A 287,346-nucleotide genomic window follows, 5' to 3' on the forward strand; every position below is an offset into this window, starting at 1 on the left:
AGCACCAGCCCCCTAGAAACGGACACCAACCAAAATCAGGCAACCAATATGACAGAAGAGGAATTTCGTATGTGGATCATAAGAACACTCACTCAGCTGCAACAACAACTCAATAACCAACACAAAGAAACCACAAAAAGCCTCCAGGATATGGAAAAAGAAATAGACACAATGAAGAAAAGTTTAACTGAACTCCTGGAAATGAAGAATCAATTCAAGAAACTACAAAATACAGTGGAAAGTCTCAAGAACAGGGTAGATCAAACAGAAGAAAGAATCTCAGAAAGTGAAGATAACACCCTCCAATTAAATAAATCAGTCACAGAAATAGAGCAGAGAAACAAGAGAAAAGAGCAAAGCCTACAGGAGCTGTGGGATTATGTGAAGAAACCTAATGTGAGGGTCATAGGGTTACCAGAAGGGAAAGAAGACAACACTCAAGGGTTGGACAAGCTGTTTGAAGATATAATAGAGGAAAATTTCCCAGGCCTTGCTCAAAATCTTGATATACTAGTTCAAGAAGCTCAGAGGACCCCTGGGAGATTCAATGCAAACAGGAAGACGTAACAACATGCAGTCATCAGACTGACCAAAGTATCAACTAAAGAGGCCCTTCTAAGAGCTGTAAGACAAAAGAAGCAAGTAACATACAAGGGAAAGCCAATTCGAATAACATCAGACTTCTCTAATGAGACTTTACAAGCAAGGAGAGACTGGGGCCCCATTCTCACTCTTTTGAAACAAAACAATGCCCAGCCTAGAATATTATTACCTGCAAAACTAAGCTTCGTATATGAAGGAGAAATAAAAACATTCTCAGACAAGCAAAGGCTCAGAGAATTCACCAAGACAAGACCAGCCCTACAAGAAGTACTTAAAACAGCGTTACGCACGGAACATCATAATAATAACCCACGAATATAAAAACAACCAAAACCCAAAGATATTAAAGGCCAGATATTACAATGGCTCAAGATAGAAATCATAGCAACAACATCCAACCCAACAGAAGGATCAGTAATCTACCTTACCTATCAGTTCTCTCAATAAATGTGAATGGCTTAAACTCTCCACTCAAGAGACATAGGCTGGCTGAATGGATAAGAAAATACATGCCAAGTATATGCTGTCTTCAGGAAACACATCTAACCTGCAAGGATGCATATAGACTAAAAATAAAAGGGTGGAGATCAATATTCTAAGCAAATAGAAGCCAAAAGAAGGCTGGTGTGGCAGTTCTAATGTCAGATTATTTAGTTTTTAAACCAACAAAAGTAGTGAAAGACAAAGAGAGTCATTATATAGTGGTGAAGGGCACAGTTCAACAAGAAGAGATAACAATTTTAAATATATATGCACCCAACTTAGGTGCACCCAGATTTATAAAGCAAACCTTACTGGAGTTAAGCAAATGGATTAATAGCAACTCCATAATCGCCAGAGATTTCAACACCCCACTGATGGCACGAGACAGATCCTCCAAACAGAGAATTAATAAAGAAATAATGGACTTAAACAAAACTCTAGAACAATTGGGTCTGACTGACATATACAGAACATTCTACCCAAAATCCACTGAATATACGTTCTTCTCATCAGCTCACGGGACATTCTCTAAGATTGACCATATCCTAGGACACAAATAAATCTCAAGAAATTTAAAAAAATAGAAATCATACCATGTACCTTCTCATATCACAGTGGAATAAAAGTAGAAATCAACCCTAACAGAAACTCACATTTCTACACAAAAACGTGGAAATTAAACAAACTCCTACTAAATGATTACTTCATAAATGAAGAAATCAAGACGGAAATAAAAAACTTCTATGAAGAAAACGACAATGGAGAGACAAGTTATCAACTCCTCTGGGACACAGCTAAAGCAGTTCTGAGAGGAAAGTTTATCTCCATAAATGCCTATAACCAAAAGACAAGAAGATCACAAATAGACAATCTAATGAAACGACTCAAAGAGCTCAAAAAGAAGAACAGACCAACCCCAAACCCAGCAGAAGAAGTGAAATCAACAAGATCAAATCAGAACTAAACGAAATTGAAAACAGGGAAGCTATTCAGGAGATTAATAAAACAAAAAGTTGGTTCTCTGAAAAAATAAACAAAATTGACACACCATTGGCTAAGCTAACGAAAAGCAGAAAAGAGAAATCTCTAATAAGCTCCATCAGGAATAAAAAGGAGATATCACAACTGATCCCAAAGAGATACAAGATACAAGTTATGAATACTACAAAAATCTTTATGCACACAAACTGGAAAATGTGGAGGAAATGGACAAATTTCTAAAAACACACAGCCTCCCTAGGCTCAACCAGGAATAAATAGATTCCCTGAACAGACCAATCTCAACAGCTGAAATCGAAACAGCTATTAAAAATCTCCCAAAAAAAAAAGTCCCGGTCCAGATGGCTTCACACCTGAATTTTACCATACTTACAAAGAAGAACTAGTACCTATCTTGCAGAAACTATTCCACAACATCGAGAAGAACGGAAACCTCCCCGACACCTTTTATGAAGCGAATATTACTCTGATACTGAAACCAGGAAAGGATGCAACAAAAAAAGAAAACTACAGACCAATATCCCTAATGAATATAGATGCAAAAATTTTCAACAAAATCTTAGCTAACCGAATCCAGACACTTATCAAAAAAATAACCCACCACGACCAAGTGGGCTTCATCCCAGGGATGCAGGGATGGTTCAACATACATAAATCTATAAATGCAATTCACCACATAAACAGAAGCAAAAACAAAGACCACATGATCCTTTCAATAGATGCAGAAAAAGCTATTGACAAAATTCAACACCCTTTCATGATACGAACACTTAAGAAAATAGGCATAGAAGGGACATACCTAAAAATGATACAAGCCATATATGACAGACCCATAGCCAACATCATACTGAATGGGGAAAGATTGAAATCATTCCCACTTAGAACTGGAACCAGACAAGGCTGCCCACTATCTCCACTTCTGTTCAACATAGTGCTGGAAGTCTTGGCTACAGCAATCAGACAGGAAAATGGAATCAAAGGTATCCAAATAGGGGCAGAAGAGATCAAACTTTCATTGTTTGCTGATGATATGATATTGTATCTAGAAAACCCCAGGGATTCAACCAAGAAACTCCTGGAACTGATCAATGAATTTAGTAAAGTCTCAGGATACAAAATCAATACACAGAAATCAGAGGCATTCATATACTCCAACAACAATCTAATTGAGAACCAAATCAAAGACTCAATTCCCTTCACAATAGCAACAAAGAAATTAAAGTACCTAGGAATATACTTAACCAAGGACGTAAAAGACCTCTACAGGGAGAACTATGAAACACTGAGGAAGGAAATAGCAGAAGATGTAAACAGATGGAAATCCATACCATGCTCGTGGATCGGCAGACTCAATATCATCAAAATGTCTATACTACCCAAACTGATCTACAGATTCAATGCAATACCTATTAAAATCCCATCAGCATTCTTCACAGATATAGAAAAAATAATTTTACGCTTCGTATGGAACCAAAGAAGACCCCGAATATCAAGAGCAATTCTAGGCAACAAAAACAAAATGGGAGGCATTAATATGCCAGATATCAAACTATACTACAAAGCTGTAGTAATTAAAACAATATGGTATTGCCACAAAAACAGGAATATTGACCAGTGGAACAGATGTGAGAATCCTGATATAAAACCATCCTCATATAGCCATCTCATCTTTGACAAAGCAGACAAAAACATACGCTGGGGAAAAGAATCCCTCTTCAATAAATGGTGCTGGGAAAACTGGATAGCCACCTGTAGAAGGCTAAAACAGGACCCACACCTTTCACCTCTCACAAAAAGCAACTCACGCTGGAAAACAGACTTAAACCTAAGATATGAAACTATTAGAACTCTAGAGGAAAAAGTTGGAAACACTCTCCTAGACATTGGCCTGGGCAAAGAGTTTATGAAGAAGTCCCCAAAGGCAATCACAGCAGCAACAAAAATAAATAAATGGGACATGATCAAACTACAAAGCTTCTGCACAGCCAAAGAAATAGTCATGAAAGTAAACAGACAACCTACAGAATGGGAGAAAATTTTTGCATCCTATGCATCGGATGAGGGACTGATAACTAGAATATACTTAGAACTCACGAAAATTAGGAAGAAAAAAACAAATAACCCCATTAAAAAGTGGGCAACGGACTTGAACAGAAATTTTTCTAAAGAAGACAGAAGAATGGCCAACAAACATATGAAGAAATGCTCAATATCTCTAATCATCAGGGAAATGCAAATCAAAACCACAATGAGATATCACTTAACCCCAGTGAGAATGGCCTTTATCAAAAAATCTCCAAACAGTAAATGCTGGCGTGGTTGCAGAGAGAGAGGAACACTCCTACACTGCTGGTGGGACTGCAAACTAGTTCAACTTCTGTGGAAAGCAATATGGAGATACCTTAAAGCGATACAAGTGAATCTACCATTTGATCCAGCAATCTCATTGCTGGGCATCTACCCAAATGATCCAGTGACACTCTACAAAAAAGACACCTGCACTCGAATGTTTATAGCAGCACAATTCATAATTGCAAGGCTGTGGAAACAGCCCAAGTGCCCATCAATCCAAGAATGGATTAATAAAATGTGGTATATGTATACCATGGAGTACTATTCAGCTCTAAGAAACAATGGTGATATAGCACATCTTATATTTTCCTGGTTAGAGCTGGAACCCATACTACTAAGTGAAGTATCCCAAGAATGGAAAAACAAGCACCAGATATATTCTCCAGCAAACTGGTACTAACTGAGTAGCACCTAAGTGGACACATAGGTACTACAGTAATAGGGTACTGGGCAGGTGGGAGGGGGGAGGGGGGCAGGTATATACATACATAATGAGTGAGATGTGCACCATCTGGGGGATGGTCATGATGGAGACTCAGACTTTTGGGGGGAGGAAATGGGCATTTATTGAAACCTTAAAATCTGTACCCCCATAATATACCAAAATAAAAAAAATAATTAAAAAAAAAATCAGTAGTAGCAAGAAAATGAGAAAATTTGCAAATACATGGAAACTAAATAACATGCTTTTGAACAACCACTGGTTCAAAGAAGAAATCAAAAGGGAATTTAAAAATATCTTGAGATGAATGAAAATGAAAAAAAAAAAAAACTTACCAAAACTCATAAGATGCAGTAAAAGCAGCACTTACAAAAGAAGAAAGACTTCAAGTAAATAAAAAAACAAAAACAAAAAAACTTTGCACCACAAAAAACTAGAGGAAGAAAAACAAATTAAACTCAAATTTAGCAGAAGGAAAGAAATAATGATTGGAGAACAAAAAATGTAAATAGAGAATAGAAAAATAATGGAAAACATCAACAAAATGAAGATTCGTTTTTTAAAAAAATCAACAAACTTATACTTGAAAAGATAGAAGACTCAAACTGATAAAATCAGAAATTAAATAAGAAATATTACAAGGGATGCCTCAGAATAAAAATGTGCTATTATGAACAACTATAAGCAACAAACTGCATAACCTAGAAGAGATGGGAAATCTCATAGAAACATACAATACACCAAAACAGAAGAAAGAAAAAATAGAAAATCTGAACAGACCAACAACCAATAATGCAATTAAGTAGTAATCAAAAAATTCTATAAAAATTAAGAGCACAGGGCCAAATTCCACAGCTGAATTCCACCAAACATTCTAAGAATTCATAATGATCTTGCTTAAACTCTCTCAAAAAATTAGAAGTAGAGGAAGTATTTAAACTCATTTTATGATGCTAATATCACTCTGATATCACATCCAGATAAAGATACCATTAGAAAAGAAAACTACAGACCAATATCTCTGATAACATGATGCAGAAACATGATGCAGAAACAGATGCAGAAATTCTCAATAATATACTAGCATATCAAATTTAACACTACATCAAAAAGATACACCATGACCAAGTTAAATTTATACTTGAAATGCAAGGTTGGTTTAACATACGCAAATCTATCAATATGGTACATCACTTTAACAGAATAAAAGATAAAAACTGTACCATTTTCTTAATAGATGCAGAAAAGCATTTGCCAGAGTTCAACATCCTTTTATGATTAAAACTATCAAAAATAGTTACAGAAGGATATTTACTCACCATAACAAAGATCATTTATGAAAAGCTCACAGCTAATATCATAATCAATGGGGAAAAACTGAAATCATTTTCTCAAAGATCTGATGCAAGGTAAATCCATCCACTTATAGTACTGAAAGTATTACCAAGAGCAATCAGACAAGGAAAAGAATAAAATGCTTCCAAGTTAAATAGAAAGAAGTAAAGCATCCTTGTTTAAAGATGACATAATTTCATATGTAGAAAACCCTAAAGACTTAAAAAAACAAACACTAATCAATGAATTCATTAAAGTAGCAAGCAGAATAGAAAATCCCAACATACAAAAATTCTGTTTCATTTATTTACACCAATAATGACTTATGCAAAAAACAAATTAAGAAAATAATCCCATTTACAACAGTATCAAATAGAAAAAAAAATACTTAGGGATATATTTACCCAAGAAGTGAAAGATCTCTACACTGAAAACTGTAAAACAATGATGAAAAAAGTGAAGAAAAGATAAATAAATGGAAAGATATCCCGTGCTTATGTATTGGAAGAATTAAAATTGTTAAAGTGTCTATACTACCCAAAGCAATATACATATTCAATGTAATCTATGTCAAAATTCCAATGACATTTTTCACAGAAATGGAAAAAAAGAACCCTATAATTAATATGAAACCACAAATACCCAGAATAGCCAAAACAATCTTGAGAAAGAAAATCAAATTTGGAGGCATGATGCTTCTTGATTTTAAACTATAATATATTATGAATCTATAGTAATCAAAATGGCATGGTATTGGCATAAAAACAGACCCATAGACCAATGGAACAGAATGGAAAGCCCAGAAATAAACTCAACCACTTAGAGCAACTTATTTTTGACAAAGCTACAAATAAGGAAAGGATAATCTCTTCAATAAATGATGTTGGAAAAATGGGATATCCACATGCAAAAGAATGAAACTGGACCCTTCTCTTACACTATTGCAAAAATCAATTCAATATGGATTACAGATCTAAATGTAAATCCTGAAACCATAAAAATCCTAGAAGAAAATATAAAGGAAAAGCTCCTTGATATTGGCCTTGGCAATGATTTTATGGATATGACATCTAAAGTTCAGAGAAGAGAAACAAAAATAAAGAAGTTGGGTTATATTACACTACAAAGCTTCTACACAGCAAAGGAGACAATCAACAAATTGGAAAGGCAGCCTGTGAATTGGGAGAAAATATTTGCAATTTATATTTCCAATGAGGAGTTAATATCCAGAATACGTAAGGAATTCCTATAACTCAATAGCAAAAAAAAAAAAAAAATCTGATTGAAGATATGCAAGGACTTGATAGACGTTTTTCCAAAGAAGATATAAAAATGGCCACTAAGTAAATGAAAATGTGCTTAACATCACTGATGATCAGGGAAATACAAGTCAAAATGTCAGTGAAATATCACCTCATGCCAGTTAGAATGGCTACTATCAAAAATATGAAAGGTAACAAGTGTTGTTGAGGACATGGAGAAAAGAAAGTATTGTGGCCTGTTGGTGATAATGTAAAGTAGTACAGCCATTATGGAAAACAGTATAAAGTTCCTCAAAAAAATTAAAAATTGAATTATCTTATGATCCAATAATCCCACTTCTGGGTATATATACAAATGAATTGAAATCAGGATCTAGAAGAGATATCTGCTCTCCCATTTTCTTTATAGTATTATTCACAATAGCCAACATATGAAAACAACCTAAGTGTCCAGCAGTGATGAATAGATAAAGAAATAGTAGTATATATTCAAAGGAATATTATTCAGCCTTAAAAATGAAGGAGGACCAGCCTGAACTAGAGCAAGACCCCATCTCTATTAAAAATAGTAAAATATTAGCCCTGCGTGGTGGCATGAGCCTGTAGTCCCAGCTACTTGGAAGGCTGAGGCAGGAGGATTGCTTGAGCCCAGGAGTTTGAGGTTTCTGTGAGCTAGGCTGACGCCAGGGCACTCTAGCCGGGGCAACAGAGCAAGACTGTATCTAAAAAAAAAAAAAAAAAAAAAAAAAAAAAAAAAAAAACCAATGAAGGAGGTACTGCCTTTTGCAATAACATGGAAGTACCTGAAGGACATAATGTTAAGTGAAATCAGCCTGGGACAGAAAGAAAAATACTGCATGATATCACTTATATACAGAATCTAAAATAAAGTCAGATACATATAAACAGAGAGTAGAGCTGTGGTTACCAGAGTCAGAGAAAGGGAGGACATGGGAAGAAGTAGGATAAAGGGTACAAAGTTGCAGTCATGTAGAATGAATACGTATAGAGATCTAATGTACAAGAGGACTATAGTTAATAATGTTGTATTGTCTGCTGAAAATTTGCTGAAAGAATAGATTTTAGGAGCTCTTACCACAAAAAAAAGTAACTGTGGAAAGTGATAGGATAATTTGCTTAACCATAGTAATCATTTCACTATGTATATGTATATCAAAACGTCATGGTATGTACCTTAAATAGATACAATAAAAATAATTTGAAGCCAGAACATATATACATATAAAACTTTTATCAGAAGAAAAAATAAACAGTTACACTCAGCAAAACATTTGAACAAATAATTTATCAAATAATATAGAGAGAGGTGGCAAGTAACTACATATAAAAATGTTCAAAATTTTTAATCACTGAGGGAATAAAAATTAAAACTCCAGTGAGTTGGCACTGGCCACCTACAACAACAGATAAAATTTAAAAGACTGAAAATGGTAAGAACTGGTGATGATGTAGAGCAACAGGAACTCTCATATAGTGCTGACAGAATGCAGCACGATCCAGACACTTTGGAAAAGAGTTTGAGAGGTTTTTTTTTTAATTTCAGCATATTATGGGGGTACAAATTTTAAGGTTGCGTATAATGCCCTTGGCCCCAACCCCCACAAGTCTGAGCTTCAAGTGTGACCGTCCCCCAGACGGTACACATCTCACTCCTTATGTATGTATATACCCGTCCCCTCCTCCCCCCTTCCACCTGCCCAATACCCTCCTATGTGTCCACTTATCAACTTACGCTGGGTAACAGACTTAAACCTTAGGTGTGAAACTATTAGAATTCTAGAGGAAAATGTTGGAAACACTCTCCTAGACATTGGCCTAGGCAAAGAATTTATGAAAAAGACCCCTAAGGCAATCACAGCAGCAACAAAAATAAATAAATGGGACCTGATCAAACTAAAAAGCCAAAGAAACAGTCATGAGAGCAAACAGACAACCTACAGAATGGGAGAAAATTTTCGCATCTTACACATTGGATAAGGGGCTGATAACTAGAATCTACTTAGAACTCATGAAAATCAGCAAGAAAAAAAATCAAACAACCCTATCAAAAAGTGGGCAAAGGACATGAACAGTTTTTTTTAATGAAATTATAAATACACTTACTGCATGATCCAGCATCTGATTCCTAGGTATTTACCAAGAGAGATAAAAACTGATGCCCATGCAAAGACCTATATGAGAATGTTTGCAGCATCTTTATTCATAATAGCTGAAAACTAGAAACCATTCAACTAATGACTAGATAAACAAATCGTGGTGCATATGAACAATGAAATAATACCCAGCAATAAAAAAAGCAAATTACTTATATGCAATAACATGGGTCAATAACAAAAGCTTCGTTCAAAGTGAAATAAGACAAACTCAGAAGTCTACATACTGTATGATTCCATTAATACAGCATTCTGCCCTGGAAAAGGCAAAGCTAGAGAGAGCTAGCATATCAGTGAATACTAGGTCCTGAGATTAGAGGGAGGAGAGTGACTGCAAAGAGACAGAAGACACTTTTGAGGGCTAATGGAATTGTTCTATATGATGACTGTTGTATTAATTTTCTATAACGAAATATACATATTGGGTGGCTGAAACAACTGAAATTTATTTTCTCATGGTTTTGGGTGCTGAAAATCTAAGATCACAGTGCCAGCAGGGTTGGTGTCCTCTGAGCTTCTGTCCTTGGCTTGCAGGTAGCCACTGATTTGCAGCCTCTTTATGTATTCTTTTCTTTGGGCAGACCCATCCCTGCTGTCTCTTTGAGTGTCCAAAAGATATATTTTTTAAGGATACCAGTCAGATTGGATTAGGACCCAAACATATGGCCTCATTTAAACTTAATTACCTCTTTAATAGCCCTATCTCCAAACAAAGTCACATTCTGAGGTACTTGGGGTTAGAGCTTCAACATAAAAATTTTGGAGGACACAATTCACCCCATAACAGCTGTGGTGGTAGTTACACAACTATATCCATTTGTTACAGCTCATTAAATTGTACTCTTAAAAGGGTGAATTTTATTGTATACAAATATAATACTAGTAATAACTCAGTAAACCTTATTTTTAAGAAAAAATAGAAAGTAGTTATTTTAGTTTTGTATTGATATAAATTTTTAAGTTGCACATTGATGTAAATTTCTAATGAAGTAATAAAATGTACTATTAATGATATATTATTTTTCTGTAGAAAATAATCTTGAGGAGGAATTTGGTACCTTTGCATAATTAACGGTATTTACATAAATTCTCCTTTTTTGTAAAATGAAAATGAATAATAAATTGTAACCTACTGCCATGTATTTGTATTTATTTTTTATAAGTGCACCCATTGAAAATGTAACCATTGAAAAATGGCTAGTATTCTGTACAACTTTATTATATAGTTCAAATTCAGTCCATTCATCCAGAATGAACATTGTTTAACTTGAAAGAGGTCAATGATCATTAGCTGATACCATGTGGTAATTGTTCAAATGTTTAATGATTATGTCATCTCAGAAATGACTATATTGAATATATAAAAGCAAGCTTCCACTAAAATTTCTAAGAAGGATCTCAAATGCCTCTTTTTCTTCCATTTTTATTTGGGCAAGTTTTGGCAAATATCCGCTATGAACATCAGGGAGGACACAAAAGCTGATATGAGTTTCCAAGAATGAGCTAGACCAGCTGGCTTTCCAAATATCAGCATATGGGGGTGGGGAAACTGTTATTTTGATTTATGGGGGTCATGTTCTGGGGGTCCAACAGTGAATACCTCTATCATAGAATATCACTGTAAAAATACTACTACTACTAATGATGATGATAATAATAATATAAAACACAACTTGCCATCTTGATTTAAATTCATCTTCACATGTACAAACAACTTAAGAATGCAAACAAATAATGTAATTTTCCAGTGTAAAAATTATTGCCCCAAATTAAGATTGTCATTAAAATATAAAACCACAAATGGCAGGCCTAAATATCAGTTACAGTGAGTGCATCAGTATGCATTATTTTAAGATCTACAAATGAAGTCATATAGCTGGCAAATTCTTCTGAATAGACAGCATTTTATGATCATGAAAAAATATTGGGGTTTTTTTTCAATTTGACAGGTTTTGGTGCTTTCACTAAGTAAATATATATGTCCAGATTGAACACTGCTGCTGACAGGAGAGATTTCCAACAGACTCCCATAGTTTCACACACACTTTCTGGGAAAATACATTCAATTCTGATCTATAAAAGGTACAGGAGAAATCTCTGAGACATCCAGCTGTTTATCACTTTGTGGTGCATAGCTGGACTCCAGCCTAAACTCAACAAACTAATTTGTGAGGCAGTTCAGTATGGGCACATCACTTCACAATGATCTAAAAAGAACACGTACACAAAACATATTGCATGTGGAGTAGATTTGGGGATATATTCATTGGATACTTAATAAAATAAAATAAGGACAGCAGGTGCAAAAAATCTTTTCGATTGTTGAAAATGCACATAAGAAATTTTCACTCTTTTTTGCTACATTAGTAAAAAATGCTTTTCCCCATCAAGTATTGACATAGAAAGAGAAATGTCATTGCTTTCAACAGGACCACCTCATGTCTTAGCTGTTCCTAGGAAAGAAAAGCCATGTGTCAAACAAAATATACTGCCACCCTGGTGTCTGAACTATTGTAAAAATTATTTCAAAAACAAGTGTATTGCATGTGGCCTGGAAAATTCCCATGCATTACACATTGTTTCAGGAAATTCCAAGCCTTGCCTTTTTATAAAATATTTGAATCCAATAAAAGAAAATGATATGTTTCTAGACATATTGCTTTAGGGAAGTACTCCTCAAACTTTACTGTGTATAAAGAATCACATGGGAATTTTTAAAAATTGTGGATGATAATTCAACAGGTCTAGGGTAGGACCTGAGACTGCATTTCTAACAAAGTCTCAAATGATGTTTATGCTGCAGGTCTGAATGTGGAGTTTGATTAACAAGGATTCAGAATATTCTACCTACACTGATAGCTGAACTCTATTGGATTGATAATCTATTTGAGCAATAGCATTCTATAAATTTTGGCAAGGTTTTGTTTTTAAGAAAATTAATATTTGAAAATACAGCCTATTCACAGAGAAAGCACATTCTTGGAGCTGGAAGCTAAGATAGGAAGCATGAGGACTAAGGTTGATTCTCGAGCCCTAGAGAGACTGCCAGGGGAAGCATGGACTAGAATTGCCAAATATCTACATTTAGTATCCCATTTTTCTAGTTTACAAAATGATTGAATATAACACTTTACTCTTGATGTCCTTCAACACTTCTTTACTGATACTTGAAATTCTTTTAATAGTCCATATATTAGTTTTCTAGGGCTGCCATAACAAAGTGCCACAGATTGGTTGGTTCAAACATCTGAAATTTATTTTCTCATGGTTCTGGAAGCCAGAAGTTCAAGATCAAGACATCAGCAGGGTTCCATTCCTCTGAGGCCTCTTTCCTCGGCTTAAAGACGACCATCTTCTCCTTCCGTTTTCACATAGTCTTCCTTCTGTTATGTGTCTGCATCTTAATCTCCTCTTATAAGAACATCTGTCATTGCATTAGGATCTACCTTAATGACCTAATTTTAACTTAATTACCTCTTTCAGACCCTATTTCCAAATATAGTCACAGTCTGAGGTACTGGAGCTTAGGATTTAACATATTAATTGGGAAAGAGGGACATAATTTAGTTCATAACAGTCCATATAACTATAGAAAATTATAAAGTTATATAATTGCTATATAATTACACATACATACACATGGTTCTTAAAAAAGGTACACTGAGTTTTCAAACTGACCCAAACTAATTAACATTAAAATATAATTTTAAAAAGGTGACTTCAGAGTGTTGGTGGCTCCCCTGGTCTTGATGCCTACAACGAGAAACTAAAAGGGTTGATCTATCTGATATACAAAGAGGTAGAAAATTGCAGGCTTTGGGTGAAATACATAATCTTCACATATGTTCTTGTGAATCGTCATCCCAAATCTCTGAATCTCAACTCCACATTTAATGGCTTCATAGCAGTTCATAACAATACCAAGGTATTATTTGCTGTTTTTACTGTGTTAATATTTGCACTGATGCTGCAAAAGCAAGGATGGGTGAAACTGTTGACACCTAAGCACACACAAAAAAACTAGTAGCTAGCCAGCATGGCAGTACATGCCTGTAGTCCCAGCTACTCAGGAGGCTGAGGAAGGAGTATTTCTTGAACTCAGACATGAGAGGTTGCAGTGAGCTATGATGGTGCCACTATACTCCAGTACTCCAGCCTGGGTGACAGAACAGGTCTTCAATAAAGATTATTAATTTTATTTCATTCCAACCCTTGCATATATGACTTTTTTAACCCTAAGAGTCCCAAGAAGTATATGACTTTTAAAATCTAAATCACTTTTGCTATAACACATATAAAGTTTGTCTCCAGGAAGTCTCTTGTGCAATTGTTTGAGTTGTAAGTTCAATTAGCTGCTTTTTTCATGGAGCACTAAGTTTACTTGAAAGAACCATGGACATAAAAACTATGGTTATTCAGACTTGGGCATTTGATAGACATATTCTCAAAAATGAACATAGTGAGCCTTATATTTTAAGGAAACAACTGAATATTTGGTGGCAAGTTTAAAATTTGAACTTTTAAGCAAAAGCCAGAATTTTGGCAAACATATCTATCACCATAAGCTTGACAGCTTCTCAATATAGACTTTTAAATGAGATTAACAAATGTTACTATTTAATAATATATAATAAAATGTTTCAGCACTTGGAAGATCGACATAATTCAGTGAACCAACATTTTCCAAATGACAAATGCATGATGTTACAAAATCAGGAATAGCAAAATATACAAAAATAGTCTAGTGATTTAAATGTAATGGAGTAGAAAAGTTCATTGATAAGATTTCAGTTTTCTCATTGCCACTAACATTTAAGAAATGGCCACTTGTAGAGTTTAGGTGTAGTGTGGAAAAGAATATCCAAAATTGCTGCAAAAAGCTATTAAAATACTCCTTCCTTTTCAGGTATGTATATATCTTTAGAACATTGTTATTACTTTGTTTACTTCAATCAAAACAACAAATCACAACAGACTGAATACAGAAGCAATTATGTGAATTCAGCTGTATTATATTAAACCAAATAGTAAGGAAACCTGAAAAAATGTAAAACAATGCCACTCTGCTTATTATATTTTTTCCTTTGGAAAAGATAGTTATGTTCATAAAAATAGATTTATGTTAACATGCAGTGGGTTAATTATTGCTATTTTTTAAGTTTTATTTTATTTTTATTTTAGCATATTATGGAGGCAAACATTCAGGTTACACATATTACCTTTGCCCCACCTGAGTCAGAGCTTCAAGCCTGTCCATTCCCCAGAAGGTGTGCACCCCATCCATTAGGTGTGTATGTACCCATCCCCCCATCTGCCCAACACCTGATGCATGTTACTACTATATGCCCACTTCAGTGTTGATCAGTTAATACTAATTTGTTGGTGAGTACATGTCATCTGCACCTTTTACCTCTCACAATTATTGCTATTTTTAAATGAGCTAACAAACACTTTAATATTTCAATATTAATTGCTAATACAGTGAATATTGATGACTATATTCCACATAAACACAACTCTTCATTATCTTCAATAATTTTTAAATTAAAAGTTATGAGACCAAAAATCTGAGAACCACTGCTCCAGGCAATGGACAGTCTTATTCTGACTAGAGATTCTGAACAAATTCTTATGTGCTCACCTGTCCTTTTAATGCAAGGTAGGCCAAGCACAAACTTCAGAAAGCTCATTTTTCTCTTTCTCCCTCAAAAGCTAAATAGAGCTTGGCCCTTTCTTTCTCCAAGATTAACCCAGACATACTTGTCTTTGCAGAAGTGGCAAGAGGCCCCCCAAAAAAGGCCCAATCAGTCTTATTCCCACAATTGAAGAACTAAAACTTAATATCACTTTTTACAATTCTCCCTGAAATTATAGTTCAGAAACATTCCTGAAGAAGTCTTATTTTTCCTACCTGGGAGTCTCAGCCTCTGACAGCAGGTGTGTCCTTAGCAGAAAGCTAAACATGTAGCACCATAATATGATTTTAAAAGATTGTGAAAAAGGAGAGTTATCCTCATGTAGGTTTACCTTCACTGATCTCATCATCATCATTACCACCATTACCACCACCATCATCATCATCGTCAACTGTTACATCCATATATATATAAGACCCACTAAGTATTTTTTAATGATTATCACATGTAATCTTCACCACAACCCTAGGAAGCAGGTATTTTATTATTTCCACTTTACAGATAAGAAACTGAAGCTGAAAGGTTAAGCAAACTAGTGCAAGACCCCAACTAATAAGTAAAGTGATCTGGGATTTAATTAAACCCAGAGAGTCATTCTCCAAAGTCTTAACATCCAACAGAAAAGCTCCACTGCTTCCCATCAAATTTATGTGAAGGGGGATTAATGAACATCATTCTGAGAGACTTAACTTGCTACTTTGTTTGTATCAAAGTCCCATTTCCCTGAAGTATGGGGTAGGGAAAGGATTTGTGTTCAGAATCAATGTTTATAATTTTGAGAAGTTATTCTAGGGGACTTGTTAAGTTATGATGGAATGAGCTGTATTTTGAATCATTTTAGGAAATTTCTGTGTTTATTTTGTCTTGTTTGTTTAATACTATCATTGTAAATGAAACCCGCTATCTTATATGGCTTTCATTCACTGATAAACAGAATCACACAGGTTTGCCTAAGGAAATACATTTTTTCTTCAACATAAAATTTTAAAAACTCTTTATCATGTGGAGTCCTATATGAGAGATTCTAGGTTACATAATGGACAATGTCTTCAACTACTGTTTCTTAAGTAATACAGAAGCAGTTTTTCAGGTGGACATTTCTTACATCAAACCTCTATAAAAGCTTAGGGCAATAACATTAAATCATATGTTCATGAAAGTATTTCTGAAAGAAACTAAACTATTATCACTCAGGTATGTTTTTTAAAATTTCAGAATATTATGGGAGTACAAACATTTTGGTTATATATAATGCCTTAGCCTCACCCAAGCCCTCGCTCAGTTATGTTATTCTGGCTGACCTAACTTGATACAGAGATTCAGTTTAGAGAACCTAGAGAAATGAATAGTTAACATATTCTTAGTCTCCATTATTATGTCTCAACAGAGTGATGGCAAGTGTTGGCTTACAGTCAACTCTTCATTAGACTTCCTGACACTGCCTGAAGAAGCGATATTATGTTTTGTTTATTAGAAAGAAATCCTAATGCTTTAGATGCCAAACATTCAGGCAGCTGACAAATCAGTTTTAAAAATTTAGAAGCCTGTCATATTCTCAGCAAAAGAAACATTGTAAACTATACTTAGGTGAGTCTCAGGCATGCCTGGGATTTAGCCCCATTTTTTTTTTTTTTCCTTATAGAAATAGACTCTGAATCTATCTAAATTCCCCTATGGACAAGCAAGAGTCCTGGGCCCTTAGAACAAGTTTGGGTAAGACTGGCCCATAGCCCCAGTCCCATCAATTGAAGAAAGTACAGCTATTAGCTATGACAAGCCTACTCAAACTAAATTTGTTCAAGATTTAGAAAAAATACTCAGTTGAGACCACAACCACTACCATCGCAATCAAGGGTTTGGGGGTATTTTTTTTTTTTCTGGGAAATGAGGAAGAAAAAGTTTTGCAATAAAATCTTACTAGGGCAGGTTAAATTAAGACTTATAAACTTGAAATGTCTTTCTTTGGACTTACTTCAAATTAAAACAAGACCACCAGCACAAGCCAGTAGAGGGAGATGTGAAGGAATGCAAGAGTTTTTGACAATATGTTTGCTTCTGGATTATATCGTTGTTTTTTTTTTAAAGTTCAATATGATAGTAAAGCTCTTTGCCTTTTGGCAAACAAACTAAAAAATTCAAATTTGTTTAAAAATATGTAAATTAATACTAAGTATATATTTATTGTAAATGTTATAGTTAATATTTATCAAGATTGTACACATTAACCAATAGACAGTTCCTGACTATACAATAATAAATTTGTAAAAAATGTTTGCACTGTTCTTATGTTTTTAACATAGTTTTATATATTTTTGTATCATAAAGAATTTCTACATGTATTTATTCATGGTTTATGAGTAGTCAATAATGAGTTATATGTATAGAATCATTGTGAAAGATAATAGGGCAAGAATCAATCTTAAAATTTGTTGAGAAAGATGATAGTACTGCATTTTGAGAGAATATTTAGTATAATATTGCTTTCTAATTCCAAGTAGATAAAGGATTTTCCATTAACATAAAATACACTAAAATTTGAGTCCATCCTGAAGAAGATATGTCTGAATTGGCAATTATAATGTAATAACTTAGATGTGTTCCAACCATGCAGTGTTGAGACTGAGAAATTCTTTTGGAAGAAAATTTTTCTTAGGTCACTTTCAGCTTTAAATTTTTAAAATCAATGAGGTTACTGGATCTATCTAAGAGAAAATGCTGGAAGATAGAAAATGCAAATTAGTGTGTCATAAAACTGTAAAACCTAGAGAAATAATATGCCTTGTCATCATTAGATGATTCCAGTCAATCATTCATATTACAGAAGTAATTTCATGAGCAATAGTATTCCTTCTCCACTCTACCTTCATTATTAGATTGGGCCTGACGGCTGAGCCCATGCCTCCCATTGACTTAATTTATTTTTTTTAAAAAAATAAGTTACTTATAAAAGGATTTTAAACTAATACATTTATGTGTGACTTCATCTGAATTCCATATGAGGTGTTGTCTCTCTGACTTTGCCAATTATTTTAATTATATAATTTTATTTATTTATCCTGTTTTGACTTCCTGGAAGTCTTGATCAAGAAATGAAGCTGGGAGGCATAATTTAAGCAGAGAGCAGTTAAAATTTTATTTAAGCATTTCTATCAATAGTTCTTTCTAAAAGACAACTGAGAGGATTTTGTCATAATTTCTTGGACTCAGAATGTTATTTGCAAAAATGAAAGCAACTTTTTCTCTATTTTAACCTTCGTCTGTCCTTTGCCCAGACTCAGGGACAGAAATATGAAGGACAAGATTAAAGAGTGCAAGGACTGTGTCATTTTCAACCCTGACTAAAATATCTATTTCCAGAAGTGGGCCAAACAACAACAAAAAAGGATGATTATTATTAAGAAAGAATGTTAGAGTTTAATTAAGATAATTGAAGATAATTCTTTAGTTTTATTTCATAGCCCATAGGTGTGGGAGATACAATATTCAGCACATATAAATAATTCATCACCTGACTCCTAACTCCATTCACCAACACTACCTTCTGTGCCTCAGTGGCCCAATTTCCTCAGGGTACCCATCTTCTTCCATGCAGCCATGCACTCAAGGAAGGTGATTTTATCCACAGCTCCAATCCCTGTTCCTTTCCCCATGAGGAAGCCCAAAACTTTAAACTCTGTTATAAATTATCTTTTAGTTTGATACCCCCTCAAAGTGTAAGTGCATGTAGAAGATCTATAAAATAACACATAAATCAAGTAAGTACAATACACAGTGTTTCTCCATTTTACACTGTCACTAACACTTTAAACCACCTCCCTACTTTGATATATCTGTGTGTGTCACTGAGTGACAAAATCTCTTTTTGCCCTTGTAATAATAAATCTAGGGACACATACAGGTTGAACCACTTACTGTATTTCTTGAAAATATTGTAAGTTGCTAGGCTTCCAGCACTTTTGTTTCTAACCAGTCTTTTTCACAGAAACTACCGAAACATCTGCTGAAGCCTTTGGGAACCCTCATTCTTACCAGGGCAAGGCTCTTTGGTTGCTTCACATGAAGGAAAAAGACATTGGCAACTCAGTTGAAAGCCCCATTTATAATACACTGGGAGAAAAATCCACTTAGGTGAAAAATGATAGAAAATACTTTTATTAAAGAAAACCCCTTCATGGGTCACAGCGTGTCTTTCAGATGTGACACATTAAGGTTCCTAGGCAGCTAGAGCTCCATTTATTATGTATTCCCTACATAATAAAATGTAGGCAATACAAGAGAAGTATAAAGTGAAGAGAGGAGAGACAAAGGGGAGAAAAAAAGAAATAGAGTTGCAATCTTCTTCCTACTATCAGACCCATCAAGAACAGGAGTAGTTCAGTACAGAAGAAAATATTCAGAGGTAGAAAATATATATACTTCCTGCATGCTGTGATTTGAATTAAAACACAAGGAAAAGAAAGAACAACAACAATAGCACCACAGCCTTTATCCATAAAGCCAAAAGTCTAATATTTTAAGGACTGAATTCTAAGCAACTGTAAATAGAAAAAATAAAATTATTACAGTAAACATATCAACTTGGATCAAACCATTATAGATAACATGTGATGCAGCAGTAAAAAATGCATTAAATAAACAAAAAGATGACCAAAGAATATGTAAGCTTTGCTAAAGCTGGACAGAAATACTACTAGAGTCACTAAGCAGGTAGGAAATGATTTTGTGCAGAAAAGCAATGTGTGATAGTGAATTGAGCATGGATTCTGCTGCAAAGAGGCCTGGGTTCAAAATCTGTCCTAGGTAAACCACTGGTGTGATCTTCGGTAAAGTTCTTTTTCCCCTTGAACTTCAGTTTCTCTATTTATAAAACATCACATACATATGACCTTTCTAAAGGTCCTGGAAAACATTAAACTTATTTCATCATTAAATATTGACACTAGGCCGGGCGCTGTGGCTCACGCCTGTAATCCTAGCTCTTGGGAGGCCGAGGCGGGCGGATTGCTCAAGGTCAGGAGTTCAAAACCAGCCTGAGCAAGAGCGAGACCCCGTCTCTACTATAAATAGAAAGAAATTAATTGGCCAACTGATATATATATAAAAAAAATTAGCCGGGCATGGTGGCGCATGCCTGTAGTCCCAGCTACCCGGGAGGCTGAGGCAGAAGGATCACTGGAGCCCAGGAGTTTGAGGTTGCTGTGAGCTAGGCTGACGCCACAGCACTCACTCTAGCCTGGGCAACAAAGCGAGACTCTGTCTCAAAAAAAAAAAAAAAAAAAAAAAAAAAAAAAATATTGACACTAATAACCAGATGTCTTCAGATATACTTTATTTTTTACAAATCCATATTTATCATTTGTGCCATATATTCATGCTTATATTAACTCCTATTTTCTATAATTGATTAGTGTATTTGTTGGCTAATCATGTCATTACATATCCTGTGATAAAGAACAATTTCAGCTCTTGCACAAAAGTGGTATTCAATTGTGTGTGACTGAACCAGTATCTCTTTACCCTGGTGCCTGCATTGGGTAGACACATCCCTTGGATTTCATCTCACCACAGTGATCTGAAATGGCAACTTGAAGCATTTGCATAAATGCAAACCTGAACCACTTTGTATGTCCCTGACATACAATAAATCTTAATAAATTATGTCATTTTTATGCCACAGATCCATTGAACAACATTTGTGTTGAAATTGACCACAACATAATATCAAAATATTTCATCCACTTACAAATCTGTGCTCATATAGGTTTAATATAGTATTTTCTGGCATCAGTTAATGCTATATTAACTACTATACTAATATAGCAGTTTCTGGCATCTGAAAACAAGCTCTGACATACTCTTTACCATGTAGATAGACTTGGGCAATTAAAGCTTAGAACATTAATTGCTGAGTTAGAATTGAAATAAACTGATACTGAGCCAGAATATTTCAAATGAAATTGTTATAGTTGTGTACGCATTTCTCAATCTACCCAACCCTTTGGTATCCTCCACAAGGTCCCCACCCTGCCTGCCAATACTCAGTTTACTAGATTTCACTGAATGGAATCTTTTGATTTGCATCAAACAGTTTTTGTTTGTTGTTTTTGGCTTGAGATTCTGTGATCGTTGAAAAATGCTAATGTCATGTAGACCAGCCAAATACTTTTGCTCATAAATATTGCATGTACTAGTATTTTGCATGTTTTCTACTTCTTCTGAATTTTAACATTTAACTGAGCACAATATTATTTACTTTCATTGCTTACTGAAGTAGAAATCGAAATGTAGAAGTGATGATATAATGGTTGTGATCTTTTAAATATTAAATATCAATATTATATGATGGTGAAAAAGAAAAATATGTACTTCTCACTGTGTTTGGAACAAGGAAAAAGGTCTTGAAAAAAAAAAAAAACACTTGCTAATATTCAAGTTGCCAAAACTTTCAGTAAGCTATCTTGCTAAGTATAAAATCATTTTCTTCTAGCTAATAATTATTCTCTTAAGAGATTTTTGGTGTTTGAGAAATCGTTACTTTTGGTCAACAGGTTGGCATAATTCACTACCTACAATTTTCCTTACTCAGTAATAGAGTAGCGAACTGTCTACCAGAGGATTTGTGCTATTCTTAAGTAGTTATCTGAAGCTCTACATAGTTCAAGTAATTTACAATATTTTATATTTCCTATAACATTCCAACATATGGTTCAAACTTTTTTATTTCAAAATATTGGAAGGAGGGTTATAAATGCTTTTGTTACATAGATACCTTGTATAATGCTTAAGTCAGGGCTTTCAGTGTACCCGTCACCAGAAAGGTATTCATTGTACCTGATAGGTAAGTTTTTACCTCTCAACCCCTCCCACCATCTCCCTTCTTGGTTTCCAATGTCCTTTGCATCTATTTATGTCCATGTGTGCCCATGGTTTAGTTCCCAATTATTTGAGAGTACATGTGGTGTTTGTTTTCCATTCCTGAAATACTTCACTTAGGATAATGGTCTTCAATTCCATCTTTAAAACAAAAGCCTAATGAAGGCTATATTCTTTGCAAGAGAATAATAATTAATACAAGCATATGCTATTTTGTTGTTTTCCTTTACAGTACACAAAATATTGTGTTTTTTACAAACTGAAGGTTTGTGTTGAGCAAGTCTAGGTCATTATTTTTCCAACAATGTGTGTTCACTTCATGACTTTGGTCACATTTTTGTAATTCTCACAATTATTTAAATGTTTTCATTATTATTATACCTGTTATGGTGATCTGTAATCAGTGACCTTTGATATTACTATTGTGATTGTTTTGGGATGCCACAAACTGCACTCACATTAGAGGACAAACCTAATCAATACATGTTCTGTGACTGCTCCACCAACCAGCTGTTTCCCTCTCTCTCTCCTTCTCCTAGGGCCTTCCTATTCTATGAGATTAAATATTATTGAAATTAAGCCAATTAATAACCCTAAAAAGCCTCTCAGTGTTAAAGTGAAAGAAAGAGTTGCACATCTCTCACATTAAATCAAAGGCTAGAAATGATTAAACTTAGTGAGGAAGGCATGTCAAAAGCTGAGATGAGCAGAAATCTAGGCCTCTCATGCCAAACAGACAAATTGTGATTGCAAATGAAAAGTTTTTGAAGAAAATTTAAAATGCTACTCCAGTAAACACATGAATGATAAGAAAGCAAAGCAGCCTTATTGCTGATATGGAGAAAATTTTAGTGGTGTAAATACAAGATCAAAACAACTACAATGTTCCTTTAAGTCAAAGTCTAATATACAGCAGGGCCTTATCTCTAGTTAATTTTGTAAAGGCTGAGAGAGGTGGAGAAGCTGCAGAGAAAAGGTTGGAAGCTAACAAAGGTTTGTTCATTAGGTTTAAGAAAAGAAGCAATCTCCATAACATAAAAGTGCAATGTGAAACAACAAATGCTGATGTAGAGGCTACATCAAGTTATCCAGAAGATCTAGTTAAAACAATAGATAAAGGTAGTTACACTGAACAGCAAATTTTCAACATAGATAAAACAGCCTTCTATTTGAAAAGGATGCCATCAGGAGGTCTTTCAGGGCTAAAAAGGAAAAGTCATGCTTGACTTCATTACTTCAAAGGATAGGCTGACTCTCTTGTTAGGAGTTAATGTAATTAGTGACTTTAAATTGGAGTTAATACTCCTTTACCATTCTGAAAATCCTAAGGACCTTAAGAATTATGCAAAATCTACTCTACCCATGCTCTATAAACAGAATAACAAAGCCTGGATCACAAAGCATTTTTTTATAACATGACTTACTAAATATTTAAAACCCATTATTGAGACCTATTGCTCAGAAAAAAAAGATTTCTTTCAAAATATTACTGTTCATTGATAATGCACTTCAAATCCCAAGAGCTCTGATAGAGATATAAAAAAATAATAATGTTGTTTTTATGCCTGCTAACACAACATTCATTCTGCAGCCCATGGATCAAAGAATAATTTCAACTTTTAGTTCTTATTATTTAGAAAATATATTTCATAAGGAGATAGCTATGACAGTGATTTTTCTGATGGATCTGGGCAAAGTAAATTGAAAACCTTCTAGAAAGAATTCACCATGCCAGACATCATTAAGAACATTGTTGATTCATGGGAAGTGGTCAAAATATCAACATTGACAGGAGTTTGGAAGAAGTTAATTTCAACTTTCATGAATGACTTTGAAGGGTTCAAGATTTTGGTGGAGAAAGGAACTTCAGATGTGGTAGAAATGGCAAGAGAACTGGATTTAGAGGTGAATCCTGAAGCATTGGCTGACTTGCTGCAATTTCAGGATAAAGCTTAAGCAGAAGAGGAGTTTCTTCTTATAGGTGAGCAAAATAAATAAATAAATAAAAGGTGGTTTCTAGAGATGACATCTGCTCTTGGTGAAGATGCTGTGAGCATTGTTGAAATGACAACAAAATTTTAGAATGTTGCATAAACTTAGTTGATAAAGCAGCAACAACATTTGAGAGGACTAACTCCAAATTGGAAAGAAGTACCTACTGTAGGCAAAATGCTATCAAACAGTATTGCATGCTACAGAAAAATCTTGTGTGAAAGAAAGAGTCAATTGATGGAGCAAAACATTCATTGTTGTCTTATTTTAAAAAATTGCCACAGCCACCCCAACTTTCAGCTACCAGCACCCTGATCAGTCACCAGCTATAAACATTGAGGCAAGACCCTTCACCAGCAAAAAGATTATTACTTACTGAAGGTTCAGATGATTATTAGCATTTTTGAGCAATTAAGTATTTTTTAATTAAGGTATGTACATTTTTAGATGTAATGCTATTGCACACTTAATAGACCACAGCATAATGTAAATGTTACTTTTATATGCACTGGGCAACCAAAAAATTTGTATGACTTGCTTTATTGCAATTGCTTTCTTATCATGTCTGGAACTGAACCCTCAATATCTCCAAGGTATACCTATTATAACTTAGGACACAGTAAAATTTTGTAAGTGCAGCTTATGTTTATAATTTGATTGTAACACATAAGGTATAGATATAGATACATAAATACGTAAATGGGCACTCATTTCATCTATTTATACTATTTTCCCAAAATTTGCACACTCTGATTTAGGACATACGTATCTTTCTGTGATTTCTGACTCTTCCTATAGTCAAAGCACTGCAAAATGCTATGGCTTCAGCTTCTTCCCAGAAGGAAGCCTAGAAAGGTCCAAAGGGCCACTTAAACAGACAGACTTGGAAAATGAGAATTTTGAGCACCACATGGAATAAACCACCAGAAGCAAAATGACAGTCATAGCACTGGAGTCAGCTGCTCAATCTACATGGTAAAGGATGTATTTCATCTTGTTTTCTGATAATATTTGGCATTCTGTTCTTTCAAGTCCCCAGGAGAGCTCAGGAGGGTACATGTATTTAATCACTGAGTATTTATTGCAAAGTTACATAGTGAAGTGGATAAGAATCAGAAGTGAATGTAACTACATATAATCTTTGGCTCTGACACTGTATGCCCATTGGCAAATTTTTAGCTTTTCTGAAACTCTGTTTATTTAAGTGTAAATCTTAAAAAACTGCTATCTGTTGAGAATTTTCTGATGATTAAATAAGAAAAGATATGTACAGTATAATTGACAATAATGTTTCAGTAAAAACTAGCAATTATGATGTTTATAATATCATTAGACATGTATACATTAGCATAAGTCATGAACTGACCTTTCCTTATCACTCATTTGAGAACATTAGACTTAAAAATTTTAACATTTTCATACACTCATTCATTCATTGGATTCATATTTGTGGTACACTTTCTTGATCAAGGATCTTATTAAGTGCTGATGCAATAATATCAGGTGAAATGAAATCAGTATGCTAAAGAGATATCTGCACTCTTATGTTTATTGCAGCACTATTCACAACAGCCACGACATGAAATTATCTTAAATGTCCATCATCAGATGAATGGATGAAGAAAATGTCATATATATACAACACAATGCTATTTAGCCATAAGAAAAAATGTCATTGGGGCAACATGTATGAACATGGGGGATATTATGTTAAGTGAAATAAGGCAGGCACAGAATGGTAAATACTGCATGATCTCACACATATGTGGACTCTAAAAAGTTATTCTTATGGAAGTAGAGAGTAGAATAGTGGTTACTATAGTTTGGAGAGTGGAGGGGGAGGGGGATGATAACAGATTGTTGAATGGGTACAAAGCTATAGTTAGATAGGAGAAATAATTTCCAGTATTATATTGCATAGTGGAATGACTAGAGTTAACAATGGTGCATCATACATCTTAAAATAGCTAGAAGAGAGGTTTTTGAATGTTCTTATCACAAAGAAATAAATGTTTAAGGTGATGAACATGCTAATTATGCTGATTTCATTATTACACAAGTTATATATGTATTGAAACATCACAATGTATCCCACAAATATGTACAATTATTATGTGTCAATGATAAATGAATATAAATAAATTAATTAAAAATAATATATATTGAAGCAGAATAGAATTTCCAAGAGTTGAGAATTTGATTGGAACCAGGTGACAGTGAAAAAAATGAAGAGTATAATGGTACAATGATGTAGATAATGTTGGATTTAAGGTAGCTTATACATATGTAATACTAAGACATTCATTTGGAACTGGCCAATAGGAAAGAATTTAGGGCTAATTGTATGGATTTGGGATGCTTAAAACATCTATGAGCCACTGTCAATCTATCAAGGGCATTAGTTTAAAGAAAGATTACTCTCCCACTGAAAACAAAACAAACAAGAAAATTTAGATTCACAAGGAGGTTAGGGCAGAAGGAGATGGGTTAAAATGAAAGGAAAAGAAAAGAAGGAAGGAAGGGAGGGAGGGAAAGGGAAAGAAGGGGAGGGGAGGGGAAGGGAGGGAGGAAGGAAGGATGGAAGGAAGGAAGGAATGAAGACACTGTCTGAAAAAATATACATGAGGAAAGGAGAATACAGAGGTCTACGCAGGCCTTTGCTAATACCCCCCAGACAGAGAATAAGAGATGAATGATAAGGGACTATGAAGGGACTATTGAGTTGGTTCAAACAAAGCTGTATAAATAAAACAAGAAAATCTTAGTGATATTAAGTTAAAGAAAGCCGAGTTTCCATATGAAATAATGATCTAAAGAGACCTCACAGAGGTCAAACATATACCAAAAAACAAAAGAAAGAAAAAAAAAGGAGAAAGAAAAAAAGAAAGAAAAGAAAGAAAGGAAGGAAAGAAGGAAGGAAGGAAGGAAGGAAGGAAGGAAGGAAGGAAGGAAGGAAGGAAGGAAGGAAGGAAGGAAGGGAGGGAGGGAGGGAGGGAGGGAGGGAGGGAGGGAGGGAGGGAGGAAGGAAGGAAGGAAGGAAGGAAGGAAGGAAGGAAGGAAGGAAGGAAGGAAGGAAGGAAGGAAGGAAAGGAGGAAGGGAGGGAGGGAGGGGGAATGTTTTTAGATTTGTCAAGAAGGAAACCACAACATAGTTTTAGAACATTGGTAAAGACTGAAGTCAGGTTTAATAAAGTTAAAATGAGAACAGGTAATTAGGTGCATGTTTCTGAGAGAAGTAACCTTCATAGAGGAGCTCTTAGTAAATTTTCCATGAAAGCTCAGAACTGAAATTAGGCACATCACTCATACTATTCCCTGTGCATGGAAAATTTATATACCACTGTTCTTTGAAAGACTTTAATGTTTTATTTCTTGCATCAATCCTCACAATCTGTCCACAATTTCATGGTACCAAATACTACTTTCACTAGGTTGTAGATAGTGGAGAAGATATTAACTAAAGTTGATTTACTCAGGTTTACTACCACAGGTTACTAATCACTCAAGACTGACTGCCTTTCAGACCTTTGGTTCTGAACTGTTTTTGTCCCCACCGAATGATGCCACCTCTAATTCCATCAGGGTTAATAATTTAATACAGATGACAATGTTTCCTCTTTTTGAGATTAAAAAAGCTGTATTATTGTTTAACATAGTAAAATTTTCTAGGTAATAAAATTTGAAAAAATATTAGGCTGTCTTTATGAAAAGCACAAATTATTTTATTCTATCAACAACTCAATCTTTAAATTTTAGTTGCTTTCAGAGGAGATTTTGCTAATCCTTAGAAGAGACATCTTTTCTTTTAATTTTCTCTTTATCTCTTCATTTGGAGAAATACTTTTTCTCCACCCCTCTGGCACAGAATTAAGTGGTAGTCTCCTTGCCCTGAGGCTGGCCAAGAGGACCTCTGCTTCCTGATACAGTGCTGGTGCAACACTAAGAACATGAGCCCACTGGACTGAACTGATCATTTGGGGAGGTAGGTAAGGATGCTAAGTGTGAGAGAAAGGGTGAACTTTTTTCTTCTTTTCTGAATGAACTGCAAGAATTACATCAGTCTTCTCACCATTGGAAAAGGGAAATTCTGCCATATAGCCTAAAAAAAACTTCAACAAGGTAGGAATGGGTAGTAAAACAATCTTTGATAGTCTCTATTTCAAAAATCATCTTCTGATCTGCCTGAGACTATAGAAATGCATGTACATAAAACTGTTCATTTAACATGATTTTTCTTTTTCCTCTGATACTTAGGTCGATATTTATCTTTTCAGAGACAGTGGGTCTTTTACCTCTGTAGACCATGCCGAATCCAATATCTATAGCTTCAGTGAGATACATGATCTACGCTTCACTTCCAAGCCTAATCCAAGTAGACTACAATAATCTTCTCATATTGTCAGTTCTTGGTATTTCCAGTGTTTGAGTTTAGAAACTACAGAAAGATTCCAAAATACCATTGAAGATATTATTGTCATGTTACTATAACCTGAATAACCACAAAGCTGCTTCTAAGATTACTCCCCTGGGATTACACATTAATTTATTTTACTATAAATTGCTTAATGATTTAACATTAATGTTTCTCAAAAATAGATTTTTTTAAAAAGGAATCTTTTAAAACCATGGTAGGGTAAGTAGGATTTAGGTGGAAATAATTATAAAATTTTCCTTTTGTCTAAAAGGTTTTTGTTTTGTTTTGTGTTTTAGAATTCTTACCATTATTGGGCTGATACTCAGAAACAAGGATAGCACTTCACACAAAAGCTATCACTAATCTTCGGGGTGACCCATACTATAATGTATATAAAAGGGACATAATTTCTTCAATAGTATAATGTGCTATCTTTAAAGTATTTTACTGTAAATGGTAGTATGGGAAGCTTGAAATAAATCATAGCAGAAAAAAAATATTCTCCCTAAATTATTCTTAACATAGAGACTATAGAAATATTCATAATTTAATATTTTTCCTAAATAATTTAAATCACTAAAACTTATGACAATCGTGTAATAGTCACAATGAAATATATTCTGAATATTTCCCTTAAGAATGCTTGAAATTAATAAAAATTTCCTGCAAATGAAATAATATATACTTATATTCATTATTTACTAAATTATTAGTATCACATATGCACTTGTTTTATTAGTACACCAGACATAAATGTATTGAAAAATGAGAAATCTTCAAGAAATATGAAATTTTACTAAATGTTACTATCTTTAATAAACATCTAAGTCTACAAAAGTGGATATATTTCTGTAGAAAAATAATGAAGATTTATCAATCCACTAATTTGAATAGAGGCAAGGTTTTTTTTAATTCAAGATATTATGGGGAATACAAACATTTTGGAATAGAGTCCTGTTTTTAAAAGAGCAAATGAATTGAATATTATTTATAGGCATATTTTGTGCCCTGATTCTTAGAAATATGAATATGAAAACAAGTGATGATCTATGTGAGCAACTGTAATTTCACTAATTCATTTTGATTAATCAGGGTTGACTGTTAACAATATACAAAGAATCTTAATCACATGAGAAAACATATGGGTAATATTTGTGCATTGTCCTGTATAAATAGTAGGTTATAACACAAAATAAATTCATCAAAAGAAAATGAGGAAACATGAAGCACACTCAGGAGATACAGGTTATCAGAAACATCACTTGCACATTCTTATCCTAGATTTCCTTGACTCATGCTGTTTGTAACAGACCAAATGATGATATGACTGCTACCTTTTTTGCTATGGTCGTAATCTATTTTCTAATTTTGTTTGTCACATTTTTGAAATTTATACTCTCTCTCTTATTTTAAGGCTTTAATATATTTCTTCTTCATAAGGCCAAAATGGTAAGCCAGTTTGTTATGAATTCTTCTACTATAATTCTTTCCAGTGCCTCAAGTTTTACTTGATTGCCTTGAAAATAAAATGTATAGAAAAAAAGCTGCTTTCTTGGTTCTGCTGCATAATCAGTTACCACAATTTTGTGGGTTTATTTACTGGTCTTTGAAAACATAGGAGCCAGAGGTGTCAATTAGCATAAGGGAAGCAGATTGCTATTACAGGTATTTCTATTTATTTTATCGTGTTATCCTGTTCATACCTGCTCTGTTGCAAAAATCCAGTAACTTTTTTTCATTTTTTTCCAAACCAATTAAAATTCCCACTGATACCTAGCTTATCTTTCTGAGTTTCATCTTAACATATGTGCTCAGTCACTCATTTAAGTCTGCATCTGTTCATTATCTGGTATACTATGTTCTCAATATCAACTCAAACAATTGAACAATTGGAGTTTAGTTTTAAATAATTACATGTAGTAGTTGTAATGATGATTCAACTTCTGCTTCAAATTATTTTTTTCCATTGAAAGAATAGTATATTTAGTACACTTAGAAGTGAGTTTTGACAGTGTTTCAACCTGATAAGTTCATCTCAAGGGAAATTCAAGAAACTATTACCATTCTCTGGAATCAATACTTATTATGTTGTAATATAATTAAGAGTGCATAAATATATTTTCCCTGTATGTAGATTACACTTTAGTTCACAAAGAAGTCCTCTATTATGTAACATGTGCAATAAAAAAAGTGAAGAATAAAAAAATACCCAAACTGCTATGTTCTGAATGTATCCCCTGCAAAACTCATACGTTGAAATTGAGTGGCGAATGTGATAGTATTAAAAGGTGGACCCTTTAAGTGGTAATTAGGTCAGGAGGACTCTACCCTGATGAATGGGATTATTATAAAACTGCAGACTTCCTCCATTTCTTGTCCTTCTACCCTTTGAAGACACAACAGTCTGGCACCATTGTGGAAGCAGAGACCAGGCCCTCACCAAATACCAAACCTGCCAGTGCCTTAATCTTGGCCATCCCAGCCTCCATAACTGTGAGAAATAAATTCATGGCATTTATAAATTACCCAGTCTAAGATATTTTGTTATAATAGTAGGAACAAACTAAGACACAAACTAAAATAAATACAGATTTTAATGTCATATATTATATATAATGAAAAATTTAGAAGATTAGTACATAAAATCCTGCAATAGTGCCTATACTTGAATATGGTATTTCTGTCAAACAGAAACTTTATTTTAAAAAATTGAGAAATTATTGAGTTATGGTTCAGAAGCGGGGCAAGCATACAGTCTTTTTTCTCAATATTATTCTGCAAATTGGTAATTTTGATGTAAAAAAGTACACAACTGAGCATGATGCATCAGTTCCCCTTTAAGAGTGGTAGGTATTTGAGATATATATATATATATATATATATATATATATATATATATATATATATATATATACTGAATATACTATATACTGAATATAGACTAGTTATACACAAATACAAATTTTCAGAAAAAAATAATTAATTGAAGGAGATCTTCAATTCACACCTGGAATCCCAGCACTTTGGGAAGCCGAAGTGGGAGGATTGCTTGAGGCCAGGAGTTTGAGATCAGCATGGAAACATAGTGAGACCTTGTCTGTATAAAAATTTTTAAAATTAGCTGTGTGTTGTGGCATGCCCCTGTAGTTTCAGCTACTTGAGAGGCTAAAGTGGGAGGATCTCGTGAGCCCAGGAATTCAAAGTTGCAGTGAGCTATGATTGGGCCACTGAACTCCAGCCTGGGTGACAGAGGAAGACCCTGTCTCAAAAATAAAAAAAATAAATTAAAAAAAAAATTGAAGGGTATCACAATAGAAATTACATTTTCTGATAGGACAATTTCAGTCTGTCATTTTTGGAGCTGTCTACTAAAATAGCAGTCCCCAACCTTTTTGGCACGAAGGACTGGTTTCATGGGAGACAATTTTTTCACAGACTGGGGTGTGGAGGAATGCTTTCAAGAGGATTCAAGCACATTACATTTGTTGTGCAATCAAACCTCTCTGGTAATGATAATCTATATCTGTAGCCTCTCTGCAGTGCTACCATCACCACCTCGGCTCCACCTCAGATCATCAGGCATTAGATCTCATAAGACGGGAGCAACCTAGATCCCGCACATGTGTAATTTACAGTAGGGTTCGTGCTCCTGTGAGAATCTAATGCTGCCACTGATCTGACAGGAGGCGGAGCTTATGTAGTGATGCAAGAAATGGGGAGTGGCGGTAAATACAGATGACACTTCGCTCACCTGCTGCTGCTGTGGTTCCTAGGTGGCCACAGACCAGTACCAGTCTACAGCCCCGGGGATTGGGGACAGTGCTAAAACATTTATTGGCACATGGTACCTTAATATATACTTGTTGAATGAATGAATCTGTTGTTGAATAAATTAATGAATGAAAAATGAATGATTCTGGCTTTATCTGAAGCCTGGTGATCTTTGAGGCTCTGTATTTGGTGATATGCTATTTTTTCCTCTTTAAATTAGTCCTGTTTTGTGCAACCAGACACAAGGGGATTTGAACTTGAGTAGAAGAATTAGGACTAGGGTGAGACAAGTGAGGTACTGAAAATATTTTAAAGCAATATTTTTAAAATTCAATGTGTATATCCATTCATCAAAATTAATGCAAGAATTCATAATGAATAACAAAATCAAAATATTAGATGATGGATTCCACTACCACTTTGAGGGTCAAATGAAATGTTGCCCTCTGAGTGCCAGGGAACAATCGAGTAGTGCAGAGAGGTAAAATCTGGCAAGTCTAACTTTAACCAGTGAAAGGCAGGATGCAGGAAGTGGCAAAGTCTTGACCCTTTTTTCATAAGTATAAAATGGGGATTATAGTAATGCCCATCCCATAGTATTATATAGTATATTAAGTGAGGGAGTGCATGAAAAAGCACTTAGAAAAGTGTCTGGCAAGTAACAAGACTTCCATCCCAACTTTCTTGAGTACCTTATATATTTTCACAATCTTATTTTCAAAGAAACACACTGAGATTGCCATTCTGTCCAGTCTTTTCCATCTCTATATCTTTATACAAATTGTATTACATGTTAGTAATTTGAGCTATTTTAATATGCATTTCCATTTAAAACTGACGAGTAAACATCTGTTGAACCACCTAGAAAATGGATTTTTGAAAATGAAGTAGTGACTTAATTTAATAATGTGCAGGGAGTCATATAGTTTTCAAATCTCAAGCTTGACATAAATAACTTTTTGGCATTTGTGTTTTTCCACTTTTACTTTTTTATCAAAAGAATTTGTGTTTGTGTTTTATGGATTTGAACCAGAATTACCAATGCTACAATTCTGTGCTCTTTTTCTTTTAATAATAATTTTTCTGAAATTATTTTACTGCATGTCTTTTTTCTTTACTTTGTAAGAGGCAAAAGTGCCAAAGAAGTCTTATTAAATAGTAGACTGCAATTTATCTGCAATTTTTTCTGCTTAAAACATCCTTAATAAATTAATGTATGTTAATATTCTTTTCTACTAAACCAAAGCATATAACATCAGCACTAGTTCTGAAGAGGCTTTATGTTGGCTGAATAACTTTTGTGTTTTTATTACTTAATACAACAAATTTTAATTGTGAGGCTCCTCAGGAACTACTTTTAAAAAGTATACATTCCTGTATATCAATTAAATTCTTATGATTTGAAGGATGGTAACCCTGTTTAGAGAATTTAAATAAAAAGCAGGTGAGACACGAATGTTACAAATATTCATGTTTCAATAGTTTAGAGGAAGATATAATTGTGGACTGAGGTGAAGAAAGATGACACATGAAATATGTGTAGCATAAACACAGTATATATATAATATATATAAAATATATGCATACAATTTATAACTAAATTTACATATAAAATTTATATATAATGTGTGTGTATATGTATATATATATATATATATATATATATATATATATACAGCTGACTTTAAAACACGCAGGGAATATATGCAGATTGCTAATAGCTGTAAGCACATTTCTATAAAATAAATATTTGAATAATGTGCAGCCTGCATATATTCTACTACTAGGTATCTGAAATTATGGGAAACCAACTAGTAGGCACTTAAATAAATAAAAGAATTGAGTTGGCTAGGGGAGAAATTAATTTTAAAAAATATATCTTGTGGTTTTGAATTTATCTTTCTCTTCTTTTTCTACTCCTAAATATTTTTATAATATTAATGTAATGAACACAGGAAAAATAAACAATATACAATAACTTAATTCATAGATCTTTTATACAAACTCTAAGTAATCTGTACTTAGTTCTCCATGCATAAAGAAACAGAAATAAATCTTACAGAGCTTTTTTTTTTAATATCCCTATCTCTACCAGTAATTACAAGCAGTATCTCAGAACACAGTTTCGACACTTAACCGGTGTTATAATAGCAGGCTTCTGTAATCATAGCTTAGAAAGTTAGGAATAAATTCAAACAGGATTTTGATTTCAATGAAAATTAAGTTCTGAATATTTTACCAGTAACTATATTTGAGTGATCTTTATTTATATATTTAGTTGTTTGTCCTATTTTTCATTCTCTTTTTTGCTTCATTTGTAGATTATCTAGACGTGAACCGTTTTCTCATCATACAAGGTTGTTAATTACCTCTCTCTTACTGACCACTCATTTATTCAGGATTTGTAGAGTACAAGGATAATGTAATTAATGAAACCATATATTAAAGTTCTGAATAAGGGTGGCCTACTATATCACTTATTAGCTGTGTGATCCCAAGCTCCTTAACCTCTCAGGATTCAGCTTTCTCATCAATAAAATGAGGAAAATTAGATCTACCTCATAGGGTCATTATATAGTTTCACTGAGATTAAACATATTATATAGCACCAAGTGTCTAGCACAAAGCACATTCAGTACATTTTAAACATTACCATTATTTTAAAAATATTATTCATGCCAAGGATCCCTTTAATTGTAGAGGACATTGAAAGTTCAGTAGAATTCAAACAATAGAGAAAGTAAATTGTCTTTTTTTAAGTATTGTGAAATGTCATACCTAAGTAGCATTATTTTAGATCATTGTTTCTTAGCACATTAGTAGGAACTTAATATATTTTAAGATTATTGTTATCATTCTTTTAAATATTATCCAAGCCATACCTCCCTTTTCATTAGGGTAGATGGCTAAGAACTAAGCATAGAAATTAAATCAGAAAAAACAAGTGGTCTTTTATAATGGCTTTGAGATCAACCAGAGCATGTTCATGTACATAAACATGTATCTATTTTTTGATATATTTCCAAATTAACTGCAGGAAAACAAGGTAATTTGCATTTAAATGATGTTACAGGTATTATCAATATACAACCAAAAACAATCAATTCTTTTGTGTTTCAAAAACAGTAGTCAACTCTGAATCCTCTGTACTCTACTGTACCAATGTATCCAATCAAAAACCAAAACCCTAACTTTAGATAAACATGTTTCTCTTATCTTTGTACCAAACCTGATTCTAATTATTATATCAGACTCTCATTGTAGCAACCATCACTCAGAGCAATCATACTCATTAATCTGAGATCTAGGGATTGGTATAAGAAGGCTGGAAGGTATTTTAGGCAGTACATTTCCAAGAATTTGAAAGTAAGGCAATTTTACAACAGGCTAGAAAATCAATATATAAAAAAAGAGATTATATGTAGTCATCTAAAAAGATTAGGAAAACTGGCATATAATTAAGACCTAAAAAATCAGGCAAAATCAAGTTCATAGCAAGCAGCATTAAGAGTTAGAGTTAGATTTGATAGGAAGTCAGGTAAAATCTGTCTTGAGTAGTATCCCAGACATAGGGCATAATCCCACTGACTCTACTTCATCTTCTGTTTATATTTTATTAGTTAAATAGTCTATTTGCTTTTTATTGCATTGTGTTAAATGAAACCAGTGAGTTGTAGTGAATTGGACTCAATTACTTAGTTGTGTAACCTAGTACATAGAAGTTACTTAATCACTCTAAGCCTCCATTTTCTCAGCTGAAAATAAGATTAATAATCTATTTTGCTTACAATTTTGTGGTTGAAATTGAATATGATTATCTTAGTAGATATAAAATTAATAAAACCTGTTAGGAAGATGGAGAACTGAAGACAAAGTACAACCATTGCTCAGCCCTTGAGTGCACTGTATTTACATTGAAGTTTCTAGTGTTTGTGGCATGTGGCCTCCCAGATGAGCCCAAATGTTATAATCTCTTCTAGGTCTTCAAAACCTTATATAGTTCCTTCCCACAATGAATTATAAGGCTGATCTGTTTGACAACAGAATATTGATGAAGTGGCAGTATGTGACTTCTGAGGCTTAGTTATAAAAGACTTTGCTTCCATCACCTCCTATTCTCTGGGACCACTCACTCTAAGCAAAGCCAACAGCTATGCCATGAGGACATTCAAGCAGCACAGAAGAGAGGCCAACATAGGGAAGAACTGAGACCTGCCAACAACAAGCACCAACTTGCCAGCCATGTGAGTGCTCCATCTTTGAAGCGAATCCTCCAGGCCTGGTCAAGTCTGTTGGCAGTATCAGTAAACATCTTGACTCAGTATCACGAGAGCCCATGAGTCAGAACTGCTCAGGTGAGCCACCCTCAAAATGTGGCCCACAAAAACAGAGAGATAACAAATGTTTACTTTTGTTTTAATCCACACTAAGTATTAGGGTAATTTGTTACAAGCCATAAATAACTGATATAACTCTACTTTGACTTTTTTTTGAGTAATGGAAGCAACTATTAAAATAAACACTAAATTTGCATACCTGGAAAAGATATCAATGAAATTATATAATGCTTCACAGTACTTTCACATTCAACTGTGTTGAGAACCACGTTATTGCTTAGTTTCTATCACTTTGTAACAAAGGACCTAAGCCAAGCAAGATATTTATATATTGTCTTTTTGGTAATAAATGTAAAATTGTCTTTCTGTTTCCATTTCTTTTTCCTTGTTTTATTAGTCTACACTGGCTATTTCAAACACAACACTATGGGAAAGTGTAGCAATCTGGGCTTTGCAACCTCTATCATACTGTTTCACTCCATAGCCTGTAAAGCAGCTCTTTTTTTCTCAAAATGAAGAAGCTTTAAACAGCAGAGCCTAGAAAACCTCCTGCATATTGTTTATCATCCATTTCACCCAAGCTAAAAATTAAGTAGGGGAAAGTCAGGACCCTTGACTGCTCCAAATCCCACTCTTGCCATGGCTACCACAGGGCTTGCCACCAAGGTTTCTGAAATTTTAACTGATGAAAACTACTTCAGGCATGCACTTCTATGCTGAGATAGTTCTCCATTCACTAACGATTGATTGAATGTCTTCATGTGCCATGCACTATGTTGGGTGCTGGAGATCCTGGCCACATTAAGGTCCTTTGATTCTATTTTCCTTTGCTTTCTCTTTTTTCACTTTCTTGTAAAAGGCAAGGGACTAAACAAAGAAAGCGATATTACCTTCAAATGTATATAAAAGAACATATCAAGAAAAACTCATAAACTTACCATTTATAACATAGTATTCACTTCCTTATACAGTTTCTTTGGGATTAGTGTAGGTAAACTGCTGTTGCAACCTGAATGTATGATCACATTATGTCAATAGCTGGCAATTGCAATTAATGCTAAGTGAAACTAATAGAAAATTGCTAGTAAGGAAGGGGTTTTCATGAAAAAAATGAAACGATCATTGTTTTGTGAAGAATAAAAATATCCATGAAGTGAGTACAATGGGGAGCAACTAAAAATTGTGAAAGTAAACAGACCATAAATGCCTAAATGGATTTTCAAAGATTTTTTTCCTACCACATCTCTAGATTTGATTGATCTGTACTATCTAACTTATAAATATTTAATGATATATTTTAGTTATTTTTTTATCATAATTAGCAATCGCATGGAATTACCATTGGCAGAATTATTATGCACTAACAATTATAATGTTGTTGGAATTAACTCCAGGGTACTGAGATTACTTTCCTGTCTGTCCTGCAAACAATGAGAAAGTATTTGCCTGTTGATGAGAGATATATTTGAAGTCTTAATCTGTTGCATGTAGCACTTGATTTAAAAAAAAAAAAAAAAGAATTTTTAGGATGATCCATTATTCCAGAGAAAAACTACTAATTTTCTGTTCTAGTCATCTCAGAAAAATACTGTTGTTGCTACTTTATGTGTACTTAAGTGTAATACCAATTTGTTGACAAACTAACCAAATATATCCAAATGAGCATTGCCAGGTTTGTAAAATTGTTGGTCTGACAATATGGCAGACAGTAGTTATATTCAAAATAATTACCAAGCTTCATGGTATTGGCACCAACCAATCAGAATTGACTCTACTATAATTCTAAAGCAGGGTTAGAGACCCCTTGCTATACTGTGGTTAATCATGGGTAGTGTGGGGGCTGGAGCAGCTGGGTGGTTGAAGGAACCATATTTAAAAGAATTCAAGGCAGAAACTATTAATAGTTGGTATAGAGTATTTCCAATACTTTAATAACTAATATTTCTGTACGGCACATGGCTGATGTCAACATGACTTGGCAAAATGAAAAGGAATCTTTAACATTATTCCAAAGACACTGTCACTGCTTAAATCACAAGTGAAACATGTTTTTGGAATTGCCTTCAATGCCAGTTTATAAGCCATACAAGAAAAAGTCTCATTAATTTTATTATACTTCATTTTTTACCAAAAATGGTATTACAGAACTTCCTCACTCACATTATTCACCACACATGGTTCTGAGTGGCTTTTAGCTATTTCCAAAAATCAGATCCAAACTCCAAAGACAAAGATATATTAAGGATATATTTTACAATGTTTTATGCAGTATAAAGCAACTCCAAATGAGGAAAAGAACACTTAACTGTACTAAGTTCTTGTAATATAATGTTACAGTACTAGAACTTAGGTATAATTATCCCATTTAATTTTACACTATTTTATTTTATATCATTGACCACCTGGGAGTTTGAGCTCCAAACAGCAAAAATTTGGGGACAAAAATTCACAATATTATAGCAAGATAGACTTTCTCTTATAGGATATTCTACCTCCTAATTATTACTTCTGACTCTTATTACTAGATTCATGGATAATAATATATTGAAAGCAACAAAAAGTTTCCAAATACCTAAATATCTTAAAAGTAAAAAGAAGCTAAGATTTATTGAGTGCCCATTACATGCCAGGGCTACCACATGTCAGAACTAGTTTTTGCACGAGTTTAAGAAATTTTAAAAGGTTAGGCCAAGCAGTGTGGTACAATTTCTGCATACCTTGGTGTTAATCAATTGTTAACTGAAAAAAAAATTTTATTATTGTATTTTTTTAACTTAAGATTTGTAAGCATAAGATATGTATGGATTATTATATATTATATTAATTATCTCCCACAATAACCTTACAAAGTAAGTACTAAAAAAGTCACTTCATAGAGGAAGAAATGAAGACTTAGTGATGCTAAGATAGTATATGGTGACAGAGCAGAGCCAGGATCTTAACCCAGGCACCTTGATTTTAGAACTATGTTCTTCTCAGTGTGCTGCATTGAAGGAATTGATGAGAGCACTGACATAGGCTGTGTCATAGTTCCAGCTGTTACAGCAAAGTACCATAGACTGGGTGGCTTAAAAAGACAGACATTTATTTCTCATAGTTCTGAAGGCTGGGAGTCTGAGATCAGAGTGCTAGTAGGTGAGGTTCTTGTGAAGGCCTTTGTCCTGTTGTGGACTTCTGTCTCCTCCTTCTTTCCTCACATGAAAAAAGGGGGTGAGAGAGCTCCCTGAGATCCCTTTTATAAAAGCACTAATTCCATTCATGAGGGCTCCACCCTCACGACCTAATTACCTCCCAGAGGCCTAATCCACAAATACAATTCCATTGGGTTTAGGGTTTCAACATGTGAAATTTGGGGGGACACAGACATTTAGTTCATTGAAGCTGCTACCTTTAAAAATAAAAAATGTGATTATATGCTTAGTTTGAAGTTTCTGTACTGTTGTATGATTTGCTTATAGGTGGACACAGAATTATACTAAGAAGACAGAAGAGAGAAAGAAGGAACCTGCATTATGTGATGGACAAAGCACTTATTCTTCAACATCCCCCAAATATCTTTGCTGAACTATAGCCCTAGAATGGCTGCAATTTCTACTACAATTTCATCCTCATAAGCAATGATTATGTTGTCTTGACACATGTATTGCAAACTGCATATCACAAGTAATTAGTTACTTATATACAAAGAGTACAGAATTTTAAGACTTATTTACTATTTTAATTTGCTTTGCTAGAGAAGGTTTTGTCATTCAACATATACACAGAGAAAATTATAGCCAACATATATATATATATATATACACACACAGTATAAAATATAGAAGAAACTCTCATGTAATCACCACCAGTTAAAAAATATAGCAATGCAAATACTGTTGAGTGCCTTTTCCAATCACATCCCTTTCCTTTTGCACAAAAGCAGCTGCTACTCATTATCCTAACTTATGATTTTATTCTCTTATTATTTTCTAGTTTATCACTCATGTAGGCATTCATAAATATTATATTTTAAAATATATTAAGTTATACATTATACATTAAGTATAAATGTATACTTAATGTAAATGGTATCATCCTGTGTATATTCTGTGACTTCCTTATTTTTTTTAGCATACCTGTGACATTCATCTTTGTTGAGGAGTCACATCGGTTTGTTTTTTCATACCTGTATAGTATTCCATTATACACCCAGTTCATTCATTCAGCATATTGTTGATGAATAATAGGATTATTTCCAGGATTTTTTGTTAATAAAACAATGTTTCTACGAATATTCTTAAACAGTGTCTCCTGGTCCACATTTGGAAACAAGTCTTAGGGTACATACCTAGAAGTAGAATTGCCATTACAGGGTATTTGATGGAGAATGCTCATTACAATTCACTCTTCTCTTGTTCCATAAAAATAGAAGGCTGGAGAAGACATTTCCTAGGCTTCTTGCAGTCATTTTTGGCCATGTGACTCAGTTCTTGCTAATGTAGTCTGAGTGAAAAGGAAGTAAGACACTTCCTAATCTAGGCCTTACAAAATTGGTAAGTACTGCCTGTGCTCTCTTTCTCCTGCCCACACTCTGGAACATTGAAATGCCTGCGACCCAACTTATAGACCATGCAAAAATGAACAATGGCCTAAAAAATGACCAAGTAATGAGATAGAAGAATCATGGATCCTAATGTGACTGTATGGAAGAAGCCACCCTCCAAACTGGACCATCCACGTGGGACTGTTATGTACACTGAATAAAACCACCAGGATTTTACTTTACAGTATCATAGCCTCTATCCTATAAAATATAGAGAGTAGGAACATGTTTAATTTGAGAAGGTTATGTCAAACATTCTCCAAAGTGATTGTATCAATTGGCACTTCCCCCAGCAGAGTATGAGAGTTCTCATTACTGCAACTCCTCCCACATATTTGGTATTGTTGGTCACTTTACTTTTTCTAACTCTAGTGAATGTCAAATGTTATCTTTTGAGTTTTAAATTACATTTTCCTGATTGCTAATTTTTTTCATGTGATTTTTGTTCAATCATATTTATTCTATAAAATACATGTTTAAGTCTTTTGCCCATTGCTCTATTTGAGTATCTTTTTCTTAGGAATTTACAAGTTCTTTATAATTTGAGTGTATACACTAGTCTTTTGTCCATTATATATGTTACAAATATCTTTCATTCTCTTTGTGCTGTCTTGGTGACATTTTTGTTTTAATGAAATCAAATGTCTCAGATTCTTCATTTATTTGTGCTTTCTTTCTTTTTAAACATTGTGTAAGAAATTCTTTTCTTCCCTAATAGCATAAAGATATTCACCTAAGCTCTTCTAAAAGCTTTAGGCTATTGATCTTCACATTTAGTTCATTGGTTCACTCACTCAAGTTCTGATATGCACTTTTTGCACAGAAGAGTAAAGGGTGGAGTTATAACTGGCAGATGGGAATTGCAGATAATCATGGGTGTGCTTATGAGCATTTGTAGTTCATGTGAATATCATCATTTATATGTATTGAAAGGGGAAAAAAGTTTGAGAAGAACAGGTTGAAGACATTGTCTCCAGAAGTTTTCTCGGTGAGATTTAATAGGAATAAATGTCAAATACTGCTGTTAGACACGTTCTTAGTTGCTCATGTACTGCAAAGGCTGGATCTGGTTTATCAGTGCTTCATATGAAAAAGACATGAAATTCAACTTGTGGTTGGCAAGTTAGACATTACCCCAACTGTGTGACAAGGTTGCTGAGAAATCTAATGAGATCTAATGAGGAATAAGAATGTCCAGATCATGAGCAATAACCTCTCCCTTGTAGATTGTACTCATTAAAAAACAATCAGGCTGGCCCGGCGCGGTGGCTCACGCCTGTAATCCTAGTACTCTGGGAGGCCGAGGAGGGCAGATTGCTCGAGGTCAGGAGTTCGAGACCAGCCTGAGCAAGAGCGAGACCTGTCTCTACTACAAATAGAAAGAAATTAATTGGCCAACTAATACATAGAGAAAAAATTAGCCGGGCATGGTGGTACATGCCTGGAGTCCCAGCTACTTGGGAGTCTGAGGCAGGATTGCTTGAGTCCAGGAGTTTGAGGTTGCTGTGAGCTAGGCTGATGCCATGGCACTCATTCTAGCCTGGGCAACAAAGTGAGGCTCTGTCTCAAAACAAAACAAAACAAAACAAAACAAAACAAAAACAAATGGGCTATTGCATCTTGTTTTAGTGCTGCTCTTAAAGAGGCACAGGGTTAATATACTTCATCACAAGGAGAATAGCCAGGTTTGTGACAGGATGGGAAATTACTATGGATGAACAACAGTTGAAGAAATATGGAAATCTTAGTTTGCAATGGAGAAAATGTAGATTGGCCATAATAATTGTGTTTAAAAATTTAAATGTGGCTCTATCAAAGAAATTGCACAGATTTACTCTATATGTCTCCTAGTAAACACCAGGGACCAATAGGAATTAGGTTTAGGCCAATTTCAAAGCTTCTTAATAGCAGTTGGATAATGTGCCTGCTGAAAGAAGTAATGACACAAGACAGTAGTAGTCTTCTTCCCCAATACTGATGGCAGTAGCACTGAAATTGGATCTGAAATATAATTTATCAGGGATGTTACCAACAATAGCTAATATCTATCAGTGTTTACTATTGGCAAGGAATTATTCTATGTACTCTGCCTGCATTTACCCATTTAATCCTCATGGTGGCCCTGTTAAATGTAACAATTTCGTCATTCTCTAAATGAAAGGTCTGAAGCTTAGAGAGGTTAAATAATTTGCCCAAAGTCACCCAATTCATAAAAGGCAAAAAGCACATCTGTCTTGTGTCCAGAGACTGAGACTTTAGCTGTGTTGCTTCTCACTTGTCAATGCTCTAAAAAAGATTTGCTGCACTGGGAGAGAAGCTGTACTATATGTCCCTCCAATTCTGAGGCTACTTGATTCTAACAAAATTAAAATGTATTACCTCGGAAGCATAAAACAGTGTGGAAAGAAGACATGGGTGGCAATGGGAAGAGGGATAGGTGAAACTTAATGAGGGAGGAAAAAGTCTGGAAAGATCTTAAGTGAAGGGCACTGGTCCAGGAAAAATACATTCCTGGCTGGTTGTAGGCAAGGGACAACTCCTGAAGGTTATACACACATGAGAGAAAGGCGATGGTGGAGTAGGAGGCAGCAAAGACATAAGACATACAAAAATTTCCCCTGCCTTAGCGGAGACATTATTTGGTGATCTCACATGAGGTTCCAAACTCTGTATTTTGTTAATAGTCAGAAAGAACTAAGAAAAACAATGAAGGAATACCACCTCTCCATTAAGTGTCAAGGGGTCTTGCAATGAGCTTACTTTCATTATTTTTCTTGAAATTAATTAAATATCAGCCCCTTACAAAAATCAGTGGCAGAAAGATGGTAATTAGATCCAAGTAGACACTTTTTAAGTGTCTTTTTAAGTGTTTTTTTATTCATTCATCCATGGATTCATTTAACAAATATTTATTGAGTGTTTACTATTTGTGAGGCACTTTTCTACGTATTATGGATAAAGCAGAAAAAAGTATTCCTTCACCCCCCAAAAATAACTTCCTAAATTCATTGAGAGCATTCTCTGGGGCAAAAAAAAACACACAAAAAAAAAAACAATATGAATATGTAAAATGTAAGATATGCTAAATAGTCATAAGTGCTAATTAGAAAAATGAAGCAAGAAATCATAGAAAGTCAGTAAATATGGCAAATTGTTGAACATTTATAGGATTTTAACTAAATATTCAAACTAAAACTGACAAGGAAAATGGTCATGAAATGATGATGTGCTGAGGCTCATGTGGGCTTAGTTCATGCTTATGAATCACAAATATTGTGAAAGTTCTTGTGGCAAAATGAAAAGGACATTAGACAGATCACTTCCTCTTTCTTATACACATTTCCTCATCTTTACAATGGGAATCCTCAGGTCAATCTTTTGGCCACAAAAGGAAATCGTGTCTTTTGAAATGTAAAATAGTATATACAAGTAAATTTATTTTACTTCAACTCTGGATTTCTGAACACACACACACACACACACACACACACACACGTTGGTCCAATCTATCTCACATCTCATATAGTCCATGTAGTACAAATACTCTGACAAGGAATAAACATAACTGTGGTGAAAACTAAAGAATATGGTCCTTTGAGGCTTCCAGAAGCCTCTAAACACACCAGGAGCAACAGATTTCTTCTCTACTCTGGTCTCCCTGGATTACTGAAGACTTTGGAGAGCTCTTTCAATCACCTCCTGAAATCCTGGTTTCCTTCCTCCATCCAAGAGACTTAACAAAATGGAACTTGTCAACTATACTTATGGTAATAAATCTCCTTTCCATTATTTCTCCTGACATTCTAATGCCTTCCTGAACATAATAAAAAGGCCATTTTCCACCTGAATTCATCTTCTCCAAGCTGCCTCCTATTTCTGCAAATCCAAGTTTCAACAAGTTTGATTTCATTCCTTCTACAGTATTTTATTTGCTTTAACCAAGCTAAAAATCCCAACTGCCACCCCACACTCTACTCTAATAGCCTGAATGGGGATTATATTTTATTGGCTGACTGTATAATGTGGATACATTTTGAAAGCTGAACTGCTCCTTTTTCTTGAGTGACAGAGAATTAAATGCTCTTCTTCAGATATTGCCTGAGGATTTCTTATGATTTTGTTTCCCACATCAATTCAATGCCTTTCTATGTATCAATTATGCCAAGATCAGCATTCTCACCCAAATATAAAACAATCCCCCAGGAGCCCTAAAACTTGGACAGGACTTTCAAATAGTGCAACCAACTCAGCTATTCTGTCATGTAATTCACAACCATGTAACCAGTTTTTAGAGGTGCAGCCTTCAGGAAGTCATGCATTCTTGGTTCCTGAGGAATTCCTTCCAGTAAAAACAATTGTATGAAATTTTGGTAGGTTCAGGTTGTTCATTTAAGTGCAATCACCATTTCTGAACAACATTATCAAAAATATAGCACCACTTTTAATGAAGGTTTCCTGTGGGGGGAGGGGGTGGACACCAGGAGCTTCCCCTGCAAAAATTTGGGAAAGCTTTTGACTTCTTTTTGCTAGTGGTAATGGCAAGATACAGACATGTGCTGGCTTATTTTGTTAAACGTATCTATGATATTATCTACATAGGTCACTCTGTCAGTTTCCCTGAAAAGATGAGTCAATGGCTTGTGGCTAGCAAAGCAGTCTGAGGCCTGTCACCTAGAGGAACAGAATCCCTGGAGCATCAGTAGGGACCACAACTTGCCCAAGTTCTCTTTTGCACAAGGCATGGTTAGCGGGGACGATGGTGCCCGAGCCTCCAAGAAGGCTGTGGAGAGCGGGCGCATTCCCAGCTAGGGCGCCGCCAAACCGGCGATGCTGAGTCCCGCTGTCCTAGCGCTGGAGCCAAGCAGCGCGCGCTTCCTCGGTTCCGTGGAGTACAGGACGATGGTCCTCGGCCATCGAGATCACCCTCCGCTCATCGAGACAGGGATTCCTTGAAGTGGAAGGACGGGTGTAACATCTGGGACCCCCCCAGCTCCCCAGAAGCATCAACGGCTCCTCCTCTGGGCCGCCGGGTTCAGAGATGCCAGGAGAGCGGGTGACCGCGTGGGGAGGAGCGGGGGATGGAGGGGAGGACGAAACCAAAGCGGGAGAGAACTGTGCCAACTCCGGCTGCAGAATGGAAGCGTTCGCGAGCTACCGGGGACCAAGAACGACGCAGGTTCTTGGGCAGCAAAAGAATGAATGAATGAATGAATGAATGAATGAATGAATGAAATAACTAAAAACACCCTCGCGGAGGGCTCTGGGGCCATGGAAGGACTCGGGAGGGGGGAGGGGGAGGGAAGAGGAGGGGACGGGTATAGTCACACCTAATGGGTGCGGTGCGCACTGTCTGAGGGCTGGACAACCTTGAAGCTCTGACTGGCTGGGGTAAAGGCAGTATATGTAACCTAGACATTTGCTCTCCCGTAATACGCTGAAAAAATAAATAGATTGATGAAAGATAGAAACTAGAATAAGAAGCACTCCTGTTTTCCTGCCTTGTTTTTTGTTTTTGTTTTTGAAGGTTTTCTGTTTTGTTTTTCTCCTCCACTGAGCGCAAAAGAGAATCAGCCGCGACTGTGGCCTGGGGAGCATCCATTATTTAATTAAAAACAAGACAGCGTTTTTTGTTGTTGTTTTTCTTCCTCTTCAAAATAAATTCAGCAGCACTTCCGTCTCCATGTCCTCCATTCCCCCTTCCCTAATCTATTCTCTCCTGCACCATTCCCACTGCACTCATAGCTTAATTACCCGTGGGTCTTTTGGACCAGTTGAAAGAATTTTTCTCAGATTTTGTGTCCTGGGTACCCGGATTTCATCTGCTTAAATGCCTTCAGAGTGTACGACTCCTCTAATTTGGACTTCCACTCTCAGTGTTCCAGTCATTTCTAGCCCAAGCATTTCTTTACTAGGTGAAGTTTGTCCCTACTTCCCTCCGCCCCACCTCTGTAACCGGAACACACTTTCATTCCTCACTTGCATTCCAGCCCCTGGCTGAGTTGCTGTTTTGCCTGCAGCTCTCAAAACACATCAGAGAGGCCGGGCGCTGTGGCTCACGCCTGTAATCCTAGCTCTTGGGAGGCCGAGGCGGGCGGATTGCTCAAGGTCAGGAGTTCAAAACCAGCCTGAGCAAGAGCGAGACCCCGTCTCTACTATAAATAGAAAGAAATTAATTGGCCAACTGATATATATATAAAAAATTAGCCGGGCATGGTGGCGCATGCCTGTAGTCCCAGCTACCCGGGAGGCTGAGGCAGAAGGATCACTGGAGCCCAGGAGTTTGAGGTTGCTGTGAGCTAGGCTGACGCCACGGCACTCACTCTAGCCTGGGCAACAAAGCGAGACTCTGTCTCAAAAAAAAAAAAAAAAAAAAAAAAAAAAAAAAAACACATCAGAGGAATTTTGCTTTGACTGCCCTTAAACCCGGAGTTGGTACCTACAGTGGAACCTCTCGCTAGATTTGGAATCCATACATCTTCAATCTTTTTTTTTTTTACTCTGTTTCAATTCCCAGTAATAAAAAAAAAAAAAATGCTAACACAAAGCTGTGAAGCAAAATAGTTTGACTCATGCTCTCACCCTAACAAAATTCTTGACATTCTCTCTGCCTGTCCCTCCTTTCTTAATCTACTTTCTCTTGCCCAGCAGACCTTGGGTTTCTGGCATTCACTGTCCTTGACTCAGATATGAGAAAGGAACTGATTGATATAAGTCATTTTGGCTTTGTTATATGGTTACACAGGATATCACCAACCATTCATTCAACAAAGATGCATTGAGCACTTAATAGGTGCCAAATACTGGGAATAGGTTTAGGGGCTAAAAATATATATATATTTTGTATCACCTACTCTTCTCCCCTGCTTTATTATCTCTTTCATTATAGTCAGCATCATTGTCATCATTTTTTATAATATTAATTAAGCCCTTAATAGATGCCAGGTATTGGGGTAGGAGCTTTATATGCATTTTGTCATTTAATTATTATATTATAAGGATCCTCTGAGATCAGTAGTATGTTAGCTCCATTTTATAGGTGAGAAAACTGGGGATTAAAGAAGGTGAGCAGCTTCCTCAAACTCATACATCTAACATATGTTGATGCAGGGTGTTGTAAACCAGACAGTCTGACTCCAGACTTGTGGCACATCCTTTCCAAGGAGCCCCTGTCTTAATGGAGGAGTCAGACTTGTAAACAGATAAATATATCAAAGACGTAAGTGTTAGTTAGAGCTGTAGAAGTACAGAGGCAGCAGTGACTAACACTGCCTGGGGGAATCAGAAAAGGCTTAACAGACAGCTTGAGCTGTGAGGTGGGTCTTGAAATATGAGTAGGAGTATCCCAAACACAGGGATGGGAGTGGGAGGTACCTTTCAGGCTGAGGGAACCATATATGTAATGGCACAGTTGAGAAAGGCTGCCATGGTATGTTTAGAAAACAATGAGGGAAGCATAGAGTTCATGAGAGAGTGCTGTGATATGAAACCTAAAAGCAGCGAATATAAAATTAGGGGCAAAAATGTCAAGAACTTTATAGTAAGTGTAACTTTCATCTTGAAGGTGAAATGACTCCAGTGGAAAGGAAGTGACATAATCAAATGTGTGTGTGTGTCTGTCTGACTATCGTAAGATGACCAGGACAAGTGTGAAGAGAACAACCAAATGGTAGGGACACTGGTTATAAACTTAGTGTACGGATGTGAGATGATGAGAACCTGGGCTAGGAGCAGCGAGACTGGGTAGGAGGGATTTTGTTCTCCAAAGAATATTGATATTAAGGCTTCTATCTGTTGCTAGAATAAAAGGCTTTGGGCATAAAGAATTTCATGCCAAATAAGAAGTCCTCTTCAGAGAGCACCAAACCAGCTCTCTTACTTTTATGAGTACAGTTAAAGTCTATGAAGCTTAAGAAAATTAAAACCATGCAATCAACTAGTGGAAGAATAATAGCCACCTTTTATTCAGAGACTACTATCCATACGCTTGGCATTCTTTAATATATTTGACCCTTATAATGATTTTTCAAGGTGTGCACAAAGGTACTCTTAACTGCATTCAACAGCTGAAGAAGCTGAAGTTAGTAACTTGGTGAATACCATACAGATAATTAGAGACAGAACTGGGATTCAAAACTAGAAGTATTTGATGCCAGAGTCCATGCAGTTTTTATATGCTATGTGCTGAGATTGAAACTTAAGTATACTACCCCTAATCTAATGCTCTCTTCACTAGTCATTGTTGCCCATATCCTCTGTTAAGTGCATTTCAAGCATCACTGGGCACACATTCCTGACTGTTGCCTACTCTACTTGTATGTCCTGAGGTAGTCTTTACTGTGGATTCATTTCTACCAAACACACTACATAAGACATTATTATGATCCTTTTTAAAAGCTGGAGCTTTTATGGTGAAAGAAAGAGCAAATACATATGGCATCAACATGCAGCCAGGCACATAGAAAATCAAAGCTCTGTGTGATACAGACATGAAGGAACATAGGCTATTAGAGAAATAGCTAATGTTATCCAGCACTTTCTTGTGCCAATGTCTTCACATGTATTACTTTACTGACTAGGAGAGGTAAAATAACTCGCTCAGTGTCACACAAACACTAAGTAGATGGGCCAGAACTCAAACTCCAGTTTATCTGACACCAAACTGAGGCTCTTAAGCACTGTATTACTGCTGTTAGAGTGGTTAGTGAAGACTGAAGTCAATTCCATAGATAGTAAATGTTTAACGATCAGCTTTTGAAAAAGCAAAAAAGCTCTTATTTATACTGCTTGTCAATTTCCAATTTCTGTATGGCATAAATAATGGCACAGTGGTAAATTTCAAGCTGCCAACATGACATCAGTAGAGGCAGAGTTGAGAAGAGACATGCACAATCAGCTCCAGAGAGGCTCTAGCGTATCATAGAGGAAGAGATGCTTGAGCAATATTTTTAGAGGCAAAGTTGGAGAGATTTGGATAAATTTGGGAGGAAAAAAGATAACAAGTGAAGGCTGGAGTGGGGATCAGGTTACTTTTACTGAAAAAAGGTAGATATATTGACCTAATTCTGGTTAGATCAAATGGAAAGACTGAACTAGGATTGGCTGGGTATAGATACTTCCTTAAAATCACCATTCTTAAGAGTTGGCAACATTCTTGAAGGAGAAGACCTAAATATTGGCTTATTCATTTTGAAACTTTTGGCAGACACTTGTTTTAATGATCACTAAAACTGAAACATACTTAAATACTGAAATAACAGTTAGACAAATCAAAAAGATTAGCCAATATGAATTTCTGACAATTAATCTACGTTTTCATTCCTTATGGCAAGGACAACAGAAAACTGATGAAAGTAGCATATTGATGGGAAATATGGCAAATAATTAGTTATTCAGTATCAACCTTCAAAATCTGTTTGTACTGTCAGACTGTCTGATTGTACCTTATATTGACCTTGTCTCCAGGGGAAATAAATATATTTGCAAATACCTCATATCTATCCTATCACTTTATTTCACATCTTTTCTAAGTATAAAACAACACTAATGTTTCCCTTATTCCCCACATAATTATATAGTGCATAAAATAGTGAGGAGAAAGGAAAAAAAAATTAGCTGGTATCTGCAAATAATGCTTGCTTTCCCTCTGAGCTGATAATCTAGTCCTTGCAAAGAGAAAAGGATGAAAAATAAAATTAGGTTTTCCTTGTTACAGTGTATTTATATTTCCCCCTGCTAATCAAAAGGCCCTGTTGTACATAATCTGGGTGAGAAAAGTATAATTTGTCCTAAGAGTCAATAAAACATAATATAAGGAAAATGAAGTGATCGTCTATTGCTTTTGTGTGCTCATTGGGAAATGGCTCCCCTCTCTGTGATTGTGAGGTACCATCAAACATGGTTCCCACTTGCTCTCTAACTGCAGGGGTAGACATATGACTATGTGGCTAATTATGGGACTGGATCCTCTTGTTCACAGTAAATTGCTCAGGAAGTTGGCAGAGTCAATCAAACCTTTTTCGTGAGTGGGAGGTCTCTCTTCTTTTAGGATTTCAATTTTTGTGGTCTTCAGGTAACCATATTTCAGTATGGAGGAAGCTGGTAAAATTGAGAAAATAATCAAAGACAAACAAAGACTCATAGAAATAAGATATGAAAAGAAGAACAGAGAGTCTTGACAACTTTGTTCAAATGCCTAGATGGTGCTATGCTTAAAACCTCCAGAACTCCCAGTCATTTGAATCAGCAAGTCACCCCCTCTTTTTTTTTCTTTTGATTAAGCTGGTTGGATTTGGGTTTTTGTTACATTCAGCTGAAAGTATCATGATAATTACAAAAAACAGAGTCAAAATGTCCTCACCTGATGATAGATTCTTGTTGGCTGGCTGGGATTATGCTAATAATATCTCCCTAATTTAAAAAAAAAAAGGGTGGGGGGAGGAGGGGAAGAGGGAATGAGGAAATACCAAGAGCTAAATTTCTTTCTTGGCCTATATTCTAAGATATGCTAATTTATTCTATTTTTGTTTCTCTGATCTATGACTCATTGCTCTGCTCTTTGGACATCTCTTTCTTTCATTAGCACACAGACCACGATACACTCATCCCTCATTCCTTCATTCATAAATTATCATGGCTTTATCATTTAAGTCAACATGATAAGTCTTAACAGAACAGGCAAAAGTCAAGGCATTAAGTTGTGAAGAAAAAAGAGGAAGGAGATGTTGATCATTTTCAAGCTAGAAGGACAAATCAGCGCTAGAAAAAGTTCTTTTCATTTTACATTTCATAGCAGAAATTTGTGCAGATGGAGAAGAACAACCTCAAGATAGAATAATTTGGGAATTTTTCTTAGTCCTCCTGGGAAGATCCCAGAAGCTGAAGGCAGTAGGAGGAGAAAAATGAGAATAGAAGATGACTCAGCTACTGGTGTGGGGAAAAGACCTGAGTAACTAAAGTTCACCTTCTCAGCCAGACTAAATGATATGGATCCCCACTTCTCATGCTATCTCTTGACATTCCTTTGCCTGTAGAGGTTGAATTTAGTTTTCATGTATTCCTGGCCTCAATACTTGTCTCAGCCCTGAAAAATTTGAGGAATAACTCTGGACTGAATAACTCTTGAAATGTCCTTGATTCTAGAAAAATTAATTGAGAATTATACTGTTTAGAGATTCTTTTCTAACTGGATGTGTTAACCTCTCTTGGACCGAATGTTTCACATTGTAACTTGGATGCCGTTTTCTATAATAAGACAAATCATTTACAAGAAGTATATCAATTAACTAGTTTTAACAAAATTTTAAAACAAGAAGAAATTGTCAGAATCATTTAATCTACCTCCATGCCAGCTAGAGCTGATCACAGATTTTGGTAATTTCAGTGAAAGCACAGACATGTTTATAAGTCTTTTTTATTCATTGGCTTATATAGCTATTTTAATATGTATTGCATTTTCTCATAAGCTTTTCACCTTGAGGTGCAATTATTAAGTGAATTCCTTGCCCTTACAAAGAAAAGTAAACACATTAAACACCTCTATGAAATGTTAAAATGCTGGACATTAAATTAAATTAAATATTTGTCCTATAGCACTGTTAGCTGAATAGGTTATGAATCATCTATTTTTGTAGAATACATTGCTTAGAATTATAATTTTGCCAAATTCACCCTGTAAAGAACAAAGTATAAAGAACATTGAGGCTTAAAATCTTTAATACTAAACTAAGTCTGTAGACTCTGCAATATTGGTACTACATCCATAATCATGCCTTAGTGAAATGTTACACAGAACATTATTCAGAACGTTTGCTATGAAAAGAGTTTGGATAAATGTACTATATTTGAAATTGATTAATGCTGTCTGATATGCTTCCAGATTTTTTATTATACCAAGAATTTGACTTAAAAATTACAGGGTGTCTTGTATATTTGCTTTACTTGAAAGCAGTATATTTGCATTTAAACTAGAATGGTACCCATAGCTGCATGAATTTTGGTTATGTATTCTGGCTCCTGGAACCTCTGTTACCTCATCTGGCATATGAGGTAGTTAGACTACCCCAGTGGTTTGTCCATTCTTCTGGAAAGCCTTAGAGTGTCTACAAGATCATGTGAAGCCTCAGGCTGCTTATCAAAATTTATTCAAAACAGCTCTACTTTTATCATTTTATTAATTGCCTTGTAGAACAATTTATTATTCATGTATTCATGACTTCAAAATAATCATAGTATTATGTGCCTGCTATGTGTCTGTCTATTACAGACATGTAGCAGAAAATAAAGCAGACACAAATCTCTGCCCTCTTTGAGCTTTCATTCTAGTATATAGAAAGGCAATAATTGAAATACATAAAGTTAAATTGATATTATGCTATATGGTTTTAGAGTCTAAGGAGAAAAATGACGCAGAAAAAGGAGATAAGGAATATTGTGGCTGGAGGTTGAAATTTTAAACAGTTGTTCATAAAAGGCTTCGATTTGAAGGTAACATTTGAGCAAATATCTTAAAAGAAGTGATGAAGTAAGTTACACTAAAGACTGGTGGAAAGGAGTTTCAAGGAGTGGAAACAGCAAGTGCAAGGTCCTTAAGTGGGAGTATACAGGAATATTGAGAGACAGTGCACAGACCATTGTGGTTGGAATGGATTGAACAAAGGGGAAACAGGAAACTGGATTTCAGAGTGAGTCTATATTAGAAGAAAAAATTAGAAATGTTGCTTTTAAATAAAGTCCAAAAACTGTTCATCTAAATTATTTGTAAGGTCATGAACAGCATTAAGTCTAAAAGCTTAGATTACATGATCAATGAGCCTTAATTTTGTGTTATTAATCTTTTGGTTTTTGCCAATTAATAACAAACAATTCTTTAGGGATTATACATTTATCCAACAATTGCTTCTTAATACTTTCCTGTAAACTCAACTACCTTACTTACTTTAGAGAAAAAAGTATGGATAATTGATACTTAGTACTAATTAATTTGACTTTACAGAAGTCCACTAGATCCACGGTGATTTGTTTGTTTTAGAAAGTCAAATATACCTTATTTTCATATTTTTATAGTCTGCATATGTCCACTTAATATTGCTGAATGAATTATTGTAGATCATAATGGCCAGTAGGTATAAGACAAAACAATTAGAGATAAATTTGGGGAGCTTCTTGGAAAAGTACTCAAGTTGAAGTTTCTTTTAAAGCATCAAACATTTGAACAACCACACTCTGAGTCATTTTCTACTTATGCAAAACTAAAAGAGCTACTTATTTCAGTTGAAAATTGAAAATCTTTGATGAGACACTCTCAAGTTGTGAGGTAAATAGGCTGTTGGACTTTTTTTTATTAAATTTTATACACCTACTGAAATCACTAATGAATTATGAGTTTTTAATACACTGAGAGTCTTTGACTCATTTTATATAGTATAAGTTTCATAGTCAAATAGCTTAGCTAGATTCTTTTTCCATTCCTCATGTCTGAGACAGGAAGGAAAATGACTAAGTGGATTTCTAGTTCGACTGAAATAGCTATGCATTTCTTTTTGTACCCAGACATTGAACATTCTGCAGTCTGGAATAAGAACATAATATTTACCATAGACTTTGAAAGTTTTTGCCCTCCAGAGCACAAGTCATATATCTTTATTAACTAGCATTATTGATAATATGAGTTGCAGAATTTTATTAATCTGATGGCAAGTGACAGATATTGCTATTAACAATTAAAATTAAAGAATAAAATTCAATGGACTATTTCTTCTGAAGACAGATACTCATGTCCAGGACATAACTAGAATGATTTTAGAAATTATTTACTTAAAACATCTTTGGATTCAGAAATAAAACAGAATTTTGCCTTATATATATGTAATCTCTGTATCCCTTTAAAATCCTATTTCTTCCTAGGCTTAATATAAATCCCGCTTAACAAATTTCAATCTTTGTCATTAGCATATTAGTCCAGGTTTTTGTCTGGTTACTTAGAACCTTTGCTAATCGGGATTTTGTTCTCAGTATGGGCCTTTTTGTTTTATTCTCCCTGGTGGCAATTAATTTTTTCTGCTCTCTTACCCCTGTAGATAGTATCCTCATTTTATATTTCAAAGTTCTCATTTTGATGGAGGATTTGACTCGTTCTCTTTGCCTTTCCTAAAGCTTAGTTTGCCCAGACCAATCATTACAGACCCAGTGGAAATCCCCTTCATCTCCTTATACTACTAACACTTGTAAGTTTGTAATTTTTTGAGGGCCTACGTTCTATAAAGAAGAACTCTATTTCACCACTTATTATTCATTTGCAATTATTTATGGAGTTCCCAATCTATTTGCAAAGTATGACTAGACGTGTATTCACCATGGAGGAGAAGAGGAAGGGGAAAAACATGAATCAGATTTATTGCATACTCTAGAATTACATATAGTTTTGTTCAAAAAGTGAGAAGGCACACAAAATACTATGATATACAGTAGTAAGGAACAAATGTCTCCAGCTTCCAAAAATATCATTGGTGAAATTTCATCTATAGTGGAAAATGTTTTAGGCTAATCAGGGGGCAGAGAAAGCATCTTCATTCTTCAAATGCACATATATTTGTCCTGGCCATGTTGTCCTATACTGTTAAGATTAATATTTTAGTCTAGAGCAAAGGATTCCGGCCTGATCCTTGGGGGTTCTGAGTTCTGATTCAATAGACCCTAAGTACTTCCTCCTGTATTGTGTCACTGCTTTGAGCACACTGTACTGATTGGTGACTAATTATTTTATAATTAAAATGCAAACCTCTTCTTATGTTCCAGGTAGTATGAATTTTTTTTCCTGGCTGAACATTAGACATTTTACCTCTTGCAAAAAGATGTACCCATATGATGCTCTGATGGATGACTAAACTGTCTGATAAATACCATTGGAATATTATGTATTTTCAACCACTCTTCCTCATAAGGACTAAGTAAGGCATATTCAACCTCCTATTTCCTAGATTTTGAAAGACAAATTCTTTCCACTATCTTATTGTGGAGTTACATTCTCATGTTTATTTCTAATGCTGAGCTTTTGCTTATATTACATTGTATCACTTTAGAAATGGTCTTGTCTTCTCATATGCACTGTTCCTGGACCATATACATAAGGTGTGCTGCTTTATTAGTTAATTTCCTTAAGGAAAATGAGTTTGAGGGTAGCAGATTTTATTAGTTTTAGAAGGATGAGGGAATTTATGTGTAAACCAATCCCTCCAAGAGCCATAAATTTATTGTTATTCATATAATATCTGATGGGCAAAGTGGATAGTGATGAGCAAGTGGATAGGAATTCAGTTTTAGAATCAGAGTGCCTGGAGTAGAATCCTGGCTTTACCATTGCCATGAATCACTGTGTGACCTTAGGAAGCTACTTCAAGTGTCTGGGCTTCAGCTTCTTCGTGAGCATCTACCTCGTGGGATTTTTTAAAAAGGGGGTATTGGGTTATATCCATGAATTCATACAAATTGTTTAGAATACCCTAACATGTATAGTAAGTATTCAATAAGTATTGCTAATTAACTAATTAAAATATATTTAAAGACCATTGACCATTTCCAAAGTAATGCTTGTATAATTTGGCCCTTATTCCTTCTTCTCCTCTCTGTATCTTTGCTCACTTTCCTGCCAAATTCATGTTTTAATTTTTATTATTTTGTTTAATGTTGAGCAGCTTTACTATTGCTTTTGTGGCCTTTACTACATATGGCTAATAACCTTTAGAGTTCATATTCCAAGTGGCTTATAAAGGCATTTTCCTAAACTAGGACACATTCCTCTCTAAAAGGAAGTCTGGAAGCAACTGACTATATACTAAAATTTATATTATACATTTGCACATATGCATATATATCTGTATATAATACATAGTTGCTCCTAGAATTCCATGTGGGTTTAATATTCTTAATTTATATAATGCAGTTTCACTCAATTTAGTTGTACACCTTTCAAGGTGGTAGTCTAATGTGTCATTACACTTCAGTTATGAGAGACTGACTTTTGCTCAAGGTCGCTTGCTGAGTGCAGCAAGTGCAGAACAGGGATTCTAACAAGGTTCTATCTGCACCCAAAGTTCAAGCTCCTTCTACTATATCCATCTGGCCAGTTATCTATATGATCTTATTTGATCCCCACAGCAATCTCATGAGCCCAGCACTATTGTTTTTACTTTTTACAAGAAGACTGAGGCTTATAGAGGTTAAGTGAGTTGACCAAGATCATATAGTGTTAGAGCCAAATGAGACAGTCTGCCTTTTGCAAATCTACTTAAAAAAATATACTGTATTAACTCCCACCCCAAAATAGAAGAGGTCAGATGCAAAGTCCAAGTATCCAAGTTAAATATATTGTAGGGATGATTTGTTCTAATACATGCCACTTTGAGGTGCAGTTAAAAGAAAATTCCCTGAAAGAATTCTACCGGGTCCCATGGGAATGCTAGCAGTTCAGCCAAACTTAGCTCATGGAAGATAGAGTTAAAAGGCATTTGCCTCTTAGCAATCGCCTTCCTGTTGATTCATAAGATGCAAATGAAATGTTAATGTTAAAACTAAGCGGGAGAAAGCACTTATTTTCAGAGGAAAAAAATATAAGAGCTCCACTCCAGAATACTGTTAATGTAAAGAGGACCTGGAGAACAAGACAGGCAGGCTTTGGAGAAAAATCATGCTGAAGATGGAGCTTAATAGCACGAAAAGACAAGGAATTCAACAATCAGTGTGCGTGTGCGTGTGTGTGTAGCGAATGCCCAATCTAGCTAGTGACTCCTAGCGCAGCCTTCTAATGAAGGCGCAATACGTGATGGTTACTAGTTGGAATTCTCTGCTGGAGACCAGTCTCACACTAGGGTGACCCTGTGACGCACGAAAGGCTATTTACTGCCCCAGCCAAGTGGTTCTGGATGAGAGTGCACTGCGGATGAGAGTTGCGAACCCGCATCCCTGATTTAGAGCCACTCAGGGCTCCGACAGCTCCACCCCGGTGTTCTGAAGGAAAATATTCCTTCATGCTCTCTGCCTGATCTGAAAGCGACACAGCTTCCCAATGTTCCGCCTGGGAGGCGGTTCAACCTCTAGAAATTGCCGGAGAAGCCCATCCTTCTGCTGGGGTGCCTGGCTTTCTGGAAAAGACCGAGACGAGCTTGGCTTTTAATCTGAGTAACTTGAGGATTTTCCATGTGTAACTTAAAACCGCCGCTTAATTCAAAATAAAAAAGTGGCACGCGCTCTGGCTTTTGTAGACATGGGGAAAACCCGTATGACGAAGTAAGATCTAGAAATTCCTGATTTAATTTCCCCCAAAGATAAAAGCAAGTATCTTCCCTTTGGTGCCGGGCAGTCGACTCCAGCGGTCCGCCTTTGGAAGACGGTGAGTGTCAGCTGGCGGCAGGGGTACGTACGAAAAGTAAGGGAGGCATCAGTCCAGACGGTGGGCTGCTCCGGGCCAGCCAACCGGCAGCGGCCGCTGTTAACTCCCAGTTGGCGGGTTTCCACCTTTGCCACCACCCGCAGCCCCGTCCCCCGCCCGCACTCCGGGCCTCCGACCCAAGGTGCGCTCCCCACCCCCACCGCCCTCCGCACAGGACAGGGAGGCTGCAGCCTCACGGCGGAGAAAACTCCCCGAGGAACGAGCCAGTGGGATGGGCGTACGGGGCAAAAGGAGGGCAAACTGGATTTCTGAACCTCAGCGTGGCCGGGTGGGCAGCTGGAAGCGAGAGGCCGTATCAGGAGGGCGCGGGGAACATCACACATCACACATCACGCACGAGAGGCGTGAGTCCCGAGGGCCCACCCAGGCGCGCGCAGTTCCAGCGTCCGCTCCTCATTGGCAGGTGTGGCCGTGGGGGCGGAGTCCCCTGAAGCCCCGCCCACCGGGCGCGGGGCCGGGGCGCGCGGTTCTCCCCCATCCCGGAGCTGGGCTCGGTCTCGGACTCGGTCCTGCAGCGCCTCTAGGCTGCGGATTCGCGCTCCAACCACCTGCTCAGCGCTGCGTCCAGGGAAGCGGGGAGGAGACTGGAGGGAGGGAGGAGGCGGGAGGGAGGAGGAAAGAGGCAGCCTACACACGCCTTCCAGTCCCTCCACTCAGAGCAGCCCGGAGACCGCTGCCGCCGCTATCGCTGCTACCACCGCTGCCACCTGAGGAGACCCGCCGCCCCCCTGTCGCACCCCTGGCGATTCCTTGCTAGCACCGGGCTTTTAATGCACACTGGCACTACCATTATTATTATTATTCCAAGACAAGGAAAATAAAAGAAGATAACAGCCAAAAAGAGCCACGTACACCTTCCTGAATTACTCAAGTGTCTCCTGGAAAGAGGGTCTACAGTCCCCGGAGGAGCAGCCGGGGGACTGAGAGCAGGTGTTGCGGGGAAGGGAAGAGGAGTTGGGGACATTGCCTGGTGTAAAGTTGCGTGCGGCAGAGACCCGAAGGTGCAGCGCCACAGCCCCAGGGGACGGTGTGTCTGGGAGAAGGCGCTGCCCCCTGCGTCGGGACCCGCCAGCGCGCGGGCACCGCGGGGCGCGGGACGACGCCCCCTCCTGCGGCGTGGACTCTTGTCAGTGGACCACCAGAAGGAGGAGGAATATGGAATCCAAAACGGCCCCTTCCTGCCGTCTGCTCTTCTGCCTCTTGATCTCCGCTGCTGTCCTCAGGCCAGGTGAGCTAGGGCCTGGGAGCAGCCCGGGACTGACGTGGGTCTGGGGCAGTTTCCTCGGTCCCTGTTTCTGGCCTCGCACACTCGGAGCAGTGCGCCCAGAGGCGTGGGGGAGGTAAGGGGACAGCCGTCCGGGTACAGAGCTGGCCCCGGGCTCGGTCACCTGTGCCAAACGCTTGGGCTTGGCTGATTGGCTCAAGTTTGGGCAGAGAGCAGGGCACTGGGTAAATCTACAGGAACTTTGGGTGCTGCGTGGTTGGAGCTGCAGGGGCCCGTGGGAAGGATTCGTTCGACTCTCTCCCCTTGGCCCTGTGGCTCCCACCTAGGCGGCAGACTCTCCTTCTGACAATTCCTCCAGTCTCTGGTATCAAAGTCCACGGCACTGCGCCCGAGCAGTTTTCGTTTCGCTTAGCTATCGGATGAAAGTACTGCCCGCACTTTTTCATGATAAATCCCCTATAACTTCCCCTTGGTATGAGATGAGCAAGAGATGGGAGGGGTAGAGGAGAAAGGAAGGACTTTAATCGCCCCCTTTAAAATACCTCGTAATGCTTAAATTGTGGTTTTAAACTCCCCCCCACCACCACCAACCAGCCCCCTCGGTCCATTGTCTGCGTGGTGGTGAGTGTAGGGGTAGCAGACAAGTAACAGCCTGAACTGGAATTAGGAGCCAACCTTGAGACCTTAGTGATGGGCTTGTGGTCCTAGAGACTTGCGTTAGTTCTCAGTTCTGTACTGAGCCCTAGAAGAAAAAAGGGCAAAATTCCCAACTACTAAAATATCTCACGGGGAATCCCTTTCCACACCCTTGGGGTCGTCCTCTGGCCCTGGCATCCTCAGGCCCGCCAGGCAGCTGACATGAGTTGGTCCTAATCAAGTGACTGTGAGCTGGCATTCCGTGCGCTCACAGTCACTTGACAGAGCAGCAGGTTCATTTCCTCTCCTGCTCTGAGGATTTTGTGGATTTTTCTTTGAAGTTTTGATTTCTATCCCTTCATAGACAGTTGCCAGTTAAACTCCTACTTCCTGTTATTTTGGCCTATTTGTTCTTACCCTTTTCTTTAGCTTTTAGCAAAGAAAAAACTCACTTCCTTTTCGCATTTTTTATTCCAGCACATCCCTTCAGTTGCTAGCAAGCTGAGGCCTCGGGAGAGGTTTGAAAGCCTTTGAATCGCTCCCAGGAAAGCGGGGGGAGTGGGATTGGGGGCTGGAGCCTGAGGGAAAGATCACAAGTGTTTGTGAGCTGCTGCCGCCGCCGCTGTCGGGGTGGGGGGAAGTGCCCTCTCCAGATCTCTTTATTAAAGTTACATTTCTGGGTGAGGTAATGAGCTCACCTGCTGTTTCTGACGCTGAGAAAAAGGCGTCAGTGACAAATCTCATGCTCTGGGGCGGGGACTGTGAAACCGTAGTTCGTCAGGATTTGAAACAGGTGGGGTGGGGTAGGAACACTGGGGAGATGGGAAGCTGAGACCCCCTTGGGTCTGGCACAGTGCACATCTCACTTTTTCGTGATTCCACTCTCCGATAGAGGAAGAAAGGGCACTCTGGAGCCAAGGGGAGAGTCAAAAAAGGAGGATGAGGGTGATGGAGGTTTGTGAAATACAAATATCCACACACCCATAGTTGGTTTTCAGTTAACCCTCTCGCGACTTTGAGAATGTAATCTCACCTACATCTTCACCCCCTGACCACACTCACACGCCCGTTGCCCTTTCCGTGCGGTCGCGCTGGAATGTGTTTTCAGTTGGGCCACGTCAGAGGACAGGTCTTTCCACACACTCTACTGCTAAAAGGGGAAAGGTTCCGCTTTCAGATCTCGTCTGCGATTCTTCTGCAGCCGCATGCTCGAGTGTGCAGCGGGCTCGGAGGTGCGCGCTTTTCGCAAGCTTTTCGCCCTCTCGCACCGCCTCCAGCCACCGCTGGTCCGGGGGTCGGATGCCGCAGACCTTTAGATCAGTGGCTTCCCTGAATTACCGGGCTGACATTGCGCGAAATTCTCGGCGAGATGTCAGTGTGTTTTAAAAGGAAGAATTATGACACTAAAAGGAGACGTGTCTACTCTCAGAAAGCACGCCCTGGACTGCAAGCGCGCCTCCTTCAGAGCCCTCTGCGGAGCAGAGTCCGGTGGGGTGGGGTGCGGTGCCAATGGCTGGCTTGGGGCTGGGGGGATGTCACTGACTTCCCTGCCTACCGCCCTTCATTTCCGGAGCGGTTTTAATATTGTGTGCCCAGGACTTCGGAACCGAAATTCGAGTTTGTGAAACTGCTCCTCCAGTTTTGCTGTAGTCGCTACATGGTCATTGGTATATTTTAGGCATGCCATATTACCTGTCTTGAAGGGAGGGGAAGAATATATATGAACCACGGAAACTGAATTCAGAGATAAAGGCAGTGAAGTGTGTGTGCTCAGCATCCCAGACAGCAAGAATCTCATTATTCTTGTAGAAAGAGCGTCAGCCTGTGGTGACATTTTGTATTGCTTTAAAAAAAAAAAGGCTTTTCTTGATTATTTACAACGAGGAGGTGGGGCGCTGCAGTTAACTGTTTCTTTACTTGAGTCATTTGTGTGCACTGCTCTCAGATTTTTCGTAACTACTCACTGATAGAAGGTTCATTCCAAGACATAAGCACACACAAAGCTTTTCAGTGGGATATTTTGTTTGGAACATATCAATGTGTCTCAACAGGACTTGGGAAAAGCATCAATTCAAATAATGTCCTTTCAGACTACTGATGTGGGACTATTAAAATTTATAAATTGAAAAACTGCAAACTGTTTAGTAGCCAATATATATTGTTTTTTCCTTGGTGATTTATTTAATCCAACCACAGTTTACAATTTAATGGGGTATTATTCACAGTAAATTGGTTTTCTAGGCTTAGCTGGGGACCATCTACCTTCAGGCACTTGTGGAAGTCATTTAACCTTTTTGGGCGTCAGCTTTCTCATGTGTAAAATAAAAGGATAGGCTAAGGACCTTCTCAGGATCTACTCTCTCATATCACTTATAGCTCAAAAACTCTTTTTTTCTAAAGTCTTAAGGTAAAAAACTGATTTGGGCAGGCAGAATCATTTTCTAATAGTATTTTTCTAACAATCTTAGTCTAGACAAAATTCATATAAATCCTATTACTATAAAAGTATCTATGAACTTCAATTGCTAATTTTCTATTTTCTTCTACTTTTAAAAATTCATTATAACATTGGTGCTTACTCCTCCAGCCCTGAATAGGGCCATTAAAGGAAAGTGTAACTTAGGGGAATTAGTCTCCCACCCTCCTAGGAAAACAGACCTCAAAAGTGGGAAAGATTTTTAGGTTTCAGAAAACTCTTTTACTGTAACCCATCTCTCTTGCAAGCCTACCTTTATTTAACCTGCATGTGTTGTTCCTAAGATGAGATGTAAATGATGATTAGAAAATGTTCATGTATCAAAGCCTTATATATATCCCCTAAAATTGCTCCTCAAGAATGAAGTTGATTTCCACCGTGGTTGTAGATGCAATATAGAAGAAAATAGAAAATACTAATACTTTTCTATTATTTTAAAACATAGAAATCCAAAATATTTGGCCTTATGAGACTCCAAACTTTTTCTGACTTTTTAGAAAATTAAAGTAGCCTAGCTTTTGTAATAGAAATTGGATGAGAATGTATGTGTACTGTTTACTTATGAAAAAGAAGAAAAATTTTTTTTTTAATGCATTCTCGACTGTGGCATAAAAAGAAGAAAATTAATGAAAACTTACTTTAATAGTCTTAAGTGTTATCAGAAATCTATTTACATTGTAGTCAGTAGTCATGTATTCAGTTTTTAGCTATGCCATATGAGAGTGTTGTGATCTTCTGTTGAGTTATTATTCTGCTCCTTTTCATTTCCCATCTGTAAAATTTTCTCTCTGTGTGAGGCATGGTTCTGAATCTGGTGAGATTAGTAATTCCTTTGCTCAGCATCTTTATTTTTTCAAGTAAAACATGCTATATTAATTAACACTTTTATCATATTTTTAATAGAAAAAAACACCCTTTAATTTATTCCACTTAATTATTACTTTGAACATTTTATTGAAAGAAGGCAAAGTGTTTTTCTTTTTACCTTCTCTTTGTTTTTCCTCCCTCAAGTTTTCATGCCATTAAACATGGGCCTTTGAAAAACTGAGCACTATGTAAGTTGTCATCATTACTTGGTGTAAGATGGCAGCACTTTGTCAGATAGTATTTTAAATGCTTTATAATCACTGTGTCTTGTATTTCCAAACACACCACTTTCTGTTCTAGCCATTTACTTAACATAAAACACCATCAAAGAGTTCTAGCTCCCTGAAGCTATTAACTCAAGTAGACACTTGCAATTTATATACCAAATATGCAGGAGAACCACATAGGTACAGCTATGATAAAAGAGTATCTCTGTGCCTCTTTGTACACACAGAAACTTAAAATGTAATTCCTCTCACAGTGTTAGTTTTATTCTTCATTGTTAAGTTTTCACAAATGCTCATTTCATTTCTTACGCATGAATGTATATGACATATGAAGAATGAGCTAACTTACTGGGAAACTAAAGAATGTTTTCTTGGGAATGGTGGATAATAAATTAATATTTATTTCATTATTACTTTTGTATTTCAGCTCATTGTATTTTCAATAAGAAATTTAAAAGATCAGAAAGATGTTTATTTATACTTTTCATTCCTTTTTTTTTATTAGAGTAGAATTTCCCATTTCAAATGGAGAGTAAAGACAAGACTAAAATGCATATTCTATATTCAAGAAAATAACATAGGCTCTTCTGTAAGGTTAAATTCTACATTTATAGTATCCCTGCAGTATACAGCGTATAGTCGTATTTTGGAGGTTGCTGGTATTTTCATTCAGCTTATTTTCTGTTTAAATAACAAATTTCATATTGTCTTCTCCACCTTATTGTTGGATGGAATACCTTATATATTTTAGATAAGACTAGTTCCAAATGTGCTGTGGTTTTCAGTAATTGTTTTATGGTAACCTATTATCATAGCCCATTATTGTAGTGTATGTTCCAAGACTGAAATTAGCTTTTAATGCTTCCTCTCTTATTTATCCAGACAGTTCTCAATTATCCATTCCATTGAAGGGGAAATCAGAGTTGTGCACAATACGAAACAGCTTCTAATCAAAGGATTACTTAATTTGACTTTGAGTTGAGGTATTTCAATGAACATGCCTATACTTGGTCTTCTAAGAATTCATAGTATTTTTTCAACATAATGAACTGTAATATCATTTCAACATAATGAACTTTTTTCCCCATAAACTGTGGGGAAATAGATTAATCAGAAACTAGACAGATATCTAGCTTCTCTCGCTTGTTTCTCTATTAAAGTTATTAGTATTATTTTTCCTCTTTCCTATATTATTCCTTGAACTGATGTATCATGTTGGCCAAAGTCCAACTGAAAACATCCAAACATCCATGAGATGAAATTAAGCCTTTCTAGTCTTTGCAAATCATAGAAATATCATTGATTCTTGATGTTCATTTACAAGGATAACAAACTATGACCATGGCAATTGGTACATTCTTCTGGCTTTGTTCAATCGCACTTCCATTAAGAATCATTCGCTTCCCTCTGAAAAATCACATTTTCAATTTTTAGAAAGATTTTAGCCTCACTTGATGACCGTTTTTCTTAAGTAACTTGTTTCTTTTCATTTTGTTTTGTTTTATTTCATTACTTCATATGAGTTTTCATGAAGGAATACAGAAGCAATCCCCTTTTCTTAATACAAGTTGGCTTGGCAGCCAAGTAGAATGACTCCCTAGCAGGATTTTCACACAGTTGCTTTTAGGAAAAAAAAAATGCTACTTATAATGAATTATGGGGTCACTGTAAACACTCAAAATCAGTTATATCAAATCCATAAATGGCAGGAGGATTGGGGCTTCAATTAAAAAGGTTTCCTTTTTATTATTTACCTTACTGTGATGATGTCAACAGAGAAGTTAACTAAATTGGTAGATTAAGATATTAACCAGCACTCCAAGACAACATTTTCTTAGAATAATTCCCAAAGATGCTTATACCTCAGAAATTTATGTAAGTAGATTTTTATCCTTTTCACCTGTAGGTTATAGTTTTAAAGAGTACTAGTTTTAGGTTATTTTATATAAACTGCGAATGAAAAAAAATAACTTTTTTGTACTTTTTGTCTTTAATGCAAAATCAGTTTTGAAATATCAACAATGCCTAAGTGTCTCCTAACTTTTCCCTTATCCCTGTACTTGTCTTCTTGTAGCACTTTTATTTTTTTGCCACGTTGCATTATGATATTGGTTACTCTTTTTCTCAATTTACCATTAATTTTTTAAATACCAAATCTTATCTTCATCTGTGCATCCTCAAGTACAGTAAATAGTTTACCACCTAGACGCTGCTTCAAGTTCTTTTTCTTTGCATTAAATATGACCAATGCATATATGGAGAATTAAGCTCCTCCATAGGGTAGCACCTGAAAATGACAAGATGATTACAAGAAACTTTAGGATATAAATGATTACAAGAAAACGATTACAAGAAACTTTCCCAAAGAACTTGGGAGTTGAAGATATAATATTGCTCCCTGAGTATTAAACTGGAAAATAAAACCATCTTAAAAGCACAGATGTATGCAAAACTGTCTGAGTAGGAAGAAAGATTCACAGGTCATCAAGACATGATTGTTCTTTGACTGTATTAATGGGGAAAACAAGAAAAGAAAAGATTATGTATTTAGTAAGGAACTTGTGATTAAGGATGGAAAAAGCTTTGGTCAGTAGAAAAAACAGAAAAAGTAGAGTGGTTGATCAAAATATGGTTATTGAAGATATTAATGCATCCAAACACTTTATCTTGTGGTGAAAGTGGCCTCTGACTGGAAGACACGACTTTTCCAGCTCCCTTAGCAGTTGTAGCTTTTCTAGTAGAGATAGATGAAACTCATTATAAGGGCCTAATGCTGTAAATACTCAAATCTTATAATGAATTTTTCCCATACTGGAAAAATTTCATGGCCACTTAGAAATCATCTAATTATAATGTGACTTCTTATATAGCTAATTTACAGAGAGAGGATGTCCTGGCTGGACGATGGTGAGCATTCTATATCCTTGGCAATAATTACTTTAATGTAAACCAATAAGCTGGTTTATGAGTTTGGGTAGAAAGAGTTCATGCCTGAAAGATGGGAAAACTTTTGGTAAACAGCCAAAAGAAGTTTCTAACCTTTTAGGACTAAAGACTATACACTGAAACATGGACAGTCTATCTTGTGAGCCCTCTTAAGGTACAATCAGCTAGCCAATCCCCAGAGGACACCTATTATGTCACCTGTTGTCACCTTTTGTTTTATCTATTGTAGATATTTATTTTTTATTAATATTCCTTTAATGTATTTTGATAGTATCTGGCTTCGTATGCACGTTATTAGTAGGTGGACCATGCATCCTGGTATATCCCAAGATGGTTCTGGTTTATGCCTGACATCCTGGTGCAGTTATTAATGGCACCCTCCTTCACTCTCACAAGTGCAGTTTGGATGGCAAATTATATGGTCACCAGATAACTTGTGTGTCTATATGTCTGTGTTAGAGTACTTAACCATAAGAAATACACTCATCATTCTGAACAAATGCGTATTTCTAACCCTTTTAAATTTAAATAGCAGCTACAGTGAAATATCACTAAGGGGTTACATGCCCCTTTCATGTCAAGTATAATAAAAACATGAGGCTGTAGCCTGAAATTCCAGAATGTTGTGGATGTTGAACATTGAGGATCTCATGGTTTTGAGTGGAAACTGAATTTACCTGAGATGCCAAAGGAATAACAGTGTTTGAAATTCACCTGGGAGTTACACTTAGCTATGAGGTTATTTAGGGAATGCCTATTTTAGTCTGAACCTAAAATCCTTTTGCAGAAAATAATACTATTTCCATCCTGTTCTTCTATGAGGTTTCTCAATAGCTCCATTATCAGATTGTATCTAAGAAAAATTATCGGGGATGTCTATAACATTGAAAGAAGCCCCAATCTGTACATGTAAGCTACAGTGTTATCATTCAGAAATGGTGAACTGACTTGGACAACCAAGGGTATGGTTAAGACAGTTGATCTAACACTGACCATTTCTACAAAATTAAGCATCCATATGTTATTTGGTTCAACTATCTCAGAATATCTCAGGTGCTCAGAAAACCTCAGAAATGGATGGACGTAGGAAAGTTGAAAGGGCCTTATCTAAGCATGCAAGATAAAGGATGCCATAGTTGTGCTCTCATTAGCAGGATAGAATGAAGGGAGAAGGCATTGGCCACTGTGGTTAAAACTCTTGTCAGCATATACTCAAGTCTTTCCCCTAATGGGAAGTTTCTGGGAATAGGATTTACTTCGCTCTAAATCAGGCAAAGAACATAAGAAGAGGTCTAGCTGCTGTTCCTAAATTTTTGAACCACAGTGTATCATTTAACTATTGCTGCATAATAGAAGTCCAAAACACAGTGGTTTAAAACCATTTATTTATTTAGTGTATTATTTTTCAGGTTGGCAATTTAGTCTGGACTCAGTTGGGGGGTTTTCTGGTTTGAGCTATTTTACTGCAGTCTGCAGTGGGTCAGCCTAGGAAGCTTTGCTTCTGGGAGGTGTCTGGCTGTTGTTCAAAAAAAATAAAAATCATCTCCATATATTTTCATTCCCTAAGAGGCTCGCCTAGACTTGTTCTCTTGGTAGAAGCAGAGTTCTCAGAGAAAGCAGAAGTGTACAAGACTTTTTGAGGCCTAGACTCAGAACTGACTAACCATCACTTCTGCCACATTCTGTTGGTGAAGACAAATCATAAGCCAAGCCCAAATTCAAATGTGGGGAAATCATCTCCACTTACTGAATGGAAAGAGCCAAAAAAGTCACCTTGCAAAGGATGTGGATAAAGGCCATGCAGGAATAACTTGAACCATTTTGCAGTTTACTGCAACTGTTTACTATTCACAATAGTAATAGGGAATGTGACAGCAAGAAGGACCCTGACTGCAGAATCCTTGGGCACACATTCACAATTTACACCCTTCTCTTTGAGATCTTTGGGCAAAAAAATATGAGCTATCGGAGAGGTTCAAGCAGTGTCCAATAAGAACACTATTTCCTACTGCTAAAACCTTAACTTCCCCGGGAATGAAATTATGGAAAGTTGAAATGTGGTAGAAGAAGGGTTGTTGGAAAGATGAGAAAATTTCTTACATTTTCATCCTGCTTAGCCCCTATTTGAGAGCTGAGGTAAATGAAGCCACAGGTTGAGAGATTACCTAAAATCTAAATAGCAAATTAACCACAGTTCTTAGAGACAACAGTGTTTTTAGTTTCATTTATGCTTAGACTCACAGATTAAAGATTTTGAAGCTGTCTTTGAATTATAAAATTACTTAGCTACTTGTCTAACATTGCATTTTGGCCAGCCCAAAATTAAAACACACTTAAATTAACCATTGAACATATATAACAGCATTGAACATTAATTGAGTGCTCAAAATGTGCAAAGCATTGTGCTTTAGGATACAGAAATAAACTAATTACTATACAGTCAAAGTCCTTTCACTTAAAGACGTTATATTCTCTCTGGAAAACAGGTATCAATTAACCAACTATATAACTATTTGACAGAAATTTTATTATATAAATACCCCAAAAACTATAAAAAAGCATTTTACTACAGAGTGGCCAGGTCTAGTCTAAAGTTAGGAGACACTCTGAAAAGTTCTTTCAGGAAGTGGTATCTGAGGCATGTGCTGAGGCTGAGGGATGAGCATGAGTGAAGGCACTAAGGTGGAAAGGAACATGGTTTCTAACTCCTGGAATTGAAGAAGAGCCTGTCCTTTTTCAGGGACAAAAATTCTGAAGGTTGAGGCAAAAACCAGGGATTCCTTGAAGTTGTTCAAATACTTTCCTATAATCTCCTTAGTTGACTTACAAGTTTTGGGGCCCAGAAGGAGAGGATCTCTTTGTCTTATTCTAATACTCATGTACTAGGAAATATACTAAAGGAGTATTTGCACATACTCCTTCCTCCTTAAAAAAAAATAATAAAGTGGAAACATACTACACACACCATTTTGCACTGTTCCTCTTTCACTTAGAAGAACATTTTGGAGATTACAGGGGTGCCCTATGATCAGGACATGTAGCTCTACCTCATTTTTTTTTTAAATGCCATATTGGATTTTATTGTATCATCATGACTAATTTAACCATTTCACCAGTTCTTGGAAGTGTAGCTTGTTTTCAATCATTTGTTTCTATTAATACCAACTAGAACACTGAACATCCTAATACATGCTCATGTTCATATGAGCAGTTATGTTGGTAGGATGTCTTGGGAGTGATATTGCTGTGTCAAAGAATATATGTATTTTTCACTTAGAAAGAAATTCTCAATTTACTGTTCAAAGAGTATGCACCTTTAAAGAATCCCAACAGAGGTATGTAGGGATGCCTCTTTATTACACTCTCTCCTTAAGTCTGTACTATTACTATAACCTTTTAAATCAGGATACTAAGTTGGATTTTATTTATCTAAACCTTATGGGAAAAATAGAATTATAGAAGTAAAGACGCATACTCATATATGAGGCAAAAGTTATAGATATATTGGTGCCTAACTTTATCATACATGAGATAGGGCCAAAAATGGGGAAAATAAGTGTTTACTATGATTTTTTTTATCATTGTTCTTTTCACATAAAATTAACTTTTAGAACATTAATTGTGTAAGCCATCATTTCTTCCATTTTGTAAGATTCATACTCCCTAGAATCAGATTGGCTAAACTGAGACAGTGGATTAGGGGGCAAGAGCTATAGGCAGGAGTATTTAATACTGTTTATCATTACAAATAATGACTTCAAAGTATTTTATCAGTTCATCATAGGTACAATATACATTGTGTGAGTGGTGGGACTAATGTCACTTTGTAAACTTTGTATAATACATCTTATCAAGCGAAATTATTTTAAGTAAATCATATTTTGAACAATTCTTCCAATAAATTTATTCCAACAGGCTCAACAGAAATTTTTAAAACCTGATAAAAAGTACAATCTTCTGAAAATTAAAAAAAGTATCAAATGTGTTTGCCTCTGTAATTTTTGAACCTATTATGGAAAGTAGGAATAAAAATCTATTTTTATAGCCACTTTTATATATAAAAACCATAGCGATATGTATACAAAGAGTTTTCCACAAGTATATGCTGAAGGTAAATTTTTAATAGAAGGCAACAAATATTCATAATGGAGTTAATATTAGTATGCACATACTGGAATTTCATGACTCAAGCTGCTTCTGCTAGTCATTTAGTTTTAAATGTTCAAAGTTGTGGCATGTATATATTATTCTGCAAGTATTTTCTCTATCTGGTGATAGATGTGACACTTTCTAAGAAGATTGTTTATTGTGATTATAGATATAGGTTTTATATTTTTGTAGAATTGGACATGGCTCTATATATGAATAATGTTTGTGAAGTCAGATCTAAGAGTAAAATGTAATATGTATTTATATTTACTCCATTAAATAAGTCCCCACTCAACCCAACCTCAGTGGACAGTGGATGTTAGCCTAGTTCTAAAATAGAGTTTCTTTGAGAAGTGCCTGTTCAGTATAAGATTAAATTGCTTTTCTTATCATACTAGAATGGCAAATAAGTATCTGATTATTGAAACAAACTCTTCATCTTATTAGCTGTTTTCCTCTTTGCTGACAAGAAATATGTCTCTCTTCTAAAAGAAATGATAAAACAATAAAAAATATACAGTTTTGGAGTACAATTTGGAGGTTATTATTTTCTAGAATTGATCCAAAATATTTGGTTAGAAAGGATTTCAGCTGTTTGAGCAGTGACTTTTTTTTTGTAGATAGTATAGTTATATCTTCATGGTATTATAAAAGAATTCTCTGCTTGATTTTTATGAACTTTCCATGCTTACAGATTCCACACTGTCTATGCAAAACCTAGATCCCATTGCACAAGAGCTCAAGCACTTGGGCTATGGATCACAGAATTAGTTTGCTTTCAAGATATGCTCTCAGTTTTCTCATTTACAAATTGTGGACAACAATACTACCAAGTTCATTTTATTTGAATATTTAAGAAAGTCATGAGTTTATATTGTGTTTCTCGGTGCTTGGAACATCGTGGACACTCAACCAATAATAATTATTATGAATCACATTTTACAGTAATCATAATATTTTAATAATGTCAGTTTATTCACATCAAAAAACTTGTGAAATACCTCATTTTACTGATTAGGGGGTATATTTCAGTTCCTTCTGAGTACATTTTGGGTTTTCACAACAAAACTAGAAAGCATATTTTATTAGCATGTTTTATAATCTCAATAAATGTCTAGTAACTTTCAGTTTTATCAACTTAGGAAAAAGCAAAAGAAAAACATAAATTTAAAATTACAGCTTTGAAATGTAATTTTCTTCAAACAAAAAGCCATTAAGAAAAAGAAATATGCTCTAAATTATAAGGACATAGATAATGTACTATATTATCTTAGAAATTGACATTTTGTATGTGTTTCTGTAATTTGAAAATATTAGACCTTAGAAAGAGAAAACATTTTCAATTATTGTAATGTAGTCAATTTGATGATAAATACAAGGACATTTTCTCAAATATAATTCAATAGAGGGAGCTCTACTGCTTTCCTTTTATGAGCACTGCAGGATGCTTCCATTTATTATGCTTTTCTACTGACCTCTAATTTAATAGTGCAAATTATTAAAAACCTGTAATTTTAATATTAAGAATATTTTGTAATTGAGAGATATCCTCCTTTTATCATAGGATTCAAATACTTCTGCAATAATATGATTAAAATCCCAGTTCTTAGTTCTCTGTACCTTTTGGATAATAAATCACTAGAAGAAATAAAGTAAGTATACACTTCAGAAGCAAGGCACCAAAAGAAAAAAATTTATTTCTAATGATAATATAATGCATGTTTTTGATATTAATTTTGTGGTAGTTATTAAATTCAAACTGTTAAAATGTGAATAGTCAGTTTTTCTTAATTACTTTGCCTAGATTTTTAACCAAATGATTATATATTTCTACATGGAAACAGTCAGCACTCACATCCTTCCTTCCTTTTTTATTTTCACAAATGTCTCCTTTAATTTAGATAACTTCAATTATACTTTCAATCAAGTTGATATTCATCATCTTATCTATTATTGACTGTAAAGGTAACTTTTAATTTGGTTATGATGCAAGAAGTTGTTGGTTTTTCTTGCACAGAATCTTATAATTTTTTTCACAAATCCAATAAAAATGGTTAAAAATTTAAATGGTTAAAAATTTATAAGACATCTACTAAGGTGCTGCTTTATAAAGGAGATATTATCTACTCTGTATATGACACTGACAATTCATTTACCTTTTATGACATTTATTTTTGTCATGGAAGTATTGTAGCATGTGGTTTCTCTGCAGCTCAAAAATTCCAAGATTCAATATTATACTTTGATTTTTAAAGAGAGTATGCACACATAGGTGTGTAAGTTTGAATTGATAATAAGCAACAATTTTACTCTAAGTCCAATTAAGAAAACAATTTTTTTTTTTTTTTTTTTTTTTTTTTTTGAGACAGAGTCTCACTTTGTTGCCCAGGCTAGAGTGAGTGCCGTGGCGTCAGCCTAGCTCACAGCAACCTCAAACTCCTGGGCTCGAGTGATCCTTCTGCCTCAGCCTCCCGGGTAGCTGGGACTACAGGCATGCGCCACCATGCCCGGCTAATTTTTTATATATATATCAGTTGGCCAATTAATTTCTTTCTATTTATAGTAGAGACGGGGTCTCGCTCTTGCTCAGGCTGGTTTTGAACTCCTGACCTTGAGCAATCCGCCCGCCTCGGCCTCCCAAGAGCTAGGATTACAGGCGTGAGCCACAGCGCCCGGCCAAGAAAACAATTTTTAAATGATGATACTCATTTTTTAATTGAAAGTGGAAATCATTTTATTACATTCTAGAGAAAATTGTATAATACCAAATACCACACATTCGATTTCCTAATTTATTACTAAAATGCTATCAGTAAAATAGGTGATCCAGTTCTCTGGTGTATTTAAAAATTGCCAACACAGAAACAGCTTTTTAACATTTCATATTGAAATTATGTTATCTGTCATCATGGCAATACTAGGAGGGAAGCCTGTAGCTTGGTCATAATAACAACTTAAACAAATCACAATTTTAAATATCTTTTAAAATAAGTGCTAGTTTTATTGTATTTACTTTCTGTTATAAATTTGACTTTGAAATTATGGTTTCTGTAGCCAAACTGTGTAGTTCTGAAACCTATGTCTCCACCCTTCACTTTCCCAATTGGATGACATTGAGCAAATTACTTACCCCCTCCCCTTTTCTGTAGTATCTATGCAGTAAAGATAACAGCACCTATCTTGTTAGCTTGTTGTGACAGTCAAATGAATTCATACACATAAAACTCATTAAACAGAATGATTTCCAAATAGTAAGCTCTTAATAAATGCTAGTATTATTCAAGTATTTGAATCTTCAATCTTTTCCTTTCCCCAAAATGTGATTATATACCCAGCTTACTGATATAGATATATAAAGAGGAGAGGTTGTTCAGAATTATAAAATTACCAACTTTAGCTCCTCTCTACTGAAGACTTTTTCTACTCAAAATGGAATATGAATGAGAGTAATATCATATTATTAATAATAATTGGGCATAACCTTGAATCTATTTACCCTATAAAACAAGTCATTCACAAACTCCAAGACCTCATCCATTAATTGTTAGTATCATCTTTATTATGTTTTAATTTCTATCTGATAATGAAACATCAATGCATGGCAATTTTGAGGTTGAAATCCAAATTTAAAAAGGAAATTCAAAGCTAAAAATGAGATACCTTGCATTCTATAGTATATAGTCTCTGAGTGCAATTGGTATTTTAGGTCATTAGTGTAAGTAGGCCAGAGGGAACTTAGAAGTAAAAAAAGTGTGTGTGCTTAAAAGAAAGATTTGTATAGACTGTAAATTCAGAGTAAAACAGAGCCCAGTGATCATAATATTTTAGGGAAATGAAAAAGAAAACATAGTCTAACATACTTCCCAAACTTCAGTTTAGCCTCCCTATAATCTTTTCTCTCTTTTGCCATCAGAATGATATAAGATATCAATTAAATCTTGTAACTGCTCTGCTTAAAATACTTCAAAGGCTCCTCCATGCAGTCAGGGTGAAATACAAACTTCAGTTTTCTTGGAATTCCATGCACTAGCCATACTTTTAAATGTGCCATGTCCTTCTCATTCCCTGGATTATTCAAGTCTCTGTCTTGTTCTATCTAGATCCTTCTTTCCTTTACACCCTCTCCCATTACCTTCCCTTTGCCTGAATAACTTGCATCCACATTCTTCAAAATACATTTAGATTCCATATCCTCCAGAAATTCTTTCCTGAACTCCCTAAGGTACCTGTCCTCTGCAATTCCAGAGTTCATTTCCTTTATTGCTTTTTCACATTTATTCTTGTCTCTCTCCCTTAATGGATTTTTGTGTTCCTCATGCTCTTTAAACTAACATATCATTTTAAGAAATAGATTTTTACTGATAAAAACAGTATAGAATTGGATTTATCACAGATTTTATTATCTGATGGTATTTGATAGCCGAAAACTTAATGGTTTGTCTGATGTCTCTTTTTTGGATAAAATAATCTTAAATTCCTATAATCTTTATATGTAAATTCTTTTTTATGGGCCTTGACTTATTTCTTTATTTTATTTTATTTTATTTTATTTTATTTTATTTTATTTTATTTTATTTTATTGAGACAGAGTCTCACTTTGTTGCCCAGGCTAGAGTGAGTGCCGTGGCATCAGCCTAGCTCACAGCAACCTCAATCTCCTGGGCTCAAGCAATCCTGCTGCCTCAGCCTCCCGAGTAGCTGGGACTACAGGCATGCACCACCATGCCTGGCTAACTTTTTCTATATATATTAGTTGGCCAATTAATTTCTTTCTATTTATAGTAGAGATGGGGTCTTGCTCTTGTCAGGCTGGTTTCGAACTCCTGACCTCCAGCAATCAGCCCTCCTTGGCCTCCCAGAGTGCTAGGATTATAGGCGTGAGCCACCCCATCCCACCCTGTTTCCTTATTTTAAATCCTTCCCAGCTGTTCCAAATTTTAACTTTTTAAAATTTTCAAATGCTAAGAGGGTACAAATGGTCTTATTAAATAGATAGCTTTTATAATGCTTAAGCCAGGGCTATTAGTGTGTCCATCACCCAAATAGTGTTTATTGTACCTGTTAGGCAAGTTTTTACCTCCTCCTTCATCCCACTTCTTCATTTCCCATGAATTTTACTTCTTTCTGTGCCCATGTGTGCCCGTCTATTAGTTCCAAATTATTAGACATTGCGTATAGTGTTTGTTTTTCCATTCTTGAGATACTTCACTTAGGAAAATGGTCTCTAGTTCCATCCAAATTGCTGCAAAAGACATTAATTTATTTCTTTTTATGGCTGAGTAATACTCCAAGGAGTGTGTATGTGTGTATTAATCCACTCATGAGTTGATGGACACTTAGGTTGATTCCACATCTTTGCAATTTTGAATTGTGCTGCAATAAACATTTGAGTGGCATTGTCTTTTTGATAAAATGACTTCTGAAAAAGCCATAAAGGCAGCAGCTTGTACTAATAAGGGAGGAGAATGGAGGGATGAGAGGACTCCTTTTCAGAGAGAAAAGAAAGAAAAAACCAAATGCTAGCATGAAAATAAACTTGCTATTATCTTTAGAAAGAAATTACCACAATGGTTTATGTGGACCAGTAGCATCATGTTATAAGATAATTTTTCTTCTTCAGCTTTGCTGTGACAGCTAGTTGATAATGTTGATAATACATTCTAGTAATTCCAAATTTGAATCTCTTCTCTCAATAATTAAAATTCAGTTAATTTTTTATTTTGAAGGGGGAAGAGCAATGGTTGTAAAGAAACTTCTTGCAGAGGAATTTTGATGAAAATGTGTCCTGAAATCCAGAGAATTTTTGTTCAAATTTAGCAATGCTTGTTAAGTTCTACAATAGCAGATGTGAATTTATGGTACTTTATTCAATTTTGGGAATTCTGAATTGTTTTAGTCTGCTTAATTCTATAGTGAATCCAAATTTCAGTTAAGTAATGCTAATTAATATCATTTAGTATGAAGTTTACATAAACATACCAGGTACCTGTTGGTTTCCAACTGAGCATATCTGAATATGCTCAGATCTGTGGTGAATGCTGAAGGCTTGTCTATACAGATTCAGTTCCATACCTCAGCCAATGAGAATCTAGGAAAACTGTTTTTGAAACTACTCCCCCATAGATGAATGAAACATATTATTGAATGATCTGCTCTAAACCCAGGCATCAGTAATACTGAGATATGACTTGGGCATTGAGCTTCTGCTTCTCTTCACCCAAAGAGTTTATGTCCCAAGTTTACAGAGGAAGTTACAATTAGAGAAATGAGTATAACAAAGAGGTGAGTAGGTGACTTTTCAAATTCTGAAAAGAGAAGTCTGATCTGTAAACAAATCCGAAAGAAGAAATGAATATAAGAAAAGCAGACTTAGGAAGGCAGATGTGAACTGGTGAAATGTCTTTGCTTAGAACAGGTGCCTCAACAACTGTTTTGAATCAACTACACAATAGTTCATGAATGAGCCAACTGAACAGAAACATTCAAGGCCAGCACAAACTATAGATATGGTTCTAGTCACAGGTTCCCTCCCTTGTTCTATTCACAAACAGAGCCCAGTCTAATCCATTCTCATTGGCTGGGAATATTATACCCCAGGCCTAGTTTTCACAAAACTTTTCTCCATTCCTTGCCTTCCTATCCCAATTCACCCATGAACCCTATTCCTAGACATTAGGCCCTTCTTAGTCATGAATATTTTCTTTTAAAAATTAAAATCGTGTGAAAAGTGTGTTATATTCTTTTCTACTGAGTTAGGCACATTTATAAGCCTACCTGTTGAGACACAAATCACTAATTCATGAATTTACAGATAAGTAGTATTATTATTTTCCTTTTTCAAGCACAATCCCTTATATTTAGAATGCTATCCTTTTGATCTTTTAATCCTTTAACCTGAAAGCAACCAGGCAGCATAAGCAAATTACCCAATAAACATTGTTTTTCCAACAAAATTTCACTCTACTAAAATTGAATTAAATGTTGATGATATTTCAAATTGACAGATTTTTAGCTTGCCTCTTCTTTTTACCACAAGTCAATCTCAAAATAAAAATTTTGATATTTTTTCCATAGGAGAAATAGTTAGAATAACTGAAGACTAATTATATTTTCCACAGAAGTATGCAGTAGTCTCATAGGCTGAGTTTCCAAATGAGGTTGCTAGAGGGAATGGTAAGCGGAAATAAAAATAAAATAAAAAATCCTCCCCACCTACACAAACACACACGCACACACACACAAAGAAACCATCAAACAAAGCTCAAAAGTACTTCAAACATGAGATCATCTTTTACTTTACTTTTTTGTTGCTTGTTTACTTTGCCTTCTGGAAATATTGCACAATCTATTAGCTTTTTCTCTTTAGATGTTTGAAGAATACAGAATGTACTGCTAACTTTTAAAAAACTAACATTGATTCTCACAACAGAGCCAGTGTATACTTGTTGGCCACATACCTACATTGTTAAATGCAGTTGTTTCACAAATAATAAAATAAAAAAGAAATTAAGAAAACAGGTTCTATGCAAATGGCCCACTCCACTAACTTTATTATTTAGTGATTAAACTGGAAAACATTTAATAATGAATGTTGATTCATCATTGTTGAATCAGTAACAGTTACCGGGAGCATTTTCAAGTTAATTAGGGAGATCAGGACTTTCCTTCTTGGTGAGGGCTGGCTAGCGTGATCAATGGCAGAGTGACGTGATGGAAGACTGGAGAAAGCAACAGAAGACCAAGGTTTCAGTTCTGCCTTTACCAGCAGCCCTGGGATTTTGGTTAATCACTTCATATTTCTGTTCTGTTTCTTTGCTTGTTCATTGATGACATTAGACTACAACTGCGTGGGCATCCTTTCATGTGACAGTTAATGTTGTGTGATTTTACTCCACTGCCAAATAAAAATGACTTTTTCATTGTCTCTTGTTTTGCATTATTTGCATTTTTGTCTTTATCAGTATCCATAATTAAGAGTTAAGCATGTAACATTTTTCAGATTGAGATTCCCTAGTCACAGTGGACCATAAATGAAACAATTGGGATATAGAAATAAAAATACATTACAGTATAAAAGCATTAACAGAATGTAAAGTTATAACAGACAAGAAGGCATACAGTCTCTTCCCTATTAACACTGAACAAAGTTTCTATGGGAGTATAACGCTATATTTCATTTCAGTGTCCACATTGTAAATAGAGATACAGAGGAACTCAATTTTGTTCAAGCAAAGGAATAAAACTTGTTAAACATATAGGATACAGGTTCTATAAGGAATGGTTGAGGCCCAGAGAAGGTAGAAGTAAAGGGTGAATTGATGGCTGTACTTTTATTTCTTTAAGAAACAGCATCTCACTCTGTCATCCAGGCTGGGGTGCCGTGGCATGATCATAGCTCACTGCAGCTTGGAACTCCTGGGCTGACGCAACCCTCCCTGCCTCAGCCTCCTGAGTGCTGTGGCTACAGGTGTATACCACCATATCTAGCTTTTTTTTATTTTTTGCTTTTGTGGAGACAGGATCTTGCTTTGTTGCCCAGGCTGGTCTCCAACTCCTGACCTCAAGCAATCTTCCCACCTGGCCTCCCAGAGTGCTGGGATTACAGGGATGAGCCACTGTGCCCAGCCTGAATTTTTGTTAGATTTGAGGAAGACTCAGGGATTACTACCTTTGATACTGTTACAAAATATTATAGCCACTTCTCTGTCTGGGATGTTTTTTACATGTATACCATATTCCAAACAGAGATTTTCCGATGTCTCTTTTCAATTTAGAGATCAGTATGAAAGGATAAAACATTTGATGATAAAGTTAGTAATAAAGGCCTTATTTTTCTTATTTGTAAGGTGATAGGAAGAAATGGTAACATAAGATTCCTTTTGGTTCAAATTGTCCATGATTTCTGATTTTGAGGATGTTGGACCTGAAGCTTCACTAAATATTTGGTTATAGAAACACTTTTCTAGGAAAACTCTAAATGAGTTCAGAAATCAAATGTTTCTTTCTTTTTCTTTTAAAATATTAATATAAAATGGGTCCATTTTGAACTTAATATAATAATTAGATTCCAAATTGTTCTAAACCACACCCTGTGGATCTTCTGCTCTTAAGGATTCAAAACCATGAGACTTTACAGTCAATGTTTAGATAGTATAAATTGAATGGGTATATTAAGGATTTTGTGAAAGAAAAGAAGAAAGAGTAATTGAAATAAGTCATTTAAGTGGGCAAGTCATGTAATGTCTCCAAGTCAATTTCTTCATCTGAAAAATGAAAATAATAACAACTAAGTGAGATAATCTTTGGAAAGTAATTAGTAAAGTGAATGGGAAGTAAAATAGGATTCACAAATGTTAGCTATTATTATATATACTGCCATTATTGTCAACACCTTAAGCTCAATATTTTAATATAGTGTACCTTCCAAGAAAAGGTTCAAATATAACACATATTCAAATAGAAAAGAGAAAATAATGTTGATGTAAAGTAGAAAATTATCCCACTAAATTTATCTTTATTCTTATTTATTAAAAATACAAAGATGAATAGTTTTTTTAAAAGGATGACAAAACAATGTGCATTATATACTTTCATTTGCTTAAAAACAGAATGTGTTTTTAAACACACACAATAATGTATATACATAGATAATTTTTCCTGGAAAAATACACAGGAACCTTTAATAATGATTATCTTTGAAAGGGAGGTCTGGGGACATGAGATAGGATGGAATCATTTTTATTTTTATTATATACTCTTATGTGATTTCAATATTTATAATGTGTGTATTATTTTAAAATAAACTAATAGTACAAAATTATTGTAACAACAGTGATACTATCAAAACTGTAGAAGATATACATCTTCTGGCATAGTAATTTATTTATTTTAAATTGAGAAATTAGGAAACTTTATTAGATATTATTCCTATGAAATTTTAGGATAATAGTTGTACTCATTTTTATGTTTCTTGTTTCTCTTTACCTTCTTTAGGTATGTGAAATCTTTCTAACTTATTACAATAAACATAACAAACCTATTGGATTTAAAATGACCCTTCATTAGTATTAGCATTTTTAATATTAATCCACATTTCAGTTAAATTGAATTTATTAATAAAATGACTTTGCATAGTGTGCTTCTTGATTGATGTTCTGAAGTGATTTGAAAATGTAAAATTGTAAACCTAAATAACTACTAAAATATCTCCGTATAGTTAACAAAAGATCATATATTCTTCAAAAATAAATTAATACATGTGATGACAAATAGGTGAGTATGAGAAGAAAGCACAATGATAGGAATTTAAACTTTGTATAAGTAATAATTTTCCAACACTAAAGATTGTTGTATCACATTTAATGGAATGGATTATTTTGGAAACTTGTGATGTAATATACCTGGAGAAATATTTCTCAAGAATACGGTGATCCCAATAATTTGATCATGACCAAATTAATTTAGGAATGGTATATAAGTACACTCACTCTTAGATTCACTTAGATTCACAATAAAAATAAGCTTTGCTAATTCCTGATTTAAAGAAATTTGTTTAACATTGGTTAATCTTATTTCTAACTTGAAACATTTAGAGAACAAGTTTTTGGGAAACAAATACAAAACAAATAAAATATATTACATGAATGAAACATAGTATTCGGATTTAGGATTATTCAGTTTCTGGCATTTTCTAGAATTGTATTTCTGCAGTATAAATAAAAATGAAACAGAAGAACAAAACAAATAAAGACAACAAAAAAAACCCTATTATTCATGTCCATGAAGATGCATGTAAGATTTCTGTATGATTTGGAATTCATATCAACCAAATTTTGATTGTAAGCTCACTCAAATATAGATTACTATAAATTTGGAGAAGCAGCCAATAATAAATATATTGTTGTTATTTTTAACTGATATGTTTACTAATTAGCACCTCATAAGAGGAAACTAGAAGCCTAAGGCATTTTCAAGAATATTACCTTACTACACTGAGTATCAAAAAATTGTATTGCCAAACTATTTTCATCAATAGTAGGAAACTTCAAAGTGTAAACTATCCATATGTAAAAAAATTTTGGTATTTTAATTTGAGGTGTGTTAGAGAAATGGAGAATATTAAATCCTATCTCTTCACTGGAGGTTCATTAGAGCAATTTAGCAGGAAAAATTCTGTGAGACATAGCTTTAACCCACCTAGAAATCATTGCAACATCAATGTTGATAATTTTTTATTATAGATTTATACTAAATGCATTCAATGAAACACCAACTCAAAGAGACACCACTTGGCCACAATGTTGCTATAGCTCTTATCTCTGCCATTTTTTCAGAAACATTTTTTCTGAAAACATGAGTTTTCAGAAACTCATAAAATGATTCTCTTATATGATGAGAGTCCAGGTAATGGTGTCTTATTTTTAGATTGTGTTCTGGCATTTAGAAATCCAAATCATTCTGCTTTCTTGGCCTTCGTTTGTATCTGACATTTCGTTCCCAGATACTGAAGTGTTAATTATAAAAGAGATTAGACTTTAAGACAAATAAAAGATACTAAAATTAAGATGTGGAATAAAAATATTTTGTTTTCATTTATATAATGAGTACTTGCCTGGAAGTAATCAACAATCCTAGACTATTTTAACTGACCTCACTTGTCAGGTACTGAAGCAGGGCTGATTTAAGTACAAAGAGCTTGTAATTTGTAAGCTGGCAATGCGTAGTCTATGAAGGGCACTATGAAACCTCTCAAATTGCAATAGCAATCCAAAGGCTACAAGAGCAAACAAAAAGACTTTGTGTGTTTTTTTACAAAACAGTTCTAGTCCATTTTATCAAGAGCACCACATGAGTATCTAAGTACTATGGTGCTTCCACTAGTAGCCAAGTTCTATAGTACTTTCACTAAGTGTGGAGACAGCATGTAAAATATTAATACCTACAGCCGAAAGAATTAAAATTTTATTCTTACCCAAAGAAAAAAAGACATTTTATAAAAAAGACACTTGCACTCAAATGTTTACAGCAGAACAATTCACAATTGCAAAGATGTGAAAACAAACCAAGTATACATTAATAAATTAGTGGATTAATAAATTGTGGTATATATATATACCATGAAGTACTACTCAACCATTAAAAAATGGTGATCGAGTATCTTTTGTGACAATTAGGATGGAACTGGAGACCATTCTTTGAAGTATCACAAGAAGGGAAAATAAAACACCACATGTGCTCAATACTAAATTGGAACTAATCGATCAACACATATATTGATATCAGCAAATATAGAAGTAAAACTCAACAGAAATCAAGCAGATGGCAGGGAGGGGATGGGTAAATTCACGCCTAACGGGTACAATGCACGCTATCTGGGTGAAGGACACACTTATAACTTTGACTCAAACTGTACCAAAGCAAATTAAGTAACAAAATATGTGTACCCCCTTAACATTCTGAAATAAAAATTTTTCAAAAGTTAAAAAAATACTAAAAACATTTATTCTTAGATAATTGAACCCACTAGTAAATACAGAATAGTTTGGGGCATGAGGTTGATTGTGTTTAGTTTCCATTTTACTTCTTTGTGTGTGTCTATAACATATGATTCACAACCTATGTATGTCTGTGTCTGAGATGTTAATACCTAAAATGGACATGTGAAGATGAGACAATAGGCATCTGGAGACATTCATATGCTGCAGAACACACAAAGTCATGGACTGGAAACTACTGACATCCCCCCAGACGCCTAGGCTTTTCTAAATTCCTAGTTCCATCTTCAACAAGCCCATGGAAATTTCTTTTTGCCATTTACATTTACTGAAGCCTCAGGGATTTCTCTAGAATCCTTCAACATAGGTTGACTTTATAAAATAGGCCTTTGTCCCAGAGGAGTTTTAAGAAGTATCAGTATTTTTAAGAAAACTCAAGACATGAAATGTATTCCCCAGAGTACTCCTGTAAATAATTTTCCTTATTTTAGAGTTTATATTGTATACACTTAGAACTATGTAAGCCTTCTCCTCCAACCCATAAACGTATTGACATGTGCAAAAGTTGTTTAGTCAGGGAAGTGGGATTTTTTGTTTGTTTGTTTTCATTTTAAGGTTAATTGCAGCCATTCAAAAAGTGTGATAAACCAATGACTATATTTTGGAAAATTTTAAAATAATTTAGTGGCTTTCTGAAATTGCCTTTAGTTTTTTCTGAATCCATCATGATGGCCTTATAAAGTTTTGGTCTATGTAATTATAGTTTTTGATAATATGGAAAGTAGTAATAGTTTTATAATTGGTGAAAGAAATGCAGGGTGAATAATAATGACCATGTTTAACAGAGTTTTTTAATATATTTATAATTGTAAGCACAGTAAATAAAGCCTGCATCTCATGCCATAAACTTGTTCCCAAAGCATATCACAATTTAACCATCAGAATTTGTGATTTGAATTTTTTATTAAATGACCTTCCTGCTAACTTATTAATAATGAATTTCTGGTATTAAATTTTTTTAACAGTTACTTTGGACCTTTTTATATCTTTCCATTAAAAAATATGTTCAGTGATCACAATGGGATATGCTTTTACACTTTAAACAGTCTTCAAAGGAACTTTTTAAGGATGATGTTTCATACAATGTCACCCTCATCCTATAAAGTACAATATTGAGATTCTAGACTTGTTTGTCCTCAGAGATGCACCTAAGTAGAGAAATGTACAGCAACAAATAGACTCCCACTTCCCACATGTATATATATATATATATATAATATATATATATATATTATATATATATATATATTTTTTTTTTTCCTAAATTGTTCTTTATGTGAACTCACCTGGTACATTTGTTCTATTTGATAAAGTGACTCTCCACAGAAGCTTTCTATTTTAGATTATTCTCCTGGGAAATATGATTTTCTGTTATTATTAAGTTAAAAGCAATTAACTCAGTTTAAGCCATGATTCTGGCTTCATGTTATTTAGGATATTTGATTGCAGTGACAGAAGTCTACAGGATTTAGCTTATGCACAAACGAGGGATATATAATGGTGGTACAAGAAATCTCTATAACCAAGAGGGATAAACTAGGACTTAGGGCTGAGAACTAAGTTGAATCAAGGGCATGAAGGCTGTTAGTTCTCTGCCTCCATTTCTCAGCTCTACTTCCTTCCCATTTGCTGCCTTCTGTTTTAAGATTATCTTATTTTGATTCTAAGGCCATATGGTCATCAATAGCTCCTTAAGTTCTCCTCCACTCAGTAAACTAACCAGCATGGTTTGTCTAGTTCCAAATTCACAATGAAAGGATTCTGATTGGCTCAACTTGGATCAGGTGTCCATTTAAGACCAATCTGCTATGGTTGGAGGCAAGAAGGGGAAGTTGGCAGATTGCTGTGCAGCTTCAAGAAAACTGGGGATGTGCTAATAAGACTGGCAAGCAAAATAATACTTGCTTACAGCATTTTGAAATTTAATTTAACTAATATTTATTGGACATCTATCATGAGCAAGCTATTGCATGCAACTGTTATGCTGGATAAAGATGAGTAAAATACAATGTCTACATTGAAGAAGTCTAAAAGGATATTGCAGCTTCACAAAACATTGGAGTACGATGCAGACAGAAAATGGAATTTGGTGATGACCAGAAAGAAAGAAATAGGAAAGGGGCTAGAAGAAATGTTTGAGATAGAAAAGATCGGGATACATAGCGGGGGCGGGGGCTGGGTTGGCAAAAGGAAAGTTGGATCTAGCTAGAAGGGCACAACTGAACCTGGCAATGCATAGGCATTGATTGAGCAAAGTCTTAAATTTGGAGAAGGAAGAGGAACTAAGAAATGGGACAAGATTACTTAGAAGACTTTGGGTTTCTTCCTAAAAGACATAACCAACAAGTGGATAAAGGCATTAATACAAATTGAGTTCTTAAGTAGAATTACTTTCTAGTGGACTTAATAACATTTTAGACATTCTTCAGCAATATTTACTATCTTTTGGTTGAAATATGGTGGAAGCATAGCTTCTGTACTGCCCAGTCCTCTGTTTCTTTGGTTTTCTTCCCTGTCTTTGATGCTCATGGTGTCAGCAATTCTTGGCATGGTTAACTGCACAAATGGTATTTAGGAAAAAGGGATTGTCTTCTTAAGGATTACCATACCTTTCCAAGGGTCATGGCCTCTGGATTAATTTCTTAGCCGTTTTATAGTTCTTTTGTTAAATGTTAGCATGTGAGATAATTTTTTTTTTATAAAAAGCATATGTATACCTTAGGTGGCATTAAAGTGTTAAGTTTCTGTTTGTAGGCTTTCATCCAATTTCAGCTCATGGTGACAGGTTTCCAATTGCAGATGAATTGTATTAATTTTTTAAAATAACATTTTTTGTGACGCTATTTCAAATGGTGTGCTACAGCTAAAATGTATTACTATGCCCAATTTCCCATTTTCTACTAAAATTTATAATTCAAACAAAAAATACAATAAAGTGTGTCTCCTAAAATTGCACTTTGTGAAATGATGATGGTCATTACTCTGTCCCTTAAGGTTCATAAATTTTCCTCTTGGAGTTTGTTCCTTTATTTAACTGGCAATATAAGTTTAGAATTTACAGATACAATTCTTACTATTTTTTAAAAAGTTTTTATTTTTGTTCATTCTTTATAAATACCACTTTTAAAAAACAAAGCATATCCTTTGCAAGTTGTACACTTGTATATATAAAGTGAAGCTATACAAAGTGTTAGAGTTGTTTTATAATAAAAAATTACATGAATATATTGTATTGAATAACAAAAAATGATAGTTATAAATTGAAATAAGTAACTAAAAAAGATTATTTGATTAGAGAGGTAATGGATTTAAACTTATCCATTTAAACTTATAGCTATCACTTCTTGTTATTCGACATAATATTATACATTCACATAATAGGTAGTAGATTTTATTTTTCAATACTAATTTCTCCTCAAATAATCCTCCCTCTAATTTTCAATAATAACAAAAAAACCAATCAATTAACTACCTATCCACAAATTCAAAACTATTTTCTATAACTATCATCCCAAAATATTTTTAAAGAACATTTTGCTTTTCAAATGTGGTTTGAATCTAAATGCAAATAAGAATTCACCCAATATATAATGATGCTTTTTTTAAAAGTTGAACTTCTGTTTTATAAGTGAAATTATTTGCCATCATGAAAATTACCCAAAATGATGATTTAGATTATATTTTTAAGTTTATTTTTTAAAAAAGTTTCTTTTTAATTAATTTATTCAACAGATATTTATTGAATGACTACCCTGGGTTAGCTACTGTGCTAAGTTGGATGCTAGAGATGTAGCAGTGAACAAAACATGGTCCTATGAAGCTTTCATTTTGGTGGAATGGTGATTCTCAAACTTGGACATGCATCAGAGCTTGTTAAAAACACAGATTGTTGGGCCCAACATATAGAGTTTCAGATTCAGTGTTTCTTATGTGGGGCCCAGATTTTGCATTTCTATTAAGTTCATATATGTTTGATGATGATGCTGGTCCTGGGACCACACTTTGAGAACAGGTATGCTAGAGGAAGCAGTGGTGTCTATGTACCAGGGCACCAATTAGCCTACCCTCTACTGACCCAAGCCCATTGCAGGCCCCCTTTGTAGTTATTTCCAGTAGGAAAAAAAAATGCTTTCTATATATGCAATACTGCATGTGGTATGCACACAAATGATATCGTTTTTTTATTAAATTATCAAGGAATTTACAAGGTCAGGTAAATATAATTTTCAAAGACAAAATTACTTTGTTTATCCCAGTGAAAATGTATCATCAGCATTATGGCCTGATTTCCAATTTAATCATCACTTTATTTTAACATAAAGCTTTTCTTCCTGATATTTTGGTAGCCATCCAGTTTTCTGTACTCCTTTAAATGTGATGGCCAGTGGTTCATTTATTGCAATAATTAAGATGGATAGCAGCATGCCAGCTGGAATGACTACACTTGTGTTTATTGTATAAATTATTTTCCTAGTACGAAAGCCTCTTTTATGGCTTTTGCTTTGGTCATATCTTTTGTACCCTAAACCATTAACCATAGCATGTTTAGGAGTACTATTTATAAAGAGGCTGGTAATATTTACCAATTTTAATCACCATTAATTCATGTCTACATTTTTCTTAGCAGTGGAGATTGCCTGTCACTTTGCTCCTTCTGCCAAGAACAGCAAAAAAAAAAAAAAAAAAGCCTTCCAGGACTCATAAGCCTTTTTTCCTTCTTTTTTTTTTCTTTTTACTACCTTCACACTTCTTTTATTTTGTTCTACTTCTAAACCTTTTTCCTTGTGAATGTTAAGTGACTTTGAGCAGTTCACTTGAAATACATAGAAATGCAGTCCCAAATGTGAATTTCTTACAAGGCATGTTTGAAATTCCTTTAAAACACAGATAGCAATAGATTTTATCATTTTTTTGAAATGCTACTTGAGTTTGGTAGTCTTTTCAATTTCAAAAATAAATATATCTCAGGTTCAACAGAAATTCGAATAAAATTTGGACACTGATTGTGTTATTTCTGTATCCATCATAGTACCCAACACATTTCAGTAAATATTTGCTGACCTGACTATTTTTGTTCTTTACATTTTAGCTTCAAAGGAAATTGCATGCCTGTAATCTTTCTGAGAGTTAGTGTAGTCATTATTGCTATATTTAAAATGTTTATCTTTCCTTTTAAACTTTATAACTCTGAAAACATGAATAAAATGTAATACTATGTCAGAATATGTCAGTTATTATCCATATGTCAAATAACTAATTGCTAAAACAATTCAGACTAGTTAATAAGGCATATTTAATGGAAATAAATAAATATTTTTGTACATATATACACATATAAGCTTCAGTAGATTTATTATCTGCAGTTCTTTAAAATTCTTATCAAATTAGGATATTTAAAAAGTTAATGAAATAAGCAAAACATTGTACTCAATTATTTTCATTAATGTTAATTTCACAATCTCTTAATGGTTTAATGTTATACCTTGATAGTTTTATGTGTTTGGACCAATCTTTCAGGCTATCCTTTTCTGACCACCCAAACCATGAAAACTTGCCCTCCCTGAAAAATCTAAAAGAGCTGGTCAGCTCACACAAAGACAACAAAAGCTGCTCTGTTTGGAAAACTTTGGCTCTTTTTCAGCAGTTGCCATTGGCCTGAGAATACAGAGCATTCTAACCCCCAACTAAAATTAACTTGGTTAGCAGACAGCTTCCACCCCTTTATATAAAAACTGTTCTTAAAAAGTAGGAAACATTGTCCTAAATCTCTTTACCTTATCCCCCACTATCATCGCCTACTTTCTATCACTGATTTGTCAATGCTTTTATTCTTATATAAAGATTTTATATGTTGTCACTACTCCTGTGTTTTATTGTTTTTTTAATTTTTAATTTTTTAATTATGGGTACATAATAGTTGTATATCTTTATAGCATACATGTTATGTTTTGATGCAGGCATACAATATGAACTAATACTCCTGTTTTTAAATACTCCTGTTTGATGCAGACATACAATATGAACTAATACTCCTGTTTTTAATACTCCTGTTTTTAATACTCCTATTTTTAAATACTCATTGAGGTCATTAAAAGCATAATAGCTGGAAAGAATAACTACATTGTCTTATGAAGGCTGATGAAATTATGTAGGTGAATTTAAACATATGAAAGAAGAATGAGAATAGTAAATATCCCTCTTTTGAATTATCAATGAGATGATAAAATAATTTTCTTATGGCTTCTTTGTAGGTACAGTATTGAAAGCTTCTAATTTGACATGGTTAAACATATATTTCATTATTAGGTTTTGAAAACTGTTTTTTTTTTTGGAAATCTATTCCAACTGTCACTTAATTTATAAATAACAAATAGAAACAAAGTGGTATCATTTTATATATATAAAATATTTAAAAAGAATTATAAAAATTTAATTTTACTCATTGGTTGTGTCAAATGAGAACTTTAGAACAATAGACTGATCCAGCATAATATATCATTTACATTTATATAGTGATTTTTATTACTGCCCTTCTATAATATTCTAAATTTAGAAAAGTAATAGAGGAATGGTAAGAATGTTTAACAGATTTTAGTCTCAGTTTCAGAGATGCGTAGAAGGCCCCCAGGATATACAAAAAGAGAAGAAAACTCTTTCTAGATAGAATTGAAGAAGCACTCAAGTGAAAGTTCCCTTAAGATAGGATGATGGTGGTTGTGATAGAGGTGGTGGTAAGATTTGTTGATTGACAGAGGAGAAGAGAAGAGAAACTAATCTAATATTTAGAGAATAAGGTCAAATAGACCAGTAATTAAATTCCTACGTAATCACCACCTAGCCTTGTGCCTTGGAGAAACCTACTTCAGTCTTGTGATCATTTGATTTTCATCTGTAAACTGAAGAAGGTAATACCTGTTTTTTAAAGCTATTGGAATAATTAAATTTTGAAAATGTGTGTGAAAGCATTTTATCATAAAGTAGACTCTCAAGAATGAGAGATATTACTAAAAATTCTTATTATTAAATAAAATAAAAACTGTATTTATTTAAAAGAAAGCAAACAACCTCTGACTTGTCAATTATACCTCAGGGATATTTCCCATGTAAGTTGATCTTTGATGAGGGTATACTAAGGAAGTTCTATAGGAATTCATAGTTTCTGAGTAATTGGCTACTGCAAGGATCACCCACATCTTAGTAGTTAGTAACTCCCTTTTGTGTGGAATAGAGATGACTGTAACTAGGCTCTAAATAACAAATTGACATATGTGCTGTCTTTCTATAATTTACATTCTGTATTTGATGGCCCACCCTTAAGACTGACTCCTAAAGGGAAGCTTCTTTAGGGATGATGACACAGCAGCAACACAATATAGGAGCGGTCGAGAATTTTTAGGAAAAGATACTATCATAATACTTAGATAGCTTTGTCATAAGAAATATGTTTTATTTTACAGTTAACTCATGGCTGCTATCATTGCAGTTGCTTCATTTATTCACCCAGTAAATTATCAAATGCTTATTATGCTATCAGCATAAAACTACTGTACAACTAGAAATATAATAGTAACCAAGATAGGTATTGTCTTTGCTTTCATAGAAATTATAGTGTGTCTAAAGGACTTTAAAATATTTATATTCTGACTCCTTCAGAGGGTATTCTTCATACTAGGCAGAAGAAATTGAATAAGGTTATCATCCCATAACCTTTTCAATGATTCCCACCTTTCTCATTATGACTAGGTGACGTAGATGCCCTGAAGCAAAGTAAATGCCTCTAGATCAGTGGTTTTCAACCCCAACTGTACCTTAGGATCATCTCAGAAATTTTAAAAAATACTAATAATTAAGTCTTACCACAGAAAATTAAGTAAGAATCTCTGAACCTGGGATCAGGCATCAGTGTTATTTAAAAACTTTGGAGTTGATTCTAATATGTAGCCATGATTGAGAACAACTATTTGAGACAGAAAAACAAAGAGGAGAGAGAGTAATGATTATATAATTCTGGGATAGTGAAAAATGACAGACACCAGGCAAAGTAAATGATAGAAGTAACATTTCTGAAACTTTACCAAACATCCACATCATAGATTTTAAGTATGTGGCTTATAGAGAGAGCAAGTAAAACAACTAACTCTTAGAAAATTTAGTGATTTCACTGATCTTCGATGGCCGATTTTTGTCAAGAAATATGCCATTTCTAGACACTTTGTCATGTTGTTAGGAATTTCCTGTCCTACTAGTAAATAGATTATTGTGTCATAACATTGCCAACAGGAGCTATATGACTACAATGAGTTTAGGCCACATTGATCTATATTTTTAATAGATTTTACTTTTAAGAGAAGTTTTAGGCTTATAACAAAATTGAATGAGAGGTACAGAGATTTTCTATACATTTAACTTCCTCAACACATGCATAGCTTTCTGCATTATCAATCTTACCCACCAGAGTGGTACATTTATTACAATAGATCAGTTGACATTGACAAACATTCATTATCTCCCAGAATCCATAGTTTACATTAGGGTTGACACTTGGTGTTGTATATGCTATAGGTTTAGGAAAATGTATAATGACAATTTATCTGTATTTTTAAAATAGTACCAACATGAATTTGAATTTGGCACTTGTAACTTGAAAAATTACTAATACTAAAATTTGTAGTTTCATTTTACTCTCATAGTCACTTTTTTGATGTTGTAACAGGGTCTTCCGAATTTGCAGTTGTACAATTTGCAGTTTCAGTCTCCAAGATCACCAATCTGGGTCACCCAGAATTAGGACAGTAAGAAAGGCAGTTTGGGCAGGCCTCATTAGAAATCACAAAGACAAGCTGTCTTAAGTTGAAGGAAAGGATGTAGTGTCTGTTGTAACATCTACCATAAAATCCATCAGAGAATTAGAATTGGTTCAAAGTGAATTAAGTCAGAAGAGTTAATACCTATTTTGTGTTTGTCTGTGTGTGTGTGTGTGTGTGTCTGTGTATGAGAGTATTTATGTGGTGTGTATGTGTTTATAAACCACCATATTGCCCGTACCTCCGTGGAAATAGGCTTTACTAAGTTGGTTTATGATCCACTGTTGATATATTTGTAAATCTAAATGCTAACTCATTTATTCTGTTTACCTTTCTGAGGCAGCCAAGCTTCAATTGACTTAACAGCATGCTAGCAACTCAAAGACTATGAAATCTAATCATATTTTGACCCATCCTTAAATTGCTTCATCTCCAGACTTTAGATTCTGCATCTGTGAAAAAATGTTTGGTGAATATCATACTATCCCATGGGGGTTTGTATGAAGAATAAATATTAAAATGATTGTGGGGAATTTTGAAAATATAAATTGTTATGAAAAGGATATTTTCAAAATATCCTTTGACATTCACTTATAGGTAAAAAGTATAATTTTTCCTGTTATAGATCTTTCAAGGAGTTTAATATTTGGTTTATCTCTACAATTTTCTATATTTGTATGTACCATACTTCTCCTATCCCATTAATGGAGTTGGTAAACATCATATAATATTGAAAGGTATTTCTACTGGATGAGCTTTCAATTATTCATGTTAATGGAGGAGCATTAATGCAGTTCTTACAATAAGACAGACTGTCAGAAAGATCTCAGGAAGGATGAAGAGCCAGAAAACCTAGAGTCTCTGATCCATATACATTTGCTGCAGTGTCTTTGTGAAGTAGATAATAATAGTGTTGATCAGGGAGTTCCCAGCTCAACTGTATAATTAAGAGGAGCTGGGAGTTGGAAAGAGGTGATCACCAATTCCCCAAGGCATTCCAATTCACTTCTGGAAATCTCACTTGGTAGAAGAAAGTGCATTTGTCAGAATACAATCGCAGCAACCACAGCAACAGAAGTAGTAGTAGAAGTAGTAGTATAATAGTAAAGAGTAGTAGTGATAGTAGTAGTGGCAGCAGCAACAGCAGCAGGAGCAATAGTTCATGTTTATTGACTGTTTACTATGTGCCAGGCACCGTTCTAAGTTCTTCACATGTTTTAATTCATTTAATTGTTACAATAGCCTTAAAACATGGGCAATTCTCATTTAAGGGGATATTGTTTATGTGAACATTATTCATCAAAAATTGGCAAAACCAAAGACCAAATTGATATGCAGTGCTCAAAGCTTAGAGATACCACTTAGTCATCTGAACAGAGCTGAACAGGACTTCTTAGCAGTACTGCCATAAAAACAATAAAAATCTTCAGGTGGCTGAACACCTGCTTGTATGGACAGACCATAGAAAGCTCTATGGTCCTTTGTGTTTAGATCCCATTACCTTGAAGAAGAATATAACTAAAAAGGAAGGAGGAGAATATTTTTTACCCTAAAGATGAAAAGTATAAGGAATGATTCAATCACATATAAAAATTTATATTGTAAACAGGAACCAAGAAAAAACTCATAGTGGTGAGGGCATTTTTATGAACTGAAACAGGTTGCTGAGGAGGAAATGGAATCTTTTCCTCTGGGGACATTTAAGGCTAGGACTGATAGCATCAGAATAGAATGATGTAAGTAAAACCTGGAGAAAGAAGGGATAAACTGCTAGAGTCCTTTTTAGGACTATGTTTTTATAAAGTAATTCTTAAATTTTTAATATTTCAAAACAGTATTCATAATTAGAGAAAAAGATACCTGTGTCCAAATAATTGGGACACTGGTTTCTTTAGGATTCTGCCTTAACAACCTTGAAGACTGTGGTGAAATAAAAGAGCATGAAGGTCAAAAAGAATTAGAAGCAAATGTGCTTTATTCTTATTGTGAATTGATACGACAGATAATGCTTAAATTGTCTAACTATAATTAATTTGAAATGTAGTACTCTAAATTTAGGCAAATATATTCCTTTCACTGTACCATCGTTCAAGGTAAAACAAAGTAGAATGATATTATACTCAAAACTAGTAAAATTTTTAATTCATATGCACTTGTTTACATGCATATTATTAAGCTTGTAATTGTACTTTTGTGTTTGAGAAATACATGAATTGTAATTCAGAATTAGAATTTCGAAAGTATCATATTGTGTCTTGTACACATGACATGATTTACAATCTCAAGTGCTGCGCTCTTCAGGAGAAAAGTGACTTACATATACCACCCCAAAATTAACATGAGCAGAAAGCGAATGCTGTTTTGTTTAGTTTAAGAAAAACTGCCTAGCCTCCTAATTTTGGAAAAAACTAGGAGAACATATGAATAAAAATATAAAATATATATTAATGTTCATCAAATGTGTTTCACATTTTATATTAGACATAAAATAAGAAATTATGGATGTGCTAACAGGAATATTAATTAGAATTTCTCTGAGGAAATATTGTAAAGTAAATGAACATAAATCTTGTACATATAGACTACTCATCCTATAATAAACAATAATAAAATGTTTATCTAAATTTAACATTTTCAGTTGCTTAAGTTTTGCTTAGATTCTATGAAATTGCGCATGTATTTGAAAAATATATCTTTCCATTCCAGCATACCTGGTTCTAAATTAAGGTTCTACCACTAACTAGCACTGTGAAATTGTGACCTTGGACAGGTTAATAACATCTCTAAGTTCTCCATTTCTTCATCTGCAAACTGTAGATAATCATAGTATTTACCTCAGCGTTCTGGTGAGGATTAAATTAATTAGTAAATTAAATGCTTCATATAATGACTGATGTTTAATATGTGTCTGTGAAGATTACATTTTGTAATTATTATATGATTTAATATATATCCAATAACACCATGTAGTTTAGGTTTAAGTATTATGGGTTAGACAATTATAGAGGGATATATTTCTTCTTTCAGAATTTTTTTCTGGTGTTAAATTTCTGCATAAATTTGCTTATAAATAAGGATACAAAATAGTTTCTTCATGTTCTCTATACACATTTGCACATCATTCCAATCTTGCAACCTGGGGATTGACTTATAGCCTAGAACATGTGTAGACTCTATTCACAAATATTTGACTTCTAGTTCCTGTTCTGGCAATTAATAGGTAGATGATGCATAAGTCACATATCCCATCTCTGCCCTTCCATTGTCATTTGTAAAATAAAGTCATTAATAGTTAACCGATAGGTTCTTTGGAATTACAGGTATAACAATGTCAAGAATATCCATGATTGACATAAAACAGGTATGACACTGAATAAGTAATGTGTCCACATTTCCTCTTATTGCAATGTGTGTTTGATCATTGTAGGCATACTTTTAATTACAATCTCTTTTAATTTAATAAATGCAAAAGAAAAGTAATTAGATAATAGTATGTGTAATATTTTTGACTGAAATTTTGTACTCACTGAATGGAGGAATATAATAATTAATTATAATAAATAATTAATTCACTTAGGCCTAAAATAGTCATGTGCTATGATGTTATTTATCAAATGTTATTTAATTCAATTTAGCAAATTTAATGCCTACTCTATGCAAAACATCATGTTCAGTGCTGATCAAGGGGATGATAAATGTAAATAAATTAATATATTTCTGCTATTTAGTGACTTAAAATCCAGTGCTTGAGAGAAACACGAGTTTTAGATTAGCAGTAAAAGTATATGAAGAGATGCATATTCAAAGTACTGTGAGATTAAAGAGAAATAGAGATTTGCTCTAAATGAAACAAATTGAATAACCTCCTTAAACAGATGACTTATGAAGAATGGGAAGGCCTGCCATGAAGTTTGAGGAAATTCTACAAAATAGTGTGAACAAAGACTCAGGTTTGAGGAAGCTCAGAGCATGTTCGGGGCAGTGGAATATAGGGTGCTTGTGTGTGTGTGAATATGTATGGTGGTATTTATTTGTAAGAAATGGGCTAAGGGCAGAGTATAGTGGGAGATAAATTTCTAAAGCTTAATTTATAATTAAATTGAAGAAGGACTTGAATTCTAGGCCAAGGTGTTTGATCTTATTTCATATACATTAGGAATACACGGAAGACTTTTGACCAAGGGAGTGAAAAGAACCAATTTGTTTTTGAGAAAGAGAATTCTGATGCTGCTGTTTACAATATGTTTGTGGAGAGTGAGTAGGAAGCTGGGAGTGCATTTAGAAAGCTAATGTAAAGGTAAGAGAAAAGGTAGATAGATATAGCCTAAGCTAGAGCCTCAACAGTGAGAATAGAACCAACTCAAGAAATACTATAGATAGAGCAGCAACAAGATCTAAGCCAGCTTACAGAGTTTTGGCTGCTCTGTAAAGTACTGTTTTACATGATTTTTTAGGCTAGTAGACTGAAAATGTTTAGAGAGCATCTCTTTAGAGAGCATGTTGGAATGAATGACAGATGCACATTTTCCCATGCTTATTTACTGAGAAATTCCAGGTAAGGTGCCTAAATTTGCTCTTTCTTTGTAAACTTGAATTATTTGCCTTCATCACTTTAGTCTCAGAGAGTTTTAAGGATTAATTAGATGAGCTGAAGTTCTTCAAAAAGAATGACGGAACATATGGTCTTCCTGAAATAAACATATCTTGCCAGTGTCTCTAGGTTGTCCTTTGAAAGTACAGCAAGTAAAAGAAATGCAGAAGTTGTGTAAAGTAGATGAGAAGCAGAGACCACCAAATAAATCCCCGAGGACCAGTTTTTGTATAGGAAATAAAAATTTCTATCCACTGGCAATGGTGATTTTTTTTTAAAGAAAAAAACCTGCTAATCAGTCTCACAGCCACATCAATATCAGCCATGAAAACATTGATTGATTCTCTGCTGAAACCCGTAAGAATCAGCATGTTGAATCAAAGTGGTCATATATTTGAATCTATAACTTTTTATTTATTACTGACAGAATTATATTTTCCTACCATGATTTTTTCTTCCATGCCCTCTTTTTCTTTTCAAATTATCCTTGCAAACTTATGTCCAAGGTATATGTTGATTATTATACTTTTACTAGTAGTTAAGTAAGTGTATTATTTTGTTTCTGGAATTTTTAAATTGATATTCTTTATTGTATCACTATGCTTTGAGACACTCAGGCAAAACAACCATGTATCTTATGCACTATCTACCTTCTAACGGACAAGGCAGTTGTTCCGGGTAATGTATTTTGGGGCAGTCTTCCAACTTTCCTGCTTGTCCCCTAATTCAGCCCATTTTTATTAGTTTCTATCTGGCTCCTGACTCTTTGCTCAATCTGTCATTCACAACTTGACTTTGCTCTCTTTCTCAAGGATGTGGTGTAGACTCTCCTTACCACTATTTCCATTGAAGAATTAATTCACTATGATTCTTTTGTAGGTCTTTACACTACTAAAGGAAGACTTTGACATGCCTTGAGCTATGTATTTCCAAATGTAACGTTTACTCTCTTGCTAATGCTTTATTTTTTACCACAGTCTATCCTGTTGGCCTTGCCACATTCCAGTTTTATGATATTGGTCAAGTTCGCAAATTTTTCAGTTCTTAATTTTTCCACTGATAAAATTTAGATAATAAGAATAATGGGATGTTGTGACAAAATTATATATATATATAATATCATAAATAATATATACATAAGGCACTTAGTTCAGTTCCTGGAACATAGGAAGAGATTATTATCAATAATAATAATCAATAATAATTGATTATTATTATTGATAATAGTAACAATGTTATTTTTATGAAACTACCCCATATTGCTCCTCCCTCTGTGTTCTCAATCTTGATAAATGGCCCAATGTCCAACTAGTTTTTAGACCAGTATCCTGAATTATCATTGACATATCTCCACTCATTATATCCCACATATAGTCATTCTACACATTTTCTTGATTCTACTCCAAGGTGTCTCTTGCATTTCAACACATTTTCTCCATTTCTATGCATTGCCTTACTCTTAATTCAGGCCACAAACATTTCTTCCTTGAACTACTGCAATATCTTACTCATCTCCCCACATTTCTTTTGCATGCTTTACAATTCATTCCCATAACACAGCTGGAGAGATTTTTCAAAAATTCAAATCTGATCATGTTACCTCTTTCTTAAAATGTTTCAATAGCTTCTCATAACCTATAATATAAAGTCTAAAATCCTTGAAATGGATTAATAATTTCCTTGAAATGGAAATAATAAAAGCCTAGTACAATGTACTCTTCACCTCATTCCCTAGTGGCATTCATGTTCTTTTTACCATCTTTGTACTCAAGCTTCAGCTTTACTGAACTTTTCTTATTTCCCCCAAATTTCCCCAGCCCCACTCCTACCTAAGGCCTTTAATCACACATTGCCTCTGCCTGGAAGGTACCTCTAAACTGTTTCCCTTGGCTAACTTGTATTCTTCAGGTCTAGTGAATTTTCCCAGGTTTTCCGATGCCATCCTCCCTCCCCATTCTACCCACTGCTGATCTATTATTAAATCTTCTAGGATTTTATACTTCTACATTGCATTCTCTGCATTGTGTTCTTCTTATTCAGGGTCTGGTCTTCTATAACTAATTTTTAAGTTCCTCGAGGACAGAGTTGTTCACCATTTTGGTTCAAATATCTAGATGAAATAACCTAGATGAAAACATAGATATTTAATAAATAATTGTTGAGTGAAATGAATGAACTACCCTGAGATGATAGACTTTGTTAACCATTCAAAACTGAGCTCAAATCCCAGCCAGACCACGTGCTAACTTTGTTACCTTAAAAAAGCTATCACTCTGTAATCTTGAACAAGTTGTTTAGCTTTGAGATTTTTGTCAGGAAATTATGAGATAATTATACTCTCCTCATGATTGTTATGAAAGTTAAATGAGGAAACATATGTAAAGCACTTGACACAGAGTGAATTTTCTCTAAACATTACTTCCTCTTTTTTATTTATATTTGAAGTTGTCCTTATGAAGTAGTAGCATTAGTGTTGATTAGTGTAAAGCATTCATGCCATTTTATCATGTATTCTCTTAGGATATACAGAAGATAATATGTTCCCTCTTTTTGTCAATATTCTTTGAGTGACTGATGAGGAGCCATTTTAGTGTCTGTGGGAATGAAGGAATTGTTACCCTTTTTTGTTTTCTGGAATGAGTATTCTCTTCTTTGCTATAACTTGGGGAGATGAAATGATCTCATGGTTAAAAGTACCAGTAAAAAAATTGTCCTTTTGCTGATTGATTTGAGGAGACTGATTATGTGGCACGTTGATGCTGACTCACCCTGGCAAAAAAAAAAAAGTGTTTCATTCTCATTTCCTTCTACTAATATATGACTGTGCTCATACTTTCTTACGAAGGTCTTTAAATTCAAGTATAAGTTCTAATGCAAATCTTGTGTATTTATAAAATGTCTCTTACTTGATTTTTAAAGGTAAAACAGGGACTAAAGGGTTGAAGAAGTGACTCTTCTGGTTTTAAGAATATTAAAATTCAGTCTTCACCAGCTGTCCATTTTTAAATTAGATTTCAGCTTTTCTTATGGGGCACTGTGTGTGTTAGCTAGCATTAGAGTAAGAATTTAAATGCTCAAATGGCTTTGAAGTTAATTCTACATTAAGAAACAGCTGAGAAGTTGAGTGTGACACCATTTCTCCTTGAATTTGCAGTCAAGCAGATGTGCTTCTTTCAATCAGTCTGTACTACCATTAGATTAAAAAGAAAAAGAATTAGTTAATGACAGTTCAAATTCATTTTGTAGAACAAAGTTTTCTATAACAATGGCTTGGGATGTTGAAGAATTGGATTTTTTTCTCCCAGTGTGTGCTTTTGGTTGTTTTGTTTTGCTAATAAGTTAATTTGATACATTAAGGCTCACCTGGCTCACCTGGCTCCTCCTCAGGAGGAGTAGGTTAGCATTAGATCACTCACCAAAATGCAAATGAGGAGAGAAATTAATTTTTTAAATATAGAGGAAAAGCAATATTTGATGTTTTAAATATTCATTTCATCTTTAGTCTTTAGTTTCCTAGGTATACACTGTTAAAAAAACAACAAAAACTCCTGATCACAAATGGAATTTTTCCTGAGTTCTGTTTTTCACATCAAACACCAAAACATTTCCTTGCATTTATGTATCATTATCCACCTACTGTTTCGTTTCTACTGTTTTCTTCCCTTTTTACAAATAAGCCTTCGTGTTATCAAATTCCATTTCTGTGTTTTCCTTGAACAGTTGACACATCCTACTTTCTTTTACAATCATTTTCCTTTTCTCTCAAATTTGAATGCATCCACAGGCTCTCTTATTGTTATAGTTCATTAGAACAGGAGGCTATATTATCTAGGATAAAATTATATAATACCTATATATGCATAAAATAATGAATTTCCCCTCATTATTCTCATAAAAGTAAAATATGTGGTAGTATAAGTCAAAGTAAGTACTCCTCAATTACTTCCTGAAAATCTGCAGTGAGGTCAAAGGAATTGAATTTAGGGAATAATTCCAGAATGTGCATAAGTTAAGCAGACAACATGATTTCTGAGTCACATTCAGATTGGTGCCACTTCTCTTCCTTGCTACATTTGAGAAAATGGTATGAAAGCAGTTTAGACTATATAAGACGTAACTAATAAAAAATGAATACAAAGGACAAGGGTGAGGAAAACACTAATGAGTCCAGAACACTAAGGCGAAAATGAGGTAGGATGTCACGAGAAAGCCACACTACATTTACTTTGTCAGCTGGTAAAGGTGAGATGCCCCAAACCACCTTACCGAGACTGTAATAACTGCAGGATGTTTCAAGGGTCATTTTGACAGGGAAAGTCCAGGGGCAAAGAAGGAAAATGATTACAAAGAGATAAATTTTGTTAAGCCTTAAAATAGATGGCAGTAAAATTTCCCATAGGGAATTTTTAAAAATATAGCAGGCTAGAAAGTATAAGTGGTCCCGAAGGAGTCTTATTTTTGTAGTTGAAATGGCTGCTACTAATCTGAAACTTAACAGTATGTTGTGGGGTTATAAGAAATTAAATTTCTCTGGAGAAAGAATAAACAATAGTGACATACAAGTAGTTGTGGGATCAGATAGTTCACATTCTGAAGAATGTCAAATAGCAAACATAGAATTCAGTTCCATCCCCTAAGATGAACACCTGTTAAGTGCCTGCTGCTGTTCCTGGCACAGCTACAGGTTCACTGTTCTAACTCTCTGAATACATATATGGAAGATGGGTGGGGCAGAGAAAGAGATAAATCCTTTTTGTATATACAAGCACAAACATAAAAATTATTTTGGAGCTTTTTCTGAATCAAAAATATTAATATTACTTGATATTTTAAAGTCAGAAAGGTTGTCAAAGTTTAGAAAAAACTTTCAAAAAGTTTTTTCTAAAAGATAAGTGTTCCAATTTTATCATAGAGAAATGGTTGGCTTATCTAACCTGACCTTCCATGTTTCCCTTCTTTGCTCTCTCTCTTCGGTTCTCTGTCTCTTCCTTCTAACTTTCATTTTGAAGGATTTTTAAAATATTTTTCTCATCTTGTAAAAATGAATTGAATTTACAAAAGTAAAACTACATTGAATGAGAGTTAATTTTAAATATAAGGTAAAAGTGAGATCAGAAATGATTTGAAAGGAAAATGGGTACTATTATACCAGAGATATGCATCAGGTAGTAATGTCTTTGTTCACAAAATGTGTCATTGGACAAGATGGCATACTTTGTGTCACAGAGGGTGTTGAAATGCTCTGCCATATGCCAAATTAGTAACTTTGGGAAAACGGTTTAATCTAACTGCATCTCAGTTTTCTCATTGCTAGAGTTAACAAACCTACCTTTTAGCATTATTATAGCAATCAAATAAAATTAGGTCAGCGTTGTACCATATGTAGTGTCCCTCTGGTAGAAGGCACTCATGAAGGTCATGGTCATTTCCCTTTTTCTTCATTGAATCCAGTGGAAATTGAGGAACAAGATGATTATGTAGTTCCCATTAAAAAAATTAATGTAAAAGAATTCATTTAAAGATATCACTTTTAATTACAAATTTTAGGGAAAATATAAAAACTGGTTTCTTCTCTTATTTAAAAGATTTTGAGGCTGGGTGCGGTGGCTCACGCCTGTAATCCTAGCACTCTGGGAGGCCGAGGCTGGTGGATTGCTCGAGGTCAGGGGTTTGAAACCAGCCTGAGCAACAGCGAGACCCCATCTCTACTATAAATAGAAAGAAATTAATTGACCAACTGATAAATATAGAAAAAATTAGCCGGGCATGTTGGCGCATGCCTGTAGTCCCAGCTACTCGGGAGGCTGAGGCAGTAGGATCGCTTGAGCCCAGGAGTTTGAGGTTGCTGTGAGCTAGGCTGACGCTATCGCACTCACTCTAGCCTGGACAACAAAGCGAGACTCTGTCTCAAAAAAAAATAAAAGTAAAAAATAAAAGACTTTGAGGGGCATAATGAACAAAGGATTAAAGCTGCAGTTAAAAAATATAGGTATCTATTATTAAAGTAACTATTTTTATATTGGTTTTCAATAAAGGTTTAGGACAATTTATTGACATGTAAATCAATTGAAGTCATTTTATGGTCATCTGAACTGATGGCGTTTATACATGTTTTTGGTGATCTGACACTATAAATACAGGGTTTTTGATGTAGATTCCATAGACAGTGTACAGTGTCTGAGTTCTTTGAAAAAAAATTGTGGCAACTGCTCACTTGCAGTTTTCTTAGAATTTTCATTGCTTTTCTTGGTTTCTCAAAAAGTCTTTTATATATTAAAAGACTAAAGCCAATATAATAGACAAAAGAGCCAAGAGAAAGGAACAGTTCATAGATCTCTGTGGCTGCCTCTTTCAAATAGTAGGTAACTGATTTGTAGTATTAATACTTTGGGAGGAACTAGATAGGAGTTGATTCAGGCTTGTGCTCCCCAAGATTCACTGAAGTTCCTTCATTCCATAAATAGCACAAAGCCTAGAAATTAATTACTAGGAATGAAGATACTCATGATCCTAATGTAGAAAATGAAAAGTTTGTTTGCCTTCTGGTTTTGCCTCAGAAAGGCAGCTTTCTCCTTCTCACTCACCGTCTACAGAACATCTTCAACAAATTAGACAAGGGGAGGGAAGCTTTTCATGCTGGAAGGCTGCATTAATTTAGCTGTAATCAAACTTGACTGTATTCAAGAAATTTCAATTAGGTATACTTTAAAATGTACATTATTTTGCCCAACTCTACTTGCCATGTACTTAATAATTCCAAAAACTGATAACTACTTGTTAATTTTAAAGTTAACTAACCTTTTAGTGACTTTGCTGTGTCTACTTTTTGTTGGAAAGCATTTGAATATTTGGTTGCAGTGTGGAGGTCTGCAGTGTCAGTTCATTCTCTAGATGGGAATCAGTTATTTGTGAGCTTAAGGGCATCTTGATTTGGGTTAGGTAGGATAATGTAAATTGGCAACAATAAGTGGTTGAAAAGCAAGAAAGCATTTTTTAGGCATATTGCTGAAGGCATGGGCATTCTACTTCATTTTTCCATATTTCAATTGGCTCTTTCTTAGCATCAAACAATGACTTAAAAATGTTATTGACTGAGAGCTCAATCAGTTCCATCTCCAGTTCTCTAGGTGTCTTGGTAATATCAACTAGGTGAGGCTGAAATGCTAATATGAAGTGATGTCATGATTCTCAAAGTCAGTGAGCCTTTCATTGTATTCTCCAATTAATAGGTCTATAACAGCTGTTTGTTCTTCAAATGATTCGCTTATCAATGACCTTTGCTAACTGGGAAAAATGTTCACTTGAAATTTCCTTTTGAAGAAGTGTTTTGAAAAAAGATAGCTTTTTTCAAAATCCCTGGATTTCTGGCCACATATCATATATAGACTTAGTTTTGGTATTCAAAGAAATATTCGAGTCAAAGCTTTTCTTTAAAAAAAAAAAAAGAGCTTTAAGTGTTTGTGCCTACATAAGTAATGTCCTTTATTTCATTGTCAAAGTTTTATATGGAAACATACCGAGAAGACCATTTTAACCTAAAGAAATTCAAAGACAGGTTCTACATCCTGGCCTCCACTATAAAAGAATCCAATTTTGCCTCTGAGAATGTTTGCTTTGAAGAAATACTGCTTCTAAATGTCAGCCAAAATGAGCTAACTACAAAATGGGGCTGAATGAATTGATTTGATGAATGAGATTATTCAGAATTATATATTTGAATTTTGGAAATTATGTGTTCAATCAACACATAACTTTTGTTGTAATAGCTTCCTTAGCTCATAGTGCATTTATTTCTTAATGCCATTCCTGGACCATTCAGTTCACCACTATTTAGAGAGAACCTACCTGGGTCCAAGCAGGTACCAGCTTCTAGAGAGCTGGAGACAAGAACTGACTTCTCTGTATGTCTTACAGAGCAGCAGAGATGTGAGGCATATTTACAACTAATTATAATGCACAGGGACTGAGGGTTATGATGGTGATACTGCTAGGAGAACATAAATGAGGGAACAATGTATACCTAGAGTCATTACTCTAGGTATATGTTGGTGGACGTGAGGAAGGTGTATCTGCTGAAGAGAGAACAGAAATAAGGAGGAGATTTGTCAGCTCTGAAGGAGGATAGAGGAAGAGGATTCAGGGGTTTTAGACATTGTTTGGTTGTATTTTAAGCTAGGAAATCAATGATGGATTAGTAGAAACTTTACTCAGGAGCAATTTAAAAAAACTTTTTAGGGTTGGCAACCTGTAAGAAAATGATCTGCAGTAAAAATCTGTTTTTATTCCTTAGACTCTACTTAGTAATGTTTTTCAGAATTGGATGTTTTACTTTTATTATCTCCTTTAATAATAGAAACAACCCTCTTAGGTAAGAGTTGTTAGCTTTATTTTAGAGATAAATAAATAGCTTCAGAGTGAATGAGCAAATGATTCAGTTTTCACAGTTAATCACCACAATGGTCTACCTGATTGAATTAAATGTAAGAGAGGAATAGACAGAAATGAAGAGACTAATTATTGCATTGATAGAAAAGGAGAATTGTATGTGTGCTATTTCCTTTGAAGTCCTGAAGGAATTAGCTAAGATTTTGTGTTGGATATATTGCTGAAAGTACCAGATCTTAATGACCACATATTCTATTTATATTATAATAAGCTTTTGTTATATTATAAATGCCAATAAAATTGGTAATTTAAAGAATTTCTTCTCTTTCTGTTTTTAACCTGAGAACATAAATAAATTACATTTAATAATATTTATTCTTTTCCTCAGTCTTTTCTTTCTTGATGAAGGAATAAAAGGAAATTGGTCTGTGAGAGAAAAGTACCACCTTGAAAAGTGTATTGAGACTTATCACTCATAGAAATCCTAGAATCTACAACCTTGACAAATCCACGGCATTAAAAAGAGAAAGCACTATTAAGAAAATTCCTAAAAGACTTTTGTGTGTTCTCAATCAAAACCTTGATCAGATTAAAAACGTTTTATTCCAAGTTTAGGACCTCAGTTGTGAAAAATTTTGGGCTCTCTAGGGTAAAAGTACTTTAAAACAACTAGTAACTCCAACATTTATTTTCAGTGGGATTGCTAAGGGACTCAGGTAAAGCATTTGCTTGACTTTCGTCTTTTTTACTTGAACCAAGGCACTTTTGGGACCCTAATTAATGAATTAATGCTTCTGAATTTTTGCTTTGCCCCTGAGATATTTTATAGCCACGGGCAAACAGAAAAAATGTATTCTTCCAGACCACAAGTGATAAATGGAGAAAATAGTGCCTCCCTCCTCTTGTGGGAGTTGTAGTAATCATTTAATGTGTGCAACATGCTAAATGTTGTCATTACAATGCAGTATTGGATTTCTTTGCTGTACTCTGGAGCAGAATATTGAACAATAATAAGTTAGAATGGCTTTTTAGACAACCTGTGTTCAAGCCACTGATAATTATGAAATTATGCCAGATGACCTTGTTTTATTCTCCAACCACTTCCTAAAGAGTCAGTGGGATATAAAATGTTTGAGTGGGAAAAGCACTAATGGACAGAAAGAGCAAGTGTAGTCATTACTCCAGGGAATGACATAGTTCAACAACTTCATGCACTTTTCAGAAATAATTAGAGTCATAACTAACAGTTGTACTAGTTCTGCTTTGAAAATATAGTAGCTATCCACTTTTATAACATAGTATATAGTTAAGTCATATAATTTTATTGCAATCTTCTAATGTAAGTTCGTACTCTTAGCTTTGAAAGGAATAACTGGCCAGTAGTGCATTTTTTGAAACAGCAAGGTAAAACAGAAACTTCCTATAAGATCTACATTCCTATATTATAGATGATGAATCAAAATGTCTTTAGGGTAACAATTTTATTACAATAATTTATTATAAACATTATATTATAATATCTTTAGTGATTCATTATAATATCCTTGGTTCTTTGGAAATCCTCTCTCTCCCACTATTCAATAAAAATATCTGATGTACTTTTTTCAGGGTCTATGAAAACGCTAAACATTGTGAAAAATGACTGTTAGCATGTCTATGGAGTCTTATCTGTGTACAGATTATTTCCCATCCAAGTACTAACCAGGACTGACCCTGCTTAGCTTCCGAGATCAGACGAGATCGGGTATGTTCAGGGTGGTATGGCCGTAGAGTGTACAGATTATTTCAATGGAAGATAATCAGGGACAATTATTTAATAAAGATATTAGGGCTAATCAGTTATCCTAGGATTTCAGTATTGAATTATTCTTTAACTGTGGGTAGTATTTAATCACATTTTACCAGGCATTTTTAAACATCTATTCTCTCAGAAAAAAAATATATAATCTGTGTAATTAACTATTTCTAAATTTTTGTTCAGTGTGCTTCTATCTAATGATCTACCAGGACTATGATTTTTCTTTAATGACTAAGATTTATATTATATAAGTAGTAGTCAGATTATTTTACTTGGTAATACAATATTTTCAAAAATTTAATGAGAAATTTATACACATATATTTTTTATTTTATTTTATAAATTAATGATTCCTAATTCTATAACATAAGGAAAAACACCTCTTAGTATTTAAAGTCCAAAGTAATCACCATCTCCCAAAACCTTCAACCTGTAGTTTTGAGTTTACACATGTTTCACAGAAAGGAAACAGAAGTAGTAAGGGCCTAATTATAAAAGTCAGTAACTTTGATTTATGGTGACTATTTTGTGAATCAAAAAAGCTACCCTTATTTGAATCATTTGGGAAAAATCCAACTAGTAGCTTTAAAAAAAACATGCATTTTCATTAGAATTTCAGATAACTCATTAATTCACTAACTTTTTTTGTGCATACATCATGTACATTATTCTAGATACATATTTTTTTAGTATTTAAATGTGCCCGCTTAGAAGCCAGCTATTATTTACTAGGAATTTGCTTTGGCTTTCCATTTTGCAATTCTCTTGTGTGAAAGAAATTGTATCTGCTTAACAGGGTTTTTCTGAGTATCAAAAGCATAAATGCATGTAAAATACATAAATTTTAGATATTATTAATTGCTATATTCCTATTTAATCCTCACAATGAACCTGTTGGGTAGTTGTTACTATTTCCATTTTACAAGGAGCCACAGTATCCTAAATTACACATCTAGTAAAGTAGCAGAATTCAGATTAACTCTCAGATCAGTCTGAATCCAAAAATCATGTTCTTTTCACTATATTGATAAGAGAACATTTCAGGCAAAATAAATATTGTGAGCAAAGGCATGTTGCTATTGGAATGAGAATGTTTTATGGTGGTATACTGAGAAATTAACCTTTCTTGATTGTAGAGTTGTGAGTAGATAATATTGAGAAGTTGTGCAGCCAGTTTAGAGAATATCTTAACAGACAGGCTTTAGAATTTGGGATTTGTTGAGATTGATAATTGAAGGCATTGATAATGTTTAGATATGTCTTATGGTGACAGAAAGAAGACAAGTTTATTTGGAAAGGGACATGATTAGCAAGAGAAATGAGGATGACTTTACAAGAATTTAGATGTGAAGTCATACAGTCAGACCAAAATGACATCAGACAATGAAACCATGTCCAGAATGTCCTAGGTATTTCAAAGAAACAAATGATTTGTTGATATGCTGATAGACTATGACTGATGATGAAGAGCAAGTAAGTTACTTTCTAACCTGGGTGATTGGCTTCATTCACTTAGTAAACAAACCAAAATTGAATACCTGCTATGTGTCTGCTATTGTATTTATCCCCATAGAGTCAGTGGTAGAACTAGAACTTGAAGCCTGGGGTGTTTTACATGAAGTACCTTACTCTTAGTCTCACTATCCTGCCTCCAACCTACAGATGGCAGCATGTTTAGTTATTTTTATTCTCATTATAGAGATGAGGAGAATAAGGCTCAAAGATGCCTCAAGTTGTCTTAGCAATAAATAGAGGAATCATTACTAAAATTCAAGACCTTTTAAATTTTGTTTTAGATCTTATTATTATTAAATACTTGCGCAATTTTTTCAGTATAAGTGTTAATATCTCTGAAAAATTACTTTCTTACTTGAGGTCAGGCTGTGCCATATGTTTGATGATAGGACTTAGTTCTATTTGCATTTGCTCATGCGCTTGTGCTTGTGTGTGTGTGTGTGTGTGTGTGTGTGTGTGTGTACACATGTGTGCTATCAAGCTAGGCTTGAGCAGGGCAGGGGAGCAATAATTTCCTCCTCTTTCAGAGTAGAACCACACAATCTTTCAGAGGAGAAACCTGAATTAGAGAAATCATATGCTTTTGATGCCTCTCCTGAATGCTTCTGATCTTAGAGAACTGATTTTTGTTCTCCAGCAATGATTTCGAGAATAATTTATCACAAAAATTAAATAGATTGCACTGTAAAAATCATATAATTACTCCTATAAAACTACAGATGAAAGCATGCACAGAAAATTATAGCGTAAAGTTTTTAATTAGCTTCTGATTAGCTGTAAGCTTATGTTTTAAATGTAGCATGCAGTACCTTATAACAAGTAGGCATAAATTAAATAGCCACTAATATGTATGTGGCAAAAATTTTAATATCACAACTACTAGGGATTTTTGCTAGCATACTTTTGATATTTTTACTTTAAAGGAGGGTGGATTCTGCAAACTTGGGGTATCAATCACATAATTATTAGAATGGCAAAATATTCTTTCAGATCTTGAGTGATAATCTTTATCCAGCCAACAATGTGGTTGGCGATTTATTCATCTCTTAAAAAATGACTAGACTCTCTTTCAAATCTGAGACTCTTGTATGATTTCACTTTTGTTCTTACTTTTCATAGGAGACCTGTCCCTTCAGTTGAAGGAAATGCTTGCCTTAGGATCATAGCAAAACTAAGCCTTATTTTTCCTATCTTGTTTTTGTCTCATCTGTGTTTCAGATGTTACAGTTATGAATTGGAAACTTAATGTGAGTTAGAGTTATAGTATTTTTTTAACTATATTTAGTTACTTTAACTTGCTGAGCTACCTTGAAAAATCATTTAAGCTCTCTAGCTTTTCTATTTGGTAAAATTAGAATGTTAAATGATCTTTATATTTAATGTCAAATCAAAAGAATCATGTTTCTATATTCATTCTATTTTTGAAGGTTCTTGGCTCCTCTTGGCTTCTTTCAATAGTATTTTGGAAATCAAAACTTTTTATTTTTTTTAATTTATGGTTTACACACAATAATACATATTTATGGGGTAAAATATGATATTTCTATACATTAAATTGTGAAATGATCAAATCAGAGTAATTAGCGTATCCATCACATTAAACATTTATCATTTCTTTATGATAAGAACATTCAAAAACCTTTCTTCTAGCCATTTTGCAACATACATTATTGTACTGTATATTATATTAGTCATCCTACTATGCAGTAGACCACAAGAATATATTTCTCCTAATTAACTGTAGATTTCTTTGTACCCATTGACCAAGTTACTAACAAGTGTTTCTAAAAAAGGAACCTGTCAATATTCCAACATGCAGAAAAACAATGAATTTGTTTTCCATTTATGCAAATTGGATTATTAACATTTTAAGCATCTAGAATATGTCCGAATTGGACTTTGGATCTCCGAGCAAAAATACCATGATATTCTTAAGCTCACTCAGAATTCAGTAAGATTTAGATCCAATCCCTAGACATCATAACTGGGCAATGATAATTATTTGTATTTTTGTTTACTTTAGGATTAATGGAAAATGGAACTGGCAAACAAAGTTCAAGAGTGTATGTCATTGTATGTTTTCAAAAGAGATTTTCCTTGGGGACAATAACTGACCTTGGATACGTTAGAGGAGATCTGGCCAATGTAAAGTTACCACTCATTGCAAATGCCAAATGTAAATTAGCATATACATGTATTTTTCCCCTGGACATTATAAATATGGCTACAATTGCCACTGACTGCCCATAATAAGGAAACAAACAATCATTAGAAATAAGTTTTAAACTTGTTTTTTAATTAAATAAAAACACAACTTAAAATGTAGGCAGTCTTATACTTTATACACAACAATCCTTGTGGGGAGACATGGAAATTCTACTGTCTTCTCTGGTGTCAGGTGGGATTGTTCTGTCCTAGGAGGAGGATCCTTAAGAAATAGGGAAAGCAGGGGAAAAAGTATATTTTTTTCTTATTGTCACCATTGACCCCCTTTCCAAGAACCTACTCTAGTTCTTAGTAATTCCTTGCATGGTGGGAAAAAAGAGAGAAAGCAAATGCAGGAGGAAGAGAGTATATGAAGACAGGGAAGCAAGGGTAACGAGGAGGACAGAATGAGAATCAAAGGTAATCCTTACCACCCCTTTACTAAAGGACTCACATTGGCTGTGCACCTCCTTTCCCTGGCAAGTTTCAGCTGCCTCTACCCCAATGTGTCTTTCTTTCATCTGTAATAAAGAGGTAGAAGGGAAGGGAAGAGGAACAGCTGGAAGGTGAAGAAAAGATAGGGGGCTAGAGGAGAAGGGTAAACTCTCAATTTAGATTTTCTTAAAAGTCCCATGACTGCCACTTCTTCCTTTTGTCCACACTGGTTCACCTCAGAAGGCTGAAGATTGCCTTTAAGTGGGGAAGAAAAGAAAAGGGAATCTGGGCACAGAATGCTCTACTGTCCTTTAGTATCCACTGTTCTTCACCTATTTCCCCTGTCTTGTCTGACACCTCGCCTAGACCCTGGGCTTTTACCCCTATGCATCCAATAGCCCCTATATGAGCTTCACAGTGTTCTTCACTTTGTAAAATGTAAGCAGAGTCTGGGTGTCTTTGAGGGTTTTGAGCAGGGAGAGTCCATAGAGCTTCTCAGATCTTTAGATATACCCTGGACTTAACATAATCTAATTCCTCTGTGCTTTGTAATGCTCTTCCTCGGCTTCATCAACCCTTTCCTTGCTTACATAGGCTCTTCTGAAAACTTAACCATCAGGTGCATGAAGTTCTTTCCATTTAAAAATGCCTACTAATGCCTACTAATGATATACAAAGAAAGTTTCCAGATAAATTATTTCAAGATTGGAAGCAACCTATAATACTCATTAAAATAAAATAGTAGGGAAATCAAATGCTAAATTGAGATTACATATATTTTCCCCTACACACAAAGAATTTGAAAAAGAAAAAAAATTAAATTCTTCATTTGTAATCTTGAAGCATACAAACTAAATATTTGAATGCCTACAAAGGGCTGGTGTCCTGTGTGTTCTTGGGACCACACTACTCATGTCCCTTGTACATTCCCCATGACTGAGTAAATATTAACAATCTTAAAATTAGAAGCTTAGGGGTTTTGACCTAAATATTTTCCAGGGTTAAAAGGCCCTTCTGACAGAACAGTGATCCTCATAAGGTTTAACGAAGCCAGAAACAATAAAGTCTAAAAAGAAAATCATGCATTATCAAGAGTTTTCTTTCTACTTTTCATTGTAATTTTCACCCTTATTTCTATGAACCACTGATTTGAAAAGATTTTTCTAAAAGTTCATCTTTCTAAGATATTGGAATATTCTTGTTTTCTGGCACAGGAGAAGATTACTTGAGTACCCTATAAATATTTTTAAGATATTATAAAAAATGAATATATAATAGATAAATACTAGGAAAATATACAAACACCATTGTTTAATTTTCTGCTAATCTCAATAATGAGGAAATTAGATATTGAACAAATTTCAAGGAATAGACATTATAGGATAGACTTCTAGTAAGTATTTCAGAATTAGTACTTTTAAAAGGTATTTCAAGGAACATTGTGTTTAAATATCCCTTAATAAGTCCACTATTTGTCTTTTGTGAAGAAACACGGTAGATGTCGTGTGGACCATCATGCAAAGCAAAAGTAGAGTAATACTACTAGTGTCTGAAATAGTGAATCAAAACAAACTAAAAAATTCCAGGCATGGAATAGCACCTGTAATCCCAGGTACTCTGGAGTCTGAAGAGAAATTGCTTGAGTCCAGGAGTTTGAGGCTGCAGTGAGCTGTGATTGTGCCACTGCACTTCAGTCTGGGAGACAGAGGGAAACTTCATCTCTAAAACAACAAAAGCAACCTAAAAGTTGTGGTTAAATGTCATTGTGAGTGTATACAGGAAAACAAGGTGGTGCTACATGCACTGGAGTTGGTCACCAGGCTGGAATTGGTATAAATAAGCCCTTAAGAAAGAAAGAAATGAATTTTTAATCTTTATGACTTGGTAGCTTAAATTTTTCCATTTATCTTCCATATAACCTTCACACTGAACACAAAAGAAACACTCTCAATGAATTTGTGTTAATATTCTGGTTTATTAAAAAATTAAACTTAATATCATCCATTAAAACCTATGGTTAGAATTTATAATCTATGTTTTCATATCATGCCTTGGTTGAGATAATAAACAAACCAACATTTTAAATTGTTTAAAACTATAATTCTGTCTGCAAAAAAACCCCTCTATTTTGCTTTTTAAAACTTAATATTAGGCTTCAACCATACTTTCTGCCATCCTTCTTTTGGTTGCCACATCAGTAGAGTCAGAATAAAAGTATCTGCCCAAAGCAAATATACTGCAGTTCACTGTCAAACAGAGATTCCCAAGAAACCAAACAGAAAAGGAATAAAAATGAGAGGCATGTTTTATTAAATGTCTTCTACACCTGCTTCCTTTATCTTTTACCAAAGCCTGTTGGATATCCTGAATTTTTTTAAGCCACTACTTAAGCTATAACCTAACAGTTATTTTGTAACTGCATTGAACATTTCTTTCATATATTAAATTATTAAAGATAATGGCATAGTATAAAAAAAGTAATGTTCCATGTGCAGGGGATCTCCATGAAAGCTTTTCAGCTGAAGAAAGGTTATAGTTGCTAAGCAGATTGGTTATGTATTAAGCTAGCACAGTAAACGAAAAGAGTATTTAAACAGCTGGTGTCTCTCTGACCCTGCCATTAATCTTCTCTAGAGAGAGTGTGACAAGAAGTGATATTTAACAATAATTTTAGGAAATGTAAATGAGAACCAATTGATTATGCAATTTGCATTTTATTTTCAAAATTATATTAAAATAGCATTCAACTATTCATTTAAAAGCATTTTAGAATTAAAATTAATTGTTTTCACCTATAAAATTTATTTTATTTTTCAGAATGAGATGATCTTTGTTTATTATTGATCTACATTCATTTAGCAATCTGTTAAAATTCATTTCTAAACAGTACTGCTTGGGAAATTGAAAATTTTTGAATTTTTAAAGCTGTGCTTGCAAGTTCAAGTGAATTTAATTAGGTAATGAAAGTTAAAATGCACAAATCAATGATATATATACAAAAAAGTTGTGTTTAACCAATTCTATACTACTTTAAATCTATGCAGTAGACAATGATATATTTAACACATACTTTATTTACACATATTTTCAAAGACACTCTATGCTTAAATAAATATTTAATTTTAGAATATTTTAAAATTTATAGAAAAGTTGTAAAACTAGTAGAGTTTCCTATTATTAACCAGTTTCCTTTATTAATAACATCTTACATCTGTGATACATTTGTCACAATTAATGAGCCAATATTGATACATTATTATCAATTAAAATGTATACATTTTTTTCAGATTTTCTTAGTTTTTACCTTATGTCATTTTACCAGGACATTTGGATACCACATTATATTTAGTTATCCTGTCTCTTTAATTTATTTTTGACTGTGACTTTACATTTTTTATCATCTTGACCATTTGAGGAGTTAATTTGTCTGATTTTTTCTCATGATGATATTGGGATTAGAGTTTTAGAGTTTTTAGAGGAAAACTACAGAGGCAAAATGCTATTCTCATCATATTATATCAAAAGTACATACAATCAACATGATTTAATACTGTTGATGTTAACCTTGATCACCTGGCTAAGTTGGTGCTTGTTATGTTTCTCCATTGTGAAGTTACTCTTTTTTCCCATTGTGAAGTTTCTCCATTGTGAAGTTACTCTATTTTCATTTCTGTGGTCTTTTACAGGATGTCACTATGCAAAACTCACCCATAAGGATGCCTCATATTTCAGAAGCTGTGCTTTCCAGCAAGTGAATATTTATGCTCTGCCTCCTTGAGCATGGGGTATCTACTTAAAGTATTTAAAATTACTCTACCTGGGAGATTTACCTATTTTCTTCTTTTTAAAAATTTATCTAATCATTTATTTCTGTCAGTATGGATTCATGGATATTTATTTTATACTTCAGGTTATAATCCATTACTACTACTTTGTTGATCATGTTGCTCAAATAACTCCAAACATTATCTTTTGAACTACTTACTTATATTTGGAAATTCCCAACACAATGCTAGAACCATAGTAGATTTTACTGGTAACTTGATGTGAACCTAAATGTATTAATATGCTCACGGGCTATTTTCTAATTAAGACGTAAGAAATGCACTTTAGTAAGATGCACTTGATCTCTAATTGCAGATCTCCACATATACCTTTAGAAAGAAAAAAATGAAAGGAGACATAATATGTACCTTAGTAGATGTTGCCACAGTAATATGGCATTATATACAACAACCAAACATAGCGGCGAACAACAATAAACATTTATTTAGCTCATGAGTCTGTGGAAACCACAGATCTGGGCTAAGTTTGGCTGGATTTGGATTTGGACTCACTCATATGTGTATATGACAGTGTGAGCTGGTGGGACACTAGTCAGAGGGAGTCAGCTGGAGCTAGTGATGCCTCAAAAGGCATAACTGGAACAAGCCAGTCCTGGTCCATGATTGCCTCTTATCACAAAGAGGTACAGCCTGAGCATGTTCTCATGGTGACAGCCAATGGTAAGAGTGTGCAGACTTGTATAAGTTCTTTCTTAAAGCCTCTTGTATCATATCATTCCAGTGGCCAATACAAGGCATAAGGTGAGCTCAAATTCAAGAAGTGGGGAAGTTGTGCCTCATTAGTGAGAGAACTGCAAAGTCACATGGCAAATGTAGTATCTATAAGAAAGAGTAAAGAATAGGGACCATTAAAGCAATCAATCTACCATGCATAACTGTGCAAGGGAAAATGTCTAAGCTCTTATGGGTGTGTGTTTATTGTTTTTGAAATAAGCTTTCACTCTGTTTTTGTTATGAATTATGACAGTGAGTGGAAGTGCAGCATTATCATTAACTATGTCATATTTCAGAAGCTATTCTTTCTAAACTGACTACCAAATCATTTAAAAGTGTAAGATAGTAATTTACTTTTCAATTCTGCACACATCTTAGATTATAATGAAATCTTATTGAACAAATGCCTTTTAACAGGGATATGTTTCCAATATGAATGAGGATTCATGCAGCAAAACTAGAAGTGTAATAATGAACATGTCTGTAAAATGAAAAAAATCAGATAAGCCTATAAATCTCTTCCATGTACATTTATGCCAGAATTAGACATATGAATAATCTATTCTTAGAGAATATTCCATAAAGCATAAACTCTTAGTTATAATGAGGTCTCCATGGAAATGCTCTTTCAAATAGAGTTATTGACAATTGTAAAATATACAACATGCAAATTTATTGTTTTAGAGTTTGTTTAAATTAAGCCTTTAAGAATTGATACATATCAAATTCTCATTTTATCTGTAAAAAATGCAAATAAAATAAACTAAAATAAGTCATTTTTTCTTAAAGCATTTGAAAATAGATGTATGAGAAATAATTAAACATAAACTTCAATATTTATATCTCATCTTCTAAATTTAGTCCTGAAAAAAACAGTTTATATTACACTTATCATAAAAAGCTGCTTATGTTTGAGTTAGCACTTTTCAGTGAGAAGGGTTTGAGCTTCAGATCTAGGGAGATCTGGATAGAAATCCTGATTTGCTCTTTTGTAAAATTGTCTTGGAAGTTTTTTTTTAACCTCTGTGGACCTTAATTTCCTTATCTGTAAAAAGGAAGCAATATATCTATCTCATATTGTTTTTAATGAGAGTTAAAAGTTATATAAAATGTCAAATTTAGCACAGTGCTTCGCACATAACAGGATCCTTACTAATATTTTGATATCGCTGCCTTCAAATATATATACTTTTACATTACTTACTTAACACCTTATTTCCAGTAGTTGTCTTTTGCATACTAGAATGCAAAATGCATATTAGAAGGAAAATGTACTGCTGAGTCTGAGCAAAATAAATGACTGGCACAAACCAGTATATTATTACAATGATTTATATACACTCTTGTTCTAATCATATTCTCTTAGACTGAATAGAGGCACACATTAACCAGCTTGATATAACCAATTTTCCCACCTAATATTAACATTAAAAAGATTTTCAAGTATATTAAGCTGGAGAATTTTGTTCAGAACACTTGAAGAAATGGCCACATAAGAAAAGCAAACAAGATTGCAAATATTAAACTTTAGTTTAAATGTCACTTGTTTCTCCTTTTAGAGACAATGAAAACTCTTGCTTATAGCTATAATAATCAGGCTACAATGTGAGATAAACATCTAAGAACAGTTTTTAATTTAATTCTTCTGCTATTGCCAGGTGTTTGTCAAAAGATATCCTACATGGTGCCAAGTCCTTGATGCTGAAGTTAGTAAAGGAGAAACAGGCCGAATCGTTAAATCAATGTTCAGTGTGCAGTTTTCCAATCAGAACTTTCCTTGGTTCAAGTAAATATGCTGGTAATCCAGCCAAAAGTATTTTACTACAAGATCCTGAATACCGTGTTGCATAGAATCCATGAGTAAGAGTTATGTTCAAGCCAACAAATTTTTCCTTTACTTCTTTGGGATGATGCTAAATAGCTAAATAGCACTTAGCTTTGCTTCTATCACCTGAAGAAATATATGCACACTCCCAGACAAGCTGACATACTGAACACTGGATTATAGACGGTGTATTTAAGTCTTGTGATGGACATCCAGTGAGCTGGTCAGAGTGAATCTCCCAATTAAAGCATTTATCCCACTGCAAAGAAGTACTTCTGAATCTGTGGCCAGGAAGAAGACTGGTTAAGAACAACTTAGGTATTTCTTTATACTCCCATTTCCATCCCCCCAAAATCACTTAATTCATTGTCCAACCAAGGAGGAATATATGGAAAGGTCTTAATTATAAGACCGTCTGGTCTGAAAACATAAGACTAAAATGCCCTTGAGATTAAGAATTCCTTATGATTCATAAGAACTTTAAAATCTTGTCTATTCTCCCCATGAAGTGCCATTTTAAAGTTCTTGGTATTTATGGAATTAATTATGTTTTGCATTAACATAAACCCTTTCATGTGAGGACTTCAAAGCACTTTTATTTGTCACATGTTATGGTTGTTTAGTATGACTATAAATTGTTTTTGTGATTAATTTGGAGGGAGAAAACATTAAGAAAAGCAAGGATAATTTTGGGAAAAACTTTCAAATACATAAGATTTAATCTCAACTAATTGTCTTAGTTTTCTATAGCCTATGGTAAATTACAATGAATGTGCTATGTGCTTGCACTTAAAATTTAGCTTTGCTAACATCTGTTTCTTTTAAATTAGATTTTAACTTAAAAAGGCTTGTCCTTATTTCAAAAATATATTACAGAGAATAATTTCCCTCAGATTTTGAGTTTCCTACACTAAAAATCTTATATATTAATATATGTAAATATATTCTACATTGGCCTTTTTATCCTCTTGGGTAATTACTAAAGTAATTCATAGACCTGTTCTTACTGGTAAGTAGGGATAAATTAAATTTGTCAGGACACTAAAGTAGCATTAGATAAATTATTCTCCATTGACCTAAAAGAGAGTTAATTCTGTAGAAATGAAGTAGTTTATGTCTTAACTCTTGTTTAAATTCATATTGGAATTTTGAGGGTACCCATGAAATCATTATTTCATGAGCTTTTGTTTAGTAGAGCACACATGAAATTTCTTGTCATTCCTCCCAGTGATAATGCATGTATGTAGAAACTGTGAACCGGTTTTCTGCCTGCAAATGGAATTCTAAACTTAAAATTTAAATTCTTATGTATGTGATTTAAAAGCAAGTCTTTAAAAAGAAGTTATAGTGTGAAAATAAGTAAAATCATAGTATTCTTTGCTGTACTATATAGTGTTTGCCTCTGTAGTGATCTGGCATTGGGTAAGTCCCTAACTTTTTCAACTGTAAAATGAAGTCTTGAATGTTAATGATTCCTAAGGTCATTTTATGCTTCTATGAGATTTAATAAATTGTAACTCTTTCTAAAATATGGATTGTTTACCAAAAAATGATTAATTATAACTTACTTCAGTTCTACAGTCAGCGGTGCTGAAACAACCAGTGACAAGACACAGAAGGAAAATCATATCTCCTAGAGTTGTTAACAGCAAAATAAATGGCACTCTTTCTCCTTCTGAATTTTAATCTGAGTAAATAGAAAGAGGGGACACAAACACTGTTGGACGTTTCTGAGTTGGCTATCACCGTTTTTCTCCCACTGTTATCAGATTACTAAATGTCCACATGGTGTTTCTCATTTCTATTAACACTGTATATAGGGACATAAGTAATTGACAGAATGGTATTGGAGGGTGTGTTATGACTCTTTCAGTAGCAAGTAACAGGAATCTATCTCAAACCGTTATATAAAAATGAAATTTATTGGGTCACATAAGTTCCAATTACGAGTTAGGACTGGCAGTAGGCCTGGAATCCAGGCTTTTATGATGCCAAGAAACACATCATGCCATTGTTTGGCTTGGTTTTCCATTGTTTTGACTTTGTTTGAACAATTTCTTGACATGGTGTTTTATGATGGCAGGTATTATAATTCACTCGCTTGGCAACTTTAGTATAAGTAGCTTCTTTTAAAAAATTATTTCAAGCAAAAGTTCTTTAACTGAGTCTCCTTGGCCTGAGGTAGCTCACATGCCCATCTGAACCAATTAAATGGATCAATGGGATGGACTCTGCCTATTGCCCAAATCAAGTATGTGCTCATCTCCTGAGCTTGGCAGAGTTGGGGATGGCGATGAGGTCAACCTGGCTGTACCGCACAGGTTGATTACTGGGGAAGTGTGATGACACAATGACAACCGGGTTGCTGTTCCCAGAAGGGTGAAGGACTGCTGGATTGGCACAAGCAGTAGATATCCACTCCAAAAGAGAGCCAAAGAGGAAGAAAAGGAGAGTCAGAAAGAGAAGTATCATTCTTTCAACAACTATATTTTAAATGTTACTATGTGTCCTTTATGCTGAAGACAGAAATGAACAAAATAGACCAAAAAAAAAAAATCTCTGTCCTTGTGTAGCTTAGTCTGATGGGAGATACAGAGTATGTGCTGACCTCCGGCAGAATATTGGTGTAATATACTTCATGATATGGGAATTATGTGGATTCAAATTTGTTTCTGACTGTATTTGCTTGATTAGTTTATTTCTTACTTCCAAGGATGCTCAAGTTGCTAAGGATTTTTGTTTTATTCTCCTTACAACTAATTATTGCTTATAACAGTTATAAATCTCTGAAAATATCACTACAGAATTTTTACCTATATCATATAGGTAATATTTGCTTATTTTTTATTAGTAGAAAAGATTAATTATTTTATATACCTTTTAGAGAACTCTTCAGCTATTTTTATAAGCCTTTCCCAATTTCTGAAATATTAAGTGTTTCTATGGTAATACTATGACTTTATGGCAGAAATAAGATTAGTTTGATTTTCCTATACCCTCTACCCTTCCTTCACCTCCCCAGACTATATACTGAGGCAAGGAAAATTTTAAAAGATTATTCCTTAGTATTCCTGATATTACCTAGGATGATTTTTTTCTCCTTTTCTGAAATAAAAAAAAACAAAATGATTTAAAAAAAAATCCTAGGTGCTTTGTAAAGGAAATGCTGGCTAGTTCATAAATTTTAAAACATTAGGATATTTCATCCACACTAGTTAATAAGGAAGAAAAGCTTAATGCATAAAGACATTCTGATTAATTCAACTATATTACATGAACCCTTTGGTACGTAGCCGGTAGGCAAATCTAATTAGCAGTAATATTTAAAGGACTGCTGTCCTAAAAGGTATATCATCTTCATGAAATAATAGGTTCTTCCTGGATTTGATTTTACATTTTTTTCCTCGAAAAGAAGAAAAAGGATGTAAATTAATGTGGAAAAGCTTTTCTCTTAAAATCTACTGCAAAATTCATTGCAATGGTAGTAAACTCCTTTTTATTATTTTTTTATTTTTTGTTTTATTTTAGTGTATTATGAGGGTACAAGTGTTAAGGTTACTTATATTGCCCATGTCCCCCTCCCCCCTCAAGTAAGAGCTTCAAGCATGTCCATCCCCCAAACGTTGCACGTCTTACTCATTGTGGTTGTATACACCCTTTTAAATGATGAATGAATAGAAAACATCATATGTAAACTATTCTATACAAATTAGAAGCAACTTATTTTTATAGTTGCAAATATTAAGAGATTCCCAAACTCTCATGTTTAATAGTAGGAAATATATGCTTTTATCAGTCTTAAATTTAGGGCACATTTGAATTTTAAAGGAAAAAGTGCAGCCTAAACTCAAAACTTATTTGTAAATAAATAGATCTGCAAAACAACCCCTCCTTTAATGTAAATTCAACTTGAAAGCATGAATTTGCCCTTTGCTGCCCATCATATTATATGATAATTGCAACATAGGTGAAAGTGTGCACAGCCTTAAACAGTGAGTAGTCAAAGATTGGAAGCAGATACTATGGCTTTCAAGTGGCTAATGGCTAGAGGAATGAGTTAGGAAGTTAGGATAAATGGCAGGGGAGTTGCATTTCTCAGTAGTCTGGAGCCAAAGAATTTTAGAATTATTAATTCACAGTGGGAAGTGTAAGCAGGTCTCTGAGTTTCTATTTAATTATTTAAATTATAAACATATATTGAATACAAAGTCTCCTAGTGGTGATAATACAGACTATATTGAAATCCCACAGCAGTCATTATTTGAATGGCTTGTGCAATTGATGTGCCTCAGTTTTGTTATAAAGTAAGGATGGAAAATGAAACAAAGCAAACATTTTATATGTTGATATTTTTTCATATATAGAAACCATATGGCATGCTCCTGCTACATGGTAACTGCTAAACAAATTATAGTTACTATGATATGGATAAAGAAATTGCCTAATTCTAAAACGAGCTTGTGATCAGTTGGGAAAAAAAGTCACAGTAAATAATACAAATGAATGGAACAGGGGATGTGAAGAATTTGGGATCAGTGTGCAATTGTAAAGTTCTTGCATTCTCAAATGGCAAATTGAAGCAAATGTTGCTCTGGAATCTAAAAGGTCAGGTGCGCTGAGATCAGGATACAAGCATTCAGAGAGCAGAACAAATCCAAAGCCAAGGCAGAGTGAATAACTTCTACAGCCTATTTTATATTTCTGAAGGAGTCTTTCCAGACTGAAGGTCAGGACAAAAAGTATAGTCATTTCACAGAGAGCAGAATCCCTGTGGCTGCAGAGCCTGTTGTATTTGTTGTGGTGGTTGTTACAGTCATTATTGTTGTTGATATTTGACTATAGTTTAAGAGGATAAGGGTGCTTATGGAGATATTTTCTTTTCCACTCTGTATTATAAAAAATAAGGCTATTAACTGTAAATAAATAAATTAGCGTATAAATTATTTATTATATAATTTAATTTAACTATTTATTAAATAATTGTCACGTTATTTACCATAATAATATAAATTATCATTCTAATGTTACAATCTATTTTTCTTAAATCACATGTGCTATCTTTGTGCATAACAGTGATTCTCTTTGATTTTGAGGGCTTTTTAAAATAAAATTGTGTGAAAATTTCTAGCAGAAATTGGTGAACAGTTTGCCTTCTTTTTGTTAGTTTTTTCTTTACTTTTTTCATTCTGATACATCAACATAAGAAAATGCATATCAATAATTGCTGTTTTAAAAGTAAAATAAGAAATGTAAAAAGAAATTAAAGTTTCCATGAGTGAAAGCTAATGAAAGTAACATAAATTAGAATAACACTAGATTGCCTTAAATAGATAACACCAGTTCTTCTAATTCTTTTTCCAAAAAAGATGGAAAGAAATAAATGAATAACAATAAATTACATTTTAGTTTTTAACACTTAAAAGTTTTAACACTAAAGTCAAATATTTTCTTAATATTTTCTAATCGTAAGGTTTATATGACATTTTGTATTCTGAAAAGAAAATGATTTTATTTCATCATCTTTGCAGTAAACTTTTTAATTTTTAAAGATTATTTAGATGCACAGTATTATTTCTTTTCTATAGGAAAAACATTAGTTATGCACCATCCATTTGACCATGACCATGCATTAGTTATGCACCATCCATATGTGAAGGCCACTTAGTATTTACCAGGAGCTGTACTAATCAATAAACACTAAAGTGTTCAGGCTAAAATTCTTGATATAAAGAGAAGACAAACTCAGAACTAGAGAAAGCACCTTAGGGTAGTTTAGTTGGGTAGATAGGAAGGACTAGCAGCTGAGTCAAATGGGGACAGGGAAGTCAGAACAAGAAATAGGAAGGGAAAGCTCCTCCTAGGAGATATCATTTGTTGAACAATTTTAAAGTTAAGAGCAAAATATGTATTGATTATTTACTGCCCATTCTAGAGTAGCACAGAGAGTCTTTTGAGATTTATTTTATTTTGCCTAAATTTTGAGGTTGTGATGAAATAGGAGGAAGGAGATGAGTTGGGAGAAAACTTCCCCAGTTATAACTTCTCAAACACAAAAGCTGGAGAGTATCTCTGTTACAGCCCTGCCTCAGGACTAAGCTCAGGGGCCTGCAAATGGGAAACTTTCAATTAAAAAAAAAGTTAGTGTAGTGCGTGGCAGTCTTTAAAGGGTTGCTGAGTTTTCCTGACCTCTTATCTCCAACACACCCTAGGGAAGACATTAGCAAAGAGCAACAGGTCCACCACCTCTTGTTACTAATCAAGATCCATTTATGTTAATAATCCCCCTTTTAAAAGCAAGTCAGACAGGAAATTTAAGTAGATTCACACCTCTATATAAATTACCTTCATCAGATAACCAAACAAATTGTTTTTCTTGTTATGCTATCTCTAATCTTCTGCCTGAGGATATTTTTTTCAGGCAGTGGAGGACAGTTGTGAGTTTCTTTGGGAGTCCTGACCCTTCAGGTCTTGGGGAACCTGCTCAGGGAATCAGAATGAGGGCAGTAAAACAAGAAAGAAAGGTGAAGGTAAAGCAGGAAGAAATCACTGAAAAGAAACTTGCTCTGATTTTTATTTTTACCTAGGGTATTTGTGTGAGTTAGAACATCCTTTCAAGAACATTTACTGTAAGTTGCTAATGCCTAAGCTAATGTAAAATAATAAACCTGACTTTATGACTTGGTCCTGCACATCAATCATAATCACTTGGTTATGAACAGAGCATTTGCCAAAGACCCATGACACATGTGACAAAACAAGAATAAAAGAAAATATGTAAGTTCTTAATATATGACTTTTCTTGTGGGTTCATAATTTATTTCTTTTAACTCTGAACCAAGTAATTGATTCAGTTTTTCATGTTTCTACATCATATCTAACCATGGTAACGAAATGGTCTCAACAGTGCAGTTGCTACCATGGCTGCAGTTTCAGGGTCAGTGTCTATGGCAATGCATTGAATCAGCTTTCTGCTCCCATTTTTACAACAGGAAGGAATGACTAGATGAGAACATTGCCACTTTATTCATTATGGATAGCTCATTAGTTCCCTTGTCAACTTTCCTTTGCTTTTAATCAACTGAAAGAAAAGGCTTCACAGATTTTCAGTGGGAAACATATGGAGCTCATCAGTAATGTGTGAACTTATATTTAAAGGTGCTGCTGACCTTGAGTATGCATCCTTCCCAAGTTGCCTTTTGTAAATCCTGTGATCAATACATGAAATACTGTTCCATTCCCTTCATGACTCACCTTCAACTGTCTGTTTTTCCCACATATTATCTAAGCTTCTGTGAAACATTTTTCCCCCTGTAATGGGCTCCGATCCTCTTTATAAGTTTCATAAAAGAAGGGTTTAGAATTTCCCCTCTAAATTGAGATAGTACTATAAAAGAATGAGTTGACAAGATTGGTATTTTAAGAAATTCAGCTCTACTTAAATATATAAATGAATGCTGCATCTTTCCAAGGAGTCACCCTGAGTAGCAATACATTTATTCCAAAAATATTACCTTTGCATATAGGTTATTGCTGCTGTTCCTTTGAAATTACAACCTATTTTTGAGCTTTAAAATACAATCTATTATCAGCTTTAAAATAATAACCAAGAGTATTTAACACACATCACTGCATTTTCTTTTTTTTTTTTTTTTCTGTATTATATTGGTAAATTTACTGGGAAGATTAAAAGATTGGAGATGGTTTGCTGCTGGGTTTGAGACTAGATGAGATTTTATATTATTAAATGGGATTAGAATGTGACCAGAACCAATCTAGCTTGGGCCTTTATATCTCTTCTTGTCCCTCAGGTTTGAGGCATTATGGCACTCTTAGGGCCCTCCTACCTCTTAGAGACACTATGGGCTTAAGTATTAATAGAATGAATTTTATTATTTTTAAAATGTATTATGGCACTGCAGGATGTTGGCCAAGGGAATTTTTATAGCTATTTATTCTACTTTAAGTGAATAATAAAGATACCTTTTCACTTTGTTCCATAGGATAAGTGAGAAAAATATCAAATATTTGATAGCAAAAGATTTAAAAAGGAGAGAGAGAGAGAGAGAGAGAGGGTTACTCTTACAAAAATGAGTAAATTCCAACTTTTCAAATTGGAAGAGGCACTTAATATATCAAAATGTATCTTTATATGAGGTAGAAATTACAGTTTAATAAAATATGATTCTTTCAACTTTAAAGATTTTTTTCTTAGTCCTATTTGAGTGCATTCTCTCTAAGACATCAAGTTTTTCATTAACACATTATATGTATTATTTGGAAACTGAAACATTATCTGTTTAATCTCTGATTCTCACATGAGGGGTAGCATATGTCCCAAGGAGCTAAATTACGATCCTTAGCAGCATTTTACTCAAACTGCATTTCTACCTCCCCGACTTCCTCCAGATCCTGATATACCTTCTCCCTGGTCTCTCCAATTCCACGGTGTTGAAAACCAAATATGCAATGTGAAGTGTGTCTGAGTGGAGTATGTTATGCAAGTGAGCCTTCTAGAAGCTGAAAAAATATTGAGAAACAATGAATTAAATCATAGCTATCTAAAAGACATTGAGTATTAATAAGAATTATACAATAGAATTTAATATTAAAAAACATAATGAGGGTTTTTTTCTAAAATAACAGATTTTTTAAACCGGGAAAAAATATCCATTTTAAAATGGTTTCTTTTGAAAGTATAATAAAATATAAATGTAGGCCTATCTTAAACACTGGAAAAATGTAAAACTAAATTTCTTTGCTATTTAAAAAGATGCAGACAGGTTTCAAATAGTTCTGCATATAAACTTGCTGACATGCATAATTTCAGATCAGGCTAGTTATAGCTTTCATTCTTTGAATTAAATTCAAAACTCTCTTACTTTCACAGTATTAGAGAGGTGAATCAAACACGTCTTTAATGCCACTTTTATTCAATCCATCCATACCCAATTTTGGAGGACTGCTGTCACAATGCCAAAAAACACAGACTGAACTTTTAATAATGTTTCTGATATGATAAAGAAAGTCTGAGGTAATTTTATAGCACAGTCTAAGTGCTGAACTCATGCTATACCTTTCAAATAAAAGTAAAGCATCTCTAGTTTCTTAAAGGTCCCTTTTAAAGAATTACTGTTAGCATAGCATGGTATGTCCGTCATAGAGTAAGAAATGTCACTTTTTATAATGCATTCAAAATGGAGTTTTTTGTGTCATTTTACAGTGGTACTGCAATATATTTTTTATAAATAAGCAAAAATATTGACCAAACATAATATAAAATCAATTCAGAAGGCTTAAAACACATCCTAAAATTTTTTCCAAAGATGAAAACAATTTAAAATGTTATGACTATTTAAATCAGAGCCCTCTAGTCTGTAAAGTGATTGTCTTCACAGTTAGGGTAGCTTATATATGCCTTTAGAGAATATTCATGTTATTTATCTCCCCATTCTTTCATATATTTTTTAAACTAAGCAATTAGTTAAACAATCATTGATACAATTTTATATGATAATAAATCATGACACCAACTTGAGTTGTCTTAACGAATCTAAACAGTGACTTTTCCTGTGAGAATATTGAAAGCATCTCAAGAAAGAAATTATATACATATGTTTATATATATATATATATATATATATATGTTTAGTGGCTCATACATTCCAAGTATATCTGGAGATAATCAACAGTTTATTTGATGTATAATATATAAAACAAATCATGTAAGTGAAGTTCATTTATCTTAGTCTACAAGATAATAATGGTATTTATAATGAGCTTAAAGAACGACAGTAAAATTGGAGAAATTAATATTGAAGACTTCAAATGAATTGAGTTGTTCTACCATATGATTTCCGAATATTCAGATGTATATGATTTCTAAATATTCAGATTATTACTGGTTAACTAATAAATGAACAAGTAATTACCAAGAAAACAATTTCATTTACAATAGCTACCAAAAAATTGTAAAATAATTGGAATAAACTTAACCAAAGAGGTGAAAGATCTCTATACTGAAAGTTTATGCTGAAATTATAAAACACTGATTAAAAAGTTGAAGACACAAATAAATGGAAAGATATTCCATGTTCATGAATTGGGATAATTAATATTTTCAAAATATACATGATAAAAGATATTTACAGATTCAATGCCATTCCTCTCAAAACACCATTAGGTTCTATTTGTTACAGAACCTCTGAATTAGGTTCTGTGATAGTCCTCACAAAAACAGAAAAAAAATCCTAAAATTTGTATGAAACGACAAAACACCTCAAGTAGCCAAAGAAATCTTCAGCATAAAGAAAAAAGCTAGAGCATCACACTATCAGACTTGAAAATATACTACAAAGCTACAGTAACCAAAATAGGAGGGTACTGGAATTAAAATAACCAATGGAACACAATAGAGAACACATAAATAAATCCATAAACTTACAGCCAACTGATTTTGACAAAAGTGCGAAGTACACACAATGAAAAAAGGACAGTCCCTTCAATAAATGGTGCTGGGAAAACTTGATATCCATCTGCAGGAGAATAAAGCTAGATTTCCTATCTCTTACCATGGATAAAAATCAACTCAAAATGAAATAAAGACTTTAAAGTAAGATCAGAAACAATAAAAATACTAAAAGAAAACATAGGAGAAATTCTTTATAATGGTCTCATCAAAGATTTTTTTGGATAAGACACCAAAGCATAGGCAACAAAAGAAAAATTAGAAAAAATGCGATTATAACAATCTAAAATTTTCTGCATAGCAAAGCATATAATCAATAGAGTGAAAAAACAACAGAATGGGAGAAAATACTTGCAAACTATGTGTCTGACAAAGAGTCAATAAGGAACTCAAACAACTCAATAGCAAAAAAATAAATAACTTGATGAGATAAATGGGCAAAAATCCCTGAATAGACATTTCTCAGAAGCCATACAAATGGCCAATGAAAATGCTCAACATCACTAATCACATGGAAATGTGACTCAAAACTGCAATGAGATGTCACTTCATGCCAGTTATAATGGCTATCATCAAAAAGACAAAAGATAACAAATGCTGACACAGATGTGGAGAAAGGGGAACTCCTTATATGCTATTGGTAGAAATGTGAATTAATATAGCTAATACGAAACAGTATGGAAGTTCCTCAAAAAATTAAAAATAGAACTACCATATGATTCAGCAATCCCATTACTGGGTATACCGTGTTTCCTCGAAAATGAGACAGGGTCTTATATTTATTTTTCCTCAAGAAGACACCCTAGGGTTTATTTTTAGTGGATGTGTTATTTTCCCCTCAAAGCCTCAGCTTGCAGCACACACAGGATGCCCGGGACCTGACAGGGGAAGCCGACCTTGTTGGTGGGGCTGCCTGCACCTTTCTGGTCACCTCTGGGATAGTAGCTTTCATGATGGGGCAGATGAGAAAGGCTGATCCTCTTCTTTACTGCTTCCCAATGAAATGCATGGGTTGTGCAGATACGCTGCGTAGCCACGCCCATCACTAGGTCTTATTTTTGGGGTAGGGCTTATATTGCGCAAATGCTTAGAAATCCGGCCAGGGCTTATTTTATGGGTAGGTCTTATTTTCGAGGAAACACGGTATATCCAAAGGAAATGAAATCAGTATATCAGAAAGACAGCTGCACTTTCATGTTTATTACAGCTCTGTTCACAATAGCCAAGATATGGAATCAACCTAGGTCTTCTTCAACAACCTGAATGGATAAAGAAAATGTGCTGTGTGGTATACATACACAGTGGAATACTATCCAGCCATAAAAAAGAATGAAATTCTGTCACTTACAGCAACATGGATGATCCTGGAGGACATTATGTTGACTGGAATAAGTCAGGCACAGAAGGACACTGCATGATCTCCTTCCTATGTGGAACCAAAAAAGTTGATCTCATAGAAGTAGAGAGTAGAATGGTAGTTACCAGAGACGGGGAAGGGGGAAGGTTGAGGAGAAATTGCTCAACAGGTACAAAATTTCAATTAGAAAGAATAATTTCTGTTGTTCTATTACACAGTGGAGCGACTATGTTTAACAATATTGTATTGTGTTATATATTTCAAAATGGCTAGAAGACAGAATTTTGAATGTTCTCTCTACAAAAGAATGCTAAATGTATGAGGTGATAGATATTCTAAATACCCTGATTTATATTTTACACAATGTATACATGTATCAAAACGTCACACTGCACCCCATAAATATGCACTATTATTATGTATCAATTAAAAACAAAATAAACAAATAATCTTGTGATGCTAATATAGAGCTATCTATGTTTCTTGAAATGTAAAGAATACTATAAACTACATGTTACCCTTTTAAATTTAAAACATGTTAAAAATTAAAATCAGTATATCCTAGAAGCTAAAATAATATTTAGAAGAATTAGATAAGAAGGAAAAATGAAAACAAATAGTACTTTAGCAGGAGTGGATTTCAGAATTTTAAAAAGACTATATTTTTAAAGGTAAATCATTTCCTATTCTATTAAAATGGAGAAACATTTATGTTTGTAGTTTTTAAAATATACTTTTGAAAACTATAGTATGTTTTTGCGAAGTGCTTTGCTTTTATCAATGTTGGTGTTGACAGTGGAATGAGGTTCAGTCTTCCTTCATGATATTGTTATCAATATACACATGAATAGAATGAAAGGCTTCATTTATTTTTCATATTCTAATGTTCTAAGGAGTAGACCAAAGAATATGAACAGGAAGATATTAAATGTTTGGTAATTCCAACTATGTTGTTTTCATATAGATCATTAGATTTCTGCAATTGGATGTGTTTTACACGAACTTATGAATCCTTGATGTATAGACGACTTCACCACCAACAAAAACGTTGGGATTGTAGATTGTGGAGATTTTTTTTTAGAAGAGCAATTAGTTATTTGAAGTTCATCTGAAGCTGAACTGTAAATATTTTAGTAAAGAAGTCCTGAGATCATTTTGGTTTCAACTTAGAGGCCTGCTTTGTCTATTCAATTTAAACCAATTTTCTTACATAAATTTTTACCACATTTCCATCTTTATAAAAGCTTTATGATAAACTTTTATATACTGAAAGAAATAATTTGTAAAACATTGCAGAGTATAAGAGTATTGGCCAATTAGTGACTGATCTGAAATTCTTTTAGGTTAAAATTTTTTAAGCTAAAAGAAAAAAAATTAAATTCCTTTAAGCTAAAAGAAAAATGTCACTTGCATTTTTTAGTCTCCATTAAGGAAAAAAAAAGCACTCTAGTAATCTTCTGAATCTCTTTTAAGCCAACAGCTCTATAACATCTTGCCTCTACACGTGATACTGCCTTTTTAGCCAATTCCAACTTAGAGTGATGAGTAACCATGGCTCCATCCAATTTTCCACATGACATCCATGGCAGCAGAGGTATTAATGGGACCTCTCTCCTGGAGAGCTGTCCCTTAGGTAGAGCTTAAAATTCTGTAAGAGTCACTGACACATGAATCCAATCAGGGCTCTGCATTAGGACTAAAAGCTGCCAGGGTTCACATGCTGACAAGGCAATGTTTCTTATCTCTGGGATTGGATGCCCTTCCCCCACAAAGCTCTGCTCCTCCAGGCTGGCAGGGATCTCGCCTCTGGACAAGGGGGTGACAGACCCCCTTTGATGATGAGCATCCACAGACACAGAGAGCAGACTCTTGCTATTCATTGAGCTGCACAGCTGTGGCAACTGGATCTTACCCGGATGTCAACACTGGGGGCAGGGCTTCACTTTGGGCAAAAAGGAAGACAGTTTGAGTACAAATGAACTGCTTTAGACTCTTTGAATTTATCTTTCCCCAGATGTCATGAGATTTAAGATCCGCCCTTTATTTTACTGAAACTTTATATTTGTAAAGTGGCTATCTTTGTAGGTTCACACGAAAAAAACAATAACTATGTTTTCATACCGCAAAAGATATATTTGCCTAACTCCATATGAATACCTTGATGGATCTTTGGCGTGTTCTCTCTTATTAAACCGGGTTCTGTATAAAGTAGTTTCTTGATGATTCATCTTCAGTATTGTATGCTCTGCTTAACCACAAGTTGTGCAGGATGACAATTTATTGATTCAGTGGATTTTTTCACCTTTCTGTTCGCAAAACATTTTCATAGTTAATGAATAAGCTGTTAAAATCTTGAAGGATTGTGGGGGGAGGGGGGGAAGGGCATTTATTGAAACCTTAAAATCTGTACCCCTATAATATACTGAAATAAAAAAAAAAAAGAAAAAAAAATCTTGAAGGAATACAGGCATGTTCTCCAGGCATTTTTAGAGTGACACGAAAGAGAATCTATAGCAGGTAGCTATTTCCGGCTATGCAAAACTGAAAACACACATAAAGAGTTAACTCAACTGTATAAATGAATATGCTAATCAGTGCATAATTTATCTCTGAAGAAACATATTTATTGTGTCTGCTATTTGATTAGATGGCCTCAATGTTCAATTAATCAGTTACCTTTCAATATCATTCCTGAGAGCTGCTTAATTAATCTGTTGCACTACAATCCTATTCATTCTCGCCATCCCTCTCCTTGTTTCAAATGACAAAACCCAGGAACTGTGCCACATAAAGACTTTATGTCAATGTCAAGTGAAGGTTGATAAGTGGCTGGCTTCTTTTTCTTTATTAGGTTAATCAAACCAATCAGCCTTACAGGATTTACATGTGTCAGAAAATTTTAATGGGTTGAAACTAATGAGAAATAGAGGAGAAAAACCACCAAAAGAATGGTGGCACAGTTTATATACCTCAACAACAATATCCTACTTTCATTAAGCAGATTGTTTTCTCTTCTTTTTCCAAATGATAAATTTAAAATGTACTGCTAATTAAACTCAAACTAGTCTATTATGGTATACTGCCACATCCCTTATTAACAAGTGAAGCATGATAGGTACCTGTGTCTTTGAATCAAAAAGTATGTTATACGTTTACTACCTTCTGGGCACTGTTTATTTCTTCTCTAAATGATGTTATTTCGATAACAGTTCCATGAACATTTACCAGTTTGAAGGTACTCTGTACAATAACATAGAGTAGGCTCTCCAAGAAATGGTTGAGAAACACTACTAATTAAACCACAGGTTCATAGACTCTTTCTCTTCTTATCTGTTTCCTGAGCTTAGAATCTCTCTTCTCTTTCCTTCCTTTTTTTTTTTTTAATTATTATTATTGACTGAGACACCCTATTATTCCTCAGTATTACTCCCCTTTGCTCTCCAGAAGCTGAGACATTTTGGTAGAAGTTGCAGCCAGATCTCATACTATCTCCTTTTCCTTCTTAATGTCCTAGGGCAACTTTCATGTCCCAGCACGACCTTACACAGACACACATGGCATCCTAACAGGGGTTTAAAATACTTTGAGTCAATCGTTTGTTATCCCAAAAATCTTCTAAAATAAAATGCCCATGAAAGCATAAGGTAGTGTTTCATTAATTGTATAGGTGTGATAAACTGATTTGAGAAAACTAGTAGTAATACTAATAATATTCATATACTTGAGCACTTTTAATTTGCCAGGAACAACTTTAAATCTGATGTATTTATTATTTTGTTTAATCTTATCTTCAAATGTCCCTATGTGCTATTATTTTACTTATTACATAGAATAAGGAAACTGAGGCACTGGGAAATTAAAGAACTTGCTCGAGAGGACATACCCTCTTAAAAAGGAGATAAGATTATATTTATAATTTTTGAAAATATAATTTTTTGAAAACTCTAGCAGGTTTTTTCTTTCTTCCTCCTCCTCCTCCTCTTCTTCTTTTTGTAGAGGCAGAGTCTCGCTTTGTTGCCCAAGCTGCTTACTGCAGCCTTGAACCCCAGCCTCAAGCAATGCTCCTGCTTCAGCCTCCCAAGCAGCTGGGGCTATAGGCATGCACCACTACACCAGATGATTTTTTTTTTTTTTTTTTTGTAGAGACATGGTCTCACTATGTTGTGCCCAGGCTGACCTCAAACTCCTGGCCTCAAGCAATCCTCTCACCTTTTTCACGAAAATGTACAAAATTAACCATTTAAAAATCATCGGCGTATTCAAAAGTGTTTTCCTATATAGAACATACAAAGTTTAAACTTTTCTTAATGACTTGGGGTGATCATCATGAATATTGATTACACATTGATGCTCTCGGGGGCTACTTGCCATGGTTGGAAATAATGTTACTATCTCTGGGACTGTCCCCATTCTCCAGAAGAGTTATTCATTTATATTTTGCTTATTCATTTATATATTTGCTTATATGAATACATATTCATATATATTTTGCTTATATATATATTTTGCTTATATATATTTTGCTTATGCATTTATATTTTGCATTATATTTTGCTAAAGGATGTCATGTTCCTTAAAAAATAAATCTTAAAAAACATTTAAATAATGTTAAGAAAATGAGGAAATCAGGACACAAATTAAGTAAAACCAATAAGATGAGTCTGGGGGTAATATTATTACATAAGTGTGTTATGGGTGCTGTCCATTTGGTGGAGGAAGGCACATGTGACTAGCAGTGCCCCCAGAACAGGGAGATATCAGATGTGCTGCAAATGTCCATGTTCGAAGGTACAGAAGAATCAGAACTATTTCTGGTACTAAGCAGAATTCCCCAGTGTCTTCTCAGCTTCCAGCTCTGTGTTCTGCCTGGAATGTCCTTTCACCACTCCTCACTTGGCTCACTCTTCCTGTTTGAACACTACTCAGAAATCTCTCATCGATTTCCTGAGTGACATTGTTAGGTGCTTCTCCTCTGTTGTGCTGTCATTTGAGACATATTACCATCATTGCACTTATGACTTTGCATTATAATTATTTGCTTAGTTCTCTTTTTTCTCCATGGTTTTTAAAGCTCCTTAATGACAGTGGCTGTGCTTTATTCATCCTTGTATCTCCCAAACCTAGCATGATATCTGGAAAATTATAGATAATCAATACATATAACTTGGATGGATGAAAGGGTATTTATTGGTAATGTGCTGGAAACCTCCTAAACAACATGCTCATTATAAATATTAAAAAACTAGTTTCTTAGAGCTATTTTTGTAGCCTTTCTTACTGTACACTCAGTTTAGGAAAAAAAAAAACAAAAAAACACTGTTATAGTTGAACCAACACAGTGCAACCCAACACCTGCAATTAGAGGACTCATTCAATCCAGAGATACAGAAGGATAAATGGACTGCAAATGATTATAAGACTTTAGGAAGTTATTATTTCAACAAAATGCTTGATATATGTTAAACAATAATGAGCTCAGTGTTACTTTAATGTATGTTGAGGAAAGTGATTCGAAGTTGCTCCTTTAAGCGTGGAACCATGTACTTTACCATCAGTGGAACTGAGTATACCATTGACTTTTGTAAGGTAAGCCAGGCATATACATTTACATGTGCCAAGAGAGTATCCTATTCCAGCATGTAGAGAAATGTTAAATGTCATTAATCATGCCAGAAATAAAGATTTCCCTTGTTGGTTGTTTTTGTTTTTATCTCTTTCTTTGATTAAGCTATTAGATATCCCTTCTTACTACTCTCTGAATACTTACCTACTCAAAAATTTAAGCTTTTACTATAGGTTGGATTGACAAACTAGATAGTTAAGCTTATTTTAAAATTATCTAAATAAAAATTGTGTACCTTATACAGGTACCTGAGAACATTCTCATGAGTTTTTACTCACATAATAATTAATTAAGGTGGATATTAAACCCCCTTTTCTTCCTGGAATCCTTATCCTTATGGAGGGCACCACCAGCTACTCAATTATCCAAACTACAAATCTGAAAACAATCTTTAGTTTGAGCTCTCTCTTACCACTCCATAACTAGTCGCACAACAAGCTACATCATTCTACCTCTGGCGAAGCTCTGCTCCAGTTTTTTAATTATCTCTTTATTTGGGGACTCATATTATCTTACATGGAATATTGCAGGAACACCCTGTCTTGTCTCTCTACCATTAGTCTCAACCCTTCCAATCCAGCCTTTACACACTCACCTCTTGGAGACTTTTCCTAAATGCAAATCCTTCTATAAATACCTCATGTCTTTAGAATAGAAGCTAAATTTCTTATTCACTCAATTATTCATTCAAGTTTGTAATATCTGTTATGTTTCAGGTACTGTGCTGAGTGCTACTAACACACACAAAAGTTTTCTAGGACTATGTCTCTTCCCTGCTTCATGTCCTAGCTTCCCCCAATCAGATCCTGTGGGAACAGTTATCATGTTTGTAGAGAACTGCAAACTCTTCCAGCATGTAGAATGTTTTCTCACACTTCCAAATCTCTCCATATTCTTAGTGCTTCAGCATGAAATACTCTTCTCACCTCACTCTTCTAGACTCATCTGCTTCTCTGTAAAGACTTTCTTGTCACTCCTGCCTATGCTTGAGCAGAGGTAGAAACTTTCCTTTTGGTGGTCATATAGCCATGTTGTATGTACTTAGAAGATAATTTTAACCATGGTATTTGTGACTATTTGTCCTTGAACTATTTTCTTAATAGGTGTTTATCTGGTGTCATTGACAAATAGTGGAGGTCAGTTAATGTCTACTGAAGAAATTACTGATTTATCCCCTGCCTGCTTTAGGTGGGCAGTAAATTGATGGCACAGGCATGGTCTAAGCCTTATTGTATGTCATGCTTATTTGTAAAATTGCCTTCTACTTTCCCTTCTAATTAGATGGCAAGCCCCTGAAGGTTAGGGAGTTATCTTCTGATTGATATCTAGTAGAAGGCTTTGCCTGTAGTAAGTACTCAATCCATAAGTGTTGAGTTGAATTTTGAAAGCACTCCAACAAATTTCGCTTTAGTTTGTTTGAACTTCCAAAATGATTACTTCATTCCTGTGTGATCCTTAAAGGTGTATAAAGAAGGAATTGAAGAACTTCCTAGGGAAATCATTTTCCTCTTAGTTCCTGTGCATCTCTGGCTTCTTACCCACTCTGACTTATCATCAGGCTTGGATAGAGAAGGGATACAAATGGTGGGAGAAAAAGCGGTACCAGGCAATGGAAGCTCCAGACAAACAAAAAGGAAATTGTACTTTCTGATGGCAGAAAGGAACAGAAAAAAAATATTGGAAACATTAATTCAAGAAGCATCTTGGGTGAGGGGAAGCAGAATTAGAACAGTGTTGGGGGAAGGAAGCAGTCAAAGTGAGGCAGGTTTGACAGTGTGGGGAAGATACTCTCTCTGGTATGACTAATTGAGAATTGATTGAGCATGCAGAAAGGTTATGTTTTATTAAGGGAAACCTTTTTTCCCTTTTGTCATTATGAAATCCGCTCTTCTGCAGATGTTATTCCCTTCCCATACTAAACCCTCATTAATTTATAATTCACCACATTGCTTTAAAAGTGCTGCACAGATTTCCTGTTTCTCTCACATGTAGTGCTTCTAATAGAGAAAGTCAAGTAGGATATAGGTTGAAACGCTGCTTGTCTTGAGGGCTGGGTGCCAGACTTGCTGGTGCCAAAACATTTCACCATCTCTTAGATCATTGTAAATGTTTCAAAGTGTGATTTTGCAGGCTCCATGAAAGTGAATTTGGGCTCTAAAACTACTCTTTCATTATGGACTGTAAATTGTCTCTGGTTTTTGAAATGTGGAGTCAAAGCGGAATGGTCTCCTGGTAGGGCTCTGTTAATTTTGAAGACAAGGACTCTTATAGAGGGGCACACTTTCATCAGATGCAGATTCTGAGAGCAGAGGCAATAGAAATGGAGAGAACGAAATGAATACTCCCTACCTGCATCCAAATTGTACTCTCTGTAAATTTGGCAGAGCTTGGAAATAGTTGGATACAGAGATGTAGAAAAAGAAGTCAAAATGGCTTTTCAATTTTTAATTGCCCGATACACCACTAGCGAAGATAGGAATTAAAGAGGGAGTAGTTTTCACATTCCTTTTCATTGAATTCCACTTTACTCATCTACGGGAAACAGGAGGATAGACTGACAATTTAGATAGATATTTTAAAATTCAAATATCTTCAATATAAATAGTTACATAAGAGATATATAGATGGAGGCCTCAGGTCTTTTTAGAAACTTCAAGTAAATTGCAGTGTGTGTGTGTGTGTGTGTGTGTGTGTGTGTGTGTGTGTGTGTGTATGTTAAAGGGGAGGAATTACTATGGAATATCATGCAAGGGTTAAAATCTCACATATCCCACAGGTTCCAGACAAAGAACATAAATAAATAAAGCAAGCCAGGTGGGGACCGATAGGATTATGCGCCTAAAGGAGCAGTAGCTATTCAGCTCTAGTTGACTGCTGCCAAATAAGAATGAAGGCCCAGTTTGATCAAATTTTGTATTTTTCCAAAAGAAAATAAGTAACTGTATTTTTATTCACTTAATTACACTTGAATATCTACAACTAACTAAAAATGGAGATTTTGTGATGGTCAAATGAAACGCATATATAGAACAAATTAAACCCTACAGGCTACAAGTTTGAGACTTGTGATTTAGAGTCTTATTGGGGGGAAAAAAAGACATGTAACATGTTAAGAAATATAGGAGTAGTATTAGCCATTATATAGTTATATGTCCAATTAAATAAAATTAAGTCTCAATGGATAAACTTGTGAGTGTTCTGGAAAATTAGAGATCAGAGTTGGCTGAAGATTAACAAGAATTATACAAAGTGGGGCTTTACCTGAAACTTGAAGGATGGGTCACTATCAGTGGTAATAAACAAAGGAGAAATGGAGATGAAACTTTGGGAAAACAGCGACTAGCTTACTCTAAGTGGAAACAAAGGAAGGACTAGAGCCATTTTTCTAATTCCTAGTCTATTGTTTTCTCTTCCATGTTCTACCACCTCCTATTTGACTTAGGATAAATAGGGATAGAGATATTTGTTAACTAAGCAAATGTTATTTGGCACCTACTGTGTGCCAAGCACTAGTCCAGGCTCTGGGATAGAGTATATGTTAATGGTATGTACAAACTCTCAAATGCATAGGGACACAGGTCAAATCCAATTTTATACAAATTGATTACATAAACAGTAACACCTGATATATTTTAATTATCCTAGAAGGAAGTGAAATTACTTGAGAATTTTTACAACTCTGGGGAAATATACTGAAAAATATTTTGTATATGGACATTGTATATCAGGTATAAATACTTGTGTCAAATATTTCCAGAGGCAAGTGAGTATAAAATAATATCATGTTTATCAAAAGTTTATAAAAGAATTAGAAGTAACCAAACTAAAATATCAGTTTGCTCTGTTAATGACTACATTTCATTCAACAGCCATTGAATGAATACTTATCATCAGGACAAGTATTAAAATCAGTGCAAGTAATATGTGTATGCTTTGCTTCCTTGGCTTTTATGCCCTTTGATAAGATGGCATATGGATTTGCTGGCAGGTAGAGAGAATAAAAGAGAGAAAAAGAACAACTGTTTTGAGGAGGGTGATACTGGTATATCCCTCAAAAGATCTTTGATTATATATTATATATAACATTTCATTTTATGAAGAAATAATATACATGTATAGATATAAGAAATATTTGGTTTTCTAGCTTTAGCAAATGCCTTTATGATCTTTTTATAATATGACAGTGTGGTTTACTATTGAAGTATATTATATATCAAAGGACTCACATTTGACAGTATACAATATAATGTATTTAAAATTAATTACACTGTTAACCAATGAATATCAGTGAGTTAGTATGGGGCGGGGGCACTTTATTCAAGTGTTCATTGCCCATAGCAAAGTAAATTGCAGAACATAAAGTTAAAACTTCTATGTTGATGTTTCAAACTCAGTATTACTTTCAAAAAAAAAGACACCCTCAAACCCTTGAAAGCCATGCCAAAAGCATTAGTTAAAGGCTAGGTGACTGAATGTAAAATATGTACTTATACAGCTTGCATTGTATAGTGACATTCAGTTAAAAAAAATACTATGTTGTTGGCCTGGTAACCTCTCCATCCGTTTCTCATAGTCTTCCTATCCAGGCAGTTTTCCAAGACATACAGAATATTAGCTGTGCACTCTCTAAATTTAACTTGAGAGAGATCAGATCCATATGTACAAGAAAAATAAAGTGTCAGCATGACCATCTTAAATCTGTATCTTGCATATTATTTTTAAAAGCCACTCCATAACTGACATACTACATAACAAATATAATGCAATTTAACCTTATTTTGTTGCGTACCTTCCACAAAACCATACTTCAATCACGAAAAGCGATACAAATCAATATTCACTTAATACTTTTGATTTAAAAATGTATACCCCAAAGGAACATCCCAGTATTGGAATTTCAGTAATATTTCACCTCCCTCAGTCCTATTTCCACTGTGTCAGCACAACATTATCTCAGGCAGCAGCCATTAGGATGGTTTTCTCTCTGATGTTGGCTCTCTTGCATACATTTTACTGCTTGCTGTGATGGAATTTTTATCTTCACAAATGTATTTCCTAATTTGTCTATTTCTGTGCCCAGTAAACTTTAGTCTATATGCTAAGAAGTTAAAGTTATAGCTATCTTTAAGTCACATACTTTAGAAACAGAAATTTCCACAGCGAACAACTTGACATGCTTTCTAAAGGCATTTTGATGAAAAATAACACTTTCTTGTTAAGTTTTGATTTGCAATATACAAGAATTGGGAATTTGGAGGGTTTTGAGAAAGAGAAAATGTACCACCTGCATTACAATGATAGGCTAATTCCCTTGAAAGGTTAAAATTCGCAATTACTTTAAAAAATCTTTTGTCAACTTTTAGAGATAACACAGAGGTCTACTATATTTTTTCACAGTGACTGTGTTATAAAATTTAACTATGGGATACTGAGGCAATGGATTCAGAAATATAATAAAGCAATTTGGAAATTTGGGAGATTTTTTTTGTTGCTGAAGTATTTTCCCTGAAGTCACATACTCAATAGAAGGGATACAATTTCCCAGGGACTACAAATTACATAGATGATTGGCAATTTATAAAATTTGCATCTTTCATAAGAAAAGTTTTTATAATACACAGGTATTTTACTGTAAGAAAAACTAAAATAAAATGTGCAACTTCTTTTGTCACATTTAGTGGCTATGAAATAGCTGCTGCTCTCAAAGAACTAATCTGTCAACCTTCATGCCAGTGCTGAGTAGTGCATGGGATGGGAATGACTTAGATAGTTGAATACATGTAAGTCAGTCATGACTTAGATAGTTGAATACATTTTTTCCTTATTCAACTATATTATTAGATAGTATTAATAATATTCATATATTTTTCATCAAAACTTTTACTGAAAACTTCTATTTTAAGGAATATTTGATTCTATGAGATGGAATGGAATGGATCAAAACTTGAAAATATTAGTAAGTTAATATTTTTATATTATATATAATTCTCGCTCCCAAGCAGAATTTAAAATTTCTGTATACAGAGTTTTTAGTTAGGGGGAAAAGTGAAAAATTTGAAAGATGTGTTTTCTATTTAACAAAGATGTATAGGTGACTTTTGGTTACTCACAGGAGAGAAATCTCAATCCATGAATAGATTATAAGTGTCTTCAAGTGAGGAGCCCAGTTTTTCATTATTTCCTTTTCATAACTGTAAGTACACTAGGACAAAGAATAACTTTTTATTGCATTGTATTTCCCTGGAATTGTAGTATATTTTCTACTTTATGGGAAACTGTATTTTGTCACCAAAAAGAAAGAAAAAATTACTTCTGAGAGTAACCCTTCCCAGAAGAGGTGACTGCATTTGCTGATAATAGCATTTTAATATGAAGACTCTGATTGTCCTTACAAAAGTAGCTACAAATAATGTTATGGTGGAAATAGTTGCCAAGAATTGAAAGTATAAGAACCACTTGGTGGAGAAAATATCAGAATGCATGCTATCCTTTCAAAATACATTTTTAGATATAATTTGCATAATGATCTAAACTGTAGTGTTTGACAAGTTTTGACAGATACGTTCAACAGTGTAACCAACAACCCAGTCAATGGTGAGAACATCTCCATGACCCCAGCCAGGTCTCTTGGGTCCCTTTCCAGGCAGTCCCTCTTATCCCCTGCCCATAGACAACCAGTGTTTCGGTTTCTATTATTATCCATTGGTTTTGCCTGAATTTTATATAAATAAAATAATATGGTATATACTTAGAAATTTTGATAATGAATAAATGAGAGAAAATAGTATCATCTAGTAGTTAGAAGAGGCAGGAGAAGGTATTTTTAACATAGAAGAGATTTATTTATATTGTTCCTGAGATTGGAGAAAAAAATCTGTACAGAGAAAGAGGCAGAAAATTCAAAAGACGGCATAGCAATGCTGTGATTCTGAAAGACTAGAAGCATATCTTTTTTAAATTGGAGCTAACAAATTAAGTTCATAACGCTGTCAGTCAACACTGTTACATGACTTTTTCCAGAAAATTCTAAGCAGCTAAGGAGTAGGTTCAGAGGAATCAGAAGACGTGATTTATCCAATATTAGTCATAGGCAAGATGGGTTCAGCAGATGATCAGCAATGTAATGATAATTAGATCATAATGAAAATATGTGGACAAAAAGAAAGTTTGGTAAGAAGTATCAAGGGAATGGCAATGACTAAGAATAAGATATTTACATTCACTGGTTATTTGTGGATTGGCTAGCTCCTTCCCAGTTTTATCATAATGTCTGAAAGTAATAATCTCTAGTTGATACCTCAGTTCTCATCCCAGCTTTACGGACATAACTTGTTTATCTGAACCTAACATGGTTAATAATTTTCAGCAAGTTTAAGAATTTTTTCATTTTAATTTCTACTATTGTTATTGTAGATACACATTAAAATGCATTTGTTAATGAAATCTCCCAAAAAAATATGAAATTTTTGCAGTTTTGAATCCTTCACAAAAACACCTACATTCAGATTAACCCTGACCAGTGATCTAGATAACTGCATATTACCAGTGGTAAATAGGTTCTGCCTTTAAATATCAGGAAAAATACAAGAGAAAAGGCAGTTTTTGCTTAGAACCTCAGCTCTTCAGTAGCTTCACTAATGATCAAAGTGATGCTAGTTTGTAAATTGCCATTTACTCCATAAAACATTGATTTTTCATCCATCTTTTATTAAAAGAAGTCCTTATACACAGTCCCTAATGTCTATTTTTAAAAATTTATTTCACCATTTATTTCTTGGCCCTTAAGTTCTAGCTCAAAGAACATGATGACAGCTGTCTTTTTATTTCTCCAATTTGGGAGAGCTCCTTCCCCTGCAGGTGCAGATTCCCCTAATTTTCAGTACTCTTTCCATCTAATAAGTGCCTTTCTAGGTATCTTGAATGTTCTCCAAGAAAGCGTGAATGAATAGGCCAGGGTGACTATGCTCTTAAGTGCAAATAACAGCCATTTCAGCAATCAGGGGCAAGAGATCAGACAAAAGCATTCCTTAACATTGTGCCATCTTCAAATTCTTATTTAATAGCTACTCATTTATTAAGGTTACTTATGTTCTGAAAATTCTGCTCTTCATACAAGAAGTGTTTAAGTGCTTTTCTAATATATATTTGTCCTTTTTGGATTTTTTTTTAAATCTCTTTTCTTCCTAGCTCCATTAGTTATCAAAATCATTCTTTTTTATGTGCTAGGTTGTAGCTCAAAGGTTAACTTGTCCATCCAACTTAATCAAGAGGTGACTGTACTCTGGTATCCCTGAGATATGCAGAATGAAAAGGTTATAAACCCTGAATGTTTAGAACATTGTTTCAGCACATATTAATTAGTGACAAATGACCTAAATTGATTCTGTCTAGATCCAGGTCAAATGAGCAAGTAGATATTTGACTTTTAGCCTCTCATGCTAGAAGCCTGACTGTTGAATTTTTCCACTAGGAGACCTAGTGTCTAGTCTGAACAGCTTGAACAAGTTAGACTTCTGATTTTATCAGTCCCGCATAAGATAAGTAGACTCTGCAGAAATGATTTACATTAAGCAAGGATGTCAGAAACTGATTCATAGAGCAAAATAGCACTTTATCAATTTGCAGGTAGAATAGAAAGAGTATGGAGTTTGGAACTTAGAAGAATGGAGTTTAGTTCTCAACCTTACCATTTAATAGCATTTGGACATGTAATTTAATCTCTCTAAATTTAATTTTCCCATTTGTAAAATGAGTACAATACTGAATTCAGGACTTCGACAAAAATTACATGGGCTATATATGAAAAGTGCATAGGAACCTCCCTGGAATATACTATGTGCTAATAAGTAAATATTAATTTCTTCTTTTCACTCCTGTTAAGAACAGAAATGTTAATCTAGTAAAAGTTTGATGCGTTTGTGAGATATGTAAGAAATACTTATAGTTCTTCAGAATGTAAGTATACAGACTAGTTATTTCATGAACAGGGAATTACACAAAGGGTGGTATTTTCATCTAGTACAAGCTTAATGGATTGATCTTCTTTAACCTAGAAATATTTCTGGGGAGATAACTAGTATTGAACATTAGCCTCAAATAGGGAGGCTAAAGGAGAATATGGGAGATACATAGGGACATTTTTACTGTACAGCTCTTCTTTTTCAACATTTCTTATTGATGATCTCTCATAATCTGACTTAAAGATGGCATTCTTAGCTAATTTGCCTCTTAATCTTTTGAAACAAGTACTTGTTTAGGAAAATACTTTAGCATTTTCAGTGAGGTTTGTAGATACCTTAAAATTATCAGAAGTGATTCAGGTATGTTTTCTACAGTTTCATGTTTATTCTTAGTAACTTTAATTTTGGATGATTTTCAAACCCTGATTCTGAATTGAAGAAACTTATTTGGTGTCTACAGTGTACCCAGTTAAAATTATACTAACAATTGAAATAAGGTATCTCACTTTGCAAAGTAGCACTGTGGTTCATATAATATTATATATTTTGACTGTGATTGCCTTAGACATCTCATAAAACTTCTTTCCCCATTTTTCATGTTCAATATTTCAGTTTTGTTGAGGTCTGGAAGTGGGATTCAAATTTGGGAGATGCCTTCCATGTGGTTGCCTGTTGCCCCATGAGAAAGTAGTGGTAATTTATACCAATTCTCAAGAAATTTCGATAAGTTGTGGCATGCAGGCAATAAAGCAATAATTACAATAAGATGTGCTAATTTCATCACTGAGCAATGTATACAGTGCAGAAGAGGAACAAATTTGGGGTTGAGGAGGAGAGTGTCTGACTCAGACTGAACAGGTACCTGCAGGTTAGTCAAGAAATAATGAGACAATCTTTTACCAAACTTTTGGCTTTACTCTGGCACCACTAAAAACCAGGATAAATACTTATAGATATGTAATAAAATCACCTTGTGAATGAATTGCCACTTAAAAAAGACAAGATAATAAGAATTTCAATTGATCAATCATTGGTTCATTGGTTATTTAGATAGTAATGTTGAGATCCAATGGCATAGCTTTGACAGTCCCCACCCTTCCCAAGTGATAAATAGTAAAATCTTTTTTTTAATGGTCAGACTGCATCTATAATCTTGAATAGCATCCACTCATTAGTGTTAATTTGTCATAATGGAATATAAAATATGCATAATTTTTGCAGCCTGTCAGTATTACAGGCAAATCAACTCATGAACATGTATGTCATGAAGAAGATTATGGTTTCATGTCCCTGGTGGGCAGTACCCATGAAAGGTTGCCAGCATAATTTACTTTGCTATCTCTATTCCTTTTCTGAAAAAGAATTCTTTACCACCAGGACTGATCAGGACCATATACTGTGACCAATAGTACATAAAGGTAATGTTCAGTCCAGTTTTGTTCTGTGTTCCTACTTAAAATGTGAAGTTGGTGTGTCTAAATGCTTCCATGTTTATTTGAACAAATGCTGTATGTCGACAGCAACCTTCTGTTTTAAATATTGTATTTTAGGTATTAGAATTTAATTGGTTTCCTTTTATTTCTATGATGTCATCTCCTATTTGTTTATCGATCTTGAGTATAAATGTCTACGTGTTTGAGCATAGGCATAATAGCTGTTTTAAAATCCTTGCCTGCTAATTTAAGCATTTGGGTCTCAAAGGAACCAGTTTCTTTTGATTGGTCATTACATGTTAGCAACATCTTTCTGGTTTTTTGGAATGTGTAGTAATTCTGGATTGTATGTAGGAATTTGGGAATTATTGTAGAGAATTTGAATTACCATATATTCCACCAAAGAGTGTTGTGGGGTTTGTTGTTGCTGTTGTTTATTTATTTTACAGCAACCTCAAACTCCTGGGCTCAAGCAATCTTTCTGCCTCAGCCTCCCGAGTAGCTGGGACTACAGGCATGCACCACCGTGCCTGGCTAATTTTTTTGTGTATATATTTTTAGTTGTCCAGCTAATTTCTTTATATTTTTAGTAGAGACAGGGTCTTGCTCTTGCTCAGGCTAGTCTTGAACTCCTGAGCTCTAACAATCCTTCCATCTTAACCTCCCAGAGTGCTAGGATTATAGGCATGAGCCACAGCGCCTGGCCCAGCTGAAATTTCTGTTCAGATCATTTAGTCTTAGTCAGTTTTCTCAGGCATGTGTACCGAAAAGTTGAGAGTTCTGCTAGATATTATATATATTTTGGGGACAAAGTTTATATATTGCCTTTGTCGCATTCTTCTACTCACTTTTCAGGTGCTATAGTGATCCTACATTCAGTTTTATAGGCCAATAGCACTATGCACCTTACTGTTATTTATATAACTTGAAGACAGTGGAGAGAGATCAAAAGTAAACAGAAAGTAGAGAAGAGTTGACAGTCAAAACTTAGAAAAAGAGAATGGCACTGGGTAAGTTCTGTGAGTTTCTTGTGGTTTTACAGGATTTTGCCTGAGTGCTAAACAAACAAACAAATACATAAATAATTTGTATAAAATGTATGCTATATATGCAAATTCCTTTCAAAATTGTAGTTTTATGGTTTTATAGTTTTTATGTGTAGGGAAGTCTGTTCATCTGGAACTCTGAAAGCAGAACTCCAATTCTTTCCTTACTGTTCTAGCTGATAGTGTGATCTACATCTCATATTGGAACTTAAATTCTCTGGTTTACTTTCCCTCTCTGAACTTCAGTTTTAATATTTATAAATACAGAAATAATAATTCTTGCCTTACAGAACATTGTGGATATTAACAATACTATACACACACACACACACACACACACACACGTGTATATAAGGGCTGTCTGTGAAGTATCCAGCCATTGTTAATATAAAGAGAATAGCTTGTGTGACATCAATGTAACCTGGCAGCCAAAGAGAGTGGACTATAATGCACATTCATGAACAATGACGACTTCACTGTACCAGACAGTGGGGTACTAGACATTGAGTGAGCACGTGTACTGTTTGGCCATCACATTCAAAATGACCGAACAAGTAGAGCAATGAATCTGCATCAAATTTTGCGTTAAGCTTGAACATTCCTCCATGGAAACTATTCGAATGATTCAGAAGGCTTTCAGGGACGATGCAATGAGGGCAGTGCAAATAAAAGTGTGGCACAAATGCTTCAAAGATGTTCGAGGATCTGTTGAAAGTGATCCATGCTCTGGAAGGCTTGCAATAAGCAGAACACCTGAGAATGTTGAACGTGTATGGATTAGGTTAAGAGACTCTAGGAGAACTGTGTGAGGTCCCAAGGTGCCTACTTTGAAAGGGACTGAGGCCTCATTGTCCTATGTACAATGTTTCTTGTATCTTGTATCTTCTTCGATAAATGCCTCTAGTTTTCATATTACATGGCTGGATACTTTCCAGACAGACCTCATGTATATATATACTTATACATGCAACAACCTATATATAATATACACATACACACATATAATGCATGCACATGTATATACATATTATTTTAATGAGAATGATAAATAGTAAATATTCAGCAAGTGATATGTTTAATTTCTGTCTACAATTTTTACATAAATTGAAATCATGAATTTTTCAATCGCTATCTAAATTCTCAAAAGCTTGGAATCAGGTAACAGGATAAGGATGAGAAAGAGCTTATGCAATTAACTGGCAACTCTAAAGTAAACGTGGTAAATGGTTCTTTTGTGCCACAGTAACTAATGAATGTATTTGTGTCAATAAATGGCCTAATAAATAGGTAAACAACCATGTTGATAGAAGTTAGGAAATAAGTGTTTAGGGGTTAAATTATTATTAGAATAATTTAGCTCTTCATAGTTTATAATAGCTTGTACCTGTAAAGTTGGTTTAAAGCTACTATTATAAGTAGGATTAACTATAGTTCTCAGTTCATCAGAATTTTGTAACAGATTTGAAGGAAGTAGAAAAGTAAGAGAAGAAGCAAGTGACAAACAGGATTTATTCAGAAGAGAGCCTTCTATGACATTTATTAAGATTAGATATAATCAGTCCTAATTCCTAAACCATCCTACAAATGTACAATAAGAATTGCTATTTATAGTGATGATTCTGAGTCACACAGTCTAACTCATCAAATATGTTCATTCTCCTCCATAGATTATACTTAATAAGCCAAGAAGGGGATTAAATCATTTTCAAAAGATTTTTAGAAGGATTGAAACTTTAAAAATTTTTCTCCCTAGTTTACTTTAAGTTCCTGAGAAAATATAATTAATCAGAACATCCCATTTTCGGAGCACTGCACTATTTATTAAAGTATAATGTTTTAAACTTCCAAGCTACTCTGTGAAATGTTACATTTACTTTTATGCCAATTTCCTGACCTTAACACTCAGTTTCAAATACCAAAAAAGAATAAGACTGAGAAAAGAAGAAAGAAAGGATTAGGAAAGTCATTTATTCTTATACGTGTAGGTCAATTTATTGGTTTATCTTCATTTAATTTGAATATTACTTGGAAGATTTTATTAGTGCAGAAGAGATCAAACTTGATAGTGTGGAGAATAAGATTCTTTACTGTTCAATAATGAAGTAGTTCTTTTTGAAAGCCAAAATTTAAATCTAATCTGGTCAAACTACTGAGAAAAGAAAAAAATAGGAAAAAGAAATTTATGTGAAGGAACATCATTTTCTAAAAACTTCTTGGCTGTAAAAACTCTGATTATTATCCTACAAAAAGATAAGCAAATGGCAAAGGAGTCTATGAAAAGATTCACTTTAGCAAGACAAATTTGATGATATGGAGAATTTCTACATAAATACTATTTACCTTTATTAATTGACTAGTTATTTTCTGGAATGAAATCTGTTATGGTAAGATAGTTCACAAAATTGGTGCTAGAGTTGATCAGCTCCAATTTCAAGCACCATACTTCTATTTCTTAAAAAAGAAATTAGTTTTGTGATTTTTAGTAATATTATTGCATTAATCAAGAAAAAACAGCCTTTTTCCTGTGTTTTTTCAAAGTTATTTATTTTAAATTGACATAAAATTATATGTATTTAATGTGTACATCATGATGTTCTGAAGTATAATATACATTGTGGAATGGTTAAATCTACCTAATTAACAAGTACATTACCTCACACAGTTATCATTTTTGTGGTAAGAACACTTAACATCCTCTCTTAGCATTTTTTGAGAATATAATATATCATCATTAACTATAGTCATCATGCTGTACAATAGAGCTCTTGAAATTATTCCTCCTGTCATACTATAAATATATATCCTTTGACCAACATCTCCCCAGCAGTCTTTCTCCATAACCACTCCAGCCTCTGGCAACCACCATTCTATCCTTTACTTCTAAGAGATCAACTATTTTATATTCCACCTATGAGTGAGATCATGCAGTATTTGTCTTTCTGTGTCTGGCTTATTTCACATAACATAATGTCCTCCAGGTTTATCCATATTGTTGCAAATGACAGAATTTCCTTCTTTCTTATGGCTAAATGGATCATCACCCTCATGCAGCCCTTGCTTTATTTCCAGACAGTGCTACAGTAGTTCATTCCCTTATGAATTAATTTCTTTAGTTTAACTTTTCTGGTTGGGAAAGGCAATATACACAGGAATCACTAACACTTGTGCAAGAATTCATTTCCCAAATTGCTTTCCTTTATGCAAGAAGGCAGATAGATGAGCTTTGATTTCTAAAGTTTAAATCTCTCAGGGCCTGCCTTGATATCATACATCCGTTTGGAATTAATAAGAAGACAAGTTGCCTTGATAATCCTAAAGGAGGTTTATCATTTGTGCAGTGAAGTAGGACACCAGCTAGCACCCTCTTAATCATGGTATCCTCTCAGTAGTATGTAACTTCTTTCCTTTTATTTTGTCTAGAGCAAAGAACAACAGCATGACAATATACCTGTTTTATGGTTCTAAAAATTGAAGAGTAAATATGATTGCAAACATTAAAGGATCATTTCAAGGCTTTTGTTCCAGGCAAGAAAGATCCTTGTTGTACAGATTGAGATGACTGAAAACTCAGAACACCGAGTAATTTAACAAAGGTTATATTTCAAGTAGTGACTACTGAAACACAGGTTCTCAAGTACAGTGCTATTTTATTGCCACAAATTACCTTCCGATCTTCCCAAGATTCCGTAAGTTTCTCATCTGTAAAATGGAGATAATAATATTAAACTCACTTATCAACCCATTAATTAGGATTGCTTAAATGGATTCATGTATAAAAATGACTAGTAAAGTATAAGGTAGGTATTATGTAAATATATAGTGGGACCATAGTAAATTTTTAATAGCTTTTCTTTCAATAACAAAATATATTAATAGGGTAGAACAAAAAATAGAGTTTAGGTATGTTTAACCAAATAAAAGTTTTAATCTCGGTTTCAAATATCCCATTTCTAACCACAACAACATATAATTCCATCTCACTTTCTTTAATTAACTCAATCCAAAAAGTCTTGACATAACAAGAAATTATCTTGCTTTTTTAAATATCCGTCATCCTTCTCCTATCTTCTTTTTAATTCCACCTTCCCCAGCCAATATCCCACAGTCTTTTATGGTAGCTAGATTCTTTCAAACTATCACTGTCTTGTCCATCTTATCTTCTATCTATCTTATTTAGCAAACCCCAAATTCCTACAAATCCAGCTCTCTACTTACTCTAGGCTTACTTCAAAACTGGTAACATAGTTGTAGAAAAATTATAACCATTGTAGGCTGGTCTCATACACCACACATGACCACAAATCTCAGTTGAACATAATCACTGCTCAAGAATCCTACAATCCTACAAGTAAATTTCTTTTCTATGTAATTCTATTTTCTCCCCAAAGCACATTATGACTAAGGAGTGTGTGTATAGGATTCTCATTCATAGGGTCTCATGTCTCATTCCATCTCCCACATCATTCTTTCCCACTGAAGTTCTAGAAAGGTATTTAGCTCAATTAAGCCATCTAACAACATGAGCTGCTGATAGTAAGGGGAACCAGACAGTTTTTCTTTAAAAATTAAGGTTGCTGTCTTCTAGTGTTTGTTACATCTAATTATTCAAAAGGTTATTGTCAAGGTTAAACCATGTTTTTAAGGGTCAATGACTACTTAATTGCCAATTGCACCATTAAGAATATGTACCTGTGGTTCTATCCATACCTGTGGGTATATCAGTACCACAGGTAGTAGTTAGGTTTTGTAGCATTTCCTTTCACTGTCAGTAATTGGCAAAGTATCCTTTGAGATTTTAGCAATTACCCGAAGCATATGCTGTTTCTCCAACAACATCAAATAGATTATGTAGACTTTGTTACAAGAATTTTGATGCTGTTCTGTTACTTGCCCTCCCATAATTTTGAATTAAAGATGTAATCAGGCACTGAATAGAACTGTTGGTATGCACTCTGCATGTCAACTCCTCTCTGTGGTATTCCTGAAGCAACTTTATATGTTTATGTATATGGTCTAGTTTGTTCCATAAAGCAATTCTTAGACTAGATTGAGGTATTATATGAAAATTTTTATGAGACTGTATTTTTTTCTGGTTACGTGAGAGGATGTTCATTCTGATTAAATTGTTCCCAGACATGAGGTTAAAACGTAAGAGATTTATGACAACCGATATAACTTCTTTTATCATTGGTCTACTTTGCTAAAGAGCTCTTCTTTCAATGGCAAATGAAAATATTCAGCCTAAATCTTTCCTTGTGGGGAAAATATAAAAGGAAGAAAGGAAGCTTTATTATCATTTTAAATTCCAGAATAGTCTTTTTCATATTTGAGAGTAAGTGATATCCATTACTTTGATAATGAAGTAAGTTGACATCATTGACAGCGGACATACTATAATTTTATTTTATTTATTTACTTATTTATTTTTTGAGACAGACTCTCATTCTGTTGCCGGGGTTAGAGTGCCGTGGTGTCAGCCTAGCTCACAGCCACCTTAAACTTCTGAGCTCAAGCAATCCTCCTGCTTCAGCCTCCCGAGTAGCTGGGACTACAGGCATGCACCACCATGCCCAGCTAATTTTTTCTATATATTTTTTAGTTTTCCAGCTAATTTCTTTCTATTTTTTTTAGTAGAGATGGGGCCTCACTCTTGCTCGGGCTGGTCTCAAACTCCTGAGCTCAAATGATCCACCCTCCTCGGTCTCACCGCGTCCAGCTGACATACTATACTTTTAAATTAAAGATTTTAAAGATTTTAATATTTTACTTATTGTAATTTATTTATAAAAATTACTGTTTTTAAGCCACTTTTGGCTTGCCAGTTCTTTTTATTTTTGTCATATATAAAATGCTTCAAAGTTTCCAGCTATTTCATTTATTCAGCTGCCCAGTAAAGAACATCCCCATAGCAGCTCATTAGAGCAAAAAAAATTGATTATCTAACAACTACATGGTTGAAATGTGGGTGGTGGGCTCATCTTATCATACAGTTAGAGAAGTTCTGCCATATTCTTGTAGATATGAGCCAAGGTCATCTTCTTAGTTCCCTCCTGTGGCTGAAAATCTGGCAAGACATTTTCAAATCTGTTTTTCTTCTTGAGAGTGTTTGCTTACATTGTCAGAAGGCTAAGTGGTGTTGTTTTAAAGCATGGATTTTGAATTTAAACCATCAAGGAAAGTCTATTAATGTAGAAGGTTTCAAGTTTATGGTTTCCTCAATGAACACATTTTAAAATGATACCGATAACTCTGTATAATATGCTTCATGTGAGTTTAGTTTGTATGCTAGCAAATTTAAAATGAGATCTAAAAAAAACCACTTTGGTTGCTCTGAGTAGAAATCACTCAGGTAAATCTACAAAAATAAAACACTAAATTGCAATATATGTTCTGTTCATCTGTTTCAGTTGTGTACTTGCTTGAAACTAATTTTCTGGCTATGTTAGCATTTCCCTAACTGAGTAGATAAGATATATCTATAACTTTCCATTAACTGGAGCATAAGTTTTAAGTACAGAACACTTAATCACACACACACAATTTGGTAGTGAAGTTGTTCAGCATCAAATATAACTACTTTATAAATTTCATACTCAGCAAAACATCTGACTATTTGAGTAAGTTTAAGAAAAAAACTTTTCTAAAATGTTGTCTCTGATTATTGGACTAACTCTTCAAACTTAGCTCATATGTCTCATAGCTTCTCCCAGTTTCTCCAGAACTTTATAGTCTCTTGTGTCCACACATTGTCACTCTGAACTGAATTCTGGCCACAATCACCATGCTCACTGGCTTAAGAAATGGATTTCTGTACTCTACTTTCCCCAACTCTTCCAACTACCACTATCAAGAAGTCTTCTGGAAATTTCTGCCTTTTCCATCTTCCCTGCATCATAAATTGGCATCACCATCTATTTGGTTGCTCAAGCCAGGCACCTAGAAACTGTTTGTTTGCTTTGTCCTCTCTTTCAAATCCAGGATATCTACAATTCCTTTCCATTTTATATCCCCTGTCTAAAATGCTTCAAATATATTTTAGAGAACTTGAAAAGAAAAATTGCCTTTTTGTATTTATCCATATATTTACCTTTTCAAGTGCTCTTCATTTTTTTTTCTGAAGTTTTGAGCTCATTTAATATAATTCCCTTCAGTCTGAAAAACTAACATTAGCATCTGTAGTAAATATAGGTATCCCTGTATATGTCTTTATTTTGTTTTCATCCTGTAAACTATTTTTAATTTAATACATAACTTTCCTGAATTAATTTTTTCTTTCAATATTTTAAAGGTGTTGATTTAATGTCTTCTTGTCTCGCTTGTTTCTGATTAGAAGGCTGAAGTAATTTCAATAATTATTCTCTGCTATGTAATAGGTCAGTTTTCTCCTGCTGACTTCAAGACTTCTATCTTTGTCTTTTAGAACTTTATCTATTCTGTGCTTATGTCTGGCATTGCTCTATTTAAACAGCCTTGGAGTTTGCTAAACTTCTAAATCTCTAATTTTGTCTTTCCCAAAATTGGCAGAAAACTTGGCTATTATTTCTTCTTCCTTATTCTCTCTCTACTCTCATTCTTACATTTTTTTCTTTTCTTTTCTTTATTTTTCCACCATATTATAGGGACACAACTGTTAAGGTTATGTATATTGCCCTTGCCCCCCCTCCCACCTTGAGTAAGAGCTTCAAGTGTGTCCATCCCCCAGTTGGTGTGCATCACACTCATTATGTATGTATATACCTATCCTCTCCCCACCCTCTTGCTTGACACCTGATAAATGTTATTCCTATATGTCCACTTAGGTGTTGATCAGTTAATACCAATTTGCTAGTGAATGCATGTGCTTATTTTTCCATTCTTGGGATACTTTACTTAATAGAATGGGTTCCACCTCTATCCAAGAAAATACAAGAGGTGCTAATGTCACCATTGTTTCTTAGAGCCTGAATAGTACTCCATGGTATACATATACCACATTTTATTAATCCAGTCATGTGTTGATGGGCACTTAGGTTGTTTCCACATATTTGCAATTGTGAATTGTGCTGCTATAAACATTCAAGTCTTTTTCATAGAGTGACTTTTGTCTTTTGGGTAAATGCTCAGTAATGGGATTGCTGGATCAAATGGTAGATCCACTTGTATCACTTTAAAGTATCTCCATATTGCTTTCCACAGAGGTTGAACTAGTTTGCAGTCCCACCAGCAATGGAAGAGTGTTCCTTTCTGTCCACATCCATGCCAACATTTATTGTTTGGGGATTTGTTAATAAAAGTCATTCTCACTGGAGCTACGTTATATCTCATTGTGGTTTTGATTTGCATTTCCCTGATGATTAGAGATGTTGAGCATATTTTCATGTTTGTTGTTCATTATTCTGTCTTATTTTGGAAAATTTCTGTTCATATCCTTTGCCCACTTTTTGATAGGATTGTTTGATTTCTCCTTGCTGATTTTTTTGAGTTCTAAATAGATTCTAGTTATCAGCCCTTTATTGGATGTGCAGCTTGCAAAAATTTTCTCCCATTCTGTGGATTGTCTCTTTGCTCTCTTGACAGTTTTGTTGACTGTGCAGAAGCCTTTTAATTTGATCAGATCCCATTTATTTATTTTTGTTGATGCTGTGATTGCCTTTGGGGTCTTCTTCATAAATTCTTTGCCTAGGCCAGTGTCTAGAAGAGAATTTCATTGTTACAACTTTTGATATCTATGCCTAGATTCCCGAAGCATTGTTATTTTTAAAAAACGTTTACTCTCTTTTTCCAATATAATAATTTTATTGCTCTCTCTTGAAGTTTGCTGACTCTCCAGTCATTTTTATTCCACTGTTAAGTTCATCTAGAATATATGATTTTACATATTTTACTTTTTAGTTATAAAATTTCCATTTGGTTCCTTTTTTAATACTTTCTATTTCTCAGTAATATATCCTCCCTTTTCATTCATTATAAGCATTTTTTTTACTTATGGTAGTTACTTTAAAATCTTGTCAGCTAATTTCAACATATAAATCATTCTCCATGAATTTTTTTTCCCTGAGAATGGACCATATTTTTATGTTTCTTCTGATATCTAGTAAGTTTTTATTCTATCCTTGACATTGTGAATGTTCTATTATAGCTCCTTGGGATTATATTGTATTTGTCTAAAGAGTGTTGAGTTTTGTTTGTTTGCTGTAGCAGACAACTAACTTTATTGGACATCTTGGGCATCATAAATCTTTATGGTCTTTTATAGTTAAGGTCCATTCATGCAAATATGATTTGGGTCAGTCAGAAATTTTTGGCAGAGTTTATTCACAGAGCCTTGAGCTTTTCCTCTATAGATCTATCCTTTCTAGGATTCCCCCTTACTTTCCAGTGGCTGCAGATGGCCTCTCTTCAAGTCTAAGTCACAAAATCAAGATGTTCTAACAGAGTTTTTAGTCATCTGCATGGTGCATAGAACAGGCTACACACACACTTAGTGTCATTCCAAGTATTGGCACCGTTATAGAATCTGACTCCTATTGGTTATAATCCAGTGCTTTTGAGCAATTGTTTTTAAAATTTTGAATTAAAAAATAAATAAATAGATAAAATTTTGTCCTGTGTTTATAGTTATCTGTGAGAGGTTCAATACCATAGGAGCTTATCTAGTCATTACTAAAGGAAAAAAATAAACTCAAAAAATATAATTTAACTACTTTGTATCCATATAAGATATTTAAGAGATGATAAAAGAAAAAACCCTTTTGGGAAGAAATCTCAAGATTGAGATATTGTTCTGGGTTTTTTGTTTGTTTGTTTTCTTTTTCTATTTCTCTTTTATTTATTTATTTATTTTTTGAGACAGAGTCACAATTTGTTGCCCAGGCTAGGGTGCTGTGGTGTCAGCCTGGCTCACAGCAACCTCAAACTCTTGGGCTCAAGCAATCTTCCTGCCTCAGCCTCCCAAGTAGCTGGGACTACAGGCATGCACCACCATGCCCAGCTATTTTTTTCTCTATATATTTGGTGTCCAGCTAATTTATTTCTATTTTTTTAGTAGAGATGGGGTCTTGCTCTTGCTCAGGCTGGTCTTGAACTCCTGAGCTCAAATGATCCTCCCGCCTCGGCCTCCCAGAGTGCTAGGATTACAGGTGTGAGCCACCACGCCCAGCCATGATATTGTTCTTTAAATAAATATATTTTATAGGAGGCAGGCAGGGTGATTTAGATTTCTTTGACTTTATAATAAATAGTCTTATATTGTTTTAGTTTTTAAGTTCCAGAACAAATGTTTATAACTTTCCTTGTGTCACATACTACCCTTCTATTTTATCGGTGTACCTATTCCATCATCAAACCAGTCTCTGTACATATATAGTTTTTTAAAAAATAATATATTGCTTATACTAATCTATGAAAGATAGAGGAAACAAGATAATAAAGTTTGAGAGAAGTGTATCTAAAATAATGTCTTTTCAGAGTAAGATTACAGGAAGCTCTTCTTTAAATGAAATTCACATTCTATCCAATTCAAAAAATGTGTTATTATATTTAGTAAAACCAAAACTAAAAAGCATTTTCTCTCATGTAGTTTGTGTGTTTGCAGTATTTATAACTTATGGTAAAATCCCCACCTAGTCATTCATGTTATTAATAGAAAACTTTTACCAAAATGAGGCAAATTTACTATATGGGATAAGGTCAGAAAGCATAGCTATCTAAAATTGGTACCAATAAAAGTCAGCATTACAAATGCAGATAGTTTATTTTTGAGTTGATGAATTTAAGGAATCTTCCTAGATATCATCAAAATAACTACTAAAATATAATACATAAAATACAATATTTAAATTATTAATATTTTACTGACATGAAAACACTTGGAGCATAGCAGAAAGAGAATGGAATATAAGATTTCCTGACTTTCCTCATTATTTTATAGAAAGAGCGACAATGGATTTTTGGTATATGCTTTTGGACCACTTGACAGAGACTGTAAGTATGCATACATTGCATATGAAGTCTGCTTTAGCTTATTGGCATCATTTGTAATGGTCATTATATACATTTATTCTGTGGGCATGTCCCCATGCAACTTGTCAGTTCACTCACATCTATCAATTTTATGTCTTTTTGAAAAATTAATTGTTGAGATTTAATGTTATGCAGCCACTTCTAAGGAACTTAGTGTTCATCAGTCTCCTAAAATCCAATCACATCTAATGTTTACATCTGCAAAACTTTGAATCATATATTATACTATGGGAATTCCACTCAATTGTGACCAATCTACCCCTACTCTATAAAAGCACAATCTGAAATCAAAAGCTAACCTTTATTTATAGTATCTCTGCATTCCTTCCTATCTATCCTAACAATCTGAATATGTACATGTTGGCATAATCTGCTAGCAAACAAATTAAAGATGTCTTAGGAAAAAAAGTTGAAGTAAGAATAATTTAAAAGTTTCTTCATTCATTGGCCTCACATTTCTGGTCTAGTTGGTGTTTTTTAAAAGCTCTTGTTGCTGGAGAGAGAGAGAGAGAGAGAGAGAGAGAGAGAGAGAGAGTGTGTGTGTGTGTGTGTGTGTGTGTGGTTGTGTGTGTACTGTGAAGTCTGAAATAGTTCCTAAGAGGTGGTTTAAAAAAGGGAGCAGAATTCTGCACCTTTAACTTAAGAGAAAAATCACAGAGCTCAGATACAAATCCTTCCAAAGCATGGTTTCAGCATGGCAGTCATCTGGGATTGTTGGAGGGGCATACTAGGCTGACATAAAGAAAAAGAGATCTCGTTGGGGTTAGAACATTTCTTTTCCCCTAACTTAGCAGAAAGCTTGACTTTAGTTTTTGTAAGCTTTTGTGTAGTCTTACTTTGAACCCCTTGTGTGTATGAAATAAAATTTCACATAAAATGCATTTTCTGGGAACAATTTATTCATGTTGAAAAGTGCTTACTGGAGATATAAGCACTGTTCTTTGTTTCCCTGGTCTTACAAAGTAATTCAGCAGAATTGCTTTTTTGAGGATTCTTTCCTTTGTTTCCACTCTAGTGGAAAGAAGGCACCAGAGAGTGAAATCCTATTGTCTGATTGATGATATTTTGTTCAGGCTGTGACAGTGCATAACTCCTTTCATTGCCCTATCTGTTGACCCCAAGAGAGGCTGACAGTAGCACAGCGTTGAGACATAAGAAGTCTTGAATTTTTTTCTAACACTGTTTACAAAAATAGGAATCATCAGCAGCCATGAGAGCAATAAGTAGAATGTATCTGTTAGCCAGAAAGTTAAGAAAAGATTGATGAGCTCCGGTTACTTAATGGAGGTAATAAAGCAAATGCCATTAGACTTAGCACTTACATAAGACACATAAAAATATTTTGTCCCCCCCCCCCAAAAAAAAAAAACTTAGTCCATAACGATAGCCCGTAATCAACTTTTAAATGTTACTCACCCATTGCAAGGAGAACTAGGGAGCAATTAGATTACTCATAGCTTAATGTTATTCATCTTCTCATACTGGGAAACAACTGCAATTTCGTCTTTTACTGATGGAAGCATGGAACATTTACCTTCCTTTATGAAGCATGGAACATTTAAAGCATTGGTTATAGGTAACCAAGTTGAAGACACAATGTTATTGCATTAAGTTATTAGGGTAACTTAAAAATAAGTGAAATGAAGATAAAGGTGGTATGTAACCTTGAATTACTGGGTTTTAAAAACTCTTTTTTAAGAAGACTACTTCTTTAAGAAGTTCAGACTAAATGCAGATTTTAAATGGTGTCCTTACAAACAGGGACCAAATAGAGGAGTGTTCCTGTTTATTGAATCTCTCTACATATTATATTAAGTGAATTAAGATATAGAGTGACACATAGGAATAAAAGGTTTTCTTTTTCGGTGGGAAAAAACCCAAATTGAATGTAAAATAGAAAGGTGTGTTTTCCTTGTGTTACTTAGGTATTCCTTAGTCTTTATAAAATCATAAAGATGTTATTTGAGCTGTTTAGCCAATTCATTAAAGATAAATAGTTCCTACGTTTAATTTCAAAATGAGAATTAGATCTATTGACTTCTTCACTATTTATTTAATTACATCTGGTAATTCAAGAGTCAACAAAGTTATTATTTGATGTTTCATAACTATAGACTAATTAACCCTGAAAAGAAAGTTTAATGAAAAACAAATAAAAAAAAAAGAGCCAAGACATATTGCTTAAAAACTTGATTATTTTCTTCTAATATTAATTCATATTATAAAGGACAAATTTGAACATTCTCAAGTAAGAGATGTTTTGTTATGGAGAATGTATTAGAAAAAATTGAATCATTATTATTATTTCTATTTTTATTAGGGTATGGTTTGTCCATTCCAGAACAAATAAGTCATGTAAAAACCACCAGAGAAGCTGTTCATTTTGAATGTCACCATGTGGCTGAGACTAGGTCAGAACTGGAGCTTAACTCACAAGGAGGCTGGGACTGAAGATGGTCCTATCTAGCTTTATAAGTGCAACGTACCGTCTAATACTTTATATTAAAACATAAGATCCATTTGAATTATGTTCTATAAACTAGCTACTGTAATTTGCTAGTTGTTTTGTGATTTGTGACTCATAAAATTTGGAGTCAGATCTTTCTCTTTTTGAGTCATTAAATTTGCAAGACAATTCTGAGGTCCTTTAGAAAGATATTGTACCCAAAATATCTAAATAGTCATGGTTCCTTGGGGAGTAGAAACACTAGACTGGCCTTTATGGAAACCACTAAATTTTCCTTTGTCTTCAGCCAATTTCCCCCATTCTACTCAGCCTAAAGATATTGGTAGAAAACCAACTAGATTATAAATGAGTAAATATGTTTATTTCTTACCTAAGCTTTCATTTGTCAGAAAGATTTCTCTGAACCCAGCTTGGAAAAAGTACCTCTCATACATGCCCACTGCTGGAAGGTAGAATGAATCATATATTTATTTCCTTGCCTCTCTCCATTTGTTACAAATGGAGCTAAATGAGGGCAGAAGCTACATAAGGGCAGAGCTATATCTTAGTCATCATTTATTTACTCATTTCTGTTCTATTTATTCGTCAATACCTATTTGTGGAAGACTTACCACATGTTAGGCGTTACCGTGAGCTGTGGTAGAATGAGGAAGGAGAGGAGAGATGACAGATATCAATGAAAGATGTTGGGAGAACTTTGTGATTAATTCGGTGGAGGGTGGTGGAGACATCCAGGGTGACTCCCAAGTGCCCAATTTGGGTGCTTATGTAGATGGTTGAAGTAGTAATCAAATAGAAGATATAAGAGGAGGAGAAGCTTATGTATGACAAGGTTGGGAAAATATAAGACAAGAATTAGTTCAGTGTTTACCATATTGAGTTTAAAATGTCTGTGAAACATCCAGGTGAAGAGCAGCGGTGAGCAACTTAAAATGTGGGTCTGGATGGCAGAAGTGTGGTTAGTGCTGAGTATACATACTTAAAAAGATCCCCACAAGAGACGATGCAGTTGGTATAATATAAAAAACCAGGTTGGCAGAGAAAGAGAAGGATAATGCAAAAGATGAACATACTTTGGAGGTCAAATAAAGAATGTGTATTATAGAACACACTTAAACACAAGTTACTTTGGGATGAAAGGGGACAAAATGAACTGCATATAATAATGAATTTTTTATCAGATTTATTGTTTGCTATACGCTGAATTCTAAAGCTTAGTTTATGTGGGGTTTTACAAAACCCAATAAAGTGATGCATACTTTTTAACAAGCTCTGTGTTCTTAAACAAGTCTCTTAATGCCTCTTTAATCTTTTAAAAATTTATTTGTAAAAAATGAAGAGATTTGATAACATTACCAAAAAGTTTCCTCCTAGCTCTAAGATTCCACATATAGTATTGGAAATGGAAGGGAAAGCATTCTTCGTCAGAAGCAATTTCCTAGAGAATAAAAGTAGACAAATATAGCCAGCATATGTAAAATTCATGCTATATATAAGAAAATCAATCATATAAGGAAATGTTAAAATAGTATGGGTAGGAAAGTTACAAAGTAAGTATTGCTGTTTTTGCTCTCCTGAAGGAGTTACTTTCATTATATAACAATTGGGAAACCAAACCAAGAATATTTATGATCAGAATATCAATGATTTCTTTCACCAGGTTAAATCTAAGTGGCATGCTGCCATACCCAGGCTCTCAAAGAAAAAATTATTAAATCTGGATGATTTCAGATGACCCAAAGATCAGCGAATCAAATTATTATTACCAGTAAATATTAAAACATACTATCATGGAGAAATGGTCTATTTATTGATTTCTACACAGCTAATGGAAAAATATTCACCAAAATTCAAGATTTCCTAGCAAAAGTCAATGTAGATAATTTCAGAATGTCATTGGTATCATGAAAACCCAAGAATATTGGTGCATAGTAATAGCAGGGTTGAGCCAATCAAGGGAGAGGGCAGAAGAGGAATCATTAACATCCAAAGGCATTGTTACATGATGGTAATTATCCCCAGATGCTCAGGTTAATATGTTTTCAATGGAAACATGTGGAATAAACAGCTGTCATGGATTTATGCCACCAGAATGAAAGCTTTGCTCAGACAGAGAAACAACTGGGAAGTTAGTGAACCGGTACATGCTCATATCTTAGGAAAGCCAATACTTTTCACTGAGCCCACAAAAAAATTAAAGTTGGGAACAATTTTTTAAAAAAATAAAAATCTTGAAAATATTCTGATATATTTACTGAGGGTCCCATAGATATTTGTTCTAAAATTAAAATATAATAAGCTTTCATTCATTGTTCAATTATCTACCAAATATTGAGTTTGGTATGAAAATAAACTACATTCTGCTTTATATGTGGGAGTAGAAATAAAAGTAGACATATTCTGGCAATACCAAGTCTTGCATCTCTAATGTAGCATGAAAAGAGGCCTGTGGATGGTGTGTTCCAATTGTTGGCATCAATGCTTACACCTAGATGGATCCTGCTCAGAAATGTCATTGTGTTTTGCCTTGAGTACTGCATTGATAAATGTTTGAAAGAAATCTATGATTACAGTTTTGAAAGGAACACCAGTAGATAATCTAGTTTATTTTTGAGACTCCAGAAGACTACACTGTGTGTGTGCACGTGCACATGTGTGTATGTATGTGAGACAGAAAAAGAAAGACAACTACATAATCAAAAAATGTGGATTTGCCTACTAGTATGCAAAAATTGTATATATCAAATCAATACAGCTTACCCCAGGAATGGTAGGTATTATATCTATAAGAAGACTAACAAATGAAAAAGTTTATCAACTATCCACCATTTATTCATTCATTTAATAAATATATATAATATATATATATATAGTTCAGACCAACCATCTGTGTTATTGAGTCAAAATCATGATATTGATGAATTACATATTTGCCAACCTTAGTTTTAGGTTAAGCAATATGAAATTGCCTACACGTGATCATTTTTACCACCAAAAGTACTGTTTTATATTTTTAAACCTAGTATTTGATTTATCACTGGGCACCCTAATGATAAATGTTCATTTAACAGCATGTAAAGACAATTTAATAAAAGCACAAATTTATATAAATCAAAATAATGCCATGCAAAGTTAAGCTTCAACTCTGCTATAGAAATTAGTATAAATTATATCAACTCACCAAAAATAACAGTTCTTAAGAATCAGAGTCAAGCAAGGACTTGCTCTATTCCTCGTGATAGTTTACTATCAAAATAGCAGCAAGATCAGATTTCTTAATAGAAAGCTATTGCCTACAAAACGTTTTGGATTAAACAGCTGTTTGAATAACTTTTAACTTAATCATTAAAAGGGTTAATCTATTTATAGCAACTTTTAACCTTTCTAAATGTAATGTTTTTAGATGAAAGCATTGATCCTTTCACGCTTCATAAAACAGCATCCCGCTGGACAGTCATTGCAGTGATAGTGCTACTAGGAGAGACACCAGTCCAATTTCTAGAATGAAGATCCTTATATAGTGATAGATAGATACTTTTAAAGCTCAGCTTGATTTTTAAAAAAATTCTGCCATGCATAGTGGATGCTTATTGTACTCAACTATTTGAGATGCTGTGGCACTTACTGAATTTTCCCATAAATTTTTCCTCTCTGAATAAGACTATTGTACCAGTTTATAAAGCCTGTTATATTTTCTACCTTCAAAATGGTCATTCAGCAAATTTCAATTGTGACTTTATATTACACTTAATTGTAACTCAGTAATCATTCTTAAAGAAAAAAGACAGTAGGAGAACAAATTGCATGACAAAGTCCATATTAGGAAGAATTAGCATTTGTTTTTAGTAAGGAGAGAATGAGTTTTACATCATTTTGAATTATCAACTTATGCATTTTAGCAATCATGCATGTATTATAATTGCAGTTTTTTTCCATGTAATTTACCACTGAACATGATGCATATACAGACAGTTAAATTAATTCATTAGATAGGGGACATTTAGGAAGGTCACCTTCGGAGAGTTAACCAATCCAAAGGCATTCCTAAAAATAGAGATGGAAAACTTGATTCAAGAAATAGCTTCCATTTCTCTTTCAACATTAATTTACAAATTGGTTAGCAAAAGGTCTAACTTTAAATGAATGAATTATATGAAAATAAACACTTGCATCAAACATTAAGTTATTTTTAACAGTGAATTACTCCTGTGCTATCTCTCTGAGCAGAGCATAGGACATATTTATTTATTTATTCAGTTGCTGTGTTTGACTGAGATCCAAAACAGGTTCCTAGTGAAGGAAAAAGATTTTTGACTAGTTTTATGAGAGTTTTATCTATAAGCTCTATAAAAAGAAAAGCTTGAGTAAACCAGCTAAGTTTCAAGAGTCATACATTTTATGGATAGAATATTATTTTTTAAAACTTTAACCATGAAAAATTTTCTGGGACTTATTGTCATTTTGGATAAGAAGAACTCCTGCCATTATATTCATACAGCCACATCCACCTTCCAGATCCTTATAGACAGTTATGCCCAAGGAAGATTCCAGGTAAATGAATAACTTTTTATTAAATAATAGGGTTTAAGCTTAAATCTTTATGTGGTCTCTGCCCTTGGCTAGCTGCAGTGAACTTCCATATAAGAGAAATTCATGTAACATAAGGCTGAAACTAAAATAAAATTTGTGGGGCCAACACTGTTTTCTTTTTCCTTGTTTATGTCGTAAGCTTACAGGAAGAAAACGAACTGTTTCTGCCTGCAAGTTCCTCTATCAGCTACATAGGAAGAATAGAGAAAAACTATGCAAGAGGACAAGTAATCTAAGAGCTGTAAGGGATTCCAAAAAGGGTAGACTTGAAACAGAAGAGCTCTCAAGGTTTTGTTTCTTTCACCAGAAATTATAATCTCCCAGCAATCATGACTTTGCCATGAATAATATGAGTACGTCTTCTTAAGAGTAAGTAAAAGGTCAGTGAGGGTAGAGGGGTAGAGTTGAGATTTTTATCCTAACCCCAGAGATGAGACTATATAAACTTACAGGTAGAAAGCATAGCCAGGTGATGTCCTATGGAAAGACTGAGTTGCTAGTTTAAGAAGAGTTTCTAGATTGAACCAGCAGTGGTCACAAGGTTTAAATAGAATGTCACCAACCTAAATGTAAAGGCAAATCCAGGCAGAAATAGAGACTAGGAGAGATTCAGGGAAAACTGTTAAAGATTTAATTTAGACACAGGTCCAATAGCAAAGATGGGACCATGAGGCATAAATAAATGGAAACCTCACTACAAATTTTGATAAAGACATGTTGAGAGGACTCCAAAGATCAATCCATTAAATAGCTTTTACACTAGTGTGCAGAAAAGGAGAGAATTTTCAACAGGAAACAATGTGACAAAAAAAGAAAGAATTAGTAACTATGAATGAATATGGAGCCTGTGATTAAGATAGAGTATAGCATGCTAATGCATGATTAACATGGTAAGCAAGTCACTTCATCTCTCCGGACTTGCTTTCTCTTCTGCAAAATGAAAGGAGTAGATTGAACCTGGATAATTTATAAGGTTGCTTAAGGATTTAAAAACCTAAACCAGGTTGAATAATGGATCTATTTATCTGCAACAAACTTATATAAAGCATGAGATTTTATCACAAAGATAACAAAATTTTTATTAAGAGTATGTTGTATGACAAAGACATCCATAAAGGTGGACTGAGAGTATTAAAAGGAAAAATTGAGATCCCCAAACATAATACCCTGATTTCTCAGGTGGTAGTAGTGAAAGTCCATCACTGGGGAGCCTTCTCTTGCGGAGTGTTGTACTCAAAATCAGTGCTTCTGAAATTGAATATGAATACCAATCATGTGCAAATATTGTCAAAATTCTGATTCAGTAGGTCTTAGAGGGGGGCAGCGCTGAGCTTTATATTTCTAACAAGCTCCCTTGTGACATCGATAAGTACCACTTTGCTTTCATATTCAAGTATATATTATATTCTGAAGGTTAAGGTGAAAAAAGCAGATTTGTGTGTACCATATATATTTAGTCATAAGTCAGATTTTTGGCAATGTTAACAATGATAGTGATACACAGCCAGCTTTGTATCAGGGGATTCCTTTTCTTAAATACAGGACAATAGTTATGACCCCATATCATCAATAGGGATAGATTAAATTCAATGTATTATCCAGTTTGATGGAAAAGTCAGTGGAATGTTTAATGCCTTTTAGAAAATATGCCACCCAAAATGCCAAGCATGTTTGTTAATACAATTTTATAATTAAATGGGTCTATGTTATGTATTTTGAAAATTTTTTCATCCGTAACATATAGGGAAAATTTATAAAAGAGGTGTCAGTGTAAATACACACATTTATGCTGCCTTTAGGCATAATTCAATCTATTTTATTGTACTAAAATATAAACTACATTCTTTGAAGACTGTGCAGCCCCAGAGAAAAATCTTATTGCTATTAAAATATAAAATGTATGTGGGTGTTTTTATTCCGTATATCACTTTAACCCACTTAGCTAGGCCACTATTTAATGATTTCACCTGTACTGTTTTTCACATTTTAGTCCTCGTGCCAATAACACTTTAGAAAGTAGAATTCGTGCTGCTCCTATCAGTTCCTAACTCTCAGATCTGATTCCAATGTGCATTTTAAGGTATTTTGTTTACTTAGTAAAGTAACTAAGAAGTTCGGAAAAGTGAGGCTCAAAAATATATGTCTTGAGCTTCTAGTGGCTTCTCTCACAAAATTTTCTCTATTGAGGGTTTCTAGGTTACAAGTGTCTTCCTTATTTAAGCATAACAGACAAGCTTTCATTATCTCACATTTTCTAAATGCCAACTGTTTGAGTATCTTCTGTTCTATGCTTTCACAAACATTCGCTTCATGCCTTGTACTACAAGAGTGTTGTCAAGTGACTTAGCTGGATAAAATCACTTTAGCTCTAACTAAAGAAACTGGCATATAAATAAAAGTATCTATTCAGGTTTGCTTTGTAACATTGAATCCTCTTAGCCTGTAGTATCCTTGAAAACAGAAGTAAAAGTATTGTATAATTTTATTTGTAATTTTATAATTGTATAATATCATGTATAATAACCTGCAATTTGAATACAAATTAATAGAGAAAAATCCGTCAGTGACAAAGCACTTATAAGAGAATAATACATACTTTGACCATCATGAATGCTTGTGTTCACACTCAAAACTTTTGTATATTATTGGATATAACACTGCCATGAGAAGATATAGTGAGAATGGCTAGAACATTGTAGAAAAATCTACTTTCCATTTATCAGTCACATCCAAACCAAAAAATGTCATCACCTACACAAATTTTGAATAGCTAAATTCATTGCTGAACAGGTTTTGGTCAGGTAGTACCAGTTCATCTGTTGATGAACCAACTTCTTCGTATGGGGTGCTAAAGAAAAAAAAATGCAGAATTTATAAAAAGGGGTAATGTTTAGGAGTGACTTACGTGGCTATTGATAGAAGTTATGACTCAGCCAGAGATCTCTGGGTTCTATTTCCCAGAGCCTGGAATGTGTTCCTGAACATGGCAGAAATGACTTTGCAATGTGACTGAGGTTAAGGACATTGAGATGGGGAGATGATCATGGATTATCCAGGTGGGCCCAACCTAATCTCATGAATCCTTAAAGCAGAGCAACTTCCCGGCTGCAGTGAGGAAAAGTATGGTTGGTTTTGAAGACGGAGGAAGGAATCATAGGACAAGGAGTGCATGCAGCTTCTAGGAGCTGGAAAAGACAAGAACACGGGTTCTCCCATGGAGCTTCCAAAATGAACATGATCCTGCTCACACATAGATTTTAGCCCAGTGAGATTCAGGCCAGACTCCTGACCTCCATGAACTGCATGACAATAAATTTGTATTGTTTAAGCCCCTATGTTTATGGTAATTTGTGACGGCAGCAATAAAAAATTCTGATGCAACAGGCTCTCTGCTAAATACTTTAACTCATTTTGGCCTCACAATAATCCTAAGAAATGACGGCCATTATTATCCCCATTGAGATTTAGGATCTGTAAGTAGCTTTTTAAACTCATGTCTTATAAATAATAAAACCAGCATTTGACCCCATGTCTATTTTGTCTGACTAAAGACAATATGCTTAAAATTATTTAAAATATAAATTATAAACTTTAAGACCATCTAAGAGTTTCTTGTTTCATTTCCTCTACTGTAGAACAAAGCCAATTTTTCTTTACTAACTGTGTGCTGGAAAGCAGGGCCATTGAGAAAATCTCTCTGAGAACTCTGGGCCCTGCACAAAAAGTTATCATATACTTTGTGTAAAGTTAGCTTATTTCCCTTTCTAAAACCATCAGTATTTGAAGCTGTAATCAGAGTGATTTCCTAGTATTTAATAAGGAAAAAAATAAAAATGTAACCTCACTAGTCTGACGTATTGTAGAATATAGCAAAGAATATATATATTTTTAAATAATGGGCTTTCTTTCCTTCTTTCTTCCGTCCCTCCCTTCCTTCTTTTTTAGCCTAAGCAGCAACTCATTAACCTAAGAAGAGAAAAAGGTTTGCTTCCTCTTAAGAAGGACATGTTGCTGATTTGTCAGGCAACAATGCTTTCTCTTTGCCCCTGTGATGCCCTGTTTTATTTATCTTCTTATTTTTATTGCTACTCCCAGATACCTCCTTTCCCTTTGGTGCATTAATGCCTAACTCCTTCTTTACTCATTCAGCCTGACACAGATCATTTTGCCTGGGAGCTTTGAACATTTTACTAGTCCCTCACCAAAATAACACCACTTCATCTGTGTCATCTGAGGTGACAAGCTCGTGAAAGCTATGTGGTCTCTCTGCCACTGCACATGACACCACCTTCCATATCAGAAATCTGGAGCAACCAGAAAGTAACTTAGCTCTTTGGTTTCTTCTTTTTCGGTGTGTCAAGCCCTTAAAAACACTTAGGGGCTGCCGGTATCTCAGATTCTTTGTAAGCAAGAAACGTTTTGATAAGAACTGCAGTAAAAGGCCATTTTAGTGTGAAGAGGGGAAAAATGAACAGGATGAAATTTGTTTTGTTCTACAAAGAGAGAAAAAAAAACATGAAGATGGGTATAGTCAGAAAGAGAATCTCTGAAAAATAGACCCTTGTTAAAAAAAATGACAGTTCAAACTCAGGCAATGGAAGAGTGAGACACCGACTTTTTAAAAAGAGAAAAGTAACATAAATAAGAATTTATTTTTGTATGCAAAACCTAAAATTGTACCGAAAATATGCAATGTAGGGTCGAATACATATTCTACAGCAAGTGCTCAGAATCAGTTTATGTCTAAAATTGACAAACATGATCAAAATGCCATTTACTACCCATAGCTGCAAATAAATGCTGACTGGAGAATGGGTTGACAGTCCTACCTACAGGTAAAAGAAAAGTTAAGGGCATTGAAAATTACAGAATTACAGACTATTTCTTAAGTTAAATAACTCATATAAACCTTTTACAAAGGAAAACTAACTAGTTCTGCTTTTTCTCTCACTTTTAACTCTTAACTTTCAACAATTGGCTTTCCTCAAAGCCTAAATGCTTCCATTCATTATACTCTTCAAATGCTTATCAGAAGTGCTGTTAGGTTCACTTTAACACTCTTTGGAAATATTTGGCTTTTTTTTTTTTTTTTTTTTTTTTGCTACTAGAAAAAAATAAGGGACCTATGAGAAGATATAAATAGATATGACCAGAAAAGATTTTCTACACATATGAAACATTGCACAACATTACAATTCTCAAGTTCCACAATACATTGTAGTTTCTTCAGATTAAATAATGTTTGTCACGTATATAAATATATCTTAAATTTGCAAATTTCAGAGTATGATTTCATAGCCAAATCTTTGTTTATATGGAGCTACAGCTTTACTAGTATGTCTTCATCATATAACAATATGTTTATGTTATCATCCTAAAGCCATTCCAAATGAATTGATTCCCATTCAAAAAAGAAGAAAATGCCAATTCTATTTCATGATTTTAGAAATGGCTTTGCTTCTGATATTGTGTGTGCAGAGAAAAGGACAAAGGCAGGATAAGAATGGAGGGAAAGGAGAAGGAAAGTTAATATTTTAAATGCTAGCACTAAACAGGCCTTTAAAAAGCTTTCTGTCTTCCTCAGTCACTGAAGAGGAAATGTCTCTTTCACATCTCCCTCATCACCTCCAGTTTTGTTGGACTTGGCGTACAAGTCACCTCAGACATTGCTCAGCACGCCCTCTCTCATTCGCAATTCTGTACAAGGTCTTCTGACATTCTTGGTGTTAAGCACCTTAATGGAACAGAATGACCGAGGTAGATAAGATTATCTTTAGGTAAAGTTGTGAGGTCATTTATTATTAATAAAAGAGTTCCATCCTGAAGACATTGCTTCTCACCCTGCTTGGTGATATTTTAGTAGTCCAATTGAAATGTGTGTGTGTGTGTGTGTGTGTGTGTGTGTGTGTGTGTGTGTGTGTGGGTGTCTGGCAGAAAGTATAGAGAAGGGACAAGAAGGATCAAAGAAGAAGTGTAGTAAATAATAGCCCTTAAATCTGGAAAGAAATGAATAGGTTTTTTCCATCTCTTTCACTCTATGACTTCTTTCTAACTGTTCTTAGTACATAAAGAAAAAATGTCTCGATTTTTGAATTGAATCAATGAAAAAAAGAAAGTTTAGAGTACCCTTTAAGGAAAATAATTCTTATAGAGTGTACTTCCCACATAAACCCAGAAAACGATGTGGATGTTTTCTTCTTATTTTCTTTAGGAAACAATGATTCATTCTCAATAAGAAAGGAAAATGTTAAAAAAAGTCACAGAATATATTGAAGATAAGAAGTGATTTCTTTCTAGACACTAAATGGAAGGAGAGAATGGAATAGGAAGAAGCACCCTCCCTAGCCATTCAAGATGATAAGAAATTTCTTTTAAGTTCTTTTCCTCACTATATTTGTATATGTTTCAAATTGACCACCACTACAATTTACAATAACATAAAATGTACAATGCAAGTAATTTCTTCAGATAAAATTCTTTCCTGGATATGTGTTGTGCTCTAGTTAGCCTCAATATTTTTTTTAATAAAAAGAGCAAGGATTGTTAGCACATAAAATTTCTTTAAAAATAAATGTGTTTGGATGCTCTCATGATGTCTACATTTCTCATGGTGTGATAAACACCCATCAAGGTTTTGCATTGGCATTTGTAGTTTCAAATATTCTATCCTTCTGTCATTCTAAGTACATTTATATTCGATAGACTATGTCCCAAGTTTTCATTTGGAAGATTTAGTCACTGAACCCATATGTTGCCCAATAAGAATTTCTTAGCTCTTACTGTTTGAAAAGGGAGATTGGACTGTACTTTGTGAAGGACCTACTGTGTGCCAGGGTGACTGATAGCATACATTCATTATATACTTAGTACTGAAACTAGGAACAATTGCCCCCACTTTACAGTTTGTAAAGTAGAGAGGTATGAAGGTTAGATATAGAGGTTAAATATATTCAAGGTTATACAACTGGGAAGCCATGGTGTTAAGAGTTCAAAGCCAAGACATTTGAATACCAAACCTCTGGGTTTTTTTTCTCAGTCCCTGTAATATTCTACTTCTGTACTTTCTGGTCACACAAATTAAAATGTGAAACATCAGCATAACTGGAAATTTTTTTAAAAAAAGCAAATGTGTGAATACTGTGCTAAGAAATTCACTCAAGTTTAAACATTAGGAAAGAAAAATCATGATACAATTTGTCTTGTGTTTGATAAACTTGTTCACATCATGTTATGTTTGTCATCCTGTCAGATGTATGTATATTTTAATTACCTCTTTTTATGTATAATATACTTTTACCTGTCTTGATATTGAATGAGCCAGTGGTACAGAAGATATTAGTTTTGTTCCATTTGTGAAGAGTCTGGGAGTGTTCTGCTTTATATAATAGTTCAAATGTTTTGCTGGGAGCTCCACTCTTCAAGAGAAACAAAATGGCTTAAGGAACCTACTAAAGCCCTCCAATGTAAAAACCTCATGGACACAGAATAATCCATTAATGAAACAAAAGTTCAAATAAAAAAATTACAATTAAGATTATCCCTTGCTAAATTTCTCTTCCCTTTTTCCTTTTTGAGACAGGGTCTTGCTCTGTTGCCCGAGCTAGAGTGCAGTGGCCTCATCCATCATAGCCCACTGTAACCTCAAACTCCTGGCTCAAGAGATCTTGCCTGAGTAGCTTAGACTACGGGAGGTGCATGCCACTACACCTGGCTAATTTTATTTTTTGTAGAGATGGAGTCTCGCTGTTGCCCAGACTAGTCTTGAACTAGAGATCCTCCTGCCTCAGCCTCCCACAGTCCCTTGCTAAATTTCTATAGGATAGGAGAATACACTATGAGATATTGTATAATACCTTTAGTATTATTTCAGTAGATTTAATGCGATCACAAACTGCTAAAATAGAATGAAATAATTTCTCAAAAGTTATATGAACATTAATGCCTTTTAGAGTTTTGTTTATTATAGTGATACACATTCAAAATGATGTAACTGTTCAGCCATAGGAAAAACACAACTTATCTCACCTTTCTTTAGGAAAATGAATAGCAATAAATTGCAACAGTACAATATTACCAGATACCTTCTGAGTTCATGAAAGCTTTAAAAATCTACCAATCAAATAGAAATAATGCTTAAATCACTGTAAATACCCAAGCAAAGCAGAAATTTCAATGCCCTATAAAGACCTCATATCTTCAATATCTAAGAACTAGAAAATAATTTTAAATGCACATGTGTTTCATACCCTTCTAAGAACGAATAGCTTTAGGTCAAAGGGGACCAAAAATTGATAAGTGAATTACCAATAAAAAGAAAAGATTACACTAGAATGATAAATTGTAGTGAAAAAAGAATGTAGAAATTATGTGGATTTTTCATACTATAATATTGCCTGTTTAGTAAATATGCCCAGTAATAAGGTTTGTTTCATTAACTCCTTCCAAATTCCAGGCCAAAAAAAACAAAAAAAATTTTTAAAAAAGAATGAAAAAAAAAGAATTTTAAAAAAACCCCCATACAACATTAACATGCTTTTATGTCCAATCATGTGCAGAAGAATTTAATCCTATCTTGCTAGAGAAAAGAAATATTTTCTTTTTGCCTTAAAAAAGTGCTCTATAAGTCAGTTCATGTTTATCCTTCTACACACAAATTCATTTCTGTTCATTGATTAAAATCTGCTGGAGGTGGAGAGGTAGTTGTTTGATGTAATTGGTCTATCAAGTTTAACTGCAAATGATTAAGTAGGGTAAACATTAACAGGGACAGCAAACAGATCCAAAGACATTTTCTCATGGTACTCTGGTGGAAAGCTGATGTGATTTCTAGAGAGAACAGACAGCTTACTTACCCAAAATGATCTGAGTTGAAATATGGCTACCCCTTTCTTCTACATTCTCCCTCACCCAGTTTCCAATTAATTCTAGGAATCCCTAGGGAGAACTACTTTTTACAGTTGGGTTTTTAGGATTGCTGCTGGACCCTTGATGAATACTGCTGTCTCTTAACTAATATGGTATCTGCTGTCTTTTCTTATTTCAGATTACTTTACCTAACAACCATGTAGTTTTCAGAACACATATGTAGAAGGTCAGTGGGAAATAGATTGGCTTCTCTTATCCAGCCACTCAGGGTCCTCATTACTGTTTTTGTTTAGGGATCATACCAGGTAAAAGCTCCCAATTTGTTTCTCAAATGTTATACTAGATTTACCACCACAGTTCTTCTCCAGAATTGTACTCCTAATGCTAAAGATGTGAATCATCATGACTATGGCATGAGAATAAATCTTCAAATATTCAAGCCAATTTTTTTTAACCAAGGGAAAAAAATCCTTCTCTTTGTGTTTGTTTGTTAAGTATAAACATGTTCCAAAGTTGCCAGATAATAAAGAGCTAAAAATCTGACTTTGATAAAGTAAGATATATAGACTAATTTTATTTCATTATGTGTGTTTCATTAAAATAAAATATTATAACCTCAAGGCACTTGCTCCATTTTCCTTCTGTTCTAGTGTGATCATTGACGAACAAGAGAATGCACTAAAAATTGTAATAGACAACTGTTTTCTTCGTACTCTATCCCCTAAAAAGAATAAGATATCAAGTCAAAGCTGGCAGTCATTTGAACACCGAAATGTTGGGTATTAATTACGTTAGTTTTAAATGAAGTATTCGGGAAGAATAGTAATAGGTTTTTTTAAGTAACAACACCAGTTATAAGTGACTAATTTATCCCCCCTTGCCTTGCTGTCAGAATGCTGCAATTAAAATATCTATGGTGATTTAACCATAAACTAATTATAGCTTATATTGAGGTGGGAGAAAACTATTGAAACACCAAAATTTGCCATACTTTCTTAATATAATTATGCAAATAATTGACTAACTTTTTTAGTTCTCCTTCCTTCCTTTCATCCTTCCTTCCTCCCTCCTTCCTTCCCTAACCATCTGCACTCTCTTCCTCCGTTCTTTTTTTTTCCTTTTTTTTAAAGATTCTGTATTTTTAAGATGGAAGTTTTGTTTGTATTGGGTATTTAGATGACATTTTTAAAAACAAATCTTTCTTTTAAAATATTTCCTCTCCAACTTCAGCAACTATGGAGAAAATCCTGACACAATGGTTTTATTTGATAATGGAAAGGTAATCTTTCTATTACATGCTTCATTGCATGACATAGTACATACACTTGAAATATATTCTCTCTAACTCATATTGCTTGCACCAAACTTCCAAAAACTCAGTATTTTTAAAATACCAAGACTAGTTAGAGCCAATGTATAATGGGGTGTTAATACAAAGAATATTGGATTGAGAGTCAGCAGAGGTGTCTTCTTAACTCAATTTTGTCTTTAATACTTAAAACTCTTTGGTCCTTAGCCTCTTTAGTTATATGAAGAGTGACCTGTATTTAATAATCTCTAAGGTCATTTTTTATTCTAATGTACATCTTGGATTACTAGACATTTCCTTATAAAAGGACAATAGTAGATATATTTCATAGTGCCAGAGTCTTCTTATCTGCTAACCTCAACCATTCAGAGTCCAGCCAAGAAGCTGGGAAACAAGAGGTTCTGGGAGGCTAAAATAAATACTGAAGTCCATGAATTGAAACTTATTCTTAAGGCAACTCCTTGGACCCCTCTTTCAGAGACTGTTTACTCTTTAAATAGAATCTCTTTTTAAGTTTGATTATTGTTGTGTTCAAAGGCTTGACACTTTAGTGGCAAATTGGAAAAGGACTATGAGACAATTACAAAATAGAGCAATGTATGGGAAGGTGCTTTGTAGGCTCTGAAGTGCTGTGCAAATGTGAGCTGTTGTTATTAGCAGGAGTGACTGACACAGCAATAGTGAGATGGAAGATAAACAAATCATTTCAAAGGAAACACAGGAATTTCAAAATACTATTGGGGGTGGGGCTGTCTAGTAGATTGACAAATAAATTTAATCACTCCAATAACTCCTGAGATGATCACTGGATTCTAGAATAGTGCATACTTATAGAAATAACTGAGTTATCAAGGAGAGGATTATTTACTTTCTGAATATTTGATTTAAGAAATGATGTACTTGGAAAGTACATCCTTAAACACTATATAAATGTTATTTTGTCATATAACTTGATTTGACATCATAGGAGTATGCAACATGATCCAAATGTTTTCCATCTAAAAGAAGTTTAAAATAAAATTATATATGGTACATAAGATGCTATATTTCAAATACCTAGGAAATCATATCTGAATGATCCTTAATACTTAAAATTTTACTCTAATTTTGAAAAACAGTTAATTTTGCATTATTCATAATGGAAATAATTAAGATAAAATAATATTAATTCGTTTTATCTCCTATTTAAACAAAATGATACTATGCTTGGATCAGAATTTTCTGCAATGTGGCTTCTAAACTCACAAGCTTTTAGTATTGGAAAGATATAAAATATGGTACACACCAATACTCAAAAATAGATTACATGCTGAGGCAATGTAATAAAAAATTTAAGTGATTGTGGCAACCAATCTAAAGCAAACTCAAGTTATAACTAAAAACACTCATCAATACAGAGTTAGAAACCAAAATCAAAGTTTGTTCAATGTCAAGTTACGACAATATTTATTGACAACTCCAACAGCAAATTAAATATGAAATGAAAGTAAAAAATCCGACACAGTCTCTTTTTGCCAGTCTAGACATAATAGTAACAGGGCTTCAAATCCCATCTGAAAATTAAACTGTGTGCTTTTCTCACATTGGGGAATGTGAATCCTAGAATATTTAAGCTTTGTTGTTTGTTATATCATATTATACATAAACAAACTGAGGTCCAGGAAATCAAAGTGACAATGATTTAGAGGTCAACATGAGGCAAGAATCTGATTCTCTGTAGTCTTGTATATCACTATTTATTTCAACTATGAGTCATAAAACTGATATTTTATGCTGAATTAAAAAAAAAGATATTTTATCATCTGCTACATAACATTAGTGATAGACAACATTTTAAGAACGAAGACCTGGGTGGCTATCAGAGTCTGTGATCCTCAGGGCTTGAGGTCATGCTTTTGGAAGTCATTTCCCAGACTTGGGGCATTTGAGGAGAGTACAGAAAGGCAAATGAATGGTGAATAGGAGAAAGGCCTGTAGCAAGGCAGCTGCAGGTTAGTCGGATTGATTGACTTCCCGGCAGACCAGAGCACAGTTTGCTCAATTACCCTTTTGTATAACTGGGAAAAAAAGAGAGGAACACCAGAGACTGCTAGCTCCCAGTTACCAATAATTTTTGAAAGAGATATTTGAAAGATATATAAACAATATTTTCCACTCTTTCCCTATATAGGAAAGGCTTTGTGCATTAAATCAAAACTGAAATTCACTATTAACTGAAGTTAGCAGCCATAGTCTTTGATCACACTATCACCTTGAATTGGAGTATTTAAACAATAATAGCACAGTGGCTTTGTAGTTTATATCAGAGTTTTGTATGAGGTTCTCAATCCACTCATCAGTGTTTTCAAAAATGCTTCTGGACTATCAAATGAATTCGGAAACGACTCTAAAAAAGAAAAATGAGTAGTGACCGAAAAGCACAATATTCAGGCCTTTTTATTAACATTTCATTGTTGCACTTTCTTTGTCAAAGCTCTAATTGGTAACCACAAAGCTTAAAAAAAAGCAAACAGCAATATTTCTTTAAGACTGTTTATGTTCCAGCTTTGGGTTTTTCTCTTTCTGTAGTTTATGGAATATGGTAACAAGGGCTTGCATGTGTTAAAGCCAAATTGCATTTTGCATTAACAATTTGCATTTAGAAATCCAGGCACCTAACACCACTAGAGTTAATATTTGCTTTGGGCTGTTCTATTTATTTAGTCTCAAGCTTTTCCAAAGAGCTAACACAAAAAGACAGCCTTTCTATTTGCCTACTAAGTGTATGATGTCACATATAGTATATGATATACTTTTACAGAGACTAGGTATTAGCTGTTCTTAACGTGAGCCATATACTTAGCTGGGTTGGGAACTGTGAACTTTTGTAATGACAGGATGCAGCAAACTTACTGAAGCTCCTATCAATTCCACTTTGGAAATGTCTCCTGTCTCCTTTTCACTGTGGCTCCTCTTCCTTCCAACTGCCCTATTTCACTATGAGTACATAACCTCCTAAACATTTTAGCTTTCTGACAGGTTTACTTTCTCTGAGTCCCTTCTTAGCTGATTTGCCTCCATATGGCTGCCAAAAATAATTTTCAACAGTAAAAAATCTAACCATTTCACTGCTATACTTATACTAAAAAGCCTTTTATAACCTCCACATTCCTTATAAAATAAAGTACAAATTCTTTGAGCTATTATTTAACGCTTTCAAAGTATAACCCCAAAGCTTCCTTTTTCATTTGCATTTCCTTCCATCTCCTCTCACATCCCCTAAAATCTCAGCCACACTGGCTGAACAAGATCCTGCCTTTGCTCCAGCCTTTCTTTTGCTTGCAGTTTCTTTCATTCTTCTTTTCACTTGAAGAAACTCTCATCTGTGAAGATTCAATATAAATCTCCATCCTGGGCAAAGCCTTCTCCAACCCATTCTTCAACCCCGCCTGTGCTCCTACAACATTTCGCATATAATCTCTGCTATTCCAGTAAGTAAAAGCCAGAGAGATATAATAGCTAACATTTATTGAGCACTTATTATAAGAAAAGCACCTTTTAAAGCAACTTACACATATTAATTTATTATATTCAACATAAAACTATGAACTTAGTACTATTGTTGTCATCAATTTTATAGTTGGAAAACGTGAGTGCATATTGGTTAAGTAACTCACTGGAGGTCACCAAGCTTATTAATAGCAAAGTTTGATTCAGACCCACGCAGTTTGAGTCCAGAGATCATGCTTTAATTATTATGGTCTGCCACCAGTTGTGTTTCATATCTGTCTTCTAGATCTTAATATCCTTGGAAGAGATAACTTATTTATGTTTCTGTGCCTAGCATGAATATAGTGTCTGGCATATTTTAGTCAATCAATAGCTTTATATCTAATTTATCTGAATTAATGTGAATCAGAGCCTATTAAATTAAGGAAATTAGAGTTTTAAAACTTTATAGAAAAAAATTCTTAGAAAAAATGTAGAGGAATGTTTCATACAGGTCAATAAAAAATAACTTATTTAAACCTGTGGCTCTTGATGTTTAGCATATATCTTTTACAGTTTCTTGATTATATCAACAATATTGGATAAATGTTTAACCCATACCTACTGTAGTCTGTTTTTCAGATGTATTCATTTTTTCTATTTTCAATAGATTATTTAATTTCCCATATACATCATCATAAATTGCCTTATAGCTACAAAGGTTTTATAATGAATAGCAAATTTCCCTAATGATATTTTCTGAAGTACAATTGTATCAATTATTTTTATTGATCGTATGTGTCTGCCTTGGTGACTGTTAGGTAAGATGTTGTATTGGAAATTTTCTTTGTAGAATAGCTTCCAGATTTTAAAATTAGAGGTTCAAATCTATGGATTTCTGAATAACAAACTCCCTGAAGTCATGCAAATTATCTAAGAGATATTTAATACATACTTGTTGATTGAACATGTACCAACAATCATATTTTTATGTTGAGGTTTCCTGCAATTCAAAAAACAAAAAGAAGAAAACATTTTAAATTGATTCCAGAGGTATTCTTATACCTCTTATACCTGTTATATATTCACAGAGAGGTAGAATTGTAGCTGAAGAACACACACTTATGACATTTTTGTAGGACTCAAGAGAGAAATAACTTGAAAATTACCATTGAATTTTCCGGCACTGACACAGTCAAAATATTTCAGTCTTTTCTATTTGGTTTGTGTGTTTGATTCCCAATTAATTACTTCTTGGGGGAAGCTTTAGGAATTCTTTCACTTACAGATTCATAACACAATGAGATTCACAAACAAAATCCATGATATAGTCTGAAGCCCTGCTAGGACTCTTAGTGCTCATCTTTATAACCTGGTATTCTTTTAATGTGTAGGGACAATGAACTTTTTTTTAACCTAAATGACACTATTATCTTTTAAAGTGGCTAAAAATAGCAGGCCCATAGAGGTAATAATATAATATTCATTTAAGGGAATTTTGAGTGTCATTATCTCTCTAAGCAGTTAATATGAACAAATTATCAAAGATAATGTAAAGATGAACCAAATGTATTAGCACCTCAGTGGAATTAGGAATATGTGAGAAATATAATCATAAAGCAGCAATTGCTGAGCTGCAGCTCAACCACCCAGGACTCTGTTCATCAGCGGTTTTGGTGCTGCCGGAAAGTCGGCACCTGCTGAGATCCGCCTGGGGATTCAGCTGCCTGGACAGGGATCACCTTTACTGATGGATGTCAAAGCTTTGCCCTTGAAGATTTTAAAGTCTTTTGCTCCTCCTATACCAAGGGATTTAGGTGGGACTGTTTAAATATAGAATGTATTCTATAGACTGAAGAAATTATGTGTATCAATTGTTTTTAATTAATAGACTATTCATATCTTTTCTAGGTTTATAGAAAAATTCAGCAGAAAGTAGAGTTCCTATATACTCTTTCTATACTCCTCCCCTACCCAGTTTCTTCTATTATTAACATCTTTGCATTAGTACAGTACATTTGTTATAATTGATGAGCCAACATTGATACATTATTAACTGAAGTTCATAGTGTACATTAGGTTTCCTTCTTTGTGATGTATATTTTATGGGTTTTTACAAATATTTAATATTGTTAACACACCATTATTTGTATCAGAATATTTCACTATCTAATAATTTACTGTGCTCCATCTATTCATCCCTTCCTCTCTCCTTTGAATTCCTGGCAACCACTGATCTTTTTACTCTCTCCGTTTTCCCAGAATGTCATGTAGTTAGAATATATAGTAGTTAGTCTTTTCAAATTGATTTCTTTCACTTAGCAACATACATTTAAGGTTCTTTCATATCTTTTTCATGGCTTGATAGCTCATTGGTTTTTATTGTTTAATAATAGTCCATTGTCTGGGTGTATTATAGTTTGTTTATCCATTCACCTATTGAATGACATCTTGGTTGCTTCTAAGTTTGAAAGTTATGAATAAAACTTCTATGAACATACTTGTGCAAGTTTTTGTATAGACATACATTTTTAACTCATTTGAAAGTCATGATTATGAAAAATATTTTGATGGAGAGCAAAGACACAGGTTGAGAAGTTGGAAAGACATGGATGAATTCCAACCTTGTCACTTCAGTCATTCAGTACATTTTCATCAGAGGTCTGCTGGGCTATCTCTCCTGTTCTGCATGTTAGAAATGCATAAAGGGCTACTGTGCCTGTTTCCCAAATGACTTGTCTACATTAAAGAGCCTTATTAGACTTCTGTGACCTAAAAGATGCCCATATCCTTGGATATTTATGATTTTCTATTTTATTTTTCAAATTAGATGAGCTGCCATGGACAATACTTGTATTTCCTGGCAATAGATGCTCATTTGTTGCATAGTATCCTTTTGAGATGGAAGTGTTAAAATACATTAATGTATTTTCTTTTTAGTCCTTCTAACCTATACGCCTTTAAAAATATTTATGTCTAAATATAGAAAGCATTTTAATACTTTTAAAACAATATTCTTTAATTATCTACAATATAAAATAAAATAAGAACATGGAGTCACTCTCTGTATGTCAGATAAGAATGAGAATTAGACTTGATTTGAGAATTGATTTTGAGTGTTAGTTCCGTCACGTACTGACTTGGTGATGTTGGCTTAGACTCTTGACTTTGCAGGGCAAACAGTGTCTTAATAAAATGAAGTACCAAATATGTATTCATCATACAGGTTTCTTTGCTCAATATACAGGACTTTTGTAAAGCCCAAATGCAAAAATATACATTGTACATAAAAGAATATTGCAAATTGTAAAACATCATAAAAATATCCACTATTACGATTATTGATCTAATGTGTTTTAGGTCTGTTTAACTTCTTTTCTATTGTATATATTTTGAAATATGTACACATGGTGAACTAATTACTACAGTCAAGCAAATCAACATATCCATCTCCTCACATAGTTACCACTTTTTGTGTGTGTGATAAGAGTACCTGAAATCTACTCTCTTAGCAAATTTCCAGTACACAAGATATTATTATTATTACTGTCATAATGCTTTCTTTTGGATCTTTAATCTTATTCATCTTTCCTAACTGCAACTTTGTACCCTTTGACCAACATCTACTCATTCCCCCATCTCCCCGCTCTTGGTAACCGCCATCCTCCTCTTTGTTTCTATGTATTTGATGTTTTTTTTTATTTTTATTTTTATTTTTATTTTTTTTATTTTTTTATTTAGGCATATTATGGGGGTACAGATTTTAAGGTTTCAATAAATGCCCATTTCCCTCCCTCCCCCCAAAAGTCTGAGTCTCCATCATGACCATCCCCCAGATGGTGCACATCTCACTCATTATGTATGTATATACCCGCCCCCCTCCCACCTGCCCAATACCCTATTACTGTAGTACCTATGTGTCCACTTAGGTGCTACTCAGTTAATACCAGTTTGCTGGAGTATATATCTGGTGCTTGTTTTTCCATTCTTGGGATACTTCACTTAGTAGTATGGGTTCCAGCTCTAACCAGGAAAATATAAGATGTGCTATATCACCGTTGTTTCTTAGAGCTGAATAGTACTCCATGGTATACATATACCACATTTTATTAATTCATTCTTGGATTGATGGGCGTATTTGATGTTTTTAGATTCCAGTATAAGTAAGATTATGCAGCATTTGCCTTTCTTCGTGTGGCTTAACAGTTAGTATAACATCCTTCAGGTTCATCTATGTTGTCATAAATATCAGGATCTCCTTTCTTGTGGCTGAATAATGTGTATGTGTGTACATGCACACTCAGATATCTCCTTGAGTACAGATTTCCTTTCTTTGGGGTATATAACCAGAAGTGGGATTGCTGGATCATATGCTAGTTTAATTTTTAACATTTTGAGGGATCTTCATACTGGTTTTCATAATGGCTCTACCAATTATTCTCACCAAAAATGTACAAGGATTTCCTTTTCTACACATTCTCGCCAACACTTGTATCTTATTTTTTTGATAAGAGCCATTCTAACAGAAGCGAAGTGATAGTTTATTGTGGTTTTGATTTACATTTCCCAGATGTCATGTTGAAACACCTTTTCATCTACCTGTTGGCTAATTGTCTTCTTTGGAAAAATGTCTATTCAGGTTCTTTGACCATTTTTTAATCTGCCTTTTTCTCTTTTGTTATTAAATTGTATGACTTCTTTATTTATTTTAGATATTAACTATTAACCCTTACCAGATATATGGTTTGCAAATATTTTCTCCCAATCCATAGGCTGCCTTTCATTTTGTCGGTGATTTCCTTTGCTGTATAGAAACTTTTATTTTGGTGTAGTCCTACTTGTTTGGTTTTGTTTTTGTTGCCTGTACTTTTGGTGTCGTATCCAAAAAATCATTGCCAAGATGGATGTCAAAGAGCTATTGCTCTATATTTTCTTCTATGAGTTTTATAGTTTCAGGTCTTACATTTAAGCCTTTTGTTCATTTGGAATAAATTTTTTTGTGTATCTAGTTTTTTATTTTTAATTCAGGTAACCTTTTACTAAATCAAAGTGGTGGTATTTTTAACTACATCTATACTGAAATCCTAATTTCCTGGAATTTGATAGTCTACTAATGTCAGAGGGTCAATACAATTATGTTCTGCTTAATTTCCCTCAGGTGTTAATCAGGCTCCTCTGAGAAGCAGATGTCAAAATGGATTTAGCATGCAAAGATTATATTAAGGGAAACACATACTTGAGAAAGAAACAAGGAGGGAGATGGAGGGCTGGGAAAATTATCAGACTGCAAAGTAAATATGATCCCAAGTGAAAGTAAATATGATCCCAACCAGCAAGAAGGTTGAATCAACGCATCCTAGACTGTCATGCAGTGTAACAAAGTTTTGTCAGGTGTTCTAGAGCCACAGTCTGCCTTCATAGGAGTCCCTTGTCTGTAAGAAACTTGCCTGCTTAAGGATCCCTGTTGCATTCAGTTATTAGCTGAAGACAGCTGGTGAAAAGTGTGACCCTAGCACAATCCTGGTGATAGAATATAGCAGTTGAGTCCTTGGTAAGTTATGTTCCCAGCAGTTGAGGGTCTGTAAGGTGCATTTTCATGTCCACTACACATCACAAAGATGTCTATTTTTCCTAAATAATAAGCAAGGGAGATGAAGTATTTATTTAACTGATGCTTTATTAAGGATGTGAAGATGTGAAGCATAGGTAGGTGAGATATGATGCAAAGGTTAACAAACATGGAAAACCGAGTGCAGGCACATTCTCAGGAGAGGCGTTCATGTATCGTGTTTAATAACACTACCCACATGCTCAAGCGTAATCAGAGTCTATAGAACAGCCATTTTCCTCACTCTGTAAGAACTTGTTTTCCTCAGTGTTTTTGTTTTACCACCTTGTCCAGGATAGCTCATCTTCCAAAAATTCTTCTAGAGAGGGGGTCATTAAACCATTGCCTAAATTATAGCATAAATGTGAGACATTTTAAAATTATAATTGGCCTCTGGGGCTATAAGATGAAGTTTTCAAAGAGTTAAAATCTTTGGAAGGAAAAGTTTCAAACCTGGAGACAACTTCAGGTGCAGGTTTTATATCCTTAGAAATGATAAAACTACTTTTCAATACGGCTTCCTATATTTCTCATCTCTACTCATTACCTTCCTAAATTATCTTGTTCTTTTTCCCACCTTGCCTCCCACTCATCAATTAAGAATAATGACTGACAGAAAAAATGGCACACATGAAAAGTTATTGTTAAAATATTAATAGATGTCAGTATGTCTCTTTAAGTTCGTGTGTTTCAGAGTTATTGTCCTGGGCTCCCACTGTGGGCCATCTACAATGGTGTGGGTGTCCAGATTTCTTAAGGCAGAAAAAGGATTTCATCTTCATATAATAGATTATGCTGATTTTCCAAGTGTGTGAAACTGTTTTATTTTTAAATTTTATCTTTCCTGTGTTTTTAATCTCTTTCAAAAATTTATCTTGGGCCAGGTGCAGTGGTTCACACCTGTAATCCTAGCATTCGAGGAGGCCGAGGTGGGAAGATTGCTTGAGCTCAGGAGTTCAAGACTACCCTGAGCAAGAGCAAGTCTCCGTCTCTACCAAAAATAGAAAAAAATTGGCCAGAAATGGTAGCGCATGACTGTAGTCCCAGCTACTCGGGAGGCTGAGGCAGGAGGATTGCTTGAGCCCAGGAGTTTGAGGTTGCAGTGAGCTATAATGATGCCACTGCATTCTACCCTGGGTGACAGAACAAAACCCTGTCACCCCACCCCCACCCCACCCCCCAAATTATCTTGGATAAACGTCCCTCTCTCTCCTGTTATCTCAAAGCTAGAAAACTAGATCTTATAATAAGCTGACTTCAGTTCTTAAAGAAAGGGAAAAATACCATAGAAAGCCATAATTTTCTTCCTATGACCTAAACTTATATTGCAACCCCTCCAGGGAGCTGTCAATTAAAAGCATGGAATTTACACAAATCTAAGTCTCGGAAATCAGCCAGCAATCTGCACCAAATATGTGGAAAAACCTATTAAATAGCTTTTTAACCTTTATTACTTACCATGTTTGATTGTACAAATCTATAGCCTCAGGAGACATAGGCAATACTAATTGGAATTCATGTGAAGAAAAAAGCAAAAAGCTGTTTCAACTGATATAAACATTTCTCAGTATCAAGTTAGATACTTAATGTGGAATATACCAGAAGCTAGCATACTGGACAAGATCTCTCAACCAATACAGAAGCAGAATCTACTTCTATGCTCATTTAGTGGCCCTAATAATTCATTTGTTATCTCTGGTAATTCATTACCTCAATTATAACATAAAAATTTCTGAGTCTGTAATTCTAATGCCATTGAATATTACTTTAAAAGCTAAAGCAATACAAATAGTGCAAGCTGTTATTAACAGATGCTTTCCGGGTAAACAATGATGATCTTATTGGCTAAAAATCTTTGTGATATATTTTTTCTAAAGCATTTTGATGAGAAATATTAAAACTATTAGAAATTTTTTGTTTTGGAATTTGAGAGTATTATCAATGACAGCTTTGATTTTCTCAAATCAAGAGATCTTTGTGTTGTCATGACATTAAACAATTTGCAGAAAACAAATTTAATAATGTCACAGTAAGTAAGAACTCTGTCTGAAGATTGACTCTAGTCTAGATTCCAAAAGTTCCCATTACTTCAGATGATTCAATTAAGGTCTTTTGTGAAGCATTATGCCTGCTTTCCTGTTGATAATGTTCTCATGAATATAGTACGTTCTTCTCCTTGCTAAAATAATTGAATTGTATTCACAAATTCAATACAACTTACGTGGCAAAATGCACAGGAAAGTGTAATTTTTCTTCATTTAAATAGAACTGATACTCTTAAATAGTTAAACCTGGACTTTCATGCTCAGAAAATGTTCAGAACAATGGAGCCGAAATGTATTCATCTTTCCTTTGCATTACTTTATCCTGGAGGAATGTTCAAATATTAGTTTCTTTCAGCTACTTCTTCGGTTAAGCTAATTGCCAAACAAAGTGCTCAGGATCTGGATACAGACAATGTAAGAACTAATTGGAGAAATTAAATCAGGGGAGAAGGGAGCAGAAGAAAAATCATACTTTGCTGATTATTTTATTATATTGACTAATTGAGTGGAAGATTTTTCTTATATGAGCACCTTGAAGACACAGCCTCAAGTCCTTGATAATTAAGACAAGTATGATAGTAGAAATTAGTCAATTTTATGAACTTCATTAACATAAATTATTAATTGCTTAAATGTTTTAAAATTTTATAATGAGCAAAATATATAGTATAAATAAAAACATGCTTAAAAACATTTTTCCTATTTAGTCTTCTTCACTATGAAAATCTAAAATAAAATACATACTATTATTCTTCTTAGATTAAAAAAATCTAGATTTCTTGGTTCAGTTTATCTTCCCCCCACACACATAGAGCATGAGGTGTTTTAAGTCTTTCTTTTTAAATTTGTCACCACTTAGACCTGTGCTTTGGCATGTTGGCAAAGACCCCATAATCTTGTCAAAACTCATCACTTAGGAATGTTGCCTTGGTAACACAGGGGTCCCATTGTGGGGCAAATATGTGGGAATCTCAGTCTCTTCAGGAAAAAGAATGTGAGGATAGTTGCCAAAGAAACTCTAAAACCCAGTGCTTTAGTAACATTCTAAATGTAAGTCTAGATCTGTGTGCTTTTTTTGCATATATATTATATTTCATTAAAACATTTTTTACATTTTTAAAGCAAAAAAGTAGCTTTCTGAGGGGACAATTTTAAGATACAGGAATTTCTAATCTAAATGTACAGGAATTTAGATTAGAAAATCTAATCTCTTCCCACCTGTAGCTGTATTCCCTACAATTTTAAAGAATAACATATTGTTTTCTGTAATGTTAAATGCAGAGAAATGAGGTGTGCTAGTTGATCTTTTAGAGCTTTCTCAATGTAGTACCAGGGGGCTTTAGTTCACTCATGATCATTGAGCTACTGCAACCTTGCTGGTGCTACAAAGAATTTCAAAATGAGTAAAATGTAGGTCTTTCCCTCAAATAGCTTGCAGAATAGTGGATGAACTAAACTGATAATTTCTCCCTCTTTAAAAAAGAAATTAAACTTTTAAATACATGAATAAATATATCTTTCTAGAATTTCAACTCCTCAAGAGCAGTTTTTTTCTTTTGTCACCATTGCATTGCTCACCCTACAACATCACGTAGCCCAGAGTAGACACTCAGTAGTCAGCAAATAAAGGAATGAATGACTGATACAATTTTTAAATGCCAAAATATATCTTTTAAAAAATAAAAACAATATATTGTCTTACACTTTTTTCCAATGACTTTTTAAAGAGGATTGTGTGGATATACACTCTACTTTAGTATTAACTGTGTGAATGAACAGTTAGGTTCCTCCAATTTTTCAGTATTCAAAATAACACCATCTTGGTCATGCTGGAAACTCAGACTTGTGGGGGGAGAGGGGGAAAGGGCATTTATTGAAACCTTAAAATCTGTACCCCATAATATGCCGAAATAAAAAAAAATAACACCATCTTATCTTTGTATATAATCATTTGTGCACATATGCAAAAGCTTTTGTAGAATAGATTCCCAGTGGTGATATTGCTTGATTAGAGAATGCTATTAGCATTTTAAAAGCTGATACCAACAAATTATGCTTCCATAAGTTCTATTCAATCTACATTGAACCTTAAATTTTTATTTTTTATTTAAGGTCACCTTTGACAATCTGATGAAATCTTTAAATCCTCTGTCTATAAAAAACAAACCTTTCAGTAAACCACAATTTTTAAATTTAATTTTATAGGACTCCATAAATGCCTTAAAGTTCATTGATGTATCCCAAGTTAAGAAATTCTAATAAGAGCAATAGAATTTGCATATTTTCTGATTTAAAATTCATGAGGCACCTCTCAAAAATAAAATTAAGGGTTCATAACTTAAATCAATTCTATTGCTTTTTGATCATTTCTAGAAAGATTTTTGCTTATAATTTTTAAGTGGCCCCCAAAGGGTGCTATTGTTGATAATGAAAGTAAAGAGATCTAACATTTTATGAGAGAAATTTTATGTGCATGAACAAATGTGGGAAAACTGCCAGTCTTAGGACATGATGCTCATGAAGATCAAAGATCTGCTCTGTAGAAAATATTATAATAAAAAAATGAGTTTTCCCTAAGAGACAAAAGCAAACATCACTCAGTGCCTCTCGTGCACTCTGCGTGTAAGGTAGTCCATATCTTCCCATCTATAGAAAGCTTAATTCAGCCTTCAAGTCAAATGAAATTTCCTCCAAGTAGCCTTTACTAATATCCTCAGTCTCATTGCTGGAATTCTTTTCTATGCTATACCACAACAGTTAGTTTACCCATTAAGTACCTTATACTAATTCTATTTTGTTCTTTAAAGAAAAAGCCTTGATATTGTATTTATATATTTTCCCCACAAAGCACACTTAAAACTTTGCCTATAGTAGGTGTTCAATAAATACTCAATACACATATTTTCCTGGTTAGAGCTGGAACCCATACTATTAAGTGAAGTTTCCCAAGAATGGAAAAACAAGCACCACATATACTCACCAGCAAATTGGTATTAACTGAGCAGCACCTAAGTGGACACGTAGGTACCACAGTAATAGGGTATTGGGTAGAGGGGAGGGGAGCGGGTATATACATATATAATGAGTGAGAAGTGCACCATCTGGGGGATGGTCATGCTGGAGACTCAGACTTGTGGGGGGAGTGGGGGAATGGGCATTTATTGAAACCTTGAAATCTGTACCCCCATAATATGCCGGAAAAAAAAAATACTCAATACATGATTGAATGCAAAACTACACGATTTTTGAGAGAGACATTAAAGGATATACAGAAATTCAGCCAAAGTGAATGGGCCCCAGGAACTATACAATCTGATAAAAGGCTAATAACCAGAATCTACAAGAATATCAACTGAATCAGCAATAAAATATGAAACAACCCCATCAAAAAGTGGGCAAAAGACATGAACAGCAGCTAGACTAATGGCAAATAAACATACAAAAAAAAATGCTCAAGTCTCTAATCATCAGGGAAATGCAAGACAAAAGCACAATGAGTTATCACCTCACTCAAGTGAGAATGGCTTTTATCCAAAGATCCCAAAACAACAGATGTTGGAATGGATGGGGAGAGCAAAGAACACATATACATTGCGGGCGGGACTGAAAACTAGTACAACCTTTGTGGAAAGTAGTATGGACATACCTCAAAGACCTTAAAGTAGACCTACCCTTTGATTCAGCACCCCCATTACTGAGTATTTGCCCAAAGGAAAAAAAGGCATTTTATAAAAAAAGACACTTGTACCCAAATGTTTACAGCAGCCCGATTCACAATTGCTAAGATGTGGAAACAACCCACATGCCTATTAATACATGAGTGGATCAATAAAATGTGGTATATATATACCATGGAGTATTACTCAGCCATAAAAAATGGTGAACTAATACCTTTTGTAACAACCTGTATGGAACTGGAAACCATCCTTTTAAGAGAAGTATTGCAAGAATGGAAAAGCAAACACCTCATGTACCTAAATTGGAACTATTGATCGACATTCATGTGTACAAAATTCAAGGGAAGTATTAAAATTCAAGGGAAATCAAGCAGGTGGGAGCAGGGAGGAGAGGATGGGTAAATTCATACCTAATGGGAAGAATGCACACTAGCTGGATGATGGACATACTTATAACTTTGACTAAAACTGTACAAAAGTAATTCATATAACCAAAATGTTTGTACCTCATAATATTTTGAATTTTTTTAGAAAATGAGGTGAGATGGGATAAAGCATAAACCAATTGGGAGAAATTCTGACTTATCCAGCTTCATAGATCATTGCATAGTTGGAGTATAATGAACTATGAGGCAATGGTAAATTATAAAGTTAATTTTCAGCACAGCAATGTAAATACTGATTCTGTATTTTGTAAACTTTATTACTTGTATAGGTCTTTCTGTAACATAATATGGATTATAACATTGACCTATAGTCTAATGAAAAGATAAATATTTAGAACATTATGAAATACCAAATTTTAAAGTGAAATAGAGTACATATCTTAAGACATATTCCTGGCTACTAGCAGTAGTTTATAATTTAGTGAGGTGGACATTTTCCATAAAAAAAGATTATTCCAATGGCCCAACCATTTATCTAGAATGTGTAATGTAATGCACTTATGAAATTGTAGGAAGAGAAAAGAATTGTAGGAAAGACAAAAAATTGTAGGAAAGAGAAAGAAAGAATTACTATTTTTCTTCTTTGTAGGCATTACTCAATTATACCTACATTATAATATATGACATTTGTGAAAGTTAATGCAGAAAGTGAATTTTAAATAAACTACTTCAGATGCACCAAAGACCCAACCTGGCCACCAAGTGCCCAAGTTTGTTGAAGGAAAATTAATGAAGAAAAGAGGGAAAGAAACAGACTCTTCTCTTTGTTTTGCAAAATGACAGTAGCTTTCATCAGATGTCTCCTGCTGTCTACCATCCATTCCAAATTGCTTAGCAATCACACCACCTCTACTTCACACACACAGGCAAAGAGCTGACTATATATCTCAGGACCTTGACGAAAATCTTAAACTCTTGTTTATGGAATAAAGTATGGGAGGCATTGTGAGATAAGATAACTCTGTGTGATTCAATCATAAAATGTCAGGCTTGGAAGGCACTTTAAAGACACATATTTCACTCTCTCAGTAGAATTATGATATTTTATCATATTAAATAAAGTGTATGTAATATGAGGGCTTAGAAATTTTAGTATACATACTTACATAGAATGTATAATTTGTCCTTTATTGTGGTACATAAAGTACATTTGCTAAAACAAAATACCTTTGTCATTTTTGTAAAGAGATTGGGAATCCAATTCCTAAAGTCAAGAATCATTCCCCCTATTGTGGTTTAATATACAATGTTTCTGTAAGAGAAATAAATTTGGTAATAACCGGGTGTTAGGTACCATTTTTTCCTCTATCCCTCTGCTTGTATTCAGTGATTAGTCTTAAACTATGATTCAATCTTGCTTAAAATCCTTTATTGGAAATCACAGTTTTATTGACTAAAAGAAGCCAAGAGTTGAAGGTTTAAACCATTTGATTCTCAACTGGACATGGTTGGGGTGATGCAATTTTATCTCCCAAGGGACATGTGTCATGTCTGGAGACTTTTTGGTTGCCAGAACAGGGGGAAGAGTGGTGCTTTCATCTAATGGGTAGAGACAGGGATGCTGCTACACATCCTGTAATACACAGAACAGCCCTCTTACAATAAAGATTTATTCGCCCAATGCGTCCATAGTGACCAGGTTGAGAAACACTGCTGTGAACTGATATTACATATTTCAGTTAGAGTTTTACATCTCCTAATTCATTAATGAGGCAAATAGGAGTATTAATATGTTTATCTTTCAAATTCAGTCAAATAAATTTGAAAATAATTTTAAATTTCTCATTTATACCTACCTCCTCCCCAAGAGTTCATTTGTTCAAATAAAACTCTCTAAAACTTTGTGAAACTGTAATATCATAAGCTCTGACTCCTTTGTAGTTGCAATTAAACCTTTTATGGCACCGAGCAGAACTACAGAGCTCAAAAGGGTTTTTAAGGATAATAATACTACTAAAGTATTAGTGCAATAAATAACAATCATGCTAAATTACGACACCTAAAAGTAGACTCTAATTCTCATTCTATGTTCTATACTTTTTGCTCTTCTTCTGCTTGAAATTTGGTAGCAGAGTCTGAACTTTAACCTACCCCAATTCATATGTCCATATGTCAGCGATGCAAAGAGAATGATTCCTCTGAACTTGAAAATTATTAATAGTTCATATAGAAAAAGAATTCATCAACAATATGACCAAAATCACCTTTTTAAAATTAGAAATAAAAACTATTTTCCTAACATCAAAATTGTACCTGAGTCTCTTTTCAGAGCCTCTTTGAAATCATTTGCTATAAAAAATGCCTGCGTATAACTAGCTTGTATTTTATGGTGGTCTGAGTCTGTATGTCAGAATTACTCTGCCAAGATATTGTTCTTATCCTGTGTTTACCCCACTGTATTTCCATTTACTTCATCTATGTAGCCTTTCTATTTCCATTGCTTTTTACCTTTGTTTAATAACCCTTTATTTTTAAAATCCTTAAATAATCTCATATTGCTTCTCATGTATGACACATTTTATACCTTATTTTATGTCAGGACATTGTGATAGCAGCAGTAATAATAAGTCATAAAAATGTCTTAAATTTATAGAACACATTTAATACAGAAGGTTCTAGCCCAATTGAAAGTTTCTTACAACCTGTGCTTATACACAGAAACATAACACATATACACATACCACACACACATTTGGTCTACATTTCACATTTAGCCACTTTGAGGAAGGACATTATAGGCATTCTATATTTGCAATAGTGCAATAATCTGTAAGCTACAAAACCATGAATAATTTAACCAACTAATATTACAGTGAGAAAATTGCAGGGGAATTCCAGTAAGCTGAACTCAATTTTCAGACTTGCCAATTCAAAAATAAAAGAGCTTTTTCTCCTATGAAAAGTATAAACAGAATCATTTGGATTGACAGGTACTTTGGGTCTCTTTGGCTCTTCATCTCAAAGATTAAGGTATATTTAGAAATTAGATGTAATTCGTTACCAAATCATGGTAGTCTTTGTAGCCACTTTATCCCTAGGGTATTAGAAATGTTAGCTGCTCCACAGATGCAAGATGCCAGTCCTTCTACCAGATAAACTTGGTAGTCAGCATACACTTACCAGAAGAGGGAAATGAATAATTAGGGCAAACTTGAAATTGATTCTAAAATAAGTACAATTATGTCTTCTAACGCCATCCAACTTATTATCATCCATTCTGCCCTAGGCCGGTGGAACAGTGTTCATGTACCTAACTGTTGGCTTTTTACCTACTGCCCTCATTCTTGTCAGGTGTCTTTTTTCCCTTGTATTTGTTCTACCCTTCAGAGTTCCATCCTGACTGATTTTGGATTTGGAGCTGTCATTAAAAGACACAGTCCATGAATTTTCAAATACTAAAAAAAAAACAACTTTTGCTTTATGATCATCACAAGTAAGGGAAGGGGGCATTTCATAGTATCATTTGCAAATCAGGGAGAAAAAGTAATCTTTAATTTCTCTTAAAGGTAAGGGCAGGGGAAAATGATCGCTTCTAGTTCCATCAGTGAACTCCTGTGTTTGCTTTTTATTTGTTTCTCCTCAAGACAGAGACTATGGTCCAAAAACAAAATCCAATTTTTCTGCACACCCAGGATAATATACGACAGCCTTTAGAGTATATGGTAAAATTGAGACTTCTCAAAGTTCCAATGTTGTCAACTCATCTCTGATTGTCAAATATGTTATTATAATTTGATAACCAAAATCCGAGAGACTCCATAGCATTTAAATGAGAAATCATTTTATTAGATGCCCATTAAATGCTAAGCATTGTTCCTGGAGATACAAAGATAAAAATATATATGGTCCCCTCCCTGTTATAATTATGCTTTCATCATACACTATGTACTTGAAATTCATACAGCTTTAAAACCTGTTATAAAATTTGATGTATATATAGCACATTAAAGTTCTATAGTGAAGAGAAAAGAAAAACTGATTTGTGAGAAAGGGCAAAGCATTAAATTTTTTGGAAAAGGAATTTTTTAAATTTCCCTTTACCTGGCAAAAGATTCACCTCATTGGTGCATAAGCTGTGTAAACGTTTTTTACCCCTTGGCCAACCATGGAAGAATTGTCAGTTGTCAAAGGAAGGTTTATTTTAAAATGATAGGAGACAATTAGAGGTGCATGTCCTGCCGTAATTTAAGGTATAGAGATGGATCATCTCAAAATTATTACATATTCAAGTTCCTCGCTATAAAAGATGAAAAAACAAGATATGAAATCACAAAGTGATTTCCTTGGCTGGGCAGAGCTGCACCTGTGTAGTGTATGAATGAGTTTCAAAATACATGGTAGAAATTCCATATATGGGAGCCAAATATCACAGAAAACAAGCACTGTAATGTGCAATAGAGCAATTTCCTAAACGTTATTAGTTTGCATGTCTGCAATCACATGTCTAGATCCCCATTATTTTTATTTTAACAAGGCTGAAGAGGAAAAATTTGTTCATTTAGAGTATTATGCTTTTCGATGGCTTGAAGTTAAAAGGGATTATAGTTGCAGAATGGAGAACACAAGAAAATTTAAAGATTATTGAGGTAACTTTTTGTTATGGTACTGAACATCTGATAAGCAATTTTAAGTAATCCTCATGTCCCAAAGAGCAAGTAAAAACACATTCTCATTTCTTATATATTGTATTCTGTATCTTAACAATCTTAAAATACTAAAAATTAGTTATTAGGCTGCATATTTATGTGGAAATGTGTATTCTCTGTTATGTTTTTGTTCATTGGGGTAAAATTTAAAGGAGTTTCCTCAATTGATAGCATTTTAAAATGGGAATTTTATTACTTTTTTTTTACCAAAGTTAATGATTTTTATCCCTATATGAAATTTTGTATATGCTATGATTGATGGATAACAATGAAAAATGACATCAACCCAGTCCTGTTTCTTCAGCAAGTCATAAAATGGTTTTATTTATGTGTTGCAGATTGCCTTAGTTTTACATTTTAGCACCACCTGGTGGACAAAATATCATGCTGTTTTTTTTTCTTTACTGTTTAAAACAGCCCCTACCCACTCTGTATCCAATTATGACATATCTTAGTAGATATTTAATTGTAAAAGTTCTAAAGTTCAAGGATTATTGCAAACAAAATAAGGTTTAAAAATCTGAGATATTTTCTGAGTAATAATGCCAACTTAAATGCCTGAGGTTTTTTAAACTCTCATGAATACACACAGATTTGAATGGCATTTTATATTCATATGCAAAAAATGATTTTTTCCACATTTTAATTATTTATCATGTATATTTTTTCAACAAATAAATAAATAAGACCAAGAAGTTTTTTGTACTCTATTAACAAATTGTGGTTTATATTATATTTTCTCTCCAAAATGCAGGTAATCACATTGTAAACAACACTTTATGAAGAATGTTCATACTGTAAATTCTTATCCTGTTGACATTTTGTGCAAAATTAAAATTAGTATTTTAACTTATACTACTATAAAATAAACCACTTCGATGTTCCTCTTCCCCTTGTAAATAAAATTCAATTATGGTCTAATGTATATTAGTTCTCAGTTTTTAATAGTTTTTAAAATTTTCCAGAAGATAAATTTGATAATATTTTCAAATGAAAAATACATATATATTTAGAGCTAGCCTTGAGAATTTTAAACATACTAATCTTTGTATAGTTCCACATTTCTATGAAATATAGTGAAAAAGGTAATCAACCCTCAGATTTCACTATGCTCTTTTGGAATACACTACCTATCTATTCCCTGGTAAAATTAGGGGGGGTCTATAAATTTGAATTGTGTGCTATTTAAAGACTTAGTAGCTATATAAGATCTGTTAATATTTAAATAGAAAATATATTCTAGTCTCATATTTTTTGTGCATCATTTAAAATGAAACTAGAATGGATAGCTTTTATTAAGACATGCATCTTGAATTTAAGTTATTTACTTTGTCACTTTAAGAAAACACTTAAAATTCTCTCTCTCTCTCTCTCTCTCTCTCTCTTTCTCTCTCTCTCTCTCTCCTCTCTTCTTTTTCCTTTTATCTAAAGGCCTCGGATTGTACACAGTAAATTCAGCATATGGAGATACCATTATTATGCCTTGCAGACTCGATGTACCTCAGAATCTCATGTTTGGCAAATGGAAATATGTAAGTTTGACCTACCTTGGACTTGGTTAATTGCCTCTGGTTTTTTAAATAAAATTCTTTCTGTAAGTAAATGTGAATTTCAAATTAACTTAATGGCAATAGTGAACTGTGGGTACAAATGTAGGAAGGTAAAATTAATGTGTCGAATATGTCAAAAAATAATTCACGTCTTACATAACAAATGCTATTTTAAAATACGGCCAACAAACACGTAATTCTTAGATCATATTAGTCTGAAAGATTCAACCTTAAGTGTTAGAGGTAGAGAAAAAGGCACAGCTCCAGAATATATTCAGTGAATTATAGGACAAAGCTCAGTGGAAGATGACAACCTTTCTCCACTTACTCAGGTTTTCTGTTTGATGTGGCTATTGTAAAGGCAAGATATATCAGTAGCCAGAGCCCTCATATAGTCATTGGGAATTCGTCATCACCATTACAAGCTTGCTTGTGGTGTTTGGCCTTGAAACTATGTTGATGTTGTAGGACTTTTTAAAATATTTAATATTGTCAATTTTATCCACATTTCTTGCAGATAGCAAAATCATATTTTTCTCAGGTGTGGAGGTGCAGGTGGGTCTGGAATAGAGGGTAGAGATCCTGGTAGCTGCATGTGGAATGACTAGGTATCTTTGCCTGATAAAGTGTCTTAGTTTAATTACCAAAATTAATGAAAAGTATCTGTGGTACAATGTCCCCATGCTGGACTACAGGAAACTAATGGCAGTTTGCAAGCTTCAATAGATATACGTTTCCCTGGACACAATAGCAAAGTTTCTCTAGATCCTTGAAATGTTAAAAAAAGATATTTACAGAGGGAAAGAATTTGGTGGTCAAATAATTTATGAAAAGTTTCTTTATTGTAACACTTCTCAGAGCCTTTTATATTTTAAGATGCATTATGAATTATCCGAGGGCCATAGTTTGATTCATTTCTTAGGTGTATTTGGCCACACAACTTTTTTCCTCAAATATCTCCAAAAACAAACATTCTGAAGAATGCACTCTAAGAAATGTGCTTTAACCTGCATTCAAGGGGTGGTCTAACATAATCTTCTAAAATGCGGGTTCCGAAGTCAGGCCAACAGGTTCAACCATATACTCATTGTGGGATTCTGCGCACATGATCTAACCCTTATTTCCTCATCTATGCAATGAGATAATTATATTCTCCTCATGGTGTTGTTGTGAGGGTTACATAAAGTAATTCATATCAAAGTACTTACCTAGTACTTGCCATGTGGTAGTGGCTTGACAAAGTAAGTTATTATGTCTGCAAGGCTTTAAACTCCTAACCACACTATTCTTGTGTGACTGGAAAATGAAAGGAAAGGAAGGTAGGCAAAGCAGCACAGCACTCTCCTGTTATCCAGTTCCCTGAAGGTAATTTTGAACTAGTTCCAGTTTTCTGTAAACGTGGAAATCTGAAGTTAAGACTTATGAGGAAGAAGTCTACTAGCACTCCCAACATTCCAAGGGCCTGGAAGATTACCACATAATTCGCCTGTTGAATCAAATTTCCTGCCAAAGCAAATGGAATCAAGTGGCAAAAAAAACTCTTGCAATCATAGAAAATTCTAACTATAACCCAGAGAGTAATTTTCACGTAAGCTGAACTGGCACAGTGGTACTGGAGACCAAACAAAAATGACAATTTTCAAATTGACTGTTAGGCAGAAAGCTTCAGCAATACATCGATGAGATATGTACGTGCTCTCAAGTCAGGCTTGATTTGTAGAAAGAGTATACATGCTTTAATGTAATGTAATCACCTGAAAGACAAGGCGAAGGTTTGGAAAAAAATAAAAGGAAGCAAACAGGAAGGAGGGGAGGACTAGTTTCTCCCGGATCACATTATAAAATCCCTATGAATGGAGATCATATCTCCCGGGTCACTCCTCTCAGCCCCACTCCTGCCACCTCTTCAGCAGCATTCGCCACGGTGCCTCGTACAGAAGAGGTCTCTAATGGCTGTCAAGAGAGAGGTACAGTGCAATCGTAATGAAGCCAGGCTGCTGAGCTCAAATTTCCGCTCTGCTGAGATTTAAATAACTTGGGAAGTTATTTAACCAAACCATACCTCCATGGTCAAATCTATAAAGGAGGCTAATATTTTAACTTTAATTTACAGGGTTGTTAGAAGTGTTAGATCAAATAGTTACTGCATAGAAAGCCCCCAAAGAGAGCATCTGCCATAAAGTTAAGTGCTCAAAAATTAATAATAACTATTATTTATTGCATATGAGAATGAATACAGAAATTTAAGTTAGTGGTCTAACATATTTTCCCATAATGAAGGAATGATTTAAGGCAAGGATTTACATTGTAAACCTGTGATAAGTCTAAAATATTTAAGAAGAATATTACTGATGTATTCAGATATTTAAGCAAGTAAATTTTGTGGACTCCAAAATTAACTTAGCAATCAATATTAATATGCTTTAAATTTAAGCCCCCATAGAATCTTAACATGTGCCATGTACTTTAACATGTTTTGTCATATTTTATTTTCTGAGGTAAGGAAAGGAGGGCTTGCCCCCTACTTTAGGTTATATTGCTTTTTATATAAGATAATTTTTGTAGGACTCAGTGAAGAAATGCATCTTATGTCTCCATGCTCTTGGCATAATTGTATATGCCAACCTGTATCTTATTTTGATGACATATTTTTATATAAAAGCCTTTGATCTCTATTTTATGACTCAGATAGCAAAACTATGGATTGAAATGGTTAATCTGATTCTATTACTTAATGGACATGATTGTTTTACAAAGGTAAATACTGTTTCTCTGTGAAGACTGATTAAACTATGTCATGTGTAAAGGTCAGCAACATCAGTTTTGGCTGAAAGGTGTGGACATTTAAAATATGTGGATTAAAGTAAAGAATATGCCAAAGATAATTGCCCAGGGTATCTAAACCAGTATTTGCAGTTCAAGTATATACTTGTCATGATTCTTACCTGAACATCATTTGGCACATTTGTATGGTTGCTTGTATGTATTTTTTAAAATTTTATATTAAACATCCATTGTCACTTTCAAAACAGTCACTAATTCTGTCCTCCTGATGCAAGAAAAGCTCAGATTCCTACAGCTCCGTCCTTTCATTTTCATACATTAAGCCAATACCTGAAAAGAACTTACAGCTTCTCTTCTTATGAGGAGTAATTTTCTGTAACTAAATATTTATGTGAGGCTTGTACCCAAAATTATTTTTCTTGGACATAAAGTATAAAGATTGCTGTAAGAATATGGCCAAGGAAATTTTGTTATACTGGACGTAATCCTGAAACATTTTGAATATGCTTGTTTTTAAAATATATTATTATTTTAATTTTTAGGAAAAGCCTGATGGCTCCCCAGTATTTATTGCCTTCAGGTCCTCTACAAAGAAAAGTGTGCAGTACGACGATGTACCAGAATACAAAGACAGATTGAGCCTCTCAGAAAACTACACTTTGTCTATCAGTAATGCAAGGATCAGTGATGAAAAGAGATTTGTGTGCATGCTAGTAACTGAGGACAACGTGTTTGAGGCACCTACAATAGTCAAGGTGTTCAGTAAGTAGTCTGCGGTATAACTGCTAAGTGGAACTGCTGCGCTAGAATATATTCTTTAGAAAGAAAACTGAACTCTCTGTAGTGTCTCTAGATGAGGCATCTATACAGTAAGACTTTTAGAGATCTTCATTCTGTTTATATGTGCTACCAGCAATGAAAACAAAAATTCCGAAATTCAAATGGGTGATTTGCAATAAGGAACTAAAACAATATTCTCTGTTGTTTTTTCATTAAAAAATTTCCTCCATTTGCTGGGCATGGTGGTGCAAAAAGGTTGCTTGAGCCCAGGAATTTGAGATTGCAGTGAGCTATGATGACACCACTGCACTCTAGCCCAGATGAAAGAGCAAGATCCTGTCTCAAAAAAAAAAAAAAAAAGATTGTTATATTTATTTAAAATACAATAAAACAGCCACCAAAGGCTGTTTTAAACATCACCAAAGGAAAATAAATAAATAAATGGAAATAAAAATTTCTTGAAGTATGAAGTACTACTAGTGATAACTAACATGTGATCTTAAATTTGTTTGATAGGTACAAATAAACGTTCTGTAGTATATACACAGATACATGATACATATATAATCATGCATATCATATATGCTTATACATATATTAGGCTGAATCACATGAAATTGCCATTTTGATATATAAAACAATAAAATATGGGTGAATTCAAACTGTCTTGTGACTTACAGATCTAAGCTTTCTATATGTATATTCATCTATAAAAATATATAGAGAGATTTTAGAGAAAAAAATATATATATATATCCAGACCTTTAATGCCTATTGATTTAGATTTCAAAGTGTTCACTTGGTTTAGAAAATTCTCCTAAAATAAAAAAGCTAAACCACAACCTAATGTGTCTGTGAGATACACCAAAGGGAGAAAGGAGCATAGAGCTGGAAGAGGAAAAAATTGTAAAAGAAACTTGGCGTAATTATTACAGTTACTATGGCAAAGTTACTTTGCCTAATGATAATATATAGTTAATGTTACTGTGCAAATGCCTATGCAAATGAATGACTTAAGAAGTCATAATTAAAGTATTTCATCTTTTAAAATTCAAATAAAAAGTCCCACGAGTTACATCATGATATTTTATAAATTATAGGAGAAGAAAACAGATCTCAAAAGTTTCAGAATGCCAGTCTTTTTTAATTAGAGAAAAAGGTCTCACTTTTCAACTTTTTTCTGATAACTTGACAGCACCTAGAAATTATTAAAATAAATAGGAACAAAGAAACCCAGAGGGCCTCCAACTACATCAAGTAACTAGGATTTTCCCTGTTTCTCTTGTATGCAACGAAGTAAGTAGGTCTGTCCCTAAGTATTTATATGGACTTCAAAGCTACTATGGGCTCATGATACGGATTCAAAGAATGCTTATACTAAAAAGGAAACCTTTGTTCTCCACAAGAACCTTGTAAAAGCATATTACATGTTTTCAGCTGATTACCTTTCAGCTTAGAAAGCACTTTCCAGAAACCATTCACACTTGTCCATCATTTTACAAATCAAACCAAGAAGCAAGTATTTGCAGTCATGCCTATTTCCATAAAACACCACAGCTAATCTGCATCCTATACTTTCCACTGGTCCATGTATTTTCTTTCTTTCTTTCTTTTCTTTTATTTCACTTTGATGTTATTAGGAAGATGGAGGGTGCACTGTTTAGGATGCTTTATATAAAGAGAGAAACCAAAAAATGTTTGATGATGATAGCTCTTGATGACATAGATATAACCAGAAATCAAGAATGTACCACATTAGGTACAGAGATTAAGTCACAGCAATTTCAGTGGTGTGTGTATTAATCTGTCATTGTCAGGTTTCTTTTTTGCTGTGTTAAAATTATCAAATATCATGATAGTGTATAAAGGATTTGAGAAATTCAAGTTGTTCTGTTTAGAAGAATCATTTGTGACATTTTTCAAATTATCCTTTAAAAAAATAAAATGCCATACCAAATTCCGAAAAAAATTCCATATATTCTAATTCAATAAAATTTATAAGCCGTTTTGGAATACAGAGAATTTCTATGATTGTGAAAGCAAACTCACACCCCACATACCGCCAGCACCCCCTGCCCTCTTCTCTTTTGAATGTTGTTGAAAACAAAGTGATTCTCAGAAACAGAATTTGCATTCCAGGCTGTGGGCCAGGGAGAATTTACATAAACAAGTTACACATTCTTGAAAATGGTGTTTTAGTAAGAAACTGTGAGACCCTCCAAATCCAGTGAAATGAACAGCATAGTTTTTATGATAAAAACAGTGTTTACAAGAGCATATAAGGGCTTTGCCATTTTTTAAAAAATGAATTTACTTTGGGTCACTTTTTGTGAAGCAAAAAGCAGCTGTGACAGGGAGACTTTCATTCTGTGCATGTATATATTACAGTCACTTAAGAGTTACTAAGCTCATCAATCAGTCCTCTGTTTCCCTCTTTTGAGTCACCTAGCAACGTGCACCATGTACCACAGAACCAAGTGCTGTTAATGTGAGCCAATCCCAGATCAACCTGCTGCTGATTGCCATCCTAATGGCAAAGTCAAATTGTTTTAGTTCAAGGTAGATCCCATAACTGATGACTTTATTGTCCTTTATATAGGTTCGTTTGTGTCATTTTAAGCTATATGTCAGATGCAAGAAATACCTATAAACCAGCTCAAATCCAAATAAGTGGTATGTTTTGTCACCAGTAATCATGTTTGCTTTTTTTTTTTTTTCTGGTGTTGAATTGCATCAAAATCAAACTGCACTTAGTGCACACTTGAGGTTAATAAAACCATTTGGAAGCAAGTGTAGACCTTTAAAAAAATTCTCAAAGATTCATTCCAGTGATTGTGCAAAAGGCTCAGAGGTCCAATGGGTGCCCAGAGAGCCAGACAGCTGTCGGTAGTGAAACAGAAAATCAATGAGCTGATCACCAGGAGACCTCTCTTTGTCAGCTCTCCTGCTGACCTTGGGCAAAGTCACAGGTCTGGGGCTAAGATTCCCTTCTCATCACTAAAATAAATGTTTTCCATTAGATGGGAGGTTTTCCCATTGTGTTACTAGGACCCTCTTCAGGAGCTAACAAATAGAGTTGAGGAAGATGAGGAGTCGCTTCTACTTGATTAGCTGGAATTCTGTCCATTCAATATTTCAAAGTTTTTCCACAATAATTTGTTCATTCAAAAAAAAAATGAGGACGAGGGAGCCTCCAGCTCTAACAAAGCATTTTAAAAACCACAATTCATGCTAATCTGTAAGCCTCTTCTGCCCTGGTGGTGGTTTATGGTGTTACAGGAGGGCTGTTCCCATAACATGGATTCTGATGTACAGGTGGACCAATTCTTCTCATGGTGATAGGCAGTGTTTGTTGGTTTCATACAGTGTTATTGCAGAGCTTTTATTTGGGTACCTTTCATTTGGATACTGTTCCCAATGCTTTATTGGATTGAAAATCTCTCCTCCCACCCACTTCCTGAAAGTCATTTAACCTGAAAGAAAATTTTTTGGGGGGTGGGAAAGGGCAAGAAGCAGAAAATGACTATTTTAATAAACGAGATCTATACTGTATATTTTATTTTGAGTATTGAAATATAGGAATTTTTTCCATCTGGTTAGGAAAATATACCATGATTCCATGGACACATTAGTTTACTTAAAATATCTCACGATTTATGAGGGGTGATTGCTAACAAAGAAGCACTTTTGAATCTACACAACCAGTGCATCTATTTGCCTCTTCTTTCTCCCTTTCTTATCAAATTGACCTCTAGTGTGTGTGTGTGTGTGTGTGTGTTTGTTTTGAGATAATCTTGCTCTGTCTCCAGCCAGGCTGGAGTGCAATAGTGGGATTCTTAGCTCACTGCAGGCACAAACTCCTGGGCAGCCAGGACTATGGGTGTGTGCCACTAAGCCTGGCTAATTTTACCCTTTTTTTATAGAGACAGGGCCTCACTATGTTGGCCAGGCTCTGTGTGTGGTTTCTGATAGTAATGCTAGTAGGCTGTGGGTTATATAGAGCAGTTTTGCCTTCATTCCTGTATCCTTACCTGGCTGTGAGATGGCTAGATGTCAAAAATATACTTTTTAGTCAGTTGCTGATTTCTAGTTTTTCTGAAGGCTAATGTTCATAGCACTTACTATGGGTATTAGAGCACAAGGAGATACCTATTTTAGTATATTTCTTCCTAATGACTCTCAATCCCCTTACCACAGTTTCCTTCTTCTCCAGCATAAGAATCTCCCATATAATTCTCCAGCTGATATAAGCAAAAAGAAAAGTAGTTGGGAAAGTAAGATTATTTATAAAATGTTTCAAGCTGTACTAAATATTAAATGTAGCTTAGACTTTAATTATATATGATAAGAACTTAGAGGATATTAGTAAAAACCCTACGATTTATTTTATTAAGAAAGAATCAGGCCAGGTGGGTGGCTCACGCCTGTAATCCTAGCACTCTGGGAGGCCAAGGCGGGCGGATTGCTCGAGGTCAGGAGTTCAAAACCAGCCTGAGCAAGAGCAAGACCCCATCTCTATTATAAATAGAAAGATATTAATTGGCCAACTAATATATATAGAAAAAATTAGCTGGGCATGGTGGCGCATGCCTGTAGTCTACTACTACAGCTACTTGAGAGGCTGAGGCAGGAGGATTGTCTGAGCCCAGGAGTTTGAGGTTGCTGTGAGCTAGGCTGATGCCATGGCACTCACTCTAGCCTGGACAACAAAGCGAGACTCTGTCTCAAAAAAAAAGAAAGAAATCATTTGAATCTTAACATTTTATGCCATTTCTATAGATATTGGCACATACGACATGCTGCCATGAATATCAGCTCCCTTCCCCCAATATACACACACCCTCACATGTAAAGTACCATCAGATATACAATAAGCTTTATTATATTTTTAAAATCTACCTATTTTATAATTTTAACTACTATAGTGTAGCCCTGTGATAATATAACTCCTAAATACTTCAATTAAGATAGCCAGGCCAGCAAAAAAGAAGAAAATGAACTAAAACATGGCGCTTCCATTTGATAAATGTTGACCTGACTGATTTAGAGAAACTTAGTTAAGAATGTTCAGAAGAAAAATTTGACTTAAATTAGTGCCCTTGACTAAAGTACTTTAATAATGCAAGTAAATTTGTGACATGCTTTTCCCTTCAATTCTATAGTTGGTTATGAATACTTGAATCATATTAAGATATAATTCACATAAAGCTTTTTAAAAACACTTTAGAATCAATATGCAATTTTGCTAAAATAGTGCATGTCCACTTTTATAGCCCTCCAACTAATACCCATCAATTGTTACAACCTAATATAAAAGAAAATTACATACAAAATATGTAGTTAAAATAGTTTAAGGAGAAAATAACTCAAGCAAATGCAATAGATACTATCATTATTTTCATAATACTCACTGTGATTCTCTCTTCCCAAGAGAAAGATGAGTAATAATGTTAAGAGGACTAAACTTTAAAGATTCCTTTATCAGATTTCCATAGGTATGCTACAGTTTCATTTTTTTTTTTGAAATAGGAAGGAATTTTATAAAGCATTACGGAAACAAAATACACATGACCATGTGTAAAGGACCAATGACTGTAATAGACCAAGTGTTTATGGTTATGTGTGCGTTGATAAAACATCAGAGAGTTTACAAAGCAATAGTATACATTTGATATAGAGAAAGTGATCACGTGCCCAGCTATTTTAGTATTTTACTTCAGTGAACTGGGAAGTAGTGAAACTTAGCAAAGCTGCTCACCAAATCTTTGCATTTAGACCCTAAATTTATGGGGAGAGGGAATTTTCAACTATCTTCCTGTATTAAAGACATAATACTATTGAAAGAGAAACTAACAACCATTTCCCTTTTATCCTGTTAATTTTAACTCTTGATTGACCACATAAATTAATTTAATATCTTACATCTGTTGAGCTCTCAGAGAGGATGCCATTAAATAACTGATTTTAGTTTCCAAAAATTTTGGCTTCCTTACATAAGCTCCAAGAATTTTCCTTTTGTTTAAATATTTGGATGCATTCCTCTTTCAAATGTATTAGATATTGCCTTTTTAAAAAAGGATTCCAAATAGGATTCAATGTTTTATAAATAACTCTGATCATTAATTGTGGACATTAATAACAGTCCATTAAAAGAGTTTTAATTATGAATATTAATAACAATCCCATTAAAATTGTGATAGCACCAAGGTTTGCTAATATGTAGAAGGCTTTAAACTCACCCACCCCCATATGTTTCCCAGAAACTGGTGTCTATTTTTAAGGGTTTTTTTCTTTTTTGGTAAGTTTTTAATAATTTTTTTCATCTTTCTAACAATCAGGTAGACAGGTGTCACTTATTGTTTGAGTTAACGTGAATGGTCTCTGTTTTGCCTATATTTTTTTCTCTTGTTCTATCTTTCCTATGTTTTGTTTCTAATCAATGTGTTTGGAAACTAGATAATCATCATTGTGAAAATTTTATTAGTGGAGTTATGTTTCTAGAATTAATAGTAAATAGGCCCTCCTCAGTACATGAATTCAACACATAGGAGGATTTATTATTACTATTTATTGTTCTAATTTCTAATATAAAGCATACTTGCAAAGAGGAAATTAACTCTAGATATTAACCCAAAGAAGGTTACTGTTTTTATAGAATCTTTCTATATTCATTTTTCTACCCCAAATATGTTTTGTCATTTTTCTTGCTTTTCTGTAATGGTAATGTTTGATAAATTAATTCCAAATTGAGTAATAATTGTACAAAAGCCAATTGAATTTAGTTTGGTAATCTAAATTAAAAGTATTAGAAGTTATAAAATAATATGAGTATAAAAAATAGGTGTCTGTTTATATAACAATAAAATAATTCTGGTCCATGAGACTCAGGGAAATGAGTGACAATGAGATAATATATGTTTTCTGTAATCTGATTGTTGGAGCTATTTTTAAAAAATCACAAAATTCATAAGCAATAGAAAATAGGAGGTAAAATAACTTAAAATCTGTTTAAAGAATAAATTGTTCCTGAAGTCTCTGTTAGGATTTATGCTTATAGAACTTTTTATATTTAAAATGTTTCTGCCCATCATATGAGGTTTCAAATTTGAAAGATTTCTTCTAGTTTCATATTGTGGCTTGACTTGAGATATAAAGTTTGAGATATTTAGGATATTTGGGCTTCAACATCCCTTAACTAGCTGTCTATTTCCCATGATTTTAGAGCAATGTTTCTTAAACTTTATTGTGCTCAAGAATTCCCTAAGAACATGTTTAAAAATGTAGATTTATGGGATTTTCCTCAGAGATTTTGATTCAATAGGCCACATAGGGCTCAGAAAACTTCATTTTAAACAGGTAACTTTGAGATTCTGATTCAAGTAAGTTAACATCTTCGCTTAATAAGTTTGGATGAGTTGGAAGTTGTTGATAAGTTGAAAGAGCCCGTGGTAATCAATTAGAAATAATATATCCTATGTAGTACATTAGTCTCAGTTTCACTATCAAATCCATATTCACTGCTTATAAAACATCTAGAAAGCATTATAGACATTCAGAGGACTTATGATTATGGAAAATATTATTTAAGATGATAAGGCAAATATTTGGAAGGGGTAGACCTAACAGATTTACTAAATCCAGATTATATGGTAAAATCTGTTTTTTATTCTATTGTATGTTCTTCTTTTTGAGGTAAATGAATTATAGTTGCTGTAAATCAAATCAGAGATGTCTTTTTTTTCCTTTGTACCTAAAACCTGTCTCTACTTAACTTTAGAGCAACCATCTAAACCTGAAATTGTAAACAAAGCACTGTTTCTTGAGACAGAGCAGCTAAAAAAGGTAAGACTTTCTTTTCAATTACTACCTTTACTCACCCTAGTGATAAGTGCCTTCTTCTGGCCTCTGATGTCAGAACAGACAAGATAGACTTTGCTGTTGTGGAGTTGACAGTGTTGCAGGTGGAAATCAGAAAGTATGCAGAGGTATAGAGAGTACATTGTGACACTGTTCTTTGTGACCATAGGGACATCAAGGAAGGTGGGTTCATTTTGGAAGGGAGGTCTTTTTTATTTAAATGAACTGGATGTTTAATAGAGTCATGAAAGGTGTGTAGATTTTCTCCAGGCCAAAGGTATAAATAATTTTGCAACAATATGAAATAACAGGATGTGAAAGGGAATGGTATGTTGAAGAAACAGCAAGTTTCAGCACTGATGAAACTCTGGGCGCTAAGACAGAAAGCAGGTAAGGGCAGTAAGGGACAAATCTAGAGAGGTAAAAAGAGGCTGGATCATGACAAATCATATATGCCATGTAGGGAGTTTGGACTTCGTTGACAAATTAAACTATTGAAAGGTTGAAGTAAAGCCATGAGAAGATCAGATTAGAACAATCCCATTCGCAGAGGTGTGGAGAGAAGGTGTGTCTTCCTGATAGGTGTGTCTTCCTATTCAGCTTGCTGAATAGGAAGACAAAGCTGGGGTTCCATATTTGAGCACACCAATTAAATAATTGTCTCAACTTCCCTAACTAAAATACCTAACTTATCCTTGGTAGGGTTGAGGGGGTACCAAAGTTCAAAGTCCTTTGAGTCAGATTAAATTTTACTGCATAATATGATTTGGTAAATATCAAATATTAAAGTTAAAATGTGTAGAAGAAAGTGATAGAGATCATAGAGCATGTTAAGTATATATAGTCTAAAATATGTATATGTGTGTGTATGTATACACACATATATAGTGTGAAACTACAGAGAGAGATCCATTTTAATACTATAAATGATTCTTGCATATGAAAATCCATGAAACTTGGTAATAGTCAATGTTAGTGTAGTCATAATACATTATTTAGTTAATGTTAAAAATGAATAGTGTCAAAATGAAGTTAGTAATGCTTTTAAATGAATGCAATTTCATTAATAGTGATAGCATCTATTGCATATTTTAAAATGAGCAAGATTGTATTTTTAAATACAAGATATTGTTTTATACTAGAGAGCATGTATTCATTCCTTAGTATTGGAAAATACATGGATCAAGAAACCTTTGAATTTGACTGGCTTAAAAAATAAAAGGAAAGAAACCTTTGGAATAATTCTGCATTGCCTGAGAATTCTAGGCTTACCAAATTGACATACTCTGATTGAACAAACATAATAACATTTCCTTTTTATTTTGCAGTTGGGCGACTGCATTTCAAAAGACAGTTATCCAGATGGCAACATCACATGGTACAGGAGTGGAAAAGTGCTGCAACCCCTTGAAGGAGGTGGGTATGAGGTGGGCAATAAATTCTGACAACCTATTTTGACTTTCTCTTGTCTGGGCATTCTTTGACTATCCAGGATCTAAGTGTGTTGTCCCCTTTGATCTGTGACTCTATGCTTTGTTAGGTATCCACTAAATCATTAAGTGATTTTTTAAACACCATTTTTAGTACATGTGCAGAAAAATCAAGAGCAGAGAAAATTACCTCTGTATATGGCATGTTCTAGAAGTTAATTAGAGTGAGTGGGCTATGAGATTCCAGGATTCTATTTCTGTCTATGTCTCTGATTCACAGTTTTGAAAAGACATTATACCTCACTACATGTCAATTTTCTCTGCCATTGAATACAGTTAGAAGGGCAAAACCACTTCTCAAAGGTCTTGTGATGTCTAATTAAGGTTTGTAATTGTCCAGTGAAAGATCCTATCATTAGGGTTCTTTATCTTCTTCAGCGGTGGTCATAAATGTTAGAAAGCAAATGGACCCAGTTACTCAGCTCTATACCATGACTTCATCTCTGGAGTACAAGACAACCAAGGCTGATATACAAATGCCATTCACCTGCTCTGTGATATATTATGGACCAACTGGCCAGAAAACGGTTCATTCTGAACAAGCCATCTTTGATATTTACTGTAAGTAATTCAATTATGATTATGTAATTTAATGTGCTAGAAATAATATTTAAATGCTATTAAACTTTGAAGTCCCAGTGCAATTGCTTTTTAAATTCTGCTTCCAATATCACCCCATATCCATGGCACCCAAATAATCTCTTCCTTTTCGGGAGACCTATAGAATAAATGCTCTTCATCTTATAGTATCTTTCACTCTCTACTCTACTATTTATGAGCATCTCTTCTGTATTCTGCTGGATGCCAAGTCCCTTAAAGATAAGGTCTCTAACTTGGTCAGTTCCTTCTGGCAGTCTCAGCCCCAGCACATTGTCATGAATTTTATAAGAACTCCAAGTGCCTTCTGATCACTTTCTGAATGAATGACAGGGTGATACAGACTTATGACTGGATGTCTTTCTAAATAAGGGATTACCATTTTAATAAACAGATTTATTTTAATAATGTGATCAATTGCTTAAGATAGATAAGATGTTCTAAGATACTTTGGTTAACTACATCATAGATTTGAAACAGAATATTAGAATACAAAGGCATCTTCATGGTCATCTGCTCTAACTCCATTATTTTACTCAGCAGTAAAGTAAGGCACAAAGACTTGCCCTAAATTAGCTATAGAGTTTGGAATAGAATATTTTTCTTCTTTGTGGTGCTCTTGTAAGACAGATGCCAATATAATCCAATGATGAGAAGCAAAGATGCTGGTATTCCATCCCCAGTGCTATCAATTACTGCGTGTTTCTTAAAAAGTAGCTTAATTACACTAAATCTCAGTTTTTGTGTCTTGAAATGGGGAAAATATACTACCTTACTCATAGTGTTGTTATAGAGATTAAGTGAAATCACAAATCCAAAATAACACACTGAATCACACAATAAATGCTCATTATTAAGTACTATTGTCATTCTTATTCTATGATGATTATCACTACATAATCATAGAGCTGGAGATATTTTTTGAGAAAAAAATGCAATAAAGGATTTTTTATTGTTATTTAAAATGAGTCATAAATTCTTATACTATTACTGTGTGTTCTAGAATGGCCTAGTACTTCTACATCTATTATGGAGAAAAAAAGCAAAAATATTTTATCAGCCTGTGGAGAATTTTCCCTTATCTACATTTCTTTTTTGGTTCTGTAAGGCAAAAATCTGATATCAAAACAAAACTGAAATTCCAAACTTGCCTTAACATTAAAAGGTTGTTTTGCCTTAAACTTGGTAAAAACTTTCAACTGATTTAAAAGCAAGAAATTATAGTATTCCATCATGTATAGCTTATCTAAAATCAAACTGTTATTTCTGTAAGTAAAAGTAGAAAATACAATTTTTTCTGTTCCAAATATAAAATTGGAAATAAATCATGTTGGTTAAGTGCAGGAGTATAAGATAGGAGAAAACATCAAGATAAGCAAAATAATTATGAAATTGGCCTAAGAAAGAACAGAAATTTATGTGCATGTCTAGCATGTGGAATCGGGTGGGCAGAGAAATCAATCCTTAGATGTTTAGAAGTCTACTGTGGAGTACTACTCAGCCATAAAAAAGGATGAATGAATGCCTTCTGCTGCAATTTGGAAGGAACTAAAGTCCATTATCCTAAGTGAAATATCTCTAGAATAGAAAAACAAACACCATATGCACTCTCTAATAAATTGGAACTAACCGATGGGCACACAAATGCACAGAGGAAAGTAAAAGTCTTTGGACATCAAGTGGGGGGAGAATAGAAAGAAGGAAGGGACAAAAACCACCTAATGGGTACAAGGAACACTATTCAGGTGATGGGCAGGTCTGTAGTCCTAACTCAACCCATGTAACAAAAACATCTGTACCCCCTTACTATTTTGAAATAAAAAAAAAAAGAAGGAAATGATTTTACCATGCAGCCATGCAGGATACAGTTGGCATGGCTTTTGAGAAAGCACAATGTATGCAGTGCTGGGCTTCATGGTGAAGATACAAATAGGTTTAAGACATAGTCCTAACATTCAAGGAGTTTACTACTTCAATAGAGAAACAAGACACTTATATCAGAAGGAAATTGTCAATGAAAGGTTGCAAGTGTTAAGCGCCATAGGAACTCAGGAAAGAGTCCTGAAAGATCAGTGCTCAATGACAGTGATTCTCACACTCTATTGTACATCAGGAAAATATAAAGGATATGTTAGAAAACAAATTGGTGGACCACTCCCTTGAGTTTCTGATCCAGTAGGGAGTTGCTTGACTCTGTACATTTATAACAAATGCCCCAGTGATGCTAATGCTGCTGATCTGAGGACCACACTGGGGGAACCACTGATTTAGAAAGACTTCAGAGAAGAGAAGGAGAGGGGTAAATGGAAAGGACAGAAGCATAAATGCAAGGGGAAAAAAGAGACAAGTTTATCTCAAGAAAACTTGAGAAAGATGTAGTAATCCACTCCTTCCTTCCTCTCTCTATTCAATCAGTAATGAAGTTTTAGAGAATCTAACTCTTTAATCTTTGTGTTTATCTGGTTTCTGCCTTCTAGGACTACGTAAATTTATGCCCTCCTTCCTTCTTGCCTATAATTCTGCAGTGAATTTCAAAATAGTATTCCTCTTGTCTGCCTACCTTTCTCTGCTCACCCCCAAACAAACTTCCCTCCAAGCTGCTGCCAGAAATATTTTTCTAAAGCACAAATGTAATAGTGTTACTCCTGTGATTAAAATTCCTCAATGATAAGTTTGTTGTCTTCATAAATAGATTGAGGCAGGGAATAAGCTGTTTTCAACTTTGGCATGCCAGCACTTAATGCTTACACAAAATAGATGCTAAACAAATGGATAAATGACTGGACAGAATAAATGGATAGAAGGAAGGAAGAAAATTTGAGTAGACTCCTTTGATCACAATGTAGTAGCTTATGTAGAATTGTGAAATGTAAGATTCTCACTTGAGCTAGGTTCAAGCCAAATTGTAGATAGCAGTTTTAGGATACTTTCTTTTAAATCTTTATATGTTAAGAATGTGTGAAGGATTATGAATATAATTATAATATTCAAATCACTCAGAAAACGGATTCAGAGAAAATGTTGATGAAAGAATAGAAAGGAGGGAGACTCTGCTGAGGAACCAAATGAAATGTGATGGCATTGCTTCAGGTGTAGGTTAATTGGGGCATGGATTAGATAAGTCATAGTGGGAATAGAAGGAGAGAATCAGATGCAAAATATATTATGGAGTACTACTCATCAAGACTTAGTGATTGAGTGGATAGGGGAGGACAAAGGAGCAAACAGAGAAATGGGCACAAGGATGACTTACTAATAGGTGGAGTAAAATGTAAAGTCAGGGGCAAAGGGACAGCAGGAGATCATTGATTCTGAGACAGGTATGTTAGTGGACACCCAGAAAGTCACTGTTAAAGCACAAATGTGTTGCATTATCTCTTTGATGACAGTTTAGTTCTTTAACAGAGCAGAGCCTATTGAAAGGGAAAGCAGAGAAGTGGAATTTTGAAATAGAGGAGGAAGCCATGCAGATTGCAGTCCCTGGCTGTCCTAGTGGCAGCCTTGATCAGAGATGTGCCACTCAAACCTGGGTGTTAGTCAGAGAAAGGCCACGTGAAAGAGTGGGAGAGGCCTAGAAATGGAAGGTCAGTAGGGCACCAAAATCAAACTTTATTTATTTACTTTTCAACTTTACTAGGAACTGCTGGTTGAGAAACTACCTCAGGCAAATCCAGAAAAATAAATAAAAAGTATATTAAACCAAATCTCTGTTTAGCCTCAGAATGTTCTGGGCAAATATTCAGAGAAGCCCTTTCATAGAGAAAAGGCAAAGAAGCAATCTACAATAACCCTTCTAAGTTTTTTCTGCACTTTAACTGTAGAAAGATAAATAAATGACTGGAAGAGATGGAAAAAAAGCCTCCCAAACTACCACATATTTGTTTCACCTTAATAGCTAAAAACAAAAAGTTCTTTGTAGATAATTTTTAATGCCACCAGTTTGAAAATATAAATGCATACCTCAAAAGTTACTAAGTCTTTTGGAAAAGGTTCATTAAGAAATAAACCCTTTGCATTATATGAGTTCAAAATTCATTGTTCATTGTATTATCCAGCTGTATAAAAAATGGATAAGTTAGAAAGTGGGTCATTTATAATTGCCACCACCACCTCCTTTTTTTCCTGTTTGCTAGATATGGTCCACTGTATCCAGCTTTTAATTTCTTTAGCATTCTACTGTTGAGCAATAGCCTGTACTAAAGAATATCCTTTAGCACTATTTTCTCTGTAAATATGACCAAAGCGGAATGAAAGATGCATCTTGTCTCCAATGAATAAATCAAAATTACAATGCATTTGAAGTCCTGTTGATTGTGTTAAGGGTCTCACTCAGTTCATAAGATTTATCTTTTTGAAAACAGATCTATTCTCTTGCACGCCAAATCCTTGGTGGTGTTATTTAGCTCATGTCTCTTTTTAAAATGTAATATAAGGTATAATTATGTAATATGTGTACAATGGCACTGAATAACTTTACCTACTTTGCTAGCTGATTTTCCCTTTGCAAACTATAAAATTCATATAATTTCCTTATCATAAAATCATACAGTGAGATTTTTTTCCTACTGGTCTTTTACACATAAAATAATTATGGTCATTCCTATCTCAGTTAAAGACATTTTTCCAAGAAGAAATTGATTTTTATGCAACAGGGTTTCCTTGTAGTTTGCTCTAACTAAGATTAGTACTTGGTATAGTAAGTGGCTATTAACTTCAATCCTTCTCTAAAAAGATATATTTAAGTAATTACCATTACTAGCTTCTTGAGAAAATTGCATATAATTTAGTCATTTATATTGTATGCACAGAGTAATTTGGTACTTGATGAAAATGGTTAACTTGTGTTTGTGACTCTTGCAGATCCTACAGAGCAGGTGACAATACAAGTGCTGCCACCAAAAAATGCCATCAAAGAAGGGGATAACATCACTCTTAAATGCATAGGAAATGGCAATCCTCCTCCTGAGGAGTTTTTGTTTTACTTACCAGTAAGTGCTAAAGTGTTACTTGAGCTCAACTACTATCATTTTGTCCTGTTGGTTGGCTTCTGACTGACATAAGAATTGTACATACATGGATAGATTTAGTGAAAAAAAAAGTGGGACACTTCCTATGGAATGTCTTGTGAAAGCTTTCTTGGCACCTGCCAATTCTGTTGTCTTTTTTCCCATTGTCAAGGGATTTCAGGGCAAAAGAGGAAGAAAAACAAAAAAGAAATCATAATGGCAAAATCTAAGATTTAATTATCCAAATAAGCTATAAGAATCTGCTCTTTAGAAGCAGATAACAATAGAATGAAAACTGATGACAGCAAACCGTCTGATGTGGATTCTAAATCTATCTACAGTGTTGCCTTTTGATCCTCTGAAGTAGAAATAGTTCTGTTGCATATTATATTTAGATTGATAGAATAATGAATGTTGTGGGCTCTTTCTTGTCGTTGGGTAAAATCTTGAAGCACCAGTCCCTCAACTTTTATCCATATCATAGCTGAAAGAAATGATATGCATAAAGGACACTTTGGAAAATTGTTTTAGGATGTGCTCTGGATGTCTCAGTGATACGGAACCAAAGTAGGTGAGAGGTCAGTCTGAGGATAGTTTTTTATTCTTCCACTGCTTTGTGTTTGACATCACCTTCAAACTGAGGGAAGCCATATATTAAAACAACTCAATGCTGCATTTAATACAGGGATGTGCTTACAAATTTCATCCACTATATATCTTAGTAGTATTTAAGAATGTCATTTACTACATTATTCAGAAGAGTAGAATAAGTAATTTTTTTTAGTCTTAATTGTTGACAGAAAACTTTATTTCTGCTAATAAATTTACATGCTATTTTTGTCTCATTTTCAAAAGGAAATTTTGAAACTAACTAATTAACTTTCCACTTGGCTATCAGGGATGACAGAGCCAAATTTGTGTCTGTTTTAGCAACAATATCTGCTGATTATTTTGTTGTTGTTGTTGTTGTTAACATATACTCCTACTCCTACTTATATTTTCCTATTCATAATGTGTTATTTTTTTCTCTTTTTCTTTCTTTCTTCTTCTTTCTCTCTTCTTTCTCCCTTTCTCTCTTTCTCACTCTTCTCCTTTCATCTTCCTTTCTTTCCTTCCTTACTGCCTTTCCTTTATATTTGGATATATGGCATGTGTTCTTTTAAGCTGCCTCAAATCTTTTTGTCAAATTAAGTAAGGCTTAAATATAAAAACACAACGCTGTTCATTTTTCAAAAAAATCTCCTTTAAAACTCAAACAAGAACCATGTTGTAGATAAAATAGATGTCATCAATATAACATAAATTAGCTCCTCAAATTCCTTGGAACCAAAATATTAAAGATTTCTCCAGGAATCAGATATTGGTAACAAACTGTACTCTTTTTTTGTCCAATGAAACATGTTGCCTTTTTTCCCCTTATCTGAGAAAATACCATCTTTATGAAGTAATACAACTGTTCTCATTACTATAGCTACCAAGTGTAATCATCTGACATTTTGCCTCTGTCAAAAGGGACAGCCTGAAGGAATAAGAAGCTCAAATACTTACATATTGACAGATGTGAGGCGCAATGCAACAGGAGACTACAAATGCTCCCTGATAGACAAAAAAAGCATGATTGCTTCAACAACCATCACAGTTCACTGTAAGTCGCCTACTTCTTCATTACCAACTTCACTTCAAAGGCTTCCAATAGTCTAATGTAGATATCTTTTCACATACATTTTGGCTGTATCTTTCTTAACTTGGTTTTGGTAGACACCGTAGAGAGCATCAGAGTAAGCTCAACTTTGGTCCATATTTACAAAGCAATGTTAAAACCTTGCATGGATCTGATAATTGCAACTTTCAGTAGTGGTAACATTCCATTTTCTTTCAAAATGTCCTCAATTTGTGATATCAATAAACACTATCTATATGGAACTTAAAGAAACAACTCATTATATATTTTAAGAGGATATTTAGATATTACTGACATTCACAAGGTTTGTGGTTAGCTCAGGAATGTGTAGATTATGTATCATTTTTTATTACAGAATAATATTAATACCCTAAGCCAGGCAACACAAAGTTACTATAGATTCAGTTTTTGGAAAAAGGAAGTAGAGACCATTAAAAGGTGTTTATTGGCTAAACTTATTCTATATAGAAGGATGGACAGTTTCTGGAAACAAAATCTCTTCAAAATCACCTTGAACATATCTTTTCATTAACTTTTAATCTGCTTTTGATATCCAGATACTCTGAAACTTATATTTCCCCCAGTTGATAGAAAAAGAAATACATAACAAACAGACACTTAATTTGAGTTCTTTATTTTGTGATTCATGAGAGTCCATATTATTGGTGTACCTGATACATCATGGGAACAGCAAACTAATAACTCACACTATAGCCCAGTGACACTAGAATGCACAGCGTGCTTTAAGAAAATGTCCATCTTACTTGGAAGTATAGAACAGCTTTCTGATAAGTCCTTTGCACCCAACAGTACCATCATTAAGGTTTCTTCTAGACATGGCCCACTATAATGCCACCGACTAGAAAGAGACATCAGAAATTGTTCTGAACACTTGGTTTGAAATCTTTCACTCTAACCATAATCCTTGAAAAACATGTGAGAAAGGAGCAAAAACATTAAGGGAGATACAAGGGGGTACATTGGAGAATAAAACAACCAGATGGTTGCTTTTGATTGTCTGATGTTGGAAGTGCACCCTCGGGAGCCCTGTAAAAACAGTGGACTGTTAAGAAATGTTCGTTGCTGGGCCATTTCCCTGTTTACTCCATATTCATGTCACATGGATTTGAGTGTGTCTGCCATCAGGGGCTAGTTAGAGGGAAAACAGTGACCTCTCGGTATAATAATAGTGCTAGTTTTCCTCTGAGGACCAGTCAGTCATGGGACCATTTATCCAGGCCTGTTCCATGAAAAAAATAAAATAAAGAAGTGAGGGAGTATAGCCAGCAGATAGAATTGCCTGTGAGAGAGTCCTCTGATGTCATTGTCCATGATGTCTTTGGGCCAATAATCAATAGCCCAGTGCCTTAGAGATGGTGTGATGTGCTTATGCTTACGAGATGCGAGGCACACAGGACTCTAAAGAAGATGGCTCTTATTGGTATTACTTCTATATCAGGCAGGGAGGGATAGATGGTAGAATGACAAAGCAAAAGACTAGGTGACAACCACATAATGCCTAGATGATCAGCTGTGATGGGGGAAATTAAACAAAAAGTGTGTAACGGTTTAATTAGATGTTAGTGCATTTAATTTAGATTGAAATGCATTTTTATTTTTATGGGTAGACTGTAACATTAGGTTTTAAGGCCCTATTGCTCTTCAAAAGCTGGAAAAGGTATCGCAAGTAAATCAACATTTGACTCTAAACCATATAAAAGCAAAAAATCCTATTTTAGCCCACTTATTTTAATAGTGGGCTTTATTTCCCAAAACAAGATTGGTATCCTTTCCACAGATGACTAAAGGAAATGTGAGTAGAGAAACCCCAACCCATTCCTGTACATGTTTGCAGAACAGACCTCTCATAAAGACTCTCAGACTACAAATTTCCAGTTCCTGATGAAACAGCTACTATTCCTCTGCCAGTTCATGCACACATAGATTCTTCATCAGAACTTTCAAGGTTCATAATCATCTTTTAAAATCTTTTATCTTCTCACTGGCAAATTAACTATCCAGCTATTAAAAGCGTCTAACTCATTTTCATCTAAAGATAATTCAATCAAATATTCTGAGGAAATTCCACTTTCCTATGTGATGGTGCATTTTAAATATAAATGAGAAACTGAAAGCATGCTCCTTCCCTTCATCCATTCAACAATACTATTTGAGAGCCTACCCTGTGGCAGGTGCTGTGGGTACATCAGTGAGAAATCAAGTCATGATCACCACCCTCATGGTGCTTGCGGTCTAATAGGAGAGACAAACATTTAAAAGGATGCTGCATAAATGCCTGAGGCAATGGACACCCCAATGCCCTGATTTGATTCATTCACATTGTTTGACTATATCAAAACATCACACGTACCCTATAAAGATATACAACTACCATGTACCCATAATAATTAAAAAGAAAAAAATGATGTTGCAAACAATCAACATATTGCGATTATAACATGTAAAACTAAGGAGAAGTGTGGAGTGCAACGGCAGATCGCCATACCCTAGACAGGCGTCCTCAAACTACTGGCCCGTGGGCCACATGTGGGCCGCCTAGCACATTTCTCCGGCCCTCTGGGTGTTTTTGCCACCGCTGCCTGTCCTGCTTAGCAGCTGACTCGTCCCAGGCCCACAGTGTGCACTCTCCAATGGTCTGAGGGACAGTGAACTGGCCCCCTGTTTAAAAAGTTTGAGGACCCTTGCAGCCTAGAATAAAGTCCTAACTCCATGCATGGCCCTTTGCAGTATGGCCTCAAATAATTGCACAGGTTTCTTTTCCACGAGTTACCACCATCCATACCAGATTATGCACCATTGTGAAATGTTCCAAACTCTCTCACCTCTTTGCCTTTGCTTATATGGCAAAAGTTTTCCCTACATCTCCACTTATCAACTGTCAGGGGCCACAAATATGCAGTGCCTCCTAAACAAATCTTTTATTACTGCTTAGAAACCAGATAGGCTCTGTTCTCTAAACTCCCATAAGTCTTTGTACTTCTGTTTGTAGCCTGTCTTTAATCTTTCAACAAATACGTACTGAGCTCTTAATCTGTAGCAGGTTTGCTGCTAGGTACTGATCTCATGGGCTGTATTGTTGTCAGTTAAGTGCATAATACAGCTACCTCATTAAATTGTAAGCTCATTATTCATCTCTGTGTCTCCCATCAGTTCTTGGACATAGTAGCTGTACAGTAAATGTTTGTTCAATTGAATTGAATTTTCCTCATATAGATCATACTATGACAGTAAGATTTTTACACAAATTAGTTTTCATCTGAAAGATTATGTATCCTTAGATGCATTTATACTCTGTTTTGAAAAAATGATTTCTGCTGACAGTGTACCTAATAATAGATCTTCTTTAAAACATCAATTGCATGAGAAATGGAATAGCATTCTTTCTAAATATCTATTGCTATAATCAATTGCCTCAGGAGAAACACATAGACTACCTCATAGATTTTTCAGTTTATCACCTGCTATTTAAATATACTTGATTTTCCAACATTTATGTCTTACCATCTCTTTATATAACATTACCTAGTCATAACCTTTCTGTATTTTCTTCCAGAGTGATTTAAGATTTTTTTCTTAAGGTGATATACCATAGGGAAATATTTATGTGCGCTCAAAACATCAATCATGTTAACTGCAAATAAATAATTAATCAATTAGATTGACCATTCACTTGTCCAAACTGGTCTCAAAGCTGGCTTGAGAAACTAGGCTGATTGTGCCTCAGTCATTATTTGAGTCACATAAATCAGTTCTGAATTTTTAACTGCAGTTAGAGGGATTTTTTTTTTATCTTTTCTTTTCCAAAAATATTTTTACTGTCTTACATTCTTGGAGTTTATATTTTAAGCAGATTTTCTGGTTCTCAGATTTGGATTTGTCCTTAAACCCAAGTGGGGAAGTGACCAAGCAGATTGGTGATGCCCTGCCTGTGTCATGTACAATATCTGCCAGTAGGAATGCAACGGTGGTATGGATGAAAGTAAGTGTATCTCTCGGTACTATACTGCTCTTTGGACTGATTTCTTTTGCACTTTATATTACATCCAAATACATATATTCATAGATATGTTTATACAGCCACATTCATTCTCTCTCTCAGTAATAATACAAATCAAATCACAGTAAAATTTTAGGGGCACTCAACAACAGGTTGGCATCTATATTGATGCTCTGAAACTTAGTTTGGGGTGTTATTTTAATCATGTGTATATATTAAGTAATTACACACATACAAGTGTGTGTGCACATACACACAAACATAGTTGTATACCTTAGGGCTTAACAATTTACAGTATGTTTTAACTTACATTATTTTTACATGATGCTTACAACAACCTTATACAATATGAAGGTTATTTATTATTTCTCCCGTGTTACTCACAAAGAAATTGAGGCAAGAAGACTCCTGACTGACAGAGATGAGACTCAACACCAAAAGCCTTTCTGAATATAAACACTATGCTTTGATAACCCATCATTTTTTTTTCTTTCTGCTGCCAAAACTAATCTTAAATTTCTGAAAGCAGGTTGTACTATACTAGGAGCCTCTCAGAAGGAATATCTTTTTATCCCTGAGCCACAGTAATACCTAGAACATAGTGGGAGCTTAATATGTATTTCCTGAGTGAGTGCTTATATGCTTGTAATTATATAAAATGTAGGCTGTTACCTTGCTATCTTTTTAGAGTGAGAAAGTAGGATTGATGATTGGTAATTTGAGGCAAGGTTATTAGCAAGGAAAAAAGTCGTGCTTATGATTCCTCCACTTAAATCCTTGGCTAGTATATCCTAACACCCAGTGCCTTTGTTTACGAGAGCATTACTTCCAACAAGAGCCCTTACCCAGTGATATATTGAGAAAACACACATACCATTTGAAATAGAAATTGAAAAGAATTATCTTTATAAAAAAATGTGGAAGTCCGGGCGCTGTGGCTCACGCCTGTAATCCTAGCTCTTGGGAGGCCGAGGCGGGCGGATTGCTCAAGGTCAGGAGTTCAAAACCAGCCTGAGCAAGAGCGAGACCCCGTCTCTACTATAAACAGAAAGAAATTAATTGGCTAACTGATATATATATATAAAAAAAAAAATTAGCCGGGCATAGTGGCGCATGCCTGTAGTCCCAGCTAGCCGGGAGGCTGAGGCAGAAGGATCACTCGAGCCCAGGAGTTTGAGGTTGCTGTGAGCTAGGCTGACGCCACGGCACTCACTCTAGCCTGGGCAACAAAGTGAGACTCTGTCTCAAAATAAAAAAAAAAAAATGTGGAAAATTTATTGCCAGAGTTTCTTTTTGATGAACATATAAAGTATTTTGTATTGTTTTACTCTCTGCTCTTTGATCCCTTTGCATGCTCGATTCTCTGTTATTTGCTCTCTTCCTCTTAGAGCTCTGTTTCTGTTTTACTATCTTTCAGCCAAAGCCTCATCACAAATTCTTGTTCAGTAAGATAAAGTATCACCCGGTAGACTGCATACTTCATATGAAATTTATATTTGTAGTAGTCAGTGGTCAGAAGTCTATACAAGTACTAGGTAACTAGTCTAATATAATAGCTATATAAACACTCATAGCAGGTTTTACTACAGGACTAGAAAAATTAAGTTTACTATGGCTAAAACAGTTTTTTAACATCAACTGAAGTCACTATATAATCTTAGGATTGTGTTTAACACCTGCTTAGAACATTTCAATTCCTAGTAAAATAAGTCTATTTTCTGTATATCAGGTGATTTTTTAAATTAAATGTTACATTTTCTTTGTTCTTAGAAATTAGAATAGAAACATAGGGAAGGGCATCACATGGTGAGAGGGCAAGAGTGTACCAGCTCAGGTCTTTTGTCCTCTTCTAATAAAGCCACCTGTCCCATCTGGGGACCACATCTTGGTGACCTAATCTAATTCTTATTACCACCCCAAAATCCTACCTCCCTACCTCCCTTAAATTCAGCATGTGAATTTAAGGATTAAATTTCCAACACAAAATTGGGGTATGCTTTCCTACTATAGCTCTCTGTAATGGATCCCTTATGTTGGTAACTGTATGCTATAAAATGACTTTCAGTCATTTATACCCATCATTGATTGGACAGCGCAAGTCTCCATGTCTGTCAATTCTAGATCTACATACACCACAAAAAGTTGGTACTATCAATTGAAAACTTTCATTAATGTAAACACATAGCATTATTTGGGTAATTAACTCCTTATAACAATTCAGTATGGAAATATTATCATCCCATTTCACAAAGAAGGAAACTGAGTCTCAAAAGTTTATGAACTTGTTCCAAATTATAAATTCAGTAAATGGAAGAGTCTGAAATAAAACTCTGATATGTCTGATTCTAAAACTACAAAGAAAAAAGGTAATCTATTTTTGAAAGTATCTGAAGTTAAGAAAAAGAAGCTTGTATTTTTATTACACTCAGAAAAAAATAGTTTTAGGCTTAATTATTACCTAACAAATACAAAGAGAGTTATAATTGTGCCACGTGAGGTAATTTACTTTTTATTTAATCAGGATAACATCAGGCTTCGATCTAGCCCATCGTTTTCTAGTCTTCATTATCAGGATGCTGGAAACTATGTCTGTGAAACTGCTCTGCAAGAGGTTGAAGGACTAAAGAAAAGCGAGTCATTAACTCTCATTGTAGAAGGTAATCCAATGTTTGGGCACCAATTCAAATTATTCTTTGAGAATTCGATACCTGGTTTCTTTTATGATCTCAGTTCAACATTACATTTAAATTGTAATGATATTTTAGGAAAACCTCAAATAAAAATGACAAAGAAAACTGATCCCAGTGGACTGTCTAAAACAATAATCTGCCACGTGGAAGGTTTTCCGAAACCAGCTATACAGTGGACAATTACTGGCAGTGGAAGCGTCATAAACCAAGTAAGTATTTGTCTCCTCATTATATTCTGCACTTGGTCCAATATAGGGTTTTATTTAGGTACCTAAACTGTAGGTTAGTTTGCTGCCATATGAAATTTGCAATCTTCTCAGAGGAAGCTTTTGCTAACTTCTTAGTTTTCCCAAAGGAAGAAAAAGGCTCAAAGAGAATTTTAAATCCCATGGCCATGGAGAATGGAAGAATGATTATTCTGTTGTCAGTATATATATATCTTTAAAGAATGTAAATTGGGTGTTGCTCCATGATCATTATTTCCTGAAACTTGGATGATTAAAACTTTAAGGTATATACTTTTCTGCATTATAAACTTATAGGATGTATATATATATATATATATATATATATATATATATATATATGTAGCCTCCATTACTTTGCTTATTGATGCATGCTAAGGGATATTTCTTCTGAAACTTGGGTCACAGGAAAGGGGGTGAAGAACACAGTCACTGCTTGTGAACCTATGATCTGATATGCCTGTTCCAGGTGTAGGGCCAGAAAAAGGCAAGCTACATATATAGTGTCCAGAATGTGCTCTTCTGAATGAAAGGAGTTATAAACCAAATCCTAATATTCTTACTCTTTGCAGAACATTTTAATAATAGTAAATTTTTAAAATAGGAAATGCTTAAGAACTTATGAACATTACTAGTAACTTTCTTTCAAAACTAAATCTTTGACCAAAAAGAAAAGAAAAAAACAAAACAGAGAAAGAGATAATCTGGTCTGTCACTAGGGATTCTGAACCTTAATTCCACTAAATTGGCAATCTGCTTGTGTTACTGACATACTTGTTAATTCCATTTTCTCTACAACAGTCTTCATATCCCCTTTTCTCAATAGAACCAATTAAAGACTCTTCAGGAACATCCAGCAGTGCCATTTGATTATTTGAATCTCCTGTGCTGCCTCCTACCCAGATTTTAACCCAGTTGAAATCTAAAATGATATGTATAAAGCAAAGAGCTGAAAATCAATTTTAAATGAAAATCTCCACTCTTCCTCTGTCTGGGGAACTTGGGCCACTGGTCCAGCTTATGCAGTGCAGTTTTGCATAGCAAGGTAGATTTTAGCTCTTTCACCTATGGGTGATGGATATAAGGTTTGGAAGGCCCCCAAAAGAGTGAGCACACTTGACGCAGATGACTCCTGATTTCATTAGGTGTGATGGAGACACAGAGAGCGTGAGAGAGGAGGCAAGGAGGCTCTGGGCCTTTTAGGCTTAAGAAAATTTTCTTGATTCAGAATGAAGACTTGAACCATCTAAATAGCTGAAATGTATAGATCTATGTTTTAGCATATAAAATGGCTGTTTCTTTTATATGCTATTATTTTTACTCTCTAGCTTAATTAAGTAATAAGTACAGCAAAAAAAAAAAGAACCTTTTGGGTACTGGTAATGCAGGAATAGAAAATAGAAAAATCAGCACACAATAAATATTTGATGAATGAAAAGTTACAAATATTCAAAAGGCCATTATAGAAATGAGCAAATTTTGTAGAGATTAAAGAAACAAAAACAATGATTCAGTGAGAAAATCATATAAAAAATCCTACTGGGAAGTGACAGTTCATCCTACAGGTGAACTGACTATGAGGATAGAAATAATAATGCCATACTTCATTGTCAAGGAGAAAGATTGATTCTGGCACACTAGGTGATATGTTATTTTTCTTGCTCTAGGTTTGTGCTGATGCAGCCATAATCTTTTATTTGTTCCCTCCTCAAATGCTTGGTAAATCTATTATATTACAACTATGAGATATTTCTGCCCCTTCCCTACCCGCAGAAACTAAAAGATATCCAAAATCATGAGACTAGCTCTTGTCCTGAAGGCATTTACCAATATAGAAAGGGAATTATATAGGAAACGATGTGTATAAAATGACTGAGGAAACAATGTAAATGCTTATTTGCTTCAGTCTTGTTGGTTTTAGGAGTCAAATCCTGGGGATGAGATTAAAGTGAAATTTTTTTTTTTATGTTTGGAGGAATTCAATGTGGTGATTGCCCTCACAAAAATCAAATGGACTTAGCAATCACTGAAACAAATCCGTCCTCTTTATTTACAACAGAAAGATTTAGGAAAAATGGTTTCATTTACCCATGAGCAAATTATACATACATATGCACTTAGATATAATGGTTTAAGATAAAATAATTAATCCCTACAGTGAAGAACAGTGAAAAAATTCATAAATAATTAAATTCACATTTATGGAGGAAAATTATTGATTAATCACTAATTATTTTAGACGTGTCATCATGCCAAACTATTGACTGAACCTGAGATTCCACTGAAAAGGAAAAGTTCAATTAATTTAATTATTAGAATTTACAATAGAAACATAAAAAGAAATCTCATTGCAGATTTACTCATCTTTGTAGGTATTGTCCCATATAGTTCTCTATCTATGATCTTAGCCCCTTGAACACCAGGCTGCTCTACAGAGCACCACACCTATTCTATTACATTCAATATTACTCTTGCCCAAGCTTTTGAATCCATTTTTATTTCTAAACCCAACTTCTTTCTTCTTTCTCCAGACAGAGGAATCTCCTTATATCAATGGCAGGTATTATAGTAAAATTATCATTTCCCCTGAAGAGAATGTTACATTAACTTGCACAGCAGAAAACCAGCTGGAGAGGACAGTAAACTCCTTGAATGTCTCTGCTAGTGAGTATTTCATTTCTGGCATTAAAAAAGTAAGAAAATTTGAAGTTTTCTTCATTAGTTTAAAATCTTCAATTCCATCTTCCTGTACTACATTATGGTAAGTTTTATTTCTTTATTTTGCATTTGGTATCATCGTCATAAGGTTATTTTTTTTTTCATTTTTCCTGGTGTCCATTCTTGTACTATCCTTGTCTTGACAGTTAAATCATTTCATATTTTATGGCTCAGAGGCCTTATCCTCTACGGGATATTTCCCAAAAGCAACAGAGAAGAAATGAGTTGCTCTTAATTAATCCATTTTTTGTGTTCAGAGTAGAGATAATTCAAAGACTATTTTAAAACATTTTTTGTAACAGTTTTAAATTTAGTAAATTTTTAATTCTTTTTAATCTATTATTTTGCATTTCAATTCTTTGTGGCATCAATATTTATCCAACCCTTATGTTGTACAAAAATGCCACAAACTTAAAGGCATTTAGCAAATTAGTAAGACTGGTATTAGAATTTGCGAAGTCTAGTTTACAAAATTTTGTTATCATATCATATTTGAATCATAGCCAAAAATCAAATAAAGAAAATTATCTCAGAGACAATGAAAAAAACTGTTAAAGCTGAAAGCTGAAATCAGGGTAATACATATATACAAACAGCAGCTTCTTCTGAAAAGTATAAATAATCTTCAATTTTGTTATTCTTCCTATTGCTACATCAACCTTAAACCAGTACTGGCCTAAAATGAGGCTTGGATCTGGACAAGATACTAACTGACCCACCATATATTTATTCTCTGGTCAGTTGGAATCCTGCATGTGACATTAGCAAGCTAGGGATACACTGGCTAGGAATTAGCAGGAACAAGGAGAAAATAATTGTCTAAAGATAATTGCCCCTAACAGTTATGACTGGAATATAAAGACCTGATGGAATGACAGGAGAAAAGAACCAAACAAATTTAACTCTAAAATAAGAACATTGACTTCTCAGAATGCAATTCAGAGAGTATTGATTTGTCCTACCTAGAAACAGAACCTATTCTTTTTTTCTGAACACAAATCTCTCTTTTTATTATAGCACATTGAATGGTGTGCTTTGGTCCTTTCAGTGGCTTGATCAACATTTAATCCAGTTATTTCCAAATTCAGTGAGCACCTCCTGAGTTACCAATTTTGTTTGTATGAGGAGGGTCTGGGCATCTGCATTTTAGTAACCATCACTGGCATTTCTGATGCAGACCTACGCACTTTGAAGAATATTTATATAATTTAACATTAGATGATATTTCAACACAGCAGTGATTCTTAAAATGAATCAAGAGCATGGTGCCATTAGAGTCATTTGGGGGACTTTTGAAAATATCACACATATTGTTTCTCGGAAATTACTGAGGCATCCCCAGTTTTCAACCTCTATTCCTACCACTTTGAGAACATCTAGTGGTAAGTCCTTGACACTGGAGGATAAAAAGGAATTCTCCTATATCAGGGTAGTAAAGTTGAGAAAAGTTGAGAAACACCACTTTATAGACTTCATAGGTACTGACTTGTTTCTCTTAAAAAAGAAGTATTATTAAAAGGTGGTAGATAGTGGAAAAATTAATATGTATTTCAGATTAATACAATAGCTAATAATTTGTGAAATTTTCTATGGTAATGTAATACCTTTGCAGTTTTAACTACTCTCCCTTAAAACAAGATTAATTTCTTTGTAGGAAAGGTCATGCTCTATTAAATGTGACTTTTTTTTACCCTTAATTGTAGAATAGACATTTTATCATTGAGTATTATTACATCATACTATAATGGTAAAGGTGACTTTCATATATCAACAAATTTTGTTTTTAATTTCATATTAACATTTTTCATTTCAGTAAGTATTCCAGAACACGATGAGGCAGACGAGATAAGTGGTAGGTACTATGCTGCTGACTCTTCTTCCTTGACTATCAGCTCAAGATCTATGAAGTGTCATGGTATAAGTAATTTTATTAGCTGTCCACAATTCCAATTTGAACTAAGACACCAAATGAGACAAGATAGTAAAAACGATAAAAATTTCGCCCTTTAAAATCACAAGTTTGCATGTTAATCATAGTAGTGAGCCTTAGACATTTTAAGAAGTGATAACTAGATTGACTTCTTTTTAAAAATCCTTGGCATTGTCTGTAATTGCATGGAATTTTCTTCTTTGTTCTAGATGAAAACAAAGAAAAGGTGAATGACCAGGCAAAATTAATCGTGGGAATCGTTGTTGGTCTCCTTCTCGCTGCCCTTGTTGCTGGTGTTGTCTACTGGCTGTACATAAAGAAGTCAAAGTGAGTTCTGGGGAAAAGAACATCATTGTTCATTGACTTTCACTGGGAGAAAATACAATGTGATAATTATGCTCACTCCAGCTGTGCATGTAATGTCTACAATCAGAAGGACATATCTCCCAAATCAGGTTGATCATATTTTGTTTCAATATGATTTTGTTTCAGTGACTACATTGCCAATATCAGAGACATGGCCTGTGGTGGGACTTCACATGTGTCCCTTTATTTTTTTCAGCCAATAATCTGAATTCAATTATTTGATTTTTTTTTTCAGTGCTTGGGTGAATTTTTTAAAAGCGCATACTACCTAAAGGTCAACTATTCTAACACTTTTGGTTGAGGTTGGTGAAGACTAATAGTGGTTAGTACATCTTATAGGGACTGCCAGGTATCTTTGCAGTGACAAATCTGGACAAATCTTAGTGACAAATCTCTAAATGCTTTAGAGATATAAGATTAAAAATTGTCATAAAATTACAGATAGTATGAACTTTACAAATCATCTAACAGTGGTTTAAAAGTAAAACTTGCTGAATCAATGAAGATTCTAAACATACACACTTGCATGATACTTCTCATTGTCCACTCCCTGCCTACCCTAGATTCAGATGCAACTGGTAGGGGTGGGGTTCCTGCATTTGCATTTTTTTAAAAGTCCCATTGATGATTTAGTGGCATGCTCCTTGTTCCAAACATGGGTTTTAAACTCCCTTATCTTATAAAGGAGTAAATTGATTTCTACAATGAGATGTCTATAGCTACTGGCAACTTTGGACTTAATTTTATATTTTTTCATGTCTCACATATCCTCTTTAAAAAAAACTTCAGAAAGTTAATTTAAAATAAAATTGAAAAAAAGCAGACCCAAACTAGGATACATGATCTCACCCTATAAGTATGGAAATTCCAATGAGGCAATATTCAAATGGAGCTGCCATCCAAGGGAGGCATTAGTTCAGAAATTTTGAAGTCATGTAACACCATGAGCATCTATTGAGTTCTTTTGTTCTCACAGCACATCTATAAAGTAGATATCATCATTATTTATATTTTACATTTGAAAAATCTGAGGCAGAGAATGGTTAAATGGCTTGCTTAAGGTTACATACTTTGTAAGGGACATAATTGTTTTTTTATTTAAGGCAGTGATGTTTTAGAGCCTTTGTATTTAATCATTAGGCCATCCTTTATCTCACTGTGCCTACTTTCTGTCCTTTTGCCACATAAGGCAAAAGCATTTTTCCTGTTGTGTGTTGTGATGGATGCACATAATGTCCATTCTCACATTGGTACACAGTCACTACTTATCTTGGCTTTTCATTCTTTCATCTTGAAAAGTCCCTACCAATACTTGGAGTCAGGGTTCTTCAGAGAATCACACTAGTAGGGTGTGTGTGTGTGTGTGTGTGTGTGTGTGTGTGTGTGTGTGTGCATGTAAAGAAAGATTTATTATAAGGGATGGGCTTACATGAATATGAAGACTGAGAAGTCCTAAGAACTGCTATTGGGAAGCCAGAGACCCAGGAGAGCCAATGTGTAGTTCCATCTATGTCCAGAAGCCTTAGAATCAGGAAGGCCAATGTTGTAAACTCCAGTCTGAAACACAGCCAGGTCAAGCCCCAGGACAAACTGATGTTTCAGTCCAAGTCTAAAGGCAGGAAAAAAACAATGTCCCAGGCTGGGCACAATGGCTCACGCCTGCAATCCTAGGACTGTGAAAGGGCGAGGCGGGAGGATTGCTTAAGTTCAGGAGTTCAGGATCAGCCTGAGCAAAAGTGAGATGCCCTCTCTACTAATAATAGAAAAATCAGCCAGGTGTGGTGATACATGCCTGGAGTCCCAGTTACTCAGGAGGCTGAGGCAGAAGGATCCCTTGAGCCCAGTAGTTTGAGGTTGCTATGACCTAGGCTGATACCACGGCACTCCAGCCAGGGCAACAGAGTGAGACTCTGTCTCAAAAAAAAAAAAAAAAAAAACAAAGAAAAAAACAATGTCCCAGCTCAAATGGTCAGGCAGGAGGAATTCCTTCTGTTATTAAGTCTTTCCATTTCATTCATATATTCAATTGATTGAATTGAAGGGAGGACAATCTGGTTTACTTAGTCTACTGACTGAAATGTTAATCTCCAGAAACACCCTCACAGACACAGCCAGGATAATGTTTGGACAAATGTCTGTGCACCACATGACCCAGTCAAGTTAATGCACAAAATGAACCATCATATTTGTAACAAATATGGTTTATTTCTCAATGAACAGTTTACCTATAAACAATTCACATGGGTTTGTGTCCATGGGCTTTATGGAAAATTTAGAAGACCTGTGCCATGTAAGTGAAAGAAAATGCAAACAGTTGCCCAGAGGCAATATCTATCTTGTATAAATTTCCCTTCTATGTGTAGAAATTTCCTGATGTTCAAAATCATATCCTCCCTTTATAATCCATGATAAGAAATTCACAAATCTAACAGCTTGGGCTGCAGGATATTTCCATTTTATGAGGATTTCTGATGCAATCCAAAGTAATTTTGTTTCTTAAAAGAATAAAAATAAAATGTCTCCATATCTTGAAAATTAGCTAAAAAGCAAACTATAGTCCTCTACATTATGGTCAAATAAATGTTACATTCTTAGAGCAACCCCAGCATCCTTAATCATCCTATTCCAACGGCCAGTATCTTATCACACACCATTTGTCCTTCTATGAATAAAAAAAAATTTTGTGTGTGTGTGTGTGTGTGTGTGTGTGTTACTTCATTTGTTATTACCATATGCTGACCCCAAATTAAATCACAGATAAGTAAATGCTGGACACTTGGCTTCCTAGTGTCTTCAGGTTAAGGTCTCAAGCGTTTCCTTTAAAGAATCTCATTAAATTAAGTGCAACTTCTATCATCTGACCTGAACATTCATCTAAATAACCGTTAATTGAAAAGTGCACCAACTTTGATAGATTTAATATTATTGGTAATCAGTGTAATAAATTGCAATTCTCATCCCAAGCATCAAAGGGTCTTTGTTAAGAATTTGTGGGACACTTCAGATTTGCTAGGTGCTTTTCAAAAATAAACTAGCATTTTTGCAATAAAAATTAGTGTTCTTAACCCCTTAAACTACTTGTCCAGAGTAAGTGCAGATTTATAATAAGAGCTTTCAAGTTAATAATTTTTAAGACCACTCTTGTGATACAGGGAGCAAAGCTGTGAAATTTTAGCAGCATTTAGGGGAAATTCTTTGCATTGGTAACTTTAAAAGTCATTGGAGAGAGATAAGAGAAACATTCTTTTATTTCTAAGAATTTAAGAGTACATTTGTTAGTATATCTAGTGACTACTCAGCCTGCATGCATTCACCATTCCACTAATAGGAGCCACATATTTTTATATATGTTTTAAATATGGATAATGGCAACAAGAAATACTTAGCAATTATATTCTTTTCCCATTTTGATATGGCATATTTATTTAAGAGTAAAGACTCATGACTCCTTTGCTGCATTAATCCATATAACTTCCCAATGGAATGTTATTTTTTTAAACTAGAGATGTTTTAATAATGAGAATGGATGACTGATCATTTAATGTGTAGGATATTAACAGACAGGGTCAGGCAAAAGGCATTTATTGACTAAACCCACTCTATGTCTAGTTGTTTAACAGGTAGAAGAAGATTAAAGAATGACAAATAATTCAATAGTTAATTTTTATAATTTTTCAGTTTCTCTCTACTCTGTCCTCCAAATATTATTTTTAATGCTATAGGAAGTTAAATGCTATTATTTAAGATCTAAATCCTTTCTTGCATATCTTATAGTAGAAGAACTATTAATAACAAAAAATTAAAAGAGCCCCAAAGATAAAGAAAAAGTATAAGGGCAGAATGAAGTAGCCAAAAACTTCTTTAGAAGTATGCAAAACCATAATTTCCAGGTTGGTTGCACCTAAAAGATCCTGACCACAACACTTCTTTTCATTAAATTGGGAGCAACCCTTAACCAGACTTGTAATCTCAAAATACTCATTGTGTGAATCTTGGAAATTTACCAAGAGATTTGCCCTTTTGAACTGTGGAACTCAAGACTATTTTCATGAAAACTAGTGTGTAAAATATATAAAATCCAGAAATCTAAAAATCACAAATATGTTACTTCTGCCATATATAATGCTATATTATTCTAGTCCTCTCTCAGAATAAAACAGAAACAGTCTAAATTGGCTGAAGGTCAAAGAGGGCTTGCCTATAACACTGAAATCTCCAGAAACAATGCTATATTAAGCCATTCTAGAATCCTTCCCATTGATATCTCTTGATATGTGGAACAGGATCTTGCAAGAAAGTTGATTTTATCTAGATTCTAATTTTCAATCAGCACTTAATGCTAAAATCAAATATTTGTCTTCATGAGGAAGGAGGGACTCTCCACTAGATAGATTGAAAAAATAGTGCAGGATGATCACTTACAGCACATTTTAAATGACTTTTCTCATTTATCACTACATGAGCACATACTTTTTTGGGGAGGATTACTTTTATGGAAATCCTCAACAATTTAACAAAGTACATACAATTAATACCATTTCATAGTATCTAAGTCTCAGTGGGATTAACCTTCCAAGGTATCATAAGTAATAAGTATTTTATTCCAAATCTCATATAGTACTTTCAAATATATTTTGCCACCTTACCAGAACTCCTTTGGAATTAAAAATTCAGCTCTGACTTTGATTGCCAGACAGTACTTAATAAAGTGCTGTGGAGGAAGGAGTGTTTGCTTAAGGACAGGACTGACCTAGTCTCTCTCCCCACTTGTATGAGAAGCTGGGCTAATCCAAGTTTTGGCTTCTTCCTCTTTCTCTACCAATAACCTGACAGGCAGCCAGAAGGAATAAAAGAAAATGCCCCATCATTCTATGAAACCATAATTAATACGGTGCAAATACAGTAATGTGAAATGCAGGAGGCTCTGAGTAGTCAGTCACAGGGTCTCAAAGGGCAAAACCATCCATCGCCTTCTCCTCTTCTACTGTGTGTGACCTGAATGTTCCCAGAGAAAGAGAGAGCTCACAGCAAAATATAATGTTCTCATATTTTAAATCTCCTCTCTATATATTCATTTCATTTTTTAAAGCATCACGTTTGTTTTAATTGTCTTTCCCAAAGGTGAAGAATAAAATGTCCCATTCCCTGCCAGGAGCCAGGCTGTGCAGTCCCAACATCACCCACCTTAAAGAAACACTTTGAGCTAGGACGGCATCCTGTTTTTGTGCATATTGAGTATCGTTGCACTTATTTTGATCTTTAGTCTCTTATCTAATAGTCCCCATATTCACTATCGACCAAGATGGAAAGGCTATTTTCTATTTGTACTGAGGACATAACCATTTCCTCTTTCTTCAAAAAATTACTTTGTAGACTCTTAGAAATTCTAAGCGTATAAAATTGAAAAATGTAGTAATGAGAGAAAGAACTTATTCTTTTCTACTTCCTTCCTCAAATCAATTATTTGCTAACAACTCTCAGTGGAGATTAGTGGTGCCCTCCTCTCCTCTTCTAGCTTTTCCTTAAGCTTGGCCCAAGAGAAGACTCATTTGCTGACAGCTGTGACCAGGAAAGGGGAACAAATAACTATCCTTTTGGGCAAGATCCTATTTACCTACAGGGTCGTCAAAGGCCAGTTTGCTGGAAGTGGCAACTCTACACTGCCACTGGTCCCAGTCGGAAATACCCATAGACCTGCTGCCTTCTATGGTGTGAGTCAGCCGTGCTCACAGAAAACACCCCCCAACTAGGAAGAGTTAAGAATTCCTCACACTCCTTATAAGAGAGTTTTCAATTTTTTATACACATGCCTGCTTTTGAAAGACCTAAAACCTCATAAACTTTTCATGTGTGAATTATTTTAAGTGACTGTTGTTTTTGTTCTCTAAATATAAAAATCTATTACAGTATTTTATTTTTCCAAAATGATGCCAACCATATTGTGATTTTCTGGCTGTGCCTACCACTCTCACCTCCTGTCACTTTTCCTACCTCCTCCATCCTCTCACTAAATTATTCAAATAAAGCAAACTTGAAGGGTACCACCAACATAGATGCCTACCTCCATTCCAGATCTCAAAACCAGTTTATAATATTGGGAAAATCTCACCAAAAAAGTCTTAAAACCTTCTGAAAGTTATTGGAAAGCAACTTAATCCCTTTAAAGGTACTGCTTTTATGGGAGTAACACAGAATGAGGCATTGAGATTTAGATTTGAACTCCCTTCTGCTACTCCGTAGCTCTATGATCTAGTCTCTGTAACCTGCCAATTGCTTTCACATAAACTACCACATTTATCCTCACAGCAGCCCTGTGAGAAGATCGCAATGTTTATAGATTAACAAGCATGCTTAAGAGGAGGGACTTGTCCAAGGTCTTGCAGCTCAGACTTGATACATGAGCATGTAAACTCAGGTTTATTGACGCCAGGGCCGATGGCGTCTTCTCTCTGCCTTGCAGCTTTGTATAATTGGATAGCATGGTGCATGGATAATTGAGTCAGAGTGGTAGAGCTAGAATCTTGGAGAGATATGAAACACTGAGGAAGGAAGTAGCAGAGGACATAAACAGATGGAAATCCATACCATGCTCGTGGGTCGGCAGAATCAACATTTTTTAAATATCTATTATACCCAAAGTGATCTACAGATTCAATGCAATCCCTATTAAAATACCAACATCATTTTTCACAATAAAAATATTTTTGTAAGCTTCGTTTGGAACCAGAGAAGACTCTGTATATCAAAAGCAATTCTAGGCCGGGCGCTGTGGCTGACGCCTGTAATCCTAGCTCTTGGGAGGCCGAGGCGGGCGGATTGCTCAAGGTCAGGAGTTCGAAACCAGCCTGAGCAAGAGCGAGACCCCGTCTCTACTATAAATAGAAAGAAATTAATTGGCCAACTGATATATATATATAAAAAATTAGCCGGGCATAGTGGCGCATGCCTGTAGTCCCAGCTACTCAGGAGGCTGAGGCAGAAGGATCACTGGAGCCCAGGAGTTTGAGGTTGCTGTGAGCTAGGCTGACGCCACGGCACTCACTCTAGCCTGGACAACAAAGCGAGACTCTGTCTCAAAAAAAAAAAAAAAAAAAAAGCAATAAAACAATAAAAACAAAATGGGAGGTATCAGTTTGCCAGACTTCAAACTATACTACAAGGCTGTAGTAACTAAATCAGCTTGGAATTGGGACAAAAATAGGGACATTGACCAGTGGAACAGGATATACCACGTTTTAAAAATCCATTTTCTTTTGGACATTTGGATAGTTTGCAGTTTGGGCTATTATGACTATTATGGCTAACATGAACATTTTAATGCAAGTGTTTTTGTAAGCATATGCTTTCATTCTTTTGGGTAAAAACCTAAGAGTTGAATTGCTTGATCATCAGCTGGACATTTGTTTATGGGAAATTGCCAAGCAGCTTTCCAAAGTAGTCATAGTACTTACAACTCCCACCAGCAGTGTATGACAGAGTCAGTTCCAGCAGTGTATGACAGATTCAGTTCTTCCATATCCTTGCGTAAATTTGGTATTGTCAGTATGTTGAATTTTAGCCATTCCAGAAAGTGTAAAATAATATTTAATTCTAACTTTAAACTTGCAGTTCTCTGGGACCTAATAATTTTAAACTCTATGAACCTATCAGCTATCTTATATTTTCCTTTGTGAAATGACTATTTAAATCTTTTGCCTGAGATTTTATTATTGTCTTTTTGTAATTGATTTGTAAGAGTTCTTAACATATTCTATATGAGTTATTCCTCATACAGATACATTATGAATATTTTGTCCTAGTCTGTAGCTTGATTTTTCCTTTTCTTAATGCTATCTTTTGATAAGGAGTTTTTTTTTCTTTTGATGAAGAACGAGCTTATCAATTTCATCCTTTTATGCTTAGTGTTTTTTGTGTCCACTATGTGAATTCTTTGCTTATCCCAAAGCAGCAAAGGTATTGTCCTATGTTTTATTCTAGAAACTTTATAGCTTTAACTTTTATATTTAAGGATATGATCTATCCAAAATTTTGTGTATAGCATAAGATAAACGTGGGATTTTTTTTCATTCATTTGCTTTTTGCTTTTGCTACACATATTTATCAAGTCATTCCAGCACTATTTATTTTAGCCTCAGCACATTTGTCAAAATTTAATTTACCTTAATACTGTCAGTCTTTCAGCTTTGATTTTCTAGTTGTTTTAGCAATCTTATTTCTTTGCATTTCCATATAAATTTTAACAACTTGCTAATTTCTATCTCTCAAAAAAGTTTTATGGGATTAACAGTGCTTTGAATTTATAGATTAATTTGACAACTTAATACTATTTGGTCTTCCGGTGCATGATCATATAATCTCTTTTACTTAGATCTTTTCAATTTTTTTCTTAGCAATATTTCAAAATTTTTAATGTAGATATCTGATATATCTTTAAAAGTTTATGCCTATGTATTTTATGTATTTTGCAGCTATTTTTAAATACAATTAATTTTGTAATGTTCCAAATTTTTCCTACTGGTATTTGAAAATATGATTAATTTTTTATGCTGAAAGATATACTACCATCTTGCTAAATTACCTTGTTAGTTCTATTAGTTGTTTTGTGGATTCCTTAAGATTTCTACATACATAATCATTTCATTTGCAAATAGAGATAAATTTTCCTTCTTCCATCTACTCTATTCCTTTTATTTCTTTTTCTTGTCTTGTTGCATTCATGGAGACCTCCAATATGATATTGAACAGAAATGTTTTAAAAACAAATACTTTTACATGTTTCCAATATTAGAGGAAAAATTTCTCAATATTTGCTATTAGGTATGATGGTAGCTGTATATGCCTACCCAGACTTAGCCAAACTTCAAGGTTAAAGGTAAAGTCCTCTAGACCACCAAGTCTACTCAAAAATTCTGACTCCAATATCAAGGAGTTAAGAATCCAACAACAATGCAACCAAAATATTTGTACTCCCATATTTTCTTGAAATTAAAAAGAAAAATTCCCTACTCAAAACCTTAAGTGAGTCTCTTTAGGATAAACTCCAAAGTTTTGATATGAAATAAAATGTACTTCACACACACACACAAAAATCCAACAACAAAGTTAGAGGTCAGAGTCCACAAAAGACCATTTTTACTTTTGACACCAACTGCAAGTTTTGGGGTTTCCCCAAACCACCCTTAGGTTTGATAATTCACTAGGACGATTGAAAGAACTAACTGAAATCTATTACACTCATGATTAAATTCATTGCAAGGAAAAGTTGCATTAGAGGTCAGCCAAGACAAGAGACACATAGGACAGAGTCTGGGAGAGTTCCAAATGTGAAGTTTCCATTGTCCTCAATGATACATTATTCTACCAGCATCGATGTGTGGCAGAAACATAGGGTATTGCCAACCAAAGAGGCTCACTCAAGCTTGGTGTTCAGAGTTTTTATTGGAGTTTTTTTAATGCCTATGTAAATAGGCATGATTAATTAGTTGAACTCAATCTTCAGCCTATCCACTCCTCAGAGGTCAGCCTGATAGCACATGGATCAAATCCCCCACCTGAAACTATATGGTTGTATTTCTGGTCAGCTCCCACCCTAAAACTAAAGAGTGTGGAAGGCCCTGCCCTGAAATATCTCATTCTATAAGCTAATTTAACTGGTTTTATTACATTAATTAGTGTAATTTAAGGCACCCTACATGAATAAGAAAGTTACTATATAACTTATAAAGAGTTTAGATTCTGTTATATTTTTCTAAAGGTTGTGGATTGTTTTTCCTAGCAGACAATTAGATTACTGGCTGGTCACCTTGATATTGTGAAGATTAATTTTACATATTTTGTTTTCCATATCTATATTAGGATGAATGCCTAGTGCCGACACATAGTCTTTACTTGGCTTTTCTGGGGGGTTGATACAAAGAGTGATGTGTTTGCTAAGCACTTCTGCCTTGAAGACGGTCAAATCCAAACTCTTTCTCTCTTATGTAGATTTTACCTCAAAATCCATGTCAGGTTTTTAAGCCTTCCAGTGTTGCTTTCTACAGAGCTTTTGTGAAATTTCTCCCACACATGTGCAGTTCAGGGGATCATCCAAAGAATTTATTATAGGTTTTACACAACTTTGGAGTTTTTGCCACTCTGTGGCTCTTTCCTGTCTCATATTTTCCCCTTGGTTTCCAGCTTTTGTTTTAGTTAGCTCAAGCCTCCCAAATTGGAGGTGCCCACAGAGGAAAAGCCTGTAAAGATTTCCTTTAGTTTCTATCTTATTTTAGTCACTCTCAAGTACAGTCCGATAGTTTATTCTCTTGTGGGAGTTTATAATTGTTATAAATGTAAGGAGTTAAAAAGTACAATTTTTGTTTGATTTTTTTTTTCTTTATTACTAGAATCACAACTCCTTCTAGTCCCTGCTTTATTTCAAGGTTGTGAAATCATGTATATATTCAACCTGAACATGACTTCATTCTTCCCAAATAGGTCAAGGAGGGTTAAAAACATGAAATTCACATCAGAGTACTTACTGCCTTGATTTATCATATTGCTGATTTTTTTTAATTTTATATTTTAGAATTTACCCACTAAATTTTGACTCATGTCTGTCACTCTCTAATGGCTCTAGTAAGTTAGAATTCTTATGTTAGAGGCAAAGAATGGTAATTGATGAAGTGAGTTTGAGATGAAACAGACAAAGAGACAGAGAGAAAGAATAAAAGGTAGCAAAAGAAGTGGAGAGAAAAGGAAAAGAATGGAACAGAGGAAAATCAGAGGGGTGAGAGAAGACAAGGGGAAGAAAGATGAGGAGAGAAGAGACTTTGTGGATAGTGTGGCTTTCTTGGCTTTCCACAATATCTGACCAATTTATAGAAATTGTAGTTATTAGAATACATTAGAATATAAAGTTAGTAGGCATTAGAATAATCAAGGTACATGTTTATGCATGTGATTTTGTGCAGTGCTTTCTAAAACGCTTGGACTAAGACATCACTCAAATTCTGTCATTTCAATGTAGTGTTCTATCACCTGTTTATAAAAAAGCAGCTGGGTATGTATGAACTTCATATTGGTGTACATTAATACCAAAAGGAACAGTAGAAGGAAATAGATATCAAGTATAATGTTAATTCGATTTAGTAGAATAAATATCTTTTGGATGCCTATTATATTCTGGTTACTGTGTTACGTGCTATGAGTAAAATATACATAAAACATGGCCCTTATTCTCAAGGAGCTTATGGTCAAGTCACAGAGACTAAAGAGATTTCCTATATCTTGAGGTAGAGACCTGAGCTGAGATTGTAAAGGGAAAAGCTGAATTTCTCTATATTTTAAGAGCTGAAGAAAGGGATACATGCCAGGATCTCAACTGGAAGACTGAGAGGGCCATTCCTTAGGAATAGGAGCAAACCAAAGGTAGACTGAGTCTTACTAAAACTTCAAAGGAGAACCAATCTAGTTCAATCCCTTACTGAATTGGGCTGATCAGACCCACATACCATCTGCTTAATAAAGGAAAGGGAGAAATCTTATCTGTTGCAAAGTAATAGTCTATATAGTCTCTACAGTTTTGTATACATATCAGCAAAATTAAAAAGGACTAGATATGCAAAGAGTCGAGAAAACACAATCAATAATCAAGAAAAAAGTAGATAAGATAAACAGACAACTGGATGATTTGAATATTGTAGTTAACAGACAAGGAGTTTACAATAACTATATGAAAGTAGAAGAAAAGATGGTCAAAAGAGATAAATGGAATAGAGAATTGAAATGTATTGTAAAAGGTTTTAAAATTAAACTGACATTTTGGAACTGAAAAATATAATATTAAAAGCTAAGTTGGCCGGGTGTGGTAGGTGTCTTACGCTTATAATCCTGGCACATTGAGAAGCCAAGGTGGGAGGATCACTTGAGGCCAAGAGTTCCAGACCAGCCTGAGCCACATAGTAAGACCCTACCTGTACAAAAAATATAAAAAGTTAGATGGTTGTGGTGGTTCATGCCTGTAGTCCTAGCTTCTAGGGAGGCTAAAGCAGAAGGATAGCTTGAGCCTGGGGGGGGGGGGGGTTGAGCTTTCAGTGAACTATCATGATGCCATTGAACTCTAGGCCGGGCAACAGAGTAAGACCCAGTCTCAACAAAACAAACAAACAAAAACACTAAGTTTTCAGTGGATGAATTTAACAGCAGATTGAGCACAGCAGAACACAAGAGAAGTAAATTGCAATACAGATCAATAGAAAACACAGAAATCGAAGCACAGAGAAGAAAAAGAATAAGAGAATAAGAGACGTGTGAGGCACAAATAAAATGTCTCAGTTCTAATTGAAATTGCAGAAAAAATGAAGGCCAAGAATACCCATCACCAGTAAAATAAATATATAAATTATGGTTTGTTCACCCAATGACATGCTATATACCAATAGAAAAGAACAATCTATAACTACATGCCCCATAATGTATGAGTGTTGCAAACAGGATTGAGTTTAAATAAAATGCAGACACAAATGAATACTTGTGGAATGATTCCATTTATATTTAAATTACAATAACAGGTAAAACTATTCTGTGATAATTCAGGTTGTAGTAACCTTTGTGGAGGTAGTACTGACTGCAAGGGAATATAATGGTTTTCACTGTTCTGTTTCTTGATCTGAGTGTTGGGAAAGGAAGAAGGAGTACATTCTTGGAAATACAGCTACCATTTACTCCGATTTCTCTTGGTTGGCCCCAAAACCTTACTTGTGCAATTAAGGATAGACCTAGGCAAGTTAAATCATAGCAGCACTAAGGCATTGATTTTCTAACTTTAGCAGGCAGCAGAATCACCAGGAAGTCTTGTTTAACAAATTGTAGCTCCTATATCCAGAGTTTCTGCTTCTGTAGTTCTGGTGTGGGGCCTAAGAATTTGCATTTCTATCAAATTCCCACGGGATTGGCCGGGCGCGGTGGCTCACGCCTGTAATCCTAGCACTTTGGGAGGCCGAGGCGGGCGGATTGCTCAAGGTTAGGAGTTCGAAACCAGCCCGAGCGAGACCCCGTCTCTACCAAAAATAGAAATAAATTAATTGACCAACTAAAAATATATATACAAAAATTTAGCCGAGCATGGTGGCGCATGCCTGTAGTCCCAGCTACTCGGGAGGCTGAGGCAATAGGATCGCTGAGCCCCGGAGATTGAGGTTGCTGTGAGCCAGGCTGACGCCACGGCACTCACTCTAGCCTGGGCAACAAAGTGAGACTCTGTCTCAAAAAAAAAAAAAAAAAATTCCCACGGGATGCTTATACTGCTGGTTTGGGGCCATGATTTAAGAACCAGCCATGTTAGGGCTGCTCTAGCTTCTACTGCCAATATTCTATCATAAACGTTATCTCTTTATAATCTTGTTTTTATATTTATTCAAAAAAACCCAGAATCTATAAACATAGACACAAGACATTGGGCCAATTGGGATGCCTGATACAGAACATTCAAAAGAAAAAAGGTCTTAATGAAACTCCCTCAGAAATTTTTTATGGAAAATGTTTGCCCAGAATGAAAATTTTGACTATCAAATGGTAATAATTACTTCCCAGAAAGTGAAGAGAAAAGTAATCCAGCTAAAAATATGATGCAACAAAGTTTGCATAGTCTGTGTTCAAGATAATTTTTTTTTCTCTTAGCATACGTTTAATACAACCCCACGACCAAGCTGATTTCACTAGAATGCATTTTGTTATCAGTTAAGTAAGGCTCACAGATATGGAATTGTTTGCCCTAGTGGCTTGCCTATAAAACATTTTCTTTCAAACATACATTAATTCAAACTTTAAAAGTAAACAGAAAAGCATGTGTGTCAATATGATGATGTTTATTTTATTCTCTTACAGGAGTGCATCAAAACATGTAAACAAAGACCTTGGTAATATGGAGGAAAACAAAAAGTTAGAAGAAAACAATCACAAAACTGAAGCCTAAGAGAGAAACTGTTCTGGTTGTTCAGGTGAGTACACTGTATAGGATTTATAGAAATAATTCTCAGGTAAGTAGAAAACATCCTAAAAGATGAAAGGGAAAGGCTTTACTTTAAGATACTTCATAATTACAGCTTTTAATGCAGGAAGAGAGTTTTTCAAAAGAAAACTTTGGTGATTCATAAAGTGTTCTTGGAAGAACAAAATCTCACCAGTCTCCCTATCCTCCCCAAAATAATTACTACCCTCTGAATAATAAAATCCAATTTTGAGGTTTCAATATCCAAAAAGTACTTTATATTCTAATGCCAAAAATTTCACTGAATGCAAAAAAGATTTACTTTATAAATTGGTATTTGGGCTCAATAAAAACTGATTCTAATATTTTCTATTTATTTCAAAAAACAATTATGAGAATAATTTAAGAATATACAATTTTAACCTAAGGATTTAATAAAAATGTGAGTGTATTTATACAGCCATCTCCACAGTCATCTTAATGAAAAAGCTAACAAAATTGTGTATGTGTGTATTCACACGTATACACATGCTTTTACAGACAGTATGTGTATATGTGTTTATATGTATATATGTATTCATGTATCTATATATGCACATGTATAGACATGTACAGGTCAATGTTACATTACATATGTTGTATATATTCATATATAGTAGCTGTATATGTATGGTTTTTAAAACAAAAGGTGTATGTTTCCATGGCATTGTCACTTGCAATTTGAGCTTTTACTTTTATTTTCTTTAAGCCAACCAAACAGAGGAGTCATTTGGACTATTTTGTGTGTCCTTAAGAATAACTGTTACTGTAGCTTCCCAATATCATGTGAAAAGCCCTAACACCTACAGAAAATGAGTTCATTATAAATAAATCACAAGTCAAAATTTGAATAGATTGCCCAGGTTAATTCCATAGTAAGGATAGGGAATGGGAAAGCATTGTATTTTAACAGGATGCACACAGAAGAGAAAAATTTTTAAAAATAAAATAAGACTTATATTTTTAAATCCAAAAACCAAGATCTCAAACCGATTGGCTGAAAGAAGTCAGAACTGGGTTCTTTCTCCTGTCTTGCCTCCCACTGGAGGCCAATGGTGCAGCATTCCTCCATGACTTTTTTTCCTCACTTCTCTAGGGTTATTTCCCTAATCATTTATAAATATACATTTTACCTTCTGTTTTCTTCAAAAATTGATGAAACAAATTCTCAATGGAAATTTAAACTTGAAGACAAATACCACAATATGTACCATTTGAAGGGATGAGCATAATTTTTAACCCGATGAGAAATGAAATATTTTTCTGAAAAAACTTTAAATCTTAGTATTAATTAAGCATTCTTTTACAAAAAAAAAAAAAGAAGAAAACTCTTACCAATTCCAAAAAATTATTTGTAGATAGGATACATCAATCAATGCCTGAAATTAAAGATGGGCTCAGGGACAATGGAGTTTTGTAAAGGGCTCCTCCAATAAAGTAATTTCCATCATTTTCAGTACAAAGCACCTGTTGATGGTGGAAGATGATTGTTTTGGTAACTTTTCTAAATTGTGTTTTTTTCATCATTTCAGAGAAAAAAACCATATAGACCAATTGAAGCATGAACGTGGATTGTATTTAAGACATAAACAAAGACACTGACAGCAATTCATGATTCAAATATTAAGCAGTTCATTCTACCAAGCTGTCACAGGATTTTAGAGAATTATCTCAAGTTTAACAATGAAGTGAAATTACAAACAATAACAAGTTTTGGCAGCCATGATAATAGGTCATATGTTGTGTTTGGTTCGATTTTTTTTTCTGTAAATGTCTGCACTGAGGATTTCTTTTTGGTTTGCCTTTTATGTGTAAATTTTTTACGTAGCTATTTTTATACACTGTAAGCTTTGTTCTGGGAGTTGCTGTTAATCAGATATATGATGTAATGTTTTTATTTCAATTGTTTATATGGATAATCTGAGCAGGTACATTTCTGATTCTGATTGCTATCAGTAATGCCCCAAACTTACTCACAAGCACCTAAAACCCAAAGGTGGCAGCTTGTGAAGATTGGGGACACACACATTGCCCTATTCAAAAATTGTGATTTTTATCATAAGGGAGGGGGAGGCAGAGAGTCAGATTGGTAGGCACCATATGATCTTATTCTGTGTACGTGCCACCAGCTGACTCTCGGTAGTAAATCACAGACGCATATGGACGCACATCCATAATGGTACTCCCAAACTGACAATTTTCCCTATTCTTAAAAGGACATAAAACAGAATTTGGGTAGTACTTACCTTTAGAGACACCTGCTAATTAATTATTTTCTGTCAAAAGAAACAAAAAACAGTGTGTGAGATACGGTTTGGAAAAATCATGGGTAACATTTCCATTTTCATAGATCACTATGTAAATCACTGTAATTAAAAATTGGTGTTAAATCCTTTGGGTTATCCACTGCCTTAAAATTATACCTATTTCTTTTTTAAAAAGATATCAATCAGAATTGGAGTTTTTAACAGTGGTCATTATCAAAGCTGTGTTATTTTCCACAGAATATAGAATATATATTTTTTTCGTGTGTGTTTTTGTTAACTACGCTACAGATATTGAATGCACCTTGAGATAATTTAGTGTTTTTAACTGATACATAATTTATCAAGCCGTACATGAAAGTGTAATAATAAAATGTCTATGTATCTTTAGTTACATTCAAATTTGTAACTTTATAAACATGTTTTATGCCTGAAGAACTTTTTAGGGTGGTAGTATAAATGGAAACTTTTTGAAGTAGACTGGATATGGGTCAATAGGTACTTGTGACTAGACTTTTAAACTTTGCTCTTTCATGCAGAAGCCTGGTTTCTGGGAGAACACTGCACAGCCATTTCTGTTCTAGGATATACATAACTATAAAGAAAAAAAATGAACATCAGATTTCTAGGTATAGAACTATGTTCTGTGAGAGGAAAAGGAAAACTGGTGTTTGTTTTTTAGACTCATGAAATAAAAAATTATGAAGGTAATGCAAATAAATTGAAGATTGAAGTCAGATAGAGATTAGGAATAATATTTTGCCACTTCTGCATTATTTAGAAGCATATGTTATTGTACATTTGTAAACCATTTACTGTCTGGGCAATAGTGACTCAGTTTAATAAAAGCTTCCTGTAGTGCATTGGTATGGATTGAATATATAAAATATTCTTAGACTCAATGCTGTATAAAATATTATGGGAAAAAAAGAAAATATGTTATTTTGCCTCTAAACTTTGATTTATTGAAGTTTTATTTGGCAGGAAAAATTGAATCTTGGTCAATATTTAAACCAAAGTAAAAGGGGAAAAAACCAAAGTTATTTGTTTTGCATGGCTAAGCCATTCTGTGATCTCTGTAAATACTGTGATTTCTTTTTTTTCTCTCTTTAGAATTTTGTTAAAGAAATTCTAAAATTTTTAAACACCTGCTTTCCACAATAAACCATGAACACTAAAATGAAATTACTTCCATATAAATATTTTTCTTTTTCTTTCTTTTGGTGTGGGAGATCAAAGGTTTAAAGTCTAACTCCTAAGATATATTTGCAAAAAGAAGCAATGTGACAATAGATAGAGAGGTTATACTACAATTATTTTTGGCTTCCACTTGCAATGGTTAACCAAGTCAAAAACAGCTGTCAGAGCCTAGAAAGCAGAACATGGAAAACTCAGAGCTCTGGATCGAAAGCAGAAAATTTTCCTGGGAAAAAAGGAACAACGTTACCATCAAGTTGATGCCTGGCTAGAGAGGAAGGCTTGCTCGTGTAAAGGCAGCCATATGTACAACGATACTGAGAAGGAAGAGAACTCACGATCTTCAACTTTTGAGGTTTTGACTCTCCAATGTTAACTCTTTGGCAACAGGAGACAGGTTTTTGCCAGTTCAAGGTTCACTTCCCTATATGTGACTATAGGAATTGTATGTGGAAATGGATTAACATACCCGTCTATGCCTAAAAGATAATAAAACTGAAATATGTCTTCACATATCTCTTGCAACTGTCTGCCTCTTGTCTAAATTAGAATGTTCATGTATAGAAAATAATTGTCTTTATTAAAGAGTGGAAAAATCATCATGACTCCCCATCTTTCTGGAGGGGTGCAGAAAAATAAAATTGCCCATGCCTTCCTACTATGGATACCTTAGTTAGTCCCTAGATTTTACAGCTGATTGTTTCCATGTGTCTATCTTTAATGATAGGATCATACTTGTTGGGTGCTCCATGTGACTGTCCTGGGATATTAATTAAGAAAACTTTCATATTTCTTCACTTCTGCCAATAACATACCATTCAGATTACCATTTGAAATTATGTAGGCATGAACTTTCAAAACAAATATGTTTCCTTGAAAGGCAAATCTTGCTATATGCATAAAAGAAGAAAATTAGAAATTATTGAGCCCATACTATTTGCTGGAGCCATTCATACATTATCTGATTTAATTCTTAATAGTTGCAAATAGTACTAAATATCCCCCAGCTGAAATCTGATATTTAGAGAATTTTCAAAATTCCCAAGTATACTTAGCTTCAAAGTAGGTAAGTTGGATATCAGACTAAATCTGATTCCTTGCCCCAGTCTGCTAGTTCCCAAAGTTTCTCTAAAAAGATGCTTCTTTTCATAATATATAAAGTTATGAAATATTAATTGACACATGAACTGTTTATATCATTGATAAAGGATTATTCCAAGATGTTTAAATCATATAATAGGTCAAAATTGCATAATTTTTGACTTTATTTGAATTAAATGTATTAAACATTTTATTAGAATGTATACATTTCACATCCCATTTTTGAATATTCATACATGCAAAAATATACTAAATGCCTATTAGGAGACAGATACTATATTGATGTATTATTTATATCATTTCATTGAACTTCTCTCAGTATCCTAATAGCAGAGGTGCTATTCCCATTTTGCAGATGAAGACAAAAGAAATAATTTTGTCTGCAATCACACATACTGGAAGTGGGTGAGCTAGGACCCATGCTCAAGATGCCAAAGTTCAGATTCTATTGACTATATTGTTTATTATCCCTGTTATAAAAATATACATCTATCTATGCTTGGGGAGACTACCAAAAAGAAAGATTAGCATTAAATAACCTGTTTCTCTAGTAACTAATGGCATTCACATTCAAGGTAATATAACAATAAATAAAAAATATATGAAGACTGCTTTGAAACAATAAATTATTGTATAAATGTTACTTGCTTTTTTATCCTATGTCTAAGTAATTAGATGGAACTAACTTTACTGTTTAAAAAGTCGGTGAAGTATATTTGGCTTTACTAGCATGATAATTTCACAATAATAAATAGTTGAGTTAAACATAGAGTATGTATTTCTTATGGAAGGTTTTCAATAAAAACTTTTTAAAAAATTTACTGTATTTTTACACAAAGCCAAAAAAAATGAGCTAATTTTTCACCAGCATTCTGTCTTCACTTGCTCATCATCCTCATTCCTATCCAATTTCTTTTTTTCCCCTAAATTTTGCTTCTCCCATTTTTCCTTATAAAGGCTTTTCACATGCACAGATGTTCATTGGAAAAGGAATACCGGGCACATGACTCAGAAAGCAGATCCAATTCTCAAGTTATTTGTCTTGTCCCTTTTTATTACCTATCTCTGGGGAAAATTTTACCTAGTTATGACCAAGCAGCTGAATAAGAGAAAAGATCTTCAATTACATATATAGATATATGCGCCTGCCCATAAACACACACACAGGCACATACACACTGTGGGCTATTATACCCTATTTTCCTGGAAAGAAGGATATAGGATTTGCTTATCATAAAAGGAATTCTTTGAAGAACTACAAAATATTTCTCAAACAGGAAGCAGTTAAGGGGTGGAAATATTTATTACACTTTCATGGTAAGCATTTATAAGTCTAACGAGCAGTTCTAATAGCACATTAGATCCAAGAGTTGCAATGAAATTTGTATAGGTAAAGCTAATTGTGTAAACTCTATGCCACTAAGAAACAAATGAGAATCTAAATATCACAGATGCTCAAGATGAATTATTAGATTCTTCAAGAAACCTTGTATCATCAGAGAGAAGAATGTATAGTCTTTAGAAAAAAGTACATTTGATGAAAAATGTGCCTTTGGAAGCTCTTCACAACTCAATTTGGACTATTTGGGAGAGAAATAATCAAATAAAATCTCAGCTTTTCCCATAAATATCTTCCTTTTGATTCCACTTTCCCAGGTAGGTCAGAATAAATTGAGGTTCAATTAGCAGTTTAAATTGACGACTTGATTCACATAACATCTGAAAGGTGGTTGACTTCCACAGAGATAGCAGTTGAAATTTGGACAGCCCTGTATAATTCTTTGAATTTTCATCAGTGAGTAAACCACATTTTTAGTTAAATGAGATGTAGCTACTGCTTGAAAATTGATTCACAGCACTCTCCCTGGAATGGCTTATTAATGAAATGGAATATTTTTTTTAAGAAAAGATTTATACGAATTAGATATAATGCATTTCTTGGATGCTAGACAGTTACTAAAAACCTAGTTCACTCTGAAATTTTGGGTTTCTACACTGTTAGTAATAATAAATAAATTACTTTTTCTTAGCTTCATCAGAATTGTCCACTAAAGGCTTTAAAATAGTCTTTTCTTGAGAGACAAATATTAATGCAATTAACCTATTGTCATATTTGATTTCAAGAGGAAAGACTATTACTTTAAACATTTGTAGGTTCATTGACAGTAGAATCTTCTTATAATTTTGTTTTAATTTACAGAGCTTTGTTTTTTGTACTTAATAGCTGCATGAAAGCTGTTTAAAAGATTATGGGGTTTTGGTCATATTGGCAACAACACTACATAAACACAACAGATTGATGTTCCCCCGTATTCCTAACTGCTTAATTTGTTTTCAGAGAAATGTGATTAAAAAGTTGCCTATAGTGGCTTTGTTACTCTTCCATTCATTTGGGTTTAATTTTTCTTGAATGTAATGAAATAATGTCATTAGAATATCAAATATATACTTCACAGTTATCACCACAGCACTTAACTACATTTTTATTAATAGTTTATTAGTGATGATAATAGTAATGTACATAATAGGTGCTAAATTCAAAGGGTTGAGGAGATTTAGAAATATTATTGTTTTTACAGAAACATAGATGGAGTGAAATTTACATTAATACCCTGGACTCCTGGCACTGCACCAAATACATCCTAGTGGGGAGGCAGTTTTTGCTGGTTCAGCCCCTCATTCCTCTCTCTTACTCTTAGATATAAGGTATGGATATGTGTATAGTTTAGGGATGAGAAACCTGCTTCTCAATTTATCCTTTAAAATAATTTTTCCAGCTTTGGATCCAATGGGGAAATTATGTGGTTGGGAAGAAGGTCAAACGGGCTTTACCAAAATAGTTTTCATTCCATTTTAAAAATTAAAAACCAGAATGAAGCAGCCAAGGTTTGGAAACTTAGATGAGTATGAGGAGCTGTTCAGTGATGATTTGGATCTCCAAATCAGCTTGAATTTCCATATTTAAATCACATGTATTTATAATAGGAGTTAACTGAGTTTTTGCTACAAGATGCCTTTGTGTGATGAAGCACACAACTAAATTGTGAGCACCAGCACACACAGCCTATGGTTTTGTCCTTGGCTTACATTTTCTTTGTAGAAGAACCTACCACAGTGTAAGTCCTTCCATCCCTCTCTGTGTATGTACCAGAAGATGCTTCCCTATGTTAATGGCTTTAGCAAAAATTATCCTGTCCTGTTTCTTTTATGGTTCATTTATTGCATTAGTTGCCCTAATTCTTTACCCTTAACTATATCCATATCCTTTGCCATTTGACTTTGCAGTTCCTCCCACCAAAGTGCCAGAGCATATTTTCCTGCCTCTTGACTCTACATTGGGTCATATGATTTGGGCCAATAAAATTATGTGGAAGTAATAGTCTGCTAATTCTGAATCTAGGCCTCAAGCTGCTTGCCATGTTTTATTCTACCCTCTCGTACTTCTGTAATCACCATGAGAAGGACAAACTGAGGCAATCCTGCTAATGCCAAGAGGAGGCTTAGAGCCACACAGAACAGAAAGGTGACTTAGCCAAGCCCAGCCTAGAGCAGAACTCCTTGCCAACCCACAGCCACAGGAGCAATCCCGGCCAACATCACCTGAGGCTAGTCTGCATTAGCTGTCTCTCAGACAATCCACAGACACATGGGCTACAATGATAAATGACTGTTGTTTTAAGAGACTAAACAATTAGATTATTGTTATGCAACAATAACTAACTGGTACACCTTTTCACCGGCAACTGACTTCCTGATTGAATTATTAGGTCGGGATAATATCAAGAACAGTCATTCCACAAAACTTCAGAGATATTTTGTTAAAACACAGTATCAGCAATTCATGATTTTGAAATTATTCCTTCATCCCTGACCTCTCTGGGACCAACATTCACCACCAATGACCCCAACCCTATAGCATATAGAGATATGATATTAATATACTTGGTACCAGCAAATAAGAACCTATTGTAGTAATGCCAGGTAGCTATTTAGAGATCTTTGTTAAGTATATGAATCATATACAAGTCTCTTGGCAGACAGGGCATATGAAGTGTTTTGCCTGGCACAGGCTCACATTTATCCTTTTTCATTGTTCCAAAAGTTCATCATTCAAGACAGGATCATACCATTGTTCTCTCTGTGTGCCCATATAATTACATACCAATACTTTCCTCAAATTAGAAGAGGCTAGATATTCAGCTGACACCACATTCCTCACCAAATGTCAGAGTCTCTTAAAAAATATTCTCAGCTCAAAAGGCCTAATTAGGTTTTCAGTAATTCATGTCATTGGTCATTAGGACAATCATACAAATCAGCAAGCTCTCAGGAGTTCAGGCACTAAATGGGGACATGAATCTAAAAGATCACAGGTAATGGTCCTAAAAGAAATCAAAGAAGTTTTCTCACTGCTTTCATTAACCTTTTCCTTATGTTTTCTCATTTCAGGCACTGGTTCTCGAGACCTATAAAATTGCTTAGGAAGGTTCAGTGAAAGTAGATGGAAATAATATGGATAGCACTATGTAAATGACACGCACACTCCTTGGGAAGGAGTTATTAAACATCCTTATACATGCATACACCCTCATCAAATTTTTCTGCAAGTTATGCAGATCCTGACTATTCCCCACATCCTGGACGAAGTGAAGGTGACCCTGGTGTGAGGAGAGAGGGAGGCACTTTACTTTTTGTGTCCCTAAATGGAACAGGACATTCTTGAGGGGCAGATGAACTTATTGATTTAATGGAAGGATTTAGAAAAGAAGCAGATTATGATTGGATTTCTAAATGAATAATATGAATCTATAATTTATTAGCAGTGAGACCTTGAGCACAATACCTAAACCCCTGAGCCTCAATGACCTCATCTGTAGGATGGCAGCAATACTAATCATATCAGAACTTACCATTCTTTAAAGGATAAAATGTACGCATTAAACAGAAAATGACTGTGGGACCCACTGTTGAGTGAAGATTAGATTACTGCAGAGCAGAGAAACCCAATTCAATAGAGAGGGTAGGTTCAAACATAAACACAAAATGCAAAGAAATTGCTTTTTTTTTTAAGTATGAAAATCACAAGCGTTTCCTACACTGGGAAAGCAAACTTTCTTAGAGCTGCTGACATGCTGGTTGTACCTGGTCTAATATAATAGATTAGTTCTTATGCAAATTCTAGCATAGCCATTTGTGGCTATTCCTGGAAATTGTCTCCACATATACCAAGTGTTTCTCATTTAGCTTAAGTCAGGTCTATGCTATTTTCAGTAGTAATAAATGGCAATGTTAAGGTTTGGTTTAGGCAAAAAAAAAAAAAAAAATCAGAGTACCTCCTACATAGTAGACACTCAATGTATCTGAAGTCATCTTACTTTATTCTTGTCTACTGTGGTTAACAACAGTGTGGACATAGGTGATCCAGTACAACCAAGCTTGATGGAGTGACATTTAGGTGTCACTTCTTCCAATTCAATCCTTTTGGTACTTGCTTCCTTTGTATACTAGTTTATTGAAACTATATGACCTGGTATGTTATGTTGAAGAAAAAATCAATAATTAAGCAAAACAGCTTTAAATATCCTTGAAGACATTAGCAAATAAGAATATTCCTATTTCCCTACTCTTTTCCCTCATCCTTTCATGTTCCAAGTCCAGAGGCTTGAAGCTACAGATGTAAAGCAAGGATCTGGTAGGAACGGAGAAAAAAAGCTGTCATGCCTCACTTCTATGTCCAAGACTTGGAGCAAAATGGAAAAAGAAAACCCTTACAATGAGGATTGAATTGTTGATTAATGTCTTGAACTAGACACTTTTACTGAGTTGAGACTATATTTTGTGATTTTAAGTGACTAGAGAACTATTTATTATCTATGAGTCTGCCAAAATTTTGAGTCTCCAGGGACACAGTACTTAAAAATAAGGACCCTTTTTGCTTGGTTGTCTGATTCTTTAAACTGAATATCTTTGAGTGGACAATATAACAACCAAAACAATTGCTACTTTTGCCATATTATTAACTTTATACTTAAGCTTAACAAAGGAAAAATGATCACCTGCAATATGGAGCCATAAGTGACACCAGTGAGACTGCAAACAAACAAACAAACAAACAAACAAAATTAGGTGATTATAGATAAAAATTATGTTAGAGGTAATTTCTTTCTTACTTTTGCTCCTGCTTTCTAATGTTACACAAGTCATACACAAACCAAGTAGAGAATGACACAAATTATCTGATCCCATTACAACTAAGGAGATGGGCTTTCTACTGTACCCAATCACAAATTCAATTTTGTAAACAAATCCATCTTCTGTTGTGTCCTGATACGTAACTTAGTAAACAGCCTTATAGAATCTTTGCAGTTACTGCCAATGATAGTGGATTTAGAGTATTTGGGGTCATCCATCTAAATTAATGCATGGTCTGATTAGAAAGTTCATTATAATACAATTCATTCCTTAAAGGATCTTTTCTGAAATTAAAATAACACATGGTTAGGGTATCATTTCCTTGAACATCCTCTTCATCTCAGACAGCTTATAATTAACATGCAAGGATAATCATTCCAAATGCAACGTTTAATACCACTGACAAGTGGCCCCCTTAGAAGCTAGCAATTTTAATCCCTTTATTATTAATTTGCTTAATGCAAACTACTGTATATGGCCATGAAAGAACAGAAGCAAATCAAAGCTAGCACTGATTCATTTAAATTTAAATTGCTGAGAAATTATATGCTCTCTAGTCTGTGATGTCAAACAAAGGAAAAAAATATTTCTTGTACAAAATAATAGATTTTTTCCTATATGATGAATCCAGGGAAATACTTTAAGTTCAAAATGATTGTGCGCATTCTAGAATGACATATATATTCACTGTGGATTTAAGAGAGGAAGAATGAAATCTGTAACAAATTTGAATGACAGCAACTCAGCTAACCAAGATCTCATGTGCTAAATGAGAGAGTCATCTGGGCTACAAACAACACCTTAGAGAAATAGAACCAAGATAATTTTATAAAGCTCATTTGTGTTTGATTTTCCATGCTATTGCCCTTTTTGCATTTCACTGATCATCATTTTAGGCAGAAATTTTTTTTGTTCACCTTGAAGAATACATGATATTCTATAGAAGATAGCTCCATTTGTATTTTGATTTTAAAGTGTACTGCACACAAGCTCACATACACTATTCATGTAATATACAAATAAAGGATTTGTAGTTCAGAAAGTACTTTCTGAAGAGTCCAAGTTGATAGTAGGGGAAAATATATTTTTATTTCAACGTTTTTGACTTACTTGTGATATTCCACTCATCTAAAATGCCTTTTTTTTTCTACAATCATCCAAATGCTTCTCTTTCTTTAAGTCTAAAATCAAGGTTCATAAAGGGGTGATCTTTATTTTATTTTCTAATTATGTCCAAGCACCTATACTAGTGTCTAATTCATAATAGACATTCAGTACATATGTTAAAAAAAAAAAAAGGAAGGAAGAAAGAGGAGAAAAAAGTGAAGGTTTGTCATAGGACACACAGTAATTAAAGACATGATATAAATCTAGGCAGTCTACTAACTACTCTAATGATTTTCTCCACATGTTTATGATGTTAAATCAAATTTTTAAAACTACATTTCAGCAATTTGAATGCTCGCATTTTTATATCTCACATTTTAACATCTCTATAATTGAGATATAAGTTATGCCCAATAACCCCTTACTTTGCTTGGCAGCAGTCATGATACAGTGATTTTATTATATATATATATATATATATATATTATATATATAAAACACATAATATATGTATGTCACATATATAACACATATATGTCACGTGTGTGTGTGTGTGTATATAGACAGAGAGAGAGAGAGAGAGAGAGAAAGTTTCAATGAATATTGCTCCAGCATTGAAACTTGCAAAATTAAATTTCAGAATTTTGTAGGAAAATTAGGGACATCCTGTTACTATGTAAGATACACATGTTATGGGAGAAGATAGGAAGGGCATACATTAAATTGGTTGAGCAACTTCCAAATGGAATTCAAAGGTAAGGTAGAATACCTCTGTATCATTGTAAAACTGACCTAAAAGCACAGCACCAATGGACTTTAATTATATTTTGACTATTGATGGGACAAAGGAAAATGTGTGGAAGAACATAGACCTCCATGACTATGAACTGAAAAGCAATATGGAAGAGTCATACTCTGAATGTTAAGGAATTTTAGGAATTCTTAGGCAACGTAACTTACTAATATTGATTTTATGTATGATAAAAGTAATATGTGATTGTAAATGAGTGTCTAAATAATACTATAAGAGCTCTTTTAATAGGTAGGAAATAAAAATTCTAAGTGATAAAACAATGTGATATAGTTTGATTAATAGCTTTTTTCTTTCCTGGTACATGAAATAATTGTGAGTCATACGATTGATGGCATTCTGAGATGATGAAATATAGTATATGATAAATAAGCCAAGAATGATTCACATTAGATAGAAAAGTGTAAGCAACACAGTTGACCCTTGAACAACATGGATGTTAGGATATTTTTATCCCCCACATAGTCAAAAATCCATGCATAATATTTGACTCCCTCCAAATTTAAATATTAATAGCCTACTCTTCTCCAGAAGCCTTACTGATAACATAGACAGTCTATCAATGCATATTTAGTACATTATAATATGTATTATATACTAAATTCCCATAATAGAGAAAAGAAAATGTTATTAAGAAAAATATAAGTGAAATAAAATATATTCACTATTCATTAAGAGAAAATGAATCATCATAAAGGTCATTATCCTTGTTATCTTCACATCGAGTAGGCTGAGGAGGGGGGATTGGTAGGTCTTGCTGTCTCAAGGGTGACAGAGATGGACGTAAATCCATTACTGTATAATCTGAGTATAAGTGGACCTGTGCAGTTGAAACCCCTGTTATTCAAAGGTCAACTGCACCCTCTTCAATGAATTTTCTATCCTACAGTCAAGAAAGCAATGGCACTGGACTTTTAAAGCCTTTTTGGGTAAGTGTTGAGTGCTCAGGGGTAAGTTATTTAACTTTTCTTAGACTTCAGGTTCTTCATTGTAAAACCATGAAAATAATGCTTCCCACAAAGGATTGTGAGAACCAAATGAGTACAAGAAACCCATTTCCTGGTCCCTAGAAAGCATATATAAGTGGTTGCTATAATTTTGTTTGTTTGTGTTTACACATTTCTCAACCAGTCATTTAAGGACTTCCAGAATGAAGTCTTAATGCCTTGTCCCAGGAACTTGTTCCAGGAACGCCCTGCTCCTCCTTTGCTCCTGCGGTTTGGTCCCTACATCTAATATCTTCAACCTACCCCTCCCTCCTCATGTCAAACTTCAAAATCCCACTCATCTTTCCATATTCAATTGGTTTGTCACCTGTATTCCCTGTAAACTTGCAATTATATTGGGATGCTTGAGGAGATTTAGGTTCAATTATTTATGCAAACATCCTTTATAGGTAGTAATATATACCTCTGGTATTATAGCAGAAGTCATATTAAATACAATTGTTCCACTTTTAATGATAATTACATTTTGGGTTCCTAGTGCTGTCAGACTGATCCTTTCATCATAAAGATTTCCCCAAACTTTTAACTAATGGTTTAGCAGCTGTTGATTGCTGCCCAGATCCATTGATAATTTAGTAGTTGAAAAATGACAATTTTCTAATTATATCATTTTTTCTACATGTATTAGAAAAGATTCTTCTAAAAGAAAAACATGTATACATTAATTAGTTGGCTATTCTAAAATCTCTATAGGAAAAGAAAATAGATATCTATTCCATGTGTCACATGTGCATAGAGGGAAATAAATCTCACAGGAAAGCAAGCACAGGAGGGGATGCATAGGGATGATGGGGATGCATAAAAACCTACCTAATGAATACAATGAACACTATCTGGGCAACAGGCACACTTTTAACCCTCACTCAGCATTACAAAAGTGGTCCATGTAACACTATCATATGTACCCCCATAATACTTTGGGAAAAGAAAACAAACCTCAGTCTTGCTCTTAAGACATTCAACTGATAAGATGAAGCCTCCCAACACTATGGAAAGTAATTTGCTCCTTTACTCAGTTTTAAAAGTTTTAAAAGTTAATCACATCTAAAAAATACCTTCAAGGCAACTTTGAGACTTTTATTTGACCAAACAATTGGGCACCACAGCCTAGATAAATTGACCCATAAAATTAACCATTACAAATAATAAGGATATTTTATTCAATTTTTTCAACTATCTTTTGACATTGTCTAGCTCAAATCTTATATAAAGTATTCAAATATTTGTTGAGTTAAATTAACATCTATTTATAGATATTAGCCATGTTTAGGGCCTAATATGCCCTCTGAGAACTATTAAATCTCAGAGCCTTCTGTATAATTCAATAGAATATTAATATTCGTTTAATATTAATGATTTATTTAATGATTATGTGAAGGTTATTAATAATACTACTTTGCATGAATTTTATAATCATGAGACTGAAGTAAATGAATTTTTTTTATAAAATCACAGAAACATTGAGTTCCTTTAACAAATATCTGCTACAATGGAACACAAAACATTCTTTTAATTTTCAAGTCAATAAATATGTGTTTTTTTAATGATGGTACAAACATTTGAGAATCTGAGAGAGAATTCTCATAAAATATTTCATGTATCTGAATTTTGTCTCCTCAGAATCCCACCCAAGTGTCTTTTTTAACTGGAAATTTTTTTTTCCTTCTCTAAATATGTTGTGCAAATAGTCACCACTATCATACGGGCCACAGTGATTGATTCTGATCAAGACACTATGATCAGTGTCCTTTCCTGGGACTTTTAACTTAGGAAAAGGGAAAATCAGTCTCAGTGCCTCTCTCCTAAGGGGATGTAATCATCTGAACCCATGTTCCCCAACCTGTACAAGTTGGTCAGCAGTATAAAAGTGAATAATGCCACCTAAGGAAGAAAGCAAGCCACTAGATGGAGCAGGCATCCTGGCTGTATTCCAGACCTTGGTTCCACCTGTTCCCAAGACACCAGGCTTTCCACCATAGTTTATTTGTTAAGCTCCTTTTCAGATAAGCTAGGATGCATTCAGTTTCTGTCACTCGCAACCCAAAGAGTCCTAACATACACATGTGCACACAAGTTTTGCACATTGTTTGGGGGGACTCCTGGGCTTTCTAAAAATGCCCATCTCTGAACTGTCATCTATAGACCTCAAATATGAGCCTCTGTTCAAAGATATCATTAAATTCTGTGACTACTAGTCTCTATATGCTATTTATCTAAGAAAAAAAATTATCATAAACTTATACTTGGTAGTTTTTATGCACTTGATCACATCTAATCTTTATAACCATAGTTTAGTCAAGCATATATCATCCTTGTTTTATACTTAAAAACACTGGGGCTGGAAAGATTAAATAATATTTTTAAGTGGTACATCTAAACTAAACCTAGTATTATTGTCTCAAATCTGGAGCTCCTTCTCCTACACTAAAGTTGTGTTTAAGCATTATTGAATCTTTTGGTTCTCTTTAATTATTATTTTAAATAACAACTGTGAAATTTGCCTCTAAAAGAATAAATATAATTCAACTATAAAAGGAAAGTATTCACTGTTGGCAATATAAAAATGTAATAATGGAAACACACATAAATGCAATTTTAAAAGAAAGTTTTAGATTGCTTATTTGCATATCACCTCACTCCAAGCTTTTTTTAAAAATATGCTGTGATGAATAGCAATAGCCTTCTAAAGTACTCTGAAATCTGAAACTCCTTAGAAGAGCCATCGTAATAAAAGTGTCATTATAAATAATTAAAAATACCTGACACACATCCACCTTCAAAGGTTTATATAAAATGACTGACATACAAGTCACCTAGATTAATCTTCCAGCTTCAGTTTAGTTTCTGCAAGAATCTAGTTATCCCAGGGAGAGTGAAACTCACAGAAGAAAACCAGGAGAACAAAGCCCAAGACTGTGTGGGAGGGTTCAGGTTTTTCCTAAATGCAAGTATGTGAATCAATCTTTGCAAGTTTGCATTTCAGAAATAATTGAGACAGCCGGGGAAATCATGCTGCACATTATCTCTGAGTGGAACAGGCTGCTATGCAGAGCTTTTCTCTGGCCAGGCAGGATAAATGCACAACAGAGCTGAAGAGAATGCACAGCTTCCCCAGGCTGCATGCCTCCCCAGTCCATCCCTAGCCCCGTCTCTGGTGAAACAGATTTTTCTTTTGATCAAACAATATCTCCAAATGACAGTGACAAATCAGAAAAATTTAAAAGAAAGATTGAGTAAATAAATACAACAGGAGGACTTCAGCTGTGGCTTTATTGTAACTGCTGTCCTAGATTTTGTCCTCTCTGTGGACTGATTGTACAGCATCTACCTTCACTCTGCTTACAAAAGGCTTCTGTGCTCTTTTGTGGCTGGAATACATACTCTCGCTGTTCTCAGTGGAGTTTCCAGGTTGTTCAGCAGCTCTGTGATTTACAAGGCCCCCTGGGTGCCCTGTATCTGGTTAACTCCCAATTCCTTTACTCCAGGAATGAATATTTTCTATGCTAACAGCATACTTGCCAGCTTAAAATTAGCTCGTCTTGAGTATAATGCATTGTGGTGTGACATCTTCTAGCTAACCATAACTCCCCTGCATCTTTCAAGTTTCTGAGAAGCTGGCAGGCAGAGCAGCCAGGCAGACGGCCCATCTTCTTCCTTAGTAATCCCTTACTGAGCCTAATCAGGTGTGTTGAGCCCGGTGGGAGCCCAGGAAATGTTCTTGATTGTCATGCCACCTGTGCTCTCACAGAAGGTGGTACCAGCCCAGCGTTTGGCCTCCCCTTCCCAGGAAGCCTCCATTCTTCCCATGTCCCACCCCACCACCAAGCACTGAGATGTTGGAGTCATATGGCTGGAGAAGTTTCCGTAGCCACTTCCTCACCACTTCTTTTCTAAAGCTGTGACAGAGCTAGTTGAGGGTAGAGTCTAGTAATGAGAAAAAAATAAGGCCGCGCATGGTGGCTCACACCTATAATCCTAGCACTCTGGGAGGCCGAGGTGGGCAGATTGCTTGAGGTCAGGAGTTCAAAACCAGCCTGAGCAAGAGCGAGACCCTCTCTCTACTATAAATAGAAAGAAATTAATTGATCAAGTAATACATACAGAAAAAATTAGCTGGGCATGGTGGCATATGCCTGTAGTCCCAGCTACTTGGGAGGCTGAGGCAGGAGGATTGCTTGAGCCCAGAAGTTTGAGGTTGCTGTGAGCTAGGCTGATGCCAGGGCACTCACTCTAGCCTGGGCAAGAAAGGGACACTCTGTCTCAAAATAAATAAATAAATAAATAAATATGATACAGCAAAAAGAGAAGGAAACTGGGCAAAATGTTCAGAGTAAGAGTTTTTACAGAAAGTGCATCTAGAAGATAGGCTGAACAAGTCTGAGTGTGTATAAAAGAGAAATTCTGATTACTAAAAAGTATTAAGCATCAATTATATTCTACCCATTTTCTTTTATATGTGTATATATATATTTTTTTATTTCAGCATATTACGGGGGTACACATGTTTAGGTTATGTATATTGCCTTTGCCCCAGTTGAGTCAGAGCTTCAAGTGTGTCCATCCCCCAGACGGTGCACACTGTACCCATTAGGTATGACTATATCCATCCTCTTCTTCCTCTCTTCCACCTGCCCAACATCCCAAGAATGTTACTACTATGTGTGCACATAAGTGTTGATCAGTTAATACCAATCTGATGGTGAGTACATGTGGTGTTTGTTTTTCCATTCTTGTGATATTTCCCTTGGTAGAATGCGCCCCAGCTCTATCCAGGATAATACAAGAGGTGCTAGATATGCTAGGCATTTTCCATTCATGCATTCACTTAAGCCTTAAGCTTCAATAATCTTTTTTTTTTTTTTTTGAGACAGAGTCTCGCTCTGTTACCAGGACTTGAGTGCCATGGCATCAGTCTACCTCATGACAACCTCAAACTCCTGGGCTCAGGCAATTCTCCTGCCTCAGCCTCCCAAGCAGCTGGGACTATAGGTGCGTGCCACCACACCCAGCTAATTTTTTCTATTTTTAGTAGAGACAGGGTCTCACTCTTATTCTACCTGGTCTTGAACTCCTGACCTCAAGTGATCTTCCTGCCTCAGCCTCCCAGAATGCTGGATTACAGTGTGAGCCACCATACCTGGCCAATAATCATTACTGCATTACTATCTCCTTTTCTCAATTAAGACTTTTGAGGCTTTACTGATTTAGATACTATACAGATAGACAATAAGAACCATATCATGCTGTAAAATTCATGCCCCTGCCTCAAGATCACTCTGCCTCTTTGAAGGACTAGTAAAGGACTCATATTAATATTCACTTAAAATCTCATGGCCAACCCCTGGTAAGAAGTAGAACAGGAAAGGATTGTGGAAAGAAATGAAAAGTTATACAACTGCTTAACTCCAGAGAGTGACTGGAAATTTCCTAGAAGAAATCCTGCAAAGCAAATTTAAGAATGTAATTGGCTTTAAAAATAAACATAAAAAGTAGGGCATTTGGGGTGTGCAAGTATAATGAATGGGCTCTTCAGAGCTGTGTAAGCCTATAAAATGGATGTGATCACGTTTGTCTCCATCCAGGACCATAATCTGAATTGGCTGGCAACATTGGTTCACCCACTTTATTAAGGTTTCCTTACTCCTCCAAAGAAATGGTCAGGTGACTGTGGGCAATAAAGCATCACTATCAGCAAACAGCACATTCCAGAAAACACTTGTGTGGTAGTCAACAGCAGCTGCTGCTTGCAAAGAGATAACAGGTTTCCATCAATCACTCAGAGTAGGAAGTGATGTCTGGGGCTACAGTGCACACTTATTCAAGTATGGTATCCTCCTGTCTAGAGAGAAGACTCTCGAGGAGGCAGGAGGAAATAGCAAAAGGCATTGACATTTGTTAATCACCTACTATTTCCTAGATACTTTAGTTCCTTACAACAATCCTGTGACATAAATATTACTGCCCCACTGCACAGATAAAGTAATGACAATTCAGGGATGTTAAGTAAGTTAGTCAAACTCTCATGGTTGTCACTGAGTGGCTTTCAAAACCAGGATGATCTGATTCCAAGATCATCTCATTATACTATACCTGACTCATTATGCGTGGTTGTTAATAACTCTGTTAGATATTACCTGGAGCCAGACAGTAGCATTAGTAACAGAAGATGGGGACAAGGAGGAAAAGCAGCAGCAGCAGGCATTTTTGTGAGATTTCTATGTGCTCAGCATTTTATAAAGATTGGCTCATTTAATAATCAAAATAATCAAATGAGGAAAATATTTTTACTATGATTCAAGTCATGAATAACTTTGTGTTTCCTCCCTCTGAGGCTGGACTGTGTGTGTGTGTGTGTGTGTGTGTGTGTGTGTGTGTGTGTGTGTGTGTGTGTGTGAATGTTTAGGTGGGAGGGATTCAGATGACTAGGGTGGCGTTGACAGTGATGGAATAGATCTAATGAGCTCTGGGCTCCATCACTGAAGCTAAACAACAGGAGGACATCTTTTTAAGCAAAAATTGGACTATCAATGAATCTCTGGAGCTTTTCCAACCTGGGTAGAGATATCCCATGGGATATTGGTAGCCAGTTGGGTCCACCTCATGGTCTTGTTCATATTTTACTATACTCTGGAATACATCTGTTAGCCTAAGAATCTTATTTGCTAACTATAGGTTATTTCATCTGCTGTTATCTTAGTCCCATGTATATTCTTTAAAATACATATATTCTTCAAGACCATTTTCCAAATAAATAGTCCTCATTAAGGACATTTCTGCAAGTTTAATATTTGTAAGGACAAATAACAAATCCCAGGGATTATGTGAAGCCATTAACTAGATTTGGAGAGGAAAGAGTTTCTCATCAATGGAAATTCTTGTCCTCAGTTCCTATCACAGCTGGCTCATCCCCCATGGTAGCGGCATTCAATCCTGCATGTAGTTAGAGCCCTGGCTTGCTTTCTCTCTCCAGGTGTGTAACACTGAGTGGATATCCCTTAGGTTGCTATGTATTTCTCAACTAATTTAGCATTGAATTTGCATGTAGTCATGTCAACTGTTACCAGTTTAAAACTCTCCATACAGGTCACATACTAAACTTACACTTGTCTCTCAGTTTTGCCCTAACTTTAGCAGCTGCCTTCTGCTCAGAGATGGGAACTTCTCTGAATGAAAAGAGCCAACACCCCTCTGAGACTCATCCAGGAAATCGATTTTTACTTTCGTTCTCAACTTGCCCTCGAAACACAGATGCTGTGCTTAAAAGACTAATTGATCATTTTATTTCAATTGCACAGAAATGATGTTGAAAAAGTGAGCAGACCTTGGGCCATTAGAGCTCAATACTTGGCAGAAAGCCATCTGCTTATCAATTAACATTAGAAACTCAAATCCGCATTATTTCCAATTGTCATGGTGATAAAGAAAAATGTACCCTCAAATGGTGCAGTATTGACCACCAAATTCATTCTTATAAAACTATGCCCAATGCAATGTTTACAATATTGGCATTGTCAATTGCAATAGAAATCTGGTGCTTCTAATAGCTAATAATTTATATGTACTTTCCCTTGCTACATGCTAGAAGTCAAATGTGATATTCTTTATATGCAACAGATCTGATTCCACTTTCTACCAAAACTATTCACTGTTATAATTTGTATAATTTAATAACTTTCTTTATATTTTACAAATAAAATGGCATTTGGGTCATTAGCAGTCAAGGAAGACCAGAAAATCCAAACTACTTAGAAAAAAGGCAAAAAGCCAGGACTTTGTGGTTAAATTATCACATCCCTTCTGCATTTAGTGTCTATTTCCAATCAGCATTCATTCAATTCCAATCATGTGCCTGGCACTGTGCTTAGCATTATAGTTGGATTAAAGAAAATTAAGCCAAGGGACTGGCTATCAAGGAGAACATATAGAAACAGATGTGAAACTGAGTATAATAAAAGGCCAACCAGGATAATAAGGCACTCGCAGGATGTTGTCAGAATGTGGAAGAAAGGATTCTTTTAGGATAAAAGATGATGACAGAATTCAGGGAAAAAATAACAGAGTCTGGTAAACAAATGAAAAGAATTTTAATTTGCAAAATATAGGATGGTGGAGTCTCCCAGCTAAAGGAAGAAAACACAACAGAGCATAGAAATGCAGTAGGATATAGGAAATGGGTTGAAGCTTTCTAGGTACATGGAACAATTAGCAAGTGGAGATGAAGTAGGAGTCTGGAGAAAAAGGTTTAGCAGACTTTGAATAGTCTTAGATGATGTGGTAGATTGCCAAAGTAATCACAAATTCTTCTCATCCCTTTATGCACAAAACCCCCCTTTTCAAAATAAACTTTATTTTTTTAAAAAGCATTTTAGGTATATAGAGAAAGGGTGCAGAAAGAAAAGAGATTTTCATATACTCCCTCTCATCCCACCATGCCCCCATATGCAGGTTTCTCCCATTATCTTGCATAAATGCCATGCATTTGTGATAACCAATGAACCAATATTGACACATTGTTATTACCTAAAGTCTATAGTTCACATTAGGGTTTACTCTGTGTTGTACAACCTACGTGTTTTCATAAATACTTAATGTCATGTGTCCACCATTACAGGATCATACAGAGCAGTTTCACTACCCTAAAAATCGTCTGTGCATCACTCATTCATCCCTCCCTCCTTTGCTCAAACTCCTGGCATTCAGTGATCTTTAAATGTCTTATAATTTTGTCTTTTCAAGAAGTTCATATAGTTGAATTCATACAGCATGTGAAGCCTTTTCAGATTGGCTTCTTTCACTTAGCAGTATGAATTTAAAAGTCCCCCATGTCTTTTCATGGTTTGATAGATAATTTCTTTTGATTGCTGATATTTCTTCCTCTCATTGTACCATAGTTTGTTTATCCATTTACCTATTGAAGGACATCTTGATTGTTTCAAATTTTTTGTAATTATGAATAAAGCTTCTATAAGCATCTATGCACACCACTTTTTAATGTGACTTTTTAGCTCATCATAGCAACATATGATGTCTATTTCTCTACCCCTTGAAGCCAGGCTTGACTATTTGATTAGTTTTGGCCTATGGGTCACTAGGAAGCATGAAGAATGCACATTATACCTTGCCTGCTTTCTGCTCTTGGTGTCCTGCAACTACTATGTACAGAAAGCTGGGCTAATCTGCCAAATGATGAGACATAAGGCCCAACTGTTCCTGGTGGACAGCCAGTGAGGCACCCTAAGTTGTTCAGTCACAAACTGATCTGTCAGCTAACTACAAACATATGAGAGCTCAAAAGAAATCAGAAAAGCTGGCTTAGACCAGAAGAACCACCCAGTTGACCCAAGAATCTCTCAACTAAATAAATGGTGGTTATTTTAAATCACTAAGTGATGGGGTAGTTTGTTATCCAGTGAAAGCTAACAAATCAATGCCATGCTAAGTATTAGCTAGTATGAATTTTATGGTAAGAGAAGTTAATATTTAGGATTTTTATGTCTTGTTGAATTGCTCCCTTTATCATTATATAATGACCATCTTTGTCTTTATTTACCATTGTTGATTTTTAGTCAAGTTTATTTGATCTGAGAATTGGCTGCATCTGCTCTCTTTTGGTTTCCATTTGCATGGAATATTTTTTTCCATCCCTTCACCTTGTGTCTGTATGAGTCCTTATAGCTTAGATGAGTTTCCTAGGGACAGCAGTTAATTGGGTTGTATTTTTTCATCCATTGAGCCAGCCTATGACTCTTGAGTGGGACAGTAAGACTGTTCATATTGAGCAATAGAATTGATATGTGGAATGCTGTTCTGTTCATTACAGTGGGTAATACTTTATTGCTTTGTTTTACCACTTATGTTGTTATTTTATAGGAACTCTGAGCTGTAGCTTTTGGGTGGTTTTACACTGGTAGGTATCTATTGTGCTTATCTGTGTATACTGTGGTTGTAAGTATATCCTGCAGGGCCAATCTGGTCTTAACAAATTCCCTCAGTGTTTACTTGTCTGGAAAAGTCTTTATTTCTCATTCATATATGGAACTCAGTTTTGCAGGATACAAAATTTTAGGCTGGCAGTTGTTCTGTTTAAAAACACTGAAGATGGGGCCCCAATCCCTTCTGCCTTGTAAAGTCTCTGCTGAGAAGTCTGTGGTTAGCCTGATGGATTTTCCTTTGTAAGTTACTTGATGTTTTCACTTCATGGTTTACAGGAGTTTCTCCTTCATGTTGACTTTGGCCAGTCTGATGACAATGTGTCTTGGTGATGGCCTCTTTGCAATCAATCTTCCAGGTGTTCGTTGAGCTTCTTGTATCTGGATATCAAAATCTATAGCAAGACCGGGGACGTTTTCCTCAATTATTTCTCCAAATAGGTTTTCCAGGCCTTGTGCTTTTTCTTCTTCACCATTAGGGATGCTAAGATTCTTATATTTAGCCATTTTACATAATCCCATATTTCTTGTAGACTTTGTTCATTCCTCTTGATTCGTTGTTCTTTATTTTTGACTGACTGAGTTAATACAAAAGAGTTTTCATCAAGCTCTAAAATTTCTTTCTTCTGCCTAGTCTAGTCTATTCTTAAAGCTTTTCATTGTGTTTTGTATTTCCTTAAATTAAGTTTTAATTTACAGAAATTCTATTTTTTTTAATGTGTCTGTCTCTTTATTAAATTTTTCATTCATTTCCTGAATTGTTTTTCTGGTTTCTTTGAATTGATTTTCCATTTTCTTTTAGATTTCATTGAGCTCCCTTATACTCCATATTTGGAATTCATTTCAATATTTTCATTTTGGTTGGTATCTAATGCTAGAGAGTCAGTGTGCCCCTTTGGAGAGTGTCCTTTAGCTCTGATTTTTCATGCTTCCACAGTTCTTGTGCTGATTCTTTCTCATTTGGAGCAGCTGTTGCTTCTGGTTTGGGGATTTCCTTTTGTTTAGATGGTACCTCCCCCCCCCAACACTTAAGGGTGTGTCTGTAGCATATTGGATAAGAACCTTTTGCTTTTCATGTGGGTGTGTTGATGGAGTCTAAGTTCTACATGGATACCTCAGTTATAAATATCTTTAGCATGGTGGTTTTTTTCATTTGCTAGTTGTTTGTAAGCTGTAGCAGTGGTCAGCTATGAGTATAGGCAGATTCTCTGTCTCCTGTTGTTGAGAGAAGATGGAAGTTTTTGAAATCCTTTCTCTTTCCCCAGCCCTGTGGTCTTCTTAACAGTATGAATTATATTGGGACACCCAGTTTAATCTCTTAGACAGTAGGTGGTGTTTGTGGGTAAGAATCGGCCATATGCTATATGATTGGGCCAGTAACTGCTATAAAGGGCTGAATAAGTTGTCCTTCTAGCCAGTAGGTGGTACTTAGCAGAAAGAGCTAGCTGCAGTGTTGTTGTTTTTTAATTTTTCTGAGACCTGTGATCAGCTCTAGCCCTCAAAAGAAGCACTCCAATGCCCCGGTTAGTGGGTGGGGCCTTGGAACTTCCAGGTGAGTCTTTATTTCAGGTGAGTTTTTCCACCACAGCAAAGGTAGATGGGAGAGTGCCTAGGTAGTGCTGGGTTGGGAAAGCCTGCTGTGAGACTCCACAAAGGCCAGTAAGACAGGGGTCAAGTGTCCACTCCCAGGCCACTAGAGAAAGCCACCAGGGAGGGGCTGAAGTGGACCCACCAACCCAGAAAGTCTGCTGTGGGCACAGGGCTCTCTGAGATTCACAGTCTGGCCATCAGATTGGGCTTTGCTCTTCTCCCCATTCCTCTGCCCTTCGGTCACCTTCAGGAATCAGGCCTCAGGTAGGAGCTCGAACTAGCTGAGCTAACCAGCAATGGTGCTGTAGAGTAGAGCTTCCCTCTCCAGGATCTCGCTGGGCAGCAAGAGTGCAGCTCTCTTGGGCCAGGATGCTTCATGAATATGCTGCAGCTGGGATTCAGACTGAACTCTCCTCTTAGTTCTGCCCACATGGGCTCCCTTGCCTCCTGAGATTAGTTAAAAAATCTCCCTTCTGTGCCCCCAAGCAAGTCAGAACTAGTTAAAGAAAACTCTCGCCCACTGGGTTACTGGACCAGATCTTGGGTCTTAGAGAGTAGCTTAATACCAAATCCTATACTGCCTGAAATGTCCTTCCTACATGTATGCACATGGGTCACTCTTGCTTTGATTAAGTAGTCACTCAAATGCCAACTATCACAGAGACTTTCTTTGACTACAGATTCCAAAATGTCCCCTGCCACCTGCTGACATCCCCTTTATTCCATATTTTGCTGTATTTTTTCATCACACTCATCAATTCTGATAATTTTTATATAACTTTTTTATTTGCTCTGTCACATTATCTCCACAAAAATGCAAGATCCATAACAACAAGGGCATGATTCCTGGTGCATCCTCAGGGCCCAATATAGTTCCTGCCTTAGGTACTCAACAAATATTTTAAAATTATTGAGCAAACCACAGGTTAGTAGGTTAATGAAAGTTAGAGCAGGGCAGGGCATGGAGCCCTGTCCTGCTTCAGTCTGGAGTGGCTCAGAGCCTGGGGTTCTTGTAAGCCTGAATGTAGACAGCACCTATAGATTTATGTATAAAAAACCAAGGCACACACAATCAGAATCTGATGTGACAGTTGACAGATAATGATAATCAAAATTCTACTTGACAATTTTGTTGACCTATGGATAGTAAGACATATCATGTTAAAAGATGTATGTGGAGAGGTATACCTCAAAACTGATGAAATGCAGTGTTATCAATTTCACAACAATTTACTTAATTATTATTGATTTGAGGTTAAAGATGGAGAAACAGAATTCAGATTGAAATCAGGTACTCAGCTGTGGCAGAGACTGCCATTTTTCTATACAATATCCATTTTTCTCCTCTTCCTTAATGACAAATCCCTAAATTTTACTTCAAGTACATTGTTTCTCAAAGTTAGAGACTATATTGCTCAAGTGTTCCAGTGACCCTTAGAGTGAGGTGTGGTCATGTGAGTTGTGACCAAAAGAGAAATAGATGAAAATACTGTTGGAAACTTTAACGAACGTTACTTAAAAAGAGCTGCCTCAGTTGGGAAGGGCTCATTTTTAGCAGTATTCTGTCATTCTTTATGTAACCCTCAACTAGGAGGTGATGGCTGAAAACCCTAAAATTTCAGCAGCTAGCTTGAACATAACATGATATTGAGAATGGCAGCCATGAACTAGGATGATGAGGCTGAAAGATAGGAGCCCAGTCCCTAATAACTCCGTAGTGTCACCATAGCAGCTCAAGGCTGCCCGCCTCCAGATAAAAGCTTAAATAAGAGACAACTTCTATTCTGTTTCTGTTGTTGTTGTTGTTCTATATACAGTTGAACCTAATGCCAACTAATGTACGTGGCTTCAAGAATTATAACAAATAGGTTATTAATAGGAAAAAAAAATACTGGGCTCATGTTCAGAGAACATGAGTTCCTGCCACAGGTTTCCCTGACAACTGTTATCACATACATCTGGAAAACTAATTTACTCTTTCTGAGGATCTGTTTTCCCCATTTTAAAATTTGAGAAAATATTACACATTTGTAAAGTCACTCTGAGAATTAAGTAAAACTGTGTATGAAAAGTGTGTTATATACTTTAGAGTATTGATAGCAATTATAAATTCATGTGGAGAGTCTTCATAAAAAATAATTGAGTTCCTTGCCTCTGCTGGATAATTCAAACATTCTAAAAATTAATCTATTAGTGTCTCATCATACAATTTGGTTGATAATTCAGAACCACCTACTATGTGCATATCAGTATTGGATTCTCTGGTATAAAGAAAGAAAAAAATAAAACATGATGCCAGCCACCAATCATCTCTAAACTAAATGGAAGGGAGAAACGTTTTGCTTTTTAATCAACTATAAGCCAGTCATGAATTACTTCTGCTCCCCTTACAAATAGACTAAATGATGCCAATGACAAAAATTAATTTTGGTTTCTCTCCACCACAAATCAATATCTGGCTAGACCTTATCATATCTTGGAACAATGGCCAGAAGAAACTGATAGTCTGCTGATTATTTTCTGACAATTTTTGTGTAGGAATGTTTTAGAGTGAATTTGGAAAACTTCCACCATTTAACCTTGGGCTTTTCTATAACATAGATAAAATATTTTGTTGATAATTCTTAGAAAAAAGAAAATGGAGTATGAGAAGAGAAAATAAAGGTAATATGAATGGCAGAGTAGAAAGAGCTGTTTTTGCAATGAATGCTTATAAGAAATAAAATCAGTACACAAAGGACAAACAGTGCCAAAACCTTAGACCTACTCCTCTGCATTTTGAGGGGAACAAAGAGGAGAAGTGGGTTGAGAAGTTACTAACACAGTGCGGTAATCATTAGTGATGTTTGTAAGTATTTCCCACATTTCATCTTCTGTGCACACAGAATAATGTGCTTTTGAGCCCCTTTGTGGATGAGTAATGAGGTATGAGGATAATCTGTACATCACTTTTGAGCCTAAGCATTTAATTATTGCTGCCCGATGGCCAGATTTCTTTCCTTCTGCCCTTATAACCACAGTGTTTGAAATGGTGGTTACTTCATCAGACTGGATTCTGTAGTGTGATAAAAAGGCACAATACCCCAGCTGAGCAATAATAGACACATAGAAAGAACAAAGAATACACTTTGATTTTGTTGTCACTGAGATCTTGGATACTTCATTATTACAACATAATCTAGACTTTCCTGCCTAATCTATATGATATTAGAAAGTTCATCATATTCTGCCATAGAGAGACCATACATAGAGGTAGAGCTACAAACCATATACTGAATAATGGACATACAAAAATATATAATTGGAGGTACATAACGATTTGTTCCACTAGTTATGTGAAGCTAGGTTAGTTAGAAACATGATAGAAAAATTACAGCAGGGAAAATATAAGTTATTTACTGACCTCTCAAATGAATAGAGTGTACAGAAATTATAACCTTTGCTGAGCAAATGGTGAGGCTGGGAATGACTGCTAAATTGTTCTGTACCCAGGAAAAAATAAAAATGAAGAAGTATAGGAAGACTTGATGATAGGAATGGTGGGAAACACCAAATCCAAGAGAATTGAAAGAGTTGAGTGCTAGAAGTGTTGGAGGGAAAAGATGTGATTGTAGATGAATTAGAAGATTGGAGATACAGCTGAGATGTCTAATTGAAAATTATATTAAGTACTTTTGTGTAGCATGCCAATGCAAGCCTCATTTCCTTTCTCCTACAAAATCTTCCCTACGCCTTCCAAATGAAATCTTATTCCCAAAAAGCCTTAGAAACTACCATATGTTTCACTGAAATGTTGAGTTCAGCTTCAAGGTGGGTGTAGGTTAAAACTCTTAGGTCCCCATGAGACCCAAACACAATTGGTAAACAAACATTCCTTTTCACTATTTATTTCAAGCAATCACATTGCTTGGTGCTTCTAGAATCACAATGAGATTGCCAAAAATGAATCAAGGACTTATAAACTAAAAGATAAAAGGTATAGTAAAAGAATTTATTAGTATCATTTTTACAATTTTCAAATGCATTTTTAGGAAAATTTAGATTGCCTTTTATTTGAAGTCAATAATAGTTTAAAATGCAGGAGTGATCTTGCTTTTAATAAAAACTCAGATAAACACTGTTGGTTTTCAAACCAGTGGCAGCTTAAGGGTAGACCGAGATGAGAGAGCTCTCAGCTTCCACCATCTCTTCCACTTAATCAGATTGTATCTGCTTTTATTTATTTTAAATATTAGAACTCCAGAAAATATTTCATGATTTTCAGACAAAATATTTAAATATTCAATTCTTTTGGGAAGGTTTGAATAATGCTGTATGAATAATTCTTTATTAGCAAAAATAGTCAATAATATCCAACCTAATCCAAAATTTCAAATACTAGTCCACCTGGTCTTTTCTGAAAAATCTCCCTGGTAAGTTTTTTTCATACTTTATTTCCTAATCAACTCTACCTCACCTGTCATGAAGCTCCCTTTATTGTTCCCTGAAGACAACTGCAAATCTGCCACACTGACCTTATGTGCTTAGAACGTCTGTGGCATTTATCTCCACTTCTGCATCTGTCTCTATTTTCCACTAATGGCTTTCACTTCACATTTTGTTTTTAAACCTTTATTCCAAGCTTTGTATTCTCCCATGTGTCTCTGAATCCTTAAGCCTTGTGAGTGATTTGTGAATTTGTCAAAGTCAAGCGCCCTGACTTCAGTTGCTCATCTTTAATTATAGAAACAAACCAAACCAAAATATTATCAATAAAGCAGAAATTAATGACAAGTCAGGTTATATGTGTGTCTTATGGCCCAAAGTAGATTTCTGAGAAGGCGTTCTGCTGTATTTCAAGTAGAAACAATTTTTGTTTTTATGACAACCATGCCAAGGAGAAATAGTGAACTATTTCTAGAAAGGAGAAAGTCTTCCAAATTGTCTAGGAAGTCATTGGTAAAACAGGTTCCTAATTTTTATTCTTAAGTCAACCTATCAAGGGAAACTTTCTCATGGAACCAAAAGTGTAGGATGAGAGAGAGAAAAGGCAAAAGTCTGAAATACTCATATGGAGTTTTTTTTGCAGGCCTATCCAGCATCCAATATCTCACAGAAAATTTAAGCACCATTAGATCAGCTGGATGTTAAGGTTCAAGTGATAGAGTACTTGTAATGCAAACTGGACAGCTGGAGAGCCTTCTCTAGGCCATATTTAAAGTTGTACAGGTTACTCGTACAGAGAAACACACCCAAATATGATTTCTGTTATATCCAAAATCAAAGCTGTCCACTAAATATTTAACCTTTTTCTGTGGTTGGTAAGTATAAGGTTATTCCTTGGAGACAAGTCCCAGAAATCCAGACATCCAGACATTCCACTGATCTGGCATGCTCTTAAATTTTCTTGGGGTTTTTCTCTCATTAATTTGCATGCATTTTGCTTCCCAAAATATTTTGTGTATTATTCTCATTAAGTCCAATAAGCTTGTTGTCTTCTATATAGTGGACAAGTGTAATGTGCTGTGAAAATGTGACATGATCAAAATCCCTGAGGACTTATTTATGACAGAGAACAAGAAAATTAACATAGAGATGAGCAAGATTGTGAAAAAATACTGTTGGCTTTTCTATGTGAAAAAACAATTGATTCTGATAATCTTGGCATATTGGTATTTTTTAAAAAATCATTTGCCATCTCAATCACTTCATACTAGTTGCTAAAATGTTTTGTTGATTTGATTCAGTCAAGTGTTAATATTTGATAAAGCAGCTACAACTGAAATTACTATCTGATCTGTTAAGCTATTTTAGTGCCATTCATTCTCCAAGAGCCATCTAATTTTTTCAATGGTGAAAACACGGAAGTTGAATTAAGATGTGAAAAGAATACCACCTATATTAGTATCCTGGATGTTATGTAACAAAGTACCAAAAATGAGGCTAAAACCAGACATTTATCATGTTACTGTTCTGGAGACTATACGTCCAAAATCAAGGTGTTGGTGGAGCCATGCTTGTTTTGAACTCTGTAGAAGAGAATCTTCCTTGCTTCTTTCTAGCTTCCAGTGGGGCCCCTCAATCCTTGGCTTTTCTTAGCTTGCAGCTGCATCACTCCAATTTCTACCCGTGTTGTCATGGCATTCTCCCTTTGTGAGTGTCTGGGTCTTAACACAGAATTCTTCTCTCTGTATTTTGGATTAAGGGCCCACCCTACACCAGTATGACCTCATCTTAAATTAACTAACGACACCTGCAATGAATGACCTTATTTCCAAATAAGGTCACATTCTGAGATACTGGGGGTTAGGACATCAACACATCCTTTTGGAAGAAACAACTCAAACCATAGCACCAACAACTTCTACCTTTTCAGGACTTTGACATTGGTACTCATTTCTGTGATTTCCCCAAATATTCAATATTGGAAAAAAGGATAGCTTTAGGGGCTTCAAATATGCCCTTTCTATTTTAATAGCCTTTACTTCACTGGCCAGAAAGCCAATATTGGGATTCTGCTAGTTACAGTTTGTGTATATACCAACTATGCATTGAGGAACAAGGAGAAATAATCTTAGGGTGTATTTGCAAACTCAGGATGCCTATTCTGACATGGACCCAGTCTGACTGATCTCACAATGACGTTCTGCCTCCCAAGAGCCTGTGCCTGAGTGTTGTCCTTTTCTAGTTAACAGTAACTTTGGAAAACAGCTGCAGGACAGTTTGGGAAAACCACAAAGAAACATCATGTTACATATGTGTGACTGGGGGACACATTATCTCTTGATTCATTTGTCTGTAGAAAAACCAGTGTGGAATTGCAACAGGTCTGCAAAGTAGATGAGAAGCAGTAATCATTGTAGTGATAGTGATTCAAGTTAGCTGTACACAGGCAGATGGATAGTTTGTTTTTTGTTTTAATTTTACACAAATCTATAGAACAACTATCTTCTGGTAATTATTTTAATTCATTCCCAGTGATTTCTAATTATCAAAGTATTTGGATTACCACTCTGGAGTCGATTTCTATTAATATTATAGAGCAGAGAAAGAAACAGAATATGAGACAGAGAGAGAGAGATTGAGACGTCAAGGAATTGGCTTCTATGATTGGTGACTATGGGGGCTAGCAAGTCTGAAATCTGTAGAGCAGGCTGGGAACTTGATCAGGAGCCAACTCTACAGTCTACAGGTGGAATTCCTTCTTCCTTACAGACATATTAATTTTGTTTTTAAGGCTTTCAACTGATTGAATGAGGTCACCCAGATTACCAAAGATAATCTTCTTTACTTAAAGTCAACTAATTGTAGATGTTAACCAGTCTACAAAATACACGACAACACCAAGATTAGTGTTTAATTAAATAACTGGGTACTAAAGCCTAGTCAACTTGACACATACAATGATCACAGTGCTCTTTCTGTGATCCATCAACTCAATGAAATAAGTCAGACCATTTAAATAGCAGCCTTTCCTACCATAATGCTAGCCTATAAGGAACAACCTCTGCAGAGGTTTATGATAATCTGGTGCTTCTCTCACTTAGCACTTCTCAGTGCTTTGGTGAAGGGTGTGTTCTCTGAGTCCCCCCACAGATATAATTGCAGGCTGGATGAATAAGCTACAGGTAATAAATCTATTCCATCACTCCTACCTTCCTAAATCTTCCTATTCCTCTTACTACAATATACAAAGAATGTTTGCATCATCCCCTATAAAACAATCTTGAGACAGAAGCACTCCAAATGCTTAAGCCAGCACACTGACTTATAAATATCTTAGAAATGTACATATGTTGATAAATTTCACCTGATCTAATTTTTTAGTTCTTCTTCCCTAATTTAGGACCTCAGAAACTGATCCCTATACATATTCTTCAAATTGTTGCAAATCAATTAACAAAATCTTGAAATTTTTTATTGTAAAGCTCTATCATTCTACATAAGACTTTGTCTTGGGGTTCCTGGAAATGTTGAGGCTTGATTCTAAGTCAAGAAGCAATAAGGTTGGAGACAGAGTCACAAGAAAAGTAGGTCTTTGCTCACAAGATAACTACTTTAAGTGAGGATTTACATAACATGCAAACACAGTAGAGTCAGTTTCTTAAGACAGGTAAGAGGGGGTGCTTCTACCAACGTGGGAGGATTAACTCAGATTCTTTTGAATCACCATAACTGTATTCATATCAATTGTGAGGACCCAACTCTACCTGAAAAATTGCTCTGAATTATATAAGATAGCTAGCTGATTTAGCCTATTGATCACCTACATGATCAGACTTTGTCTTTGAGTTTGAGGTATATCATCCTGATAAGAGATCATTTTAGGGCAGTTACAAGGACTCCTGGTCCTTGACAATAATTCAAACTAAAAATTTCAAATTTTAAAAAAAATATTTCAGAATATTAACAGTTACAAATGATTTGGTTATATAAATTGCTTTTGTACCATGCCCATCCCCCAGATAGTCTGCATTGCAACCATTAGGTATGCTTTTACCCATCCCCTCCTCTCCCCTCACACTTGCTTGACTTCCAATGAATGTTATTTCCATACATGCACATAGGTGTTGATTGATTAGTTCCAATTTAATGGTGACTACTTGTATTGTTTGTTGTTCCATTCTTGTGATACTTCATGAGTTAGAAGAATAGTCTCCAGTTCCATCAAGGTTAATGCAGGAGATATTAGTTCACCCTTTTTTTATGGCAAGTGGTACTCTATAGGATACATATACCACATTTTATTAATCCATTCATGGATTGATGGGCACCTGGTGACTTTGATTTCATCATTTTCTTCCACCCTTCCTTCCTCCATCTCTCTCTTTCTCCTTCCTTCCCTCTTTCCCCTCCCTCCCTGTGTTTCTTTTTTCTTTCACTTTATACCTGTTTCTCTTTCTTTTTTGTCATTATCTCCCCTTCTTTCCTTCCTTCCTTCCTTCCTTCCTTCCTTCCTTCCTTCCTTCCTTCCTTCCTTCCTTCCTTCCTTCCTTCCTTCCTTCCTTCCTTCCTTAGCACAGATTGAATTAGGATCAATATCAGAATGAGGGTCAGGCATCCTATAACTTATGATAGGAATTGTAGGACATTAACAACACAAAACTCCCATGTACACATCAAAGCAAGCAGGACAAGTCCTTAGCAAAAAAGGACCTTCCTTCCTTCTTTTCTTTTCTTTTCTTTTCTTTTCTTTTCTTTTCTTTTCTTTTCTTTCTTTCTTTCTTTCTTTCTTTTCTTTATTTCTTTCTTCTTTCTTTCTTTTTCTTTCTTTTTTTCTTTCTTTCTCTCTCTCTCTGTTTCTTTCTTTCCTTCCTTTTATTCTTCCTTTATTTTCCCTTCCTTCCTTTTTTCCTTCCCTCTTCCCCTCCTTCTTCTATATCTAGTGTAATTACAAGCTGCCAGTCAAACTAAGACTTTGTGTTATTCTTTGTCTGTCTAACCGCCTATTTTTGAAACTTGTTCTAATAAAGCCTAGCCTTTATTATAAGTGGTAGTGGGTGGTGATTTATGTAGATTTTTGTAAGCTTATGCTATCTATTTTGTGTATCCCATTTTCCAGTGATATTACATCATTATTTCCTTTAACCCAAACCAGGTCAGACGATCCTAAATGCTCTCTCTTAAGTGTTAATTTCTTGTTCCAAATATCTTAACAAGGTTAGAAACAGAAACAACTCTAGTTATATTCAGAAGAAAAAATTTAATACAGATAATTAGGTGGTAAGAAAATCATCATAAGAGCTTAAAGAGAATGCACTAGTACTAGTCTATAGGAATGATTTCCAGGTATACACAGGACAGACTCACAAGAATCTTTTTTCACTGGAGGCCATTACTAGAGATGAGTTCAAGAACACCTCTGGGGCTTGGAGTCAGGCTTTGAAAAGCTGGAAATAAGAAGCTGTCATGGAAAACACTTCTTAATACCGGAATAAAGAGATTGGACATTGGAACATTGCTTCAGGAAAATCTCACTTTTCCACAGACTCTGCTTCTCTTGAAACTTCCAAATCTTAAAGTAGTCCATTAAGTAAGAAGAATCTAATTAACATAATAATTTAAGTTTCAAGGAAGTCTTGAAAATAGAGATTTCAGTTTTCCAATCTCACCAACTGGGGACGATGGGGGTAGATTGAGGGTTGAGTGAGCCCTTGCACAATTTTTATCAAAAAGAAATCAAGCCGGGTGTGGTGGCACATGACTTTTGTCCCAGATACTCAGCAGGCTAAGGAGGGAGAATTATTTGAGCCCAGGGGTTGGAGGCCATAGTGTGCTATGATCATGCCTGTGAATAGACATTGCACTCTAGCCTGGCAACACAGCAGAACCCTGTCTCTAAAAAAGAAAAAAAAAAAAAGACAGAAATCTATGGAGTGGAGACCTGCCTTAAGAAGTTTTCTGCTAAGGACCTGTCCTGCTTGCTTTGATGTGTGCATGGGAGTTTTGTGTTGTTAATGTCCTACAATTCTTATCATAAGTTATAGGATGCCTGACCCTCATTCTGGTATTGAACCTAATTCAATCTGTGCTCAGGGAATACAAGGGCAGTAGACTGGGAAAAGGTCTGTTCTGAAGGGCACTGAGCTCATTCTGAGGGACTGTGTTGGTGTATCTAGCACTCAGAGTTAATTAGCCAAGGCCTACTTATTACATAAGTAGGAATATTGCCTCTAGACCATCCATATTAGTCTACCTACCCCTCATATACTGTACTCTTTCTTGCAGAACTCTAAGACACTTGTAAGATTTGGGGAACCTCCGAAGCGCAGGGGTGGTAAAATACCTCTCTGAGGGAAAAAATCACCCTGATTTGTAGTGTGTATTGTTTCTAGAGTTTAAGTTCTCCCTATATGACCAATTTCAAGGAACCAACATGATAACATTGGACATGGAAAGTGATGTGCATAATCGGCTTTTGGGAACCTTCAAGAGTGAATTCCAGCACCTTACTGGACTTCTGGCTTCTTACTAGGGTGGAGGAAGTGTTCACTTAGCCGCAGCTTTGCCTCACCCTCCAGGCTGACCAAGGCATGGTAGTATACTCCCTCAGTGTAGTTCTGAAGGGAGGGGCGTGGGAAGCTAAGCAGTGTTGCTTGATTCAAGCTACTTAATCCAATCTCTGTGGCCTCAGTCTTAAGATCAGTAAAGCATATGTCAGTCTGGAATTCCCAAACTGGCTGACTGAGTCACAATTGGAAAGCTGCCAAGTACAAGTCTTATTATCCTTAACCTAGAACTAGGATTCTTTCTTTCTGAGAACTTGCATCAGTTTATTAAAGATATTCATTAGCATGATTATTTGAATAGTGTCTTCCTATGTCAGATCCATGAAGGCTTGAGCCCTATATGTATTTGTTCATTACTGCATTCCTAATACCTAATAATTGCACCCAGACTAACACATAGTGGGAATTTTAAAATAAATATTTATTGAATTAATGAATGAAGAAACAAAATTGCATATCAATTCCTTGACTCACTTATGTGCCCATGACCTGCCCCCAGATGTCCTTATTTCTTTGTGAGCAATATTCAAATACAGATATACTTTTCATTTGCTTTGCTAAATAGACAAATATATCCTTTTTAAATCTTCCTTATAAATTAGGTGCCTTTATATTACTCTACTTTGGATACTATGCAATCAAATACTAAATGCAAAGAAATATATCCTAGGTCCCAAAATGTAATGTTTCTACCTTTTATTTATGATAAAGATCTTAATATTATTCACATTTAAGAACACAGTAAAACTCCAGAAGAATTGACGGAAGAGTTATACCTGGCTTATTATTAAGATGAATGAGAAGAATTTTGGATAATTCTTCAATTGTGGAAAGAATCAAGGATGCCTCCCACTGAGACACTGAACTTCAGAAGATGAAACCTTCAATCTCAATGACTTTCTGCCCATATTTTAAAATCAATCTGCCAATTTCCTATCTACAACTGAGGTTATTCACTTATTCAAAGATGCATTACATAACTACATTCTTTGAAGTCCTCTTTGCCCATCATTAAATTGCTGTGATGTATGGAAGGCTGTTCATTACTTCAAGGGAGATAGAAAAGAAATCTAGCCAAATTATATCTAAAAATTAATTTCAAAAATATTTAGTGTAAACAGTGAAAGGTAATAAAGAACACTAGAACAACTGGTAACAATACCTTTTCTATTTTCAATTTCTCAAGTTTTCTCAAGTTCATCATGATTTAAAGGTTTCAGGTAAAACTTAAAGCACGTTCGGAAAAAAAAAATAGCCACAGAAATGAAATCCAAGAAATTCAGTTTGTGAGCTTGATTATCTGTTTCTTATGTTTATGCCCTCTACCAAAGACAGCAGTAATTGATTAATAAAATTTTTGATTATGGAAAAACTACGTCAAAATCAGGTAAAATGTAACAAAAAGATTGACCTAAAAAGGAAGCCCAGGTTAAACTAGGCTGGATGTCCATAAGATGGGGGTATAAGGGAGAATGTTTAAGTATTAGATGAGGGATTAAAATAAATTCTTTATAAAGCTCTTTTTGACCCTAATATCTACCAACATACATGCACACAGACATATACACACAAATATGAATGCCTCAATCAATGGGAACGTTGTAGCCACCCAAGTATACCATAAGGTTACCTGATTGTATATAAATCTTGATGTCAATTTATAAGCTTCACAGAGTCATGAAATGCCCAACACTCTCATTTTACATATGAGAAAACTGTGCTTGCTCTTGCCTCGTATCACCACATTTACGGTATCTCAGAATACTGATGTGATTTGCTCAGGGCTGTAAAACCATATGCAGTTACATTGGAAGAGCTATAGACCAGATCTCCTGATTCTAACGTAAGAGGTATAATTTTTCTGCTAACCTGCCTTGCATGTTAGGTTATGGTCCCCTAAGGGAAGGAGACTGTGTTTATTTTGCTTTCCATGCTTTCAGAAAACAAATACACTCAAAATATATTTTTGTCACCTCTGCCACTGCAGAAAACATTAGTGTCTTTAAATTGTGGAATTAAGAATTTAGAATGAGGCAAACACATATTCCCCTACCTTGCATCAAGTTGAAAGTTTATTTCACTGCACAGCAATTTGGAGGAGAGGGGGAGGACAAAGAAATATAAAGTACCAAGCACAAATAAGTTCAAAGATAAGAAATTGTTATTTGTGAAAATTTCTGTAGAACTTCTCCTTTGTTTTGGAAACTTCTGAAAGAGCAGTTTAGAAAGTGTACTACTACATAAAAGATGCTTTTAAATATACTTTTTAAAATACAGTGCACTGAGAATTAAATCGCCAGGCAGCTCAAAACTAAAGGGCAAATGAAACTACAAATTACATTTATAGGACACATTTCATCCAGAGGAATCCCAGAGCACTTTATAAATGGATTAGAAAGCACACATCTAGGAATCAGCTCACCCACAACTGAAATACTTCTGCCTCTGGGGCCTGTCCTGGCATCTTTTTTAGCAAAAGACAGTCATGCCACCCTCAGACAGAGGCAAGACCAACCACACATCAGCTCTTGATTCAATGCCATGCCGCTGCTTTGCAAAGCATGATCTTGAAATAAAAATTTCTAGGAAATCACATTAGGACTAGTCATCCAGGAAATTATGGAGCAGTGAATAGAACATGGGCTTTGGGGTAAGACAATCCTGGGGGCGAAACAAGTTTGACCATTTATTAGTTGTGTAATCTTGGGCAAGTTATTTATTTAACTGCTCAAAGTCTCAATTTCTTTATATGCATTCGTTTCTGTAGGAAATGAGATAAGATTTGAGCCCACTGACTGAAAAATATCAAGCATTCAATAAATGTTTGTTTTTCTCTTTTGTTGCAGAGTAATTATCCTTTCTTTTTAAACACTGCTATAGAACTAAATATGCTTTCTTACTCATGTGTGTATCTTCCTCACCACTATCATATATGTATATATATTATATATTGTATAATACAAAAGACTATATATTATTTAATGTATATGTATATCAATATAATAGGATTATTTTATTCTATATGAATATATAGAATATGATGTACACATATGTACAGTTGGGGGCTTCCATTTATACTCTTGTCTTGCACCCCATTGCTAGGAGATGGTTTGGAAAGAGGATGAAATCTAGCACACAGGTAGAGGGAGTAACATTACTCAGGAGCAAGAAGAGCTGTTCTGTGGTATCAAGTGGTTAGGCAGAATCTGAGAGTACAGATGCTGACACGTGAGCAGAAGCTCACAGATGGATAGATGTGGCAGTGGGAGTCTTAGGAAGGTTTTACTGACTGCTTCAATTTCCTCCTTTCCTCATTGCAGTGAAAGCAAAATAATCAGCTAAAAGTGAAGGTGGGGAAGGAGATTTGGGGGGTTTAAGAAGAAATAAAGGGTGCAAAACAGTCTAGTAGAGTATTGTGGGAATAAATGGCCTGAGTAGATATGGCAAGATTTCTGGCCAGTATTAAGGGCTCTTTTGAGGCGTGTGGTCTTGTTTTTAAAGTGAGACTAGTCAGCATGTTTGAAACTTTCTTTTGTCATGTTCAGCTGCATGGCTGTAAGCATGGAGTATGCAGAGAATTTGCTTAACCAGTGTTTAAATTTAATTTAATTAGGACATTGTTGTGGAGAGAAAATATGATGACAAGAAAGTAGTGATGGAATGGAGAGTTATACAATGAAGGAACGATGATGATTAACCTAGAATTTAAGATATGAAGGAAAGGAAAGAGGACATCAAGCATATGGGAGAGAATGCTAAGGAGATGGAATCCATCGATAGAGGTACTAAGAGAACTGAGAGACCAGGACTTGGGATACTAGGAGAGATGAGCTAGGACGATAGGATATAATGGTCAGAAAACTTGAGATTATAGGTTTCTGTGACTAGCTTTGGCAATGTCTAGGGTGTGACCCTAGGGGTGAGGTAGAAGACAGGATAAGTAGAGTAAAGAGAGTTAAAGTGCTAGAAGCCCACTATATTGGAAGGATCATATACTTATATATTAAAATCACTAAGATTTCCAACAGTAATAGAAAGAGAATTTTATTCATCCAGGTCTTAACATTTTAAAAATAAAGGCAGATGACCCAGGAGTTGATTAAGGACTGCAAGAATATAGGGTCCTGGGTAATTTTATCTAATTCTGTGAGATTCAGAGCTAGTGGGATCTGAGGGTTTTTCCTGATCTCTGTTGAAGTAAATAAAGAGATTTAGGGGAAAATTAAGAATGAAATAAACCATTATCCTACCACCCAGAGATGATACTATTTTGGAACACATTTTAGCAGATGTGTAGATATTTATCAATAGTGAATAGAAAGAATGCAGAGTCAGTAGCAACAGAGATCTGTGTGTCTGCTGCCCTCTTTTTCTCACTGGAGAAATTTAAAGCAATTACTGATAATCTGAGGAAAATGGTTATAGGGTGGTGAGATGGAAGAAAACCTGGGAAGAAAGCATATATTATCCTCTCCCTCAAGAAGTCAAGAAGTCGAGAGATTCAGCCACATTTTTACTTTAGGCACAAGAAATATAACTCACAGTCAATTATAGTCCATGTGTTGTGGGAATTTGGGAATAGTGTCCCTAGTTACAGTCATTAAAGCTATTTTTCTTGCCTGTGATTATTTATCTTATTTTATATAATCAGATTTATAACTTTATTGTTGTGGAGAACTTTCATTCCTTTTGCCCCAAATTTTCCACACAGCTATATCCAAGCCAGTATATCACATTGTGAAAGCAAACTGGCTGAGGAACAAAGTCATTTTCTTCAGTTCACTCTATCACCAATAAAGTTGATCTTTTGATCTCCACCTCATGGGCGTTATTTCTCAAATAATTCTGAAAGTAGGGAGAGAAAATAGGGTAGTTATGTATTTGTCTATCTATCCCTCACACATATATTTTATCTTTATGTTTTTCTGGCTTTAATGTCCTGTTTCAAAAGGTCTCCCCCACAAGATAATATATATTTGTCTACATTGTATTCTAGCATATTTATGGTTTTATCCTTCATATTTATGTTTCTGTTACAACTCAAATTTATTATTTATATGAAATTGCAATTGAATAGTCTAGGTACCCACCCATGTGAAATTATAATGTATATAGCCCAGGTATCAGATAAAGTCATCCTGTATTTTGGAGATCAAATGAAATGGTCATGAACCATAAACCTTGAATTCCTTCTACTCTCTGGATATTCTTGTAGAAGTGAATGTTCTCCTAGTAATCTTGGGTTTAAATTAATTTATCTAAGCTTTGGTTTATCTGAAAGAAGAATTGTTTTTTAGTCATCTCTTTCCTTTGGAAATATATAGGTTCTAGATTAAGAGTATATTTCTTTCATAACTTTAAAATGTTTATTTCTCTGACAAAATTCAGCACCCTTTTATGATAAGAAATCTTAAGAAAATAGGCATAGATGGAACATACCTCAATATTATAAAAGCCATATATGACAAATCCATATCCAACATCATACTGAACAGGGGAAACAAATGAAAGCATTTCTGATTAGAACTGGACCACAAGGTTGCCCACTATCACTGATAGTGCTGGAAGTTCTAGCCAGAGCAATCAGGCAAAAGAAGGAAATCAAGGGTATCAAGATAGGTAAAGCAGAGGTCAAACCATTGTTCTTTGCTAATGTTATGATCATATATATAGAAAACTCCAAATATTCTTCCAAGAGACTCCTGGAATTGATAAATAAATTCAGCCAAGTCTCAGGCTACAAAATCGACGTATAAAAATCAGTAGCATTGCTATATACCAGCAGGAGTCAAGCTGAGAATCAAATCAAAGATTCAATATCTCTTACAAAAGCAACAAAGAAAATAAAATACCTAGGAATATATTTAACCAAGGAACCAAAGAACTCTACAGAGAGAACTATGAATATACCTAGGAATATATGTAACCAAGGAACTAAAGAACTCTACAGAGAGAACTATGAAACATTGAGGAAGGAAATCACAGAGGAAATAAACAAGTAGAAAAACATATCATGTTCATGGATAGGCAGAATCACTATTGTTAAAATATCTATTTGACCCAAAGTAATTTACAGATTCAATGCAACCCCCATGAAAGTACCAATGTCATTTTTTGCAGAACTAGAAAAAATAATTCTATGCTTTCTATGGAGCAAGAAAAGACCCCAAATAGCCAAAACAACCTTAAGCAAAAAGAACAAATTGGGTGGTGTCACTTTACCACACTTGAAGCTGTTCTAGAAGGTTACAGTAACCAAAGCAGCATAGTAATGGTATAAGAACAGAGCCATAGACCAATATATCAGACCAGAGAACTCATACATAAAACCATCATCATATTGTCATATGATCTTTGACAAATAAGACACAAACATACACTGGGGAAAAGATCTTTATTCAATAAATGGTGCCAGGAAAATTGGATAGCCACATGTAAAAGACTGAAACAGGATCTGTACCTCTCACAACTCACAAAAATTAATTCATGATGGATAATAGACTTAAACCTAAGCATGAAAATGTAAAAATTCTAGAAGGAGAGGTCAGAAAAACTCTTATAGATATCAGCATAGGCAAAGAATTTATGAAAAAGACCCCAAAGGCAATTACAGCAAAAACAAAAATAAATCAATAGAACCTAATTAAATTAAAAAGCTTCTGCAAAGCCAAGGAAATAATCAATAGAGCAAATAGACAACCTACAGAACTGGAGAAAATATTTGCATGCTATTCATCTAATAAAGAGCTACTAACCAGAATCTACAAAGAACTCAAGCAAATCAGCAAGAAAACATCAGACAACCACATTAAAAAGTAGGCAAAAGACATGAACGAACCTTTTCAAAAGAAGATAGACTAATTGCCAATAAACATGAAAATATGCTTATCTCTAATCATCAAGGAAATGCAAATCAAAACCACAATGAGATATAACCTAACTCTAGTGAAAATGGTTTTATCAAAAACTCCCCAAACAACAGATGCTGGTGTGGATGCAGAGAGCAAGGAACACTATTGGTGGGACTGCAAACTAGCACAACCTCTATGGAAAGTAGTATAAATATACCTCAAAGAACTTAAAGTAGACCTACCATTTGATTCAGCAATCCCACTACTGGGTATTTATCCAAAGGGGAAAAAAAGAGATACTTTATAAAAAAGACACTTGCACTTGAATGTTTATAGTAACACAATTCATAATCACAAAGATGTGGAAACAACTCAAGTGCCCATCAATATATGAATGGATTAATAAAATGTGATATATGTATACCATGGAGTATTATTCAGCCATAAAAAAGTGGTGAACTAATATAACCTGGACAGAACTGAAGACCATTCTTTTAAGTGAAGTATCACAAGAATAGAAGAACAAAAAACATATGTATTTACTACTGAATTGAAACTTATAGATATGTGCACATATGGCAGTAAAATTCAACAGAAATCAAGCAGGTGGAAGAGAGGAGGACAGGATGGGTAAATTCATACCTAACAGGTACCATGTACTCTATATGGGTGACAGACACACTTGTAACTTTGACTTAAATTGTAAAACAGCAATTCACGTAACCAAAACATTTGTACCCCTGTAATATTCTGAAATTCAAAAAATGCTGAAAGTCTAAAAAAAAAAATTAAAGTGTCATTTCTATGTATGTAATGTTTCTTTTTCTTGGTGGGGGTGGTAGAGAGATTCCTGCAAAATTTTGTCTTAATATATGTTTTTCAGAATTGAAAATTGTGTGCCTTGGTTTGATTTTCTGAATGTGCATCTTACTTAGGATTTGTTGAACCTTTTAGATCAATGTCTATCATTTTTATTAAATTTTAAATTTTTCAAAGAATATTCCATCAAATATATTATTGACACATCTTCAGATATTGTGTTTAATTTGCTGTTAAATCAATCTGGTGAAATTTTTACTTTCATTTGCTTCTTTTAATTTTTAATGACTAACATATCTACATATAATTTTATTCATGTTTTTCTTTATCTATATGGTTATGATAGCTACTATAATATACTTTTTATATTTGTTCCATTATCTCTGGCATTTCTATATCTGTTTCCATTAATTCAATTTTATTCTGGCTATGAGTTACATTTTCTTCCTTCTGGCATATCTAGTAATTTGATAAGATGCTGGACATTATGATTACTTGGTTGAAGGTCTGGATTTTATTGTCCAATTTTAAAGAGTGCTAGGGTTTCTTGTAACAGGGAATTAAGCTATTTACAGATCAGTTGTATCACCTTGAATACTGCTTTAAAGCTTTGCTTCAGTGGGTCTACAGGAGCCTACATTCTAAGGCTAGTTCACGCAGCTGGGTTTCACTGAATGACCTGATGACCACTGAGGACTTTCCAACTGTGCCTGACTGGAACTCAGTAATCCCCTACTCACAGAGAACTTTGTGAATCACTCTCCTTACAACTCCTTGGTCATTCTTTATTTTGGTTTGTGGAGTTTTTCTCT

The 287,346-nt window shown here is 34.6% G+C and overlaps 1 protein-coding gene across 2 annotated transcripts; it reads left to right on the forward strand.

Moving 5' to 3' along the window:
- Positions 1 to 59,379: 59,379 nt before the first annotated feature.
- ALCAM (activated leukocyte cell adhesion molecule) lies at positions 59,380 to 242,649 on the forward strand. Of its 2 annotated transcripts, XM_012777170.2 has the most exons (15): positions 59,380 to 59,986; positions 196,393 to 196,493; positions 199,838 to 200,057; positions 207,853 to 207,917; positions 209,261 to 209,348; positions 209,801 to 209,983; positions 214,880 to 215,007; positions 216,538 to 216,670; positions 220,594 to 220,706; positions 223,246 to 223,381; positions 223,490 to 223,623; positions 226,191 to 226,323; positions 228,191 to 228,229; positions 228,517 to 228,634; positions 242,537 to 242,649. In XM_012777170.2, the coding sequence occupies exons 1-15, from the start codon at positions 59,914 to 59,916 to the stop codon at positions 242,622 to 242,624; spliced, it is 1,752 nt and encodes a 583-aa protein (XP_012632624.2). In that variant the 5' UTR covers positions 59,380 to 59,913; the 3' UTR covers positions 242,625 to 242,649. The 2 variants fall into 2 exon arrangements, with proteins under 2 accessions (XP_012632624.2, XP_012632625.2); XM_012777171.2 differs by lacking the exon at positions 228,191 to 228,229 and having other exon boundaries at positions 59,381 to 59,986.
- The last annotated feature ends 44,697 nt before the right edge of the window (positions 242,650 to 287,346 follow it).

This window comes from Microcebus murinus, chromosome 1 (assembly GCF_040939455.1).
Source record: "Microcebus murinus isolate Inina chromosome 1, M.murinus_Inina_mat1.0, whole genome shotgun sequence".
NCBI lineage: Eukaryota > Metazoa > Chordata > Mammalia > Primates > Cheirogaleidae > Microcebus > Microcebus murinus.

Bases quoted from the DNA above. Each gene is read 5' to 3' on its own strand.
- ALCAM (XM_012777170.2), top strand. From the start codon at position 59,914: ATGGAATCCAAAACGGCCCCTTCCTGCCGTCTGCTCTTCTGCCTCTTG. The intron at 207,918-209,260 runs GTAAGACTTTCT...TTTATTTTGCAG, and splicing joins AGACAGAGCAGCTAAAAAAG to TTGGGCGACTGCATTTCAAA. The intron at 215,008-216,537 runs GTAAGTGCTAAA...CTCTGTCAAAAG, and splicing joins AGTTTTTGTTTTACTTACCA to GGACAGCCTGAAGGAATAAG.